Consider the following 243,793-nt stretch of genomic DNA (forward strand, 5'->3'; position numbering starts at 1 on the left):
AATTTGGGTTATGGGTAGTGGGGGGTACTGGTAACAATACTTGAAAATGTCAAGTTTCTAGGACTTACGGTTTATAGGAATATAGGTGATCTAGGAAAAAAGGCCTAAGTGGTCTAACTTTATTGGCCTATATCTCTGAAATGGAACAAAATATCAACATTCTGAGCGATAACTTTTGTGAGGCTTGGTCTAAACATTGTCTGTGAGAATTTTGGTGAAGATTCGATTATTTTTGAAGAGTGTGAAACTTTTTATAATGTTTGGCTTTTCCATGAAATTGTGGAAAAAGTAAACATTTGTAGACCATAAGACCAGGGCCAAAAAGATGCATCTGAGTTTAGAGATTAATATTCTGAAAGAATTTTGAGTCTAGGTGAATCTGGTAAGGAGAAATAAGCATAATTAACTTTTTTTTTCAATAGCGCCACCTTTGGGTGCAGTACCCCAAATTTTGGGTTATGGGTAGAGGGGGGTACTGGTAACCATACCTGAAAATTTCAAGAGTTTTGGAGTTACGGTTTAGGCTGCAGTATGACTTTTACAGAATTTTGGCCAAAAAATGAACGGTACAGAAACAATAGGGTTCCTGCAGCTACGCTGCTCGGACCCCTAATAAGAATACGTAGAATCACTATGGGTTGCCTCGCAGCTTCGCTGCTTGGCCCCCAATAAGAATACGTAGAATCACTATGGGTTGCCGCGCAGCTTCGCTGCTTGGCCCCCAATAATAAGAATACGTAGAATCACTATGGGTTGCCGCGCAGCTTCGCTGCTTGGCCCCCAAATATAGCTGCAAGCAGCAATGTGGGGGCCAAGCAGTTGAACAGGAGTTGTCATGGCAACCCAATGTTGCTACATTATACATACACCCAATTAACCACCCGTCCCACACACACACATATACACAGATAAACTTCCTCTCCCACACACCCCAATAACCCCCCATACATATGCACACCTCAAACATCACCAAATGTATTGTGCATAGTCAGGTTGTAGTCACGAGTCCATATACCAAGTTTGGTGTCGATACGAGAAAGTGTTGATAATTATAGCACCCCTAGTGGTCAAAAGTCACCAAATTTATTGTGCGTCCTCAGGTTGTAGTCACGAGTCCATATACCAAGTTTGGTGTTGATACGAGAAAGTGTTGCAAATTATAGCACCCCTAGTGGTCAAAGGTTGCTAAAATTATTGTCTGTCCTCAGGATGAGGTCCCAAGTCCATATACTAAGTTTGGTTTCAATATGTGAAAGCATTGCTGAAATATGAGCCCACTTCATGTGATTATAGCGCCACCTATAGGTCAAAAGTCATCAAATTTATTTAGCCTCCTCCTAATTGGGTACTGAGACCCTGTACTGAGTTTGGTGTTGATACGCGAAAGCCTTGCTGAGATTACTTCACTTCCTGTTTGGCGGCTTCGCCGCCAAACTTGATTGGTCACCACGGGCGACGGGTTTTGAATATGGCTCCAAAAAGCAATGCATTTATGAGTCATGGTCTGAAGATCATCTGCGTCAAGTTTCGTGAAAATCGGACAAACTTTGCGAACTTTGATGCCTTTTAGGTGTTTTTGATTAAATCCAATATGGCAGCCTGATCAATTACGTTTACCTCATAAATTCACATCTGCGTTGAGTTCGGTCTCATCCAAGGATTCCAAATATACCTTAATGTTCAAAATATGATTTACGGTAAATACATAGATGCAATTCAAAATTTGAAACATTGGTGGCGCTAGAGCACTCAAAGTGCAGACTTGAAACTTTGATAAATTAAAGATATGACTGAACCGAATCAATGTGCCAAATTTCTCAACTTTTTACTGTACGGTTTAATGGCAAATGAGTGTTTCGTTATAATAATAATAATAATAAATATAGCTGCAAGCAGCAATGTGGGGGCCAAGCAGTTGAGCAGGAGTTGTCATGGCAACCCAATATTGCTACATTATACACACACCCAATTAACCACCCGTCCCACACACACACATATACAAAGATAAACTTCCTCTCCCACACACCCCAATAACCCCCCATACATATGCATACCTCAAACATCACCAAATGTATTGTGCATAGTCAGGTTGTAGTCACAAGTCCACATACCAAGTTTGGTGTCGATACGAGAAAGTGTTGATAATTATAGCACCCCTAGTGGTCAAAAGTCACCACATTTATTGTGCGTCCTCAGGTTGTAGTCACGAGTCCATATACCAAGTTTGGTGTTGATACGAGAAAGTGTTGCAAATTATAGCACCCCTAGTGGTCAAAGGTCGTTAAAATTATTGTATGTCCTCAGGATGTGGTCCCGAGTCAATGAGCCAAGTTTGGTTTCGATACGTGAAAGCATTGCAGAAATATGAGCCCACTTCCTGTGATTATAGCGCCACATAGTGGTCAAAATTTACCACATTTCTTGAATGTCCTCCTGATTGAGTCCTGAACCTATATACCTAGTTTGGTTTTGATATGTGAAAGCATTGCTGAGATATCACTTCACTTCCTGTTTGGCGGCTTCGCCGCCAAACTTGATTGGTTGTCACGGGCAACAGGTTTTGAATATGGTTCCAGAAAGCAATGCATTTATGAGTCATGGTATGAAGATCATCTACGTCAAGTTTCGTGAAAATCAGACAAACTTTGTAACCTTTGATGCCTTTTAAGTGTTTTTGATGACGTCCAATATGGCGGTTGGATCATTTATGTTGACGTCACATGTTGGCATGTGGCGGCCTAAGGACCTCTCAAGGTATTAACAGATATCACTAATATGATTTAATTCCAAACACATGACCCGTTACAGGCTAAAATGTAATTTTGCTAATTATAGCGCCACCTATAGGTCAAAAGTCATCAAATTTATTGAGCCTCCTCCTAATTGGGTACTGAGACCCTGTACTGAGTTTGGTGTTGATACGCGAAAGCCTTGCTGAGATCACTTCACTTCCTGTTTGGCGGCTTCGCCGCCAAACTTGATTGGTCACGACGGGCGACGGGTTTTAAATATGGCTCCAAAAAGCAATGCATTTGTGAGTCATGGTCTGATGATCATCTGCGTCAAGTTTCGTGAAAATCGGACAAACTTTGCCAACTTTGATGCCTTTTAGGTGTTTTTGATTAAATCCAATATGGCAGCCTGATCAATTACGTTTACCCCATAAATTGACATCTGCGTTGAGTTCGGTCTCATCCAAGGATTCCAAATATACCTTAATGTTCAAAATGTGGTGTACCATTCAAACGTTATGTGCATAGATGTAATAAAAAATTTGAAATGTTGGTGGCGCTAGAGCACTCAAAGTGCAGACTTGAAACTTTGATAAATTAAAGATATGACTGAACCGAATCAATGTGCCGAATATCCCAACTTTTTACTGTATGGTTTAATGGCAAATTAGCGTTTCGTTATAATAATAATAATAATAAGAATACGTAGAATCACTATGGGTTGCCTCGCAGCTTCGCTGCTTGGCCCCCAATAATAATAAATATAGCTGCAAGCAGCAATGTGGGGGCCAAGCAGTTGAGCAGGAGTTGTCATGGCAACCCAATGTTGCTACATTATACACACACCCAATTAACCACCCGTCCCACACACACACATATACACAGATAAACTTCCTCTCCCACACACCCCAATAACCCCCCACACATATGCATACCTCAAACATCACTAAATGTATTGTGCATAGTCAGGTTGTAGTCACGAGTCCACATACCAAGTTTGGTGTCGATACGAGAAAGTGTTGATAATTATAGCACCCCTAGTGGTCAAAAGTCACCAAATTTATTGTGCGTCCTCAGGTTGTAGTCATGAGTCCATATACCAAGTTTGGTGTCGATACGAGAAAGTGTTGCAAATTATAGCACCCCTAGTGGTCAAAGGTTGCTAAAATTATTGTCTGTCCTCAGGATGAGGTCCCAAGTCCATATACTAAGTTTGGTTTTAATATGTGAAAGCATTGCTGAAATATGAGCCCACTTCATGTTATTATAGCGCCACCTATAGGTCAAAAGTCATCAAATGTATTGAGCCTCCTCCTAACTGGGTCCTGAGACCCTCTACTGAGTTTGGTGTTGATACGCAAAAGCCTTGCCGAGATCCCTTCACTTCCTGTTTGGCGGCTTCGCCCCCAAACTTGATTGGTCGTCACAGGCAACCGGTTTTGAATATGTCTCCAAAAAGCAATGCGTTTATGAGTCATGGTCTGACGATCATCTGCGTCAAGTTTCGTGAAAATCGGAGAAACTTTGTGACCTTTGATGCCTTTTAAGTGTTTTTGATGACATCCAATATGGCGGTCGAATCAATTATGTTGACGTCACATGTTGGCATGTGTCGGCCTAAGGACCTCTCAAGGTATTAACAGATATCACTAATATGCTTTAATTCCAAACACATGACCCGTTACAGGCTAAAACGTAATTTTGGTAATTATAGCGCCACCTGTAGGTCAAACGTCACCAAATTTATTGAGCCTCCTCCTAATTGGGTCCTGAGACCCTATACTGAGTTTGGTGTTGATACGCGAAAGCCTTGCCGAGATCACTTCACTTCCTGTTTGGCGGCTTCGCCGCCAAACTTGATTGGTCGTGACGGGCGACGGGTTTTGAATATGGCTCCTAAAAGCAATGCATTTATGAGTCATGTTCTGAAGATCATCTGCGTCAAGTTTCGTGAAAATCGGACAAACTTTGCCAACTTTGATGCCTTTTAGGTGTTTTTGAATAAATCCAATATGGCAGCCTGATCAATTACGTTTACCTCATAAATGTACATCTGCGTTGAGTTCGGTCTCATCCAAGGATTCCAAATATACCTTAATGTTCAAAATATGATTTACGGTAAATGCATAGATGCAATTCAAAATTTGAAACATTGGTGGCGCTAGAGCACTCAAAGTGCAGACTTGAAACTTTGATAAATTAAAGATATGACTGAACCGAATCAATGTGCCAAATTTCTCAACTTTTTACTGTACGGTTTAATGGCAAATGAGTGTTTCGTTATAATAATAATAATAATAATAATAAATATAGCTGCAAGCAGCAATGTGGGGGCCAAGCAGTTGAGCAGGAGTTGTCATGGCAACCCAATGTTGTTACATTATACACACACCCAATTAACCCCCCATCCCACACACACACATATACACAGATAAACCTCCTCTCCCACACACCCCAATAGCCCCCCAAACATACGCATGCCTCAAACATCACCAAATTTATTGTGCGTCCTCAGGTTGTAGTCACAAGTCCACATACCAAGTTTGGTGTCGAAACGAGAAAGTGTTGATAATTATAGTGCATCTAGTGGTCAAATGTCACTAAATAAATTGAGCATCTTCAGGATGTGGTCCCGAGTCCTTGTACCAAGTTTGGTGTCGATACGAGAAAGTGTCGCAAATTATAGCACCCCTAGTGGTCAAAGGTCGCAAAATTGATTGTGCATCCTCAGGATGTGGTCACAAGTCCACATACCAAGTTTGGCGTCGATACGAGAAAGTGTCACAAATTATAGCACCCCTAGTGGTCAAAGGTCGCAAAATTGATTGTGCATCCTCAGGATGTGGTCACAAGTCCACATACCAAGTTTGGTGTCTATACGAGAAAGTGTTGATATTTATAGCACCCCTAGTGGTCAAAAGTCACCAAATGTATTGTGCATCCTCAGGTTGTAGTCACGAGTCCACATACCAAGTTTGGTGTTGATACGAGAAAGTTTTGCAAATTATAGCACCCCTACTGGTCAAAGGTTGCTAAAATTAATGTCTGTCCTCAGGATGAGGTCCCAAGTCCATATACTAAGTTTGGTTTCAATATGTGAAAGCATTGCTGAAATATGAGCCCACTTCTTGTGATTATAGCGCCACCTATATGTCAAAAGTCATCAAATTTATTGAGCCTCCTCCTAATTGGGTCCTGAGACCCTGTACTGAGTTTGGTGTTGATACGCGAAAGCCTTGCTGAGATCACTTCACTTCCTGTTTGGCGGCTTCGCCGCCAAACGTGATTGGTCGTCACAGACAACCGGTTTTGAATATGTCTCTAAAAAGCAATGCGTTTATGAGTCATGGTCTGACGATCATCTGCGTCAAGTTTCGTGAAAATCGGAGAAACTTTGTGACCTTTGATGCCTTTTAAGTGTTTTTGATGACATCCAATATGGCGGTTGGATCATTTATGTTGACATCACATGTTGGCATATGGCGGCCTAAGGACCTCTCAAGGTATTAACAGATATCACTAATATGCTTTAATTCCAAACACATGACCCGTTACAGGCTAAAACGTAATTTTGGTAATTATAGCGCCACCTATAGGTCAAAAGTCACCAAATTTATTGAGCCTCCTCCTAATTGGGTCTTGATACCCTATACTGAGTTTGATTTTGATACGTGAAAGTATTGCTGAGATATTACTTCACTTCCTGTTTGGCGGCTTCGCCGCCAAACTTGATTGGTCGTCACAGGCAACAGGTTTTGAATATTGTTCCAAAAAGCAATGCATTTATGAGTCATGGTCTGTAGATCATCTGCGTCAAGTTTCGTGAAAATCGGACAAACTTTGCGAACTTTCATGACTTTTAAGTGTTTTTGATGAAATACAATATGGCGGAAGATCCAACATGGCGGAAATTGACGTCATTGGGTGCGTTGAGTTCAGCCTCATCCAAGGCTTCCAAATATGTTACGACATTCAAAATCGGGCATACGGTTCAAAAGTTAATTGCATGGATGCAATGTCAACTTTGACACATTGGTGGCGCTAGACTGTCTGTGGTTCAGGCATAAAACTAGCTCAAACTCATTTTTATACTGTCCCGAATCAATGTGCCAAATTTCACAACTTTTTACTGTACGGTTCTATGGGCTGCCATAGACTTCAATGGCAGCGGAAAGATGTGTAATAATAATAAGAAAAGGTAGAATCACTATGGGTTGCCGCGCAGCTTCGCTGCTTGGCCCCCAAATATAGCTGCAAGCAGCAATGTGGGGGCCAAGCAGTTGAGCAGGAGTTGTCATGGCAACCCAATGTTGCTACATTATACACACACCCAATTAACCACCCGTCCCACACACACACATATACAAAGATAAACTTCCTCTCCCACACACCCCAATAACCCCCCATACATATGCATACCTCAAACATCACCAAATGTATTGTGCATAGTCAGGTTGTAGTCACAAGTCCACATACCAAGTTTGGTGTCGATACGAGAAAGTGTTGATAATTATAGCACCCCTAGTGGTCAAAAGTCACCACATTTATTGTGCGTCCTCAGGTTGTAGTCACGAGTCCATATACCAAGTTTGGTGTTGATACGAGAAAGTGTTGCAAATTATAGCACCCCTAGTGGTCAAAGGTCGCTAAAATTATTGTATGTCCTCAGGATGTGGTCCCGAGTCAATGAGCCAAGTTTGGTTTCGATACGTGAAAGCATTGCAGAAATATGAGCCCACTTCCTGTGATTATAGCGCCACATAGTGGTCAAAATTTACCACATTTCTTGAGTGTCCTCCTGATTGAGTCCTGAACCTATATACCTAGTTTGGTTTTGATACGCAAAAGCCTTGCTGAGATCACTTCATTTCCTGTTTGGCGGCTTTGCCGCCAAACGTGATTGGTCGTCACAGGCAACCGGTTTGGAATATGTCTCCAAAAAGCAATGCGTTTATGAGTCATGGTCTGACGATCATCTGCGTCAAGTTTCGTGAAAATCAGACAAACTTTGTAACCTTTGATGCCTTTTAAGTGTTTTTGATGACGTCCAATATGGCGGTTGGATCATTTATGTTGACGTCACATGTTGGCATGTGGCGGCCTAAGGACCTCTCAAGGTATTAACAGATATCACTAATATGATTTAATTCCAAACACATGACCCGTTACAGGCTAAAATGTAATTTTGCTAATTATAGCGCCACCTATAGGTCAAAAGTCATCAAATTTATTGAGCCTCCTCCTAATTGGGTACTGAGACCCTGTACTGAGTTTGGTGTTGATACGCGAAAGCCTTGCTGAGATCACTTCACTTCCTGTTTGGCGGCTTCGCCGCCAAACTTGATTGGTCACGACGGGCGACGGGTTTTAAATATGGCTCCAAAAAGCAATGCATTTGTGAGTCATGGTCTGATGATCATCTGCGTCAAGTTTCGTGAAAATCGGACAAACTTTGCCAACTTTGATGCCTTTTAGGTGTTTTTGATTAAATCCAATATGGCAGCCTGATCAATTACGTTTACCCCATAAATTGACATCTGCGTTGAGTTCGGTCTCATCCAAGGATTCCAAATATACCTTAATGTTCAAAATGTGGTGTACCATTCAAACGTTATGTGCATAGATGTAATAAAAAATTTGAAATGTTGGTGGCGCTAGAGCACTCAAAGTGCAGACTTGAAACTTTGATAAATTAAAGATATGACTGAACCGAATCAATGTGCCGAATATCCCAACTTTTTACTGTATGGTTTAATGGCAAATTAGCGTTTCGTTATAATAATAATAATAATAAGAATACGTAGAATCACTATGGGTTGCCTCGCAGCTTCGCTGCTTGGCCCCCAATAATAATAAATATAGCTGCAAGCAGCAATGTGGGGGCCAAGCAGTTGAGCAGGAGTTGTCATGGCAACCCAATGTTGCTACATTATACACACACCCAATTAACCACCCGTCCCACACACACACATATACACAGATAAACTTCCTCTCCCACACACCCCAATAACCCCCCACACATATGCATACCTCAAACATCACTAAATGTATTGTGCATAGTCAGGTTGTAGTCACGAGTCCACATACCAAGTTTGGTGTCGATACGAGAAAGTGTTGATAATTATAGCACCCCTAGTGGTCAAAAGTCACCAAATTTATTGTGCGTCCTCAGGTTGTAGTCATGAGTCCATATACCAAGTTTGGTGTCGATACGAGAAAGTGTTGCAAATTATAGCACCCCTAGTGGTCAAAGGTTGCTAAAATTATTGTCTGTCCTCAGGATGAGGTCCCAAGTCCATATACTAAGTTTGGTTTTAATATGTGAAAGCATTGCTGAAATATGAGCCCACTTCATGTTATTATAGCGCCACCTATAGGTCAAAAGTCATCAAATGTATTGAGCCTCCTCCTAACTGGGTCCTGAGACCCTCTACTGAGTTTGGTGTTGATACGCAAAAGCCTTGCCGAGATCCCTTCACTTCCTGTTTGGCGGCTTCGCCCCCAAACTTGATTGGTCGTCACAGGCAACCGGTTTTGAATATGTCTCCAAAAAGCAATGCGTTTATGAGTCATGGTCTGACGATCATCTGCGTCAAGTTTCGTGAAAATCGGAGAAACTTTGTGACCTTTGATGCCTTTTAAGTGTTTTTGATGACATCCAATATGGCGGTCGAATCAATTATGTTGACGTCACATGTTGGCATGTGTCGGCCTAAGGACCTCTCAAGGTATTAACAGATATCACTAATATGCTTTAATTCCAAACACATGACCCGTTACAGGCTAAAACGTAATTTTGGTAATTATAGCGCCACCTGTAGGTCAAACGTCACCAAATTTATTGAGCCTCCTCCTAATTGGGTCCTGAGACCCTATACTGAGTTTGGTGTTGATACGCGAAAGCCTTGCCGAGATCACTTCACTTCCTGTTTGGCGGCTTCGCCGCCAAACTTGATTGGTCGTGACGGGCGACGGGTTTTGAATATGGCTCCTAAAAGCAATGCATTTATGAGTCATGTTCTGAAGATCATCTGCGTCAAGTTTCGTGAAAATCGGACAAACTTTGCCAACTTTGATGCCTTTTAGGTGTTTTTGAATAAATCCAATATGGCAGCCTGATCAATTACGTTTACCTCATAAATGTACATCTGCGTTGAGTTCGGTCTCATCCAAGGATTCCAAATATACCTTAATGTTCAAAATATGATTTACGGTAAATGCATAGATGCAATTCAAAATTTGAAACATTGGTGGCGCTAGAGCACTCAAAGTGCAGACTTGAAACTTTGATAAATTAAAGATATGACTGAACCGAATCAATGTGCCAAATTTCTCAACTTTTTACTGTACGGTTTAATGGCAAATGAGTGTTTCGTTATAATAATAATAATAATAATAATAAATATAGCTGCAAGCAGCAATGTGGGGGCCAAGCAGTTGAGCAGGAGTTGTCATGGCAACCCAATGTTGTTACATTATACACACACCCAATTAACCCCCCATCCCACACACACACATATACACAGATAAACCTCCTCTCCCACACACCCCAATAGCCCCCCAAACATACGCATGCCTCAAACATCACCAAATTTATTGTGCGTCCTCAGGTTGTAGTCACAAGTCCACATACCAAGTTTGGTGTCGAAACGAGAAAGTGTTGATAATTATAGTGCATCTAGTGGTCAAATGTCACTAAATAAATTGAGCATCTTCAGGATGTGGTCCCGAGTCCTTGTACCAAGTTTGGTGTCGATACGAGAAAGTGTCGCAAATTATAGCACCCCTAGTGGTCAAAGGTCGCAAAATTGATTGTGCATCCTCAGGATGTGGTCACAAGTCCACATACCAAGTTTGGCGTCGATACGAGAAAGTGTCACAAATTATAGCACCCCTAGTGGTCAAAGGTCGCAAAATTGATTGTGCATCCTCAGGATGTGGTCACAAGTCCACATACCAAGTTTGGTGTCTATACGAGAAAGTGTTGATATTTATAGCACCCCTAGTGGTCAAAAGTCACCAAATGTATTGTGCATCCTCAGGTTGTAGTCACGAGTCCACATACCAAGTTTGGTGTTGATACGAGAAAGTTTTGCAAATTATAGCACCCCTACTGGTCAAAGGTTGCTAAAATTAATGTCTGTCCTCAGGATGAGGTCCCAAGTCCATATACTAAGTTTGGTTTCAATATGTGAAAGCATTGCTGAAATATGAGCCCACTTCTTGTGATTATAGCGCCACCTATATGTCAAAAGTCATCAAATTTATTGAGCCTCCTCCTAATTGGGTCCTGAGACCCTGTACTGAGTTTGGTGTTGATACGCGAAAGCCTTGCTGAGATCACTTCACTTCCTGTTTGGCGGCTTCGCCGCCAAACGTGATTGGTCGTCACAGACAACCGGTTTTGAATATGTCTCTAAAAAGCAATGCGTTTATGAGTCATGGTCTGACGATCATCTGCGTCAAGTTTCGTGAAAATCGGAGAAACTTTGTGACCTTTGATGCCTTTTAAGTGTTTTTGATGACATCCAATATGGCGGTTGGATCATTTATGTTGACATCACATGTTGGCATATGGCGGCCTAAGGACCTCTCAAGGTATTAACAGATATCACTAATATGCTTTAATTCCAAACACATGACCCGTTACAGGCTAAAACGTAATTTTGGTAATTATAGCGCCACCTATAGGTCAAAAGTCACCAAATTTATTGAGCCTCCTCCTAATTGGGTCTTGATACCCTATACTGAGTTTGATTTTGATACGTGAAAGTATTGCTGAGATATTACTTCACTTCCTGTTTGGCGGCTTCGCCGCCAAACTTGATTGGTCGTCACAGGCAACGGGTTTTGAATATTGTTCCAAAAAGCAATGCATTTATGAGTCATGGTCTGTAGATCATCTGCGTCAAGTTTCGTGAAAATCGGACAAACTTTGCGAACTTTCATGACTTTTAAGTGTTTTTGATGAAATACAATATGGCGGAAGATCCAACATGGCGGAAATTGACGTCATTGGGTGCGTTGAGTTCAGCCTCATCCAAGGCTTCCAAATATGTTACGACATTCAAAATCGGGCATACGGTTCAAAAGTTAATTGCATGGATGCAATGTCAACTTTGACACATTGGTGGCGCTAGACTGTCTGTGGTTCAGGCATAAAACTAGCTCAAACTCATTTTTATACTGTCCCGAATCAATGTGCCAAATTTCACAACTTTTTACTGTACGGTTCTATGGGCTGCCATAGACTTCAATGGCAGCGGAAAGATGTGTAATAATAATAAGAAAAGGTAGAATCACTATGGGTTGCCGCGCAGCTTCGCTGCTTGGCCCCCAAATATAGCTGCAAGCAGCAATGTGGGGGCCAAGCAGTTGAGCAGGAGTTGTCATGGCAACCCAATGTTGCTACATTATACACACACCCAATTAACCACCCGTCCCACACACACACATATACAAAGATAAACTTCCTCTCCCACACACCCCAATAACCCCCCATACATATGCATACCTCAAACATCACCAAATGTATTGTGCATAGTCAGGTTGTAGTCACAAGTCCACATACCAAGTTTGGTGTCGATACGAGAAAGTGTTGATAATTATAGCACCCCTAGTGGTCAAAAGTCACCACATTTATTGTGCGTCCTCAGGTTGTAGTCACGAGTCCATATACCAAGTTTGGTGTTGATACGAGAAAGTGTTGCAAATTATAGCACCCCTAGTGGTCAAAGGTCGCTAAAATTATTGTATGTCCTCAGGATGTGGTCCCGAGTCAATGAGCCAAGTTTGGTTTCGATACGTGAAAGCATTGCAGAAATATGAGCCCACTTCCTGTGATTATAGCGCCACATAGTGGTCAAAATTTACCACATTTCTTGAGTGTCCTCCTGATTGAGTCCTGAACCTATATACCTAGTTTGGTTTTGATACGCAAAAGCCTTGCTGAGATCACTTCATTTCCTGTTTGGCGGCTTTGCCGCCAAACGTGATTGGTCGTCACAGGCAACCGGTTTGGAATATGTCTCCAAAAAGCAATGCGTTTATGAGTCATGGTCTGACGATCATCTGCGTCAAGTTTCGTGAAAATCGGACAAACTTTATGACCTTTGATGCCTTTTCAGTGTTTTTGATGAAATCAAATATGGCGGTCGAATCAATTATGTTGACGTCACATGTTGGCATGTGTCGGCCTAAGGACCTCTCAAGGTATTAACAGATATCACTAATATGCTTTAATTCCAAACACATGACCCGTTACAGGCTAAAACGTAATTTTGCTAATTATAGCGCCACCTATAGGTCAAAAGTCATCAAATTTATTTAGCCTCCTCCTAATTGGGTACTGAGACCCTGTACTGAGTTTGGTGTTGATACGCGAAAGCCTTGCTGAGATTACTTCACTTCCTGTTTGGCGGCTTCGCCGCCAAACTTGATTGGTCACCACGGGCGACGGGTTTTGAATATGGCTCCAAAAAGCAATGCATTTATGAGTCATGGTCTGAAGATCATCTGCGTCAAGTTTTGTGAAAATCGGACAAACTTTGCGAACTTTGATGCCTTTTAGGTGTTTTTGATTAAATCCAATATGGCAGCCTGATCAATTACGTTTACCTCATAAATTCACATCTGCGTTGAGTTCGGTCTCATCCAAGGATTCCAAATATACCTTAATGTTCAAAATGTGGTGTACCGTTCAAACTTTATGTGCATAGATGTAATAAAAAATTTGAAATGTTGGTGGCGCTAGAGCACTCAAAGTGCAGACTTGAAACTTTGATAAATTAAAGATATGACTGAACCGAATCAATGTGCCGAATTTCTCAACTTTTTACTGTACGGTTGAATGGCAAATGAGCGTTTCGTTATAATAATAATAATAATAATAATAAATATAGCTGCAAGCAGCAATGTGGGGGCCAAGCAGTTGAGCAGGAGTTGTCATGGCAACCCAATGTTGCTACATTATACACACACCCAATTAACCACCCGTCCCACACACACACATATACAAAGATAAACTTCCTCTCCCACACACCCCAATAACCCCCCATACATATGCATACCTCAAACATCACCAAATGTATTGTGCATAGTCAGGTTGTAGTCACAAGTCCACATACCAAGTTTGGTGTCGATACGAGAAAGTGTTGATAATTATAGCACCCCTAGTGGTCAAAAGTCACCACATTTATTGTGCGTCCTCAGGTTGTAGTCACGAGTCCATATACCAAGTTTGGTGTTGATACGAGAAAGTGTTGCAAATTATAGCACCCCTAGTGGTCAAAGGTCGCTAAAATTATTGTATGTCCTCAGGATGTGGTCCCGAGTCAATGAGCCAAGTTTGGTTTCGATACGTGAAAGCATTGCAGAAATATGAGCCCACTTCCTGTGATTATAGCGCCACATAGTGGTCAAAATTTACCACATTTCTTGAGTGTCCTCCTGATTGAGTCCTGAACCTATATACCTAGTTTGGTTTTGATATGTGAAAGCATTGCTGAGATATCACTTCACTTCCTGTTTGGCGGCTTCGCCGCCAAACTTGATTGGTTGTCACGGGCAACAGGTTTTGAATATGGTTCCAGAAAGCAATGCATTTATGAGACATGGTCTGACGATCATCTGCGTCAAGTTTCGTGAAAATCGGAGAAACTTTGTGACCTTTGATGCCTTTTAAGTGTTTTTGATGACATCCAATATGGCGGTTGGATCATTTATGTTGACGTCACATGTTGGCATGTGGCGGCCTAAGGACCTCTCAAGGTATTAACAGATATCACTAATATGCTTTAATTCCAAACACATGACCCGTTACAGGCTAAAACGTAATTTTGGTAATTATAGCGCCACCTATAGGTCAAAAGTCACCAAATTTATTGAGCCTCCTCCTAATTGGGTCCTGAGACCCTGTACTGAGTTTGGTGTTGATACGCGAAAGCCTTGCTGAGATCACTTCAATTCCTGTTTGGCGGCTTCGCCGCCAAACTTGATTGGTCACGACGGGCGATGGGTTTTGAATATGGCTCCGAAAAGCAATAACATTTGTGAGTCATAGTCTGAAGATCATCTGCGTCAAGTTTCGTGAAAATCGGACAAACTTTGCGAACTTTGATGCCTTTTAGGTGTTTTTGATTAAATCCAATATGGCAGCCTGATCAATTACGTTTACCCCATAAATTGACATCTGCGTTGAGTTCGGTCTCATCCAAGGATTCCAAATATACCTTAATGTTCAAAATGTGGTGTACCATTCAAACGTTATGTGCATAGATGTAATAAAAAATTTGAAATGTTGGTGGCGCTAGAGCACTCAAAGTGCAGACTTGAAACTTTGATAAATTAAAGATATGACTGAACCGAATCAATGTGCCGAATATCCCAACTTTTTACTGTATGGTTTAATGGCAAATTAGCGTTTCGTTATAATAATAATAATAATAAGAATACGTAGAATCACTATGGGTTGCCTCGCAGCTTCGCTGCTTGGCCCCCAAATATAGCTGCAAGCAGCAATGTGGGGGCCAAGCAGTTGAGCAGGAGTTGTCATGGCAACCCAATGTTGCTACATTATACACACACCCAATTAACCACCCGTCCCACACACACACATATACACAGATAAACTTCCTCTCCCACACACCCCAATAACCCCCCACACAAATGCATACCTTAAACATCACTAAATGTATTGTGCATAGTCAGGTTGTAGTCACGAGTCCACATACCAAGTTTGGTGTCGATACGAGAAAGTGTTGATAATTATAGCACCCCTAGTGGTCAAAAGTCACCAAATGTATTGTGCGTCCTCAGGTTGTAGTCACGAGTCCACATACCAAGTTTGGTGTTGATACGAGAAAGTGTTGCAAATTATAGCACCCCTAGTGGTCAAAGGTTGCTAAAATTATTGTCTGTCCTCAGGATGAGGTCCCAAGTCCATATACTAAGTTTGGTTTTAATATGTGAAAGCATTGCTGAAATATGAGCCCACTTCATGTTATTATAGCGCCACCTATAGGTCAAAAGTCATCAAATGTATTGAGCCTCCTCCTAACTGGGTCCTGAGACCCTCTACTGAGTTTGGTGTTGATACGCGAAAGCCTTGCCGAGATCCCTTCACTTCCTGTTTGGCGGCTTCGCCGCCAAACGTGATTGGTTGTCACGGGCAACCGGTTTTGAATATGTCTCCAAAAAGCAATGCGTTTATGAGTCATGGTCTGACGATCATCTGCGTCAAGTTTCATGAAAATCGGAGAAACTTTGTGACCTTTGATGCCTTTTAAATGTTTTTGGTGAAATCCAATATGGCGGTCGAATCAATTATGTTGACGTCACATGTTGGCATGTGTCGGCCTAAGGACCTCTCAAGGTATTAACAGATATCACTAATATGATTTAATTCCAAACACATGACCCGTTACAGGCTAAAATGTAATTTTGCTAATTATAGCGCCACCTATAGGTCAAAAGTCATCAAATTTATTGAGCCTCCTCCTTATTGGGTACTGAGACCCTGTACTGAGTTTGGTGTTGATACGCGAAAGCCTTGCTGAGATTACTTCACTTCCTGTTTGGCGGCTTCGCCGCCAAACTTGATTGGTCACCACGGGCGACGGGTTTTGAATATGGCTCCAAAAAGCAATGCATTTATGAGTCATGGTCTGAAGATCATCTTCGTCAAGTTTCGTGAAAATCGGACAAACTTTGCCAACTTTGATGCCTTTTAGGTGTTTTTGATTAAATCCAATATGGCAGCCTGATCAATTACGTTTACCCCATAAATTGACATCTGCGTTGAGTTCGGTCTCATCCAAGGATTCCAAATATACCTTAATGTTCAAAATGTGGTGTACCATTCAAACGTTATGTGCATAGATGTAATAAAAAATTTGAAATGTTGGTGGCGCTAGAGCACTCAAAGTGCAGACTTGAAACTTTGATAAATTAAAGATATGACTGAACCGAATCAATGTGCCGAATATCCCAACTTTTTACTGTATGGTTTAATGGCAAATTAGCGTTTCGTTATAATAATAATAATAATAAGAATACGTAGAATCACTAAGGGTTGCCGCGCAGCTTCGCTGCTTGGCCCCCAAATATAGCTGCAAGCAGCAATGTGGGGGCCAAGCAGTTGAGCAGGAGTTGTCATGGCAACCCAATGTTGTTACATTATACACACACCCAATTAACCCCCCATCCCACACACACACATACACAGATAAACCTCCTTTCCCACACACCCCAATAGCCCCCCACACAAACGCATGCCTCAAACATCACCAAATGTATTGTGCGTCCTCAGGTTGTAGTCACAAGTCCACATACCAAGTTTGGTGTCGATACGAGAAGGTGTTGATAATTATAGTGCCTCTAGTGGTCAAATGTCACTAAATATATTGAGCGTCTTCAGGATGTGGTCCCGAGTCCTTGTACCAAGATTGGTGTCGATACGAGAAAGTGTCGCAAATTATAGCACCCCTAGTGGTCAAAGGTCGCAAAATTGATTGTGCATCCTCAGGATGTTGTCACAAGTCCACATACCAAGTTTGGTGTCGATACGAGAAAGTGTTGATAATTATAGCACCCCTAGTGGTCAAAAGTCACCAAATTTATTGTGCGTCCTCAGGTTGTAGTCACAAGTCCACATATCAAGTTTGGTGTTGATACGAGAAAGTTTTGCAAATTATAGCACCCCTACTGGTCAAAGGTTGCTAAAATTATTGTCTGTCCTCAGGATGAGGTCCCAAGTCCATATACTAAGTTTGGTTTCAATATGTGAAAGCATTGCTGAAATATGAGCCCACTTCTTGTGATTATAGCGCCACCTATAGGTCAAAAGTCATCAAATGTATTGAGCCTCCTCCTAATTGGGTCCTGAGACCCTGTACTGAGTTTGGTGTTGATACGCGAAAGCCTTGCTGAGATCACTTCACTTCCTGTTTGGCGGCTTCGCCGCCAAACGTGATTGGTCGTCACAGGCAACCGGTTTTGAATATGTCTCCAAAAAGCAATGCGTTAATGAGTCATGGTCTGCCGATCATCTGCGTCAAGTTTCATGAAAATCAGAGAAACTTTGTGACCTTTGATGCCTTTTAAATGTTTTTGGTGAAATCCAATATGGCGGTCGAATCAATTATGTTGACGTCACATGTTGGCATGTGTCGGCCTAAGGACCTCTCAAGGTATTAACAGATATCACTAATATGCTTTAATTCCAAACACATGACCCGTTACAGGCCAAAACGTAATTTTGGTAATTATAGCGCCACCTATAGGTCAAAAGTCGTCAAATTTTTTGAGCCTCCTCCTAATTGGGTCTTGAGACTATGTACTGAGATTGGTGTTGATACGTGAAAGCCTTGCTGAGATATCACTTCACTTCCTGTTTGGCGGCTTCGCCGACAAACTTGATTGGTTGTGACGGGCGACGGGTTTTGAGTATGGCTCCTAAAAGCAATGCATTTATGAGTCATGGTCTGAAGATAATCTGCGTCAAGTTTCGTGAAAAACGGACACACTTTGCGAACTTTGATGCCTTTTAAGTGTTTTTGATGAAATACAATATGGCGGAAGATCCAACATGGCGGAAATTGACGTCATGGGGTGCGTTGAGTTTGGCCTCATCCAAGACTTCCAAAGATGTTACGATATTTAAAATCGGGCATACGGTTCAAAAGTTAATTGCATGGATGCAATGTCAACTTTGACCCATTGGTGGCGCTAGACTGTCTGTGGTTCAGGCATAAAACTTGCTCAAATTCATTTTTATACTGTCCTGAATCAATGTGCAAAATTTCACAACTTTTTACTGTACGGTTCTATGGGCTGCCATAGACTCCAATGACAGCGGAAAGAGTGTGTAATAATAATAAGAAAAGGTAGAATCACTAAGGGTTGCCTCGCAGCTTCGCTGCTTGGCCCCCAATAATAAGAATACGTAGAATCACTATGGGTTGCCGCGCAGCTTCGCTGCTTGGCCCCCAATACGAATACGTAGAATCACTATGGGTTGCCGCGCAGCTTCGCTGCTTGGCCCCCAAATATAGCTGCAAGCAGCAATGTGGGGGCCAAGCAAATAAGCAGAAGTTGGGATTGGACTGGACTAGACTAAGATGGACTGGACTGGACTGGACTGGGCTGGACTGGATAGGACTGGATTGGATTGGATTGGATTGGACTGGACTGGACTGGACAGGACTGTATTGGGATTGGGATTGCAGAGATATGAGCCTACTTCATGTGATTGTTGATTGGATTGGATTTAATTGGACTGGATTGGATTGGACTGGATTGGATTTGATTGGACTGGAATGGGATTGCTGAGATATGAGACTACTTCATGTGATTTTTGATTGGATTGGATTGAATTGGACTGGACTGGACTGGACTGGATTGGATTGGATTGTACTGGACTGGATTGGATTGGATTGGACTGGACTGGACTGGATTTGATTGGACTGGATTGGGATTGATGAGATATGAGCCTACTTTATGTGATTGTTGATTGGATTGGATTGAATTGGACTGGATTGGATTGGGATTGGACTGGACTGAATTGGACAGGACTGGATTGGATTGGAATGGACTGGACTGGATTTGGATTGCTGAGATATGAGCCTACTTCATGTGATTGTTGATTGGATTGGATTGAATTGGACTGGATTGGATTGGATTGGGATTGGACTGGACTGAATTGGACAGGATTGGATTGGAATGGACTCGATTGGATTAGATTTGGATTGCTGAGATATGAGTCTACTTCATGTGATTGTTGATTGGATTGGATTGAATTGGATTGGGATTGGGTCTTGAGTCCATGTACAAAGTCTGGTTTCAATCCATGAAAGCGTTAGTAAGATATGAGCCTAATTCATGTCATAGTTTTCCCTAGTGGTCAAAAGACACCAAATGTATTGTAGCTATTCAGGATGTCTTCATGAATCCACGTACCAAGTTTGGTGTTGATACGAGAAAGTCTTGATAATTATAGCACCCCTAGTGGTCAAAAGTCACCAAATTTATTGTGCGTCCTCAGGTTGTGACCACGAGCCCACATACCAAGTTTGAGGTTGATATGAGAAAGTATTGCTAATTATAGCGCCCCTAGTGGTCAAAGTACACCAAATGTATTGTGTGTCCTCAGGATGGGGTCCCAAGTCCATGTACCAAGTTTGGTGTTGGTACATGAAAGCGTTGCTGAGATAGGAGCTCACTTCCTGTAACTCTAGCGCCCCCCTAGTGGTCGAAGGTCACCAAATTGGTTGTGTGTCCTCAGGGAGGGGTTCCAAGTCCATGTACCAAGTTTAGTTTTGATATGTGAAAGTGTTGCGGAGATATGAGCCTACTTCCTGTGATTATAGCGCCCCCATAGTGGTCAAAAGTCGCCAAATTTATTGAGCCGTCTCCTAATTGGGTCCTGAGCCCATGTACCGAGTTTGGTTTTGATACGTGAAAGCTTGGCGGAGATAACATTTCACTTCCTGTTTGGAGGCTTGCCGGCAATTTCGATTGGTCGTCACGGCTGACCTGTTTTGAATAAAGGTCCAAAAAGCAATGCGTTTGTGAGGCTTGGTCTGAAGATCATCTGTGCCAAGTTTCGTGAAAAATGGATGAAATTTGTGACCTGTGAAAACTTTTAAAGGTTTTTGATGAAATCCAATATGGCGGTCAAATCAATTATGTTAATGTCAAAAGTTGATATGTGTCAGCCTAAGGCCCTCCCAAAGTATTAACAGAGATAACTAATATGTTTTAATTTCAAACACATCACCCCATAGAGGCCAAAACGTACTTTTGTTAATTATAGCGCCACCTGTAGGTCAAAAGTCATCAAATTTATTGAGCCTCCTCCTAATTGGGTCATGAGCCCATGTACTGAGTTTGGTTTTGATATGTGAAAGCCTTGCCGAGATCTGAGTTCACTTCCTGTTCGGCGGCTTCGCCGCCAATTTTGATTGGTCGTGACTGGCGACCAGTTTTGAGCATGGGTGTCAAAGGCAATGCAATTATGAGACATGGTCTAAAGATCATCTGTGTGAAGTTTCGTGAAAATTGGATGAAGTTTGTGACCTGTGAAAACTTTTAAGTGTTTTTGATGAAATCCAATATGGCGGTCCAATCAATTATGTTATTGTCAAAGTTGATATGTGACAGCCTAAGGAACTCCCAAAGTATGAATAGAGATAACTAATATGTTTTAATTTCAAACACATCACCCCATACAGGCCAAAACGTAGTTTTGTTAATTATAGCGCCACCTGTAGGTCAATAGTCATGAAATGTATTGAGCCTCCTCCTAATTGGGTCCTGAGCCCATGTAGTGAGTTTGGTTTTGATATATGAAAGCCTTGCTGAGATCTGAGTTCACTTCCTGTTTGGCGGCTTCGCCGCCAATTTTGATTGGTCGTGACTGGTGTCCAGTTGTGAATATGGGGGTCAAAAGCAAGGGAATTATGAGACATGGGCTGAAGATCATCTGTGCCAAGTTTCGTGAAAATTGGATGAAATTTGTGATCTGTGAAAACTTTTAAGTGTTTTTGATGAAATACAATATGGCGGAGGTCCAATATGGCGGAAAGTACCTTAATAGGAGTTATTGAACTCAGGTCCGTCTAGGGGTTCCAACTGTATATCGATGTTCAAAATTGGACATGCGGTTCAAAAGTTAAGTGCATGGATGCAACGCCAACTTTGACCCATTGGTGGCGCTAGACTGCTTGGGGTTCAGACTTGAAAATTTGTGAAATGGAATATGGGAATGTATGGAATGAATGTGCCAAATTTCACAACTTTTTACTGTACGGTTCTATGGGCTGCCATAGACTTCAATGGCAGCGGAAAGATGTGTAATAATAATAATAAGAAAAGGTAGAATCACTATGGGTTGCCGCGCAGCTTCGCTGCTTGGCCCCCAAATATAGCTGCAAGCAGCAATGTGGGGGCCAAGCAGTTTAAGCATGAGTTAGCATTAGACATTGTGATAGTTTCTATCCACAAGCCATCAGGATACTGAATTATGGCGTCCCTAGCCAGTGCTGGATTACCAGATCATAGACACCTGAGCACAAATGTCTGATGCGCCCCCCTATAGCCTATAGCTTGACTAAAACCTTAACATATTACAGGCTATTCACAGATGCCAGTCATTTACTTCTGTTTATGATAATAATAATTGTATAATCTATCCTCTCTCACATCATGCACCCACTTGTTGCTTTCTGTCCTGACTGGGAACATCCTCTGCTTTCCATTTCTCCAAACTCCAAGTTGTCATTGTATCTGTCCTCTGCTTTCCATTTCTCCAAACTCATTCTGTCATTGTATCTGTCCTCTGCTTTCCATTTCTCAAAACTCATTCTTTCATTGTATCTGTCCTCTGCTTTCAATTTTTCCAAACTTCAAGTTCTTTCATTGTATCTGTCCTCTGCTTTCCATTTCTCCAAACTTCTAGTTATTTCACTGTATCTGTCCTCTGCTTTCCATTTCTCAAAACTCATTCTTTCATTGTATCTGTCCTCTGCTTTCAATTTTTCCAAACTCCAAGTTCTTTCATTGTATCTGTCCTCTGCTTTCCATTTCTCCAAACTTCAAGTTCTTTCATTGTATCTGTCCTCTGCTTTCAAAATTCTTTCTTTGTATCTGTCCTCTGCTTTCCATTTCTGTAAACTCCAAGTTATTTTATCGTATCTGTCCTCTGCTTTCAAAGTTCTTTCATTGTATCTGTCCTCTGCTTTCCATTTCTCCAAACTTCAAGTTCTTTCATTGTATCTGTCCTCTGCTTTCAAAGTTCTTTCATTGTATCTGTCCTCTGCTTTCCATTGCTCCAAACTTCAAGTTCTTTCATTGTATTTGTCCTCTGCTTTCAAAGTTCTTTCATTGTATCTGTCCTCTGCTTTCCATTGCTCCAAACTTCAAGTTCTTTCATTGTATCTGTCTTCTGCTTTCAAAGTTTTCATTGTATCTGTCCTCTGCTTTCCATTTCTCCAAACTTCAAGTTCTTTCATTGTATCTGTCTTCTGCTTTCAAAGTTCTTTCATTGTATCTGTCTTCTGCTCTCCACTTCTCCAAACTTCAAGTTCTTTCATTGTATCTGTCCTCTGCTTTCAAAGTTCTGTCATTGTATATGTACTTTGCTTTCCATCTCTCTAAACTCCAAGTTCTTTCATTGTATCTGTCCTCTGCTTTCCATTTCTCCAAACTTCATTTGGTTTCTATACGTAAAAGTATTGCTGAAATATGACCCTACTTCCTGTGATTATAGTGCCACTAGTGGTCAAAGCACAACAAATTGATTGTGTGTCCTTGGGATGTGCTCTTAAGTCCACATACCAAGTTTGGTTTTGATAGGTGAAAGTGTTGTTAATTATAGCACCCCTAGTGTTCAAACGTGACCAAATTTATTGTAGGTCCTCAGGATGTGTTCATGAGTCCACGTACCAAGTTTGGTGTTCATACCAGAAAGTCTTGCTAATTATAGCACCCCTAGTGGTCAAAGTTCACCAAACGTATTGTGCATCCTCACAGTGGTGTCCCAAGTACATATACCAAGTTTGGTTTTGATACATGAAAGCGTTGCTGAGATATGAGCTTACTTCCTGTATCTCTAGCGCCCCCCTAGTGGTTGAAAGTCCCCAAATGTATCGTGTGTCCTCAGGATTGGTTCACAAGTCCATACACCAAGTTTGGTTTCTATATATGAAATTGTTGCTGAGATATGAGCCGACTTCCTGTGATTATAGCGCCCCCCTAGTGGTCAAAAGTCATCAAATTTATTGAGCCTCCTCCTAATTGGGTCCTAAGCCCATGTACTGAGTTTGGTTTTGATACTTAAAAGCCTTGCCGAGATCTGAGTTCACTTCCTGTTTTCGATTGGTTGTCACAGGTGACCTGTTTAGAATATGGGTCCAAAAAGCAATGCGTTTGTGTGTTATGGTCTGAAGATCGTCTGTGCCAAGTTTCGTGAAAATCGGATGAACTTTGTGACCTATGAAAACTTTTTAGTGTTTTTGATGAAATCCAATATGGCGGTAGAATTAATTATGCTGACGTCACAAATTGCCATCAGTCAGCTTAAGGACCTCCCAAAGTATTAATAGACATCACTAATATGTTTTAATTCCAAACACATCACCCATAACAGGCCAAAACGTAATTTTGCTTATTACAGCGCCACCTATTGGTCAAAAGTCATCTAACTTATTGTGCCTCCTCCTAATTGGGTCCTGAGCCCACGTACTGAGTTTGGTTTTGATACGTGAAAGCTTTGCCGAGATCTGAGTTCACTTCCTGTTTGGCGGCTTCGCCGCCAAATTCGATTGGTTGTCATGGGTGACCTGTTTAGAATATGGGTCCAAAAAGCAATGCGTTTGTGAGTTATGGTCTGAAGATCGTCTGTGCCAAGTTTCGTGAAATTCGGGTGAACTTTGTGATCTGTGAAAACATTTTACTGTTTTTGATGAAATCCAATATGGCGGTAGGATTAATTATGCTGACGTCACAAATTGCCATCAGTCAGCTTTAGGACCTCCCAAAGTATTAATAGACATCACTAATATGTTTTAATTCCAAACACATCACCCATAACAGACCAAAATGTAATTTTGCTCATTACAGCGCCACCTATTGGTCAAAAGTCATCTAACTTATTGTGCCTCCTCCTAATTGGGTCCTGAGCGCATGTACTGAGTTTGGTTTTGGCCTTGCCGAGATCTGAGTTCACTTCCTGTTTGGCGGCTTCGCCGCCAAATTCAATTGGTTGTGACAGGTGACCTGTTTTGCATATGGGTCCAAAAAGCAATGCGTTTGTGAGTTCTGGTCCGAAGAACATCTGAACCAAGTTTCGTGAAAATCGGATGAACTTTGTGACCTGTGAAAACTTTTAAGTGTTTTTGATGAAATCCAATATGGTGGTCCAATCAATTATGTTAATGTCAAAAGTTGATATGTGTCAGCCTAAGAACCTCCCAAAGTATGAACAGAGATCACTAATATGTTTTCATTTCAAACATGTCACCCCATAGAGGCCAAAACGTAGTTTTGTTAATTATAGCGCCACCTGTAGGTCAAAAGTCATCAAATTTATTGAGCCTCCTCTTAATTGGGTCGTGAGCCCATGTACTGAGTTTGGTTTTGATATGTGAAAGCCTTGCCGAGATCTGAGTTCACTTCCTGTTTGGCGGCTTCGCCGCCAATTTTGATTGGTCGTGACTGGCGACCAGGTTTGAGTATGGATGTCAAAGGCAATGCATTTATGAGACATGGTCTGAAGATCATCTGTGCCAAGTTTCGTGAAAATCGGATGAACTTTGTGACCTGTGAAAACTTTTAAGTGTTTTTGATGAAATCCAATATGGCGGAAGATCCAACATGGCGGAAATTGACGTAATTGGGTGCGTTGAGTTCAGCGTCATCCAAGGCTTTCAAATATATTGCGATATTCAAAATCGGGCATACGGTTCAAAAGTTAATTGCATGGATGCAATGTCAACTTTGACCCATTGGTGGCGCTAGGCTGTCTGTGGTTCAGGCATAAAACTTGGTCAAATTAATTATTATACTGTCCCGAATCCATGTGCCAAATTTTACAACTTTTTACTGTACGGTTCTATGGGCTGCCATATACTCTCATTGCGGAAGAAAGTTGCATAATAATAGGAATAGGTAGAATCACTAATGGTGCCTCGCAGCTTCGCTGCTTGGCCCCCAAATATAGCTGCAAGCAGCAATGTGGGGGCCAAGCAGTTGAACAGGAGTTGTCATGGCAACCCAATGTTGCTACATTATACACACACCCAATTAACCCCCCCCCCTGTCCCACACACACACATATACACAGATAAACTTCTTCCCCCACACACCCCAATAACCCCCCACACATATGCATACCTCAAACATCACCAAATTTATTGTGCGTAGTCAGGTTGTAGTCACAAGTCCACATACCAAGTTTGGTGTCGATACAAGAAAGTGTTGATAATTGTAGCACCCCTAGTGGTCAAAGCTCACTAAATATATTGTGCCTCTTCAGGATGTGTTCCCGAGTCCATGTACCAAGTTTGGTGTCGATACAATAAAGTTTTTCTAATTATAGCGCCCCTAGTGGTCAAAGGTCACTAAATGTATTGTCCTTATTCAGGATGTGGTCCCGAGTCCAGGTACCAAGTTTGGTGTCGATACGAGAAAGTGTTGCAAATTATAGCACCCCTAGTGGTCAAACGTTGCTAAAATTATTGTATGTCCTCAGGATGTGGTCCCGAGTCAATGAGCCAAGTTTGGTTTCAATACGTGAAAGCATTGCTGAAATATGAGCCCAATTCCTGTGATTATAGCGCCACATAGTGGTCAAAATTTACCACATTTCTTGAGTGTCCTCCTGATTGGGTCCTGAGCCCATATACCTAGTTTGGTTTTGATACGTGAAAGCATTGCTGAGATATCACTTCACTTCCTGTTTGGCGGCTTCGCCGCCAAACTTGATTGGTCGTCACAGGCAACCGGTTTGGAATATGTCTCCAAAAAGCAATGCGTTTATGAGTCATGGTCTGACGATCATCTGCGTCAAGTTTCGTGAAAATCGGACAAACTTTATGACCTTTGATGCCTTTTAAGTGTTTTTGATGAAATCCAATATGGCGGTCGGATCAATTAAGTTGACGTCAGATGTTGGCATGTGTCGGCCTAAGGACCTCTCAAGGTATTAACAGATATCACTAATATGCTTTAATTCCAAACACATGACCCGTTACAGGCTAAAACGTAATTTTGCTAATTATAGCGCCACCTATAGGTCAAAAGTCATAAAATTTATTGAGCCTCCTCCTAATTGGGTACTGAGACCCTGTACTGAGTTTGGTGTTGATACGCGAAAGCCTTGCTGAGATTACTTCACTTCCTGTTTGGCGGCTTCGCCGCCAAACTTGATTGGTCACCACGGGCGACGGGTTTTGAATATGTCTCCAAAAAGCAATGCATTTATGAGTCATGGTCTGAAGATCATCTGCGTCAAGTTTCGTGAAAATCGGACAAACTTTGCCAACTTTGATGCCTTTTAGGTGTTTTTGATTAAATCCAATATGGCAGCCTGATCAATTACGTTTACCCCATAAATTGACATCTGCGTTGAGTTCGGTCTCATCCAAGGATTCCAAATATACCTTAATGTTCAAAATGTGGTGTACCATTCAAACGTTATGTGCATAGATGTAATAAAAAATTTGAAATGTTGGTGGCGCTAGAGCACTCAAAGTGCAGACTTGAAACTTTGATAAATTAAAGATATGACTGAACCGAATCAATGTGCCGAATATCCCAACTTTTTACTGTATGGTTTAATGGCAAATTAGCGTTTCGTTATAATAATAATAATAAATATAGCTGCAAGCAGCAATGAGGGGGCCAAGCAGTTGAGCAGGAGTTGTCATGGCAACCCAATGTTGCTACATTATACACACACCCAATTAACCCCCCCTGTCCCACACACACACATATACACAGATAAACTTCTTCCCCCACACACCCCAATAACCCCCCACACATATGCATACCTCAAACATCACCAAATTTATTGTGCGTAGTCAGGTTGTAGTCACAAGTCCACATACCAAGTTTGGTGTCGATACAAGAAAGTGTTGATAATTGTAGCACCCCTAGTGGTCAAAGCTCACTAAATATATTGTGCGTCTTCAGGATGTGTTCCCGAGTCCATGTACCAAGTTTGGTGTCGATACGATAAAGTTTTTCTAATTATAGCGCCCCTAGTGGTCAAAGGTCACTAAATGCATTGTCCTTATTCAGGATGTGGTCCCGAGTCCAGGTACCAAGTTTGGTGTCGATACGAGAAAGTGTTGCAAATTATAGCACCCCTAGTGGTCAAACGTTGCTAAAATTATTGTCTGTCCTCAGGATGAGGTCCCAAGTCCATATACTAAGTTTGGTTTCAATATGTGAAAGCATTGCTGAAATATGAGCCCACTTCTTGTGATTATAGCGCCACCTATAGGTCAAAAGTCATCAAATTTATTGAGCCTCCTCCTAATTGGGTCCTGAGACCCTGTACTGAGTTTGGTGTTGATACGCAAAAGCCTTGCTGAGATCACTTCACTTCCTGTTTGGCGGCTTTGCCGCCAAACTTGATTGGTCAAGACGGGCGATGGGTTTTGAATATGGGTCCAAAAAGCAATGCGTTTGTGAGTCATGGTCTGAAGATCATCTGAACCAAGTTTCATGAAAATCGGATGAACTTTGTGACCTTTGATGCCTTTTAAGTGATTTTGATTAAATCCAATATGGCGGCCAGATCAATTATGTTGACATCACAAAATCACATCTGTCAGCCTTAGGACCTCCCAGAGACATCACTAGTATATTAACATTAACATTAACAGACACCAATAGTAAGTTTTAATTCCAAACACATCACCCGTTACAGGCCAAAATGTAATTTTGCTTATTATAGCGCCACCTATAGGTCAAAAGTCATCAAATTTATTGAGCCTTCTCCTTATTGGGTCCTGACCCCATGTACTGAGTTTGGTTTTGATACGTTAAAGCTTTACTGAGATATTACTTCGCTTCCTGTTTGGCGGCTTCGCCGCCAAACTTGATTGGTCGTCTCAGGCAACCGGTTTTGAATATGTCTCCAAAAAGCAATGCGTTTATGAGTCATGGTCTGACGATCATCTGCGTCAAGTTTCGTGAAAATCGGAGAAACTTTCTGACCTTTGATGCCTTTTAAGTGTTTTTGATGACATCCAATATGGCGGTCGAATAAATTATGTTGACGTCACATGTTGGCATGTGACCTGCCTAAGGACCTCTCAAGGTATTAACAGATATCACTAATATGCTTTAATTCTAAACACATGACCCGTTACAGGCTAAAACATAATTTTGCTAATTATAGCGCCACCTATAGGTCAAAAGTCATCAAATTTATTGAGCCTCCTCCTAATTGGGTACTGAGACCCTGTACTGAGTTTGGTGTTGATACGCGAAAGCCTTGCTGAGATATCACTTCACTTCCTGTTTGGCGGCTTCGCCGCCAAACTTGATTGGTCGTCACAGGCAACCGGTTTTGAATATGTCTCCAAAAAGCAATGCGTTTATGAGTCATGGTCTGACGATCATCTGCGTCAAGTTTCGTGAAAATCGGACAAACTTTGCGAACTTTGATGCCTTTTAAGTGTTTTTGATGAAATACAATATGGCGGAAGATCCAACATGGCGGAAATTGACGTCATGGGGTGCGTTGAGTTCGGCCTCATCCAAGACTTCCAAAGATATTGCGATATTCAAAATCGGGCATACGGTTCAAAAGTTAATTGCATGGATGCAATGTCAACTTTGACCCATTGGTGGCGCTAGACTCTCTGTGGTTCAGGCATAAAACTTGCTCAAATTAATTTTTATACTGTCCCGAATCAATGTGCCAAATTTCACAACTTTTTACTGTACGGTTCTATGGGCTGCCATAGACTTCAATGACAGCGGAAAGATGTGTAATAATAATAATAATAATAAGAAAAGGTAGAATCACTAAGGGTTGCCGCGCAGCTTCGCTGCTTGGCCCCCAATAAGAATACGTAGAATCACTATGGGTTGCCTCGCAGCTTCGCTGCTTGGCCCCCAAATATAGCTGCAAGCAGCAATGTGGGGGCCAAGCAGTTGAGCAGGAGTTGTCATGGCAACCCAATATTGCTACATTATACACACACCCAATTAACCACCCGTCCCACACACACATACACAGATAAACTTCCTCTCCCACACACCCCAATAACCCCCCACACATATGCATACCTCAAACATCACCAAATGTATTGTGCATAGTCAGGTTGTAGTCACGAGTCCACATACCAAGTTTGTTGTCGATACGAGAAAGTGTTGATAATTATAGCACCCCTAGTGGTCAAAAGTCACCAAATTTATTGTGCGTCCTCAGGTTGTAGTCACGAGTCCATATACCAAGTTTGGTGTTGATACGAGAAAGTGTTGCAAATTATAGCAACCCTAGTGGTCAAAGGTTGCTAAAATTATTGTCTGTCCTCAGGATGAGGTCCCAAGTCCATATACTAAGTTTGGTTTCAATATGTGAAAGCATTGCTGAAATATGAGCCCACTTCTTGTGATTATTGCGCCACCTATAGGTCAAAAGTCATCACATTTATTGAGCCTCCTCCTAATTGGGTCCTGAGACCCTGTACTGAGTCTGGTGTTGATATGCGAAAGCCTTGCTGAGATCACTTCACTTCCTGTTTGGCGGCTTCGCCGCCAAACGTGATTGGTTGTCACGGGCAACCGGTTTTGAATATGTCTCCAAAAAGCAATGCGTTTATGAGTCATGGTCTGACGATCATCTGCGTCAAGTTTCATGAAAATCGGAGAAACTTTGTGACCTTTGATGCCTTTTAAATGTTTTTGGTGAAATCCAATATGGCGGTCGAATCAATTATGTTGACGTCACATGTTGGCATGTGTCGGCCTAAGGACCTCTCAAGGTATTAACAGATATCATTAATATGCTTTAATTCCAAACACATGACCCGTTACAGGCTAAAACGTAATTTTGCTAATTATAGCGCCACCTATAGGTCAAAAGTCATGAAATGTATTGAGCCTTCTCCGAATTGGGTACTGAGACCCTGTACTGAGTTTGGTGTTGATACGCGAAAGCCTTGCTGAGATTACTTCACTTCCTGTTTGGCGGCTGATTGGTCACCACGGGCGACGGGTTTTGAATATGGCTCCAAAAAGCAATGCATTTATGAGTCATGGTCTGAAGATCATCTTCGTCAAGTTTCGTGAAAATCAGACAAACTTTGCCAACTTTGATGCCTTTTAGGTGTTTTTGATTAAATCCAATATGGCAGCCTGATCAATTACGTTTACCCCATAAATTGACATCTGCGTTGAGTTCGGTCTCATCCAAGGATTCCAAATATACCTTAATGTTCAAAATGTGGTGTACCATTCAAACGTTATGTGCATAGATGTAATAAAAAATTTGAAATGTTGGTGGCGCTAGAGCACTCAAAGTGCAGACTTGAAACTTTGATAAATTAAAGATATGACTGAACCGAATCAATGTGCCGAATATCCCAACTTTTTACTGTATGGTTTAATGGCAAATTAGCGTTTCGTTATAATAATAATAATAATAAATATAGCTGCAAGCAGCAATGTGGGGGCCAAGCAGTTGAGCAGGAGTTGTCATGGCAACCCAATGTTGCTACATTATACATACACCCAATTAACCACCCGTCCCACACACACACATATACACAGATAAACTTCTTCCCCCACACACCCCAATAACCCCCCACACATATGCATACCTCAAACATCACCAAATTTATTGTGCGTAGTCAGGTTGTAGTCACAAGTCCACATACCAAGTTTGGTGTCGATACAAGAAAGTGTTGATAATTGTAGCACCCCTAGTGGTCAAAGCTCACTAAATATATTGTGCGTCTTCAGGATGTGTTCCCGAGTCCATGTACCAAGTTTGGTGTCGATACGATAAAGTTTTTCTAATTATAGCGCCCCTAGTGGTCAAAGGTCACTAAATGTATTGTCCTTATTCAGGATGTGGTCCCGAGTCCAGGTACCAAGTTTGGTGTCGATACGAGAAAGTGTTGCAAATTATAGCACCCCTAGTGGTCAAACGTTGCTAAAATTATTGTCTGTCCTCAGGATGAGGTCCCAAGTCCATATACTAAGTTTGGTTTCAATATGTGAAAGCATTGCTGAAATATGAGCCCACTTCTTGTGATTATAGCGCCACCTATAGGTCAAAAATCATCAAATTTATTGAGCCTCCTCCTAATTGGGTCCTGAGACCCTGTACTGAGTTTGGTGTTGATACGCAAAAGCCTTGCTGAGATCACTTCACTTCCTGTTTGGCGGCTTCGCCGCCAAACTTGATTGGTCAAGACGGGCGATGGGTTTTGAATATGGGTCCAAAAAGCAATGCGTTTGTGAGTCATGGTCTGAAGATCATCTGAACCAAGTTTCATGAAAATCGGATGAACTTTGTGACCTTTGATGCCTTTTAAGTGATTTTGATTAAATCCAATATGGCGGCCAGATCAATTATGTTGACATCACAAAATCACATCTGTCAGCCTTAGGACCTCCCAGAGACATCACTAGTATATTAACATTAACATTAACAGACACCAATAGTAAGTTTTAATTCCAAACACATCACCCGTTACAGGCCAAAATGTAATTTTGCTTATTATAGCGCCACCTATAGGTCAAAAGTCATCAAATTTATTGAGCCTTCTCCTTATTGGGTCCTGACCCCATGTACTGAGTTTGGTTTTGATACGTTAAAGCTTTACTGAGATATTACTTCGCTTCCTGTTTGGCGGCTTCGCCGCCAAACTTGATTGGTCGTCTCAGGCAACCGGTTTTGAATATGTCTCCAAAAAGCAATGCGTTTATGAGTCATGGTCTGACGATCATCTGCGTCAAGTTTCGTGAAAATCGGAGAAACTTTCTGACCTTTGATGCCTTTTAAGTGTTTTTGATGACATCCAATATGGCGGTCGAATAAATTATGTTGACGTCACATGTTGGCATGTTTCGGCCTAAGGACCTCTCAAGGTATTAACAGATATCACTAATATGCTTTAATTCTAAACACATGACCTGTTACAGGCTAAAACATAATTTTGCTAATTATAGCGCCACCTATAGGTCAAAAGTCATCAAATTTATTGAGCCTCCTCCTAATTGGGTACTGAGACCCTGTACTGAGTTTGGTGTTGATACGCGAAAGCCTTGCTGAGATATCACTTCACTTCCTGTTTGGCGGCTTCGCCGCCAAACTTGATTGGTCGTCACAGGCAACCGGTTTTGAATATGTCTCCAAAAAGCAATGCGTTTATGAGTCATGGTCTGACGATCATCTGCGTCAAGTTTCGTGAAAATCGGACAAACTTTGCGAACTTTGATGCCTTTTAAGTGTTTTTGATGAAATACAATATGGCGGAAGATCCAACATGGCGGAAATTGACGTCATGGGGTGCGTTGAGTTCGGCCTCATCCAAGACTTCCAAAGATATTGCGATATTCAAAATCGGGCATACGGTTCAAAAGTTAATTGCATGGATGCAATGTCAACTTTGACCCATTGGTGGCGCTAGACTCTCTGTGGTTCAGGCATAAAACTTGCTCAAATTAATTTTTATACTGTCCCGAATCAATGTGCCAAATTTCACAACTTTTTACTGTACGGTTCTATGGGCTGCCATAGACTTCAATGACAGCGGAAAGATGTGTAATAATAATAATAAATATAGCTGCAAGCAGCAATGTGGGGGCCAAGCAGTTGAGCAGGAGTTCATGGCAACCCAATGTTGTTACATTATACACACACCCAATTAACCCCCCATCCCACACACAGAAATATACACAGATAAACCTCCTCTCGCACACACTCCAATAGTCCCACACACATACGCATGCCTCAAACATCACAAAATGTATTATGCTTCCTCAGGTTGTAGTCACAAGTCCACATACCAAGTTTGGTGTCAATACGAGAAAGTGTTGATAATTATAGTGACTAGTGGTCAAATGTCACTAAATATATTGAGCGTCTTCAGGATGTGTTCCCGAGTCCATGTACCAAGTTTGGTGTTGATACGAGAAAGTTTTGCTAATTATAGCGCCCCTAGTGGTCAAAGGTCATTAAATGTATTGTCCTTATTCAGGATGTGGTCCCGATTCCAGGTACCAAGTTTGGTGTCGAAACGAGAAAGTGTTGCAAATTATAGCACCCCTAGTGGTCAAAGGTCGCTAAAATTATTGTATGTCCTCAGGATGTGGTCCCGAGTCAATGAGCCAAGTTTGGTTTCGATACGTGAAAGCATTGCAGAAATATGAGCCCACTTCCTGTGATGATAGCGCCACATAGTGGTCAAAATTTACCACATTTCTTGAGTGTCCTCCTGATTGAGTCCTGAACCTATATACCTAGTTTGGTTTTGATATGTGAAAGCATTGCTGAGATATCACTTCACTTCCTGTTTGGCGGCTTCGCCGCCAAACTTGATTGGTTGTCACGGGCAACCGGTTTTGAATATGTCTCCAAAAAGCAATGCGTTTATGAGTCATGGTCTGACGATCATCTGCGTCAAGTTTCGTGAAAATCGGAGAAACTTTGTGACCTTTGATGCCTTTTAAGTGTTTTTGATGACATCCAATATGGCGGTTGGATCATTTATGTTGACGTCACATGTTGGCATGTGGCGGCCTAAGGACCTCTCAAGGTATTAACAGATATCACTAATATGCTTTAATTCCAAACACATGACCCGTTACAGGCTAAAACGTAATTTTGGTAATTATAGCGCCACCTATAGGTCAAAAGTCACCAAATTTATTGAGCCTCCTCCTAATTGAGACCCTATACTGAGTTTGGTGTTGATACGCGAAAGCCTTGCTGAGATCACTTCACTTCCTGTTTGGCGGCTTCGCCGCCAAACTTGATTGGTTGTGACGGGCGACGGGTTTTGAATATGGCTCCTAAAAGCAATGCATTTATGAGTCATGGTCTGAAGATCATCTGCGTCAAGTTTCGTGAAAATCGGACAAACTTTGCCAACTTTGATGCCTTTTAGGTGTTTTTGATTAAATCCAATATGGCAGCCTGATCAATTACGTTTACCCCATAAATTGACATCTGCGTTGAGTTCGGTCTCATCCAAGGATTCCAAATATACCTTAATGTTCAAAATGTGGTGTACCATTCAAACGTTATGTGCATAGATGTAATAAAAAATTTGAAATGTTGGTGGCGCTAGAGCACTCAAAGTGCAGACTTGAAACTTTGATAAATTAAAGATATGACTGAACCGAATCAATGTGCCGAATATCCCAACTTTTTACTGTATGGTTTAATGGCAAATTAGCGTTTCGTTATAATAATAATAATAATAAGAATACGTAGAATCACTATGGGTTGCCTCGCAGCTTCGCTGCTTGGCCCCCAATAATAAGAAAAGGTAGAATCACTAAGGGTTGCCGCGCAGCTTCGCTGCTTGGCCCCCAAATATAGCTGCAAGCAGCAATGTGGGGGCCAAGCAGTTGAGCAGGAGTTGTCATGGCAACCCAATGTTGCTACATTATACATACACCCAATTAACCACCCGTCCCACACACACACATATACACAGATAAACTTCCTCTCCCACACACCCCAATAACCCCCCATACATATGCACACCTCAAACATCACCAAATGTATTGTGCATAGTCAGGTTGTAGTCACGAGTCCATATACCAAGTTTGGTGTCGATACGAGAAAGTGTTGATAATTATAGCACCCCTAGTGGTCAAAAGTCACCAAATTTATTGTGCGTCCTCAGGTTGTAGTCACGAGTCCATATACCAAGTTTGGTGTTGATACGAGAAAGTGTTGCAAATTATAGCACCCCTAGTGGTCAAAGGTTGCTAAAATTATTGTCTGTCCTCAGGATGAGGTCCCAAGTCCATATACTAAGTTTGGTTTCAATATGTGAAAGCATTGCTGAAATATGAGCCCACTTCATGTGATTATAGCGCCACCTATAGGTCAAAAGTCATCAAATGTATTGAGCCCCCTCCTAATTGGGTCCTGAGGCCCTCTACTAAGTTTGGTGTTGATACGCAAAAGCCTTGCTGAGATCACTTCATTTCCTGTTTGGCGGCTTTGCCGCCAAACGTGATTGGTCGTCACAGGCAAGCGGTTTGGAATATGTCTCCAAAAAGCAATGCGTTTATGAATCATGGTCTGACGATCATCTGCGTCAAGTTTCGTGAAAATCGGACAAACTTTATGACCTTTGATGCCTTTTAAGTGTTTTTGATGAAATCAAATATGGCGGTCGAATCAATTATGTTGACGTCACATGTTGGCATGTGTCGGCCTAAGGACCTCTCAAGGTATTAACAGATATCACTAATATGCTTTAATTCCAAACACATGACCCGTTACAGGCTAAATCGTAATTTTGCTAATTATAGCGCCACCTATAGGTCAAAAGTCATCAAATTTATTTAGCCTCCTCCTAATTGGGTACTGAGACCCTGTACTGAGTTTGGTGTTGATACGCGAAAGCCTTGCTGAGATTACTTCACTTCCTGTTTGGCGGCTTCGCCGCCAAACTTGATTGGTCACCACGGGCGACGGGTTTTGAATATGGCTCCAAAAAGCAATGCATTTATGAGTCATGGTCTGAAGATCATCTGCGTCAAGTTTCGTGAAAATCGGACAAACTTTGCGAACTTTGATGCCTTTTAGGTGTTTTTGATTAAATCAAATATGGCAGCCTGATCAATTATTTTTACCTCATAAATTCACATCTGCGTTGAGTTCGGTCTCATCCAAGGATTCCAAATATACCTTAATGTTCAAAATGTGGTGTACCGTTCAAACGTTATGTGCATAGATGTAATAAAAAATTTGAAATGTTGGTGGCGCTAGAGCACTCAAAGTGCAGACTTGAAACTTTGATAAATTAAAGATATGACTGAACCGAATCAATGTGCCGAATATCCCAACTTTTTACTGTATGGTTTAATGGCAAATTAGCGTTTCGTTATAATAATAATAATAAGAATACGTAGAATCACTATGGGTTGCCGCGCAGCTTCGCTGCTTGGCCCCCAATAAGAATACGTAGAATCACTATGGGTTGCCTCGCAGCTTCGCTGCTTGGCCCCCAAATATAGCTGCAAGCAGCAATGAGGGGGCCAAGCAGAGGTTCAGCAGTCCAGAAGTCCAGATTTGCCATGCAACTCAATGCCGTGGCATCAGGCATATAGCATTAAGCAGACACAACAAGTTCCATGTCAAACAACCCAAGATTGGCTGAGTTACAAGGTCAAGTTTCACATCAAAACATAACTGATTTTGTGTGGCTGAACCAGGGCTGAGTGTCGCCGCCCCCTCACCCAGCCAACCCACCGCCGCAATCGCCCCTGCCCGTCCCACCCCGCCCCACCCTTGCACGCATGCATTAGAATTAACTGGATGGAACTCGCTGTCAACAGTTTCACATCAAAAATAAAAGATCGATTGAGATATGATCATGCTTGCTGTGATTTCAATGCCCCAATAGAGGTCAAAGGTCATCAAATTATTTGTGCATCATCAGGATGAACCAGACGGTTCTATGGGCTGCCATTGACCTCCATTGCAGAATAATGCAACAACTACAGGCCAAAATAAATTTTTGCCAATTACAGAGCCCCCTAAAGGTCAAAGGTCACCAAATTTCTTGAGCGTCCTCCTGGTTGGTCCTGAGGACCATGTACTAAGTTTGGTTTCGATACATGAAAGCGTTGCTGAGATATGAGCTCACTTCCTGTTTGGCGGCTTCGCCGCAAATTTCAATTGGCTGTTACAGGCGAACGCTTCTGTCAATTGTTCCAGAAAAAAATACACTGATAAGGCATGGTCTGAAGATGGTCTCTGCCAATTTTGGTGAGGATCAGCTGAAATTTGTGACATGCGAATACTTATTCATGTTTTTGATTAAATCCAATATGGCGGCCGAATCAATTATGATGACATCACAAGTTGGCTTGGGTCGGCCTAAGGACTTCCAACAGTATTACCAGACACCACTAGTGCGTTTTTATTCTAAGCACATCAACAGCTACAGGCCAAAATGCATTTTCACTAATTACAGCGCCCCCTAGAGGTCAAAGGTCACCAGATTTTTTGAGTGCCCTACTGAAGGGGTTATAAGTCCATGTACTAAGTTTGTTTATGACAGATGAAAGGGTTGCTGAGATATGAGCTCACTTCCTGTTTGGCGGCTTCTCCGCATATTTCGTTTGGCTGTTACGGGAAAACGGTTTTAGTTCCGAAGATGAAAATCGATAACTTTTGTGCGGCTTGGTCTGAAGATGTTATGTGCTAAGTTTCGTGAAAATCGGACAAACTATGTGAGGCGTGAAACTTTTTAAAGGTTTTTGACAAAATCCAAAATGGCGGAAAATTCATCATGGCGGAAATTGACGTCATAGAGTGCGTTGAACTCGGCTTGGTCCAAGGATTCCAACGATACCACATTTTTGACAATCGGGCAAACGGGTCAAAAGTTACGTGCCTGAACGCACGTCCAACTTTGGCCTGTTGGTGGCGCTAGAGTGCTAAAGGTGCTGACATGAAACTTGGTGAAATAAAATATTGGAGTGTCCCCAATCAGTGTGCCAAATTTCACAACTTTTTACCAGACGGTTCTATGGGCTGCCATAGACTCCCATGGCGGAAGAAAGATGTTGAATAATAATAAATATAGCTGCAAGCAGCAATGCGGGGGCCTAGCAGAGCGCTATAGAGCAGAGCGCAGAGCAAGCACTCAGCAGCAAGAGGACAAATTACACCAACGTCTTTGTGCGTTCTCACAATCAGCTACCATGTCCCTCTACCAAGTTTGGACTTCATACACCAAAGTGTTGCTGAGATGTGAGCTCACTTTCTTTATTACAGCCCCCCTAGAGGCCAAATAAGACCACTTTCCTTCATGTCCTCACAATCAGCTAATATGTCCCTGTACCAAATTTGGACTTCATACACCGAAGTGTTGCTGAGATACGAGCTCATTTCCTGTATTACAGCGCCCCCTATAGAGGCCAAATGATGCCAATTTCCTAGTGTGTCATCATAATCAGGTAACAGGTCCTTATACCAAGTTTGGACTTTGTACACCAAAGCGTTGCTGAGATACAAGCTCACTTCCTGTATTACAGCGCCCCCTACAGAGGGCACATGATGCCAATTTCCTAGTGCGTCCTCACTATCAGATACCAAGTCCCTGTACCAAGTTTGGACTTCATACATTAAAGCATAGCCGAGATGTTAGCCCACTTCCTGTTTGGTGGCTTCATCGCCATATTTGATTGGCTGTCACGGGCAAACAAAAATGAAATTAAAAAATCTGACAAGTATCGTTTGTGCGGCTCGGTCTGAAGATCATCTCTGACAAGTTCTGTGAAATTCGGATGAAATTTGTAACCGCTGAAACTTTTAATAGAGCTTGGACTAAATCCAATATGGCGGAGGTCCAATATGGCGGAAAGTGATAGGTTAGGGGTCGATGAACTCTGTATGGTCCAAGGATTCAGACACTACCTCAATTGTGAAAATCAGACAAAAGAGTCAAGGATCACGCGCATGAACGCATGTCCAGCATTGAACTGGTGGTGGCGCTAGTGTGTTCAATGTATATGCACGAAAATTGGTGTGAGTGATTGGGACAGTGTCCTGACTAATGGTCTCGAGTTTTGTTATATTAACTCAAAGCGTCACCTAGATGTTTGTCCACTTCCTGTTTGGCGGCTTCGTCACAATATTTGATTGGCTGTCACGGGCAAATAAAAATGAAATTGAAAAATCTGACCACTATCGTTTGTGCGGCCCGGGCAGAAGATCATCTCTAACAAGTTTCGTGAAAATCTGAGGAAATTTGTAACCGCTGAAACTTTTCGTAGAGTTTGGACTAAATCCAACATGGCGGAGGTCCAGTATGGCCAAAAGTGACGTAATAGGGGTCAATCAACTCAAGTCAGTCCAGGGATTCCAACGGTGCTTAATTTGTGAAAATCGAACACACCGTTCAATTGTTACATGCGTAAATGTGAGTCCAGATTCGACCTATTGGTGGCGCTAGAGTGTTCGGCATAGAGCTTTGTAAATTCGTGAGAGTGATCATGGGACGGTCCTGAATCAGGGCGCTAAATTTCATAATAATAATGACTTGCAAATACCTTTCAACCCAGCTTTTCAACTTTCAGCCAAACTTTGACCTGTTGGTGGCGCTAGACGGCTGGGTTTAGAGGTCCGTAAATGAGTGTGAGTGGTCAGTGGAGTGTCCCGAAACTTTCGACGAAAAAATCTGAACTTTTTAGCCAGGCGTTCTATGGGCTGCCATAGACTCCAATGGCAGAAGTGTAATAATAATAATAAATATAGCTGCAAGCAGCAATGCGGGGGCCTAGCAGAGCGCTATAGCAGAAATGGCGTTGCCACGGCATCAGCAAGCACTTACAGCAAGAGGCCAAATTACACCAATGTCTTTGTGCGGTCTCACAATCAGCTACCATGTCCCTCTACCAAGTTTGGACTTCATACACCAAAGTGTTGCTGAGATGTGAGCTCACTTTCATTATTACAGCACCCCTAGAGGCCAAATGAGAACACTTTCCTTCATGTCCTCACAATCAGCTAATATGTCCCTGTACCAAGTTTGGACTTCATACACCAAAGTGTTGCTGAGATACGAGCTCACTTCCTGTATTACAGCGCCCCCTATGGAGGCCAAATGATTCCAATTTCCTAGTGCATCATCATAATCAGGTAACAGGTCCTTATACTAAGTTTGGACTTTGTACACCAAAGCGTTGCTGAGATACAAGCTCACTTCCTGTATTACAGCGCCCCCTATAGAGGCCAAATGATGCCAATTTCTTACCGTGTCCTCACAATCAGATACAAAGTCCCTGTACCAAGTTTGGACTTCATACATTAAAGCATAGCCGAGATGTTAGCCCACTTCCTGTTTGGTGGCTTCATCGCCATATTTGATTGTCTGTCACGGGCAAACAAAAATGAAATAAAAAAATCTGACAAGTATCGTTTGTGCGGCTCGGTCTGAAGATCATCTCTGCCAAGTTCTGTGAAAATCAAATGAAATCTGGGACCGCTGAAACTTTTCGTAGAGTTTAGACCAATTCCAATATGGCGGAGGTCCAATATGGCGGAAAGTGATGGGATAGGAGTCGATGAACTCGGGATGGTCCAAGGATTCAGATGCTACCTCAATTGTGAAAATCAGACAAAAGAGTCAAGGATCACGCGCATGAACGCATGTGCAGCACTAAACTGGTGGTGGCGCTACTGTGTTCAATGTATATGCATGAAAATTGGTGTGAGTGATTGGGACAGTGTCCCGACTAATGGTCTCGAGTTTTGTTATGTTAACTCAAAGCATCACCTAGATGTTTGTCCACTTCCTGTTTGGCGTCCTCGTCACCATATTTGATTGGCTGTCACGGGCAAACAAAAATGAAATTGAAAAATCTGACCAGTATCGTTTGTGCGGCTCGGGCAGAAGATCATCTCCAACAAGTTTCGTGAAAATCTGAGGAAATTTGTAACCGCTGAAACTTTTCGTAGAGTTTGGACTAAATCCAATATGGCGGAGGTCCAGTATGGCCAAAAGTGACGTAATAGGGGTCAATCAACTCAAGTCAGTCCAGGGATTCCAACGGTGCTTAATTTGTGAAAATCGAACACACCGTTCAATTGTTACATGCGTAAATGTGAGTCCAGATTCGACCTATTGGTGGCGCTAGAGTGTTCGGCATAGAGCTTTGTAAATTCGTGAGAGTGATCATGGGACGGTCCTGAATCAGGGCGCTAAATTTCATAATAATAATGACTTGCAAATACCTTTCAACCCAGCTTTTCAACTTTCAGCCAAACTTTGACCTGTTGGTGGCGCTAGACGGCTGGGTTTAGAGGTCCGTAAATGAGTGTGAGTGGTCAGTGGAGTGTCCCGAAACTTTCGACGAAAAAATCTGAACTTTTTAGCCAGGCGTTCTATGGGCTGCCATAGACTCCAATGGCAGAAGTGTAATAATAATAATAATAATAATAGGAAAAACTACTAAAACAATGGGTGCCTTCGCAGCTTCGCTGCTAGGCCCCCAATAATAATAATAGGAAAAACTACTAAAACAATGGGTGCCTTCGCAGCTTCGCTGCTAGGCCCCCAATAAGAAATCATAGAATCACTAAGGGTTGCCCTGCAGCTTCGCTGCTTGGCCCCCAAATATAGCTGCAAGCAGCAATGTGGGGGCCAAGCAGTTGAGCAGGAGTTGTCATGGCAACCCAATGTTGTTACATTATACACACACCCAATTACACACACACATATACACAGATAAACCTCCTCTCCCACACACCCCAATAGCCCCCCACACATACGCATGCCTCAAACATCACCAAATGTATTGTGCGTCCTCAGGTTGTAGTCACAAGTCCACATACTAAGTTTGGTGTCGATACGAGAAAGTGTTGATAATTATAGTGCCTCTAGTGGTCAAATGTCACTAAATATATTGAGCGTCTTCAGGATGTGGTCCCGAGTCCTTGTACCAAGTTTGGTGTCGATACGAGAAAGTGTCGCAAATTATAGCACCTCTAGTGGTCAAAGGTCGCAAAATTGATTGTGCATCCTCAGGATGTTGTCACAAGTCCACATACCAAGTTTGGTGTCTATACGAGTAAGTGTTGATAATTATAGCACCCCTAGTGGTGAAAAGTCACCAAATTTATTGTGCATCCTCAGGTTGTAGTCACGAGTCCATATACCAAGTTTGGTGTTGATACGAGAAAGTTTTGCAAATTATAGCACCCCTACTGGTCAAAGGTTGCTAAAATTATTGTCTGTCCTCAGGATGAGGTCCCAAGTCCATATACTAAGTTTGGTTTCAATATGTGAAAGCATTGCTGAAATATGAGCCCACTTCTTGTGATTATAGCGCCACCTATAGGTCAAAAGTCATCAAATTTATTGAGCCTCCTCCTAATTGGGTCCTGAGACCCTGTACTGAGTTTGGTGTTGATACGCGAAAGCCTTGCTGAGATCACTTCACTTCCTGTTTGGCGGCTTCGCCGCCAAACGTGATTGGTCGTCACAGGCAATCGGTTTTGAATATGTCTCCAAAAAGCAATGCGTTTATGAGTCATGGTCTGACGATCATCTGCGTCAAGTTTCGTGAAAATCGGAGAAACTTTGTGACCTTTGATGCCTTTTAAGTGTTTTTGATGACATCCAATATGGCGGTCGAATGAATTATGTTGACGTCACATGTTGGCATGTATCGGCCTAAGGACCTCTCAAAGTATTAATAGACATCACTAATATGTTTTAATTCCAAACACATCACCCGTTACAGGCCAAAACGTAATTTTGGTAATTATAGCGCCACCTATAGGTCAAAAGTCATCAAATTTATTGAGCCTCCTCCTAATTGGGTCCTGAGACGCTGTACTGAGTTTGGTGTTGATACGCGAAAGCCTTGCTGAGATCACTTCACTTCCTGTTTGGCGGCTTCGCCTCCAAACTTGATTGGTCACGACGGGCGATGGGTTTTGAATATGGCTCCAAAAAGCAATGCATTTGTGAGTCATGGTCTGAAGATCATCTGCGTCAAGTTTCGTGAAAATCGGACACACTTTGTAACCTTTGATGACTTTTAAGTGTTTTTGATGAAATACAATATGGCGGAAAATCCAACTAAGCAGAAATTGACGTCATGGGGTGCGTCGAGTTCGGTCTCATCCAAGGATTCCAAATATACCTTAATGTTCAAAATGTGATGTACGGTAAATGTATAGATGCAATTCAAACTTTGAAACGTTGGTGGCGCAAGAGCACTCAAAGTGCAGACTTGAAACTTTGATACATTAAAGATATGACTGAACCGAATCAATGTGCCGAATATCCCAACTTTTTACTGTATGGTTCAATGGCAAATGAGCGTTTCGTTATAATAATAATAATAAATATAGCTGCAAGCAGCAATGAGGGGGCCAAGCAGTTGAGCAGGAGTTGTCATGGCAACCCAATGTTGCTACATTATACACACACCCAATTAACCCCCCCTGTCCCACACACACACATATACACAGATAAACTTCTTCCCCCACACACCCCAATAACCCCCCACACATATGCATACCTCAAACATCACCAAATTTATTGTGCGTAGTCAGGTTGTAGTCACAAGTCCACATACCAAGTTTGGTGTCGATACAAGAAAGTGTTGATAATTGTAGCACCCCTAGTGGTCAAAGCTCACTAAATATATTGTGCGTCTTCAGGATGTGTTCCCGAGTCCATGTACCAAGTTTGGTGTCGATACGATAAAGTTTTTCTAATTATAGCGCCCCTAGTGGTCAAAGGTCACTAAATGTATTGTCCTTATTCAGGATGTGGTCCCGAGTCCAGGTACCAAGTTTGGTGTCGATACGAGAAAGTGTTGCAAATTATAGCACCCCTAGTGGTCAAACGTTGCTAAAATTATTGTCTGTCCTCAGGATGAGGTCCCAAGTCCATATACTAAGTTTGGTTTCAATATGTGAAAGCATTGCTGAAATATGAGCCCACTTCTTGTGATTATAGCGCCACCTATAGGTCAAAAGTCATCAAATTTATTGAGCCTCCTCCTAATTGGGTCCTGAGACCCTGTACTGAGTTTGGTGTTGATACGCAAAAGCCTTGCTGAGATCACTTCACTTCCTGTTTGGCGGCTTTGCCGCCAAACTTGATTGGTCAAGACGGGCGATGGGTTTTGAATATGGGTCCAAAAAGCAATGCGTTTGTGAGTCATGGTCTGAAGATCATCTGAACCAAGTTTCATGAAAATCGGATGAACTTTGTGACCTTTGATGCCTTTTAAGTGATTTTGATTAAATCCAATATGGCGGCCAGATCAATTATGTTGACATCACAAAATCACATCTGTCAGCCTTAGGACCTCCCAGAGACATCACTAGTATATTAACATTAACATTAACAGACACCAATAGTAAGTTTTAATTCCAAACACATCACCCGTTACAGGCCAAAATGTAATTTTGCTTATTATAGCGCCACCTATAGGTCAAAAGTCATCAAATTTATTGAGCCTTCTCCTTATTGGGTCCTGACCCCATGTACTGAGTTTGGTTTTGATACGTTAAAGCTTTACTGAGATATTACTTCGCTTCCTGTTTGGCGGCTTCGCCGCCAAACTTGATTGGTCGTCTCAGGCAACCGGTTTTGAATATGTCTCCAAAAAGCAATGCGTTTATGAGTCATGGTCTGACGATCATCTGCGTCAAGTTTCGTGAAAATCGGAGAAACTTTCTGACCTTTGATGCCTTTTAAGTGTTTTTGATGACATCCAATATGGCGGTCGAATAAATTATGTTGACGTCACATGTTGGCATGTGACCTGCCTAAGGACCTCTCAAGGTATTAACAGATATCACTAATATGCTTTAATTCTAAACACATGACCCGTTACAGGCTAAAACATAATTTTGCTAATTATAGCGCCACCTATAGGTCAAAAGTCATCAAATTTATTGAGCCTCCTCCTAATTGGGTACTGAGACCCTGTACTGAGTTTGGTGTTGATACGCGAAAGCCTTGCTGAGATATCACTTCACTTCCTGTTTGGCGGCTTCGCCGCCAAACTTGATTGGTCGTCACAGGCAACCGGTTTTGAATATGTCTCCAAAAAGCAATGCGTTTATGAGTCATGGTCTGACGATCATCTGCGTCAAGTTTCGTGAAAATCGGACAAACTTTGCGAACTTTGATGCCTTTTAAGTGTTTTTGATGAAATACAATATGGCGGAAGATCCAACATGGCGGAAATTGACGTCATGGGGTGCGTTGAGTTCGGCCTCATCCAAGACTTCCAAAGATATTGCGATATTCAAAATCGGGCATACGGTTCAAAAGTTAATTGCATGGATGCAATGTCAACTTTGACCCATTGGTGGCGCTAGACTCTCTGTGGTTCAGGCATAAAACTTGCTCAAATTAATTTTTATACTGTCCCGAATCAATGTGCCAAATTTCACAACTTTTTACTGTACGGTTCTATGGGCTGCCATAGACTTCAATGACAGCGGAAAGATGTGTAATAATAATAATAATAATAAGAAAAGGTAGAATCACTAAGGGTTGCCGCGCAGCTTCGCTGCTTGGCCCCCAAATATAACCGCAAGCGGTGATTTACGGGGTCCGAGCAAAACAAACATGATAGCATAGCTTTTTAGTTTTACATATGCTTTGATTGTTTGGGCACAATTGTTCAAAAGAAACGTGATCGGATTTCGGTTATCGGATTTCAGTTACCGGATTTCAGCTATCGGATTGGATCAAGTCTTGAAAATGGGTTGTTCAAAGGGAAACAAGGATCCTGAAATTGGATTAGATCACATAATCTATTCTTGGTTTTGATCTGGATAAAACCTTCACTTTGTGTCGTTCAAAACTTTTGAGTTGGATTGGAATAAATTTGATGCATAAAATTAGGATTACCCTGTGCTGTAACATTATAGTGTGCTAACCTCCACAACCCAACAGTATTCTAACAATACTTGATTCTACAGGACTATTTATTTGTTGTGGATAAGATGAAGGGTTTGATAATGGAAGGCAGTGTTTCCCACAGAATTGAATTGTATTTGTGGTGGTGGGTTCTGTGTCGGAGTCAATAAGATAAACAGCGTATAATTATACAGTTGCCTTGCACTACAAGTCCATATTGACAAGTAGCTGTAATGCTGTAATGTTATAGTGTGCTAACCTCCACAACCCAACAGCATTCTATTATAGTATGCTAACCTCCACAACCCAACAGTATTTTAACACTAATGCTTCAGGTGGGATTTGAACTCTCAACATAAGGATGACCAGTACAAGGCATTATCCCACTAAGCCACTGTCAATCCTACATCTTTGCCAGCCACATTCACATGGTGAAAATGTGTATTGGTAAACACACAAGAAAAACTCCAAGTATACATTTGACAATAAAATGAAGGGCTTTCCTGAAAGAGAACACCTGAAAACGTTTGGAAATTCTGGGACAATTAGACATTTGTAGAGAAGAACAGTAATGGATGAAATATAAATATGATAGACTTAATGATGAAGGAAAAATAGTAAACAAAGAAGTTCCCCTATATGTCTTCGAGTGTGTCGGCATTCTGATTCTTGGCAACTAATGAGTGTGAATGTTGAATACCTGAATTCATTCAGGTGCTGTTCAATGGTGTGACTCTTCAATAACCAATAGCATGTGCATCTTGAGCCTAAAGCTCTAGCAGGATTCGAACTCTCAACCTAACAAACACCAGCACTAGGCATTATCCCTCTGAGCCACTAACAATCCGACATATTAGGCAGTCACATTCACATGGAGTTTTTCTTGTGTGTTTACCAACACACATTTTCACCAAGTATACATTTGACAATAAAATGAAGGGCTTTCCTGAAAGAGTACACCTGAAAACTTTTGGATATTCTGGGGCAATTAGACATTTATAGAGAAGAACAGTAATGGATGAAATATAAATATGATAGACTTAATGATGAAGGAAAAATAGTAAACAAAGAAGTTCCCCTATATGTCATAGAGTGTGTCGGCATTCTGATTCTTGGCAACTAATGAGTGTGAATGTTAATTGCCTGATGTCATTCAGGTGCTGTTCAATGGTGTCAATCTTCAATAACCAATAGCATGTGCATCTTGAGCTTCAAGCTCTAGCAGGATTCGAACTCTCAACCTAACAAACACCAGCAGTGTGTAATGAGTGTGAATGTTAATTGCCTGATGTCATTCAGGTGCTGTTCAATGGTGTGACTCAGAAGGCTCAATGGTATGGAGTGATGACACGGAGATGGCAGGTTTCGGTGCAACACAAGTTAACTTTATTTGAGTTTCAATTCATCTGTTCTTTTGTTCTTTACTTGTATGTATGCTGCATCAAAGAGGAAACAAACAGAAAATGGAGTAATCAGTGAAATGGGGTAAATCAGTACAGATCCCAACTCACAAACAAACCAATTGACATTTGAACAATAAACTGAAATCATATGGCTATATAAGGTACAACTAAACAATACTTGACATCCCAAGTCAACCAACATCACCTAATCATCTCTCACATGGGACTCCAACACACCAAACCAACAAACAAAGACCTTAACTTTACACATGATGGCAGAGCTACTCTACAAACTGATAAACATCACAAAAGTCATAGTGAGGGTGATTAAAGTGATGACTTACGTTAACTCAAAGACGCACACAGAGCAGGACACACTGGAGTGCTGGGTTGAGATGAACAAAAGAGCAAACTGAGGGCGAGCAAACAATTTATCCTGGTCTGAGCCCCTGCTCCGGAGCTACAGGGTTTCCCAGCGGGTAAACTTTGGAAAGATTTGCAAAGATTTGGAAAATATTTTTGAAAGACTACAGTCTCAGACCCTCTCACATCTAAAGACAAGTAGTAGAGTTTTAAGTCACAGACTATGATTTTGCAATGACTAGGGATCTTGCAGGGTCACTATTTACAAGACTGCAACATGATTCCTTTAAATTATTACCCATTGTGCAATAGATAAACAGGAACTGAAAATTATAGCCTACTAAACTCAAAGTCGTATTTTCGTGTTTCTGCAGCATTGTTTCATGCGTGACATCCTTAACCGATATAGAGTTGTTCTGTCAAGTGGAAGAGCCGACTAAATATGTATAAGAAATGACAAATATTATAAAAATAACAAATAATTATAGGCTACAGCTTATAATTATACAGTAATACTTGCCTTGCACTACAAGTCCATATTGACAAGTAGCTGTAATGTTATAGTGTGTTATAATAATAATAATAATAATAATAATAAGCTTTATTTGTATAGCACCTTTCATACACAGAATGCAGCTCAAAGTGCTTTACATTTGAAGCATGTAACAAAATAATAGTCAGTCAGTCAGTATCAATCACATTTCTTCATTGCTTTCTTCAATCCTCCACAACCCAACAGCATTCTATTGTAGTATGCTAACATCCACAACCCACTAATGCTTCAAGTGGGATTTGAACTCTCAACCTAAGGATCACCAGTACAAGGCATTATCCCACTGAGCCACTGTCAATCCTACATGTTGGCCAGTCACATTCACATGGTGAAAATGTGTATTGGTAAACACACAAGAAAAACTCCAAGCATGGAGGGGCGATTAGACATTTGTAGAGATGAACACTAATAGATTAAATATAAATATGATAGACTTAATGATGAAGGAAAAATAGTAAACAAAGAAGTTCCCCTGAATGTCATAGGGTGTCTCGGCATTCTGATTCTTGGCAACTGATGAGTGTGAATGTTGATTGCCTGATGTCATTCAGGTGCTGTTCAATGGTGTGAATCTTCAATAACCAATAGTATTCGAGCTAGAGCCTAAAGCACTACCGGGGATTCGAACCCTCAACCTAACAAACACCAGCACTAGGCATTATCCCACTGAGCCACTGACAATCCTACATATTGGGTAGTCACATTCACATGGTGAAAATGTGTGTTGGTAAACACACAAGAAAAACTCCAAGTATATATTTGACAATAAAATGAAGGGCTTTCCTGAAAAAATACACCTGAAAACTTTTGGATATTCTGGGGCAATTAGACATTTATAGAGAAGAACAGTAATGGATGAAATATAAATATGATAGACTTAATGATGAAGGAAAAATAGTAAACAAAGAAGTTCCCCTATATGTCATAGAGTGTGTCAGCATTCTGATTCTTGGCAACTAATGAGTGTGAATGTTAATTGTCTGATGTCATTCAGGTGCTGTTCAATAGTGTGAATCTTCAATAACCAATAGCATGTGCATCTTGAGCCTAAAGCTCTAGCAGGATTCGAACTCTCAACCTAACAAACTCCGGCACTAGGCATTATCCCACTCTGCCACTGACAATCATACACATTGAGCAGTCACATTCAAATAGTGAAAATGTGTGTTGGCAAACACACAACAAGAAAATTTCTAGCTTACATTTGACAATAGAATTAAGGGCTTTATAAAAAAGAGTACATATCTGAAAATGTGCACTGTTAATGGTATCCACCTAATGATGGTTGTATGGTTGTTATCCAAGAAAAAAAATTACTCATATAGGAATATAGGTGATATAGGAGAAATGGGCTGAGTGGTCGAACTTTATTAGCCTATATCTCTGAAATGGAACAACATATCCAAATTCTTTTGATAGCTTTTGTGAGGCTTTGTCTAAACATTGTCTGTGAGAATTTTGGTGAAGATTCGATTATTTTTGAAGAGTGTGAAACTTTTTATAATGTTTGGCTTTTCCATGAAATTGTGGAAAAAGTAAACATTTGTAGACCATAAGACCAGGGCCAAAAAGATGCATCTGAGTTTAGAGATTAATTTTCTGAAAGAATTTTGAGTCTAGGTGAATCTGGTAAGGAGAAATAAGCATAATTAACTTTTTTTTTCAATAGCGCCACCTTTGGGTGCAGTACCCCAAATTTTGGGTTATGGGTAGAGGGGGGTACTGGTAACCATACCTGAAAATTTCAAGAGTTTTGGAGTTACGGTTTAGGCTGCAGTATGACTTTTACAGAATTTTGGCCAAAAAATGAACGGTACAGAAACAATAGGGTTCCTGCAGCTACGCTGCTCGGACCCCTAAATATAGCTGCAAGCAGCAATGTGGGGGCCAAGCAGTTGAGCAGGAGTTGTCATGGCAACCCAATGTTGCTACATTATACACACACCCAATTAACCACCCGTCCCACACACACATACACAGATAAACTTCCTCTCCCACACACCCCAATAACCCCCCACACATATGCATACCTCAAACATCACCAAATGTATTGTGCATAGTCAGGTTGTAGTCACGAGTCCACATACCAAGTTTGTTGTCGATACGAGAAAGTGTTGATAATTATAGCACCCCTAGTGGTCAAAAGTCACCAAATTTATTGTGCGTCCTCAGGTTGTAGTCACGAGTCCATATACCAAGTTTGGTGTTGATACGAGAAAGTGTTGCAAATTATAGCAACCCTAGTGGTCAAAGGTTGCTAAAATTATTGTCTGTCCTCAGGATGAGGTCCCAAGTCCATATACTAAGTTTGGTTTCAATATGTGAAAGCATTGCTGAAATATGAGCCCACTTCTTGTGATTATTGCGCCACCTATAGGTCAAAAGTCATCACATTTATTGAGCCTCCTCCTAATTGGGTCCTGAGACCCTGTACTGAGTCTGGTGTTGATATGCGAAAGCCTTGCTGAGATCACTTCACTTCCTGTTTGGCGGCTTCGCCGCCAAACGTGATTGGTTGTCACGGGCAACCGGTTTTGAATATGTCTCCAAAAAGCAATGCGTTTATGAGTCATGGTCTGACGATCATCTGCGTCAAGTTTCATGAAAATCGGAGAAACTTTGTGACCTTTGATGCCTTTTAAATGTTTTTGGTGAAATCCAATATGGCGGTCGAATCAATTATGTTGACGTCACATGTTGGCATGTGTCGGCCTAAGGACCTCTCAAGGTATTAACAGATATCATTAATATGCTTTAATTCCAAACACATGACCCGTTACAGGCTAAAACGTAATTTTGCTAATTATAGCGCCACCTATAGGTCAAAAGTCATGAAATGTATTGAGCCTTCTCCGAATTGGGTACTGAGACCCTGTACTGAGTTTGGTGTTGATACGCGAAAGCCTTGCTGAGATTACTTCACTTCCTGTTTGGCGGCTGATTGGTCACCACGGGCGACGGGTTTTGAATATGGCTCCAAAAAGCAATGCATTTATGAGTCATGGTCTGAAGATCATCTTCGTCAAGTTTCGTGAAAATCAGACAAACTTTGCCAACTTTGATGCCTTTTAGGTGTTTTTGATTAAATCCAATATGGCAGCCTGATCAATTACGTTTACCCCATAAATTGACATCTGCGTTGAGTTCGGTCTCATCCAAGGATTCCAAATATACCTTAATGTTCAAAATGTGGTGTACCATTCAAACGTTATGTGCATAGATGTAATAAAAAATTTGAAATGTTGGTGGCGCTAGAGCACTCAAAGTGCAGACTTGAAACTTTGATAAATTAAAGATATGACTGAACCGAATCAATGTGCCGAATATCCCAACTTTTTACTGTATGGTTTAATGGCAAATTAGCGTTTCGTTATAATAATAATAATAATAAATATAGCTGCAAGCAGCAATGTGGGGGCCAAGCAGTTGAGCAGGAGTTGTCATGGCAACCCAATGTTGCTACATTATACATACACCCAATTAACCACCCGTCCCACACACACACATATACACAGATAAACTTCCTCTCCCACACACCCCAATAACCCCCCATACATATGCACACCTCAAACATCACCAAATGTATTGTGCATAGTCAGGTTGTAGTCACGAGTCCATATACCAAGTTTGGTGTCGATACGAGAAAGTGTTGATAATTATAGCACCCCTAGTGGTCAAAAGTCACCAAATTTATTGTGCGTCCTCAGGTTGTAGTCACGAGTCCATATACCAAGTTTGGTGTTGATACGAGAAAGTGTTGCAAATTATAGCACCCCTAGTGGTCAAAGGTTGCTAAAATTATTGTCTGTCCTCAGGATGAGGTCCCAAGTCCATATACTAAGTTTGGTTTCAATATGTGAAAGCATTGCTGAAATATGAGCCCACTTCATGTGATTATAGCGCCACCTATAGGTCAAAAGTCATCAAATGTATTGAGCCCCCTCCTAATTGGGTCCTGAGGCCCTCTACTGAGTTTGGTGTTGATACGCAAAAGCCTTGCTGAGATCACTTCATTTCCTGTTTGGCGGCTTTGCCGCCAAACGTGATTGGTCGTCACAGGCAAGCGGTTTGGAATATGTCTCCAAAAAGCAATGCGTTTATGAATCATGGTCTGACGATCATCTGCGTCAAGTTTCGTGAAAATCGGACAAACTTTATGACCTTTGATGCCTTTTAAGTGTTTTTGATGAAATCAAATATGGCGGTCGAATCAATTATGTTGACGTCACATGTTGGCATGTGTCGGCCTAAGGACCTCTCAAGGTATTAACAGATATCACTAATATGCTTTAATTCCAAACACATGACCCGTTACAGGCTAAATCGTAATTTTGCTAATTATAGCGCCACCTATAGGTCAAAAGTCATCAAATTTATTTAGCCTCCTCCTAATTGGGTACTGAGACCCTGTACTGAGTTTGGTGTTGATACGCGAAAGCCTTGCTGAGATTACTTCACTTCCTGTTTGGCGGCTTCGCCGCCAAACTTGATTGGTCACCACGGGCGACGGGTTTTGAATATGGCTCCAAAAAGCAATGCATTTATGAGTCATGGTCTGAAGATCATCTGCGTCAAGTTTCGTGAAAATCGGACAAACTTTGCGAACTTTGATGCCTTTTAGGTGTTTTTGATTAAATCAAATATGGCAGCCTGATCAATTATTTTTACCTCATAAATTCACATCTGCGTTGAGTTCGGTCTCATCCAAGGATTCCAAATATACCTTAATGTTCAAAATGTGGTGTACCGTTCAAACGTTATGTGCATAGATGTAATAAAAAATTTGAAATGTTGGTGGCGCTAGAGCACTCAAAGTGCAGACTTGAAACTTTGATAAATTAAAGATATGACTGAACCGAATCAATGTGCCGAATATCCCAACTTTTTACTGTATGGTTTAATGGCAAATTAGCGTTTCGTTATAATAATAATAATAAGAATACGTAGAATCACTATGGGTTGCCGCGCAGCTTCGCTGCTTGGCCCCCAATAAGAATACGTAGAATCACTATGGGTTGCCTCGCAGCTTCGCTGCTTGGCCCCCAAATATAGCTGCAAGCAGCAATGAGGGGGCCAAGCAGAGGTTCAGCAGTCCAGAAGTCCAGATTTGCCATGCAACTCAATGCCGTGGCATCAGGCATATAGCATTAAGCAGACACAACAAGTTCCATGTCAAACAACCCAAGATTGGCTGAGTTACAAGGTCAAGTTTCACATCAAAACATAACTGATTTTGTGTGGCTGAACCAGGGCTGAGTGTCGCCGCCCCCTCACCCAGCCAACCCACCGCCGCAATCGCCCCTGCCCGTCCCACCCCGCCCCACCCTTGCACGCATGCATTAGAATTAACTGGATGGAACTCGCTGTCAACAGTTTCACATCAAAAATAAAAGATCGATCATGCTTGCTGTGATTTCAATGCCCCAATAGAGGTCAAAGGTCATCAAATTATTTGTGCATCATCAGGATGAACCAGACGGTTCTATGGGCTGCCATTGACCTCCATTGCAGAATAATGCAACAACTACAGGCCAAAATAAATTTTTGCCAGTTACAGAGCCCCCTAAAGGTCAAAGGTCACCAAATTTCTTGAGCGTCCTCCTGGTTGGTCCTGAGGACCATGTACTAAGTTTGGTTTCGATACATGAAAGCGTTGCTGAGATATGAGCTCACTTCCTGTTTGGCGGCTTCGCCGCAAATTTCAATTGGCTGTTACAGGCGAACGCTTCTGTCAATTGTTCCAGAAAAAAATACACTGATAAGGCATGGTCTGAAGATGGTCTCTGCCAATTTTGGTGAGGATCAGCTGAAATTTGTGACATGCGAATACTTATTCATGTTTTTGATTAAATCCAATATGGCGGCCGAATCAATTATGATGACATCACAAGTTGGCTTGGGTCGGCCTAAGGACTTCCAACAGTATTACCAGACACCACTAGTGCGTTTTTATTCTAAGCACATCAACAGCTACAGGCCAAAATGCATTTTCACTAATTACAGCGCCCCCTAGAGGTCAAAGGTCACCAGATTTTTTGAGTGCCCTACTGAAGGGGTTATAAGTCCATGTACTAAGTTTGTTTATGACAGATGAAAGGGTTGCTGAGATATGAGCTCACTTCCTGTTTGGCGGCTTCTCCGCATATTTCGTTTGGCTGTTACGGGAAAACGGTTTTAGTTCCGAAGATGAAAATCGATAACTTTTGTGCGGCTTGGTCTGAAGATGTTATGTGCTAAGTTTCGTGAAAATCGGACAAACTATGTGAGGCGTGAAACTTTTTAAAGGTTTTTGACAAAATCCAAAATGGCGGAAAATTCATCATGGCGGAAATTGACGTCATAGAGTGCGTTGAACTCGGCTTGGTCCAAGGATTCCAACGATACCACATTTTTGACAATCGGGCAAACGGGTCAAAAGTTACGTGCCTGAACGCACGTCCAACTTTGGCCTGTTGGTGGCGCTAGAGTGCTAAAGGTGCTGACATGAAACTTGGTGAAATAAAATATTGGAGTGTCCCCAATCAGTGTGCCAAATTTCACAACTTTTTACCAGACGGTTCTATGGGCTGCCATAGACTCCCATGGCGGAAGAAAGATGTTGAATAATAATAATAAGAAATCATAGAATCACTAAGGGTTGCCCTGCAGCTTCGCTGCTTGGCCCCCAAATATAGCTGCAAGCAGCAATGTGGGGGCCAAGCAGTTGAGCAGGAGTTGTCATGGCAACCCAATGTTGTTACATTATACACACACCCAATTACACACACACATATACACAGATAAACCTCCTCTCCCACACACCCCAATAGCCCCCCACACATACGCATGCCTCAAACATCACCAAATGTATTGTGCGTCCTCAGGTTGTAGTCACAAGTCCACATACTAAGTTTGGTGTCGATACGAGAAAGTGTTGATAATTATAGTGCCTCTAGTGGTCAAATGTCACTAAATATATTGAGCGTCTTCAGGATGTGGTCCCGAGTCCTTGTACCAAGTTTGGTGTCGATACGAGAAAGTGTCGCAAATTATAGCACCTCTAGTGGTCAAAGGTCGCAAAATTGATTGTGCATCCTCAGGATGTTGTCACAAGTCCACATACCAAGTTTGGTGTCTATACGAGTAAGTGTTGATAATTATAGCACCCCTAGTGGTGAAAAGTCACCAAATTTATTGTGCATCCTCAGGTTGTAGTCACGAGTCCATATACCAAGTTTGGTGTTGATACGAGAAAGTTTTGCAAATTATAGCACCCCTACTGGTCAAAGGTTGCTAAAATTATTGTCTGTCCTCAGGATGAGGTCCCAAGTCCATATACTAAGTTTGGTTTCAATATGTGAAAGCATTGCTGAAATATGAGCCCACTTCTTGTGATTATAGCGCCACCTATAGGTCAAAAGTCATCAAATTTATTGAGCCTCCTCCTAATTGGGTCCTGAGACCCTGTACTGAGTTTGGTGTTGATACGCGAAAGCCTTGCTGAGATCACTTCACTTCCTGTTTGGCGGCTTCGCCGCCAAACGTGATTGGTCGTCACAGGCAATCGGTTTTGAATATGTCTCCAAAAAGCAATGCGTTTATGAGTCATGGTCTGACGATCATCTGCGTCAAGTTTCGTGAAAATCGGAGAAACTTTGTGACCTTTGATGCCTTTTAAGTGTTTTTGATGACATCCAATATGGCGGTCGAATGAATTATGTTGACGTCACATGTTGGCATGTATCGGCCTAAGGACCTCTCAAAGTATTAATAGACATCACTAATATGTTTTAATTCCAAACACATCACCCGTTACAGGCCAAAACGTAATTTTGGTAATTATAGCGCCACCTATAGGTCAAAAGTCATCAAATTTATTGAGCCTCCTCCTAATTGGGTCCTGAGACGCTGTACTGAGTTTGGTGTTGATACGCGAAAGCCTTGCTGAGATCACTTCACTTCCTGTTTGGCGGCTTCGCCTCCAAACTTGATTGGTCACGACGGGCGATGGGTTTTGAATATGGCTCCAAAAAGCAATGCATTTGTGAGTCATGGTCTGAAGATCATCTGCGTCAAGTTTCGTGAAAATCGGACACACTTTGTAACCTTTGATGACTTTTAAGTGTTTTTGATGAAATACAATATGGCGGAAAATCCAACTAAGCAGAAATTGACGTCATGGGGTGCGTCGAGTTCGGTCTCATCCAAGGATTCCAAATATACCTTAATGTTCAAAATGTGATGTACGGTAAATGTATAGATGCAATTCAAACTTTGAAACGTTGGTGGCGCAAGAGCACTCAAAGTGCAGACTTGAAACTTTGATACATTAAAGATATGACTGAACCGAATCAATGTGCCGAATATCCCAACTTTTTACTGTATGGTTCAATGGCAAATGAGCGTTTCGTTATAATAATAATAATAAATATAACCGCAAGCGGTGATTTACGGGGTCCGAGCAAAACGAACATGATAGCATAGCTTTTTAGTTTTACATATGCTTTGATTGTTTGGGCACAATTGTTCAAAAGAAACGTGATCGGATTTCGGTTATCGGATTTCAGTTACCGGATTTCAGCTATCGGATTGGATCAAGTCTTGAAAATGGGTTGTTCAAAGGGAAACAAGGATCCTGAAATTGGATTAGATCACATAATCTATTCTTGGTTTTGATCTGGATAAAACCTTCACTTTGTGTCGTTCAAAACTTTTGAGTTGGATTGGAATAAATTTGATGCATAAAATTAGGATTACCCTGTGCTGTAACATTATAGTGTGCTAACCTCCACAACCCAACAGTATTCTAACAATACTTGATTCTACAGGACTATTTATTTGTTGTGGATAAGATGAAGGGTTTGATAATGGAAGGCAGTGTTTCCCACAGAATTGAATTGTATTTGTGGTGGTGGGTTCTGTGTCGGAGTCAATAAGATAAACAGCGTATAATTATACAGTTGCCTTGCACTACAAGTCCATATTGACAAGTAGCTGTAATGCTGTAATGTTATAGTGTGCTAACCTCCACAACCCAACAGCATTCTATTATAGTATGCTAACCTCCACAACCCAACAGTATTTTAACACTAATGCTTCAGGTGGGATTTGAACTCTCAACATAAGGATGACCAGTACAAGGCATTATCCCACTAAGCCACTGTCAATCCTACATCTTTGCCAGCCACATTCACATGGTGAAAATGTGTATTGGTAAACACACAAGAAAAACTCCAAGTATACATTTGACAATAAAATGAAGGGCTTTCCTGAAAGAGAACACCTGAAAACGTTTGGAAATTCTGGGACAATTAGACATTTGTAGAGAAGAACAGTAATGGATGAAATATAAATATGATAGACTTAATGATGAAGGAAAAATAGTAAACAAAGAAGTTCCCCTATATGTCTTCGAGTGTGTCGGCATTCTGATTCTTGGCAACTAATGAGTGTGAATGTTGAATACCTGAATTCATTCAGGTGCTGTTCAATGGTGTGACTCTTCAATAACCAATAGCATGTGCATCTTGAGCCTAAAGCTCTAGCAGGATTCGAACTCTCAACCTAACAAACACCAGCACTAGGCATTATCCCTCTGAGCCACTAACAATCCGACATATTAGGCAGTCACATTCACATGGAGTTTTTCTTGTGTGTTTACCAACACACATTTTCACCAAGTATACATTTGACAATAAAATGAAGGGCTTTCCTGAAAGAGTACACCTGAAAACTTTTGGATATTCTGGGGCAATTAGACATTTATAGAGAAGAACAGTAATGGATGAAATATAAATATGATAGACTTAATGATGAAGGAAAAATAGTAAACAAAGAAGTTCCCCTATATGTCATAGAGTGTGTCGGCATTCTGATTCTTGGCAACTAATGAGTGTGAATGTTAATTGCCTGATGTCATTCAGGTGCTGTTCAATGGTGTCAATCTTCAATAACCAATAGCATGTGCATCTTGAGCTTCAAGCTCTAGCAGGATTCGAACTCTCAACCTAACAAACACCAGCAGTGTGTAATGAGTGTGAATGTTAATTGCCTGATGTCATTCAGGTGCTGTTCAATGGTGTGACTCAGAAGGCTCAATGGTATGGAGTGATGACACGGAGATGGCAGGTTTCGGTGCAACACAAGTTAACTTTATTTGAGTTTCAATTCATCTGTTCTTTTGTTCTTTACTTGTATGTATGCTGCATCAAAGAGGAAACAAACAGAAAATGGAGTAATCAGTGAAATGGGGTAAATCAGTACAGATCCCAACTCACAAACAAACCAATTGACATTTGAACAATAAACTGAAATCATATGGCTATATAAGGTACAACTAAACAATACTTGACATCCCAAGTCAACCAACATCACCTAATCATCTCTCACATGGGACTCCAACACACCAAACCAACAAACAAAGACCTTAACTTTACACATGATGGCAGAGCTACTCTACAAACTGATAAACATCACAAAAGTCATAGTGAGGGTGATTAAAGTGATGACTTACGTTAACTCAAAGACGCACACAGAGCAGGACACACTGGAGTGCTGGGTTGAGATGAACAAAAGAGCAAACTGAGGGCGAGCAAACAATTTATCCTGGTCTGAGCCCCTGCTCCGGAGCTACAGGGTTTCCCAGCGGGTAAACTTTGGAAAGATTTGCAAAGATTTGGAAAATATTTTTGAAAGACTACAGTCTCAGACCCTCTCACATCTAAAGACAAGTAGTAGAGTTTTAAGTCACAGACTATGATTTTGCAATGACTAGGGATCTTGCAGGGTCACTATTTACAAGACTGCAACATGATTCCTTTAAATTATTACCCATTGTGCAATAGATAAACAGGAACTGAAAATTATAGCCTACTAAACTCAAAGTCGTATTTTCGTGTTTCTGCAGCATTGTTTCATGCGTGACATCCTTAACCGATATAGAGTTGTTCTGTCAAGTGGAAGAGCCGACTAAATATGTATAAGAAATGACAAATATTATAAAAATAACAAATAATTATAGGCTACAGCTTATAATTATACAGTAATACTTGCCTTGCACTACAAGTCCATATTGACAAGTAGCTGTAATGTTATAGTGTGTTATAATAATAATAATAATAATAATAATAAGCTTTATTTGTATAGCACCTTTCATACACAGAATGCAGCTCAAAGTGCTTTACATTTGAAGCATGTAACAAAATAATAGTCAGTCAGTCAGTTTCAATCACATTTCTTCATTGCTTTCTTCAATCCTCCACAACCCAACAGCATTCTATTGTAGTATGCTAACATCCACAACCCACTAATGCTTCAAGTGGGATTTGAACTCTCAACCTAAGGATCACCAGTACAAGGCATTATCCCACTGAGCCACTGTCAATCCTACATGTTGGCCAGTCACATTCACATGGTGAAAATGTGTATTGGTAAACACACAAGAAAAACTCCAAGCATGGAGGGGCGATTAGACATTTGTAGAGATGAACACTAATAGATTAAATATAAATATGATAGACTTAATGATGAAGGAAAAATAGTAAACAAAGAAGTTCCCCTGAATGTCATAGGGTGTCTCGGCATTCTGATTCTTGGCAACTGATGAGTGTGAATGTTGATTGCCTGATGTCATTCAGGTGCTGTTCAATGGTGTGAATCTTCAATAACCAATAGTATTCGAGCTAGAGCCTAAAGCACTACCGGGGATTCGAACCCTCAACCTAACAAACACCAGCACTAGGCATTATCCCACTGAGCCACTGACAATCCTACATATTGGGTAGTCACATTCACATGGTGAAAATGTGTGTTGGTAAACACACAAGAAAAACTCCAAGTATATATTTGACAATAAAATGAAGGGCTTTCCTGAAAAAATACACCTGAAAACTTTTGGATATTCTGGGGCAATTAGACATTTATAGAGAAGAACAGTAATGGATGAAATATAAATATGATAGACTTAATGATGAAGGAAAAATAGTAAACAAAGAAGTTCCCCTATATGTCATAGAGTGTGTCAGCATTCTGATTCTTGGCAACTAATGAGTGTGAATGTTAATTGTCTGATGTCATTCAGGTGCTGTTCAATAGTGTGAATCTTCAATAACCAATAGCATGTGCATCTTGAGCCTAAAGCTCTAGCAGGATTCGAACTCTCAACCTAACAAACTCCGGCACTAGGCATTATCCCACTCTGCCACTGACAATCATACACATTGAGCAGTCACATTCAAATAGTGAAAATGTGTGTTGGCAAACACACAACATCAAGAAAATTCCTAGCTTACATTTGACAATAGAATTAAGGGCTTTATAAAAAAGAGTACATATCTGAAAATGTGCACTGTTAATGGTATCCACCTAATGATGGTTGTATGGTTGTTATCCAAGAAAAAAAATTACTCATATAGGAATATAGGTGATATAGGAGAAATGGGCTGAGTGGTCGAACTTTATTAGCCTATATCTCTGAAATGGAACAACATATCCAAATTCTTTTGATAGCTTTTGTGAGGCTTTGTCTAAACATTGTCTGTGAGAATTTTGGTGAAGATTCGATTATTTTTGAAGAGTGTGAAACTTTTTATAATGTTTGGCTTTTCCATGAAATTGTGGAAAAAGTAAACATTTGTAGACCATAAGACCAGGGCCAAAAAGATGCATCTGAGTTTAGAGATTAATATTCTGAAAGAATTTTGAGTCTAGGTGAATCTGGTAAGGAGAAATAAGCATAATTAACTTTTTTTTTCAATAGCGCCACCTTTGGGTGCAGTACCCCAAATTTTGGGTTATGGGTAGAGGGGGGTACTGGTAACCATACCTGAAAATTTCAAGAGTTTTGGAGTTACGGTTTAGGCTGCAGTATGACTTTTACAGAATTTTGGCCAAAAAATGAACGGTACAGAAACAATAGGGTTCCTGCAGCTACGCTGCTCGGACCCCTAAATATAGCTGCAAGCAGCAATGTGGGGGCCAAGCAGTTGAGCAGGAGTTGTCATGGCAACCCAATGTTGCTACATTATACACACACCCAATTAACCACCCGTCCCACACACACATACACAGATAAACTTCCTCTCCCACACACCCCAATAACCCCCCACACATATGCATACCTCAAACATCACCAAATGTATTGTGCATAGTCAGGTTGTAGTCACGAGTCCACATACCAAGTTTGTTGTCGATACGAGAAAGTGTTGATAATTATAGCACCCCTAGTGGTCAAAAGTCACCAAATTTATTGTGCGTCCTCAGGTTGTAGTCACGAGTCCATATACCAAGTTTGGTGTTGATACGAGAAAGTGTTGCAAATTATAGCAACCCTAGTGGTCAAAGGTTGCTAAAATTATTGTCTGTCCTCAGGATGAGGTCCCAAGTCCATATACTAAGTTTGGTTTCAATATGTGAAAGCATTGCTGAAATATGAGCCCACTTCTTGTGATTATTGCGCCACCTATAGGTCAAAAGTCATCACATTTATTGAGCCTCCTCCTAATTGGGTCCTGAGACCCTGTACTGAGTCTGGTGTTGATATGCGAAAGCCTTGCTGAGATCACTTCACTTCCTGTTTGGCGGCTTCGCCGCCAAACGTGATTGGTTGTCACGGGCAACCGGTTTTGAATATGTCTCCAAAAAGCAATGCGTTTATGAGTCATGGTCTGACGATCATCTGCGTCAAGTTTCATGAAAATCGGAGAAACTTTGTGACCTTTGATGCCTTTTAAATGTTTTTGGTGAAATCCAATATGGCGGTCGAATCAATTATGTTGACGTCACATGTTGGCATGTGTCGGCCTAAGGACCTCTCAAGGTATTAACAGATATCACTAATATGCTTTAATTCCAAACACATGACCCGTTACAGGCTAAAACGTAATTTTGCTAATTATAGCGCCACCTATAGGTCAAAAGTCATCAAATTTATTGAGCCTCCTCCTAATTGGGTACTGAGACCCTGTACTGAGTTTGGTGTTGATACGCGAAAGCCTTGCTGAGATTACTTCACTTCCTATTTGGCGGCTTCGCCGCCAAACTTGATTGGTCACCACGGGCGACGGGTTTTGAATATGGCTCCAAAAAGCAATGCATTTATGAGTCATGGTCTGAAGATCATCTTCGTCAAGTTTCGTGAAAATCGGACAAACTTTGCCAACTTTGATGCCTTTTAGGTGTTTTTGATTAAATCCAATATGGCAGCCTGATCAATTACGTTTACCCCATAAATTGACATCTGCGTTGAGTTTGGTCTCATCCAAGGATTCCAAATATACCTTAATGTTCAAAATGTGGTGTACCATTCAAACGTTATGTGCATAGATGTAATAAAAAATTTGAAATGTTGGTGGCGCTAGAGCACTCAAAGTGCAGACTTGAAACTTTGATAAATTAAAGATATGACTGAACCGAATCAATGTGCCGAATATCCCAACTTTTTACTGTATGGTTTAATGGCAAATTAGCGTTTCGTTATAATAATAATAATAAATATAACCGCAAGCGGTGATTTACGGGGTCCGAGCAAAACGAACATGATAGCATAGCTTTTTAGTTTTACATATGCTTTGATCAAAGGGAAACAAGGATCCTGAAATTGGATTAGATCACATAATCTATTCTTGGTTTTGATCTGGATAAAACCTTCACTTTGTGTCGTTCAAAACTTTTGAGTTGGATTGGAATAAATTTGATGCATAAAATTAGGATTACCCTGTGCTGTAACATTATAGTGTGCTAACCTCCACAACCCAACAGTATTCTAACAATACTTGATTCTACAGGACTATTTATTTGTTGTGGATAAGATGAAGGGTTTGATAATGGAAGGCAGTGTTTCCCACAGAATTGAATTGTATTTGTGGTGGTGGGTTCTGTGTCGGAGTCAATAAGATAAACAGCGTATAATTATACAGTTATACTTGCCTTGCACTACAAGTCCATATTGACAAGTAGCTGTAATGCTGTAATGTTATAGTGTGCTAACCTCCACAACCCAACAGTATTTTAACACTAATGCTTCAGGTGGGATTTGAACTCTCAACATAAGGATGACCAGTACAAGGCATTATCCCACTAAGCCACTGTCAATCCTACATCTTTGCCAGTCACATTCACATGGTGAAAATGTGTATTGGTAAACACACAAGAAAAACTCCAAGTATACATTTGACAATAAAATGAAGGGCTTTCCTGAAAGAGAACACCTGAAAACGTTTGGAAATTCTGGGACAATTAGACATTTGTAGAGAAGAACAGTAATGGATGAAATATAAATATGATAGACTTAATGATGAAGGAAAAATAGTAAAAAAGAAGTTCCCCTATATGTCTTCGAGTGTGTCGGCATTCTGATTCTTGGCAACTAATGAGTGTGAATGTTGATTGCCTGATGTCATTCAGGTGCTGTACAATGGTGTGACTCTTCAATAACCAATAGCATGTGCATCTTGAGCCTAAAGCTCTAGCAGGATTCGAACTCTCAACCTAACAAACACCAGCACTAGGCATTATCCCTCTGAGCCACTAACAATCCGACATAATAGGCAGTCACATTCACATGGTGAAAATGTGTGTTGGTAAACACACAAGAAAAACTCCAAGTATACATTTGACAATAAAATGAAGGGCTTTGCTGAAAGAGTACACCTGAAAACTTTTGGATATTCTGGGGCAATTAGACATTTATAGAAAAGAACAGTAATGGATGAAATATAAATATGATAGACTTAATGATGAAGGAAAAATAGTAAACAAAGAAGTTCCCCTATATGTCATAGAGTGTGTCGGCATTCTGATTCTTGGCAACTAATGAGTGTGAATGTTAATTGCCTGATGTCATTCAGGTGCTGTTCAATGGTGTCAATCTTCAATAACCAATAGCATGTGCATCTTGAGCTTCAAGCTCTAGCAGGATTCGAACTCTCAACCTAACAAACACCAGCAGTGTGTAATGAGTGTGAATGTTAATTGCCTGATGTCATTCAGGTGCTGTTCAATGGTGTGACTCAGAAGGCTCAATGGTATGGAGTGATGACACGGAGATGGCAGGTTTCGGTGCAACACAAGTTAACTTTATTTGAGTTTCAATTCATCTGTTCTTTTGTTCTTTACTTGTATGTGTGCTGCATCAAAGAGGAAACAAACAGAAAATGGAGTAATCAGTGAAATGGGGTAAATCAGTACAGATCCCAACTCACAAACACACCAATTGACATTTGAACAATAAACTGAAATCATATGGCTATATAAGGTACAACTAAACAATACTTGACATCCCAAGTCAACCAACATCACCTAATCATCTCTCACATGGGACTCCAACACACCAAACCAACAAACAAAGACCTTAACTTTACACATGATGGCAGAGCTACTCTACAAACTGATAAACATCACAAAAGTCATAGTGAGGGTGATTAAAGTGATGACTTACGTTAACTCAAAGACGCACACAGAGCAGGACACACTGGAGTGCTGGGTTGAGATGAACAAAAGAGCGAACTGAGGGCGAGCAAACAATTTATCCTGGTCTGAGCCCCTGCTCCGGAGCTACAGGGTTTCCCAGCAGGTAAACTTTGGAAAGATTTGCAAAGATTTGGAAAAGATTTTTGAAAGACTACAGTCTCAGACCCTCTCACATCTAAAGACAAGTAGTAGAGTTTTAAGTCACAGACTATGATTTTGCAATGACTAGGGATCTTGCAGGGTCACTATTTACAAGACTGCAACACGATTCCTTTAAATTATTACCCATTGTGCAATAGATAAACAGGAACTGAAAATTATAGCCTACTAAACTCAAAGTCGTATTTTCGTGTTTCTGCAGCATTGTTTCATGCGTGACATCCTTAACCGATATAGAGTTGTTCTGTCAAGTGGAAGAGCCGACTAAATATGTATAAGAAATGACAAATATTATAAGAATAACAAATAATTATAGGCTACAGCTTATAATTATACAGTAATACTTGCCTTGCACTACAAGTCCATATTGACAAGTAGCTGTAATGTTATAGTGTGTTAACCTCCACAACCCAACAGCATTCTATTGTAGTATGCTAACATCCACAACCCACTAATGCTTCAAGTGGGATTTGAACTCTCAACCTAAAGATCACCAGTACAAGGCATTATCCCACTGAGCCACTGTCAATCCTCATGTTGGCCAGTCACATTCACATGGTGAAAATGTGTATTGGTAAACACACAAGAAAAACTCCAAGCATGGAGGGGCGATTAGACATTTGTAGAGATGAACACTAATAGATTAAATATAAATATGATAGACTTAATGATGAAGGAAAAATAGTAAACAAAGAAGTTCCCCTGAATGTCATAGAGTGTCTCGGCATTCTGATTCTTGGCAACTGATGAGTGTGAATGTTGATTGCCTGATGTCATTCAGGTGCTGTTCAATGGTGTGAATCTTCAATAACCAATAGTATTCGAGCTAGAGCCTAAAGCACTACGGGGGATTCAAACCCTCAACCTAACAAACACCAGCACTAGGCATTATCCCACTGAGCCACTGTCAATCCTACATATTGGGTAGTCACATTCACATGGTGAAAATGTGTGTTGGTAAACACACAAGAAAAACTCCAAGTATACATTTGACAATAAAATGAAGGGCTTTCCTGAAAGAGAACACCTGAAAACGTTTGGAAATTCTGGGACAATTAGACATTTGTAGAGAAGAACAGTAATGGATGAAATATAAATATGATAGACTTAATGATGAAGGAAAAATAGTAAAAAAGAAGTTCCCCTATATGTCTTCGAGTGTGTCGGCATTCTGATTCTTGGCAACTAATGAGTGTGAATGTTGATTGCCTGATGTCATTCAGGTGCTGTACAATGGTGTGACTCTTCAATAACCAATAGCATGTGCATCTTGAGCCTAAAGCTCTAGCAGGATTCGAACTCTCAACCTAACAAACACCAGCACTAGGCATTATCCCTCTGAGCCACTAACAATCCGACATAATAGGCAGTCACATTCACATGGTGAAAATGTGTGTTGGTAAACACACAAGAAAAACTCCAAGTATACATTTGACAATAAAATGAAGGGCTTTGCTGAAAGAGTACACCTGAAAACTTTTGGATATTCTGGGGCAATTAGACATTTATAGAAAAGAACAGTAATGGATGAAATATAAATATGATAGACTTAATGATGAAGGAAAAATAGTAAACAAAGAAGTTCCCCTATATGTCATAGAGTGTGTCGGCATTCTGATTCTTGGCAACTAATGAGTGTGAATGTTAATTGCCTGATGTCATTCAGGTGCTGTTCAATGGTGTCAATCTTCAATAACCAATAGCATGTGCATCTTGAGCTTCAAGCTCTAGCAGGATTCGAACTCTCAACCTAACAAACACCAGCAGTGTGTAATGAGTGTGAATGTTAATTGCCTGATGTCATTCAGGTGCTGTTCAATGGTGTGACTCAGAAGGCTCAATGGTATGGAGTGATGACACGGAGATGGCAGGTTTCGGTGCAACACAAGTTAACTTTATTTGAGTTTCAATTCATCTGTTCTTTTGTTCTTTACTTGTATGTGTGCTGCATCAAAGAGGAAACAAACAGAAAATGGAGTAATCAGTGAAATGGGGTAAATCAGTACAGATCCCAACTCACAAACACACCAATTGACATTTGAACAATAAACTGAAATCATATGGCTATATAAGGTACAACTAAACAATACTTGACATCCCAAGTCAACCAACATCACCTAATCATCTCTCACATGGGACTCCAACACACCAAACCAACAAACAAAGACCTTAACTTTACACATGATGGCAGAGCTACTCTACAAACTGATAAACATCACAAAAGTCATAGTGAGGGTGATTAAAGTGATGACTTACGTTAACTCAAAGACGCACACAGAGCAGGACACACTGGAGTGCTGGGTTGAGATGAACAAAAGAGCGAACTGAGGGCGAGCAAACAATTTATCCTGGTCTGAGCCCCTGCTCCGGAGCTACAGGGTTTCCCAGCAGGTAAACTTTGGAAAGATTTGCAAAGATTTGGAAAAGATTTTTGAAAGACTACAGTCTCAGACCCTCTCACATCTAAAGACAAGTAGTAGAGTTTTAAGTCACAGACTATGATTTTGCAATGACTAGGGATCTTGCAGGGTCACTATTTACAAGACTGCAACACGATTCCTTTAAATTATTACCCATTGTGCAATAGATAAACAGGAACTGAAAATTATAGCCTACTAAACTCAAAGTCGTATTTTCGTGTTTCTGCAGCATTGTTTCATGCGTGACATCGTTAACCGATATAGAGTTGTTCTGTCAAGTGGAAGAGCCGACTAAATATGTATAAGAAATGACAAATATTATAAGAATAACAAATAATTATAGGCTACAGCTTATAATTATACAGTAATACTTGCCTTGCACTACAAGTCCATATTGACAAGTAGCTGTAATGTTATAGTGTGTTAACCTCCACAACCCAACAGCATTCTATTGTAGTATGCTAACATCCACAACCCACTAATGCTTCAAGTGGGATTTGAACTCTCAACCTAAAGATCACCAGTACAAGGCATTATCCCACTGAGCCACTGTCAATCCTCATGTTGGCCAGTCACATTCACATGGTGAAAATGTGTATTGGTAAACACACAAGAAAAACTCCAAGCATGGAGGGGCGATTAGACATTTGTAGAGATGAACACTAATAGATTAAATATAAATATGATAGACTTAATGATGAAGGAAAAATAGTAAACAAAGAAGTTCCCCTGAATGTCATAGAGTGTCTCGGCATTCTGATTCTTGGCAACTGATGAGTGTGAATGTTGATTGCCTGATGTCATTCAGGTGCTGTTCAATGGTGTGAATCTTCAATAACCAATAGTATTCGAGCTAGAGCCTAAAGCACTACGGGGGATTCAAACCCTCAACCTAACAAACACCAGCACTAGGCATTATCCCACTGAGCCACTGTCAATCCTACATATTGGGTAGTCACATTCACATGGTGAAAATGTGTGTTGGTAAACACACAAGAAAAACTCCAAGTATACATTTGACAATAAAATGAAGGGCTTTCCTGAAAGAGAACACCTGAAAACGTTTGGAAATTCTGGGACAATTAGACATTTGTAGAGAAGAACAGTAATGGATGAAATATAAATATGATAGACTTAATGATGAAGGAAAAATAGTAAAAAAGAAGTTCCCCTATATGTCTTCGAGTGTGTCGGCATTCTGATTCTTGGCAACTAATGAGTGTGAATGTTGATTGCCTGATGTCATTCAGGTGCTGTACAATGGTGTGACTCTTCAATAACCAATAGCATGTGCATCTTGAGCCTAAAGCTCTAGCAGGATTCGAACTCTCAACCTAACAAACACCAGCACTAGGCATTATCCCTCTGAGCCACTAACAATCCGACATAATAGGCAGTCACATTCACATGGTGAAAATGTGTGTTGGTAAACACACAAGAAAAACTCCAAGTATACATTTGACAATAAAATGAAGGGCTTTGCTGAAAGAGTACACCTGAAAACTTTTGGATATTCTGGGGCAATTAGACATTTATAGAAAAGAACAGTAATGGATGAAATATAAATATGATAGACTTAATGATGAAGGAAAAATAGTAAACAAAGAAGTTCCCCTATATGTCATAGAGTGTGTCGGCATTCTGATTCTTGGCAACTAATGAGTGTGAATGTTAATTGTCTGATGTCATTCAGGTGCTGTTCAATAGTGTGAATCTTCAATAACCAATAGCATGTGTATCTTGAGCCTAAAGCTCTAGCAGGATTCGAACTCTCAACCTAACAAACACCAGCACTAGGCATTATCCCACTCTGCCACTGACAATCATACACATTCAGCAGTCACATTCAAATGGTGAAAATGTGTGTTGGTAAACACACAAGAAAAACTCCAAGTATACATTTGACAATAAAATGAAGGGCTTTCCTGAAAGAGTACACCTGAAAACTTTTGGATATTCTGGGGCAATTAGACATTTATAGAGAAGAACAGTAATGGATGAAATATAAATATGATAGACTTAATGATGAAGGAAAAATAGTAAACAAAGAAGTTCCCCTATATGTCATAGAGTGTGTCGGCATTCTGATTCTTGGCAACTAATGAGTGTGAATGTTAATTGTCTGATGTCATTCAGGTGCTGTTCAATAGTGTGAATCTTCAATAACCAATAGCATGTGCATCTTGAGTCTAAAGCTCTAGCAGGATTCGAACTCTCAACCTAACAAACACCAGCACTAGGCATTATCCCACTCAGCCACTGACAATCATACACATTGAGCAGTCACATTCAAATGGTGAAAATGTGTGTTGGCAAACACACAACATCAAGAAAATTCCTAGCATACATTTGACAATAGATTATTAATGGTAATGTTAATGGTATCCACCTAATGATGGTTGTATGGTTGTTATCCAAGAAAAAAAAAATACTCATATAGGAATATAGGTGATATAGGAGAAATGGGCTGAGTGGTCGAACTTTATTGGCCTATATCTCTGAAATGGAACAACGTATCCAAATTCTTTTGATAACTTTTGTGAGGCTTTGTCTAAACATTGTCTGTGAGAATTTTGGTGAAGATTTGATAATTTTTGAAGCCTGTGAAACTTTTTATGATGTTTGGCTTTTCTCTGAAATTGTGGCAAAAGTAAACATTTTTAGAGCATAAGACCAGGGTGAAAAAGATGCATCTGAATGTAGAGATTAATATGATGAAAGAATTTTGAGTCTAGGTGAATCTGGTAAGGAGAAATAAGCGTTTTTGACAAGAGCGCCACCTTTGGGTGCAGTACCCCAAATTTGGGTTATGGGTAGTGGGGGGTACTGGTAACAATACTTGAAAATGTCAAGTTTCTAGGACTTACGGTTTATAGGAATATAGGTGATCTAGGAAAAAAGGCCTAAGTGGTCTAACTTTATTGGCCTATATCTCTGAAATGGAACAAAATATCAAAATTCTGAGCGATAACTTTTGTGAGGCTTGGTCTAAACATTGTCTGTGAGAATTTTGGTGAAGATTCGATTATTTTTGAAGAGTGTGAAACTTTTTATAATGTTTGGCTTTTCCATGAAATTGTGGAAAAAGTAAACATTTGTAGACCATAAGACCAGGGCCAAAAAGATGCATCTGAGTTTAGAGATTAATATTCTGAAAGAATTTTGAGTCTAGGTGAATCTGGTAAGGAGAAATAAGCATAATTAACTTTTTTTTTCAATAGCGCCACCTTTGGGTGCAGTACCCCAAATTTTGGGTTATGGGTAGAGGGGGGTACTGGTAACCATACCTGAAAATTTCAAGAGTTTTGGAGTTACGGTTTAGGCTGCAGTATGACTTTTACAGAATTTTGGCCAAAAAATGAACGGTACAGAAACAATAGGGTTCCTGCAGCTACGCTGCTCGGACCCCTAATAATAAGAATACGTAGAATCACTATGGGTTGCCGCGCAGCTTCGCTGCTTGGCCCCCAATAAGAATACGTAGAATCACTATGGGTTGCCTCGCAGCTTTGCTGCTTGGCCCCCAATAATAAGAATACGTAGAATCACTATGGGTTGCCGCGCAGCTTCGCTGCTTGGCCCCCAATAATAAGAATACGTAGAATCACTATGGGTTGCCGCGCAGCTTCGCTGCTTGGCCCCCAATAATAAGAAAAGGTAGAATCACTAAGGGTTGCCGCGCAGCTTCGCTGCTTGGCCCCCAAATATAGCTGCAAGCATCAATGTGGGGGCCAAGCAGTTGAGCAGGAGTTGCATTGGCAACCCAATGTTGCTACATTATACACACACCCAATTAACCCCCCCCTGTCCCACACACACCCATATACACAGATAAACTTCTTCCCCCACACACCCCAATAACCCCCCACACATATGCATACCTCAAACATCACCAAATTTATTGTGCGTAGTCAGGTTGTAGTCACAAGTCCACATACCAAGTTTGGTGTCGATACAAGAAAGTGTTGATAATTGTAGCACCCCTAGTGGTCAAAGCTCACTAAATATATTGTGTGTCTTCAGGATGTGTTCCCGAGTCCATGTACCAAGTTTGGTGTCGATACGATAAAGTTTTTCTAATTATAGCGCCCCTAGTGGTCAAAGGTCACTAAATGTATTGTCCTTATTCAGGATGTGGTCCAGAGTCCAGGTACCAAGTTTGGTGTCGATACGAGAAAGTGTTGCAAATTATAGCACCCCTAGTGGTCAAACGTTGCTAAAATTATTGTATGTCCTCAGGATGTGGTCCCGAGTCAATGAGCCAAGTTTGGTTTCGATACGTGAAAGCATTGCTGAAATATGAGCCCAATTCCTGTGATTATAGCGCCACATAGTGGTCAAAATTTACCACATTTCTTGAGTGTCCTCCTGATTGGGTCCTGAGCCCATATACCTAGTTTGGTTTTGATACGTGAAAGCATTGGTGAGATATCACTTCACTTCACTTCCAAACTTGATTGGTCGTGACGGGCGACGGGCTTTGAATATGGTTCTAAAAAGCAATGCATTTGTGAGTCATGTTCTGAAGATAATCTGCGTCAAGTTTCGTGAAAATCGGACAAACTTTGCCAACTTTGATGCCTTTTAAGTGTTTTTGATGACATCCAATATGGCGGTTGGATCAATTACGTTGACGTCACATGTTGGCATGTGTCGGCCTAAGGACCTGTCAAGGTATTAATAGATATCACTAATATGTTTTAATTCCAAACACATGACCCGTTACAGGTTAAAACGTAATTTTGCTAATTATAGCGCCACCTATAGGTCAAAAGTCATCAAATATATTGAGCCTCCTCCTAATTGGGTCCTGAGACTATGTACTGAGATTGGTGTTGATACGCGAAAGCCTTGCTGAGATATCACTTCACTTCCTGTTTGGCGGCTTCGCAGCCAAACTTGATTGGTCGTGACGGGCGACGGGTTTTGAATATGGCTCCTAAAAGCAATGCATTTATGAGTCATAGTCTGAAGATCATCTGCGTCAAGTTTCGTGAAAATCTGACAAACTTTGTGATCGATCTTTGATGCCTTTTAAGTGTTTTTGATGAAATACAATATGGCGGAAGATCCAACATGGCGGAAATTGACGTCATGGGGTGCGTTGAGTTCGGCCTCATCCAAGACTTCCAAAGATGTTACGATATTCAAAATCGGGCATACGGTTCAAAAGTTAATTGCATGGATGCAATGTCAACTTTGACCCATTGGTGGCGCTAGACTGTCTGTGGTTCAGGCATAAAACTTGCTCAAATTCATTTTTATACTGTCCCGAATCAATGTGCCAAATTTCACAACTTTTTACTGTACGGTTCTATGGGCTGCCATAGACTCCAATGACAGCGGAAAGAGTGTGTAATAATAATAAGAAAAGGTAGAATCACTAAGGGTTGCCTCGCAGCTTCGCTGCTTGGCCCCCAAATATAGCTGCAAGCAGCAATGAGGGGGCCAAGCAGAATAGGCCGGAGAAATCACGGCGACAAGATAGAACTCAGCAGACACCCGTGATCAACACTTTCAACAAGTGTCAGATCAAAACATAGCTGATTTTGTAGGGCTGAAACAGGGCTGAGTATTGCAACACCTCCGCCAGCAAGCCCCCCACCTAATCACCCCAGCCCGTCCTGCCCCGTCCCGCCCTTGCAAACACGCACGCATTAGAATGAACTGGATGGAACATGTTGTCATCAGTTTCACATCAAAAAATAAAAGATCAATAAAACACATCAGCAACTACAGATCAAAATGCAATATTGCTAATTGCAGCACCCCCTACAGGTCAAAGGTCACCAAAGTTTTTGAGCGTCCTCCTAATGGGGTCATGAATCCATGTAGTAAGTTTGGTTATGATACATGGCAGGGTTGCTGAGATATGAACTCAGTTCCTGTTTGGCGGCTTCACCACCAATTTCGATTGGCTGTTACGGGCGAAAGCTTTTGTCAATTGTTTCAGAAAGCAATATATAGATAGGTTATGGTCTGAAGATGGTCTCTGCCCATTTTGGTGAGGATCCGCTGAAATTTGTGACCTGCGGAAACTTGTACGTGTTTTTGATTAAATCCAATATGGCGGCCGAATCAATTACGATGACATCACAAGTTGACTTGGGTCGGCCTAAGGAACTCCAACAGTATTACCAGACACCACTAGTACATTTTAATTCCAAACACAACAGCAGCTACAGGCCAAAAGGCATGTTTCTTAATTACAGCGCCCCCTAGAGGTCAAAGGTCACCAGATTTATTGAGTGTCCCCCTGATTGGGTCCTGAGTCCATGCACTTAGTTTGGCTTTGATACATGCAAGGGTTGCTGAGATATGAGCTCACTTCCTGTTTGGCGGCTTCGCCGCAAATTTCGATTGGCTGTTACAGCCGAATGCTTCTGTCAATTGTTCCAGAAAGCAATGCACTGATAAGGCATGGTCTGAAGATGCTCTCTGCCAATTTTGGTGAGGATCCGCTGAAATTTGTGACCTGCGAAAACTTGTACGTGTTTTTGATTAAATCCAATATGGCGGCCGAATCAATTACGATGACATCACAAGTTGGCTTGGGTCGGCCTAAGGACCTCCAACAGTATTACCAGACACCACTAGTGCGTTTTAATTCTAAACACAACAGCAGTTACAGGCCAAAAGGCATGTTTCTAAATTACAGCGCCCCCTAGAGGTCAAAGGTCACCAGATTTCTTGGGTGTCCCCCTGATTGGGTCCTGAGTCCATGTACAAAGTTTGGTTATGATAGATCAATGGGTTGCTGAGATATGAGCTCACTTCCTGTTTGGCGGCTTCGCCGCAAATTTTGATTGGCTGTTACGGGCGAACGGTTTAAGTTCCGAAGACAAACCACCACAACTTTTGTGAGGCTTGGTCTGAAGATCATGTGTGTCAAGTTTGGTGACGATCGGACAAAATTTGTGACCTGTGAAAAATTATTTTCACTTTCACTAAAATCCAAAATGGCGGAAAATCCATCATGGCGGGAAATGACGTCATAGGGTGCGTTGAACTCGGACTGGTCCAAGGATTCCAATGGTACCTCATTTTTCAAAATCAGGCCAACGGGTCAGAAGTTACGTGCATGAACGCATGTCCAACTTTGGCCTGTTGGTGGCGCTAGAGCGCTCGGGGTGCGGACTCGAAACTTGGTGAAATTAATCCTGGGACTCAGCCTAATTAGTGTGCCAAATTTCACAACTTTTTACCAGACGGTTCTATGGGCTGCCATAGACTTCAATGGCAGAGGAAAGATGTGTAATAAATATAGCTGCAAGCAGCAATGTGGGGGCCAAGCAGGCAGTTCAGCAGGCCAGATTTGCCATGTAAGTCAATGCCGTTGCATCAGACATATAGCCTTAAGCAGTCACAGCAAGTTCCATGCCATACAACCCAAGAATGGCTGAGTTACAAGGTCAATTTTCACATCAAAACATAACTGATTTTGTGGAGCTGAACCAGGGCTGAGTGTCGCCACCCCCTCCCCCAGCCAGCCCACCGCCGCAACCGCCCCTGCCCATCCCACCCCGCCCCACCCTTGCACGCACGCTTTAGAATGAACTGGATGGAACTTGCTGTCATCAGTTTCACATCAAAAATAAAAGATTGACTGAGATATGATCACACATGCTGTGATTTAAACAGAGAGGTCAAAAATTGACGTCATAGGGTGTGTTGAACTCGGCTTGGCCCAAGGATTCCAATGATACCTCATTTTGCCATTCGGGTCAACAGGTCAAAAGTCACGTCCGTGAACACAAATCCAACTTTGGCCTGTTGTTGGCGCTAGAGCGCTTGAGGTGCCGGCATGAAACTTGGTGAAATGAATTATTGGACTGTCCCCAATTAGTATGCAAAATTGTATAACTTTTTACCAGACGGTTCTATGGGCTGCCATTGACTTCCATTGCAAAATAATGCGCATCAGCAACTACTGGCCAAAATGCATTTTTGTCAATTACGGAGCCCCCTAGAGGTCAAATGTCACCAAATTTCTTGAGCGTCCTCCCGATGGGGTCGGAGGTACATGTACTAAGTTTGGTTTTGATACATGAAAGCGTTGCTGAGATATGAAATCACTTCCTGTTTGGCGGCTTCGCCGCAAATTTTGATTGGCTGGTACAGGCCAATGCTTCTTTCAATTGTTCCAGAAATCAATGCACTCATCAGGCATGCTCTGAAGATGGTCTCTGCCAATTTTGGTCAGGATCCGCTGAAATTTGTGACCTGCGAAAACTTGTACGTGTTTTTGATTAAATCCAATATGACGGCCGAATCAATTACGATGACATCACAAGTGTGCTTGGGTCGGCCTAAGGAACTCCAACAGTATTACCAGACATCACTAGTGTGTTTTAATTCTAAGCACAACAGCAGCTACAGGCTAAAAGGCATGTTCCTGAATTACAGCGCCCCCTAGAGGTCAAAGGTCACCAGATTTTTTTAATGTCCCCTTGATTGGGTCCTGAGTCTATGTACTTAGTTTGGTTATGATAGATGAATGGGTTGCTGAGATATGAGCTCACTTCCTGTTTGGCGGCTTCGCCGCAAATTTCGATTGGATATTACGGGTGAACGGTTATAGTTCCGAAGACAAAACACCACAACTTTTGTGAAGCTTGGTCTGAAGATCATGTGAGTCAAGTTTGGTGACGATCGGACAAAATTTGTGACCTGTGAAAACTTTTTAGTGTTTTTGATGAAATTCAAAATGGCGGAAAATCCATCATGGCGGAAAATGACATCACAGGGTGCGTTGAACTCGGCTTGGTCCAAGGATTCCAACGATACCTCATTTTTGACAATCGGCCATACGGGTCAAAAGTTACGTGCATGAACGCACATCCAACTTTGGCCTGTTGGTGGCGCTAGAGCGCTTAAGGTGCCGACATGAAACTTGGTGACATTAATCATGGGACTCAGCCTAATTAGTGTGCCAAATTTCACAACTTTTCACCAGACGGTTCTATGGGCTGCCATAGACTTCAATGGCAGAGGAGTAATAATAAATATAGCTGCAAGCAGCAATGTGGGGGCCAAGCAGACAGCTCAGCAGTCCAGATTTGCCATGCAACTCAATGCCGTGGCATCAGGCATATAGCATTAAGCAGTCACAGCAAGTTCCATGTCAAACAACCCAAGATTGGCTGAGTTACAAGGTCAAGTTTCACATCAAAACATAACTGATTTTGTGCGGCTGAACCAGGGCTGAGTGTCGCCGCCCCCTCAGCCAGGCAACCCACCGCCGCAATCGCCCGTGCCCGTCCCACCCTGCCCCAACCTTGCACGCACGCTTTAGAATTAACTGGATTGAACTCGCCGTCATCAGTTTCACATCAAAAATAAAAGATTGATTGAGATATGATCATGCTTGCTATGATTTCAATGCCCATAGAGGTCAAAGGTCACCAAATTATTTGTGCATCATCAGGATGAACCATACGGTTCTATGGGCTGCCATTGACCTCCATTGCAGAATAATGCAGCAACTACAGGCCAAAATACATTTTTGCCAATTTATTAGCCCCCTAGAGGTCAAAGGTCACCAAATTTCTTGAGCGTCCTCCTGGTGGGTCCTGAGGACCATGTACTAAGTTTGGTTTTGATACATGAAAGCGTTGCTGAGATATGAGCTCACTTCCTGTTTGGCGGCTTCGCCGCAAATTTCGATTGGCTGTTACAGGCGAACGCTTCTATCAATTGTTCCAGAAAAAAATACACTGATAAGGCATGGTCTGAAGATGGTCTCTGCCAATTTTGGTGAGGATCAGCTGAAATTTGTGACTTGCGAATACTTATTCGTGTTTTTGATTAAATCCAATATGGCGGCCAAATCAATTATGTTGATGTCACAAGTTGTCCTCTGTTGACCAAAGGACCTTCCACAGTATTGTCAGACACCACTAGTGCGTTTTAATTCTAAACACAACAGCAGCTACAGGCCAAAAGGCATATTTCTTAATTACAGCGCCCCCTAGAGGCCAAAGGTCACCAAAATGTTTGAGCGTCCTCCTGATGGGGTCAGTAGTCTATATACTACGTTTGGTTATGATACAAGAAAGGGTTGTTGAGATATGAGTTCACTTCCTGTTTGGCGGCTTCGCCACAAATTTTGATTGGCTGTTACGGGCGAACGGTTGGATTTCCGAAGACAAAAAGTAATTCCTGAAAGTAGCGTGTTCTGTAGATGATGTGTGTGAAGTTTGGTGTCGATTGGACAAAATTTGTGACCAGAGAAGACATTTTAGTGTTTTTGATAAAATCCAAAATGGCGGAAAATCCATCATGGCGGAAAATGACGTCATAGGGTGCGTTGAACTCGGCTTGGCCCAAGGATTCCAACGATACCACATTTTTGACAATCGGCCATACGGGTCAGAAGTTACGTGCGTGAACGCAAGTCCAACTTTGGCCTGTTGGTGGCGCTAGAGCGCTGGAGGTGCCGACATGAAACTTGATGAAATGAATCATTGGACTGTCTCCAATCAGTGTGCCAAATTTCAGAACTTTTTGCCAGACGGTTCTATAGGCTGCCATTGACTTCAATGGCGGAATAATAATAATAAATATAGCTGCAAGCAGCAATGTGGGGGCCAAGCAGGCAGTTCAGCAGGCCAGATTTGCCATGTAAGTCAATGCCGTTGCATCAGACATATAGCCTTAAGCAGTCACAGCAAGTTCCATGCCATACAACCCAAGATTGGCTGAGTTACAAGGTCAAGTTTCACATCAAAACATAACTGATTTTGTGGAGCTGAACCAGGGCTGAGTGTCGCCACCCCCTCCCCCAGCCAGCCCACCACCGCAACCGCCCCTGCCCATCCCACCCCGCCCCACCCTTGCACGCACGCTTTAGAATGAACTGGATGGAACTTGCCGTCATCAGTTTCACATCAAAAATAAAAGATTGACTGAGATATGATCACACTTGCTGTGATTTAAACAGAGAGGTCAAAAATTGACGTCATAGGGTGTGTTGAACTCGGCTTGGCCCAAGGATTCCAATGATACCTCATTTTGCCATTCGGGTCAACAGGTCAAAAGTTAGGTCCGTGAACACAAATCCAACTTTGGCCTGTCGGTGGCGCTAGAGCGCTTGAGGTGCCGGCATGAAACTTGGTGAAATGAATTATTGGACTGTCCCCAATTAGTGTGCAAAATTGTATAACTTTTTACCATACGGTTCTATGGGCTGCCATTGACTTCCATTGCAAAATAATGCACATCAGCAACTACTGGCCAAAATGCATTTTTGTCAATTACGGAGCCCCCTAGAGGTCAAATGTCACCAAATTTCTTGAGCGTCCTCCCGATGGGGTCGTAGGTACATGTACTAAGTTTGGTTTTGATACATGAAAGCGTTGCTGAGATATGAGCTCACTTCCTGTTTGGCGGCTTCGCCGCAAATTTCGATTGGCTGTTACAGCCGAATGCTTCTGTCAATTGTTCCAGAAAGCAACGCACTGATAAGGCATGGTCTGAAGATGGTCTCTGCCAATTTTGGTGAGGATCCGCTGAAATTTCTTACCTGCGAAAACTTTTTGATGTTTTTGATTAAATCCAATATGGCGGCCGAATAAAATACGATGACATCACAAGTTGGCTTGTGTCGGCCTAAGGACCTCCAACAGTATTATCAGACACCACTAGTGCGTTTTAATTCTAAGCACAACAGCAGCTACAGGCCAAAAGGCATGTTTCTTAATTACAGCTCCCCCTAGAGGTCAAAGGTCACCAAATTTCTTGAGCGTCCCCCTGATGGGGTCATGAGTCCATTTACTAAGTTTGGTTATGATAGATGAATGGGTTGCTGAGATATGAGCTCACTTCCTGTTTGGCGGCTTCGCCGCAAATTTCGATTGGATATTACGGGTGAACGGTTTAAGTTCCGAAGACAAAACACCACAACTTTTGTGAGGCTTGGTCTGAAGATCATGTGTGTCAAGTTTGGTGACGATCGGACAAAATTTGTGACCTGTGAAAAATGAGTTTCACTTTCACTAAAATCCAAAATGGCGGAAAATCCATCATGGCGGAAAATGACGTCATAGGGTGCGTTGAACTCGGCTTGGTCCAAGGATTCCAACGATACCTCATTTTTGACAATCGGCCATACGGGTCAAAAGTTACGTGCGTGAACGCACGTCCAACTTTGGCCTGTTGGTGGCGCTAGAGCGCTCGGGGTGCGGACTTGAAACTTGGTGAAATTAATCATGGGGCACTGCCTAACTAGTGTGCAAAATTTCACAACTTTTCACCAGACGGTTCTATGGGCTGCCATAGACTTCAATGGCAGAGGAAAGATGTGTAATAATAATAATAATAGGAAAAGATAGAAACACAATGGGTGCCTTCGCAGCTTCGCTGCTTGGCCCCCAAATATAGCTGCAAGCAGCAATGTGGGGGCCAAGCAGGCAGTTCAGCAGGCCAGATTTGCCATGTAAGTCAATGCCGTTGCATCAGACATATAGCCTTAAGCAGTCACAGCAAGTTCCATGCCATACAACCCAAGATTGGCTGAGTTACAAGGTCAAGTTTCACATCAAAACAAAACTGATTTTGTGGAGCTGAACCAGGGCTGAGTGTCGCCACCCCCTCCCCCAGCCAGCCCACCGCCGCAACCGCCCCTGCCCATCCCACCCCGCCCCACCCTTGCACGCACGCTTTAGAATGAACTGGATGGAACTTGCTGTCATCAGTTTCACATCAAAAATAAAAGATTGACTGAGATATGATCACACTTGCTGTGATTTAAACAGAGAGGTCAAAAATTGACGTCATAGGGTGTGTTGAACTCGGCTTGGCCCAAGGATTCCAATGATACCTCATTTTGCCATTCGGGTCAACAGGTCAAAAGTTACGTCCGTGAACACAAATCCAACTTTGGCCGGTTGGTGGCGCTAGAGCGCATAAGGTGCCGTCATGAAACTTGGTGAAATGAATTATTGGACTGTCCCCAATTAGTGTGCAAAATTGTATAACTTTTTACCAGACGGTTCTATGGGCTGCCATTGACTTCCATTGCAAAATAATGCGCATCAGCAACTACTGGCCAAAATGCATTTTTGTCAATTATGGAGCCCCCTAGAGATCAAATGTCACCAAATTTCTTGAGCGTCCTCCCGATGGGGTCCGAGGTACATGTACTAAGTTTGGTTTTGATACCTGAAAGCGTTGCTGAGATATGAAATCACATCCTGTTTGGCGGCTTCGCCGCAAATTTCTATTGGCTGGTACAGGCCAATACTTCTTTGAATTGTTCCAGAAATCAATGCACTCATCAGGCATGGTCTGAAGATGGTCTCTGCCAATTTTGGTCAGGATCCGCTGAAATTTGTGACCTGCGAAAAATTGTACGTGTTTTTGATTAAATCCAATATGGCGGCCGAATCAATTACGATGACATCACAAGTTGGCTTGGGTCGGCCTAAGGAACTCCAACAGTATTACCAGACATCACTAGTGCGTTTTAATTCTAAGTACAACAGCAGCTACAGGCTAAAAGGCATGTTCCTAAATTACAGCGCCCCCTAGAGGTCAAAGGTCACCAGATTTTTTGATTGTCCCCTTGATTGGGTCCTGAGTCTAAGTACTTAGTTTGGTTATGATAGATGAATGGGTTGCTGAGATATGAGCTCACTTCCTGTTTGGCGGCTTCGCCGCAAATTTCGATTGGATATTACGGGTGAACGGTTATAGTTCCGAAGACAAAACACCACAACTTTTGTGAGGCTTGGTCTGAAGATCATGTGAGTCAAGTTTGGTGACGATCGGACAAAATTTGTGACCTGTGAAGTTTTAGTTTCACTTTCACTAAAATCCAATATGGCGGAAAATCCATCATGGCGGAAAATGACGTCATAGGGTGCGTTGAACTCGGCTTGGTCCAAGGATTCCAACGATACCTCATTTGTGACAATCGGACATACGGGTCAAAAGTTACGTGCGTGAACGCACGTCCAACTTTGGCCTGTTGGTGGCGCTAGAGCGGTCAAGGTGCCAACATGAAACTTGGTGAAATTAATCATGGCACTGTCCCCAATCAGTGTGCCAAATTTCACAACTTTTTACCAGACGGTTCTATAGGCTGCCATAGACTCCAATGGCAGAGGAAAGATGTTAAATAATAATAATAAATATAGCTGCAAGCAGCAATGAGGGGGCCAAGCAGTCAATTCAGCAGGCCAGATTTGCCATGTAAGTCAATGCCGTTGCATCAGACATATGGCCTAAAGCAGTCACAGCAAGTTCCATGCCATACAATCCAAGATTGGCTGAGTTACAAGGTCAAGTTTCACATCAAAACATAACTGATTTTGTGTGGCTGAACCAGGGCTGAGTGTCGCCTCCCCCTCCCCCAGCCAGCCCACCGCCGCAACCGCCCCTGCCCATCCCACCCCGTCCCACCCTTGCACGCACGCATTAGAATGAACTGGATGTAACTTGCTGTCATCAGTTTCACATCAAAAATAAAAGATTGACTGAGATATGATCACACTTGCTGTGATTTAAACACAAAGGTCAAAAATTGACGTCATAGGGTGTGTTGAACTCGGCTTGGCCCAAGGATTCCAATGATACCTCATTTTGACATTTGGGTCAACGAGTCAAAAGTTACGTCTGTGAACACACGTCCAACTCTGGCCTGTTGGTGGCGCTAGAGCGTTTGAGGAGCCGGCATGAAACTTGGTGAAATTAATTATTGGGCTGTCCCCAATCAGTGTGCCAAATTGTAAAACTTTTTACCAGACGGTTCTATGGGCTGCCATTGACTTCCATTGCAGAATAATGCACATCAGCAACTACTGGCCAAAATGCATTTTTGTCAATTACAGAGCCCTCTAGAGGTCAAAGGTCACCAAATTTCTTGAGCGTCCTACCGATGGGCTCAGAGGTGCATGTACCAAGTTTGGTTTTGATACATTTAAGCGTTGCTGAGATATGAGCTCACTTCCTGTTTGGCGGCTTCACCGGAAAGTTCGAAAGGCTGTTACGGGCCAATGCTTCTGGCAATTGTTCCAGAAATCAAAGCAGTCATCAGGCATGGTCTGAAGATGGTCTCTGCCAATTTTGGCGAGGATCCGCTGAAATTTGTGACCTGCGAAAACTTTTTGATGTTTTTGATTGAATCCAATATGGCGGCCGAATCAATTACGATGACATCACAAATTGGCTTGGGTCGGCCTAAGGACCTCCAACAGTACTACCAGACACCACTAGAGTGTTTTAATTCTAAGCACAACTGCAGTTACAGGCCAAAAGGCATGTTTCTTAATTACAGCGCCCCCTAGAGGTCAAAGGTCACCAGATTTCTTGAGCGTCCCCGTGATTGGGTCCTGAGTCCATGGACTAAGTTTGGTTATGATAGATGAATGGGTTGCTGAGATATGAGCTCACTTCCTGTTTGGCGGCTTCGCCGCAAATTTCGATTGGATGTTACGCGCGAACGGTTTTAGTTCCGAAGACAAAACACCACAACTTTTGTGAGGCTTGGTCTGAAGATCAAGTATGTCAAGTTTGGTGACGATCGGACAAAATTTGTGACCTGTGAAAAATTAGTTTCACTTTCACTAAAATCCAATATGGCGGAAAATCCATCATGGCGGAAAATGACGTCATAGGGTGCGTTGAACTCGGCCTGGTCCAAGGATTCCAACGGTACCTCATTTTTCAAAATCGGGTCAACAGGTCAAAAGTTACGTGCGTGAACGCACGTCCAACTTTGGCCTGTTGGTGGCGCTAGAGTCCTGGAGGTGCCGACATGAAACTTGGTGAAATTAATCATGGGACTGTCCCTAATCGGTGTGCCAAATTTCACAACTTTTTACCAGACGGTTCTATGGGCTGCCATAGACTCCCATGGCGGAAGAAAGATGTTAAATAATAATAAGAAATCATAGAAACACAATGGGTGCCTTCGCAGCTTCGCTGCTTGGCCCCCAAATATAGCTGCAAGCAGCAATGTGGGGGCCAAGCAGGCAGTTCAGCAGGCCAGATCAGCCATGTAAGTCAATGCCGTTGCATCAGACATATAGCCTTAAGCAGTCACAGCAAGTTCCATGCCATACAACCCAAGATTGGCTGAGTTACAAGGTCAAGTTTCACATCAAAACAAAACTGATTTTGTGGAGCTGAACCAGGGCTGAGTGTCGCCACCCCCTCCCCCAGCCAGCCCACCGCCGCAACCGCCCCTGCCCATCCCACCCCGCCCCACCCTTGCACGCACGCTTTAGAATGAACTGGATGGAACTTGCTGTCATCAGTTTCACATCAAAAATAAAAGATTGACTGAGATATGATCACACTTGCTGTGATTTAAACAGAGAGGTCAAAAATTGACGTCATAGGGTGTGTTGAACTCGGCTTGGCCCAAGGATTCCAATGATACCTCATTTTGCCATTCGGGTCAACAGGTCAAAAGTTACGTCCGTGAACACAAATCCAACTTTGGCCGGTTGGTGGCGCTAGAGCGCATAAGGTGCCGTCATGAAACTTGGTGAAATGAATTATTGGACTGTCCCCAATTAGTGTGCAAAATTGTATAACTTTTTACCAGACGGTTCTATGGGCTGCCATTGACTTCCATTGCAAAATAATGCGCATCAGCAACTACTGGCCAAAATGCATTTTTGTCAATTATGGAGCCCCCTAGAGATCAAATGTCACCAAATTTCTTGAGCGTCCTCCCGATGGGGTCCGAGGTACATGTACTAAGTTTGGTTTTGATACCTGAAAGCGTTGCTGAGATATGAAATCACATCCTGTTTGGCGGCTTCGCCGCAAATTTCTATTGGCTGGTACAGGCCAATACTTCTTTGAATTGTTCCAGAAATCAATGCACTCATCAGGCATGGTCTGAAGATGGTCTCTGCCAATTTTGGTCAGGATCCGCTGAAATTTGTGACCTGCGAAAAATTGTACGTGTTTTTGATTAAATCCAATATGGCGGCCGAATCAATTACGATGACATCACAAGTTGGCTTGGGTCGGCCTAAGGAACTCCAACAGTATTACCAGACATCACTAGTGCGTTTTAATTCTAAGTACAACAGCAGCTACAGGCTAAAAGGCATGTTCCTAAATTACAGCGCCCCCTAGAGGTCAAAGGTCACCAGATTTTTTGATTGTCCCCTTGATTGGGTCCTGAGTCTAAGTACTTAGTTTGGTTATGATAGATGAATGGGTTGCTGAGATATGAGCTCACTTCCTGTTTGGCGGCTTCGCCGCAAATTTCGATTGGATATTACGGGTGAACGGTTATAGTTCCGAAGACAAAACACCACAACTTTTGTGAGGCTTGGTCTGAAGATCATGTGAGTCAAGTTTGGTGACGATCGGACAAAATTTGTGACCTGTGAAGTTTTAGTTTCACTTTCACTAAAATCCAATATGGCGGAAAATCCATCATGGCGGAAAATGACGTCATAGGGTGCGTTGAACTCGGCTTGGTCCAAGGATTCCAACGATACCTCATTTGTGACAATCGGACATACGGGTCAAAAGTTACGTGCGTGAACGCACGTCCAACTTTGGCCTGTTGGTGGCGCTAGAGCGGTCAAGGTGCCAACATGAAACTTGGTGAAATTAATCATGGCACTGTCCCCAATCAGTGTGCCAAATTTCACAACTTTTTACCAGACGGTTCTATAGGCTGCCATAGACTCCAATGGCAGAGGAAAGATGTTAAATAAATATAGCTGCAAGCAGCAATGTGGGGGCCAAGCAGGCAGTTCAGCAGGCCAGATTTGCCATGTAAGTCAATGCCGTTGCATCAGGCATATAGCCTTAAGCAGTCACAGCAAGTTCCATGCCATACAACCCAAGATTGGCTGAGTTACAAGGTCAAGTTTCACATCAAAACATAACTGATTTTGTGGAGCTGAACCAGGGCTGAGTGTCGCCACCCCCTCCCCCAGCCAGCCCACCGCCGCAACCGCCCCTGCCCGTCCCACCCTGCCCCACTCTTGCACGCACATTTTAGAATTAACTGGATGGAACTCGCTGTCATCAGTTTGACATCAAAAATAAAAGATTGATTGATTGCTGTGATTTCAATGCCCCCATAGAGGTCAAAGGTCACCAAATTATTTGTGCATCATCAGGATGAACCAGACGGTTCTATGGGCTACCATTGACCTCCATTGCAGAATAATGCAGCAACTACAGGCCAAAATACATTTTTGCAAATTCCAGAGCCCCCTAGAGGTCAAAGGTCACCAAATTTCTTGAGCGTACTCCTGGTGGGTCCTGGGGACCATGTACTAAGTTTGGTTTTGATACATGAAAGCATTGCTGAGATATGAGCTCACTTCCTGTTTGGCGGCTTCGCCGCAAAATTCGATTGGCTGTTACAGGCGAACGCTTCTGTCAATTGTTCCACAAAAAAATACAGTGATAAGGCATGGTCTGAAGATGGTCTCTGCCAATTTTTGTGAGGATCAGCTGAAATTTGTGACATGCGAATACTTATTCATGTTTGTGATTAAATCCGATATGGCGGCCGAATCAATTACGATGACATCACAAGTTGGCTTCAGTCGGCCTAAGGACTTCCAACAGTATTACCAGACACCACTAGTGTGTTTTAATTCTAAGCACAACAGCAGCTACAGGCCAAAAGGCATGTTTCTTAATTACAGCGCCCCCTACAGGTCAAAGGTCACCAGATTTCTTGAGCGTCCCTTTGATTGGGTCCTAAGTCCAGGTATTTAGTTTGGTTATGATAGATGAATGGGTTGCTGAGATATGAGCTCACTTCCTGTTTGGCGGCTTCGCCGCAAATTTCGATTGGATATTATGGATGAACGGTTTTAGTTCCGGAGACAAAACACCACAACTTTTGTGAGGCTTGGTCTGAAGATCATGTATGTCAAGTTTGGTGTCGATCAGACAAAATTTGTGACCTGTGAAGTTTTAGTTTCACTTTCACTAAAATCCAATATGGCGGAAAATCCATCATGGCGGAAAATGACGTCATAGGGTGCGTTGAACTCGGCTTGGTCCAAGGATTCCAACGATACCTCATTTTTGACAATTGGCCTTACGGGTCAAAAGTTACGTACGTGAATGCACGTCCAACTTTGGCCTGTTGGTGGCGCTAGAGTGCTCGAGGTGCCGGCATAAAACTTGGTGAAATTAATTTTTGGACTGTCCCCAATCGGTGTGCCAAATTTCACAACTTTTTACGAGACGGTTCTATGGGCTGCCATAGACTCCAATGGCGGAAGAAAGATGTTAAATAATAATAATAATAAGAAATCATAGAAACACAATGGGGCTTCGCAGCTTCGCTGCTTGGCCCCCAAATATAGCTGCAAGCAGCAATGAGGGGGCCAAGCAGAATAGGCCGGAGTAGCCACGGCGACAAGATAGAACTCAGCAGACACTCGCGATTAACACTTTCAACAAGTGTCACATCAAACATATCTGATTTTGTAGGGCTGAAACAAGGCTGAGTATTGCCACAGCCTCCACCAGCCAGCCCCCCCACCTAATCACAACTGCCCGTCCCACCCCGCCCTTCCACGCACGCATTAGAATGAACTGGATGGAACATGTTGTCATCAGTTTCACATCCAAAAATAAAAGATTGATAAAAACACATCAGCAACTACAGATCAAAATGCAATATTGCTAATTGCAGCACCCCCTACAGGTCAAAGGTCAACAAATTTTTTAAGCATCCTCCTAATGGGGTCATGAATCTATGTAGTAAGTTTGGTTATGATACATGGCAGGGTTGCTGAGATAGGAGTTCACTTCCTGTTTGGCGGCTTCGCCGCAAATTTCGATTGGCTGTTTCAGCCAAATGCTTCTGTCAATTGTTCCAGGAAGCAATGCACTGATAAGGCTTGGTCTGAAGATGGTTTCTGCCAATTTTGGCGAGGATCCGCTGAAATTTGTGCCCTGCGATAACTTGTACGTATTTTTGATTAATCCAATATGGCGGCCGAATCAATTAAGATGACATCACAAGTTGGCTTGGGTTGGCCTAAGGACCTCAAACAGTATTACCAGACACCACTAGTGCGTTTTAATTCTAAGCACAACAGCAGCTACAGGCCAAAAAGCATGTTTCTTTATTACAGCGCCCCCTAGAGGTCAAAGGTCACCAGATTTCTTGAGCGTCCCCCTGATTGGGTCCCGAGTCCATGCACCAAGTTTGGCTTTGATACATGCAAGGGTTGCTGAGATATGAGCTCACTTCCTGTTTGGCGGCTTCGCCGCAAGTTTCGATTGGCTGTTACAGCCGAATGCTACTGTCAATTGTTCCAAAAAGCAAAGCACTGATAAGGCATGGTCTGAAGATGGTCTCTGCCTATTTTGGTGAGGATCCGCTGAAATTTGTGACCTGCGAAAATTTGTACGTGTTTTTGATGAAATCCAATATGGCGGCCGAATCAATTATGACATCACAAGTTGACTTGGGTCGGCCTAAGGACCTCCAACAGTATTACCAGACACCACTAGTGCGTTTTAATTCTAAGCACAACAGCAGCTACAGGCCAAAAGGCATGTTTCTTAATTACAGCGCCCCCTAGAGGTCAAAGGTCACCAGATTTTTTTAATGTCCCCTTTATTGGGTCCTGAGTCTATGTGCTTAGTTTGGTTATGATAGATGAATGGGTTGCTGAGATATGAGCTCACTTCCTGTTTGGCGGCTTCGCCGCAAATTTCGATTGGATATTACGGGTGAACGGTTATAGTTCCGAAGACAAAACACCACAACTTTTGTGAGGCTTGGTCTGAAGATCATGTGAGTCAAGTTTGGTGACGATCGGACAAAATTTGTGACCTGTGAAGTTTTAGTTTCACTTTCACTAAAATCCAATATGGCGGAAAATCCATCATGGCGGAAAATGACGTCATAGGGTGCGTTGAACTCGGCTTGGTCCAAGGATTCCAACGATACCTCATTTTTGAGAATCGGACATACGGGTCAAAAGTTACGTGCGTGAACGCACGTCCAACTTTGGCCTGTTGGTGGCGCTAGAGCGGTCAAGGTGCCAACATGAAACTTGGTGAAATTAATCATGGCACTGTCCCCAATCAGTGTGCCAAATTTCACAACTTTTTACCAGACGGTTCTATAGGCTGCCATAGACTCCAATGGCAGAGGAAAGATGTTAAATAATAATAATAATAAGAAATCATAGAAACACAATGGGGCTTCGCAGCTTCGCTGCTTGGCCCCCAATAATAATAATAAGAAATCATAGAAACACAATGGGGCTTCGCAGCTTCGCTGCTTGGCCCCCAATAAGAAATCATAGAAACACAATGGGGCTTCGCAGCTTCGCTGCTTGGCCCCCAATAATAAGAAAACTAACAAACACAATGGGTGCCTTCGCAGCTTCGCTGCTTGGCCCCCAATAATAATAGGAAAAGCTAGAAACACAATGGGTGCCTTCGCAGCTTCGCTGCTTGGCCCCCAATAATAAGAAAAGGTACAAACACTATGGGTTGCCGCGCAGCTTCGCTGCTTGGCCCCCAATAATAGGGAAGAAAACGTAGAAACACAATGGGTGCCTTCGCAGCTTCGCTGCTTGGCCCCCAACTAGATCACCTGTAAGAATGTTTCAATCATTCTATCGTAGGTCTTGGTGTTTTTAGATATTATGAAATAAGTAAGCTATACGTTTTTTCACTTTCTTAAGTGGGCTATAGTTCTCATTAGCAGTTTTATGGCAAACCATGAAACATTAAGCTACGTCCAAAAACGTCTTTAAAAATCTTCTGATATTGATCATGCATATGGCAAAGAAAGACATGAGATCGTTGGTCTTGGAATTTTGAAAATGCATCGCACTTAGACCTCAGATTACTTGCAGTACCCCGGCATTACCACAAGGAAATGGTCGTACGTCAAGTATGAACCTGACGTGGAGAGAAGCACTTTTCCACGTCAAAGACGGTTTTTATAAATCTGAGCGTTGGCATGGATTTGAGCGTACGCACGGTCTAAGATCAAATCTGTGCGTAAGAACGCTTTATAAATGAGGCCCCTGGACTTTTGGACCCACAATGGCTGCCTTGCACTACTCCACTTGCACACTTTGCAACTTGTTTTTGTTGTCCTGTTGTCCTGAAAACACTTCTGAACACACTTCTGCTGCTCTTACATAACTTGCACCACTATGCCACTTGCATACTTAGGTCAAACAGAACTACCTCAGCCATTTATTGGCCTGACTTTTGCACTATTATATTGACTGTCTACTGTATGCACAATTGCACAATTTCAACCCAAATATTGCTGCTCTTATTTCTTCATTGTATGTGCCTTCTTATTTACTTTTTATATTGTTTACTTGAATGCTATGTTTGTCTGTGGACCTAATTGGTAAAATATGTCTTGTCTCCACCGTGGGATAGTGGGAAACGTAATTTCGATCTCTTTGTATGTCTTGACATGTGAAGAAATTGACAATAAAGCAGACTTTGACTTTTGACTTTGATATCCAAATAGCCTGGTAGCGTTTTCTATGCTAATCGTTGTCGGTTATCTATTTAGCATGGTAGCATGCTAACGTTATTTGCATATGCATTTCATGAGATGTAGAGGCTTGTTAAAATAAGAAAGGACACATTTTAATGTACATTTTCTTTTGTATTTATTTGCAGTTTTACAAAATTGAATTTCATTGAATTGAAGAATGAAGTAAAAGCCATATATCTACTTCTGCCTCGGACATTCTTTGAATAATGTTAGCTGTCTGTCTAGTTGGGCAAACGGACGCGCAATAAGGACAGAACAGCTGTTCTGTTTTTAAATGATGTGTGTCAAATCTACAATAGAAGTTGTTTAACTCAGGGGGCTGTAGGGAGACATCCCTGCCGTTGCTCCACCACCACGAGATGTTCCGGGATTAAGGGAGCGAAACATCAATGAAGGGTGGTTCCCGGCTGACCCTGCAGCTACCCGAATGGCACCGTCGGAGGTGCGACAAGCAGTGATGCTTGGCAGGTATTCCCTTACATGTGCTTCCATCTATCCATGTCAAGCTCATTATCCACTGCCTGATGATTCTGATAGCCTGCTTGTACCCCTTGCCATGCTCTTCTAGGATTACTTTTGAAAAAAAAGAATTGTATGTATCCTGCAATAGTGAACATTGCGTCATTGACGTTATCAATCCCATCGGTTAGGCTACTACATCCCAGTCTGTGCGAGCAAGGCAATCCTGAAGTGCATCAGTCGCAGTAGAAGTCCAGCATTTCACCTCCAGCTTTTTAACTTTCTCGCGCCTAAGCCGGAGCACATAGGCAGGAGTTAATTTAATCATACAGTTTTATGGTCCGAGTTTCCCAAACCGGGCAATGCTTTAGTAAAAGGGAAACTTTGCCGTAGTAAGTCCTGTATGTTACCATAGCAGTGGTCAAGACGGGCTTTATCGCGAGTGAGAGAGGTGATGTATTGCTGATACGTGGGTAGATGTTCCTTTAGGCTGCAAAGGTTGAAGTCTCAACATTATAAAATTAGCTGCATCGGGAGCCTCTGCCTCTGCCTGCAACACTAGTTCATGAAGCAAAGCGGCGGCCTGTGTGTTGGCTGAGGGCGCATAATATAAACAACAAAAAGTCTAATTTGGTGTATTTCCCTAGGCAGATAATAAGGCCTTAGGCAGAGCGAGAGTAATTCAATGTCCTTTGTACAAACCAGGGGTCCGTTGCACAAAAGCAGAATTAAGACATCCGGGATAAGTTACTGAGCTGCGCTCAATGAATCCAAAACAAGAGCGTACAGGCTTAATTGGTTGCACAAAGACCAAGCCAGGATGAGCAGACACGGATTCATCAAGCCAGGTGAAACCTATCCTGGATAGGTGCGCGCTCACGGCTCCCTCAAATAGACCCCGCCACCGATCACAGATTAACTGATTCACCATGGCAACTAGCGGCTTCATTGCTTCTTCTACGGTGTGAAGTAGGTAGCGATACCCTTTTCACAACAGCAACAAACAGCAACACCTCTGTTTAGGAGAATATTGCAACTAGTTCCGCGACCACCACGTGCGAAATGGTTAGGCACTCCCGTGACATCCACAAATACCAACAAATTCTTCAGTTAATCATCTTTCTTGCTGTGGCCATTTATGATCCCATAAGCAACTATACAACAAACAAAACACCAACCCTTAAGGAGGGCACCAAGAAGTACCACCAAAGTCTTTGGTTATTCCTCTTCTTTGCTCCCACAGTTTCTGATCCGATCAGCAACATAACCAGACCAACAGTAAGCCCTTGATGTGGGCACCCACAAATACCTACACATTCTTCAGTCAATCCTCTTCATTGCTGTGGCGGTTTATTATCTGTAACATTATCATTAACATACCCATTTAAACCGCAAGCATTTGATGCAGACACCAACAAATATTTAGATACCAACTACCACCCAATGTCACAAATTCTTCAGTCATTCCTCTTTGTTGCTATGGCCATTTATGATCCAATCAGCAACATACCAGCATACCAAGCAATATCATAAATTCTCCAGTCATTCCTCTTCATTACTGTGGACATTTATGATCTGATCAACAACATACACAGCCGACACGCAAGCCCTTGATGTAGGCACCAACAACTACCACTCCAGAAACACAGCAGCAGCATCCTAGAGTCAATTCAGGTTACAACATGACCCCAAATAGCATGTGAGCACCTGGCTTGCCTTTTCAGCAGCCTCCGATAACTGTTACAGCTAATTTCAGTGACCGTCCTCAAAAAAAGTCTAACAGAAGTTTTGTGGCTGATTATATTTGGGTGGTGAAAGATCAATATTACTGTGACCTCACAAAAAAACAAACATATTTTTACAGCTTGAACATGATATCCTGGAAATTCAGAGTACTGTTATTATTGTTATTATCACGTGATACTAACATTGTTATTTTTCATGTGATAAATGGTTTTAACATGGGAAAATGTTAATCTAGCTTGGCATTGCTCCATTAGCACTGTTCCATTAGCCCAGTGGTTCCCAAACTTTTAACAGGCATGTACCCCCTGAGACATTATGATCTTCCGGAGTACCCCCAACACCACCAATTGTTAACAAGTTTTTTTTAAATTGTTTTATTAATATTTATTTGTATCAATTTTGTTGAGAATAGTGGTCATAAACATATGATAGAAATCTCATCAATAGTCAACATATGATAGGCCTACAAATGTGAAAACTCATTGAGCTTTCCAAATATATCGCTAAGATAGGCCAGCTTCGTCAAAAAAATGTTCATTAGTGAACATGCTTGCAGATCACTCCCCGATGCCTCAAGAGTGCTGCTGGCATGCGAGCCAGTAGCCTGGGCTATTGGCTCAATTGTTAGCGTGCTCGCCTTCCGATCCGAGGTGCTGCTGTTCGCGGGTTCGAGTCCGGGCGTGTGCAGGGCTGAATCGCGCAGGTTCAACACAACGCAGGTTACAGGAGCTCAAACACGCGACAGCACTTTACCTCGGGAAAGCCACCTTGCCTCGCTGTGAAACAGTAAAGCCTTTTGGTCAGCTCCCATCTCCTCTCAAAGTGCGAAGAATAGACACGCTTTTAAGGCCCGGGTCTTGATGAAATTCACCACTCTCACAACCTCGTTCAAAAGCTCATTCCGGTCGGGACTAACTAAGCTGCCTTGATACGAGCGCTTCCCTATGAATAACACAGTGCGTCCATTGCGCATCGGGTGCTACCTGGGCCTATGCTACAGATAAAAAATAAATAAATAAATAAATAAAAATCCTGTTTTTCACGTCAGTTCGCGCCCCACCTGGCATGTCTCCGCGACCCACAGTTTGAGAAACGCTGTTTTACCCTCTCTGTCTCCACTCTCGAATATTTTGTTAATGCGGAGAAAATAAGTTTTTAATGTGCAGTGCAAATGCGGAAGTTAAGTTACCAACGTGGGATAGAGAAAACATTTGAAAAGGCATATGACTTAGATCTTTTTTCGCGTACACCCTGAAATCAGTCCAGGTACCCCTGGGGGTACGCGTACCCCAGTTTGACAACCGTGGCATTAGCCCAACACAGGAGACAGATATGGCATGCAATGGAAACAGATTCACAAGTAATATTCATAATCATATTTTCAATGTTTCAGACACGTTTCCTTGTGGGACCCTAACATGAAGCTAGGTGGTTATACCATATCAGAGTCTCTGCTTTAAAACAACTTGTACTAATAAGCAGGGTCTACAGACATGTTTTGTTTTTACGATGGACAGACATCGAGGTACAGTAGGCTACAAAACAAGAAAAGCCCAGGAGAGTACTGACTGACTTGCTATATATACAAACACTCAATACCCAAAGTAACCATCATGTCCTTGTTTGTAAAAATCTCCGTTTTGGATGTCCACACAGATAATAATCATAATAATAATAATAATAATAATAATACATTTTACATAACGCCTTTCAAAGCACCCAAGGTCGCTTAACAGAGTAAACACAGTAAAAAAATAAAAATAATCAGCACACACTACTAGACATTTACACATTAGACAAAAAATGCTGGACGGAACGGCGTAGTCGCCAGCGTTCCCGTGACACCAAGTAGACACCAGATCCAAGTAAACCAGCATTCTCTTTAGAAGGTTTTTAAAAAATATTTGTGTGGGCTAAAACACTGTTTACGTGTGGAAGAAAGACCCAAACACAAAATATCTGGGTATGTGTGTACAGGGCCTAAGTTGTGCTAAATTTGAAATAACTCCCTCAAGGTGTTTCCAGGATATTGTGTTCAAGGTGTAAAATTACAGTAGGCCCATGTTGGGTTTTTTGAGAGGTCACAGTAACATTGACCTTTGACCACTCAAATCTAATCAGTTCATCTTTGAGTGCAAGGGACTGTATGTGCCGAATTTGAAAGGAAAAAAACTTTCAGGCATTCCTCACAAGAATGTGAGGTCACAATGACCTTGACCTATGACCTTTGACCATCAAATTAATTTGTCATCTGTGAGTGAAAGGCCCTTTCCAAAACTAGCTACACTCTCTCCCTAGCCACTTGCACTCCTAACCAAGTGTTAAAGATAAAATTATCTTACTCGCTGTCTCTGCCAGAGTTAGAGAAGATGATACATACCCTTCTCGTCTCGGTGCGTGCAGTACCTCAGTCTGAAGCACCCACTGTTAGCATAGCTTAGCATAGTTCGTTGAGGTGAGCAGTTTCAACTAGCCTATAGCACCCAAAAGTGATAAAAGAACTCCAACATTTTCTCATTTACATGGGGAACTCGATTTAGCTGTAAGGGTGATTCCCACCTGAGTGTACACCATAACAGAGGGGAGTGGGTAGGGATTGGTTTCAGAAAGGGCCAGTGTGAATGTTTGTATCACATTTGAAATCATGTCAGGGATATTTAGAGGTTTATTCACCACAATGGGATGTACATAACAGGCATGCAAACTGGTCAGGGGTGAAAAAGGTGAGAAGGGCACACGAAGTGACAATAGTGCATAGCTTCCACGGAGTATGAAATGGCCCAAAACCAGAGATTTACAAAGAAAACAAACTATTAAATCACTAAAAAATGTGTTGTGGCCAAAAATATCATATGTATGATAAAAATAAGTGAATATAAAAAAGTGTCTTCTCCTATTTCTGTGTGAGGGGCCCGTTGCACTGTTTGGCAGCATGCTTCAGCATGGCCCTCCTCTCCTCCTAAGCAATCTACATGAGTTTTCTTTCTTTCTTTTTTCTCTGTGCATGAAGTTCAGACATTTCTGAAGATTTCAGGCCTATTGGACATGAAGACATAGTAGGCGTAGTATTAGAATAAAGATGATAAGTTCGAATATTTGTTGAACCAAACCAGGTGTAACTTGCTTGAGACACACACTATTTCAGACTAACATTATATAAAATAGGGTAGACTAGACTAATTTGTAAAATCGTTTTTTGAAATGTTTTAACTTCCTATGGAATGGGCATTTTTGTGTCTAGACCAGGTCTTGTGAAGCCGTGTGCAAAAGTAGATCAAAATAAAATGAAAAATGAGTCATTTAGACCATTATTTGCTAGGTATGCTCATGCGTTTTGTAAAATGCCCAATGGAAACTCCCCATAGGACTTTTGGTTACCCAAAATGCATACTGACAATAAAAGCCTTACTGTGTGATTTCTGGACTATTTGGATTGTTTGTCAGAGGTTCTGATGGAATGACTACACTATGGAATAATTACAGAAATGTCTTTGCATTTTCTTTGTTGGTTCAATGGCTGTCGAATAAGATGGATTATACATCTGCACAACAAATATTGGATAAAACAATGGATACAAATATGGATTCCTGTGACTATTTCAATACCCAATTTGCTGAATCTATCTTATTGATAAGGATACACACTGCAGCTAGAAGGTAGGGAAGCACCGGAGGGGGAGGAGGGCAATTTGATACAATTGAATTGAGACATAGTAAGATTAATCTGATAATGTAAAGCACTATACAGATTGTACATGAAAAAGGTTGTCATATATGGATTCCCAAGTGTCCAAGCTTTCAAATGGTGTATCACATTACTATGCTACATATCAATATGGTGCAATTGATTTATAATGTTGGGGGAGAGGGGGTGGGTGTGTTGTGGAGGGCACACTGTTTCATAACAAGTGTTATCCTGCAGCCTAGGTTACTTACAGATTGTGGAATTGTGCTAGTTAGTTTGTTTAACCAACCAATAAAGTTGTGTTGTGTGAATAGTGTTCACACTACATGTTAAACTGTAGCCTACCCTATAGGCACAGGCTACTTCAGATCAGGTCACTGAATGTTTCTTAAAGACATGTCAATCAACACTGATTTTGTCTCTAAGCAAGATCGGTATAGCAAAGATCAGTATAGCAAAGGCTAATGTGAATAATTAAAGAGTTAAATGTGAATAATTAAAGAGTTAAACGTTTTGCACAGCCCAGTTTAGGAGACATTTAACTCTTTAGGTTATTCACATTAGCCTTTGCTATACTGATAAGGTCTGTGTATTTGCTTCACCTTTTGCCGATCTAGACCAAGTACAGCACGTAACCTATTCATCAAATTAACTCGTTGTGTCTAAATTTCTGTCTCATATCGCTAACTTTAATGATGTTTTCTAAACAAAGGGATGATTGACAGCAATTAACTCACCTGTCATCCGCCGCCAGGGTATTTAAGCCGGCCTCCTTATCCATACGTCACACGCCGCGGCACTCGCAAAATTATCCCTCCTCCTCCCCTTACTCCTCCATTTCACTGATAGCCCAGTTACGCATCCTCCTTACACTGGGGGGTGCAAGCGGCCATCGCTCTATCGCGATCTCCGCTTCAGGCATCCATGACCACGGCCAGCTACCATGCCAAACACGCGCTTAGCTTATTCACTCAGTATAGCAATCATGCCGACGGGCGAACTAGTGAAACAACATTAAAACAAAACCGCCAATGCTACGTTGCTACACTAATCTCAACGTCTTTTGCTAACAGAAGTTGAAAGTTTCAACTAGCCCACCTGTGACATCTCTAGGCACCTCTCCTCGCCGTGCTCACATTCCAGCTGACATTTCAGACGCATCTAGGCCTATCTGCGAGAGTCCAAGTGACTGTTTCTAGCCCTGAGATATGTTGGAGATATCACATTTGCAAAAATTAGACCAACGGGTATACTGCTGTATGTCACCCGATGATGTCATTTTGAGCTACCTTAAGGAATATATTACACTCAGGACATTAAATCTAGCTTGGATTTGATCAGTAGTCATGATTGATGATATATCTCCATTTGTCCACCATAAATGTCCTAAGCATTATATATTATATTATAAGCATTATATATTCAACCAATCATTGAAGTAGATATATTTGAAATCACTGGCTGGATCACACTATTTAGGCGGTTACCACGAAAAAAATAATAAAAAGGCTGAGCATTTTTCTTTTGATTTATAAAGTCCACAGATGGCCTTTTCATGTGCAGAAAGAATTTTGAAAAAAGGAGGTTGCTCATCGGAGATATTCAGGTCTGAATATTGCTATTTTTGGGGTATTCACCAAAAAGCATGTGACATAGTGGACACGTGCAGTCCTGTCACTTTGCTGTGTTTAAATCTGACAGCAGGAAGGATGTCAACATTTCATGCAATTTTGGGTTCAGGTTTTTTGGCCTAAAACAAGGACGGGGTCCTAACTCCCCCTGGGTTGTTTCAAATTTTGTACTATTTTGGCTTTTTAGGTGGACCCTTCAAACTGGCCAAGTTTAATCAAAATCGGTGGCGTAGCATTATCACCCCTGCCTGGTCCTCTCATAGACACACTCTTAAGTCCCTGCACTGGCTTCACAGAAATTACTTTAAAGCACTACTGCTTGTTTATAAACCACTAAATGGCATGGAACCTAATTATCTATCAGACATGCTTCAGCAGTACACCTTCCAGACCTCTCAGGTCTCAGAAGGAAAACTTGTTACTAAAACCCACTGTTAGAACTAAACATGGTGAAGCAGCGTTTAGCTGATATGTAGTTCAGCTCTGGAACCAACTTTTGGATGACATCAAAAAGGCCCCAACTTAAATCTAGACTTTTAAGACCAAACTGTTATCGGATGCTTTCTGCTAACTGATGAAATGTACATTTCCAAATTATTATTATTATTTTAAATTGTATTCTTGGGTTATATATAAATAAAAGCATAAAGGGCAATAATTGAAAAGTAAAGTATGTGCTTTACATACACTGTTTTACATACACTGTCACAGACACGACGAACCAAAGTAACTTTTATGCATGCGCAAACCTATATTGCCTATACATACCGATAGATATGCCTGTGTAGCCTGTGTACCATAACATTTATGCCTGCAGGCGCCTGCTCACTAGCCTAGAAATCTAGCTAGATGGACCCTAGCGGCAGCAATATGGCTCTGACTCGTCAAGCTACCTGCGCACGGCTGTAGGCTAAAAGTTTAACATGGGCAGGTGGCAAAGTATCAGCATTATTTTACTGAGCGACTTGTCAATAGGTCTTGTACCTAGTCTAAAAAAGCTGTTCCAGGTCAGTATATAAAGCTATCTATTGCTTGCATGAGGTCTGGGAATTGCACTTACTCGGTTTGGCTGGGGTCTTAAGGGCCCGTCACATTACACGCGGCATGTACTATAAAATGCATTAAAGTCAATGGCTTGCGCCGCAAGAACTGCTCTGCCGCTGCACTGAGCGAAGCGCAACGCAAGCGGCATTTTGCCCCTTTGCCGCTCTTGCGCGTGCCGTGGTCAAAGTTCAATCAGGTTGAACTTTGACCGCGGCGCGCTGTGAGTCATTGGTATTTTGCGCTGAGCACAGAGGCAAGCACAACAAATATCTTTGGGACGTTACCTCAACCAAGAGCAACCTAGCGGCGAGCGCAGCGCATACCGTGTACAATGTGATAGCCCCTTTAGTCTACCAGTGCCGCATTTGTGACGAGTTACTGTATGTTGGTCGTGCCTGTTTTGTGGCCGTCATACTTTTAAATGGCTTCGCAATAAGTACATAGAACATATGTAACACTTGTTTTCATTAAATGTGCAACTGGTTGTCACACAATAGACTAACTTCAAATCTGGGCCATCAGAAGATCTAAGGTATTTTTCAGGAGGGAGTAAAACACAAGCACACACGGTTAAAGCAAGTTTAGAATTTTAGTTAAATGAAAACATAGGTACAAAAGCTCAGAAGATAATCATTCAATCAAAAACCTTTCTGTTTCAGTTAAATTTTCAATCAGTAGCATAAGTTCACTTTAACACTGTTTAATTCCTATTTATTTCCTATTTGTTTCTAGTTTCATTCCTATTTAAAGAAAACTATTTGTCTTTTAATTTCCTATTTTGTAGAAAAACTAATTTAATCTTTTACTGTAAGCTGAATTCTCTATTAAGTTTTAAATTCAAGTTATTGGAATGATTTGAACCTCAAATTTAAGTTCAATACCTCAAATCAAAGTTCACGTTCAAACCCACATAGAACATGTGGAGCAATTCGAAACATCAGTAACTTAACAGAAATACAAGCAAGTTCACATTTACAAAGCAATCTTTTTTCAAGTAGCAGTCAATTCTCAGTTCGTTAGGTTCGATTTTCTATCACAGTCTTTTTCTGTCTTATCCAAGGAAACTGAAAAGTATTACTTATTGTAGAAATGGAGAAACTGGAAAAAAGAGAAAGTTAGTTAACGTTACGCTTCCAGTCGAGCTAATCCTCTGTGTGTAGTAGAATCCATCTTGTCTCGTTAGGTAGGCTCGCCATCTTGTCGTTGTCGTTACATGTGTTGTCCATGTCCGACGAAGCATTCAGTTCAAAGCAATAAAAGTTCATGTCGTTCAATCAAACTGAGAAAGGCAAATCTTCATTAAAGTCTTTTCTGAAAACTGACGTTGTAATAACTGATGAAATTCAAAAGAAAAATCTCAAAACTACGGAGTGGGCAATATTTTTAGACCGCACTTTTTGCGTTCCCACGCAATAGTTTTTGCGTTCCCTCGCAATAGTTTTTGCGTTCCCTCGCAATAGTTTTGGTGTTAAGAAAACCTTTTTCTTCCTCTGGTATGTTGGGGGCTCTGTACGCAGATCCCATTCACGTAAGAGGCGCGCTGTCATAGGCTTGGCTAGGCTACTGGTCCAGGCTGGCCCCGGATAAAGCGCACGGCATCTTCTAGGCTATTTGAGTTTCTTAAAGCTGAGCTGTGCTACATTTAAATTGTTCAATACATGATTTCATAGCAGGCCAAATATAAAATACATTTTATATATAGCCTAGATATCTGTTTTTATTAGATGATCAGATGATTTACAGTTATTTGTAATATGTCATGTTTCATGTTTTTGTAATGTTTCATACAGTGATGCAGGTCTACTGCAGTGAATAGGCTAAATACAACATTTTTATAGCCTACTACTGTATAGTTAACTTTGGCCTTGGTGCCCTGACATGTGGCCTTTGTGCCCCCCACCAAATATGCCCAACTGAAGGCCAAGTGGCCTTGCCCCCAGAATGGTGAAATTCCAAGCCTGTGAGGCATATAGCCCTAGGCTTCACGTGGATTGGGAGACAGACTGCCCAAAGCCACAGTGCGTGGTCTGCAGTGAGATGCTATCTAACCATTCTAATGTGGTTCTCCACACTGTTTTTTTTTTAGCGTGAGAGCTCATAGACCAGTTGCACATTTTGATTTTGTTATCATGTAGGGCGGCTGATTAAACACGATGCCTGGAATGCGTCAATAGAATGTGTTACTTTTTTATGTGTTGGATGGTGGGGGTACGCGAGCCGAGTCAGGATGTAGAAGGTGGTCCACGGGGAAAAAAGTTTGGGAACCGCTGTTCTAGTGCATCATATCTCTGCCGAAACAGACCGTTTTTCTTTAAAATACGCTTCAGAGTCTTCAAGCAGATAACCACATTGTGTCTCACCGCCAAAGCCTCCAGCATATTTTTGTATGTGAGCCCCATGTTAAAGTAAAACTTAATCAAGTTGAGGTTATCCATGATGTGCGAACCAACGGACCTGTGAGACTGGGAATACAGAGCCCTGCAATAGCCCACTCCAAACTATTGCGAGGGAACGCAAAAACTATTGTGAGGGAACGCAAAAACTATTGTGAGGGAACGCAAAAGTATTGCGAGGGAACGCAAAAACTATTGTGAGGGAACGCAAAAGTATTGCGAGGGAACGCAAAAAGTATTGCGTGGGAACGCAAAAGTGCGGTCTAAAAATATTGCCCACCCTGTCCCCAGGGGGGCTCCGTACAAAACAGATATGCTGCTAGTCAATAACAATGCAGGCTATACTCTGGAGCTAGCACTCAAATAAACAAAAAAACATAAAAGGCTGTAGCTTTAAACAGCACATTTCGTATCACACAAACGGTACCTGAAAGTATAATACTTCAAATCTTGACCTAAACTGACTTTAACCAAGTCGTTTAGTCGCAATTTATTTATTTTAATGTTCTCACTCTCTATCGTTTTCTCAGCTTTTCTTTTTCCCTCCGTCTTCGTTCTCTTTCTTTTCTGGACTGACGAATTCTTAGTTAAGTTTCGATTCCCTGTTTTCTCTCACTACATCCTGTAGAGGGAGCTCTAACATTTTCCTACTCATTAAAGCTATACTATTTTAAAGCTATAGAGTTCATTTTTATTCACTTCACTTCAAATATCTGCAATGCATATTTTCTGTTGTCATTTCTCTATTTTCTGTTGTCATTTCTTTCATTTCTTTCAATAAAATATAAATCGATAAACTAAACACTGTTTTGATGTTTATTATTATTTATCTTATTTTGGGTTCTTATAGGTTAGTTTGTAAACCTGGGTTACACATAACTTGCACTACTGTCATCTTCTTTAAGAACCTTTCCAAATATTTCCCATATATCGCTTTTCCTGGAGGGGTGTCTTTATTATTTTAACTTCTCGCATCTTCAGCTTCTTTACCGTCTCCATCTTTACCTCTCCACCTATGTGGCAAGTAGGTCTACTGTAGCCTATGCTTCAACCAATGATATCTTTGAAAAGCAATTATGAGTTAAATATTAATGCTAGCCTTCTCGTGATACTTTAAGTATTTTTAAAAATATATATATTGAATTAATTTTAACTGACCCGAATATCATTAAAATATTTTTTATATAACTCATAACCGCTTACGCTTAATTTCGGGCAGACCGTGCAACACTGGTTCACATGCCTTTCTTAGCCAGTATGGACATTTAATCTGGAGTTAACTAAGTTATTCAACTACCACATAGAAGTCCCGGTTTTGAGTTGCATGTCCCGAGTCCCAACAAAAGTCTGTCGGGACGCTAAAATGTCCCGGTTTACACCAACCACTGTTAAAGTTTGGTCTTATTATAGCCCGATCAAACCCATGTATGATGACTATAGCCTTAAGCATCCGGCATATCATTTCGATAATGTGTGCGTGCATGGCAGTCAATCATAACAGTCTGCATAATCTTTGCAGCCCACCTTATTCAACTACCACACAGAAGACGTCCCGGTTTTAAGTTGCGTGTCTCGAGTCCCAACAAAAGCCTGTCGGGAGGCTAAAATGTTCCGGTTTACACCAACCACTGTTAAAGTTTGGTCTTATTAGCCCACCTTATTCAACTACCACATAGAAGACGTCCCGGTTTTGAGTTGCGTGTCCCGAGTCCCAACAAAAGCCTGTCGGGACGCTAAAATGTCCCGGTTTACACCAACCACTGTTAAAGTTTGGTCTTATTATAGCCCGATCAAACCCATGTATGATGACTATAGCCTAAAGCGTCCGACATATAATTTCGATAATGCGTGCGTGCATGTCAGTCAATCGTAACAGTCTGCATAATCTTTGCAGCCCACCTTACAGTGTATCTCTGTAAACATTATTGCAATGCCTCCTCATATATGCCTCATTTTAACGGTTAGGACAATGCAGAAGAGAAAGTCATCATTCTCAAAATAACTTATGGCTGTGAGTTTTGTTTTCAAATGTTTTAATGCATGTCTGGATAACGGGTGAGGAATGTTTAGGAGACAGACTATCGTAAAATCCTCAAATTATGGCTGGGGTCTTTTATTTATGCTGCGCAAACATTGGTAGTTCGCTCCATCGTTCTTGGATTTGGTGTTTCAAGAAAAGGAAGTTCGAACTCTCAATCGCAAACAATGACGCAAAGTTTGGTCGTTTGAACTACTGCCCCTGGGCAGTCGCACTTGTGTCATTCCTTGGTAGTTCCAGTTGGTGTCTGGAGCGCCTAACCAAAAATCACAACCGCCTAACTAAAAATTACGAAGTGGATATAGGCCTACTCTTACTCAGAGGTGAAAAGAAGAAATAGGATGCGAACTCCGACTGAGCGTGCAGTGCACCGACGCGCTGCCGTTAAGCCACGAAACAGTTGATAAAGAATGCGATACCCAGGAATTCGTCCAGGCTATGTATTTTTTCCAACATAGATATTTAACACAAATAATGACTGTATTATGCTAATAATGATATTGGTCGGCTTAAGTTAACTGCTTTACTGTATATGCTTGCAATAGGTTTAGGTTTTGGCTGATGGCAATGACAATGCCAGCATTAATCATTCGGTTTAGATTAGAAAAATGTCGACATAGGCCGTAACAGAAAATTTCTAGGGGGTGGGGTATTACACGTTGCCACTATTTCCACCAATGATATGTATCACTGCATCATCAACAACGTTGTTGGAACTACGGTGTTCGAACGTCGGTGGTAGCGAATTGCGACACAGGTATGATGCTTTCTGGAAACAGGTGTAACAATGTCGTTGTTTGGACGCAAGTTGCGTCGTACCATGGTGGTTGAGCAATGTCGTTGCTAGAAACGACCCCCTGGGCTGGAATACCTGTTCACAGGTTCCAGTAGTTGGTCGACTCCATGCGACACAGATATGAAGCAATTCTCAGAAATAATGGTAATGCAACTAGATATTAGTGTAGTGATTCAAAGACACATTTTTCAGTTTATACAGTAAATGTTTGAGTTTGTAAAGGAAAATGCAAACACTGCTATTTTTTTGAACAGCCTAACATTCCTTTTTTCACTTTCTGTAAAGGTATAACACAAACTTGATCAATTTTGGTCATGTTTTGATTTGAAATTGAATGTGCAGTGTTCTAAATGCAATGATATTATGGAATTAACAGCTATTCTAAGAATTTTGAGCTTTATTCAATTTTTTAAAACACACTGCTATTATTCTGCACATAACTGTAAGTCTATACTATAAGTCGCAGGACCAGCCAAACTATGAAAAAAAGTGTGACTTATAGTCTGGAAAAATAAGGTAAGTGCTCACATAAAAAGATAAGGATGACAGTCTGTAACGACTTTTTTGTGTTTTATCGAGCTGAATGATGAGGCAGAGAGACCAGTTTTTCAGAAGATTTTTAAAGAGCTTAGATGATCAGTTTGCTGCTTGGTCACACTTGACATGTAAACATGGTCACAATGACTGTGTTTATATTGACCTGAGTATCCCAGTAATTAGGCTTATGCTGGTTTTGATCATATTCAGGATATGGTATTTACATGGACATTGGTTATTATTATCCCTGTGTACATGATAAATACTAGCATCCAGGTGACTGGTTACTGATTACTGCGTTCTCATCAAAGATTCTAGAGCATTTTGCTCTATTATCTTTGGTTATAATATCTATCTACCTATCTTGCATATAGCACCCTAGAATCTTTGTCAGCAACTGAAACCGGAATATATCTGTCTAGTCACAGCCAACCATTGGAGGAGAAATCCACATGGAGTTGTTGCAACTCTGTTTGCGAGAGTGGTTGCAAAGGTGAACGGGTTGCACCACCATGGAAACCAAACCATTCCATTGCTTGCTTAAGGGCTGCCACTCCATACTTTCTGGTCACCTTAACAGAGAGACAGAAAGAGATATCATTATTTATAACTAAAAAAAAAAACAGACCCTATTTCCAGAAAAATGCAAAAAAAAATAAATAATAATCTATAATGTCGTCCTTTTAGAATTATAAGGTTCTATCTGACATTTTTGTCAAAATTGAGTTATTGACATATCATTATTCTGTAACAACTTCATAAGGTGAGGTGTTTCTGGAAGTTGCATGTATTTTTGGACATTATATCTAAAGAGGCTTGTTCCACTTATCAATAGAAGAGGAAGAGGCAGCTGACTGTAGATGAGCTTGTGCTCACAATTTTATTGGTCCTAATACCCTCCTGAATCATATACTAAAAGCCTTCCGCCGTAGATGGAGTGGAACATATTTTTTTTCAAGATTAAAGGCTAAAGTTGTGCCCAACACTCTAAGTCAATTGAGGAGAATAGGGGAACATTTTCAATTAATAGCTATCACTATGAAACTTCTCCAGTTGATTAGTGACACCATACCAAAGAAAAATGCATTACAAGTTTTTGAGATTTTATGTTTATATATGCAAATTAGGCATTTATTCATAAAATGTACCGTAATTTGCATATATTACAAAACACACAATCTGAAATTTGGATGCAGCCAGATTAAAAATGTATTGTTTCATTTTTGACACATTAGCAAAAAGACAAAATTAAAGGGACTGTGGCTATGTTTCTCTATCATTCCATATAAAATACTATCACCATCAGTTTCCAGCAAATTCCTTGGTTAATCCTCTTCGTTGCTGTGGTCGTTTATGATCCGATCAGCAACATAACTCTACAAACCACGAAAACCGGAAAAGAACACAATTTTTTGATTAACGTGACCAAAAGCAGGAACAAAACCAATTTCACTTGTTCCGGAGTGAAAGCGCTATTTTCAATTTTAGATAACCGGTTAATAACGGTATTAATCATTCTGGTTACCTTTGTTTGAATATTATTCAAAAGTCCATAGGCCTGGTCACCTGACTGACAGGTGGAAACCACTGAGGGGCACACTGCCCTACAAAGGCAAAGTGCAGTAACTACGCCAACACTTAAACTGAGAAAAATGGCTTCAAAGTTTTCTTTCTGGCCAGGCAACTGTGTTGTAGGTACAGTAGTAGTGATGCTTCCATGTAATACCTTTTTTGAATGGAAATTTATAGAAAAGAAAAAACACCATTGATATGACCTTTGACCCCAAAAATGTAGATACTGCACTCTGCCTTTGTATTACTGTGAGCAACTAAAACACTAATACAAAGGCAAAGTGCGGTAACTACAATTTCAATATGTGCATCCAGCTTTGGTTTTGTATTTATTTTACACTTTTATTGTTTTAATTGTTTTTTTCTTCTGTTTTTGGATGTTCATAGTTGATAGTGCTGGAATAATCCAAGTTGGCTTTTGTTGCAAACTCCCTTTCATAGTGGACATGTAGTCAGTTGTTAATGTAGGTATGTACCTACAAGATTCACAAAAATCACTGTGGCATAATATTTATATTTTATTAGCAAAAAAAAATCACGTTTGAAGTAAAACTTTAATGCTTGCATGAGAGAAGCTATGTGGGAAGCATGTGAGGGACTGCATGATTGCGTTTGTCAGGACTCATTGTCCCGCCTTCTCTGTCCCGACAAAACTGACCATCTGAAAAGCACTGTTGTCTTCATAAAGCTAATTAAAATGAATATAGTAGCACAGCATTTATTTGTTGAAGAAAGTGACCCTCAAGATAAAACATTTGGGGGAATTTTAGCCTAACTTCTCTGTCCAAAATCACGTAGCACTAGACTGTCATGTCATATGACCGAGATATGAATAAAGTCACCTGACTTTGACGTCAAAAAAGGCCAATATTGATGGTTGATTTGCATACGTTGAAGTTAATTGGCTATCAATATTGACCAACACAATATTTTACTTAAAACCACATGATCTCTCAGAATGATTTGACACATCTCAATTTCACTTGATGCGGCTACCATCAGGCTATGTAGGCCTAGTTTAGTTCGCCTGAGAAGCAGTGTTGTGTGTAACTCGTTAAGTAACGCGTTACAATAACGTCACTATTTTTTGGGGTTAAAAGTAGTGTAACGCGCTACTAATGAAAATTTGTAGTAACGTAGTTCCTTTTTCAATTCGGTGCAACGTTACTTTTCCCAGGAACAGATTTGACAGCGACACTGCTTTCTCAGCTGCGCACTTGCGCAATAGTCACAAGCTCCACGCGGTACGTGACAGAGGCTGGTAGCATGAAGAGCAATCATGGCCAGAAGCCAATGTTAACTTTTGAGGGATGGAAGTATTCCCATTGAACTCGTTGAAACTAAGGGGAGAAATGCGAGTGTAAGGTGTAGCCCTACACTGTGCCCTGGTGAGAAACTTTTGTCCACTTCCGTTAACTAACCTGCTTTGCACCAATTTCGGGGGAGCCTGTTTATTGAAAGAGTATAAGGATATAAAACAGTGGTCCTCAATTTGGTTGGCCCCCAAAACCTGTCTGTGGTATATAGCATCTGGCCCGCACAGGAGTATGACACCGTCAAACTATAACCTCCTTAATTGTAAACAGTACACATCTAACACTTTTCTTGTTCATTGGTGGTTGTTTTGGCGCTGTTTCGAGTTTGCCATTGAAAACAGAATGAAATGTAGGCCTACCTGCAAACAATGCAAGATAGGCCTATGCTGCATCAGTGCTCAAAGTATTCTCAAACTTTATCAATTAATTGTTAATAGTCTTAACTTCTATTCAAGTCATATTTCTGGGACTTTCTGGGATAATTATTTCTATTTTTTATTCACTCGTTCAAATGTATAGCAGAGTTCACACAGTTCTCACCAGGTGAGTGAAAGTTAGAATGGTGGTCATTTCAGGTGCTTTTCCAGCACTTAAAGGAGAATTCCGGTGTGATATTAACCTAAAGTGTATTGAAACATGATACCGAGTGTGAACGTATGTCTCATAGCCCATCTCTGTCAGGATCTGGCCCTGTCTGCTGAGTTTGTGCCACCCTGGTGGTCATTTTGTGTAGTGTCCTGTGTTTTGGTCTTGCCTGTTCCCCATGTGCTTTGTGTTTACCTGCCTGTCACCTGTCTTTGTCTCCGCCCCATCTCCTTATTTGGTCATGCTTCCTGTCTCGTTTGTTTTCCCCTTCAGTTCTGCCTCCTCACCTGTTCCTTGTTATTGTCTCGTTGGTTTTGTCCAGTCCTCTGTCTTTCTGTTAATTGGTGTGTATTAATGTGTATTTCTACCCTCCTGTTTCTCTGTTCCCTGTCGGCTCGTCTCTCTGTTTGTCTTGTCAAAGCCCGTTTGTAAGTAAGTAAGAAAGTTTAAATGTGAAGTTAGTGTGAAGAATAAATTCTGTTTTGTCCGTAACTCTGCCTGGTGGAGTCTTGCATTTGGGTCCTCCTGCACAACCCTGACAGTACGAGCCGACCAAGAATGGACCCAGCAGACTCTGATTTCCCGATGGAGGAGCTGAGTGAAGTGGATTACGCTCTCGGCAGGCTCAATTCTGAGCTTGTGAAGTCCACTGACTTGGAGCGCCGGCATGCTATCGTCACCTTAATGGAGAGGACTATTTCCTCAAGGCCTTGGCTACAGAAGGTTCCAGGAATGGCTACTCTGGCCGACCAGCTCTCAGGTCTGAGTAAGAGCCTTCAGTCCCTCCTTGTTCCCTCCAGTAACCCAGTTTTGGAGGCTGCTAGTCTCCCGCCTGACCCTGCCCCTCCAGCTCATTGCCAGGGGCTTAGGGTGGGCGTGCTGCGCCTGCAGCCGGTCACTTCAGGTCCAGAACCCCAGCCTGAGGAGTTCCAGTTCCCCCCTGAACTCATCCAGGTCCCTCAGGCTCCCTCCAGGAGGAGACGTACTAAGCGTCGGCCAACCTGGTCATCCAACACCATGCCTTCTGCGCCCAGCCCAGAGACGCCCGCTCCTGCGCCCAGCCCAGAGACGCCCGCTCCTGCGCCCGCAGCCGAGTCCGCTCCTGCGCCCGCAGCCGAGTCCGCTCCTGCGCCCGCAGCCGAGTCCGCTCCTGCGCCCGCAGCCGAGTCCGCTCCTGCGCCCGACGCCACGCCTGCAGCCGCGTCTCCCGACGCCACGCCTGCAGCCCAGTCGCCCGATGCCACGCCTGCAGCCACGCCTGCAGCCCAGTCGCCCGACGCCACGCCTGCAGCCGCGTCTCACGACGCCACGCCGGCAACCCAGCCTCTGCCTGTCTGTCCAGCCCCGCTTCTGCCCGAGCCGGACCCGCCTCCCTCTGACTTTCCAGCCCCGCTTCTGCCCGAGCCGGACCCGCCTCCCTCTGACTTTCCGGCCCTGCCTCTGCCAGAGCCGGTTCCGCCTCCCTCTGACTCTCCGGCCCCACCTCTGCCCGAGCCGGCCCCGCCTCTTCCCGAGCCCTTCTCTGCTCCTGTCTCTCCTGAGTGGTCTGTCCCTGTCCCCATCGCTGTGCCTGTCTTATGCCCGTCACCGTGCCCGTCACCGTGCCCGTCACCGTTCCAGTCTCTGTTCCCGTCACCGTGCCCGTCTCTGTCTGTGTCTCTGTCCCAGTCACCATCCTAGTCACCATTCCAGTCACCGTCCCTGTTACTGTCCCAGTCACTGTCCCAGTCACTGTTCCTGTCCCTTCTCCTGCCCCTGAGTCTGTCCTGCCTGTGTCTGTCCTGCCTGAGTCTGAGTCTGTCCTGCCAGAGTCTGTCCCGTCTGCTTGTTCCCCTGCCCAAGCCCTCCGAGTCTGTGTCTGTCCTGCGTGAGTCTGAGTCTGTGTTTGTCCTGCCTGAGTCTGTGTCTGTCCTGCCTGAGTCTGAGTCTGTCCTGCCTGAGTCTGTCCCGTCTGCTTGTTCCCTGCCCAAGCCCTCCGAGTCTGCCCCGTCCGAGTCTGCCCCGTGTTTACGGTCTGTCGGACCAGTCCCTCCGTCCAGGCCCCCTCCGCCCACCCTGGTTGGACTTTTCTGGGGACGCCAGGAGGCGTCCGTTGAGGGGGGGGGTACTGTCAGGATCTGGCCCTGTCTGCTGAGTTTGTGCCACCCTGGTGGTCATTTTGTGTAGTGTCCTGTGTTTTGGTCTTGCCTGTTCCCCATGTGCTTTGTGTTTACCTGCCTGTCACCTGTCTTTGTCTCCGCCCCATCTCCTTATTTGGTCATGCTTCCTGTCTGTCACCTGTCTTTGTCTCCGCCCCATCTCCTTATTTGGTCATGCTTCCTGTCTCCAGTTCTGCCTCCTCACCTGTTCCTTGTTATTGTCTCGTTGGTTTTGTCCAGTCCTCTGTCTTTCTGTTAATTGGTATGTGTATTTCTACCCTCCTGTTTCTCTGTTCTCTGTCGGCTCGTCTCTCTGTTTGTCTTGTCAAAGCCCGTTTGTAAGTAAGTAAGAAAGTTTAAATGTGAAGTTAGTGTGAAGAATAAATTCTGTTTTGTCCGTAACTCTGCCTGGTGGAGTCTTGCATTTGGGTCCTCCTGCACAACCCTGACAATCTCGGCTTGTCCCCTGCACTCCAAAATCTGGTGCTAGTTAGCCGATGCTACCAACAGCTTTTTCAATTGTGGTGATTCGGCATCGGGCTAGCTATGCAAATAAATCACTGTTTTACACCATTTACGAGGCTCAATGTATCACCACACTTCATTGGTAGACTTCCGAGGGCCCTGACATTTAAAACGAGACATTGAGAACTTTGAAAAAGCACTGGTAGTTTACTTACAAGACGATTTATACAGACAGTATCTTCACGAAGTTTAGCGTTTGCAGCCATCTTGAATTTAATCACGATAAGTCGAGCGACGAGTAAGAATGAACAGGTATGATAAGGGATCAGATTCCAAAAATATTTCAGTGGAAGAAACTGGAATCCATGCATTTCCACTGAATTATTTTGGAATCTGATTCAAGATGGCTGCAAACGCTAAACTTCGTGAAGATACTGTCTGTATAAATCGTCTTGTAAGTAAACTACCAGTGCTTTTTCAAAGTTCTCAGTCTCATTTTAAATGTCAGGGCCCTCAGAAGTCTACCAATGAAGTGTGGTGATACATTGAGCCTCGTAAATGGTGTAAAACAGTGATTCATTTGCATGGCTAGCCCGATGCCGAAGCACCACAATTGAAAAAGCTGTTGGTAGCATCGGCTAACTAGCGCCAGATTTTGGAGTGCAGGGGACAAGCCGAGATGGGCTATGAGACATCCGTTCACACTCGGTATCATGTTTCAATATACTTTAGGTCAATATCACACCGGAATTCTCCTTTAAACTCTCATAAAGTTTGGCTTTGGCTTTAAGTCAATAATCTTAAGTGGTCTCGACCATAGTTTACACACACAGTAGAAAAAGGGAAGACTCCCACAGTTGTAAACAACTAGGGACGTCAGGTAAGAGATCACTCCCTCCAGAATTTTGTGGGTCTTTTCCGAGTGTTACTGATTTGACAATTCCAATGGAAGTTGCTGTGTTTTTAGGCATTTGTTGTAATGAAATTGTGGGAGCAAGTGAAAATTGAAAAACTAGTTTGTGACTTTTTTTTTTGTATTGAATTTGGAAAGGAACTTGGAACTAAGGACAGAGATATTGAATTTGGAACTAAGGACAGAGATACCAAAATCATACTGATCTGGGTAAAAAAGCGAAAAATCTACTGCTTTACTAATAAATTAAGAAATGGTTTAGCTGGTGGTAATTCACAGAAGACTGTTAAGAACACTTACCAACTGTCCCCCTACCAGCTCCTCCAACCCAGTATCACAAGGATTCGTTGTATTGTCACGTTTGGTTAATCTATTATTCGTGCTGGGATTGGAGGACCTGGTAGGGGGACAGTTGGTAAGTGTTCTTAACAGTCTTCTGCAATAAACTCTGGGTTCGCTAACTAGGTTGTTGGTGCTTCGTTTTATGTGTAGGGACCCTGAGCAAGCTACTGACGAGGTTTGGTATGCTATTTGTTATTTAGGAAGCGTTTTGCTCATGGCCTTTAGCTAATCCACAGTTTGCGATTTGGGGCTATAGTGTATACGGAGCAAGCTCTGTTGTAGTTGATCAATGAAAAATACGGACTCCACGGCTTATTTCATGTGTTTTCATGCAGAAAAACACCCTGGGGTAAATTTTCGCTGGAGTAACACTTTAATGGTCTTACATTCTTAACACCTTTTATTTGTTGACATTAAACCTGGAGATGAATGAATAGGTTTATCCAACTGCTATTCCCACAGTTCACTCTCATTGTGTTTTTTTCTCTCTTCTCATTTCCTGAAGGATAGTTTGATCTGAAGCAAGGCGGAGGCGAAGGGCCTTAATTAATTTTGCGGGGCCCTGCAAGTGTATTATGAGCGTAGAGTCAGTCAGGCTCTGGTGTCTGCAGAAGTGAATGTGGTAACACCTGGCTCAACATTTTGCACAAGGGACTGTTGTGTTAGAAGACATTTACGGGAAACTATGATGATTGGTGAAATTTGCAGAAAAGTTGCAGTGTTTGGACAAAATGGCAAGGTTGCCCAGAATTCACAGGATTGGTTGAATTTGCGTTAATTGTTGCGATCTCATCATCGCAAAATCCTGGAGGGACTGAGAGGTATAGTGAGTTAGGATGTGGGACATAGCATCAAATTACACACTATTAAAGTACCATTTGGACAAAGACAAATTGCCCCCACTCTACAAAAAATGGGAAATGTGTGTTTTAGATGCTTACTGCTGTGTTTGGCTCTATGAGGCGGTGCTGCAGCTCCCTGGCCTTCTCCCAATCGCCCAGCATACAGAGTCTCTCCAGTTCACACACCTCCTCTCCCAATACATTGGCTAAGGCACACACACCCCCAACTGCCCCTGCAACACATACCACAAGGTGTGATTAAAAGTGGCAACTTCAATATAATAACTTTTATACAATCAAATAAAGAATAGCTGAAATGTTTTAACCTTCTTCACGCTTGTGAGGGAGATATAGATGTACATGCATTAGGGCTGCTTGATTATTGTATTGTCAATTGTGAGATTATGATTGAATAAAAGAAAAGGAAAATCATTACAGAATGATTTTGGAAACACCATCCATTTTCTAAATGTGCTTTTTACCAGAGGACCTATTTCTGGTTTACAGTGGGCAGTGCTTCGACTTGGCCAGCTTCCCTCGCGGTCCGCGCGGCATCACGCGACTTTAATTTGTATTTTTCCAGTGACGCTGCAACGACGCTGCAACAACCGGCAGAGGTCTCAAGTGAGCAGGGTGTCTCGTAAAAAGAAATGGAGCTGGAAAACCCTACACAGACTTCACTACAGACTTTAGCAGACTGGTTTAGAAATAATTTAATAGCCAGAAATATTCCTGCCCTGCCCTAATAAAGAAATATTTGGTTAACAGCGAGTGAATCCCGTTTGCAGCCGTAGAAGAAACGCAGGACAAATTAAACATTCTGGTTTTCTCCGAGTGCAACGATGATAGACAGACATCATTTGGACAAAATATAGAGCATATTAACCTCCGTTGCTCAGCCAAATGCCTTCCTGTTATCACGGAGTTACAGGCGATAAACGATTTTTGATTTTACTTCATTAGCGTTTATATTTTTGATTATTAAAGAGTGTTTTTCATTTAAAGGCTTGACTTCGTGCTTATTCAGAAGAGCTTTTAGTGCTCTCCCCAATCCCAGACGTTCACATTGCATGTTTGTTTGTAATGGATGCAACCGCGAGATACGCTTGTCATAGGCGCCGATACCGTGGGTGCTCAGTCTCTCGGGCACTCACTGAAAACATCGAGCACCCACGTGTGCCAGCTTACAGTCCCAGCTAAATTTACATTAATTTAAAATCAAACATCACAGTTTATGTTAAATTCAGCTCTCATAATGTGATTGGATATGTTGCTGTCAATTCCCTACTCCATATGCTAACCACCAATGAGAGCGTCTCTCGTATGAAAATTCCTGACACTTCCCACCTGAAGAATTAACGCAAGGCTTTGTCGGGTCTTCAGCCCCGAATGTTTAAAATGTATATAGCCCTGAATATCATTTTAAAAGTAGTCTGACAAAGCTTATCGTTTTGTGACACAGCTAAACACTGCTACCTCATAGAACGTCTATAACATAGCCTAGGTGGTCGCAACTCACAAAAGTAAAGCAGATAGAAAGAACTCACGCAAATCTAGCCTACAACACGCAGACAGCTTCATGCGCAGGGGAGAGAGCGCGCGCACGCACAGGTGCTTTATGGTTGTTGGCTTCTGATGGTATCTTGCTAATTCACTGAACTACATTAGGTGACACAAATGGTATTGCCTTTATCTTATAACTCCTTGTCTGAGCGACTACCAGGCCTATGGTTTTTAAAAGTCAGATGTTCCCTGACAAAGACATTCGAAAATTAAGAATGTTTATTGACTTGAAAAAGACACAAATTTTTGCAAACTCCCTTCATTCAACACTTGAAGACATCGCGGTCTGGTGCGCTATGTAGATCGTTTCTCGTACCATTTAATTTCTCAGAATTTAGGTCTACTAGGCCTACAATAACGTCATCACCAAATACATCTTTTATTTTTAGTTGATCAATCACAAAGAGTAGCATAGGCCTACTGTGCACAGTGCACTGACAACTGTAGCTGCCCAAGGTAACCAGTTGTTGTAGATGAGAGGCAACCCCTTGGTTCAGATAGCCTGGACAACATGTTACCTGGGTGTTGCCTACGTTATTAATTAATGGTAGCCTACAATATTTAATTGATTCGCGTAACATATTAGTTGGCTCAAAGAGTAGGGAATCAGGATGGAGAGAGTCACGCATGAGTTGCTTTTGCGGGATTTAATCCAGTTTAATGCTAGTTTTCAAAACATATATTTTTTTACATGTCTTTTGTCCGAGTGGCTGTAATGTAGCCGAGCGCTCATGGCGTATGAAAAGCGACTTCAAATCGCCTAAAATAACTTGTTTGTGAATGTCTGACAACTGCTGCAGCGCATGCACGCGCAAGGAAACCAGTAGGTGGAGAAACAAGAAGGCACACAACACCGGAACGATTTTAAGGCTATTTCGCATAGGCTACTCAATGGTGCTATTTCACATGCATTATAGCGACCCCCACTCACCGGGGTTAGGTGGAAGGTGTTAGTAGACGATTGGCGTAGCCTACAGTGGACTAGGGCTGTCAAAATTGCTCAAAAATGACGTTCGAATATCCCCTCTAAAATAAACACATGTATTCGAATATATTGGAATATCTAGGCTATATTATTTGCGCATTATGAAAGTGACGCGCATCATGTCATCTGTTTTTGTATGGTTATTTCTTGACAGGGAGGATCCCAAGCAGCTTTCATCCATAAGGCATTTCCTAATTCACCCGACACTGATATCCTGCGCTAACAGTAATCCTCCTACCCCCCGCTACCACAGCTGTGGATAGTGTGGCATGCTCACGCTTTATGTCTCCTTCTTGCAAACTAGGCCTATAGCCCAACCATTTACGTCTTCAAAAAATAACAACTTGCTAGATATGCCTGCATATCTTTGGGCTTCATTCAGCATTTTGTTCTTCCACTGGAAATGACTCTTCTACATTTGCTGCCTGCTGCATCCTTTCTGTTTGTATTGTTTAAAAAATGTTTGACGTCTTGAGTTAATGCATTAAACATTGTTTGCTGGTAACCAGCCACAAATAGCCTACAGATTCTTGCGTGCGTACATTCTGTATTCTCTACAAAATGTGCCCGTTCTATAGGCTGGCCAAGTGCGTAATTCTGCGGCATAAAGCAGATGTATTTGTTTATTGTACAGAAAAATAAAAATAACCTGTCAAGCAGTCAATTGACTACATTGCAGTCAATAAGTAGGGCAAATTACGAAACCAAAACGTGGGTCATAGTTGTCTAAGCCTCTGCTGTGAGGCCAAACCCATGAACAAAGACGCATTGATATCTGCAATAGAGTTGTTTTTTTGGCGAAACAAGCTCACAGCCGAACGAGTCATAGCACTGATGGGAGAGGCAACTGGCATGTGATCTCCCCATGGGCCAATGGATGTACAAGTTTTCTTCTGTGCCTACGATATTTAATCCAGTGTTTTGTCAAATTGCAAAATGCTATTCGTTGGAATGAATTTTTATGATAGTACCCTATACAAAAAGTACTTCATACTATCTTAATTGCTTTATACTCAATACTTGACCAATGGCCATTGCATCTGTTTATTGAAAGTGAAAATGTGGCATGTGATCTACTGTGTAGGCTTCATAAAATAAAATAAACAGATTGCTAATAGCCTACAAGCTGATCTGGGGTGCGTTTCCCGTACAACTACGGAGGTTAGCTTTTTACTAACAGGATGCATCGTTCAACTAACCAACATGTAAGTTACGACTGTTTCCCAAAACTGTCGTACTTACATAGTACTGTAAGTTTGGACCATGATAGTTTCCAAACTTCAGTAGTCTGGACTAAGGTAGTTAATGACGTGTAGTAGCATGTGAACGGGCACCTGCACATACTTCTGTGGCGCATTGCGTTGAGGCCGGCAGATCACAGCCGCCGTTGCACAGCAGTTACCCGTCCCCTGTCCAAGAGTTCGAATCTGGGTTAAGATTTTGACAACAATATTGACATCGTTGTTTACCTAAGTTTATCTTTTGTGCTGATCATATCACAATCAGAATCAGACTTCTTGGCTTGGTTTGCGTAAACTAACAAGGACCCCCCTCCCCTCCATGAAAATCAAAGGCTACATATTCTCAGCTGACTCATCAAAAAGTGCGCACCACCTTATTATTATCTGCAGGTGTGTGACTTTTACTTACGTGCACATGGCTGCAAATTGACTTTTAATTTATGTATTTTCTGCCTTGAGCATTTTAAAATATGGATGTATGGTGGTTAGAAGTGTAAATATCAATTAGAAACCTAAATATATTTATAATTATTAATTTGTAAACAAATAACTGGCGTCAGTGACGTCTTTGACATGAAGATCCCTGGAACTATGCTTCTAATAGCATTCTACCACAGGTCGAGAGGTGTAGTTGTAACTACACAACTTTATGATAGTGGTTGCGAACGTTCGTTGCTACTATGGTTTTGGGAAACACTAACGTAGTGTAATTGTAAGTTCCAAATATGAATGTAATTCTGCGGCATAAAGCAGATGTATTTGTTGTACAGAAAAAAAAAAATTACATGTCAAACAGTCAATTGACTACATTGCAGTCAAGAAGTAGGGCAAATTAATTTACGAAACCAAAACATGGGTCATACTGTAGTTGTCTAAGCCTCTATAGCGTAGCCTGTTAAAAACGTCGCAGAAGCCTACCCAAGGCTACAGAGTAATTCTGAACAGTTATTTCTCTACTGGCTCAATTATCACACCACTGTTTTGATTTGCATAGTTGCGTTACCCCAACACTGACTATAATGTAGACAGCAAATTTTGATTTCGATTTTCGTTACCACCGTGTAGTCAAGCCTTAAGCCATACCCAAGTAGCCTAAATCGAGGTAAATCGAGCTTTTTCAGAAGGGGCGGCAGGCAGAGCGATGTACAGTGGCAGAGTGACGCACAGTGGCTGAAAGTGGTACTAAAGCTTCACGCAGCTTCACGCCTCGTAATGCGTGACTTAAGTGGCCATTTGAAAGCGATGCCCACTGTAGATAGGCAGTCCAGCTGATGTTTCAGAATATCAAGTCAGAACAGCCTATTATTGTTGTGTGACAATGGCTGGAGCCCAATTTTACAAATGATTGTTATTATCATTTGAGGTGGTTCCCATGGGCAAAAGCTCACGGAAATTGGCACAGACATTGGTTGTCAAAGTCGCTACTCAGGGACAGAAGCTTAGACCCAGTTGTGGCCCAAGGACTCAATAGCTTCCCCTTATGTCATTGGTCAGGCATATAGTTTCACCCACACAGCAAAGTTGATAGACACATTGATCTCCCCAAGACAAACAACCGTTGTAGTACACTACATTAGCCACTGCCAACAGGAAGTGAGTAATTTCAGATTTTGTATTGTATTTTCACATGGAACAAACAACAATTACATTAATACACAGGGTTAGATGTTAAAATCCCTTGTGCCAAAATCCAAGGTAAAAACACATTCAGAAGCCCCTGCTCAAGTTTAACTTTAAAAAGCACACTACCCACAAATCCGCCAACAAATGGTCACAAGCACAATACAAATGGCCTATCCAACAGCAGTAGCCTATATAGTATGCGGCATGTCATTGGGGTTATCAAGTGGGCACCCTCATTCACCGATGTTTCGTTAAGTTAGGCCCACGACACCTCATGAAGGCTTAACAGTGAAACCAGCGTCCTGGAGACACTCCCCTCCATGCTGACACCATATCACCACATTGAAATATCCAATACCCAAAATACTCTTAACCAGCCCAGGCATGGTCAAGGTTGGCTAGGTTGGTCCGTCCCGTTGATGTGGACTGAACCATAACCATAAAAACCTTGGCCAACCAACCATCACCCTAGGCACAGCCCATCACAAACACAAAACAAATTAGCCAGTTAGCTTAGCCCGTTAGCTTAGGCCCCATCCCAAACACAAAACAAATTAGCCAGCAGTTAGCAGTTAGCTTATGCCCCATGCTGCCCCATATTACCACAACAAGCATCCAAATACCCTTAACCAACCTAGGCATGGTCTAAGTTGGCTAGGTCGGGCCGTCCCGTTGATGCGGACTGAACCATAAACCATAAAGAACCTTAGCCAAGTATCATCAACCTAGGCACAGTCCATCACAAACACAAAACAAATGAGCCAGTTAGCTTACCTTAGCTTGCGCCCCAGGAAGGGTAACTTCTCCTTACCCACAACCAAAACAAATGAGCCAGTTAGCTTACCTTAGCTTGCGCCCCAGGAAGGGTAACTTCTCCTTACCCACGACCAAAACAAATGAGCCAGTTAGCTTACCTTAGCTTGCGCCCCAGGAAGGGTAACTTCTCCTTACCCACAACCATTCGCTTGCCCGTTCTGCTGCTAAAGACATGTTACTAACCACCTGCCTTAGACTTCGACCACAAATGCCCAATTCAGACAGCAAGCCAATAGCAGATCTGGCCACAAACCCATGTGCACCGATTTCAATAGGCCTTAATCGTGCACTCCAACCTCGCTTAGCTGCCTCCTCTGCTATTTCAGTATATTTAGCTCTCTTCAGCTCATTGGCCACTTCCACTCTGTCTTCCCAAGGAACAGTGAGTTCAATGAAGTAAACTATCTTCTCTGAATCCGACCATAGAATTACGTCGGGACTTCTTATTATTATTCTTCTGTCAGGTTTTATGGCAGTTTACAGGCAAAGTGTATTACCGCCATCTACTGGACTGAGATGCAATCAATTGGATGTTATTTCAAGGAAAATCATAAAAAAATAAAATAAAAATAAATAATAAATAAAAAAACAAAACAAACAAAACAAACAAAAAAACAAAAACAAAAAAAAAAACAAAAAAAAACACAAAACAACCAACTAAATCCTATTTGCTAATTGTGTTTCTTTGATAAATGTGATGACAGCACTAGTGATGTTTCCTGATCTAGGCTCACCTAATAAGGTGTCTAAAGAGAAGGCTTTCTTGGCTGCGTTCACTTTCCTCTTTAGCTTTTCTCTTTGTCTGGAGAATCTTAAGCATTTTAAAAGAACATGATCTACATCCTCTCTCATTCCACAAAACTCACATTTTCCAGTTGGATGTTTATTTACAACATGTAAGCTATTATTCAAACCAGTATGGCCTATTCTCATCCTTGTAAACCAAACCTCCTCTTGTCTGTTTGGGTACATAGGTTTGTTATTTAGGATATTCTTTTGTATATTATATAAATGTCTACCTTTCTTCTCCTTATCCCATTCAGCTTGCCATATTAAGTTAACTTTGTGTTTGATGATTACCTTAACTTCTGATCTGCTGAGTGGAATGTTTAACTGAACTTCCTCTTCCTTAGTTGCCTCTTTTGCCAGCTTGTCTGCTTCCTCATTACCACCAACTCCTTTATGAGCAGGTACCCATACAAACTGGATTGATATTCCCTGTTGACTGATTGCAAATATGATATTATTAATTTCATTCAATAAATCCTGTCGGCATGATGACTCTCCATTTTGTATAGATGTGAGAGATGACATTGAATCAGAACAAATAACTGCTTTAGGGGGCCTAGCTTCTTCTATCCACTGTAATGCAATAATATAGCTGTCATTTCAGCTGCAAATATGGACAGATGGTCTGATGTTCTCTTTTTAATAGAGATTTTGTGATCAGGGATATATGCTGCAATACCTGTTTTACCCTCTGAATCTTTAGATGCATCTGTATAGACCTGTGTTGTATCATAATACATACTTTCTAGATATTGCTCTACGTTCTGATACACTCCTCCAGATTTAGCTATCTCTTTGGTTTCCATAATCACCATAGGAGAACAAAACAACCAAGGTGGAGTTCCTACCAGGGGCACAGTCTTACTACAATTGATACCATCTATTTCCAATTGGTTTGCTATTTTATTACCATCCCAACCAAAGCTACAAATCTGGGATCTACCATATTCCCAACACTCGTTAAGAACTTTCTTAGTGGGGTGTGATACATCATGTTCCTTTAAATTAATCCAGTAAGCCATACTCAACTTAATACGTCTAAGGCTTAAGGGCATTTCTCCTGTTTCTATTTGTAATGCTGGTATTGAAGATGTTTTAAATGCACCACAACATATCCTCAGACTTTTAGCCTGCATTCTATTGATTTCACCAATCAATGTCTTAGATGCTGAACGATACACAATACATCCATAGTCTAACACTGATCTTATCAGTGCAATATAAATTATTTTAAGGGACATCCCTGACGCTCCCCAGTTGTACCCTGACAAACATTTCAAAACATTAATGCCCTTTTTGCACCTCTCAATTATTTTCTGTATGTGTTCCTTAAATGTTAACTTGACATCAAACCACACTCCCAGGTACCTAATAACGTTAACTTGTTTTAATGATTGATTATATAACTTAAGTTCTAGTGTGGGATTTACTCTTTTCTTTGAAAAACAAATAAATTGAGTCTTCTCTATAGACAAATGAAAACCCCACTCACATGCCCATTTTTCTACCTTGTTAATAGCCAGTTGCATTTTGGTTGTAATATTATCAATATTGCGTCCTTTTACCCACAAAGCTCCGTCATCCGCATATAATGCTCTATTGATTCTAATGTCGTCTATTGTATTGAAAACATCATTAATCATGATGTTGAACAGCACTGGACTGCATACACTACCCTGAGGTGTTCCGTTTTTTATTGAATAGATGTTAGAAAAATTAACCCCAACTCTCACTTCTATTGTTCTATCCTTTAAAAAGTCTCTAATCCAGTTAAACATCTTACCACTAATACCCATTCTATTCAGCTTAATTAACAGTCCCTCCTTCCATAGCATATCATACGCTTTCTCTATATCAAAGAATGTTGCTAAGACTGATTCTTTATTGACTTGCGCTTTCCTTACTTCATTTTCTAGACATACAACAGGGTCCATCGTAGTACGTCCATTACGGAACCCACTCTGGTGTGGGGAGACAAGACCTCTTTTTTCAATTTCATACATTAGTCTTCTAGTGATCATTTTCTCCATAAGCTTACATAAGTTAGATGTTAATGCTATTGGCCTGTAACTTTTAACTTCAGTCTTATATTTTCCCAATAGGAACCACTACAGAATGTTTCCAGCCCAAAGGCAATCTTCCTTGCTCCCAAACCTTATTGTAAAGACTTAAAATTATCATTTTAGCCATATCATCGACTTCATTAATCATTTTATAACATACACCATCCTTCCCCGGTGAAGTATTCCTAACCCCATTTAACGCTCTCCTAAGTTCAAATAACGTAAATTCCTTATCTAGTACACTCTCGTTTATTACCTGTTTCCCCAGTAGCCCTTTACTCTCATCCATAACTTTAACTCTCCAAGACAATTCCTCATCAGTTAGGTTTTTTGAACTATGAACAAAACTTTTTGCAAGCATCTCTGCTTTCTCTTGATTAGTTACTGCCTCTTTATCATTATTTTTAATTACAGGTAGAGAAAATTCCCTTCTAATGCCTCCCATCTTTTTAATCATGCTCCAAACATCACCCACTTTGACTTCTGCTCCTATTTTACCACAAAAGTCACGCCAATATGTCCTTTTAGCTTCTTTTATGACTCTTTTAACCCTTGAGTGTAATTTTTTATATTCCATTAAGTTGGTATAGGAATGATTTGATTTAACAATTTTGAAAGCTTTATTTCTGGCTTTAATTGCTTCCTTACAATCATCTGACCACCAAGGTACCATTCTTCTTTTCCTCATCCCAGAAGATTTTCCAAGAACCTCCTCCGCTGACTCACATAAAATATTTGTAATTGTTGAATTTAACTCATCAACATCATTACTCATTTCTGACATTATTCCCATTAGCCTGCCACTTGCCTTCATGCTATATAACCCCCAGTTTGCTTCTCTCATTCTCCATCTTGGAAACCAATTCTCTTCAAGGCACACATTTTGATTTCTAATACCTAACCAAATAATATAGTCATCACTGCCAAGAGAATTTTCACTAACCTCCCATTCACTTACCCCTGCTATCTGATCAGATACTAATGTAAGATCTATTGCTGATCCTGTTCCATGAGACGCATCATACCTAGTATTCCTTCCGTCATTTAAATAAACCAACTTATAATCATCCATAAACTCCTCAATAGTGCTCCCATTTTCATCCACCTTAGTACCTCCCCACAGAGTGTTATGTTCATTAAAATCTCCACATAATACTAGCCTTCCATTTCCCTCCTCACACATATTGTCTAGCATTTCTCTCAGGATTCTTTTACAAGGGTTATAAAAGTTGACGATTTTAATCTTAGTTTTACCTACCCAGATCTCAACCAGGACTGTTTCAACCTCTTTATCTGCATTTAAAGCTCTGTAATTAATCCCCTGCTGAATAAATGTGGCCACTCCACCTCCTGCAGTATCCCTGTCTTTACGTACTGCTGTATATCCATATATTATGAAATCAAGTGATGATTTTAACCAGGTTTCCTGTATACAGATAATGTTGGGTTTAATATCTAATTCCTCAATAAAGTTTTTAAGTTCCTGACCATTAGCAATTAAACTTCTGGCGTTCCACTGTAAAATTGATAGACTCATTACGAACTGCCACCTGGTACCTGGCTATCAGAAATTCCTAATACCATGTTATGAATAGAGTCAACTGACAAATCATGAATCTCTAGATACTTTTCTGCTGCTCTTTTAATTATTTTAATTCTATCACTTCTACTTGCCACTTGGGCTGAACAGTTAACCACTTCCACCATAAAAGCAATGAAACTTTTCTTATCCACAATTAAAGTATCTTCAGTTACCTTACAACATTTCTGGGTCGTTTGAGCTTGACTAGGGGTTAAATCTAAAGGGGCCATACCTACTTTAACCCTTGATTTTGCTTGGTTTTCTTTGTCAACCTTTTTAATGGCTTCAGCATAAGTAATGGTCTCTTTTACCTTAACATTTTGCACTTGAACTGCTCTTTTATGCATTTCGCACCCTTTGTAGGCCGCACTATGTTCACCTCCGCAATTACAGCACTTGATTTTCGTTCCTTCCGCACATTTACCATATTCATGTTCGCCTCCACATTTAGCACATCTGGGTTTTGATTTGCACGCAGAAGAAATATGTCCATATCGCTGACATTTAAAGCATCTAGTTGGTGGGGGGATGTAAGTCCTCGTCATATAACTTACATACCCAATCATGATTCGTTCAGGCATCTTAACCTCATCCAACACTAACAAGACAGACAAACTTGGTCCTTTACTTCCATTCCTAAGTACTTGCAAACGCTTGACTTTGCTGACTCGAACTCGTTTAACATTGCTTTTAATGTCTTCTTCTGACAAGTCTGTCGATACTCCAGATATCACCGCCATTATTTTACCCCTTTCTTCCCAGTCTTGGGCTTTAACACTTTTCCCCAGTAACGTTTTAAGTTTCATCAATCCCATTCTCTGATCTCTGTCTTGACAAACCACTAACAGGTTACCATCTCTTAGCGTTCTGACGGAGCGAACTTCTCCTATTTGCTTATAAATTGCTTCACTGACTTTTAATGGGTTTAATACACAGGGGGTTTGAAATCGAATCACTACTTTAACCTCAGTCCTAACTCTTTTCGTTTCATCTAGTTTAGTATTTCCTTTTCTTTTCTTCGATGCTCTTTGAATTAAATTCCATTCACCTTCGTCACCTTCGCTTATAGTACTCTCACTATCATGCTCCCCTGACAACTCCTCCAAATCATTAGATCTAGTTTCAAACTTATCCATGCTTAACAATCCATGATCACATCCCAGTCCACCAAACGCCATTTCCAATGGGTCTGGCGGCTCTTTCGCATTCCCGGAAGCACTCATCGCTTCCCCAACTCCTCGCCTAGTGTCCGCGTGTTTGACTCGCTTGTGCAGCTATCTCCTCCACCAGCCTCAGCCCCACTTCCGACTCTCTTCCCTAGGACCCATTCCAAGAGTGTACCTTACGTCGGGATGTAGCTTAGTACTCACTATATGTGGAGGTACCGCCATCTGCTGGCCAAGATCAACCTTCATTTCCCAGCCCGCCCCATTTTTCAACTGGCCGGTTTTACACCTGGCCTTCGCAGAACAAGGTTTATCCCCCTGACGTACAAACATAACAACCCACATCCCACCACTGTTAGAAAAAAAAACAAAATGAAATGTACCTCAAAATTCACACCATGTAAATTTACACATTATAGATAAGTTAAGTAGAATTGCATCTCTGAGGAACTGCAAGAGGGGCCTTGATCAGGTGCAGTTCACCAAAAGCATTACAACAGTACAACAGTTACAATATTATGTGCATCCTTGCAATGGAGCCACGTGTCCACGAAACAAGTTTAATTTAGATACATGAAAGTGTTGCTGAGATATGACCTCACTTCTTGTTTGATGGCTTTGCAGCTATTTTCTGACTGTACTCCTGTTTTTCTGTCTTTCAGTCACACATACATTTGTGTGGCATCACACAATCATACACACACATATACACTTGTGCACACACCTTCACACAGACAAACACACACACACACACGTACATACACACATATGCATACACACACACATGCGCACACACACACACACACTCACAAACACACATGCAAAATGTACATGTACATACACACACAAACACATACTCAAATGCACGCACGCATACACACACACAAATACATCTGCATACAGTGGGTACTACATTCAATTGTCCGGCTTCACGCATGATTCTCGCGTGACTCACGCGTCTTTTATTTATATTTCCCCAGTGAAGCGGCAATGACCCAAACAATGCACCAGGTGGCAATTGTGAGCAGGGTTAGGAACGTCGGCTTTTGCCGCTTTCAGTCTATACGCGCCAGTATGCTACAGTATGGACTATAAATTTAGCCTACCCAATGTTTCTTTCCACAAAATTACCCCCTGATGAACTTTCATTTTTCGATGGCTGATAGGCCTACACTAAGTCTCCTGCGACAGTCCCAACAGTTAGCACTATAATCAAACAATCCAAAAGTGAATTACCCGAAGCAAACGGAAAATCTTCTGTTAATATAAGCTAGCCTACCGATAGTCTCACGATAGAACTTGTTATTGTTTTTGAAGGCGTCTTTGTTATTTTATGAAGTTGCTGTTTTGTTTATGTTTGTTTTACTTTCATTAATGGTTAACCTCATGGAAATTAAATTTTGACTGCTAAAAACACCATTTTAACGCAGGTTTCGGAGGGACAGAAATACCAACAGAAAAAGCAGTGCCCGTCTTCTGTCTGAACATTGCCTACCTGCAATAAGTATAAGTATATACTCTTTTGATCCCATGAGGGAAATTTGGTCTCTGCATTTATCCCAATCCGTGAATTAGTGAAACACACAGTGAGGTGAAGCACACACTAATCCCGGCGCAGTGAGCTGCCTGCAACAATAGCGGCACTCAGGGAGCAGTGAGGGGTTAGGTGCCTTGCTCAAGGGCACTTCAGCTGTGCCTACTGGTCAGGGTTCGAACTGGCAACCCTCCGGTTACAAGTCGAAGCGCTAACCAGTAGGCCACGGCTGCCCCCGTGGCTATCACTTCACTGCTCGACACTACCCCACATTCACATGGAGAAATGTTGCACGTTAACAATGGAGAGAACCTTTCAGAAATTATTTATTGTGCGAATGGGTTAGCAAAACCATAGCTTTTGGTGAACGGAGATGCAGATCATCCCCCTAATTAATTTGTTTGTGCAACAGCCTGTTCTCCAGTGAGAGTGAAATAAATGTTTTAAAAGCTGTCATCACCAGGCTATTTGCTACGATATTTGCTACTATAGGCTTACTACAGTCTAATTTTGCGTGCCAATTCAAAGACCTGCTCATTTTTTGATTAGACTAGACGAGACTCTATGCTGTTTTCATGGACAGCAAGGATCCGCTTTGTTCGTTTTTTTGAATAACGTTGTTTGTTGCTTCTACACATGTCATCTCCAGGTTCAGTTTTGCGCAGACGCACACATATATTGAATGAGCGCTGACACCACTACTCCCTAATTGCATGTCTCTTTATTTGATAATGCTAAATTAAGAAATATTTTCTAATCAGGAAAATGTTTTGTTTCTTTTTCTTTCGGTCCACGATTCCATAATAGGCTACCATTCAATTGTGCCGCAAATTATTCACGGGCAATCTTCTCGTCGAGGAGGCCCTAAGCCTGTAGATCAGAGAAAGCATGCTCTGGGAACATAACACAGTTGCCCGGCTAGTGTACTCATGGGTCTGTCTATAAGGAAAATGACAAGTGTCTTAGTGCACTTTGTGGGTCTAACGTCAGTGGGTCATGAGGCCAGTGGCTACCCCACTTTTCAGGAAAAAATAAAAAATAAAATGTCTCATTTCCCGATGCACCACAAAACATCTTGCCTATTCGTCTGGGGCTTTCTATAGTTTCAGTAGGCTACGGGCTGTATCATGAGACAACCAGCAAGAACAGAATGGGTTGATGTATTTCACTTAACCTGCTGTCCAAACCCCCTGTGCGCGGATACCCAGATAGCAAAATTAGATTGGCAGATAGTGGACCGTTGGTGGTATGCCGCTGGTGGCGTGCCACTTGTGGTCCGCCGTTGGACCACCATCTCTTTAAATGTAACTTTTCATTAATATTAATAAAAGTTAATAAAATGATATACAGTTAAGAAAAAAATATTCATACCCCTGGCAAATATTGATATAATGTTGATTTTCTCTTGACCAATATGTTTGTTCTGACTGAAAATGACACTGCCACAAAAGGTTGTAAGATAATGTTGTAGAAACATGGAATCAAGAAAATAATCATTTTTATATTTTTTTAATTTTTATGAAAAATGGTTTATCCAAAATTATTCATACCCTTTTTAAATAATCAATGGAAACATCTTTATTTGCCATCAAAGCTCTCGAAATGGTTCTTATGATACCTACCAAACCTCTCCATGTCTCCACAATGATTGTAGACTGCACCTTTTTAGCAGCAATCTGGGTTTTGAGGCAGGAACGATTATTTGCCATCACTTTGGCCTTGTGCTAACTTTTTTGACTGATTGAGGTCTGGACTCTGGCTGGGCCACTCTAAAATGTTGACATTGTTCTCTGTTAACCATTTCTTGCCTTGTTTGGCTGTATGTTTTGGATCATTGTATGGTTTAATGATCCAATGATGCCTATTGGGGCAGGTCTCTTGACACACTGCCTGATCTTTTCCTCCAGAATCTCAGTGTAGCCTCTTGCTTTAATGTTACCGTTTACTTTGAGAAGGTCACCAGAGGGGTATTTCACAAAACCTAGATAAGGGATTAAGCTGGGATTTTTTGGTTATCCTGGATGAATTTAGCCTAGACTTGGTTTCACAAAAGAGATGGCACATAAGTTACCATGGGGATTTATTCTCTGCACCTAGCCTGGTCCCGACCAGGCTAACAGCCAAGCTAAGTTAATTCTAATGGTAATTATGTGGTCTTATTGGTTCAGCTAGCTCTCATTCACATCAGACCTCCGTGCTCATTTTTAAAGAGCTTTATTCCATTTATACACTATTTGCTAAATGTATTTGCTCGCAAAACAAAAAGGATTGTCTGCCTACTACCATATGGTTATTATTTTAATTGTGATAGCCTTATAATTATTAACATAGGACTAGGTACTCATTGTTTGCTTATTTTATTAGCCGTTTGATGAATAGCCTACTGTAGTTGATTGGAAGTGGAGGGGCAAGTTTTCGAAGGTGTTTTCAACTATAATATAAAGGTATATCATACTATGTGCATCTTTGTAATGGAAAGCGCTTTTTTTAATGACGTTGGGTGTCGAGACAAGGAAGCATTCACACGTGGGTGCATACGTAAATTTGCATTCAGTTGGTCTACCACGCCTACTCCTGCTGTTGTACAGAAATAGCCATGATTCCCCATTCCAAAAAGGACAACTTTACTTCATTGTTAGTCTATATCAAAAGCGGCTGTTCACTTTGTGAGAATGACGCTATTTTCCGCGTCTTTTTTTATTCCAACCGTGAGTTCTTTGGGGCAGAAACGAGAACGTGCACACATCCTGAATTACTTACACCTGGCTTGACATAGTCGCTCCTACTGATCCTGGATTGGCGTTAGTGAAATGAGTTGAGCTAGGATGACCAGACAACGCTATGTCAAACCTCGCTTTATCACTTATCTTGGATGTCTTAATTCTGCCTTTGTGAAATACCCCTCTGATCCCGCTGGTTGAAAAACATTCCTCTGATTAACAAGAAAACTGCATGTGTCTTTCTTTCCTCCAATTGGAATTAATAAAGTGGAAAGGGAAAAGGGAAGTGGAAAGGGGAAAAAAGTGTGAGATTTCGCCAAATTTGGTTTTATTCATTTTGAGTAGCCTAGGCCTAAACTGTTCAGCAAAGGCCATCATCTCTGGCCCCAGCTTGATAAAAAAGTAGGCTCTGATTTAGCCTAGTCTACTGTATGACTTCAACGAGGTGATCTTTAGTATCGTTCTGTAGCTTACCATATCAATCACACTGCGGCTTGCAACGCCTTTGCATGCAGTCCGCTGCCCTGTTTACCGGCAATGCTACAGCGGACTTAAACTGCCACCTCGTGGCGATAAGTTGTAATACATTTCACGCAGCTGCGTGAATCACGGAAAGCGCGAATGAAGTGGCCACTTGAAAATAGGACCCACTGTACACAAACACACTCACAAACACACACCCACATGCACAAATGTACATGTACATACACACAGACACACACACACACACACACACACAATCAAACGCACGCACGCACACATACCCACACACACTCAAATGCACGCGCACATACCCACACATACACACACAAACAGACACACACTCAAATTAGGGCTGGGATAAACGGTTATTTTTTAAACGATTAATCTAGCGATTATTTTTTCGATGCATCGATTAATCTAACGATTCATTTTTTCAGTCCGATTCGATTCGATTATCGATTATCTCCCCATTAATTGACTAATAGCAATTTATACATTGTTGATTTACATATCTGAATGAAAAAACATGAATTCCTTAAAGGAGAATTCCGGTGCGATATTGACCTAAAGTGTGTTGAAACATGATACCGAGTGTTAACGTATGTCTCATAGCCCATCTCGGCTTGTCCCCTGCACTCCAAAATCTGGCACTAGGGGGGTGCCTCGGCATTGGCCTAGCCATGCAAATAAATCACTGTTTTACACCATTTACAAGGCTCAACGTATCTCCACACTTCATTGGTAGACTTCCGAGGGCCCTGACATTTAAAACGAGACATTGAGAACTTTGAAAAAGCACTGGTAGTTTACTTACAAGACGATTTATACAGACAGTATCTTCACGAAGTTTAGCGTTTGCAGCCATCTTGAATTTAGTTACGATAAGTCGAGCGAGGAGTAAGAATGAACAGGTATGATAAGGGATCAGATTCCAAAAGTAATTCTGTGGAAATACATGGATTCCAGTTTCTTTCAGTAGCAGCAACTGGAATCCATGCATTTCCACAGAATTATTTTTCTGGCGCTAGCATATGCTAACCATATGTCTGTACAGAAATACATTTATTATTTTCTACATAAAAAATATATAGGCTATATGGCCTGATGAAAGTGGACAGCTAAGAAAATGACCAGGCTACCGAAGTTGCGTGGAAGATCTGCTCCAAGAAAATCGGATAGACAATCAATCTGAACACTTGCATGTGCACCAACCAGCAGAATATTCCATATCGCCAGCCTTCACTGGGCCTAGCAAAAAAGTTACTTCAGGTTACTATCGCAGTCACTCATCTCATTTAGCTAGTACGCTACGCATCCCACGTTATTAGGCTACCGGCCATGCCGACTATGAGGGCGGCGGAAAGTGAAAGTGGAAAGGGGCTGTGATCGCACATTAATAATTCATTAGGACTATTTTTCTGCTGAAACATTAGGCTACATATTTTACGTTCAATGTAGGCTATAGGCCTACTGCGAGATATGTACAAAAAGACATTTACACATTCACGTCACAATCAGGAATTATTTGAATAAGACGGTAGACTAATAAGTCTTTTATTTTACAAGACGGTAGACTAATAAGTGATAACTGTTTGGCTGACAGCCTTTAAAGTAGGCTCAATTTAATTTCCAGGGAAAGGTTTTGTATGTTTTAGCCTATGTTACAGCAGGAATTAGTGCCTGGCGTGGCATCACGATGGTTGCTTCCCATCACAATGTCTGTCAACCATCACGATGGGCGATGATATCGTCCATCGGCACAACCCTAGCATCATCAAAGACTTTTCTCACCCCAACCACAGACTGTTCACCCGACTCCCCTCCGGGAGGCGTTACAGATCTCTCCACACCCCGAACCAGCAGGTTCAGAGGAAGCTTCTTTCCTGCGGCTGTCACCCTACTGGACTCTAGCTCTGCACCCCGGTGACAACCAACCAAGCCCCCCACCGCCCGATGCCTCCTTGCCTGTGCCTGTTGAGGTGTCCACGATTTGGCAACCTTGACAGGGACAACAAGTAGGTGGACAGCACCCCCCCCCACCCCCGGACACTTGCACTACCCTATCCCATTCATAGTGTTCTATCTATTTATTTACAAATGTACATACTGTAATTACACTTAGACCCCGTTTACACGAAGGGAAAACGCAGATATTCCCCTGCGGTTTGGCCTCTCGTTTACACTCCGGCCAAAGTGGAGATTTCTGATAACGCCGGTTATGTGCTGCCGTGTCAACAGGGATAAACGGCGTTTTAGCTTCTTAAGCGCCAGAAAATCCTTAACGTCATGTGAGCGCCTGATGTTTACAGTTTCTTTGGCTACTGATGAGGATTATCATGGATGCTGTTAAGGTGCTACTAATTTTTACTTTTGTGCAAACGCTTCTGGCCTGTTTGCATTTGCAACAACTGCTCTACATGGAGGAGCAGAGGCGAAGGATCGCACCAGAGCCCGTCTTATTAGACATTCTCTGATCGCACGGAGGTCAGCATTTTTACTGCTCGTGTTAGTCGTTGGTGTCGATTCTGAGGATTTTGATTGGCCAGCATGGCTTTATTCCTTTCCCTACACTGCCACCCATAGGTTTGGCATAGTTATTATGGCGCTCGACAGCGTATTTATGCGGGTTGATGTAAATGACAAGTTTTTTGAAAAAAATGTTGTGTGCACGATGTTATTATTGAAAACGGAGGGGGGGAAATATTCGTTTCTCTAAATACCCGGCTATGTGTAAATGTGGCCTTACATAGCCATTTTCTACTGCTCTTCATACTATTCATCCTGCACATACACTTATTCTTACTACCGTATTTTCCGGACTATAAATCGCTTTGGAGTATAAGTCGCATCAGTCAAAAAATGTGTCATTAACAGGAAGAAACCAGCCAAACTATGAAAAAAGTGACTTATAGTCCAGATAGTCCTCTTATAATGTTACTCATATAATGTTACTGTTTCTGCACTACAATGATACTGTTACCACACTGCATAGCTGTACATTCTGTACATATCTGCATATCTATGTTTATTTTTCATACTGAATATCCACATTTATTCACATTAATACACGTTACTACTGTCTAACACTCCACTATATTTATTGTCCTGTCTATGCACCACCTGCGTATACTTCGTATATCACATTGCACTTTTCTGCTTTTTTTTGCACTTCTGGTTAGACACAAACTGCATTTCGTTGTCTTTGTACTTGTACTCTGCACAATGACAATAAAGTTGAATCTAATCTAATCTAAAGAGAGGTCCTCAGAGATGTGGACACCCAGGAACTTGAAGCTAGTGACACGCTCCACCTCAGTCCCGTTGATGAGAATGGGGGTGTATGTGCCAGCTTTAGACTTCCTCAACAGATTTTATGCCGTAGGTCTCGTAAAAATATGCTCATAAAATCATCCATAAAAACCTTTCTACATGTCAGCAATATTGTGTGTACATTTAGTAACAAATTTAACCTCAGCTGCTCTTTAAGTTCAATCATAAAAACTCGCACATGGAATGTGTTATCCCAAAGTGTTGATGTCTTGCATCATCACTCAGAGAACTAAGGTTACGTTGAGTAACCGTGATGTTTTTGGTACATATATACTATCAGTGTGTAGTTGGTGTTTTGTGTTTTGATTTACATGATGGCTGTGTGAGCTGTTCTGATACAGAAATGCCATGGGATTGAAGAATTTTACAATAATTTTGTTGTTTTGCAAGAAAGAATAATCATTCAATCAAATCTGGTTTGACCATCTTACCAACAGCGTATGCAGCCATTAAGAATCCTGCAGACCCTGCCAAAACCTGGAAGTCCTCCAATCTGGTTTTGTGAATGATGAGACCAATTCTTGTGATCTATAATAAATGAAAACAGACACAAAAGAGCTTATACCTTATGAGTAATATATGTTAAATGTTAAATAGTACATAGTTTTTTTTGCACTTTGATAGGCAATACCCAAAATGTTTGTCAGAGAAAGTCACCATACTATAGTAATAGTCACACGTTTGCAAATACCTACTCATTTATGGGTTCCCTTTTAGTTAGACTATTCTTACAGTGTAGAAAGTAAAAAATGTAAAAAAGCAAAATGTTTTATATTTTGGGCTCATGAAAGCAGTCTACTTTTGCTGTATGACAGCTTTTGTATGACCAACTTAAAGGAGAAATCTTAAGGTTACTATCGTAACCCCGGTTCTTTGAGAATATGAGTGAGGTATCTCACATATGGGAATGCGCTCCGCGCGTGCCCAATCACAGAAACTCCAATGACACCACGTTTGCCTATGTCAGACTAATGGCGTGCGCCGTGCTGGGGCTCCACCCATCTCTCTTCTCGTGCGCAGCAAGGCGGGCTGCCTGGTGAGATACCTCACTCATATTCTCAAAGAACCGGGGTTACAATAGTAACCTTAAGTTCTTTTTCAAATATTCGCTCGGTATCTCACATATGGGAGATATAGACAACTCCCACCTTGCAGACGCTCACCGAAGCAGCTCTGCCACAGACAGATCACAAGATCACCCAGATCCAACACTGTGTGTCTGTCTTTTTTTTTCTCCCGGGCTAATTAGACCCTAGGACTGGATTCACTGTTAAAACAGACTGTGCGAGGTCGGACGGCCTAGTCACATCCAGTCTGTAAAATCTCACAAAGGTGTCTGGCGAAGCCCAAGAGGCAGCTGCCATAATCTCCCAAGATGTAGCCATGCCACTGGTAGAGTGCATACGAGCCACCACCGGGGACCACAAGCCACTCCTTTCATAAGCCAATCCTATAGCGTCCACAATCCAATGTGAAAGGCGCTGAGTAGATATAGGTAAAGTGGGCAGTGCTTCGACTTGGCCAGCTTCCCTCGCGGTCCGTGCGCGGGATCACACGGCATCACGCGACTTTAATTTGTATTTTTCCAGTGACGCTGCAACGACGCTGCAACAACCGGCAGAGGTCTCAAGTGAGCAGGGTGTCTCATAAAAAGAAATGGAGCTGGAAAACCCTACACAGACTTCACTCACTACAGACTTTAGCAGACTGGTTTAGAAATAATTTAATAGCCAGAAATATGCCTGCCCTGCCCTAATAAAGAAATATTTGGTTAACGGCGAGTGAATCCCGTTTGCAGCCGTAGAAGAAACGCAGGACAAATTAAACATTCTGGTTTTCTCCGAGTGCCAAATGCCTTCCTGTTACGTCCTGTTATCACGGAGTTACAGGCGATAAACGATTTTTGATGGTCACAAGTTTACTTCATTTACTTCATTAGTCATCATCATTAGTAATCATTGATTATTAAAGAGTGTTTTTCATTTAAAGGCTTCGTGCTAAAGACTTCGACTTCGTGCTTATTCAGAAGAGCATTTAGTGCTCTCCCCAATCCCAGACGTTCACATTGCATGTTTGTTTGTAATGGATGCAACCGCGAGATTCGCTTGTCATAGGCGCCGATACCATGGGTGCTCCGTCTCTCGGGCACCCACTGAAAACATCGAGCACCCACGTGTGCCAACTTACAGTCCCGGCTAAATTTACATTAATTTAAAATCAAATATCACAGTTTATGTTAAATTCAGCATCTCTCATAATGTGATTGGATATGTTGCTGTCAATTCCCTACTCCATATACTAACCACCAATGAGAGCGTCTCTCGTATGAAAATTCCCACCTGAAGAATTAACGCAAGGCTTTGTCGGGTCTTCAGCCCCAAATGTTTAAAATAGATATAGCCCTGAATATCATTTTAAAAGTAGTCTGACAAAGCTTATTGTTTTGTGACACAGCTAAACACTGCTACCTCATAGAACGTCTATAACATAGCCTATGTGGTCGCAACTCACAAAAGTAAAGCAGATAGAAAAAAACTCACGCAAATCTAGCCTACAACACGCAGACAGCTTCATGCGCAGGGGAGAGAGCGCGCGCACAGGTGCTTTATGATTGTTGGCTTCTAAAGGTATCTTGCTAATTCACTGAACTGCATTAGGTGACACAAATGGTATTGCCTTTATCTTATAACTCCTTGTCTGAGCGACTACCAGGCCTATGGTTTTTAAAAGTCAGATGTTCTCTGACAAAGACATTCGAAAATTAAGAATGTTTATTGACTTCAAAAATACACACATTTTTGCAAACTCCCTTCATTCAACCCTTGACAACATCGCGGTCTGGTGCGCTATGTAGATTGTTTCTCGTACCATTTAATTTCTCAGAATTTAGGTCTACTAGGCCTACAATAACATCATCACCAAATACATCTTTTATTTTTAGTTGAGCAACCACAAAGAGTAGCATAGGCCTACTGTGCACAGTGCACTGACGACTGTAGCAGCCCAAGGTAACCAGTGTGTTGTAGATGAGAGGCAACCCCTTGGTTCAGATAGCCTGGACAACATGTTACCTGGGTGTTGCCTACGTTATTAATTAATGGTAGCCTACAATATTTAATTGATTCGCGTAACATATTAGTTGGCTCAAAGAGTAGGGAATCAGGATGGAGAGAGTCACGCGTGAATTGCTTTTGCGGGATTGAATCCAGTTTAATGCTAGTTTTCAAAACATATATTTTTTTACATGTCTTTTGTCCGAGTGGCTGTAATGTAGCCGAGCGCTCATGGCGTATGAAAAGCGACTTCAAACCGCCTAAAATAACTTGTTTGTGAATGTCTGACAACTGCTGCAGCGCATGCACGCGCAAGGAAACCAGTAGGTGGAGAAACAAGAAGGCACACAACACCGGAACGATTTTAAGGCTATTTCGCATAGGCTACTCAATGGTGCTATTTCACACGCATTATAGCGACCCCCACTCACCGGGGTTAGGTGGAAGGTGTTAATAGACGATTGGCGTAGCCTACAGTGGACTAGGGCTGTCACAATTGCTCAAAAATGACGTTCGAATATCCCCTCTAAAATAAACACATGTATTCGAATATATTGGAATATCTAGGCTATATTATCTGTTTTTGTATGGTTATTTCTTGACAGGGGGGGATCCCAAGCAGCTTTCATCCATAAGGCATTTCCTAATTCACCCGACACTGATATCCTGTGCTAACAGTAATTCTCCTACCCCCCGCTACCACAGCTGTGGATAGTGTGGCATGCTCACGCTTTATGTCTCCTTCTTGCAAAATAGGCCTATAGCCCAACCATTTACGTCTTCAAAAAATAACAACTTGCTAGATATGCCTGCATATCTTTGGGCTTCATTCAGCATTTTGTTCTTCCACTGGAAATGACTCTTCTACATTTGCTGCCTGCTGCATCCTTTCTGTTTGTATTGTTTAGAAAATGTTTGACGTCTTGAGTTAATGCATTAAACATTGTTTGCTGGTAACCAGCCACAAATAGCCTACAGATTCTTGCGTGCATACATTCTTTATTCTCTCCAAAATGTGCCCGTTCTATAGGCTGGCCAAGTGCGTAATTCTGCGGCATAAAGCAGATGTACTTGTTTATTGTACAGAAAAATAAAAATAACCTGTCAAGCAGTCAATTGACTACATTGCAGTCAATAAGTAGGGAAAATTACGAAACCAAAACGTGGGTCATAGTTGTCTAAGCCTCTGCTGTGAGGCCAAACCCATGAACAAAGACGCATTGATATATGCAATAGAGATTGTTTTGGCGAAACAAGCTCACAGCCGAACGAGTCATAGCACTGAATGGAGAGGCAACTGGCATGTGATCTCCCCACGGGCCAGTGGATGTACAAGTTTTCTCCTGTGCCTACGATATGTGGAAGAATTTTTTAGACTAAAGATGTATAAATAATGAGAGTCTGAAATAAGGTTTGTCTTTCTTGTTAGTAGTTTATTAATCTCTGCGCAGAGAGGTCTCATAAGCATCAGGCTATCAGGATACAGAGACAAAGTCTGTGCACCCAAGAGACAATCAGTTGTTTTCTCACACACACATTTATACCTCGCACAGTATCATAATCTCATTGTATCATTACACCTGCACATACACATGACTTGGTCAAAACAATGGGTTATTTAAGAATCAAGGACATTAAGAACATTTCTAACGTCATACAACACATGATTTGCCATCGGACCATTAGTTATTGAAACAGAAGTATCAAATAATAAGAACTAATAAGAACTTTAAGAACTAGATTAGTGTCAAACAGAAAGAGTGAATTCACACTGCATTAGAAGTATCAATTATAAGGAACATCACAAGCTAGGGTAAACACAGGAGAGTCCATTCAAAAGTGTGAAATCATACAAAGTATCAATTCAAAGGTTAAGGTCCCTCTTTGTCATTTTCCCCTCACAGATATTTAATCCAGTGTTTTGTCAAGTTGCAAAATGCTATTCGTTTTAAGGAATTTTTATGATAGTATCCTATACAAAAAGTACTTCATACTATCTTAATTGCTTTATACTCAATACTTGACCAATGGCTATTGCATCTGTCTATTGAAACTGAGAATGTGGCATGTGATCTACTGTGTAGGATTCATAAAATAAAATTAACAGATTGCTAATGGGTGCGTTTCCCGTACAACTACGGAGGTTAGCTTTTTACTAACAGGATGCATCGTTCAACTAACCAACATGTAAGTCACGACTGTTTCCCAAAACTGTCGTACTTACATACAGTGGGTCCCAGTTAAGTTTGGACGGGTTCCTTCATGAATCACGCACCCCATTTTCTCAGCAGAAATGGCACAAACTGCAGTTGACACAAACAACCACAAGGTGTCACTTGGGAGTTCTGCCACTACTATTTTTGATGCGACTTGACTTAACTGCTTCCATGACGCAGTGAGCCATATATAATAATACAATAGCGTGAGTTTATATGATGGTCAAAAGTGTTGGCACCCATGCTAAAGTTGACTGAAAAGAGGAATATAAAATCATCTTTTGGAAATTTATCTTAATGCCTTAAGTGAAAAATGAGAAAATATCTAACCTTTAAGGACACCAATTTTCTTAGTGAATGAATAATGTATCATAAATAAATAAATGTTCTTCCTTAAAATACAGGGGTCATAAGTATTGCCACCCCTATGTTAAATTCCCATAGAGACAGGCAGATTTTTATTTTTAAAGGCCAGTTATTTCATGGATCCAGAATACTGTGCATCCTGATAAAGTTACCTTGGCCTTTGGAATTAAAATAGCCCCACATCATCACATACCCTTCACCATACCTAGAGATTGGCTTGGTGTTATTGCAGTTAGCCTATTAGGTGGTTTGATGCTCATTGAGCTCAATGCAAATCAAACCAGCTAATAGGCTAACTGAAATAACTGTAGTACTGTAAGTTTGGACCATGATAGTTTCCAAACTTCAGTAGTCTGGACTAAGGTGGTTAATGACGTTTAGTAGCACGTGAACGGGCACCTGCACATATTTCTGTGGCGCATTGCGTTAAGGCCGGCAGATGACAGCCGTTACCAGTCCCCTGTCCAAGAGTTCGAATCTGGGTTAAGATTTTGACAACAATATTGACATCGTTGTTTACCTAAGTTTATCTTTTGTGCAGATCATATTATCAAAATCAGAATCAGCCTTCTTGGCTTGGTTTGTGTAAACTAACAAGCCCCCCCCTCCATGAAAATCAAAGGCTACATATTCTCAGCTGACTCATCAAAAAGTGCGCACCACCTTATTATTATCTGCAGGTGTGTGACTTTTACTTACGTGCACATGGCTGCAAATTGACTTTTAATTTATGTATTTTCTGCCTTGGGCATTTTAAAATATGGATGTATGGTGGTTAGAAGTGTAAATATCAATTAGAAACCTAAATATATTTATAATTATTAATTTGCAAACAAATAACTGGCATCAGTGACGTCTTTGACATGAAGATCCCTGGAACTATGCTTCTACTAGCATTCTACCAGAGGTCGAGAGGTGTAGTTGTAACTACACAACTTTACGATAGTGGTTGCGAACATTCGTTGCTACTATGGTTTTGGGAAACACTAACGTAGTGTAACGATGCATTGGACTATGTAAGTTCCAAATATGAATGTAATTCTGCGGCATAAAGCAGATGTATTTGTTAATTGTACAGAAAAAGAAAAATGACATGTCAAGCAGTCAATTGACTACATTGCAGTCAAGAAGTAGGGCAAATTAATTTATGAAACCAAAACGTGGGTCATAGTTGCTAAGCCTCTATAGCGTAGCCTGTTAAAAACGTCGCAGAAGCCTACCCAAGGCTACAGATGAATTCTTAACAGTTATTTCTCTACTAGCTCAATTATTACACCACTGTTTTGATTTGCGTAGTTGCGTTACCCCAACACTGACAATAATGTAGACAGCAAATTTCGATTTCGATTTTCGTTACCACCGTGTAGTCAAGCCTTAAGCCATACCCTAGTAGCCTAAATCGAGGTAAATCGAGCTTTTTCAGAAGGGGCGGCAGGCAGAGCGATGTACAGTGGCAGAGCGACGCACAGTGGCTGAAAGTGGTACTAAAGCTTCACGCAGCTTCACGCCTCGTAATGCGGGACTGAAGTGGCCATTTGAAAGCGATGCCCACTGTAACCCTCTATGTGATGATGCCCATGACACAAAGAGCTGGTCAGCCTTATGCCACCCGGAGTACCCGCACCGGACACAGTGCTCGCAACCTTCTATCCTCAGCTGAGCTTAATGCTGCAAACTCTAAAGTCTTACAATTCACCTCACACTTTGCCATAAATGCTGGGTTCGGCCGCAAAAACACCTTATCGCCACCCGGCGAAAACTGCATACAGGCTGTGTTTACCGACAGTGCATGCAGATCACTTACCCGCTTAGCGGACGGCAGCGTCAACAACAGTGCTGTCTTTAAGGACAAAATTCTCATGTCCACAGACTCAATCGGTTCAAACAGGCTCTGCGATAGAGCCTCCAGCACCACACCTAGGTCCCAGGACGGCACCAGCATCCTCGCAACCGGTCATAGCCGACGGGCTCCTTTCAAAAAACGACATGCCAACATGACATGCTGCTATCGCAGCCACATACACTTTAATAGTAGAGAAGGCCCTGCCGGCATCCAACAAATCCTGAAGGAAACATAACACCGGTCCTACGGGGAATTGAAAAGACACCTGATGCTGCTCCTTGCACCATTTCTCAAACACCCGCCATTTCCTATCATATAATGACCTCGTGTAATAGGCTCTGGCACTTTGTATTGTAGCTACTACCCTTGGAGGGAGCCCTGCAGTGCCCAGGTTTAACCTCTCACGGGCCAAGCCCAAAGCGCCACCCTCTCGGGGTGTGGGTAATAAATTTCTCTATTCGCCAGAGTAATGGTAATGGTGGGTTCAATTGCAAATTGCCTATTCAACACTAAAACGCTCTCATTCTGAGTAGCCCCAGTGGCAATACGTGTATAGCCGATGCCATCAGACCTTGAAGGCGTAAACACTGTCTGAACTACACCCATGCCCCCAACGTGAAATGTGTTAGACATTGCTGGAAGGAGGCAATCCGGTCTGTTGACAGCATTGCAGTCATTGTCACCGAATTCAGCCGGAGACCCAGGAAGGTTGTTTGACGTGAAGGAATTAGGTTGCTTTTCGCTTGGCGTATGGTGAAACCTAACGTGGTTATGTGCTGTCGTCGTGTCTCGCACAGCTTTTGAATGAGAGTGACTTATTATCAGCCAATCGTCTATATAAGTCAATATTCTTATAACTTTTAATCTGAGTGGATCTAACGCCGCTTCCACACATAAGCAGAATGTTCTCAGACTGAGAGCTAACACAAAGGGTAGTACCTGATACTCGTAACACATGTTCTGAAAAGCAAATCTGAGAAATGTCCTGTGTGGTGGATAAATACTCAGATGCCAGTAAGCCAGAGCCAATCCTTCTTCCGTGTTGAATGTGACCGAACGTTGCGTGTTAACATTTTGAATTTGTATTTTCTGAGATAGCTGTTTAAGCCCCTTAAATCCAAAATAGGCCGTAGCTGGCTGCCTTTATTGGGAATCAAAAAGCCCTGAGCACTTTGGTGGAGTGGAACGACTCTTACCACTCTCTTGCGTAACAGTGATGCAATTTCTTGCTCTAAAATGTGTTCCGTGGGAGGTGGTTTCCGAGTAAACTGGAGTCTGTATCCCCTGGCGACGGTTTGCAAGACCCAAGGGTTTACTGCGCATGTGCGCCAGGCCTCCACCAACGGAGCTAACTTTCCTGCAAGGGAGCTTGCGTGTGGGGAACACGCACCAAACATTCACAAACATTATTGAGTGGTCTTCCCTCCCTCGTTTGAGGGGAAGAGGTGAACAGCCCTCCTCCTCCTCCGAAGCCTAAGAGGCGTCAGGGCTGCCGTTTGCGTTTCCTTTCGGCGGCTGGGGGCTAGGGCTTCTTCACTGTAGCAGCCGCCGCTGCTGCGAAGGACTGCTTGCCCCACGGCTTTGCTCCTGCATGGGCTGTGATTTTGGTTTCAATGACCCCTATTACGCCACTTTCCGCCATATCGGACCTCAGCCATATTGGATTTAGTCCAAACTCTACGAAAAGTTTCAGCGGTCACAAATTTCATCCGATTTTTTCACGGAACTTGGCAGAGATGATCTTCAGACCGAGCCACACGATACTTGCCAGATTTTTCATTTCAGGTTTGTTTGCCCGAGACAGCCAATCAAATAGGGCGACGAAGCCGCCAAACAGGAAGTGGACTAACATCTTGGTGACGCTTTGAGTTAACAACAACAAAATTCGATACCATTAGTCAGGACACTGTCCCAATCACTCTACGTTACTTGCCAGATTTTTCAATTTCAAGTTTGTTTGCCCGTAACAGCCAATCAAATAGGGCAATGAAGCCGCCAAACAGGAAGTGCAGCTGCTCGCACACTCACTAGAACTAAAAAATATGAACATATTTCCCCTATCCTGGCATCCCTACACTGGCTGCCTGTTAAAAGTCGCATTGACTTCAAAATATTACTTCTAACATACAAAGCCATTAATGGCCAGGCACCAGAATATATTAAAGATCTCCTAGTCCCATATAACCCACCCAGACCATTACGATCACAGAATACTGGCCTTCTTGTAATTACACGAATTTAAAAAACTACAGTAGGAGGCAGAGCTTTCAGCTATCGCGCACCCCTCCTCTGGAATAATCTCCCTTCCTCAATTCGACTAGCAGACACCATCCCTATTTTTAAGTCTAGACTTAAAACATACCTCTTTACTGCCTCCCATAGTTAGGTATGGTGAGGTGTGGAACTTCACCCACCTCAGGGATTTATGGAATGGACCACCCTGCTGAGTCCTCATGTGACTGGCACCCCAGTCACGCGCGTGATGGTGGTCACTGATCCATACCTGCGCTGGTGTCGACTACCCCTCACCATGCCTTAGTTATGCTGCTATAGCATAGTGCTGTCATGGACTTTTCATGTGCCACGCCATACAACCCCCCCCCCCTCCCCTTCTCTCTCTCTCTTTCCTATTCTCACTATGGTATACTGTAACATAGTGCCACTGATTACTTATTGACATTAACCATTTTGATTTTCAGTAATACTAACCCACTCTACATCTCTCTTTCTTCCCCCTTACCTCACTTGTGAGGTATATCATCACCAGTCATCAGCCATCCGTGTGCTTGGCCCTCCTCTCACCCATCTCACCTGAAGTCCCATCTTTTTGACTGCCCTATTAATGTCCCCCTTTGGGGGGGATATTAATAGGGCATGGATTCCTGGCCCGTACTGCCGACCCACCACATGCCCCTTGACAACTCCTTTTCCCCTGGACAATTCCAATGCTGGACTATTTGAACACTAAATTAGGATTAATGCATTATCATACCAGATATGTAATCATCCAACCTCTTGTAACTTTCACCTCAGGTGGCTTTAAACACCATGTCCTATTCTCTACACCTGACTATCATATGCATTTGTCATGTATACAGACCTTACTGTCCTGTATTTGACCCTAGTCTTCCTATATGTATCTCCAATTCTAGGGAGTTTTTCCTTGCCCCTGTTGCCCTTGGGCCTTCTTTTCTTTTCTTTTCTTCCTTTCTTTTCTTTTTTTCTCTGATTGTCTACACTCTGTAATGCGCCATGATACATGTGTAATGTTTTGGCACTCTATAGGCACAATAAATTGAAATTGAAATTGAAGTGAGCTCTTATCTCAGCAAGGCTTTGATGTATGAAGTCCAAACTTGGTAAGGGGTCTTGTTCACTGATTGTGATGCACTAGGAAATTGGTATCATTTGGCATGTATAGACCGCTTTCAGGTCCGTAACAACCGTCGTTAGGGACGAACTCGGAGAACAAGCAAACCCAGAGCCATATAGCAAGACATTGAAAGAAAGACACAAGGTGCTTGAAAATTGTTAACTTTTGGCAGAGAAAAGCAGACTGAATTTCCCCTGTGTGGTACAGGAGACATCTTATGTTTTTGTGATGTGTCCGTTCAAAGCTAAAAATGTTTAAAACGCCAATAAACTAGGCAGGCCTAGGTGCCAGACATTTGGATACGAAGCATGCATTATGAAGCTACGAAGTTATGCCACAAATGTTATCTTCATGCTCAAGAGGAAAAACTGAAATCATGTAGGCTAACATAGGGTAGTGACGTTGACAAAGTGTTTTATCATATTCATATTCAGCATATCATTTTAATCAGAGACTTATCGATATGATCCATGAGAACGGAGGCTATAGCCTACATTTCACGCAAATGACAAGATGCAGTTAGCCTAAAGTTAAAGTTGACCCTCCATTTGAGTTGTTTGTTTTAATAAAGTAGACATGGGCTTGCAAGTGATGTTATTGCATAGGCCTACTAAAAGGTATATAGCCTAGTTTAGCTATGTCATGTATAGGCTACTTTCCTGTCATTTTGTGCATTGTATTTCAGTCAATCGTTCTATGTGTGTCCAGTGGCATAGGCTACTTTATCAAAGTAATTATCCTCTGACCTCAGGGGGAAATGATTGCCCACCCCTATCATATAGCCTTTGAGTAGGTAGTTCTCACTTTAATCTAAATCTAAACTAATTGTTTGTGCAATCGAAGCCCTACCGTTAACATTAACCCAGTGGTTCTCAAACTTTTTCTTTCATTCCCCACTTTGATCAAGGGGGCATTCTCGAGCCCCACCTGTCCCTCATCGCTCTAAGACCCCGCTTACACGAGCATGTGTATTTTTATAAACGAAGACATTTCCCTACGTTTCAGCCTTTCATTTAGACGCAAACGGAAAATTTGCCACGTAAAACGGTTATCCAAAAAAACTCCGGCCAAAGTGATTTTTTTGGAAAACTTTGTTTATGCGTTTGGTTGTAAACTGTGGTAAACGGAGTTTTGGGGCTGAGGTGATCATGGATGCGCTCAGAATAGCCATCGCGTTTATGTTGGTGCAGACCCTTTTTGTCTGTTTGCATTTGCAAATTCAGCTCCTCCTGCTTTACCGCTGCTATCCGAAGAAGAGAGTACACTTATGTTTCCGGTGGCTCGGGCAACTTTTCAGGATTCTGATTGGTTAATGTGAGCTTGAGCTTATCGTTAGACTGCCACTGTGGTTTGGCATGTATGTACACGGGTTCGTGTAAACACATTTAAAAAAAGAAAACGGTCTCGTGTAAATGCAGTTTTATTTGCAAACGTAGATGGCCAGATATTCGTTTAGGAAAATACCCTGCTTCGTGTAAACGTAGTCTAAGAAAGTGGTAGGTCAAGCTTAAAATTGTCAAACAAGTTCTAAATATATCCTCTTCAACAGAGTTAAAATCAGCTGGTGTTGCAGATATAATAATAAATAAATACATAACACACATATTTCTGTTTTCCAGCAACATATTAGGAAGCATATGCCATTTTACAGCATTGTACAATATATTCAATGAAATACCAACATGCTGCATTAAATGGATCCATAATCCAGTCATACCGAGCACTGCTGCTCAGTTGGGAAATATTTTTAAAATAAACTTTGCAGGAATGTGATGTAGGCCTAATGTTTAATACATGGGATCACAAGAGTGCCTCCCAATCAGACGTTTCAGCGATTTCGCTCAGAAATCTCAAAGGCATAATACTGTGGCGATCGAGGCGCCTGTCCCATGCAGTAATCTTATTTGCTAGGTGAGGTAGGTGCTTGTCTTTGCCTTGTAACTGGACATTTAACTCAAATGTATCGCTAAGATATATCAAATATATCGCTAAGATAGGCCAGCTTTGTCAAGAAATGTTCATTAGTGAACGTGCTTGCAGATTCAAACATGCGCTCTTCCTTCAAGAAGAGGCGACTCGGAGCTCAAACACACGCGACAGCACTTTACCTCGGGAAAGCCACCTTGCCTCGCTGTAAAACAGTACAGCCTTTTGGTCAGCTACCATTTCTTCGCAAAGTGCGGAGAATAGACACGCTTTTAAGGGCAGGGTTTTGATGAAATTCACCACTCTCACAACAACGTTCAAAATCTCATGTAGGTCGGGACTAACTAAGCTGCCTTGACACGAGCGCTTCCCTCTGAATAACACAGTGCGTCCATTGCGCATCGGGTGCTACTTGGGCCCAGGCTACAGATAAAAAAATAAATTAAAAAAACTCCTGGTTTTTTACGTCAGTTCACGCCCCACCTGGCATGTCTCCGCGACCCAGTAGTGGGTCGCGACCCACAGTTTGAGAAACGCAGCATTAACCTAAGCCTAAGCTAACTTTACAGTGACCGGCCAAATGTTTAGCCTACCTTCCGTAAAATCCGTTGCTTTTTCATAGGTAAATCCGCTACACCTCTAGATGAAAACAACCCAGACTCAGCTACACCGAAATATCCTCAGAGTTCGTCCTCCGAGTTCGTTCTTAACTACGGTTGTTAGGGACCTGAAACCGGTCTATAGGGGGCGCTGCAATACAGGAAGTGAGCTTGTATCTCAGCAACGCTTTGATTTACAAAGTCCAAACTTGGTACAGGGACTTGATACCTGATTGTAATGACGCTCTAAGAAATTTGGCCTCTAAAGGGGGCGCTGCAATACAGGAAGTGAGCTTGTATCTCAGCAACGGTTTGATGTACAAAGTCCAAACTTGGTACAGGGACTTGGTACCTGATTGTGATGACGCACTAGGAAATTGGCATTGCTTGGCCTCTATAGGGGTTGCGGCAAAACAGGAAGTTAGCTCATATCTCAGCAACGCTTTGATGTACTAAAGCCAAACTTGGTACAGGGACTCGGTACTTGATTGTGAGAATATGCATGGAAATTGCTGTATTTGGCCTCTAGGGGCACTGTAATAAAATAAATGAACTTATATCTCATCCATTCTTTATCTAATTGCCATCAGAGTTGTTGTGAGTGCTTGCTCATGCCATGGGTGGGTGACAAAGTGGGTAGTAGGCTTAGTTTAACAAAGCTTAGTTGTATAGCTTAGTTGAACAAAGTTTGTAACTATTGTAAACATTTGTGTACTGTATTTTAATTGTGGTTTTTACCTGGTTTGTTTGGCAGGAGCTGTGGAGTGCCTTGCTCGCTCCGTGTCTGATTTGCATTTATTGTATTTTCCATGCATCAGGTATGCCATGGTTATGGTTTAATTATGTACAGTGTATGTTTCTTTCTTGTCGCTCTTTTGCGACTGTCATGAGGCAGAGGAGCTGTGACGCGGCTTGCTCGCTCCATGTCTGATTTGCATTTATTGTATTTTCCATGCATCAGAGAGCAATTAAGTGAAATTCCATTCAGTTGTGGCGTCCATCCTTTCATACACAACGCAGAGTGATTGAGGGAGGGGAGAGACGACCTCTGTTACATTAGCATGGGGTTGGGGCATTTTTCGGTTTCTGGTTGCCTGTGGTTTCCTAGGGCGATTTCCAGGGGCTTGGCGCTATCGCTTATTATAGTCCACTATCTTGAAATCTCTTGGCTTCTTCTTCTTATTATTATAACCTTTTCTTTTTACCTTTTCAAGAATGAATGCGACTCTAACCGCTTAACGTACAGACATGTTGAAATAACCGTTGTGTAGGTCTGGAGTGGGGCAAGAGAGTTATTATTTCAGACTTTTTAAAAAGTTTATACTTTTTGAGAAATAGGGGATTGAAAATGTTAAAAAGCTAATTTCCCCCCCATAGACTTGAATGGCTTTCATGTCATAATGGCCTAAAGCCAGCTGCGCTCGTTAAGCTCCCAGAGTAATTCCCGGGCTAATCAGAACACTGGCACAGGTGTCACCTGTGAATCCAACTGTCTCAGCTTCTAATGCATACAATCTGGTGCTCCCTAAAACTACACATCCCGTAATTAACTTGTGCGCATGCGCAGTAGCGTTCTCCTTGCGATTCTGGCACTGCTGTCAAGCATCCTCTTGAAGAAAGTTTATATTCTTGTTGTCTGGTTCGTCCAACAAACGTCGACGAAACGGATGTTTTCCTACCACACCCAATGTAAGTTACAATTAATTTGTGTTTTTTATTCGAATGGAGTGTGTGAAGTCTGTTTAAAACGACTCGGCTAATCAAGTAAGCAAGCAAGCTGGCGTTAGCTTCAAACTTGTAGCTTAGCAACATGCTACTCGTAGATGCTACATCAAGACAGGACGTTAAGTTTAACTCTAGCTAGTTTGATAATATTGGTATTACGCCGAATAAGTTCATAACTTGATTAAGCGATAACCGAGGATTCAGTAGGTAAGTTATATTACGTTAGCTAGACCTCGGGAATGTTTCTAGGTTCGCGGTTGTGTGCAGTGGAGGCGGTAACTAAGCATTTCACACTCAAATTGCCAGCTAGCCGCCTTTAATAGCGATAGCTGGCCTGACGAGGGAAATGGCAAACAATCACTGGCTGAAACTTAGCCTTTGTTTTGAACTACGTTTGTATGAGTGGTAGATTGTGGCGTAAAATGACTTGATTGTAGGCTTAGCTGTTAGTTTGTTGTTCAGTTGAACATATTTATCTAACAGCTGCCCCCCCCCCTTCTATTTCTGTTAGGTGCCCCTTCACTCTGCTACAGGAGGATCAGGCTGACTGCAACTGCTATGGATGCTATGGATGGCAGGAAAACACAGTACAAGTGAATTTCTAGATGAAGAGTGAATAAATGCACTTGCTTAACTGATAACAAGTTGTCAATGGTTATTTATGCAAGCGTGTGTAGCCTAAACAAGATATACCTAGGCCTAGCCAAATTTATCCTGGCTGTAGATAAAGCAGGATATGAATTTCCCAATATTTTGCCAGATTAGGCTAATAGTGGTTTACTGAGGTTTAATATCAATTGAAATACCATTGAAATCACGTTGATCTTTAGTTTGGTTGTAATTTCAACATTATTTTTAATATTCATTTTAGTGGAAATACCATTGAAATCCCGTTGATCTGTAGTTAGAATTTCAATGTTGCTTCAATATTAATGAAGGGTGCAAAAGTGATCTAGAATAAATGTTGCAGTGCGACGTTGATTCAATGATTTTAACGTCATTGAACGTCAATGATTTTAACGTCAATGATTTTAACGATTTTAACATATTACAAAGTAATGTTGATTTTAACATAGATTCAATGACTAATTGTTAGATGGGTGCAGAATGAGCAGTCATCAACACCAACTGAAAGCCCCATTTTGCAGGTAGTCTTGCATTGCATATAATTAGGCTTTCTCTGAACTACATTTTCCAAAGGCCAGCTTTCGTGCTTGTGTCACAACTTTAGAACGGCTTGACGCACATGCTTCAAATTTGGTGTGAACATTTGTATGGACTTAATGATGAAGTCAAATGTCAAGGTCAAACCCACCTTTGAGTGTGATATCTCAAGAATGCCTGACAAGGTTTTTTGGTACGAGGGTTTGTATGAACTCAAAGATTAAGTGATTCAATGTTTTTTTTTCTTCAGGAATCTCCCCACCAACATTAACCCAGCAGATTTCCATCCACTATTGTAATTCCTCTGGCATTACATTTCTAGTTGGTTTTTGAAATACTCAAATATCGAAATCGGTATCAGCCTTCAAAATCCTATATCGGTCGGGGTCTATTACAGACTACACGAAGAGTGTAGATTTTTTAGTTTACTGTAAAAAGGTAAGACATGTGAAAGATAGGCATGTGTTTGTGTGTGCATGCACGCCTGTGTGTGTGTGAGAGAGAGAGGCCGATGTTTAACACATATTTTGTCGGGTCGGGTGGGTGTGGGACATTAAAAACCCTGACCCGCACATCACTAGTGTCAGGTTTATTTATATATATTGTCATGTGACAATGTAATATTTATATATTGTCATATGACATGTCACTAGGAGGAAATGTTAATATGTCAATGTGAGAAAGGAATAAAAAACATACAGTTCACTTACATCTCCACCACTGTCTTTAAGTCCCACAATGTTTGGATGCTGAGAAAGGCAAACGATTGCATCCACAGGCAGCTCTAACCCTGTATTGGCTGGAACACTGTACAGAACCACTGGAACGGGACTTGCATCTGCCACCTGCTGGAGACAACATGCCTTCATATTTCTATTTTTAATGTTATCTTTCATGATTTAGACATGCACAGAGGTAATTTAATGTGAAGTAAGAGAAGCAAGTCACAAAACTACTATCAATTTAAATAACCAACAAATACGTAATACTGTCATTTAAAGGTTCTCTAAGCACGGTTGGGTGATGTCACTTCTGTTTACCTTTCAAACAAAACAGAGAGCTAGCTTGCCCCTCCCTCCCGTGCAACTGAAACTGTCATGAACACACATCTCATCAGAGATTGGCTGGAAGAGTTTGTTATTCATTTCAAAACATGGCTTAAAAATGTTTTGTTGGCCAATCAATATCAATAATATACAAATATCCCATACTAGCTTTCATCATATTGTCTGTCAGGCCGGCAACCATTATGCGATTGGTTCCGAGGTGGTCACAAGGTTCGTGGACGCCATGTTGGCTACCAACATTCATCACATCCCTATTGACATGTGCATGGAATAATGGTAAACATATAATAAATGATTTAAAAAATAACGTGAGACTTCCGGTGACGTCATGATCAAGGCAACAGCCTGATTTCAGAGCTCCTGAGGAGAGTCTTTTAAAAAACTAGCCAAGGCGTACTTTTATTTTTATTTTAAACTTAAAACAACCATACCAAGAAATCATAATGGCGAACCTTCGAAAAGAATCAGAAAAGAGGCCCAACAAGCAATCTAAGACGTCTAAAGACCAACCTGATTCTGAGCTAAGTGAGGAAAGCATGGCGGCAGTGCTAACCGAACTGCGTACGTTGAGGAAGGAACATGCTGAAGCTTCAAAGGATACCAAAGAATCCTTAACGAGGGTAGAAACTGCTCTTAGTGAAGTGGCAGACAGGACGACACAACTCGAACAACGAATGACAGAGTATGAAGAGAGACTGGTTGACTCGGAGGAAAAAACTCAACGAAATGAAAGAGCCCTCCGCTATCTACTTCATCGAGAGGCTAATATGGCTGCCAAATGTGAGGATCTGGAATCGAGAGCGAGAAGGAACAACCTACGCATCTATGGAGTGAAAGAGGATGAAGAAAATAACAGCAACATGTTGGAGTTCATGAGCGACCTTATCCGAACATCACTGGCGTTGCCGGGGAGCCAGGACTTAAACATAGTGAGAGCACATCGCTCTCTAACCATGAAGCCGAAAGACCCGAAGAATCCACCCCGGTCCATTATCGTCCGATTTCTGGACTACAGGGTTAAGGAGATGGTAATTCAAGAAGCGTGGAAACGTCGTGGAGGAGTGACATATAACGACCAGAAAATTTTCTTCGACCAAGATTACACTGCTGACATTCAGAAGAAACGCAAACAAGTTAGGGACATAATAAAGCAATTGAAAGAGAAGAGCATTAAAGCGCAATCACCATTCCCAGCAAAGCTAAAGATCCATCTAGATTCCGGCGTGAAGACCTTCGCAACCCTCGGAGACGCAGCTGAAACTCTCAAGGACCTGGGTATCCACGTTGAACGTGATGAACGGGAAACTCTTTTCACCGAACTTTTACAGAACAACTGGATGGATAGAGCATACAGGCATAACATGATGACCAACGCAGATCTCAAAAGCCTACTTCACAAAGACTAACGCCTGCTGTAAACATATCCAGTGTAGTAAGTAGGTCTTGGTTAAGTTATGTAAGATGGATACGTTTTGGCTAGTGTATTCATAGAAAGCTACGGTAAAATATGTAAATATAGACTCTCCTCACCGGAGGAGCTTTTGAGTTTTTTTGTTCTGTTTTATCTGGCCTGCAACCTACAGGCCATAGCAAAGGCGATTGATCTGCGTAGTCTATAGCCTTTCGCACATAGTGCACACCCCCGGAGAGACCGGTCACAACTCTCCGTCCTCGTTGAGACTGATGCTTTTTAAATCAGTCGGGCTTTTGGAAGTCAGTTCTTTCTTCCTGTTGATTGTGTGTTCTTGTTTCTTGCATTGTTTGATTTTACATGTAAACGGTATACCTGTGCAGTCATATATAGGTGCATTTTATATTGAAGAAAGGATGTTTATTTTAAAAGGTATGAAGGGGTACAGTTGTCTATGAATAATTTAAATATAGTCAGTTATAATGTCCATGGTTTAAATCACCCTATAAAACGGAAAAAAATATTCAATCAGTTGAAAAAAACACATTGCTCAATTGCTCTGCTACAAGAGACTCATTTAAGTGAAAATGAACATATGAAACTAAGAAGAGAATGGGTTAGTCTAGTATATAGTGCTTCACATGGAAAGAAAAGAGGGGTGGCCATCTTAATAAACAGAGCTTTGGCTTTCAGTACTGAAAAGGTGGTACAGGACAAATTAGGAAGATTTGTAATGGTGGTGGGAAGTGTGGGAGAACTTGAATTTTCAATTCTAAATGTATATGCTCCAAATGAGCATGACCCAAATTTTTTCAAAGAGCTGGCAAATATCATAACAGATAATTCCAGAGGAATGTTGATAGTAGGAGGAGACTTTAATGCAGTACAAGATGGAAAGATGGATAGGACGCCAATGGAAAAGGGGCCTCCAAGTCCTAAAACACATATGTTAAATAATTTCATGTCTGAATTGGGCCTTGTAGACCCATGGAGAGTTAAAAACCCCAAGGGGAAAGACTTCAGTTTTTTCTCCAATGTGCATAACAGTTATTCTAGAATTGACTTTTTCTATATTCCCCCACAATATATGTATAAGGTAATTGACTGTCATATTGAGCCTATAACCATAAGTGACCATGCTCCAGTCATGTTGAAACTACACTTAGGAACGCACTCTTTCTTCAAGTACTGGAGAATGAATGTATCAATACTGAATAACACTGAAATTGTTGAGGAGTTGAGGCAACATTTAAAAGAATATCTTGAGACAAATGATAATGGGGAAGTCAACCCTACAATACTATGGGAGGGAGCAAAAGTAGTTATGAGAGGGAAGATTATACAGGTTTCATCCAAACTGAAGAGAATGCGAGTGGAACAACAGCTGGAGCTAGAAAATAAAATAAAGGTGTTAGAGAGGCAACACAAGGGGGCAGGTTCAAGCAACGTTATTACTGAACTTACAGAAGCAAGAAAAGCCTTAGATAAACTGTTATCACTGAAGGCAGAAGGAGTTCTAAGATTTACTAAACAGAGGTACTATGAGAATGGAAACAGAGCTAGCCGTCTTTTAGCTTTTCAACTTCGCAAAGCCCAGGCTAACCGAACTGTTGCCAAAGTAGTTCATCCAACAAATGGTAAAACAGTTTCACACCCCAAAGAAGTGGTAGAGGCATTTGCAACTTTCTATCATAATTTATATATGGAACCTAAGTCACAAACGACAACTGATAACACCAACATCTTCCTTAAAAATCTAGAGCTCCCCACATTATCAGAGGATGCGTCATTACAAATGATATCACCCATAACAGATGAAGAAATAAGAAATGCAATAAAGAGATTAAAAAATAATAAATCCCCAGGAGTTGACGGTCTCCCTGGAGAATTTTATAAGTACTTTATTAATGACCTGACACCAGTGTTAACTGAGGTGTTTAGATATGCTCTCTCCGAGGGTAATCCTCCTGAGACCTGGTCACAGGCCATCATATCTGTGATACACAAGGAAGGAAAAGATCCAACGCTATGTGAAGGATATAGACCTATTAGCCTTTTATGTAATGATCAGAAATTGTTGACAAGCATCTTAGCGCAAAGAGTTCAAAGACATATTGGATCACTTATTAAGTCAGACCAAACAGGGTTTATTCCATGCAGACAGGGTGCTAATAACATAAGAAGAACTTTAAACATAATTACCTGTGCAAAGAAAAATAAACAGACGTCGATGCTTATAAGCTTTGATGCACAGAAGGCATTCGATACTGTGAATTGGGAGTTTTTGTTTAAGACATTGTCTGGGATGGGCTTTCATTCAAAATTTATAAGATGGGTAACAACTGTTTATAAACAGCCAAAAGCAAGAGTCAGAGTGAATGGATGCTGCTCGGAGTTCTTTGGCCTGCAGCGAGGAGTGAGACAGGGAGATTGTCTTAGCCCCCTGCTTTTTGCCATAAACATTGAGCCCTTGGCGGCATCTATTAGACAGAATGAAAAAATAAAGGGGATAATGGATATGGGAAATACAGAACATAAAATATCACTATATGCTGACGACATTTTAACTTATACGAGTGATCCTATTGTTTCTGTACCTGCTCTAATGAACACTCTTAAAGAGTATGGTGAACTCTCTGGATATCAGATTAACGAATCCAAGTCAGAAGCTATGATGTTAAAGGGGCAGTGGCCTACACAATTAACAGGAAGTCTTCATTTTCGCTGGTCACAAAGATTCAGATACTTGGGAATAATTCTAACTACAGATCTATCAAAACTGTTCACAGCCAATTATGGGAAGTTGATGAACTGTATTAAAGCAGATCTTATAAGATGGGAACTATTGCCACTCTCTTTGATGGGAAGAGTGGAGACTATTCGAATAAACATCCTCCCCAGAATGCTTTTTCTTTTCCAATCTTTGCCTGTTCCTGTCCCCTCAGCTACTTTCACCACTATAGGAAAATGGTTTTCTAAATTCATATGGCAAAGCAAACCCCCTAGACTTAAACTCAGAAGATTACTATGTACAAAGATCAATGGAGGCCTGAATTTACCTAATTTGAAACAATATTACTGGGCAGCCCAATTACGATCCATGGTTTCCTGGTTAACTCAAGACAAAGATACTGTTTGGGTAGGGATGGAACAGTCTGAATGTCTAGATGTTCCATTGAACTCTCTCCCATTCCTCAACTTAGATACGGCTAGGATGAAAAAGCTTACAAACATATGGGTTAAAAATACTTTGAAAGTGTGGTCTACTGTAAGAAAAAAAATACAATCACCTACGACCATATCCAGAGCCATAAGCATAGCTAAAAATATAGAGTTCATTCCAGCAAGACTAGATAAGGGTTTTGAAAGATGGAAAGACAAGGGTTTAGAAGTCTTGGACCAGTTATTTGAGGGAACGGTGTTAAAATCATTTGAACAAATTAAAGAAAAGTACGATTTGGCAAACAAAGATTTTTTCAGGTTCTTACAGATAAGAGACTATTTAAAGAAACATAAAGAATGGGAAAAGATTTGTTCCCTACCATCTAAAATAGAGCATCTTTTCATTTCAATTATACAGGGAACAGTGACAAAAAAATGTATATCATATTTATATAAGGCACTACAAGAAGACCTTGGAGAGAACAATTTGGATATTAAAGAAAAATGGGAATTGGAGATGAATACAGTAATATCTGACAAACAGTGGGAAACTTCATTTGAACAAGGGCATAAGGTAACAAATAGCCTCAGTTGGAGGGAATATGGTTGGAAGCTAAGAATGAGATATTTTAGAACACCACTTGTTTCTTCAAAGTGGAGTAATGTTTCACCTGTGTGTTGGAGGGGCTGTGGCTCACTGGGGGACCATACACATATATTTTGGGATTGTCCAAAAGTATTAGAATACTGGAAAAATATTCAAAGAGAAATAAAGCAGTGCTTATTTATAGACCTGCCGATGGAACCAATACATTTTTTATTGGGCATAGTACCTGAGGACTTCCTGGAGGATAGCCATACAAAATTGTTAAGGACACTTCTGCTAATTGCAAACAAAGTCATAACGGCCTCCTGGTTGAAGCCACAGCCCCCCACAATAGTCCAATGGAGGGATAGAGTCCAAGAGGTGTATCACATGGAACATATCACTGCAGTTTTACAGCTAAAGTCAGAAGCATTCCTCAATAACTGGACCTCTATTGTTTTGCATCTCCACTTAATGTGACTTTTTTTTTTTTTTTTTTTCCTCTCTTTACTGTGTTTGTTTTAGTCTTTGTTTTTGTGTCTTCTCTGTTGGAGCCTGAAGGCAGATCTAGGAATAGCAATGTATTAACTTGAATGATGTCAATCAGTCTTTAAGTATTTGATCCTTGAGGGCTATGCCCTTAAACCATGGACTTACCTATCTGAACCCGCTAAAACTGACATGTGTTATTCAACTTTGTCATATAAGAATTTGTTTTGATGCACTGTATGACTGATATGAAAACAAAATAAAAAGAAGTTCAAAAAAAATAAAAAAAATAACGTGAATTACTTAAAAACTGCCCTACTGTTGCGTGTTTGGCTACAGTGAAAGACTGGGAAGCGGCAAAATATTCCATAAGTTCCCCTGTGACTGAAAAAAGGCGAAAAACTGTGTGAGCAGACAGTGAAAAGAGCAAACTGGAGGGCAATTAACTACTCAATAATGTGCGAGATGTAAATGTCAATTTCTCTCTTTGACTTATGATTTAATCCAAAATTGACCAAATTACATAGGAAAAATATAGGAATACCATTGTTAATGTGTACCACGCTGTCAGTTCTAAGTAACATGCTTCTATACCAATTTGAACGATTCTCTTGAAATATGCCATCAATCTGCTGCACTACGAGTCAGGACCTCTATTTAACATTCATGCAAAGGAAAACATCTCCTGCAGTACAGTGTCCCTGTCACTGCAATAGGGCATTGGGATTGATATTTGTTTCCAACACCACTTCCAGCAGGAACCTACTCTTCCAAGGAGGTCTCTCATCCAAGTACTAACTAAGCCTACTTAGCTTCAGTAATTCAGCAAAGTCAGGGTATCTGCTGGTCTGGCTGCTGGCTAAAAACAAAAGGTGAAAGGCATATATGATTCTAACTGTCTCACTGAATTGCATTATGCACACATAATTAGTGGGTTTGATCCAGCAAGCTGTGGGCAAGCCCACTATTGTTCTTCTTAAGTTTTCTTATATATTATTCCTGTTCACCCACTTTTTAGTGGGTTTGATCCAGCAAGCCCACTATTGCTCTTCTTAAGTTTTCTTATTATTAGTGGGTTTGATCCAGCAAGACCACAGCGGGCTTGCGGAGCAAGCCCACTATTGTTCTTCTTAAGTTTTCTTATTAGTGGGTTTGATCCAGAAAGACCACTATTGTTCTTCTTAAGTTTACTTATTATTAGTGGGTTTGATCCAGCAAGCCCACTATTGTTCTTCTTAAGTTTTCTTATTAGTGGGTTTGATCCAGCAAGACCACTATTGTTCTTCTTAAGTTTACTTATTATTAGTGGGTTTGATCCAGCAAGCCCACTATTGTTCTTCTTAAGTTTTCTTATTAGTGGGTTTGATCCAGCAAGACCACAGCATGGCTGAAAGCTTACTTTCTTAGCTTACTTAACTTAAAGACCCATTTATTTTCTTTGGCCTATAATGTCCATTAATTTCTCCCCTTGTTTGGTTGTTTATTCCTATTTTATTTCTATTTCTTTTCTGCATTATATTAACTGGCATCTACCTTTACTGTACATCTTTCTCTAGGCCTATAGTAGTAGTAGTTTCAGTAACCATATGTTTATTTTTATCTACAATCATAACCTGTTTATTATTATTAGTGGGTTTGATCCAGCAAGCCCACTATTGTTCTTCTTAAGTTTACTTATTATTAGTGGGTTTGATCCAGCAAGACCACTATTGTTCTTCTTAAGTTTTCTTATTATTATTAGTGGGTTTGATCCAGCAAGCCCACTATTGTTCTTCTTAAGTTTTCTTATTAGTGGGTTTGATCCAGCAAGCCCACTATTGTTCTTCTTAAGTTTTCTTATTATTATTATTATATCTTCCTATAAGCCCACTTTTTGGCCGAACTACTGCTCCTAGACCGTTTGAGCTATCGACGCGGTTCGAACTCCAAAAATTCAGGCCCGAACCGGTGTAACTTGCTTGTTGCTTTCGTGTCGCTGGCCCTTGTCGTTTTCGCGGTATTCCCGTTTTTCGGCGTTTTTGGGCCCCATTGAAATCAATGGCGGAATGCTGGGGCTTTATGACATCACAGCACCTCATTACTTGCACCTGGTAGAGCTCTGCTGCTAGAGTTGATTACTTGCACCTGGCAGAGTTCTAAGCCATCTGGCAATGTCTAATGGGCTGGGCTGGGCTGTCTGTGTATATGAAGGTGTGTGCATGTAACTTTTGACCCGTATGTCCGATTTTCATGAATGAGGTACCGTTGGAATCCTTGAATGAAGCCCAGTTCAATGCCTTGCCAGCACTAAGTGTAAAGGTAATGTAAAAAAAGAGGAGACAGCGCGAAGCGCTGTCTCCTCTTTTTTTTAAAGCCAAACCATGTTCATATAGGTCAGTAAAAAAATAAATAAATAAAGTATTTCACCAATCCATTCAGCCCAGTCCTATACCCAGCTAGCTACATTTGAACTTAGTCATGTGTACAGTTGTATAGATTATTACATTGAGAAACATACTTTCATACAGATATCATGCATATCCACGCAGCATTACTAATCAAGTTACTCATCGTTGCCCAGCAAGAAGTCCACAATCAATTCAATTGTCTTGCCACGATCTGTGGAGCTTACAGACAACGTTATATTACTATAGGTTCTGTATGCTATTTAAAGCCGACCTAACGCCGAGTCCCTTCTAGACGGTGTGTTGCAATGCATTCTGGGTGCTGTGCTGTGATTCGACGGCTCGTCACCTGACCCACCAAACAACAACTCTCTGGGATGTGGCAAATATCGCGTAAAAACCTTGTTGCCGGAACAACAGGGAAAAGGCAACAGGATAGCAGCACGAAAGATACACAGGATACACACGGAATTTTGATGGACGTCCTTATCAGTCTATGGTCTAACTTATAAACGTGTCGGGTCAACGTCAACGATAAGTAAGTTAGGCTAACGTAAACGTTAGCTATTTGCTGTTGTCATATGCTAGTGCTATATGCTTTAGGCTACGTGATGGCCATTTATCACACTAATTTTAGGTACTACTTTTACGAGGTCTGTAGTTCCGTCAAAATGTATCATATCGTTGAACAGACTACAAGGTTATCTTCCTTAGACTTCGTAGATGTAGTTACTACAATTTGGAAGCGAATTTCGAAGTGTAAATATGGTTTTAGTGTGTAAACAGACCAACCGCGATTTTGCAATGAAGTTAATGGAACCTTTTATGTAGGGCTTCTAGGCTACTTTCACGAAGTCTGTAGTTCTGTGAAAATGTATCTTATCTATGAACAGACTACATGATTATCTTCCTTAGACTTCGTAGATGTAGTTACTACAATTTGGAAGCGAATTTCGAAGTGTAAATATGGTTTTAGTGTGTAAACAGACCAACCGCGATTTTGCAATGAAGTGAATATGGAGCCTTTTATGTAGGACTAACGTTACTAGGCTACTTTCACGAAGTCTGTAGTTCTGTCAAAATTGATCTTATCTATGAACAGACTACATGGTTATCTTCTTTAGACTTTGTAGATGTAGTTATTACAGTTTGGAAGCGAAATTCGAAGTGCAAATATGGTTTAAATGTGTAAACAAGACGCCTGATGTTTAATATATGTTAATGAATGGGCACAGTATTATTGTGTACAGTAATGGGCTATCAGTAGTATGTAAACAGTTCATGTGTTATGTGATTTACATAAACTAACAACAGAAATGTTAAAAGCTGGTATTGTGTTTCCTGAATTCTTACATTCAGGCATTCAAATGAAATGTAATTAAATAGCATATCAATCATGCAACAATGCAAAAACAATGAAACTAGTGTAGGCCTAATTATATTTTACATTAGTAAAGCAGTACTCTGATGTGCATGCTTTCACAAACTTTTGTAAACAATCTTAGCACTTTAAACATTGACTGTTTTGAAGTGCATGTAGGCAATATAGTATAAAAATAATAATTGTGATATCATTACAATTTGATAGGGGTTGGGAGGAGGGGGTGGGTTCATGTAGGTGGGCCCTATGACCCCAAAGTATGCCTTGACTGGGCCTCAGGTCAAAGAAGTTTGAGAAATGCTGATGTAGACAACAAAGCAGCAAGGAGGCGTCGTGTGATCATTTAAACAAGTTTTATGACGAGGTCGATGAGGGTGGGAAAAATCGTACATTTCTGTGCAAACTTTGCCCGCACTTCAGTCACATTGTCTTTTAAGAAAATGCAGTCCTTTTTTCGGTTCCAGCAGCCAACAACCTCAGAACTGACCCTTCAGGCCTCTCAGGAGGCGCTGGCCTTTAACCGCAGCCAGAAGAGAGTCAGCAGAAATTTGATTGCCTTTAAAAAATCTGACTTCTTAAAAAATCTTAAACTGGCTGCATTACGTGATTATTTCTGAGATTCTGATACGTTTTTAACCATGACCTATACACAGTTCTGGTTTGAAAATGTATCTCTTAAAATAATCACTTTATGCAGTCAGCTTAAGATGGCTTACTAGCAACTAACTAATTACCCTAGCAACAACCTAGAAACCACCCCTGTAATGTCAACCTAGCGACCACCATAGCAACCAGCATAGCAACCATGTTATTTATGCGTTTTAGCTTATTGGATGTTGCGTTAATGCAGACAACTTTTGATCCGTGTGCCCGATTTTCATAAATGAGGTACCGTTGGAATCCTTGGATGAGGCCGAGTTCCGTGCCACTGATCAAACCCACTCTTGCAGTTCCTCGGAACCGCAATTCTAGTTATTTATTATTCCTGTTCACCCACTTTTTGGCCGAACTACTGCTCCTAGACCGTTTGAGCTATCGACGCGGTTCGAACTCCAAAAATTCAGGCCCGAACCGGTGTAACTTGCTTGTTGATTTCGTGTCGCTGGCCCTTGTCGTTTTCGCGGTATTCCCGTTTTTCTGCGTTTTTTGGGCCCATTGAAATGAATGGCGGAATGTTCAGAATTCAAATTTCGATTGTGACATCACAGCTCTAATTGCTTAAGCTTGCACCTGGAAGAGTTCTAAGCCACCTGGCAGAGCTATAATGGGCTGGGCTGGGCTGTCTGTGTATATGAAGGTGTGTGCATGTAACTTTTGACCCGTATGTCCGATTTTCATAAATGAGGTACCGTTGGAATCCTTGGATGAGGCCGAGTTCCATGCCCCTGATCAAACCCACTCTTGCAGTTCCTCGGAACCGCAATTCTAGTTATTAGTGGGTTTGATCCAGCAAGACCACAGCATGGCTGAAAGCCATGCTGTGGGCTTGCGGAGCAAGCCCACTATTGTTCTTCTTAAGTTTTCTTATTAGTGGGTTTGATCCAGCAAGACCACAGCATGGCAAAGCCATGCTGTGGGCTTGCGGAGCAAGCCCACTATTGTTCTTCTTAAGTTTACTTTATTTATTTATTATTCCTGTTCACCCACTTTTTGGCCGAACTACTGCTCCTAGACCGTTTGAGCTATCGACGCAGTTCGAACTCCAAAAATTCAGGCCCGAACCGGTGTAACTTGCTTGTTAATTTCGTGTCGCTGGCCCTTGTCGTTTTCGCGGTATTCCCGTTTTTCTGCGTTTTTTGGACCCATTGAAATGAATGGCGGAATGTTCAGAATTCAAATTTCGATTGTGACATCACAGCTCTAATTGCTTAAGCTTGCACCTGGAAGAGTTCTAAGCCACCTGGCAGAGCTCTAATGGGCTGGGCTGGGCTGTCTGTGTATATGAAGGTGTGTGCATGTAACTTTTGACCAGTATGTCCGATTTTCATGAATGAGGTACCGTTGGAATCCTCGAATGAAGCCCAGTTCAATGCCTTGCCAGCACTAAGTGTACACTAAGTGTTTTTAAAGCCAAACCATGTTGATACAGGTCATTAAAAAAAATATATATATATTTTCCAAATCCATTCAGCCCAGTTCAAGGTCATGTAAAAAAAGAGGAGACAGCGCGAAGCGCTGTCTCCTCTTTTTTTTAAAGCCAAACCATGTTCATATAGGTCATTAAAAAAATAAATAAATAAAGTATTTCCCCAATCCATTCAGCCCAGTTCTATGCCCAGCTAGCTCCATTCAAACACAGTCATGTGTACAGTTGTTTAGATTATTACATTGAGAAACACGCATTCATACAGACACTATGCACATCCACGCATCACTATTCAAGTTAAGTTACTCATTATTGCCCGGCAAGAAGTCCACACTCAATTCAATTGTCCTGCCACGATCTGTGGAGCTTACAGACAACGTTATATTACTATAGGTTCTGTATGCTATTTAAAGCCGACCTAACGATGAGTCCCTTTAAGACGGTGTGTTGCAATGCATTCTGGGTGCTGTGCTGTGATTCGACGGCTCGTCACCTGACCCACCAAACAACAACTCTCTGGGATGTGGCAAATATCGCGTAAAAACCTTGTTGCCGGAACAACAGGGAAAAGGCAACAGGATAGCAGCACGAAAGATACACAGGATACACACGGAATTTTGATGGACGTCCTTATCAGTCTATGGTCTAACTTATAAACGTGTCGGGTCAACGTCAACGATAAGTAAGTTAGGCTAACGTAAACGTTAGCTATTTGCTGTTGTCATATGCTAGTGCTATATGCTTTAGGCTACGTGATGGCCATTTATCACACTAATTTTAGGTACTACTTTTACGAGGTCTGTAGTTCTGTCAAAATGTATCTTATCTGTGAACATACTACATGATTATCTTCCTTAGACTTCGTAGATGTAGTTACTACAATTTGGAAGCGAATTTCGAAGTGTAAATATGGTTTTAGTGTGTAAACAGACCAACCGCGATTTTGCAATGAAGTTAATGGAGCCTTTTATGTAGGGCTTCCAGGCTACTTTCACGAAGTCTGTAGTTCTGTCAAAATGTATCTTATCTATGAACAGACTACATGATTATCTTCCTTAGACTTCGTAGATGTAGTTACTACAATTTGGAAGCGAATTTCGAAGTGTAAATATGGTTTTAGTGTGTAAACAGACCAACCGCGATTTTGCAATGAAGTGAATATGGAGCCTTTTATGTAGGACTACTAGGCTACTTTCACGAAGTCTGTAGTTCTGTCAAAATTGATCTTATCTATGAACAGACTACATGGTTATCTTCTTTAGACTTTGTAGATGTAGTTATTACAGTTTGGAAGCGAAATTCGAAGTGCAAATATGGTTTAAATGTGTAAACAAGACGCCTGATGTTTAATATATGTTAATGAATGGGCACAGTATTATTGTGTACAGTAATGGGCTATCAGTAGTATGTAAACAGTTCATGTGTTATGTGATTTACATAAACTAACAACAGAAATGTTAAAAGCTGGTATTGTGTTTCCTGAATTCTTACATTCAGGCATTCAAATGAAATGTAATTAAATAGCATATCAATCATGCAACAATGCAAAAACAATGAAACTAGTGTAGGCCTAATTATATTTTACATTAGTAAAGCAGTACTCTGATGTGCATGCTTTCACAAACTTTTGTAAACAATCTTAGCACTTTAAACATTGACTGTTTTGAAGTGCATGTAGGCAATATAGTATAAAAATAATAATTGTGATATCATTACAATTTGATAGGGGTTGGGAGGAGGGGGTGGGTTCATGTAGGTGGGCCCTATGACCCCAAAGTATGCCTTGACTGGGCCTCAGGTCAAAGAAGTTTGAGAAATGCTGATGTAGACAACAAAGCAGCAAGGAGGCGTCGTGTGATCATTTAAACAAGTTTTATGACGAGGTCGATGAGGGTGGGAAAAATCGTACATTTCTGTGCAAACTTTGCCCGCACTTTCAGTCACATTGTCTTTTAAGAAAATGCAGTCCTTTTTTCGGTTCCAGCAGCCAACAACCTCAGAACTGACCCTTCAGGCCTCTCAGGAGGCGCTGGCCTTTAACCGCAGCCAGAAGAGAGTCAGCAGAAATTTGATTGCCTTTAAAAAATCTGACTTCTTAAAAAATCTTAAACTGGCTGCATTACGTGATTATTTCTGAGATTCTGATACGTTTTTAACCATGACCTATACACAGTTCTGGTTTGAAAATGTATCTCTTAAAATAATCACTTTATGCAGTCAGCTTAAGATGGCTTACTAGCAACTAACTAATTACCCTAGCAACAACCTAGAAACCACCCCTGTAATGTCAACCTAGCGACCACCATAGCAACCAGCATAGCAACCATGTTATTTATGAGTTTTAGCTTATTGGATGTTGCGTTAATGCAGACAACTTTTGATCCGTGTGCCCGATTTTCATAAATGAGGTACCGTTGGAATCCTTGGATGAGGCCGAGTTCCGTGCCACTGATCAAACCCACTCTTGCAGTTCCTCGGAACCGCAATTCTAGTTATTATATCTTCCTATTCACCCACTTTTTGGCCGAACTACTGCTCCTAGACCGTTTGAGCTATCGACGCGGTTCGAACTCCAAAAATTCAGGCCCGAACCGGTGTAACTTGCTTGTTGATTTCGTGTCGCTGGCCCTTGTCGTTTTCGCGGTATTCCCGTTTTTCTGCGTTTTTTGGGCCCATTGAAATGAATGGCGGAATGTTCAGAATTCAAATTTCGATTGTGACATCACAGCTCTAATTGCTTAAGCTTGCACCTGGAAGAGTTCTAAGCCACCTGGCAGAGCTATAATGGGCTGGGCTGGGCTGTCTGTGTATATGAAGGTGTGTGCATGTAACTTTTGACCCGTATGTCCGATTTTCATAAATGAGGTACCGTTGGAATCCTTGGATGAGGCCGAGTTCCATGCCCCTGATCAAACCCACTCTTGCAGTTCCTCGGAACCGCAATTCTAGTTATTAGTGGGTTTGATCCAGCAAGACCACAGCATGGCTGAAAGCCATGCTGTGGGCTTGCGGAGCAAGCCCACTATTGTTCTTCTTAAGTTTTCTTATTATTATATCTTCCTATTCACCCACTTTTTGGCCGAACTACTGCTCCTAGACCGTTTGAGCTATCGACGCGGTTCGAACTCCAAAAATTCAGGCCCGAACCGGTGTAACTTGCTTGTTGATTTCGTGTCGCTGGCCCTTGTCGTTTTCGCGGTATTCCCGTTTTTCGGTGTTTTTGGGCCCCATTGAAATGAATGGCGGAATGCTGGGGCATTATGACATCACAGCACCTCATTACTTGCACCTGGTAGAGCTCTGCTGCTAGAGTTGATTACTTGCACCTGGCAGAGTTCTAAGCCGTCTAATGGGCTGGGCTGGGCTGGGCTGTCTGTGTATATGAAGGTGTGTGCATGTAACTTTTGACCAGTATGTCCGATTTTCATGAATGAGGTACCGTTGGAATCCTCGAATGAAGCCCAGTTCAATGCCTTGCCAGCACTAAGTGTAAAGGTAATGTTTCGCGCTGTCTCATCTTTTTTTTAAAGCCAAACCATGTTCATATAGGTCATTAAAAAAAAAAAAAAAATAAAGTATTTTCCCAATCTGAGTCCTATGCCCAGCTAGCTCCATTTGAACTTAGTTATGTGTACAGTTGTATAGATTATTACATTGAGAAACACACTTTCATACAGGTATTATGGACATCCACACATCATTATTATTCATGTTAAGTTACTCATCATTGCCCGGCAAGAAGTCCACAATCAATTCAATTGTCTTGCCACGATCTGTGGAGCTTACAGACAACGTTAAATTGCTATAGGTTCTGTATGCTATTTAAAGCCGACCTAACGATGAGTCCCTTTAAGACGGTGTGTTGCAATGCATTCTGGGTGCTGTGCTGTGATCCGACGGCTCGTCACCTGACCCACCAAACACAACGATGCTTGAACCAGAGCACTTAAACTAAACGTAGTAAAAATAAATAGCTACCAAGGCTCCAAATAGCAACACACTTACACCGTAGCATAATGAGGGTATCTACATGTAAACCGAAGCATTCAGAACTGTGTAAGTCTACAGGCAGTTTATTAAAAAGAACGTCAACGGGTCAACGTCAACGATAAGTAAGTTAGGCTAACGTAAACGTTAGCTATTTGCTGTTGTCATATGCTAGTGCTATATGCTTTAGGCTACGTGATGGCCATTTATCACACTCATTTTAGGTACTACTTTTACGAGGTCTGTAGTTCTGTCAAAATGTATGTTATCGTTGAACAGACTACATGCTTATCTTCCTTAGACTTCGTAGATGTAGTTACTACAATTTGGAAGCGAATTTCAAAGTGTAAATATGGTTTTAATGTGTAAACAGACCAACCGCGATTTTGCAATTAAGTGAATGGAGCCTTTTATGTAGGGCTACTAGGCTACTTTCACGAAGTCTGTAGTTCTGTCAAAATGTATCTTATCTATGAACAGACTACATGATTATCTTCCTTAGACTTCGTAGATGTAGTTACTACAATTTGGAAGCGAATTTCGAAGTGTAAATATGGTTTTAATGTGTAAATAGACCAACCACGATTTTGCAATGAATTGAATGGAGCCTTTTATGTAGGGCTACTAGGCTACTTTCACGAAGTCTGTAGTTCTGTCAAAATTTATCTTATCTATGAACAGACTACATGGTTATCTTCTTTAGACTTCGTAGATGTAGTTATTACAGTTTGGAAGCGAAATTCGAAGTGCAAATATAGTTTAAATGTGTAAACAAGACGCCTGATGTTTAATATATGTTAATGAATGGGCACAGTATTATTGTGTACAGTAATGGGCTATCAGTAGTATGTAAACAGTTCATGTGTTATGTGATTTACATAAACTAGTAAACAACAGAAATGTTAAAAGCTGGTATTGTGTTTCCTGAATTCTTACATTCAGGCATTCAAATGAAATGTAATTAAATAGCATATCAATCATGCAACAATGCAAAAACAATGAAACTAGTGTAGGCCTAATTATATTTTACATTAGTAAAGCAGTACTATGATGTGCATGCTTTCACAAACTTTTGTGAACAATCTTAGCACTTTAAACATTGACTGTTTTGAAGTGCATGTAGGCAATAGTATAAAAATAATAATAATAATTGTGATATCGTTACAATTTGATGGGGGGGTGGGAGGAGGGGTGGGTTCATGTAGGTGGGCCCTATGACCCCAAAGTATGCCTTGACTGGGCCTCAGGTCAAAGAAGTTTGAGAAAGGCTGATGTAGACGACAAAGCAGCAAGGAGGCGTCGTGTGATCATTTAAACAAGTTTTATGACAAGGTCGATGAGGGTGGGAAAAATCGTACATTTCTGTGCAAACTTTGCCCGCACTTCAGTCACATTAAGAAAATGCAGTCCATTTTTCGGTTTCAGCAGTCAACAAACTCAGAACTGACCCTTCAGGCCTCTCAGGAGGCACTGGCCTTCTAACCTAGCGACCACCTGAGCAACCAGCATGATTGCCCTAGCAACCAGCATAGCAACCACGTTATTTATGCGTTTTAGCTTATTGGATGTTGCGTTAATGCAGATAACTTTTGATCCGTGTGCCCGATTTTCATAAATGAGGTACCGTCGGAATCCTTGGATGAGGCCGAGTTCCATGCCACTGATCAAACCCACTCTTGCAGTTCCTCGGAACCGCAATTCTAGTTATTATATCTTCCTATAAGCCCACTTTTTGGCCGAACTACTGCTCCTAGACCGTTTGAGCTATCGACGCGGTTCAAACTCCAAAAATTCAGGCCCGAACCGGTGTAACTTGCTTGTTACTTTCGTGTTGTCGTTTTCGCGGTATTTCCGTTTTTCTGCGTTTTTTAGCCCCATTGAAATGAATGGCGGAATGTTCAGAATTCAAATTTCGATTGTGACATCACAGCTCTAATTGCTTAAGCTTGCACCTGGCAGAGTTCTAAGCCATCTGGCAGAGCTCTAATGAGCTGAGCTGGGCTGGGCTGTCTGTGTATAGTCAAGTCAAGTCAAGTCAGATTTATTTGTATAGCGCATTTAACATGCACAGAGTGCAACCCAAAGCGCTCCACATATAAGACATTGTCATTGACACAGACTAACAAAGACAATAGATGCCGGACGGAGCGGCGTAGTCGCCAGCGTACCCGTGACACCAAGACATACATTTAAGAAATAACAAACACAAAAGATGCCGGACGGAGCGGCGTAGTCGCCAGCGTACCCGTGACACCAAGACATACAAGACATACAACAAACAAATTAATAAATAAAATAAATAAAAATTAAAAATAAAATTAGTCCAATTTCCAACCGGCTGAAAATGTCCAAGGGCAAAGATGACCCGCGTGAAAACTGCGCACAGCTGTGTCTTCACGATGCAACACCAACAAAGTTCTTTATAACTGACCAACCCGGAGAATTCACTGGCAGTCTGGAGAGCACTGGGAGGACAAGACAGTCCGAATTTGTGATGGGCGACCCTGCTGATTGTCAGCTCGGTGGTCCTAGACAGTGACCATTTGTTGTTTCATGGTTGACGCTGTCATCAGAGTTTCTTAGCACTCAATCCAGACTCCAGGCACCGGTAGATGCTAGCATGGCAGCTCGGTGGTCGTGGCAGCTGCAGATCTCTTGCAGATTGACGTTAGGCCCCCTTGCTGAGCAATCCCTCCGTCCAGACATTGGATGTGCATCGTCACGGATGGATGAGGGACTTCAGAGACATAAGGCAGGCTAGCCAAGGCGCTCATCAGCCCAATGGAAGCTGGTTAACGTTAACGTTAACTTGACGTTGATGGTGTCAGCCGAGTTTGTTAAACAGAAAAAAGGACTAAGAATAACACAAAAACGATCGAAAATAACATGAATAAAGAGTGATTACATTTAACTAGAAAAATAAATACAAAAAATTAACAGAACATTACATAAAATTAAGAACATTACATAAATACAAACAAAAACATGATGCCAGACGGAGCGGCGTGTCTCGCCAGCGTCCCCGTAACCTAGCAACCCGTATATGAAGGTGTGTGCATGTAACTTTTGACCTGTATGTCCGATTTTCATAAATGAGGTACCGTTGGAATCCTTGTATGAGGCCGAGTTCCATGCCCCTGATCAAACCCACTCTTGCAGTTCCTCGGAACCGCAATTCTAGTTGTACTAACTACTGCTCCTAGACCGTTTGAACTATCGACGCGGTTCGAACTCCAAAAATTCAGGCCCGAACCGGTGTAGGGAGCTTGTTACTTTCGTGTCGCTGGCCCTTGTCGTTTTCGCGTTATTCCTATTTTTCTATGTACTGTATGTCCGATTTTCATAAATGAGGTACCGTTGGAATCCTTGAATGAAGCCCAGTTCAATGCCTTGCCAGCACCAAGTGTAAAGGTCATGTAAAAAAGATTTTTGAAGGTGAATCCATGTTCATACAGGTCATTTATACAGTTGTATAGATTATAACATTGAGAAACACACATTCATACAGATATTATGCACATCCACGCAACACTACTATTCAAGTTAAGTTACTCATCATTGCCCGGCAAGAAGTCCACAATCAATTCAATTGTCTTGCCACGATCTGTGGCTTCTATATCAGACAACGTTAAATTACTATAGGTTCTGTATGCTATTTAAAGCCGACCTAACGATGAGTCCCTTCATGACGGTGTGTTGCAATGCATTCTGGGTGCTGTGCTGTGATTCGACGGCTCGTCACCTGACCCACCAAACAACGATGCTTGAACTAAACGTAGAGTAAAAATAAATTGCTACCAAGGCTCCAAATAGCAAAACACTTACACCGTAGCATAATGAGGGTATCTACATGTTGTAGCGTGACTATACAAATGTGAAGATATGATAATAGTTTAACTTATTATTAAAAGATTTTTAGTCATATAACTGCTTAAATCCAGCTTGCTCTAAAACAAATACGAATATGCAAATGCTGCAAGATAATGATAGACAACCAGTGTGACACAAGTTAGACTTAGAATGTTTAAAAACTTAGAAACTTAGAATTGAAGTGTGTTTTCTTAATTAAAAGCATAAATTGTTTTTTGCTAGAATAATCTGTTATGATTTTGCTTAAACTTAAAGAGTGTTTTTCTTAAATATATATAAGAAAGTTTGCTTATAAAACTTAAAATGTTTTGCTACATAAAATGTGTTTGCTTAGATATGAAAAGGTTGTGTTAGAATTAAAGTGTGTTACTGTATGCTAAATGACATGTGCTTTGAACAAAATGTAAAGACAGAATGTAAGAACATAATGTACCAGCTGTAAGAAACTGTTTGTCAGCAAAACAAAAAGCTGACTGGCAACTAAGCAAAAACAAAAAAGCAGAACCAATATTTCATGGCAAGACACAATACCAAATGTGGACATGTTCTGTCTGACCGAGAGGGGTATAAAAAGAGAACGGCCCCTTGTTCAGGGCTTTTTGATCTTCTTTTTTCTTTGGACCGAGCATTTAGCCTTTAGACTTAGACAAGTTTTTATTCCTTGTATTTTTTGTTTGTATTTAATAAAAGTCAAAATCCTAACCTTTGATTAGGAGTTTGTAAAAAGACCGTCTAGCGTTTTTTTTTTCGTATTTTTCTGCCTCTCCTGTGTTGCTGAGAACCCCAGATGCCTTGCAATAGGGCCTTCTGCTCCAAAGATTTGACATCGCTCCGGGTAAGTAAGGCGTCCGTTTGAGGGCTACTTTCTAAGACACTGTATATGGGCAAAAAACACACTGCACTGACATACACAGGAGTAGCGAACTCAGCCAGGCATTTGGGAAGGAAAGTCCTATGCTCCAGGGCAGACAAAAAACCAAAAAGGCTTTGTTAGCAAATTTATTTGGCGCGTCAAATTGTTTGTGAAGCTAAAGTCTAGGATCCGTTGTGGTCTAAATGCACATCACACACCCAAGCGAGGATACGGAAATCTGTCGGATAAATGCAAGTGTATTTATAGATAGAATCTAAATTGTTATAGATCCGTTGTGGTCAATTGAAGTTCTTATATATATTACAAGAACTGTCATTTAAAAGAGTCTTAATTTCAATTTGACAAAGCTCTCAAAAGAATAGGGTAGTTGATCTTCCCTCCGATCTAGACAGACAGACGAATGTCTGTAGTGAGTTTTTACCCTCTCTCAGATTTTGATGACAAATAACAATGGCAAATAAAGCTCTGAATTTCTTCCTCTTTTAGTGAGGTTAACCACATTTTGAAGTACAAGTCGAAGGGAACAGGGAATAGCGACTAAGAGATAGAGAGAGACTCTGAAGTGGTCCATTTTCCTTAGCCCCTAAACCCCAAATTAGGGATTTTGATTCAGATAGGGAGAGCCTCTCCATCAAGTCAATCCTCTTGTACAGCCTAAACCCGTCGAAAAGGGGCCCTCGCACCAGACACACACACTTCCTCTTTTACCCTGTGATATTATCACAGTCCGAAGACGGACACCAACAGGAGTAGCGATCTCAACCGTGTCAAAGGGAGCCCCTTTGGACACCAGAGTAGTCACAAAACCCACACCTCCTCTTTTACCCTGTGAAATCCTCACAGTCCGAAGACGAGTGCACCCACACCTACAGGAGTAGCGATCTCTACTGTGTTACGGGAGCCCCGTAGACACCAGAGTGGACACAAAACGCAACAATGTAAATCGAAGCATTGAGAACTGTGTAAGTCTACAGGCAGTTTATTAAAAAGAAAAACAGTAAATCTCGCACAGGGAATTCGAATGAATTTGAAGACATCGAAGAACGAACCCCTTTAGTTTGATGGACGTCCTTATCAGTCTATGGTCTAACTTATGAACGTGTCGGGTCAACGTCAACGATAAGTAAGTTAGGCTAACGTAAACGTTAGCTATTTGCTGTTGTGGGGTAGAATCTAACTTGTTGACACGTTTAACATTACTGTTGTTTACTACTTTATGTAAATCACATGACTAATAAACTGTAACTTACTGAGAGCTAAGGTAATTCTGATTCAGACTGCCAAGTAAGTAACATCCAAACAGTGTGATGAATGGCCATCACGTAAAGCATATGACAACAGCAAATAGCTAACATTAATAATATGCATTATATCTGTATGAATATATGCATAATATCTGTATGAATGTGTGTTTCTCAATGTTATAATCTATACAACTGTATACATGACTAAGTTTGAATTGAGCTAGCTGGGCATTGAACTGGGCTGAATGGACTGGGAAAAAGGTTTTTTTATTTTTTAAATGACCTGTATGAACATGGATTCACTTTAAAAAAAATTTACATGACCTTTACACTTGGTGCTGGCAAGGCATTGCACTGGGCTTCGTTCAAGGATTCCAACGGTACCTCATTTATGAAAATCGGACATACGGGTCAAAAGTTACATGCACACACCTTCATAGCCCAGCCCAGCCCATTAGACAGTGCCAGATGGCTTAGAACTCTGCCAGGTGCAAGCTTAACCCTTTCGTGCCCGTGCCGAACATTCCATTTTTGGTGCTGGATGACCCCCTCACACAAAAAACCTTATTTCTTGAGTATAATACATACCATCAATGGGATATACATACCATTGTAATCAGAAGGATCAGTTCTATGAAATGATGTAAAATACATATGGTAATGTTGATATAGTAATGAACAGTATTTGAAAATCCTCTCCAAATGTATATCTGGAATTTGTCAAAATTTAATTTCATTCACATACAAATGAATTTTCATCATATTTCTCTACAAGACAGAGAAACATAGAGTGTATGAAATGTTCAGCAAGTTGTGGGCTATTTAACAAAAAATTGGAATATCATTAACCTTTCAAAAGTTATGATACTTTTAGTGACCAGTGTAAAAAAATGCAGGAAACGGGATTTAGAATGTTGACCGAATTCACATTCACTTTCTCACCAACAACATAAAAGTATGCATAAAAACTAACAATCAAGTCAGAAAAATGGTTTAGATGTATTTGGTCTATAAGAATAAACCATTTATTTGTATATAAGCAAATGCTACAGTCAATAAGAATGACATTAAAAAAAAACCATACTGTACCTTACCAGTAATACAGGAAGTAAGTATACTGTATTCATTGAAGACCATTTCGGAAAAGAGACATAAAATACATTTGATTCAACAAATACAACTTCCTTATATAAATCAGTATAATATGAAAATTATATACATATATAAAATTGGATTATATACTTAGAACAAGCCTGTGGAGAATAAACACATACACACATATACACACAAACTCATACCCACACACACACACACTTACAGAGGAGGATAGGGAAAGGCACTAAACACATCCCCTTTTGCAGAATGCCAAATCTGACAGCAATTTGTTTATCAATAAAACAAATTCGCCTACCGTTACACTCCAGGGCCATACAACCTACTTTAGTTTTATTATGTACGTTTTTTATAACAAGCTCCTGCTGTACAGGAATATGTACTTGATGGAAAGACGACCGAGTAGTAGTTGGAGCAGCTGAAGGTGAGGCTGAAATTTCAACGGAAATGCCTACCAACTGTTGTGATAGATTTCCTCCAAATTCTTTCTGGTTGTAGCTACCAAACCTAGGTTCAACACCAGATTCTGCATTGCATTGTCAAACTTGAAATAACAAGAAGCTACTGACAACGGCAATGTCAATGGAGAAAAAGTGCTTTCTGGTATTCTGCGTTTTTTGGAGTACACAATATGATCCCTGCCAAGACTTGGTTCCCCAGTAGCAATGGATATTAGGGAGGGAAGTGAACCCCCATGTAAATGATCAATCCCAGAAACCTGTGAAACTCTTCTGGGGTCTTTGTCCCATGCCCCTGCACTGTTTGCATACGATGGCCTACTAAGCACAAGCTCCCATTCCTTCCGGTTGGTAAAACCACATATGCCTGGGACAACAATGTGAGTAAAAAAGAACATAACAAGTCTATTTCACACAGTTTTTTAGTCCGCACCATCCTACGCACGGCACATAAATCTATACCTTCTTCCTCCATCCCCTCATGGTCTTCAGCATTGTGAGCGCAAGCTCATGAGCAGTCAGCTACCTCTTCAGGCTTGCGAGAAGGTCTGTGTAGGTCTTGTCATCCTCCATCTGAAACAAGAGCGAAATCATACAAATACCTTTATTAATGTAAAAAATAAAATCACAAAACTACAGATTTGTGCATGTATGCACACAAAAGAAGAGGTAGCCTAAACTATTGAAGCATCCTCAGAATATACTCGAAATATTTCTAAGTAGGCCTATGAAAAGTCATTGTATTACACATGGGTTTAGCTACCCTAAATCTGATTGCCTGGCTGGCATCAAGATAAAGACAGATTACATTTCACCTAGTAACAAACTGCTGAAATGCAATAATGACATTTCTGACAGAATATGTGATTTCACATCATGTTTTCTATAACTAAATATTGAGGAGTTGTGCTTCATCTATTTCAAGTCATGCCATCTTAGAAAATGTTGAGACAAGCACGTCTGATGTTTGTCATTTAGAAGTTAGCAAGCTAAAATAGTTCACTACAGACTGCACTACAGATAACAACCGGAGGAAAGGCAATAAGTTAATTACATTTCTGACAGAATATGTGATTTCACATCTTATTTTCTACAACTAACGTTACATATTGAGAGGAGTAAAAATATCGCTCAACTTATTTCATGTAAGAGAACGCAACTTAGAAACACAGCGCCCATTGATTTATTCAGCTTTGGTTTGCTATACTGTCTTGCCAATATAATGCTTACCTAACAAGCAAATTGGTACTAGAAAACAAACTTACCTACAGGTTATAAACTAACAGGTTTTTAAATGAAACTGTCAAATGAAAACAACTGACATCAAAAGCAAACGATAATATTGCAAGCAGTTCAGAATTATACAGTTAGCTAAAGTTACGTGACGATGCACTAGCGCCCCGCTAAGCCATAATGTTGATGCTGATGAGAAAGCATATTACTGTCAAATAACATGATTTAAGGACTTCAAATTAAGATAAACCATAACTAGAACTGATGTAAAAACAATATTACCTCAGTTTATCCAGCTGTGTGGTTTCCAGTCGAGGTAAACTCCAACTTAAGTGCAGGTGGCATATTTTTTCAAGACTCATCTTCAAGTATCCAAAACATTTCGCGCCATAAACCCCTTAACCAATCATATCAAATTGAAGCTTATGTTATCAGCATTACGGGGAAGATTTCAGAAATAAAATCAGTCATTGGACAGCTGAGATATTAGACGATTGGCCATCGTTACTTTTGTAACGAAATTAGAACGGTCGGGCACGTAAGGGTTAAACAATTAGAGCTGTGATGTCACAATCAGAATTAGAATCCTGAACATTCCGCCATTTATTTCAATGGGGCCGAAAAAAACGCAGAAAAACGGGAATAACGCGAAAACGACAAGGGCCAGCGACACGAAAGTAACAAGCTCCCTACACCGGTTCGGGCCTGCATTTTTGGAGTTCGAACTGCGTTGATAGCTCAAACGGTCTAGGAGCAGTAGTTGGTACAAAAAGTGGATGAACAGGAATAATATATAAGAAAACTTAAGAAGAACAATAGCCCTGTGGGCTTGCTGGATCAAACCCACTAATAAATAAAGTAAACTTAACCCTTAAGAACGTACCGTCACACTGGTGTGACGGCCGTTAACTATCTGTAAAAGCGTACCGTCACACTTTTGTGTTTGGAATGTTGCTACATAAGTATTCTAATTGCTGCTTAACAATGGGCTACCACTTGTTGGCTAACATGGGCTGACATTGTACATTCTCAAAGTCAAAGATGGTCTCTCGCAAATCACTTTGCCACTACCATTTTGTTATGTCCACATTTTGCAGATCTAGTTTATATTATGATTGTGTGGTCGGGCTATACATGACAAAATCCACGGAAGTGGCAAGTATTGGGAAGACGTTTACTTACAGGAGGCTACAAATGTTGCTAGCTTCACTGCCATTTATTGCCATATTTCTGAATGTCAGTCATTACACCAAGCACAGTAAAACACGCAAAATTTGTGTTTTTTTTAAATTAAATGATGTTATTCAGTGTTTAGTCAAATCTCATGGCCACTGAAAAGATGAAAATCAAAATGACCGCGAAATGTACGGAATGCTGGAAACAAACATCGTTCATTCACGAGCTATGTAGCTTTGAGTAACGCACGGCTCAGGAAAAATAGTTTGCTACATTCATGACATTAAAACTCGCACAAGAAATGCGCATACATCTTTATCTTGTCCCATTATAATCACAGCTTTATTTGCGCAATAGCAGTGCATCCATCAAGTCCGTCAATGCAAAACATTACAGCGACCGGCATCTCGAAGTATATTCATTCACAAAACAATCGTAGTATATTTACAGACGCTATAATATCATAGGTAATATTAGATTAGGTATGGCACATTTGAAAAGGCGTCAGCTTACTGATGAAGAGATCAGGGTGATTTTTACATCTAATGATGACTCTGACATTGAACCTGAACCTGAACCTGCACCTGTGGAAAGTGACTCCTCTGACGAGGAGTTGCCGGACAATTTGGCAGCTCTGGAGGAAGAGGCGCCGGAGGACACCGGGGATGTCAACTGGAGGGAAGGAAACTTTCGTCCGAAAAGTGTCAACTTTGCCAGGTCTTTATCAGGGGTTAGGAAGCAACCTGACAATCCGACGGAGGTGGAGTGTTTTAAAATGTTTATCTCTCCCTCCACTGTGGCTACTATTGTGGCAGAGACCAACAGCTATGCCCAGACACTGAGGGAGAAGTTAAACTGTGTTGGAAAGCTGGCAAGGTGGGTGGACACCACAATAGCTGAATTGTATCTCTAGTTAAAAAGAACAACATCAGAGATTACTGGACCACAAATCCCCTGCTATCCACACCATTCTTTGCCACTGTGTTCTCTCAGGACCGCTACCTCTTGCTACTTAGAGCTCTTCATTTCACCGGCATGACCTCAACTGACCCCCTCCAAAATATTCGATCTGTTTTGACCCCAATTATCACATCTTTCAGCCAGATTTTTTATCCCCACCAAGACCTATGTATTGACGAGTCGATGATGAAGTGGAAAGGGCGACTATCCTTCAAACAGTACATTCCATCAAAACGACATCGATTTGGCATCAAACTGTTTGTGTTGTGTGACGTAAAGACAGGATATGTTCAGAACATGATAATTTACACAGGGAAATCGACAGATATTACCATGTCTGAGGGTGTAGGGATTTCTGGGTCAGTTGTTCTCACATTGCTGGAGCCTTTTCTGGATAAAGGTCACATTCTATACGTGGATAATTGGTACACCAGCCCTGCCCTTTTTAATCATCTTTTGCAGCATATAACTGGTGCCTGTGGTACTGTTAGAGCCAACAGGAAAGGCATGCCACATTTCCCTAAAAAAATGTCTAAAGGTGATGCTGCATTTTTCAATAATGGACAAATGCTGGCTGTGAAATGGCATGATAGGCGTGATGTGCATGTTTTGTCCACTGTGCACTCCGGAGACATGGTACCAACGGGCAAAGTGGACTATGCCACAGGTCAAGGAGTGGTGAAGCCAGTCTGTGTGGTGGAATATAACAAGAAAATGGGATCTGTGGATAATTTAGATAAACGAAACACCTTTGTTGACTGTGCTCAAAAGCTTGACAACCCAGTCCGTCTCACTGCTCGCCACTTCCCATCACTGGTGACACAGACATCTCAGCAGGGTATTCGCACAAGGAGGCGGTGCAGGGTCTGCCAGACAACAACCAGGCGTCAACAGCTGCGGAAGGCCACCAAGCACATGTGTGTCCCCTGTGATGTACCACTGTGTGTGACTCCCTGCTTTGAGGAATACCACACCCTCAAGCATTTCTGAGTGTCCAGTCATGTCAGGAAAAGACAAAAAACATACAAACAGTAGTTAATATTTCAATAATCTATAGTTCTAAACAGACAAATGACAACTTTTTGTTCCTGTTCCTGTGTGTGTGTCTGTCTGTGAGTGTGTGTGTGTGTCTGTGTGTTCATGCCTACATGAGGCACACGTGTTTGCCTCATGGGCCTTCCAATAAATGGCTTCAAAGTTCTTGAATTAATCTGACCGTTTTAGACATTCATTTTTGTCATTTACCTTGTTTCCAAAATTTTAAACTGAAAGATCCTTTATCAGATATTGAAACCCCTAGGTTCAGAAAGTAAAATTATCATATTGTGGGCATTGTGTTCATTCAAAACAGCTAATTTCCTTTCATGCCTCGTCTGCCTGGTTTAAGTTTTGTGCTAACAGAATTAGGTTTATTGAATGGATGGAATATGATAGCCGTTCACGTTCACTTTCTTTAGTCTTCCACTTCTAAAAGTATATATCCTGACTGGCTACTCACAGAGTTCACTACCATCGACCAACTATCTTGCCCTCTTCCCCTCAAACACAACAAAGACCAGTATGCTAACATTATATGATAATGACATCTGTAGGCTACAACATCGATTGCTGTAAATGATAACGCTATAACTTATGAACTGATTTCTAGATTTGATACATAAATTATAAGGGCACTTACGTAAAATCCATGTGAAGGAAGGAAACGGACGACAACAAAAACTTCCTTGGAGTTAAACATCCGTCTGAGGTAAGAGCAGAGATATTCGCGTGTCCTGTTATCCTCGTGACAATTGTAGCACGTTGTCAGCGCGACTTCATTTGCGTAATCAGGTGCATGCATGCAACACGTGATCACATGATGAAAGCATGTGTGTGTGTGTGGTACTTTGCAATGTTCACGTGAAATAAAACAGATCAGGCCATGCTAACACTGCATAGATTGTAGGCCACCTAATAATGACTATAGAATGTCAGTGTAGAACGCTAGTGACGCAGCCCAAAAAACTCACCCAGTGGAGTACGTTGGTTTAAATAAAACCTACGTTCTTAAGGGTTAAGAAGAACAATAGTGGGCTTGCTCCATCAAACCCACTAATGACTGGTTATGGGATGGGTTGACATGGTCCCACACCAACATTCAAAAAAAGGTGGTCCTCCTAGGCCCTACAATTCTCGAGATATTCACAGAAAACTGTGTCGGCCCTACCCTCCTTTCTGGGGGTCCAGTACGGCAGGTGGGGGGCGACGGATCAAAATGAAAAACAATGGTTCTATGCTATCCTTGTGGGGCTATATGCCCACCAAACTTCGCTGCGCGGTGGTTATAATAAGTTTAAAAATTAGATAGGAAAATGCTTCTGTTAGGTCTTTTTCAGGGGTGCCAATAATTGTGAGCAACATTTTTCGTTAAAAATATTTATTTCTTTATTAGATTTTCCTTTTTCTCAGAATAAATGTGCTTCCCTTCAAGGGTGGATTTTTCCTCATTGTTTTCATTGTGGGAGTACAATAAATCACCAAAAGATTATTATTTTTATTTGTTTTAGTCAACTTTATCAAAGGTGCCAATAATTCTGGAGGGTACTGTACATGCATGTTTATGGTGAAAATAAGCAATTTATTTAAAGCAATGGTTCAGAGTGAATTTCACCCTAGGGTCATTTGCACGATGACCGCGAGCCAAACACACCCCCTGAAGCTTTTTTCCTTTGGTCGAACATTGGTCGCGTTCGCGCTATTAGTCTATGTATCAGCACAATGGCTTAGCGTTACCAAAAGTATATTTTCGTAAATTATCCCACTAATACTGTTCGGAATGTTACCAAACTTTTACAGTTGTACAAACAGGGTCTGTACTCATAAAACGAGGCATTGGAAAGTTTGTAAGTAGCCTACACCAGGAGTTTATTTAAATAACACTTGCCTGATGACTTCTACTCTCTGCTGCTACCATCTCTGTCGACTTCACTTCTGTGATTTGGGAAAAGCCCGTAAAAGTCCTTTGCAAAACTCACAAGTGTAAGGGAAAAGCTAGCGAATTCAGCACTCCATAGACATATTGATAACTGGATGATATTTGAAGTACTTTTTAAATGTTGACCTGAAAATGCAAGCATTTATAAAACGTATGCATCACTTTCTGACAGGACTTTTACGGGCTTTTTATTAGCCATATATTCTGCTCTTAAGGTAACTGCTAATACACTGCACATATTTATATTGAATTTATACTACTCTAAACCACCTTATGTAAATCAACCGTATACTGTCTACACTTTGTACTTGTACTCTGTACAATGACAATAAAGAATCTAATCTAAGTTATTTTGTTGCTCTGATTGGTTAGGTCTATCCAATTGAGTGCAGAGGCATTCCCTCCCTGTATCGGTTGAAACACACCCCATAATTATGTCCCAATGGAGCAGTATCAGACTCATATTCTGACTAGAATTCAGTATGGCTACGTCAGGCTACACTATGATATTAGCTTGGTAAATTTACAGTATGTAAACAAATGAGTTTCCATGGCTAGGAGCTTGTAAACGATTAAATGCTTGTTCCATATAAACGCATATTAAACGCCATTTGTTTTTTTATTGTTATTTTTGCGTTCTTGTAAAGAGTTTGGTTGAAATCTTTAATCAGATTCATTACAATCATTCATTACAAATGTTTTCTATGTAAACACGGCTACTGTCACCTATCGAAAACCAAACTTGGCACATAGACCCGGGACCACATCCCGAGGACGCTCAATACATTCAGCGTCCTTTGACCACTAGGGACACTATATTTAGCAACAGTTTCCCGTATTAAAACCAAACTTGGTACGTTGAGTCGGGACCCCATCTTGAGGCTGCACAATAAATTTGGTGACCATTGACCACTAGGGGCACTTTAATTAGCAACACTTCCGCATATCAAAACCAAACTTGGTACATGAACTCATGACCCCATCTTGAGGACACAGAATAAATTTGCCGTCAAGGCCAATCGAAATCGTCTGCGAAGCCGCCATACAGGAAGTGTGTATCTCAGCCAACCTTTGGTTGATAGACATGAAACTTTCTGTGACTGTGTACAGACACGTGTCAGTTGTTGCCATGACAACTCCCACCTGCTAGGCTCCCTCATTTCTGCCTGCAGCTATATTTTCCTTTAGTTATGTGTCATGTGTGCATATGTGGGATTACATTAAACCTTATTGCATTGTTTGTCCTCATTGGCATTTAAATATTACCTCTGTCTATGGGCTTTGTCTTGACTGGGCATTAATGCTAATGTAGCTTTGTGGCCGCGGCCCGGTAGACATTCCTAACCGGGCCGTAGCCTACGACATGAGTTAAAAAAAAATGCATGCAAACTAAATTAAATTTAATTTGCAATAATGTCACGTTTTACATGACATAGGCCTATATGCAGTTGTTTGATTGCACGCATGTTTGCATTTTGCAAGGTCTATTTTCTTACGTCTGTCTGTCCCGCCTTCAACACTTTTACATATTGCCTTACAGCCTACACGCTGCACAGCCTCAGGTCAGCTCACTTCACCTTCTTAGCGAACGGTAGTGTCACACGAAGTTAGCTAAACTGCTAGAATGAGCAACATGTTTAAGAGATCGTTACCTTCACTGTTCATACATAACTGGAGCTAGTTCTTTTCAAGTAATGCGCATGCACAACACATATGGAACATGGAACACCCCCCCCCCCCCGCCGGTCCGTGAAAAAAAAATAGGAAACAAACCGGTCCATGGTACATAAAAGGTTGGGGACCTAGATGAGCACTATGCTTACTGCACTTACAGGTAAAGCTATTTAATGGTGTTTTGTGGGATACAGTGGCATACAGCATTTACAAACAGTGTTCAACCTACAATTCAGTCAATGTAATTTAATGTTTTCCATTCACTATTTAGAATAAATTCTTCGAGGTGTGACTCAAAGTGGGGGCTCATACTGTTAATATTGTTCAAGATCAATGGAGGTTTAATTATAAAGCATTTTATAGTAGCCATTTCCATAGCCTATCCCAGGCCTATTTGTCATCCTATGTGAGAAACTAACTGTAGAAATGTTCCTGCCTGATGCATCACATGTAAGCTCCTCCCTGTGTGTATTGCTTAGGTCTGATAGTGGGCTACAATACGTAAGGGATAATGGATGACACGGCATTCGGTTCACAGAAAGTAATGCACACAGTCAAGGTTTCAAATTTAATTTCAAATTTGCTAACAGGTTCGTTAAACTCCTATGAAGGAGTTTACTTACAAGACGATTTATACAGACAGGTCCTTCACGAAGTATAGCGTTTGCAGACATCTTGAATTTAGTCACGATAAGTCGAGCGACGAGTAAGAATGAACAGGTATGATAAGGGATCAGATTCCAAAAATAATTCTGTGGAAATGCATGGATTCCAGTTTCTTCCAGTAGCAGCAACTGGAATCCATGCATTTCCACGGAATTATTTTTGGAATCTGATCCCTTATCATACCTGTTCATTCTTACTCGTCGCTCGACTTATCGTGACTAAATTCAAGATGTCTGCAAACGCTATACTTCGTCTGTATAAATCGTCTTGTAAGTAAACTACCAGTGCTTTTTCAAAGTTGTCAATGTCTCGTTTTAAATGTCAGGGCCCTCGGAAGTCTACCAATGAAGTGTGGAGATACATTGAGCCTCGTAATGGTGTAAAACAGTGATTTATTTGCATGGCTAGGCCGATGCCGGAGCACCACCATTGTTAGCATCGGCTAACTAGCGCCAGATTTTGGAGTGCAGGGGACAAGCCGAGATGGGCTATGAGACATACGTTCACACTCGGTATCATGTTTCAACACACTTTAGGTCAATATCACACCGGAATTCTCCTTTAACAAGTTAGCAATGAAAATTAACATCCTGCTGGTCTATAACCATTGTAGAGAAATGAAATAAAAATAAATGATTCAGCATAAAACCCTGATACCATGTAATTCTCATAAGAGCAATTAGTAATTACCAGAAAAAAAATACTGTAACACTGAATAAAATAGGTCTTACACCTCTTTCCAGGACTAACGATACACACTGCTTCCAGCAGCAAGGGTTTCATTTACAGGTAATGTGCTCTGACCTTAGTATAATGGTGAATAAGTGCTTTGCTGTTCATCCTTCCACGATAGAAACAGGGTGTCACTACCAGCACTGCATCAGCTCCAGCATGGGCCATCCCTTCTGTCATTTGCACTGTGGCTTTTGTGGCTGGGAAGTAGTTGATGAAAAAGAAAGAGAATATGAGTTTGTAGGGAGAAACAGAAGTGTCTGTTGATCTACAGCTAACGTTGCCTACGTTGCCACTTGAGAAGTTGAACTTTTATGAACTTTCTGCAGTAAGTAATGCAAAGTATTAGCCATAATTCAGATTGTCAGTGCATGTGTGAGTGAAAACAGTCACTATGAATCAGGGGTGAAAGGAGTTTTAAATTATCGCCAGTAAGCTACTACTAACACAACCTTCATCACTTCATATTGTTCATGTCTCTGCAAATCAGCAGAGCTGCCAACATTTTTTTCAGCTTGGAGTGAGATTTGTGAAAGCAAGACACACCTATTATTTACATTAATTTATTTAGTATTAAATGTAGAGCATTCATCAGAACGTTATCTGGCTCACTCTTTCACTCCCCCCCCCCTCTTTGCCCCTCTACCTTTCCTCTCCCAACTCAGGACGTGTTCTCATGTCTTCCTTGACATTTTTTTAATAACACTCTAAATAACAAGTCCATGGGCCCTAATTTAGCAATCTGAAACGCCTGGTCAGAGATGCAAAGTTTACATTAGATTTAACTTTATTGTCATTGTGCAGAGTACAAGTACAAAGACAACGAAATGCAGTTAAAGGCATTTAAAGCGTGTCCAGTCCACATTCACTAATTTAATGGTGTGATTTTGTGATCAGACACCCGGGCGCATTGTTCAAAAGGATTGTTCTTATGTTTCTTAATCAGTCATGAGTGTGTGTTGCAAGGCATAGAAAGTCCTCACTTTAGATAAGCTCACAAAATATCACTATAATATAACTAAACACTTGTAACTCCTGAGTTAATCATGAATTATAGCATTAGGAAGTAGCTTATAAAATATGTATCCTCACCCTAACTAATCATTAGTGCATGTGTATGTAACAACTGTTAAATAATGGAAATATTACTTCATCAACAAAATAATATTGCATCATTTATTAAGTATTAACAATAATTTATAAACATATTTTAGATATAGGCTTATTTACTATGAACAAACAATGTATAACTGTGTACAAATACTTTATTTATGAGAATTAGTATAGGAGCAATGCTTTACAAGTGATGAACAAAGTATTTTGTAATGGTTTGCAACTGGTTTATAATGGGAAAATGATTTCATTTATAAGTGGTTGTTTCATTATTTATTACAGTAAGTATAAATCATGTACTTACAAACATATTTTTTGGATAGGCTGATTTACTATGAACAAACCATTTATAACTGTGTAAACACATGCTTTACGGATGATAAATCATGTATGAACAAGAAATTACCAATGATGAATAGGCCATTAACTAATAAGTAACAAAGGTGTCAGGATCCTGCCTGGATGGAGTGACTTTGTGCCACCCTGGTGGCCACTTTGTGTAGTGTCCTGTGTGTGCTGTGTTTGCCTGGTTCCCCATGTGCTTTGTGTTTACCTGCCTGTCACCTGTCTTGTCTCTGCCCCATCTCCTTATTTGGTCTGTGCTTCCTGTCTTGTTTTCCCTCCGTTTCTGCTTCCACACCTGTTCCCCGTTATTGTCTCGTTGGTCTCGTCCAGTCCTCTGTGTTTCTGTTAATTGGTCTGTGTATTTCTACCCTCCTGTTTCTCTGTTACTTGTCGGATTGCCTCTCTGTTCACCCTGGTGTAGTCCTGTCTGTTGGTGAGTTTTGTCAATAAAGTGTGGTTTTCGAAATTCTGCGCTTGGGTCCTATCCACCTTCCCTGACAAAAGGCTTCATAAATGATGAATTGTGTGTAGTTATTATAAAGTGTTACCGAGTTGTTTAATGATATCACCACCTATAGGTGGTGTAGAGATTGTTTCTATGCCCCAGAATTTAAGTGATTCTGGGGATCCGTGGTTTGTCTGTATGTAGAGCCTTTTGGAATCCTTACAGACTGAAGAATCAGAAAATCGTTGGTTGACAATTTTCAGAAGTCATTACTGCAGTCATTTTGGGACCTGAAAACGGTGTACTATATTACACTAAAAACGCCATAGGCTAATTTCCTGATATCTTGCCGAGTTGAAATTAAAGTAAATCTGAGGTAAAAGAAAATTGAGGAAAAGTTGTTATACAGCATTTTTAGATAGTTCAAATATAAATCCACCATATAACATTTAAATCAGGTCCCCGATTTCTCGGAATTCTTGTTCAAAAATGGATGCCTTGCTCTCAGGTAGGAAAATACTGGTAGATGGGGTAAAAATGTAAACTTATGTATCACCACAAAAGTTTTCTGAAATGTAATGTTTAAATATACAAATGAGGCTTAATCTACTGAAATATATGTGCACAAATTTCCAAACTTGACGCGTACATATTGGATGAAGCCACCTTAAAAATGAGCATTGCTGTTTAATGATATAATAGTAGCCAGCAAGTAAAGAAGGTCTCCATGGAGCTGAACATCATGGAGGTGTTAGCCAGCATGTTGAAATGTAGCTTCGGGAATCCTGGATATTTTGTTTTATCGTCTAATGGCCTCCTTACACCAAACAACTTTGACAAGATTTGGGAAAGATTCTTGAAAGATTGTAGTCTTTTGAGTAAAGCTTGAATGGGGGGGCATTAGTTAAAACACTACAATCTTTCAAGAATCTTTCCCAAATCTTGTCAAAGTTGTTTGGTGTAAGGAGGCCATTAGTAGAGCTGCTTAGCTGAAAAATTGTATACTTCAAAAATATGATATTGAACCATTGTGAATTTTCAACATGGTGGCCGTGGCAGCCATTTTTTAAAGTGGCTGTTTTCAGCAAGGCAGTGGGCGAATATCCGGAAGTGGAGTCTTTGGTGCAGCAACAACGAGGCAAATCCTCAAGTGTATACACTACAAGTATTTTTTGCATGCCCATCTACTCATATGTGGCTCTGTACAAATTGGTTCTGGAGGAATTCTTCATGGAGAACTCACAGCTGAGAGATGTTTGCTGGCAGGCAAAAAGATAGCCACCATATTGACCGTGGAAAATTGTTAACCAAAGATTTTCTGCTTCATACTCTAAGGCTTCCAAAAATATATATTTTTCATAATCCCCCCCAAACTTGAACGAAATTACACAAGGAAACTGACTAGTTTAGCTATTCTTAGTTTTAGTTGCAGTTTCGTTTGGCCTATGTATACCAGCCCATACGGACACTTACACAATAGGTATATGACATGAGTGCTACTGCAATTGATAAATGACGAGAGAGAATATTTCTTCCCGGTGCAGGGTTCCGAAAAATGCTTTTTATTGGTGGAGTTTGAGCACTGTGAGCAGTTGCCACATTTGAAGAAGCCTTGAGATTGATTGGCCAGGTTGTGTGCCAGGTTGTGTGAATTTTAATGTCTGGACAAAGTGGTCTCGAATATTTCAAGCGTGTCTGAAGGTGAATAGTGGGTGAATAGTAAAAAACTCTAAGGGCCGGGTCGCATTGGAGAATGTGCCAATGTTTGCGGATTATATTATATAATATATATAAGCAGTATATTATAAGCAGACACGAGACGATGTTTCTTTGTTTTTTGTTAAAACTAAAGAAATGTCTGTTTTTAGTGCCCTTTCCCAAGCTTGACTGATGTCTGACTTTGCGTAGCCTCTTTGCTCAAATTGGTTTGATAACTGGGCAGCCTTGAATGTAAAGTCTGAGGTGGAGCTGCAGTTTCTTCTTACTCGTAGGAATTGGCCAATTGGAATGTTCTGAATGGTTTGCGGTAGATGGTAGTTTGTAATGTGTCGTTCCCATTCCTATAGATAGTGAGATTCAGGAAACTGAGTGAGTGTCAAATTCCATAGTGAACAAGAGGTAGTCAGTTGTGGAGTTGGCATAGGAATGCATTTAGCTCATCAATTGTGACTTTCCAAATCAGCAGGACATCATCAATGTACCTATGCTACAATGCAATTTTCAAGTGGAAGGGGTTGTGGTTGGAGTTCTCTACATACATCTACTCCCACAAGCTCATGACTAAACAAGCATAAGAGGGTGCAAAGGCGCTTCCGATTGCGCTACCTTGTGACTAGATAGAAGTTACCTGAGTATTTAAAGAAATGTTTAGATAGTATGATCTCCACTAAATCAACTAGGAAATTTGAGGGAGCCAAGATATCCTCCGGACATATAGCAAGGTGTCTATGCAAACCCTATATTTCATTAAGAATGGTGCAATGGCAACATATCAACCATTGAAACAGAGAAGTTCTATTGTTTTTTGGGAAATATACGTTCATTTTGATGCCAGCAACATGTTTCAAAAAAGTTGGGACAGGTGATAAATCACTGCTGAATATTTTAATGATATCATGTACTATACATGAAGTTCCCAAATTCTTACAATTTCATATTGAGGAGCATTTTCCTTATAGTACTGCATCATTTTCCCACACAGTGTTTCACAGAGAGATGACTACCTTTAAGGAAAGATACCCCCAGGGATGTCTGAAAGGAGGGATGGAGAGAATCCCAACTGGATGGACTGAAGGACAGACACATGGCAATGGAAACACAATAACGGGTACAGAATGCACCTGTAGCAGGGTGTGTAATAACCCACATGGCCTGTAAATCCACCAGGCCAAGACTAAATGTGTGCAGATGGTGCAGGTGTCACATAGTGATGGGTAAATGAAGCCTTGAGCGCTACTCGGCACATTTCCCTAATGTGCCGAGTAATATGCCGAAGCTTCGAAACATGGAAGACAAGGAAAACACAGCGACATCTGGTGGTTTGCATAAATTATAGCAGCCACGGACTAGTGAAAAGAATGCCTACAACGTTCAACACAATGCCAAAGCTTCGAAATGTTCTTATTCATTACATTAAAAGTGTTGCAAGAAATAAGCATTTCTGTTTGTCTCAATTCAATACAATAAAATACGATTAGGCAACATAATCCCGTCCCTGAAAAATAAGTCCTGCGCAGACCTCTACCGAGGCCTCATTTGTCATCAGTCACATGATTTTTATGGAAACGACACAAGCCTCGAACCGGGGCTTCATCTGGCACGGCCCTTTCTGCTTGAAACAAGCTCCGAAGCCTCGCTTCATTGGGCACATCACTAGTGTCACAGTACACTGGGAGTACCTCTGATGAGACCCCAAGCTTGGAGAAAGGGTAGCTCCAGTTGATGAAGAGACTGACACCATCTTTGAAGGGACAGCTAAGGCAGAAGCTGATTGATGCCTCCAGAATATGACATTGTCAGCCTAGCAGCTGAAAGGTATTCTTCAGGATTGTGGCAAGGCCACATTTTACCTTCTAAAGAACTCCTATATCGGTACTTCAGTCCAGAAAGGAGGAATCCCAGAGGAGTCAGGGTGCTTTGAACACACAGGTGTGGTCACACAGCTTATCAGAGCCAGGGAAAATAAGAGAGGCCGGGTGGTGCTGTGGTTAGACCTTGAAAACACGTATGGAGCCATACCCCACAAGCTGGTCAAAGAGGCACTGAACTGGCATCATATCCCGAGCGGCTTCAGAGAGCTCATCATGTACTACTACAACAACTTCAGTCTGAGAGACAGACATGGAGCTAATCTCTGATGCCTTGAAGCAAAAACTCACTGTTCCTTGGGAAGACTGAATGTGTGGCCAATGGTGTTTGATTGTTGAAAGACCCGAAACACCCGATGACCCGGGAGACATCGCTCATGATTAGGGTTGGGTATCTTTTGGGTTTTATCTGATACCGGTGCTGAATCAATACTTTTAAAACGGTACTTGTTTTTAAAACAAAATGTCCAAACCATGAGTTTTATATACTCTATATATATATACTCTTTTGATCCCGTGAGGGAAATTTGGTCTCTGCATTTATCCCAATCCGTGAATTAGTGAAACACACTCAGCACACAGTGAACACACAGTGAGGTGAAGCAGACACTTGTGAGAAGATTGCGCCCCTCCCTCAATCAACAGAGTGCAGAAGTACTTGTAAACGCCTATGTTACATCCCGCATTGATTACTGCAATTCCATCTTCTCTGGCATTCCACAGAAATCACTCCACCGCCTCCAAATAATCCAGAACTCTGCAGCCAGGATAGTAACAGGCACAAAGTTCACAAGCCACATAACACCTGTACTGCTGCTGGTTACCAGTTACCTAGAGAGTCCAGTTTAAGATCTTACTGTTGACATAACCTTGCCCTGCATAACCTTGCTCCCAATTATATCACCGACCTCTTGGAGAGCTACACCCCTTCCCGCTCGCTGCGATTCTCATCAGCTGGTCTGCTCAAGGTGCCCAAGATGAACCTCAGCACCATGGGAGAGAGAGCGTTCTCCCACACATCCCCAAAGCTATGGAACTCACTTCCAAACAACATCAGGCAGTGTGAATCCACTGCCCAGTTTAAAAAGGAACTAAAAATCTCTTTAGACTAGCCAATGGACTGTGATATGACTAAATTTTTCTCCTTTTTTTCCTTCTATTTGTTTTATCTGTGAAGCGACCTTGGGTGTCCTGAAAGGCGTTTTTTTTTTTTAAATAAAATGTATTATTATTATTATTATTATTATCAGCATGATTGCAGGCATCAGAATTCAAAATGAAAATATATATTTTTCATAAAATAGTACAATTTCAGTTTCAACATTTGATATGTTTGCAAAAGTGTCCCAACATTTTTGGAAATAGGGTTGTAGGAGAAGTAGTAGTGGTAGTAGTAGTAGTAATAGTAGAACTTCAGCAGGGACGTGCACAGGAATTTTGAGGGGCAGTTGCTCTGAAAGGGCCCCCCCCCCCAAATAAAAAATAAAAAAAACAACTCCCGGGCTATATGAAGGAGTGAGAATAACAGGGTCTTATTAAAATATATATACACTTCTATATCAGGGGTGTCCAAACTTTTTGACTCAAGGGCCACATTGGGTTTTGAAAATTGGCCGGCGGGCCACACAACAAAAAATAATGTGTGTATATATAACGTTTTATATATTTAACTCCCATGCGTTGAGTGCCAAAAACGTAATATTACGTTTTTAGCTTTTTTTTTTTAAATTACGAAACTAGACACTCTAATACACCTTATATGTGATTTTGGGAACTCTGTGATGAATTGAAATTAAATATATGACGATCGTGAAACTCATGAAAACGCACAATCTGGACATTTTATCTGGACATTTTATCATAACTCGGTTGCCGCTTTGGGTCGAATCAGTGACGCATGCACGTCAGCTCAAAACCAGGCCATTTTCGTGGGTCTATCACTAGGTGGCAGTCTCGCCAGGTCTCGCTGATCACTTCCCGGAATGTTTACAGAAGTAAGTAACAGGCAACACTTCATATTTCATGAAAGACGTTATATCTCCATTTCTAGAAAAAAAACAGCTATTTTGATGAAAACTAGCCACTGTTTAGCTTGGGATTTCTCAGGAACAGAGGCATGTAGAAATACACGGTTTGCACCCACCGAGAGCTTAAAGTCTCACCTTTTAATCATCTATTCTACGTGTTCATAGCTATAACACAGAATATGCTGTGGCTGTACAAAAATCATCAACAATGGTCTAGATTGCTGGCACTCTAGGACAAAGCTCCCGAAAACAGCTTGGCACTCAATGAGTTAAATGACAACGTAATTTTGTTGTAGAAAATTAATTTCTAAAGAAATAATGTTAATTTGATGTTGTTTAATTCATTTATAAATGGTGCACTGTCACTTTAAGAGTCTTTTTACAGCTCCACCCAAATATAGCCTGGTGCTGTGCCTATGGTTGTGCCCTCTCACAGTTTATAAGTGGTCAGTAGTGGGAACGTTTCCTTTTAAGGTAGATATCAATGACAAGCCAGCTGGAACCTGCCGCGCTCTCTCCCTCTCGTGCATGCACGCTCAAATGCGTTCCCAATTTAATGGAGTAGCATAACGTAGTTAGATCTGCTGCAAAGGAGATACTATGTATCTCAATGTAACAAGCTGTTTTGACATTGACATTGTAATCGCTCTCTAAGAAGAGTGTAGAGCAGTTTGCAGTAGCCTAAAGTTACTCACAACGTTGTCTATCGCTGGAAAAAAATAGCGAGCGGATTAAAGTGCGTGGCGGGCCAGATCTATGATAAACTAATAAATGCTCGGCGGGCCAGACTAAAGTGCGTGGCGGGCCGCAGTTTAGACACCCCTGATATATATAGAAGTAAAACACTGAAATACAGCACTCAATAACCTTAACTAACAACACAGAAAAACATGCCTTGAGTCATGAAAATCCCTACATCAATATCCCTATCAAGTCACTGATCCGGTAGGTTTCTCCAAATTTGGGCTCATCATCTGTCCAATTACATATTTTTGTTATTGCCATTATCATTATTATTTTAATGCCCACTAGTGGTATTTATGTTCTGCTCAGGCAAGACCTTTGAAATGATAGTCTATGTTTTTTCAGATTACAATTATTTAGCATGCAGCTCTTTAACCCTGTACTTTCTATCATGGTCCTCTCATCTCATATTTGGTGATCATCATCACTTAGGCCTACCTGCCCTAATGAAACATTGCCATTAGTAGGCTACAATATGAGTCTGATTAATTAATCAATTCACTTACACAGTGTCATGTCATCTTTATCACAGAAAGTCTCTGTCTCACCTGCTGGTTGGCTTTTTCACAGCCAACCCTGCAGTGATGTGCTACCCTTTGCTGCCTCCCTGAATTGTCTCTCCCTCTCCTGAATCCGCCTCATACCCAAAATAGTGATAGGATTTAGGCATTTAACCATTTTGAATAAAATAATTAATGTAATGCATTACTTCCATCATTCATCCTACTTGCTAAAACAAAATGTGAGAAACTAACTATCAGCATACATGTAGCTAGTTTGCCTAATGCCTACCAAAACGGGCTGCTTGTCTGCGAGCTATCTGTCTGATTATTTAGGCTAACTCAGCCTGGATTGATAAAGATTTTAATTCATTTTATAAAACTTGATGATGATGATCGTTCGTTTGTTATACATCACAAACTCACTTTTTCCGACAACATGGTTTCGCGGCAATCTCCTTCTCCCTTTAAGGCCGCTCATGCAGGCTCAGCTCAGGTGCTGGTCGCATGCAGCGCTGCAGCCACGTAAACAGTTTCCCCTACTGACTTTCACTTTCGGTGCCCGAATGGAAGTGAATCAGGCTTTGCGATTCTTTTTATCTAGGCCTACGTGAAATTCTGCATCCATTGTACGATTTAGGCCTGTTTTTTTTTTTTTTTTCCCTCGGCAGGGCAACGTGAGTCGAGAAGGGCATATGGGCAGTTCCCCGAGCAACCCCCCTGTGCATGTCCCTGAACTTCAGATTCAGAGAGAACAGAGAGTAGGGAGAGCAAGATATAGAGCAGTCTTACACTCGCAGCCAGATCCAGCTATTAGCAGCTTGCTATTGGGAAGAATGTCTCTGACCCTCTTGACCACTTCCAGACGTTCGTTGACTGTCAGGTATTGGTATTCTCCATTAGAACCTTGTACCACCAAGCCTAAAGAGGAACAACAGTGGATGCAGTACATTTTATTCAATTCAATAGTGGCATAATTATGTAAATCAGGGTTCCATTTAAAATATATATCTTATCTTTTTTTAATTTAATTTATTTTTGGATTGACAGACAACATAATTCAAAAGATAAGATGTTATTTCCAACATGGTCATTGGTGTTAAGACATTTCACAAGACAAAAATATTTAACAAGCCCATCTGAGATTTGAAATTTTGATGGAAAGTGTCAAACTGATATATACATTTCTGGCTGGATTATTGACTGAGCTTTTACTGCTTCACTCGGAGATGAGCAGCAGTCCTACCCTCCTTTTTTTGCATCACTTGCAGTTTGTTTTTAAGTTTATCTGATAATCCACAGGCTAAACATGTCAACAAGACAATGGGCCCTATCATGACAGTCTAAAGCACATCGTCACTCGTCAAAAGCAAATTTAGTAGGATGTCCAGTCCACATTGGGAGTGTTTTCGTTATCAAACGTCGACCGCATGGCGCAACATCCTGTTCCTAGGTTTCTGAATCAGTCATGGGTGTGTTTGGGGCGTAACGTCATTTAAACCAATGAGAATGACATCTGCCATTCCCTTTAACGGCGCAAAGCGCAATGTCAAAGAATGCATCAGTATTTTGACAGTCAACGGCGCATTTGAAGGAGGCTGCATGCGAGACCGTATGGAATAGTCATTCCACTAAACCATGCTTTACTAAAACCTAGCCTTCACGCATTTGCACTCGTATATTATAATTTGAACTCATTGGCAAAGTGAAACTAACTTCACCATGGTGTCAGTCAACGACAAGACAGTTATACGCAGTAAGTTACTTTCACTATTGACACTATTGAAAACATAGGCTGGAAAAAGCAACACTTAACCTAATATTTTTCGAATGACTGAATAAAACAACGTTTATCCTGCAGAGGAGTTGCTTATATCTTGTGATAGTGCGTCTTCAGCTGTGCTCTCGCCTAATCACTTTTAACCGTCATTACCAATTTGCAAATGCATTGTGAGATGTATTTTGTAATATCTTTATTCTAATTATGTTTCCCATTGTAGTCTAATCGTGTAATTTCTAATGTTTTGCATGAATCTGCGCTGGTTTTTAGACAATGCACCAGGTCACTCCCTAGGTTGTAAATTGCCACACCCCTGGGCGCATTGTTTAAAAAATAAACGTGCAAAATAAGAAAATAAACTTTGCGCCGGGTGGAAAACAAGTTTTTAGCCGTGCGCCAGGGTGCAAGATAGGGCCCATTGAATCAGTGATAACACCAGTAGTTGCCAAATGCCTTGTCCTACGAAACAAAAGTTTCAGTTTACTGTATGAGTTTGTATGTGTGTGTGAAAAATGGGCCTTGCAGCCCACGTCCACACAGGATGATGGCGACAAGGATACACTGAGGTTGGGTGGTGATGGGGTGAAGACACAGCAAACGTGGATTGTGGTGAAAAGTGCAAAAACAAAAATGAACCCCCAGGTTTCTCAATTTCAAATGGCACGAGCACAATTGACCTGTCGCTTAGCGCCACCCTTAGAACGCTGATGAGCCAATGACAGTCCAGCCTCAAGGGGACTCGGACATCAGCTCGGACAACTCCATAGGAAACAACAGGGAGGATAGCCTGGTTAGCGCCACCACTTCTCAATGAGACGTGGTCTGGGAACCAAACGTTAATTTTCTCGTATTTGAAAAAAATGCCCAGATCCGTTTATTGGGTGCCACGTGTCTATCAAATGCGTCTGTGCATAGCTCATCATCGTCTTGCTTTCCCCCTTGTTCTGAGATTGGTCGCCTATCTCAGGCGAAAATTTGCTCCATGGTCTCCAGGCTGCCTTAACAGCGTGAATCAAATCGCGCGCAAGGCAGCATGGGAACACCCAGGCTACAGGGAGGAGGCATAAAATGACAAATTAATGGATATTTATGGAGTTTATTAACTCAAAAAACCCTGACGGATATCCATGGTCAAACTTTTGCATAGGGGACGTGTAATACTGATAGCCGGTACCCCGAGAGGCTAGAAAACGGGGTATATTTTCATCAACAGTAGCCTACAGGACGTCTCTCGCGTTTGCAACAGCTCGACGTAATGTAGGCAACAACGTAGGCACAGGTTCCCTGTTAAATCCCAAGATGAAAATGCTCATTAACCAACTATTATATTCTTACTACATCAAATATTAATGTAACCTAACATATCTTAGTATCAATCTTCCACTAGCTAGCTAGCTAGCATTAACGTCAGTGGTTTTTGCACGGTGATTTGCATGGCTACGCAAGCCCCATTTACCTAAGTTTATCTTTTGTGCAGATCATATTATCAAAATCAGAATCAGCCTTCTTGGCTTGGTTTGCGTAAACTAACAAGCCCCACCCCCTCCATGAAAATCAAAGGCTACATATTCTCAGCTGACTCGTCAAAAAGTGCGCACCACCTTATTATTATCTGCAGGTGTGTGACTTTTACTTACGTGCACATGGCTGCAAATTGACTTTTAATTTATGTATTTTCGGCCTTGGGCATTTTAAAATATGGATGTATGGTGGTTAGAAGTGTAAATATCAATTAGAAACCTAAATATATTTATAATTATTAATTTAACATTGAACGCAGATGCGCCAATCACAGCGCATCGAAACGCAACCTCCGACTGAGGTCCGACACTTTGCTCACAGAGCCCCATTGACTGCAATAAGGCCTACCGATTTTTTCCTGTTTCGAGATTATTTTGTGGACAATGGTTAAACGTTGTGCCTGGGGCACCTGCAACAGTGACACTTGTTACACATATTGATGTCAATGGTGCATTTTGCCCATGTTCGGGGTGGAAAGTGAAAAAGAAAGATTTGCATAAGACAAGTCAAATTGATGTTTTTAAAAAGAAAAGATCATGGAGAATAAAGAAAAAAATATTAAAAAAATCTTTGTATATTCCCACAAGGTGTTTGGGTGCTCTGAAAATGAGAACCAAAATTATTTTTTAGACTTGTAAGGTCTGCTGTTCAGACCCTGAAGGAATTTATTTTCTGTTCATTGTTTTTTGTGAGAGTGTTAAGAGTGATAAGTCTACTTATCTCAGTAAGGAAAATAAATCAAGAGCCTATGTTGAGTACAAATATGTCTTCTGAAGGCTTAAACAGAGCCCAGCCAAAAACTTCAATAAAATGTATATCAACTTTGAGGGACAGCTATGACCATGCAGGATTATTCAGACCAAATGTGACGATTTTGCTACATACTATTCCTATTTATGTACCAGCATGCAAAATTTGAGCCTCCTACATGGTTTAGTTCTTGCGCTGTGGGCTTGTGAACTTTGACAAACTAGATGTACCGCAGAGCGGTACAAAATATGACCGCCGCCCAGTCCAGCACATTTTTTCCACAAAAAGAAATCGCGCTGAAAGGCCTATATGATTCTAACTGTCTCACTAAATGAGATGCATTATCCACACTCAATTCTCACTGGTATCTGCTGTACCAAAACATGATTAGTTCATAGATTTCACATGTAAAATTCATTTTATACAATCCCACCTCCATCTTGCCTGTTCATAATTCTGAGAAATTCTTGATTGTTTGTGTTATGTTTATGTTTATGTTATGTGTGTGGGTGTGTGTGTGTGTGTGTGTGTGTGTGTGTGTGCTTGTGTGTGTGCCTGCGTATGTGCCTGTGCATGCAAGCGTACATATGTCTACTGTGTGAGTATGTGTCATACGTATGATTACTGTGAATGTATTGTGTGTGTGTGTGTATCTGTTTGTGCACATGTGTGCACATGAAATGGGTTAACATGACCCCTGGAGGCAAACATACGGAAAAAAATGGTCATCCTAGGCCCTACAGTTCTCAAGATATTCACAGAGAACTGTGTCTGCCCTACCCTCCTTTCGGGGGGTCCAGTCCAGCGGGGGGGCTACAGATCAAAACGAAAAATGACGGTTCCATGCTATCCATGTGGGGGTACATGCCCACCAAGTTTTGTGTACCCCGGTCTTTCAGTGTCCCGGGAATCCTTGTTGGTGTACGTCACTAAATGTACACATAAATTATTTTATTGTAAGGCCCCCCATGAACGAAAGTACACAAAACTTGGCATGCATTCGGAGGGTGTCATAATGATCCTACACTTTTAATTTCGTGCAGTTTTGACCTTGTCACCCAGAGATATTGTGATGAAAACACCTAATTTTTTGCTTATTAATTTTTAACTAGGTGGCACTATACATGAAATAAGTGGTAATGGGATGGGTTGACATGCCCCCTTAAGACCAACATACATAAAAAAGGTGGACCTCCTAGGCCCTACGGTTCTCAAGATATTCACAGAAAACTGTCTCCGGCCACCTACAGGCCAGTTGGTGTATAGTAACATAAATTAATTTATTGTGTGGCCCCCCATGAACGGAATTCCACGAAACTTGGCGTGCATACAGAGGGTGTCATAGTGATCCTACACTTCCAATTTCGTGCAGTTTTGACTATGTTAGGTCACAGATACCTTCGATTACAACACCTCATTTTTACTTTTTTGTGTTTAACTAGGTGGCGCTATGCATGAAATTAGTGTTTATGGAATGGGTTGACATGGCCCCTTGAGATCAACATACAAAAAAAAAATGGTCCTCCTAAACCCTACGGTTTTCGAGATATTCACAGAAAACTGTGTCTGCCCTACCCTCCTTTCGGGGGGTCCAGTCCAACGGGGGGGCTACAGATCAAAACGAAAAACGATGGTTCCATGCTATCCATGTGGGGTTACATGCCCACCAAGTTTCGTGTGCCCCGGTCTTTCAGTGTCCTGGGAATCATTGACAGAAATTTGGGCATGCGAAAAAGAAAAAAAAGAAAAAAAAAAATCTGACTAAACCTATATGACCGCTTCGCTGCGCGGCGGTCATAAAAAAAGAGGCCGAACAAAATCGACACCCCCCTCCCCCTGTGAAACTGGCTGTATCTTGGAAAGTATTGATCTTACATAAGAGTAATTTTACAGTGTGTCTCCTGGGTAACATAGGTACACCTGGTAATTTTTTGAGACCTAAGTGCGTGGGCCCTGGTTATATTTGACGTGGAATGACCCTACGTGGACGTCCTCATGAACAGCTGAACCCTTCAAAGATTGACAGGCACGTCTTATATAGCAAGCTTATAGCTAAGATGACAGCTCCGGCTTTCATCTTTGGTAGCCTAAACTCCTCTGACTAAACATGTTAAGTTAACGTTAGCTTTGTTCGTGATCCAGCCAACTTGCTAACGTTAACATGTTGGTTATATTACAGTCAACCTTTTGAAGGTAGTTGTCTGAGGGGGTAACATTAACGTTACCTCGAAGGCAACGTGTGATACTATTTTTATTATTACTATTTTAGCACTTTGTCAATGGGAAGCCCAGTCCCCAGTACCCAAATCCTGTGTCAGCTGCTCCTTATGGTAGAGGAAGTGCAGTCAAATGTCGACCACCTCCAACTGAGAGGCGAGTCCCATAAGCAAATGTAATGTTATAGAAAGACACAATAACACAACATAAACATAACCGTCTATATTTTCTGCTTAAATATAAGATGGCATGGACAAGGGACATGCAATTGTATGTGATGAGTTGAGGATTCTGTTAAAAGTTCAAGCTGTAATGGTTAATAACAAAACAATAAATAACAATAAAAACATTTATTATGATAATCCACAAAACTCATTTTGATGTGATACATCAACAATTTGCATTGATAAAACACCACATATGGTATTTGCAGAGTCAGTTGAGATCTACAAGGCAGTTCCACAGACATCACAGAAGAGACAGCAACAGATCATCATTGGTGGATGATAACACTAAACAGGGGAGCACCACGGTCTTTGAAATGGGTATGTGTGTTGGTGTTTTTGACAGTGTTGGTGTTTTCTAACTGCACAGGGCTGGTAGGGAATACTCAAAAAAGAACCAGTCTAGTTTTGACATTTTTCCCACATTTCTGCATCAAAATGAAAGCGCTCCATGCTCCAGTCACTGTCACACTTCACAAAAAAGTCACACCATGGCTTCCCAGTTATCCCCATCTGTCGAATAATTTGTTAGTAGTACTCATGATTATGTTTGAGGCTGTAGGTATCACCACTGTGTAGCTGTTTTGTACTGGGCACTTTATTTTCAGAAGTCCATAGCTTTTGTCATTGCCGCTCTGAAGGACTTTCCTGTCAGGAGATGTACCTAAATGGGGGGCGTTGGGATTGATGACAAAGCCACACATTTGGTCTTGGTTTCCTGTGACTTTAGTGTATTGGGATGCAGCAACTGGCTCAAGCTCCAGGCCTCTCTTCATGGCTTTGATTAGCACTGTCTTCTTCTTCTTCTTCTGCATGTTGGTGGCAAGCTGCTCAAAGTCTGCTTTCCTGGAGTACACTCTCTTGAAAGAGGATGAAGTAAGATGAGGAGAGCGGACACGATGCCAGACGTTGTTGCTGCTCTGCAGTCTGGTTTCTTTCTCCAGTGCTTCTGCTTCAGACTTTGAGACTCTCATCTCATTTTATCATTCCATATGGTCTTTTGTTCGGACTGTACAGAAACTGCTTGGCTGCGGTGGCAAAGGGAATACTGGGAAATCATCAGTAGGGTTTGATAAGGAGGATATTGGCCAAGTGTCCAATAGTAGGAGCTACACGCAAAAAAAGATAAAAACATTGTTGCTGTATGTCTGTAAATCATTTACATTGTTTTTCTATCCTTTGTGTATAAAACACTCATTTTAATATTTAAATTCTTATATTTCCAGAGTCCAGAGGACCAACCCCAGATGACAGAAACACAGGAGGAAATACAGTAGAAAGATTGAAAATTCAACTTGCTCAAAAAGAAAAAGAAAACAACTTGCTCAGGGATAAGCATCCAGGCTCTGTACCCATTAACACCAGAGACTGTGAATACAAGCAGTGTCTCAAACTACTTCACATACTGCACTGGGTTGTCCTTTTTAATACACTGTGCTCATTGCTCATTGCCTTTTCATCAACAGACTCTTCTTGTACTCATGGAATAAAGACAAAACTTAGTTTTCAAATTCCAAATTGATGTGCAAGTCTTAGCACTTTAGTTAACTCATGGATCAACTTCCTGTATGGCAGTAGTGTATCTATTTGGCCACACAGAGACAGCATCACAGAAAACATGTCAGACGTATTCAAATTACAAGTCTGTCAACACACTTAAGTGTCTAATAGCCTGTGATCCTTGTGGTTCTGTTATATTTGTATCATCACAGAATCAATTTCTGATTAGGAGATTTTCAGACGGTGTGGAATAAAAGATCTGCTGAAAGGTCTACTGCAGTGTGGATACCTGATGAGAGGTGATGGGCTAATGGTGGACAAGGGTTTTCTCATTGAAAAAGATGTGAAGGAGCTTAGCCTTAAACTGAACATTGAACAACAAGTCAAATGTTCAGATTCAGATGTTAAATTGACAAAAAAAAATAGCTAAAGATGTCCATGTGGAAAGAGCCATAGCAAAAATAAAGAAATTCAAGATAGTATCTGGCAGGATCCCAAATTCTAGATTAGGAAGCATAAATCAGATATGGTTTGTGGTGTGTATGCTATCAAATTTCCAACCACATATCATTAAGCCATAGGCGAACCATGTCTCTCTCTGTGTCTGCCCCTTTTTTTAACTGTGTATTTAGATTGTTTCAACTGTATACAAAATGTTTGCATGTCACACAATTGTTAAAAACCTTTCACTCAAATACCATGACCTAATGTGTAAGAACTTCTCCCATCTAGTGTTTAGGGATTATATTGCAACCTAATAGAACTACTGTAGCCGTCACACATCAAAAACACCCAATTCACACCAAAGATCCGCGTCGAAACGAAACCGTCGCAGAGGGAGAGTGGTGTGAATTAAATGGTGCACGTTGTTGCCAGCTGTTGCAAGCCGTCGCAAAGCATTTAACGTTACCATATCTAGTCACAGCTCATCACGTTGCGAATCTACCTAGATGATGGCCCTAGTTCCAGACTCCTAAATAGGTGTGTCAAAACATAAACTTTTCTCTTTTGTCATTGCTTGTGTGTGATGCCAATGAAACACACTTTCGGACATGGAATAAATCATTTAATTTTGCCTGTTAACCGAGCTAGTTAGCTAACGTTAGCACAGTAAACTGAAAGTGAATGGGAATGGCTAGTGATGTTCGCTAGCTAGGTAGCAGCTAAGGACTTTGGTTAAACTTGTACATTGTTGCAAACTAACCTGAAATAACATAAATTCAGCAACGTTGTGGTAGTCTGCTAGTTCTAGCAAAACTATGGTAGGTTAGTTTATCAATTCTCTCTGGGTTTAGAGCCTTTGAACAGGTGGTCAGAGCTTTGCTGAGACAGTGACAGATCACGAACAAAGTTATTTTTTCTCTTTATTTGTTTCATTGGAAAATACAATGCCAATGTCGGAATGTTAGGAAGACATGTAGCTTGTAGAAAATGGGTTCATAACTTACATCGCTGAATGTAGGGAAATTCAGCAGATGAATCCAAGAAAGTTTTTTCATTGCATGCCAAAGACGGCGCTGTATTTCACAAATGTCCCCCACTGCTCACCGTTATTTTAAAATGGCGCACGTAGATGGAGCGTTTATAAACGCTATGTATATGTAAATGCCAATTTCTAAGCCCATAGGTATGCTTCGAATTGGTGGTGGTTAGGCTTGGGTATCGAATATCGAGTATTGGTTGGAACCGGGACTATATTTGCGATTTTCCCGGAATCGTTCAAAAGTTTAAATTTCGATTCCTAGTTTCGATTCCCAGTCCGCCGACCGGAAGAAGAAACGGCTGAACACCAACGAAGATGTGCATAGTTCATAGAATTAAAATTCATGGAGAAGGTCAGATTATTTCATTCAGAAAGCAGGGTTCCCGCGGATCCTTAAATACAAAACCAAATATCTACAGCCAGCTTCAAAAGCAAGTAGCCCAGACCCTAAAATTGGCCATTTATAGCTTTGAAGGTAATTCACACACAATTATTTTTCTTTCGCCAAAATATATTTAGTAACTTCTGTAGACATCCAAAATGGGGTGGGGGTTAAAATTAGTAGGAAAAAAACTACTAGTATTTTTTTTATCTAATTTAGGCTATGTGGGAATCTGAAACAGCAACATCTGAATGTTATCAAACTCTCTCAGTACATTGAAGTTTTGTCATCAGTGTTGCAAACTATTTCAAATGTAAAGTAGCTAAAGCCGGGACTTCCGATTTGGCCATGCGGAGATAGGCTGCGTGTAGGCTGAGCCCAGCTTAACTTTTCATCTAAACCTTTAAAAACGCAATTTTCGGCATTTAGACTTATAAGTACAAGACTCGGGTTGAATATATCACTATTATCGAAAGGATACCGAAACTTCAACATGAGTAAGCCAAGGACTGCTTCTACAGCACATTCATCAACACGAACTAGCGTTGCTGGCAAGCTAGCTAATATGGTGAATGCAACTGCTGAAACGACTTCAACCTCAGACGGTGTATCCATGAGCCAGCTTGTGACCGAGCTGGATAAACAACGAGCTTCATTGAGGGAAGACATTTCTGCTTTAATCCAGGAATCTGTTGCCACACTATACAATCTTCTGTGAATGTACTCACAGAGACTGTCAATAGTTTTCAGGCACGATTGAACGCTACCGAAAGTCTGGCTGGAGATAATTTTGCTGTGCTGCACACAGCCGAAAAAAAGATAAAGCTGCTAGAGGAACATAATGAGATCCTGCTTAATAGGGTGGATGATCTGGAGAATCGCTCTCGAAGGGCTAACCTTATGATACTGAATGTTCCCGAGGATAGCGAGAAAGGTCAGTCCACTATACAGTTTGTTTCGGAGATGCTAATGGAAGTGATGGGCGAAAATGTTTTTGATAAGCCACCAGAACTTGAACGAGCACACCGCTCTCTCGGCCAAAAGCCTCAGGATGGTAAACCTCCACGTCCCTTCGTGGTGTGTTTTCACCGGTTCCAAGAGAAGGAGAAACTACTACGGTGGGCCCGGACGCATGAGGTAGAGTTTAATGGAACGAAACTTTGGATATACCCGGACATGTCGGCGACTCTGGCAAAGAAGCGTGCGTCATTCAAGGACGTTAAACAACTCCTCTATGAGAAGGGCATAATATTCCAACTGCTCTATCCTACACGGCTTCGGGTCCAGTTCGACAATCAGACATTCAACTTTTCTTCACCCGAAGAGGCTCAGAAGTTTTATGATCGCCAGATCGCCAAACGCGATTAGAATGGACTATGTAGATTGGTAGTGGCTTCGAGTGGACATTTTCTTCTCCTATAAAGCAGATGAAATTGTTAATGTTAGATCTGTTTTTGTCAATTTCAGTTTACTACACAGTGATGTTAGTTTCAGAATTGTGAACAAACATGGGCAGGGTGACTTTTTTCCGAGGGGTTACATGCCAGTTAGGCTAATATTGAGGTCCTCCCACTAATTAATAGTTTTTTTTTTTACCTAGCCTATATTTTATTTCTCTTGGACACAATGGCTGGCAACTAGAAACTGTTTTTCCCTGTTTCTTTCATTTGAGTTTATATCATCCAGGCAGCATGTTTAATTGTGGTTTTAGTTCATCAACATTATACAGCCTAGCCTATTCAGCCTGATTGTCATATTTTGTCTTTTTAATTTATTTAGCCTATTGAATTTTTGAGTGGATCATGTTGAATGCGTTTACTTGTTAAAGTAAAACAATGGGAGTAGGCCTAGTCTACTGTATGAGGATAACAACACAAAGAGTGGACTATTGGGAGTTCAACCATAATAGGGCTGCGGTTCGTCATTGTTCCGTTGATGAACCTAGTGTTTTTTTTTATTTCTAGGGGTTCTGAGGGTATGGGTTAGCCGAGATTGTTTTTTGGGGTTTTGTTTTGTTTTTTCCTCCCCCACCTCCCCCCTCTTGCTATGGCTCTGCAATATAGATACAAACTTTACTGTCACTTTATTATGACCAGTTTAAGATCATCATAGGAAGTACTAATATGTCTGGAGGGTCTGCGGTCCGGTTTATTAGTTGGAACGTCAGAGGAATGAATGGACCAGTGAAGAGGGCCCGTGTATTTTCATATTTGAAAAAATTGAAAACCGAAATTGCTTTTCTACAGGAAACACATTTGAGCGTCCAAGATCAAGTTTTGCTCCGGAAAAATTGGGTAGGGCAAGTGTTTCATTCCTCCTTTGGTAGTCGGGCTAGGGGTACAGCAATAATAGTTCATAAAAAGACACTATTCACAGCTTCTGAAATAATCTCAGATCCTCAAGGACGTTACACTGTGGTATCAGGCAGGCTTTTTCACACACCTGCGGTGTTAGTTTGTGTTTATGCTCCCAACTGGGACGATCCTGACTTTTTCAAGAGAATAATGTCCTTATTGCCAGATCTGAACAATCATCGCCTAATATTTGGTGGGGACAAGAACTGTGTGATGGATATGTCCTTAGACCGGTCAAACCCTAAGGTTATACCCACATCAAAGATGTCCAGGGCTCTCTCAAGTCTCATGACGCACGTTGGCTGTGTTGACCCATGGAGATTTTTTTCCCCAACAAAAAATAATTTTCGTGTTTCTCTCATGTACATCAGTCTTATTCGAGAATAGACTATTTTTTCATTGATAAGTCTCTCCTCTCTTCCATTAAATCTGTAGAATATTCAGCAATTGTAGAATCTGATCACGCACCTGTAATACTGGATATTAACTTCACACTGAATTACAGTATTCCTCAAGACCAGTCTGGAGGCTGAACACAGCCTTACTTTCAGATACAACATTTTGTCAGTTTATCTCCAAAGCAATAAATGATTTCCTTTTAACTAATCAGAATGACACCATATCACCATCAATATTATGGGAAACATTAAAAGTTGTTTTGAGAGGCCAAATAATATTGTTTGCAGCATCACGTAATAAAAACAGAAAGCAAGCACAGGAAAACCTAATCAATTTCAAAACTTGATAATCAGTATTCTAAGACCCCCACGGCAGAATTATATAAACAAAAACTAAATCTCAAAGGCCAGTATGATATATTGTCTACAGAAAAAACAGAATATAACCTGTTGCGGTCACGTGCATTTTTTTTACGAACATGGTGAAAAGGCAGGACGCCTTCTTGCTCACCAGCTGAGGGGCAAGTCTGCATCTCGTCTTATACCGAATATCAGGAAAAGAACTCAAGAGTTGACAGTAGACCCCCAGGAAATTAATAATACCTTTAAGGACTTCTATTCAGAATTATACACAACAGAATTCCCCACTGACACTTTGTACATGGAGGAATTTTTAGAAAACCTGAATATCCCAACAATTTCACAAGATCAATGCGAAAACCTAGAAAAACCTCTGGATGGGCAGGAAATTGAGAACTCAATCAGGGAAATGCAGAACGGAAAAACTCCTGGACCGGACGGTTTTCCAGTTGAGTTTTATAAAAAAAATTCCTCACAGTTAACACCTCTGCTTCTTAGCTTGTTCAACCATTCATTTGAAAAAACAGCCCTCCCGCAGAGCCTTACAGAGGCGCTTATAACAGTTCTGCTGAAGCCTTGTAAAGATGCAGCGGACTGTAGTTCTTATAGACCTATATCTTTGTTGAATGTGGATGTGAAGATACTCTCTAAAGTTTGGCTGCTAGAATAAATACAGTTATATCAGGTTTTGTTAGAGGGCGTCATTCGTTCGTTAACATCCGTAAGCTTTTAAATGTACTGCATTCTCCGGCGTCTGGGGATGCACCAGAGGTGGTTGTGTCCCTAGACGCGGAGAAGGCGTTTGATAGGGTCGAATGGGGCTACCTCTTTCATGTACTGACTAAATTTGGGTTTGGACCAAAGTTTGTGTCTTGGGTTCGACTGTTATATTCTTCTCCAAAGGCTGCAGTAGTCACTAACAAAGTACGTTCCCAGTTTTTCCCTTTATCCAGAGGAACCCGTCAGGGTTGCCCTCTCAGCCCATTGCTATTTGTTTTAACAATAGAACCTCTATCAATAAAGCTTAGAACCACACAGTCTATAAAGGGAATTAGAAGGATGGGTATAAGATTTCTTTATATGCAGATGATCTTTAATTTATTTAACAGATCCATTATCTTGTACACCAATGATCTTGAAGATTTTGGGGGACTTCAGTATATTTTCAGGATATAAAATTAATTATTCAAAAAGTGTGTGTTTTCCTATCAATGCTGGGGCTCACCAAATTCGGGATGCAGACTTGCCCTTTTGTATTTCTAAAACTGGGTTCAAATATTTGGGAATTCATGTCACAGCTACATTTTCTGGACTGTATGGGAGTAACTTTACTCCATTACTTGAGAAATTAAAATCTGATCTCCAGAGATGGAGTACTATTTATTTATCTTTGGCTGGGAAAATCAGCTGTATTAAGATGAACGTGCTGCCTAGATTTCTATACTTATTTCAAAGTCTTCCATATTTTCTTCCAAAGTCCTTTTTCCGCTCAATAGTTGAGTTTTGTGTGGGGAGGTAAAACTGTAAGACTTCGTAAAACATTCTTCGAAAGACCTAGGCAGAGAGGTGGGCTTGCTCTCCCAAATTTCATGTTTTATTATTGGGCAGCAAACAAAAGTTCTATTTTGGTTTCAAGCTCCTAATACGGACTGGTGCAGGGCAGAGGCCCGTTTTGCAAATTGTCATCTCTCACTGCATTGCTAACGTCAAAACTCCCTTTCACAAAACTCACGCTTTTCCTCTAGCCCAGTAGTAAGTTCAACATTGAGGATTTGGATGCAATTTAGACAAGCATTTCGTTTAACTGATCTTTCCATGCTTAACCCTGTCTGTAATAATCATCTTTTCCCAGCCTCCAGACTGGATGACACTTTTAAACAGTGGGAACTCATGGGCCTTACTACATGTCAAGACTTTTTCCATAGAGAAGGTTTCCCCAAGCTTCACTGAACTGGCAAACAAATTTCAAATTCCAAGATCTAGCTTTTTCAGGTATCTTCAGATTCGTCATTTCATTCAAACAAGCACCCCATCATTTCCTCAATTACCTAAACCTTCACATATGGAGGATATATTATTGATTCCTCTGACCTTGAGGGGTCAAATTTCTATCATTTACAATTTGATTATGTCATTTAATAATGTGTCCATGGAGGGAATTAGAACAAAATGGGAAGAGGAATTAGGGACAGGCATCTCCGATGCGGTGTGGGACAGAGCTTTGGGCTGGGTGAATGGAACCTCCTCTTGTGCGCGTTTAAATTTGATTCAGTTTAAAGTTCTACACCGCATGCACTATAGTAAGGCTAAACTAGCCAAAATATACCCAAATATAGATGACATATGTGATCGATGTGGACAGGACCAAGCGAACCTTCCTCATATGTTTTGGTCGTGTCCGAGGCTTGGGGAATTCTGGACATCAGTGTTATGAAGCCTTTGATTTAGATTTGCAACCTAGTCCCATAACAGCTATATTTGGGGTCCAGGGGAGTGGAGATTTTGTAATGCCTAATAGCAAAGAGAATTTGGTTGCTTTCGCAACTTTAATAGCAAGGAGAAGGATACTGATGGAATGGAAATCAGAAACACCGCCAAAGGCGTCAGTATGGCTATCTGACATGATGATGTTTATAAAAATTGAAAAGATTAAATTCTTCCTCAGAGGGTCGACTAAGAAGTTTTTCAAAACTTGGGACCCCTTACTGACTTATTTTGAAAACCTTACCGTAAAGTACAAATTTCACACTGACAGCTTTCATTTATAGAGCCTCCTTTCCCTTTTTATTTTTTTTGTTTGTTTTGTTGTTTTCTTTTCTTTCCCTTTTTCTCGGCAGTAGGGGTGAGGGGTGGGGGGGGGTAACAGTGTCTTTAAAAGAATTGTAATACTGCATTGTGATTTACACTGTACTTAAAACAATAAAAATACGATGTCAAAAAAAAGTAGCTAAAGCCAGCTCCAAAAGATGCTAAATGTCGCTAGATGACGTCACACGCTAATTTGCACATCAATGACGTCAGCAACCCCCCCCACCAAAAAAAATAAAATAAAATAAAACATGATGGGCCTTTGATTCCCTTTTACACCCGTTTAATAATAATAATAATAATAATAATAATAATAATAATAATAAATATAGCTGCAAGCAGCAATGTGGGGGCCAAGCAGTGCGCTATAGCAGGAATGACATTGCCATGCCATGAGCAAGCACTCACAGCAAGTGACAATTTAACCTTACGGCAATGGCTATATTTTGGATATATTTAGGCTACATACAGTAATTTAGGCTAAATGTCACTCGGACAGACCGACAGAATTCTTTTTCCCCCTCAACCGACAGTCTGTCCTGCATTGACAACATTGAGACTACAGAGCCTAAATGAATGCTATAGGTTTTTCTAACTTGTATGCTCGATTTAAAACTATCTGCTTTGCTTGCTTGTGAATAGGGTTGCCACATTTGATTTGAGAAAAACCAGGACAGGGGGTGGCGGGGGCCAGGAGGCGGGGCATAGGCTACCACTGGCATTAGTGTAATAATAAATACAATGCTATTATATTTTGTTTGTATCTTTCTTTGTTATATTTCTAAACACACATTAAAATTAAGTTAATAATTAAATATAATAAAATAAAAAATAAGGAAAAAATATACATTATAGCCTACATTTAGGCCTATACTGTAGGCCTAGGATAGCTTTTAATTTAGCAAAGAACGTTGCATGGAACAGATAGAGGATATGTAATTCAAATCTAAAAACTATTCCTATCTCTAAAAACCAGAATTGCAGCAAAGATTGGGCCTACTGGTTACAATAAGTGTAGGCCTATCTAGATAATAATTCTGTATGCCAGAAAAACAAGAATAAAATAAAATGTAGCATACAAGATATAGGCCCAGTATAGGCAAGAATAGATGCTAACAGAAATAAATTATCTTTTTTGGTTGTGTCAACAAACACACCAACAAGATTCTTCAGTCCTTTCCAGCCATTTAGGATCCATTCAGCAACAGCCAGACCTAGGCTACAGATTCAACAAATAATACTAGATCTGACTTAAACAGAAAGGTGAGCTACAAGATGAACCGATAAGTTATGTCTGTTGTTTTACCTATATTTGGGTATTTAGGTAAGTAGGCCTATGTCTTACCTATATTTGCCCGGGTGCACTCCTTGACGCGGATGCACTCGCTGCACACACTTGCTGACGCACACGCACTCACCCTGGACTCCATCTCCTTTGCCTACTGTAGTTCCTTTCTATACAGAATGTTTTTTTAAACAATTTTTTTTTTCAATTTATTTAGCCCATGTTATTATTATTATATCCATTTCGGCAACTGAACACCGACATCTCTCACCTCTTTCTCCATCTGTATTTCTCGTCCCTTTTAGCTGCTTCCAGAAGTCCCTGGTGTCCCTCGATGAAATGTTTAAACTCCATGCAGAATAATTTAAAGTTCAGTCTGACCTGGAGCTCAGCTTTTACTAAACCTACTGCCAACCTATTTCTTTTGTCTGACCATACATCTTCCATGTGGCTAAAGACCCGTTCAGCATGCGTTGCTGACAGGTATAGACGAAACGAAAGACACCACTTTAAGCAATTCTGTTGCTGTTCTCTCACTCTTGAAAAAGAATGCCCATTTTTTATCAGGGGCCAGCTCTTCTGGGATGCTTTCAAAAACATTGTTTCATACAGTGTAGTCTTGATAGAGCTTGTCAATATCAATGCCTCCTAGCGCCACTTTCTCAACTAATTTCTCCAGCGCATTCCATTTGATGGGAGCGCACAGTTTAAGAAAGCTGGAATAACATATTAATGGGTCATTCGGCCGCAAATCAAAGTTATCCTCTAGGTACATGATGCCCTTTTTAAAGAACCCGTCGGCCAATTGGACAAACTCTGTTTGCTATCTTGCGCTCAGTTGTCTGTACGCCTGTTTCGTCTTACTACAATAAAACCAGTCAGAGCGACGCAAGATTAATTGGCTGCGCCGTTGGTTCATCACTTCTGTAAGGCCCGTCTTTTGCCCAAACCTTATGCATTTCTAAAGAATGCCTTTTTGCATTCAATTTACATGTGTGTGGATACCTGTGTTTGATCTGTATTGTCTTAGCTGGCCATGGCCAAAGGAAATGCATAAAGTGACCATTTGCTCCTTGTTCTGGCCCCTCTACTGAGAGATAAGTCCTGGGCCTACTTGATGTCTTTTGGTGAGATAGGCCAACCTCATTATCATACAGTATTGTTCTGTAAATATGTGTTGTGAATAATACATTCATGTTTGGTCTTGAATTAATACTTGTAATGTGGGCAACAGTCTGATTATGGTTTTGGTACAATTGAATGTATCTGTGCATAGTTGTAGATTAAGAATTAAACTGTAGCATAAAGTTATGATATCCACCTGGGCCACACCCATCCACCTCAGACAACAAAGGCTCTGATGAGTCGGGGGTGTCTGGTCCTCCAGGTTTTCTTCTGTCTTCTTTCCCATCTTGGGGCTTCTTTTCCCATCTTCTCTTCTTTTCCACCTTGGACCTCTTCTCTGGGTCTCTCTCTTTTCCCCCTTTCTCTCTTCCTCTCTCTCTCTGTCTCCCTTTGTCTTTCTCTCTCTCTCTCTCTCTCTCTCTTTCTCTCTCCCCTTTTCTCTATCTCTGGGTTTGTATTGTTTTATCTGGTGTATCAGTTATCTCTAACTTGTCAAGTTTACCTCTGTGAATTGGTTAAGTTTCCTTTGTTACCATTTGCTACTTTGTTACAGTAGACTATGTGAGTTTACTTGTACATTCAACTAAAGTGATATGGGTTACATTTACCTTTAAGACTTAATGCCTATTAAATTGTTCATTTGCCTACCAATCGGATAACTTCAATTCTCGTAGTGTGCCATGCCATTCTCCTCCATAGCTGATAAACTAGTTACTTGGTAATTGATTGGTGATACAAATTATGAATCAAATGGAGTCAGATTAACGAGTATGTAATAACATCATACAGTATACACACAGCTACAGTATATATATATAGATAATTTATGAGGCTTCTTACAGTGGTGACCCCGATCCGTGATCGATTTAATGTGATGACCTAAAGTTCTGGATGCTTAATTTGGTGAGTAGATGATCCGATATTCTCAAAACCGTATAGCAACGTTGTTTTCCTGAGGTTATATTTCTAGTAAGGAATCTGCTTAATCAGATACCTAAGCAATTAAGGTGTGAATCCTAGTTAAACGGTAGCCTACATATATTGAGATGTAACCCGTCCCTGAACTAAGGAATATTGCTAAAAGGTGTTGGGGTTGGAGCCTAGGCCTATATGGCCTATGATTGAACAGTATTTCATAGAGAGATAATTCTTTGGAAACACGTTACAGATTGCTAATTGTTATTTCACAGCCAACACGTGGCTAGTCTTGCGTAAAATTTCATCAAAAACATCCATGACTTAGCTCTCTCCATTAAACGAAAAAATGAACATGGACAGTTATGGAGAGTTAGGTGAAATGGTTCTACTCCATGCATGGAAGAAAAGAGTAGATGGCACACTACAAAAATTACAAAGTAAAGGCATCTCAATTGACAATAGCGAAAATGAGATATATAAGTGGTGATTTTGCACTGAAGTGTATCAGCCAATACAAGAACGGTTTCAACTTATGGAAGGCATTATATATTTGCAGTTTACAAAGAAAATAGAGGAAATTGAAAGACTTCGTAGTTTAGTGAAAATGCCTGCGGATGTGAAAGATGTTGCTGTTAACACAGACAAAATTCCTAACACTGATTTTTCTGATATGAGAGACGATGATACTGCTGTTAACACAAATGAAGCCTCTGATAATTCTGATGTGTCAACATCTTTGCAAACTTTTTCTGATGTGAGAAATGCTACTGATGAGATTCCAGACCATGTTGTGCAAGACTTGTTCGCAGGCAACCAAAGCTGTGGGCCTACCTCTTCTGAAAGTGGCACTGCACCGAAGCCAACAGCTCAACCTGATGAATGCGCTGTGGCTACAATCCGACGCATGGACACAAGCGGCCAAAGCCCGATCAACAAGCGGAAAGGCCAGACGAGGAAAGCCAGCAGATTCTGCCATTCGTGCCACAAAGTGGGCCACGACGAGCGAAAATGTTGGACGTTTGGATTGGGGAAACCTCCGCCATATTTCCTGAGACGCCGCGAACGAACGAACGAGCCTCTTGACAAACAACAAAACGGTCTGAAAGATGAACCTTTAATCGTGATCAAAACAGCAGTTAAAAATGAAATATCACGCCTTACTCGCCTGTTTAGCCAATTCCTAACAAAGATCTAACATATGTGGTTCTCCTAGCATCTCCATACCTCCAGTCCAGACCATCCATTGTTCTAGGTATTAACGCTCCAATTGCTTTGTGTGTGCTATCACTGGGACAATGTAACAGATTTACTGATACTTCTCGCCACTCAAAAACATGGTAACACAGATATCTTCTTACTTCTGAATTGATAAGATTTAGAAAGACATTCGGAAACAGATATTTCCATGATTATACTAGCCTTCTATTTAAATGTTATGCCCAATAGTCTGCCAAGAGGGCGTCCACACATGGCTGACTGGGTGTGTGGCAGACACATAGTGCTAACATTTAAATGTCACTCAATTTTATGTAGGCCTACTAGGTTTGTTGTATGCTCCTGTATAGAGCAATAGACTCTGTTTTTTTTTTTTTTTTTCAAAGCACCTAGACTGTACAGATACCCTAAGGCAGACACATAGTGCTAACGTTGGTTTGTTGTATGCTCCTGTATAGAGCAATAGACTCTGTAGGTTTTTTGTGTTTTCAAAGCACCTAGACTGTACAGATAACCTAAGGCAGAGACATAGTGCTAACATTTAAAGGTTCACTCAATTTTATGTACTAGGTTTGTTGTATGCTCCTGTATAGAGCAATAGACTGTAGGTTTTTTGTGTTTTCAAAGCACCTAGACTGTACAGATAACCTAAGTAGTAAAATTATTCCTTACAACTGACAGGAGAAATTTTCATATATTCATTCTTAACAGTCCCGACAGGATTATGATTGTAATGTCCAGAAGTGATAAAGCACATATACATACACACATTCAAGTGAATTTTCTTAACATTAATGCCACAAATTGAGGAATTTGGATTGCTGGGAGTAAGATACATGAAAAAACAGACTCATTTGCCTTTCCTTTTGATTTATTTGACTTTCTTTTGGTTTTGAAGTTTAATGTTTTCATCAATAAGAATTGATTTATTTTATGTAACAACCTTTTCAAACTGAGATACACCAGAAACTTGTTTTATTTCTTTTATTCCAGAATTTGCATATTGTTTTTGCCTGTTCTACTCTTTCCCCTCTCTTTTCTCTTTCCTGTCTCTCTCTATCCCAACTCATAGAAACTAAGACTGTTGCTGTTCGCCCACAATGTAATGTGATGTTATGTCAAAGCTATGATATTACATGTCTGATTAAAAAATCCCAGTTATGGATTTGAGCCGTTGCCAGGGTCTGCTCAACTCCCCAGGTCACCTTTACACAGAAGACAAAGACATTCGCACCCAGAGGGTGTGACAGCTAAAGGACTCGTGACTGGAAACCTGGATAACTAATGCCAAACGCATGGCACTGATTTGAGAGTCTCCTTCGGACACTATGAACAACAATGAGAAGATGGACGACGGGTCTTGTTTTGACATCTGTGAATTTATGAGTGACTCACGCTGTCAACTGGGCGATCTGTAAGGCCCGTCTTTTGCCCAAACCTTATGCATTTCTAAAGAATGCCTTTTTGCATTCAATTTATATGTGTGGATACCTGTGTTTGATCTGTATTGTCTTAGCTGGCCATGGCCAAAGATCCCCAACACCCGCTCATGCATAAAGTGACCATTTGCTCCTTGTTCTGGCCCCTCTACTGAGAGATAAGTCCTGGGCCTACTTGATGTCTTTTGGTGAGATAGGCCAACCTCATTATCATACAGTATTGCTCTGTAAATATGTGTTGTGAATAATACATTCATGTTTGGTCTTGAATTAATACTTGTAATGTGGGCAACAGTCTGATTATGGTTTTGGTACAATTGAATGTATCTGTGCATAGTTGTAGATTAAGAATTAAACTGTAGCATAAAGTTATGATATCCACCTGGGCCACACCCATCCATCTCAGACAACAAAGGCTCTGATGAGTCGGGGGTGGCCCAAGTGAATGATAAAAGTGGAGGCTCTGGTCCTCCAGGTTTTCTTCTGTCTTCTTTCCCATCTTGGGGCTTCTTTTCCCATCTCTCTGTCTCCCTTTGTCTTTCTCTCTCTCTCTCTCTCTCTCTTTCTCTGTCCCCTTTTCTCTATCTCTGGGTTTGTATTGTTTTATCTGGTGTATCAGTTATCTCTAACTTGTCAAGTTTACCTCTGTGAATTGGTTAAGTTTCCTTTGTTACCATTTGCTACTTTGTTACAGTAGACTATGTGAGTTTACTTGTACATTCAACTGAAGTGATATGGGTTACATTTACCTTTAAGACTTAATGCCTATTAAATTGTTCATTTGCCTACCAATCGGATAACTTCAATTCTCGTAGTGTGCCATTCCATTGTCCTCCATAGCTGATAAACTAGTTACTTGGTAATTGATTGGTGATACAAATTATTAATCAAATGGAGTCAGATTAACGAGTATGTAATAACATCATTGCCATTTAACTCTTCACCCTATTTGTCCACACAAGCTCCTTCAAGTGAGGATATAGCTCGATGTCTCTATGTTTCCGAGGCTATATATATAGATCATTTATGAGGCTTCTTAAGTGCGCCACATACTCGACGCACCCGACCAGTAGCGCGACAATGTGACGTCACAGAAGCGCCGTAACCATTTATACTCGCGCGTGGAGGTCGCGACACTAGTTGCAATATTCTCCTGAACAGAGGTGTCGCTGTTGTGAAAGACTAACGTTAACTACGTTACACAGCAGAAGAAGCTGCAGTAAGAAACACTAGTAGCTAGCCTCTGGGATGGTACTTCATACTTTGGTTGCTACTATTCACAACTACCATCATCATTATCATCTAGTTTCCAAGATGTGTGCACAGGTAGATAGATAGATAGATAGATAGATAGATGGATATATAGATAGATACTTTAGTCATCCCGAGGGAAATGTTAATAATTTAAACAGTTTAGTTAGCTGGCTAGCTAGCTAGCAGCTGGCTGAGTTTGTGTAATTTCCTGAAGTGGAAAGAGATTTTGTTCAGGCCTTAATAGATATCCTTTGTTTGAAAATAAATAGTTTCTATTATTTCCTCTTAATTCCATGTGTTGCAACTCTCACTGGTAACTTGGTTAACTTATTCAGCAAACTATTAACAATTCACGACTGTAACAAAACACTGCAACTCTAGCTTGCCCTCGAACCAGTCCATCTTTCTGTTTCCGCCTTGTCGCACTCGTCTGAAAAAAAATTAGTGGTGCGCTACCGTGTGCTACACGGCCCAAACCCTGGCGCGCCAGAGAGATCTACATCATTTTGACGTCACATTGTCGCGCTACCGGTCGGGTGCGTCAGGTATGTAGAAGCCTTTACACTTCATTAACGTCCAGTAAACTAACACTCTCATTTTCAAACCTTCGAATTGCGCTGTCATATTCTTGCATGACATTGTGTATGAGCAACACAATCAGACACGTCATCACTGCTGTCTGCTGCATCAGCACCACCTGAGCACAAAGCCCTCCAGACAATGACAGGGTAATCTTTCGTTCCCAACATCAAAATAAATAGCATTTCAGGGCAGGCCAACATTCTAAGACTCGTTGGATTGCGGGCAATAAGGATAACCACCGAGTTGGTACATGCGTCAGAATCTCTTTGTATTGTACTGAAGTGAATTCACAAAATTCAGCAACTCTACCTTCTTGGCTGAGCAAGAGAACTCGCTGTAGATTTTTAGAATGATGCACTCCACATCATAGCCTTCCGTGCTTAGAATCCTGCTTGCATTTTTCAGGGTGTTGTGTATCAAGTGACATTTGCAGTTGGCTTTTATGCGGATTATCTTCTTTCAGTTTTTGAAAAACAGAATTATGCTTGCCATAATTGACAGAGGCATTGTTAGCACCATAGGCACTAATCTTTCTGACACTGAGGCCACTTGATTCTGTGATGTCAACTATTTGTTCGTAAATGGCTCTACTTGTTTCATGGGGGTCCTCATAAAATTCCAATTGCCCGTATTTAACATCCTCATCTTCATGAAAATATTGCACTGTGTAGGTGTACACTTTAACCTTGCCTGAATTTGACGTGTCTGAACAAACAGAAAAGTACGTGGTATTCCTCAGCTCTGTAACTAAACGCTCTTGACTGTAGAGGGCTAGAACTAAAGCCTCGCTTTTAGTGCACCCACATGCCACTTTTGGTGCCATACAGGAGTCATGAAAAGTTTGGTATTGAGCTTAATGCTGCAATCCCTATATAGGTAACTATGGCCATGAAGCACTCCATGATAAACACTACTGAGCTCTGCCACTGCTATCCTGTCTTCCTCTGGCTCAATTCTTTCTCTTGTAAGGACCAGCCTTTTGGCCAAACCTTTTGCATTTCTAAAGAATGCCTTTTGCAGTCAATTTGCACCTGTGTTCGATCTCTGTTGTCTTACCTGGCATGGTCAAGATTCCCAACACCCCGCTAATGTCTAATGGTATGATATCCACCTGGGCCACACCCATCCCTCTCAGATAACAGAGGCCATGAGTCGGGGGTGGCCCAAGCGATTGATAAAAGAGGAGAATATTCTCAGCTTGCTCTCTTCCTCTTCTCTTGGCTCTTGTGTCTTTGGCTCTGCTATTCTGCCTCTTTCAGAGAAGATAGGCTCTGCCTGGCCTGCTCCCTCACTTTCTCTCACTCTCTTTCTCCCTTTCTCCCTCTCTTTCATTCTATTATTATCTAGATAGTTTTCTCTGAGTGCAACGATGATAGACAGACATCATTTGGACAAAATATAGAGCATATTAACCTCCGTTGCTTAGCCAAATGCCTTCCTGTTACATCCTGTTATCACAGAGTTACAGGCGATAAACGATTTTTGATGGTCACAAGTTTACTTCATTAGCGGTTTATTTTTTTGATTATTAAAGAGTGTTTTTCATTTAAAGCAGTGCTCGAATTACGTTGGAGCCAGAGGGAGCCAAGCTCCCTTAGAGTGAGGACTGGCTCCCATAAAAACAACAAAGTCAAAAATCTGAGGGGGTCTCTTATATCTGAAGGTGTCTGGCATTGTAATTTAATCTTAAACAACGCTCATTATCCATCCCTGAACGATCTCTTACCAGTAGGCTAGGCTACGTTAAATTAAATAGGCTACTACTGGAGGTAGACCTACCCTACGCTCTTGAACGCAGCATGACTGCACTTCACCATCACACCACTATATGAGCAAACCGCATAGCCTAATATCGATTTGACAGCACTCGCAAGTCCGAAGAAGTCACCCTGCTTTAATGCGAGTGTTTTGTCTATTTACATAGGCGGTCATTGGGCTGAAAAAGTCCTGTTTGTTGTTGAACTTGCGCTTCGCCTCTTCTATGTTTATTGACAAAAATAAATTATGGCCCATAATACAGCCTACTTCAATGATTGAGTGAATTGATCTGCAACTATCCTCTGCCATTCAGAGTTTCGGAAAGTTCCCAGATATTTTGAAACACCTGTTAGCAATCTCTGATGGTGGAATATTCAATGGCTACCCGACAACATCTCATCACGCAGTGCAAATTCCAAAATTGTTCGTCTATTTATTTCCACGGTTCAACACACGAGACGACTGAACACCCCGGTGTTGATATCACTATGTGTACATTAGCATATAATACTAGAACATAGTTTGGGTGCAATGGCTTTATTAATCTCTGCCAGATAGTGCATTTTCCCTGTGTATAAGTTAAAGACTACATGCATCATTGTGTTTTAGCCTATCTGAGACGGTGGTATGGTTCAAATGAGTTACGTTGTTAAATTGAGAATGGCGCTCAGACTAAACTAAGTTTAGTCTATTTTTTTGTATTGTGAAATTGAAATGAAATATAGACTATTACAATCAATAATATGTTGAAATTAATTAAAAGGAATCAATTTCTATCAAATCTGTCAAGTTATAGCCAAGGCCTACCGTGTGCATACTGCCCAAAAACGCCACTCGCGCCTAGGCTATTTAATTGTATCGCCTTTAGGCTATGTACTGGATGTGCCAACTTTTTATGAGAGAGAGACCCCCTTAAAGACAAAAAGATAATTTGAGCCCTGATTTAAAGGTTTGACTTGGGTTTGACGTGCTTATTCAATAGAGCATTTAGTGCTCTTCCCAATCCCAGACGTTCACATTGCATGTTTGTTTGTAATGGATGCAACCGCGAGATAGGCTACGCGTTTGACGGCAATGAGTTGTTAACAGACATGAACCAAGACATATAGCCCAGCAGCAATCTAGGGACTGTTCGTTATTTATTGAAGGGGCCACCGGAGGAATTTTGAGTGCTTCAGTCAAAAGTTGCATGACCCTCCCTTGCCTGCTAGAAATTGTTCAATGACCCTCCGTCAGAATTGTTAAAAAAGACATGACCCTCCCCTGCCAATTGTAGCTGTCTTCCGCCCGCGCTGCTAGAGTGATGTTAACCTATTTAAGTTTAACGGCGTGATTGTCGTGAGAGCACGATTCATTGGCGCTTGCATGTTCGGCCTTATGTCTACGTGCGCACCTGAGGCTACCTAGCTACTAGAGAAAGAATTTCCCCTGTTTGTATGTTCACTCCAACAGGGTTCTCAAGTTTTGAGCTCAGCTTGGAGTGAGATTTTCTTTGGTGGGGGGCACTCACTCACTAAAATGTTTGGCTTGTGTGCTAAATTGTGTGCTCATTCAATTAGTGTAGAATTTAATAAAGTAAGTGCACTATTTACTAAGATGAGTGCACCATGTACTAAAATAAGTGTGTAAAACTTGCACATATAGCAAAAGGTGTGTACACATGTACGGATTATCAGCCAGTGGTCCCCTAGGCACAGATGTGAAAAGGACCCCCCTGGCCACTTCAAAAGGTTGGTAACTCCTGGTTGGTAAAGCTTAGTTAGGGTGGTCTGGGGGCATGCTCCCCCAGAAGACATTTTTAAAAAATAACCCCTTAAATATAGACTTCTGGTGAGTTTTTTTGAAAGAAGCATTAACCCTTTGAGACCTTTAATTTGTCATTGTATCTACAGTAGGCTATACATCCATCCATACATACATTTTTGTTTATTTTTCAGCACAGTCTGGGATTTGTACCCATCTTGCATGTCTGTTATGTCAGCCTTTATATCAAAAGAAAACCATTTGTGTTTTTATGTCACCAGGAAGCATGTCAGTAGAAATAACTTTTCATATTTAGGTGGGATAGATTGGAATTTTGAAATATAATAATCTTGATGGTGGGATATTATATGGCTCACCAATTTACGAGATATATGTACTGAGTGAGACAAATATTTTATTTATTAGGCTAATTGCTTTATTCACTTGAGTAGCTTATTGTCACTGAACCATTGGACCAAGAATGTGCATGCCAAGACCAACTTTTTATTTTCTTATTTTAACAGCAAGTTCATTATTTTGGGTTGCTATTACATTATGATGGTTGGCAGCTCATTGTCTGCAGCAGTCCTGTATCTTTAGAAAAAAATGTATGTGTAGCATACTCGCTCAAATTGATAACACTCATTGATAATAAGCTAATTTTCATTCATTGTTGACATGGTCCATGGAGGCTCAGACGGGTCTCGTGTCTGATTGAACATGCCGCTAAAAAGCACAAACGAGTGCGAAAGTTGCAGCCGTGACGACAGGGAAAGTACAGGCAGCCACGAGAGTGATTGGTCGTATAAAATGAACGTTGCTGATGTCTGGGTTACACAAATCTTAATTGTGTAACCCCATATAAGCGCACAAGCATAACGCGGTTGCAGGGAGGGGATGTCCTATTTTGGAATTTTACCCGGATACAACAAACACTATTTTTTGATTGGATGTCGGTGGCTATTTTTTTTTTTATTTGGCTGGTGAGTGGTGCGCTAGTTCTGAACCCTGTGAGAAATCCTCTGGTATCCTTGCGCCTCTAATCATTATGCAGATACCTTGACATTCCTAGTAATATTTTTTTCCCCATGCATTTATTCTAGGCTACTGTCAGTGACTGCCGTGAGAGAAGCGGGTTCTGTGTTTCGTTCATGTCAGTGACTGACGCGAGAGAAGCGGGGTCTGTGTTGTGTTGCGTTAATTTATTTTCAATTGGGCATGCCGTGCCGTGTCGTCCACAGCTCTTCAGTTCTGACAAAGCCGAAATTACTCCTTTTGAAACAATGAGTGTGCGCGTTTGTATGGTTATATTGCTTGACAGGGGGGGATCCCAAGCAGCTTTCAGCCATAAGGCTACTTTGAGAACATTTCCTAATTCACCGGACACTAATATTCAAAATGTTGAAAACTATTTCGGCATAGCCTATAAGCAGTTTAATTAAATGTAATGTTAGTTGTAAACAAATGGGATACTTGGTGAGGCTTGGCCTCACAGATGCGCTCGTGCCTTTGATGGCAAGAAAAATCTTCACGATATAGGCCTATTAACTGACCACCCGATTCACGTTGACTGGGGGGCAGGGAGGGCCATCAGACATTTGTGCCCAGTTAATCCGGCCCTGCCCCCAACAAATCACACCTTCCCACCAGCTGTGACAGCTCAAAAGAATTCGAGGACTCCTAACTCACAGACCTATTCACAAACCGGTTTTGTGGCATTTCGCCTGTTTTGAAATCCTATGCAGCTACAGGAGCTTCTAATCGTGAGGAAGCAATTTTGCATTGTAGGCATAACTAACATGCAATAACGCCACCCAGGCTTGGAATTTGACCATTCTGGGGGCAAGGCCACTTGGCCTTCAGTTGGGCATATTTGGTGGGGGGCACAAAGGCCACATGTCAGGGCACCAAGGCCAAAGTTAACTATACAGTAGTAGGCTATACAAATGATCAAAGTTGTATTTAGCCTATTCACTGCAGTATACTTGCATCATTGTATGAAACATTACAAAAACATGAAACATGACATATTACATATAACTGTAAATCATCTGATCATCTAATAAAAACAGATATCTAGGCTATATATAACATTTATTTTATATTTGGCCTGCTATGAAATCATGTATTGAACAATTTAAATTTAAGCACAGCTCATCTTTAAGAAACTCAAATAGCCTAGATGCATGCTTAGCATTTTGTGATCAGGCTACTTTCTCAAACTCTTAGTCAGCTGTCCTCTGATTTACCAATATCTAGGCGATATTTGTAACATTTATTTTGTATTTGGCCCGTTATGAAATCATGTGGAACAATTTAAACACATTGTAAAACTTAAAGCCCAAATTTGGAGACATCAATGCATTTCGAAATTTACTGCAAATTCAAAACTGGATTACTCTGGAACGGCTAACTGTACAGGGGACTGCTTTACACCTTTATGTTCGGTAAGGTCTGCTGTTTATTCTGATATGAGGTTTGTCATGTGTTAAAAGAAGGGTTCGTAAAGTATTCCACCGAGATGAATGGGTAGGGAGATCATGGACGCAAAACCTTCAGTAGAATGTATGATTAAATTGAATTATATTATTTACTTTTCTCGCGAACCGTTCAACAAAGCAATTATCGGCTAACATATTTTAAAAGCTGAGAAAAAGCTCTTTCATGTGACATCACTTGTGATGTCTGTGTGATGAATAGGCTACTTCGCGAGTAGTTCAACTGAGAAGAATGGGTGAATTTGGACGCACTTTCTTGCGATGTCACTTTCTCCACTGCGTAAAAGACTAAATTAATTTGCGCTGTGAATGCTAAGATTATTTTGACAGGCCACAGGCTAAATAAAAATCGCTATTAGTAGGACACAAAGCAGAATATTGAAAGAAGGGGGCACCAAGGCCACCGTGGCCTGTAAACCTATGATTTTCAAAGGGGCTTCACGGCCAACGCAAGGGGCTATGACGGCCATGGCCGTCGTGGCCGCCGTGAAATTCCTACCCTGACGCCACCAACAACAACCAAAACTAGGCTACTCATTGTCAACATGTAAATTAAATTGTGAATCAAATTAAAATGTTCTCTTTTGCAAACGTAGGCATAGGCATACAGTGGGTCCCAGTTAAAAATTGACACTTCATTCACGATCAAGGTGATTCACGCAGCTGGGTGAAATGTAAGTACAACTGCAGCCGCTTGGGGGCAGCATAGTCCGCTGTGGCGTTCCACGGTCGAACCAGGCGGCGCATTCGACAGCAAGGGCTGTGATTGGCCGAGTTTTCAGTGCGTTTCTCTGTGTTTTTAGCAGCCCCTGCAACATGCTAGTCCACTGTAGCCTAAGCTTTGTACATAATGTTAAACATAGTTTTGGATTCAGTGGCAAGATTTCTTGATTGTACAGTGCCTATCTCTCAGTAATGTTTTAAAATGAGAGCTTCGTCAGCTGGCAGTAGGCTACTTTGTCGGTAGTCATGAGAAGTTCGCTTGCTAACAGAACATAAATATGCTGCCCAGAAACCTTGTGAATAGTTCAGATTTTTTTTACTACACTAACGAGGTTGAAATATAGCCTTTGCCTACAGCATCTCCTTAACAGTAATGTTAACAAAATGACAGCATTCATATGACAAAGAAAAACGAATTCGGTCACTCAAGACCAGTGTAGGCTACAGTCCTACCCAATAGGCCTACTCGAAGCAGATAGCGTTGTCTGACGGTCGAGTGGGTTAGTGCCACTGATATAGATCAGTGGTTAATGCACGTATTTCCAGAACAGGTCTGCAACTTTCAGGCAGTTCTGAGTTCGAATCTAGGCAGGAGCAGAGCCATATAAAGGCCTATTGTTATAATTTTTTGCAAGGTGTTGCTCCTGGCAATACTTGTTTATAAGACGTTTGGTGATTAATTGATAGCTGTTTTTGGGACACGTTAAACGTTCTTTATAATGAGCGCATACGGGGAGTAAAACGACTGTTACGCGATGTTACAACTGTAGGCTACAATGATTGCAATACAAAAATATGCGCGTGTTAGTTTAGTTAGTTTTGTGATGTTTTGCACTTTTGCCTCATGTGTTTTCAGGTTTGAGGGCTTTTTTGGCAAGATTGACCTTGGTTAGACTCTGCATATGTTATTTCTCCGTATGGAAAATAAAGTCAATTTTTGACACACGTCTGTTATTAGTTCAATAACAAGTGTTGCTTGTTAAAACATGTGACTAGTGAAACTCAAATGATTTTAGAAATATTTAGCCAAAGCCAAAAAGTGTTAGAGAGAAGGAGAGACACCGGTGCAGCTCAGATGTCTTCTTAATTTTCTTTATTCTTTAGTAAAAGGTGCAGAACATTATTAAACTTTGACTAACGTTTTGATGTTCGTTAGTCAAAAACATCGACACATCGAAACGTTAGTCAAAGTTTAATAATGTTCTGCACCTTTTACTAAAGAATAAAGAAAATTAAGAAGACATCTGAGCTGCACCGGCGTCTCTCCTTCTCTCTAAAACAGGGGTGTCAAACATACGGCCCGCACGATGATTTTGAACGGCCCGCACGTCAGTCCCTCAACAACGAGAGAAAACTTCCCTTGTGTGTGTGTAATATGTATGTATATGTAATATGTATCACACCAAATTGGCTCACCATACCTTCCCAACTATGCACAGTATCCCATTAGCTGCATGCCATCAGGCTATTTACAATTTTATATCGCGTAAAGTTAGTGAACACGTTATCAAAATTACCGCGCACACATTTTGTTTGAGCAGGCACAAGGCTACTTGTTGTTCTCTTTTACTCGGCTATCTATATATGGTTATCAGCACACAATGTTGGGCTAATTCACTAGTTATGGATATCACAAGTTTAAACAACGAAAACAGAAAGGATGGAGGCAGCAAAGCTAGAGGAGTTATTCCAAATGGGCAAGAACAAGGTAGGCAATTGGTGTGCTTGTCAGAACGTTTACAGCTGTTTAACGCCAGACGTCACGGTACGCTAGAACAAAACTAAAGGTAACTTTAGCTATAGGGCTATATCAATTTATCGTAGACGCTGTTGTTGTATTATTGCATGTGGATATTGTTATGCTATGTATGCTACTTTTTTGCAATGCACGGACCTAAAACCGGGAAACGGACAAATACACGCGTGAATTTGTTTTTGTGGGGGTGGGGGTGGGTGTGTACGTACCATAGCTCTCTCTCTCTCACACACACTCACACACACACACTCACACACACACACACACACACACACACACACACACACACACACACAGTACCTTTCTTAGCCACAGTTAATTTTAGTGATATGTGTTATGGACATTGTTATGCACATTATTGACTGCAGTTTATTCTCATCAATGTCAGTCCATGAATGCATATTGATCAGTTGTTAACTAATACTGTAGGCCTAGAAGTTGCATTTGAAAATGTTACTGTTGTAGGCTGTTTGTTTTTTATTTCAGCCACACTGTTTTAAAGTGGTTGGGACCATTATTTCACAGCAATTTTGAATAAGCCATACTGCAATACCGATTTCATGGTTGCACCATGCACATGTTCGCCGATTATGTGGCCCTCGGTAACCTATAAATTCAATGATGTGGCCCTCTATGAAAATGAGTTTGACACCCCTGCTCTAAAATATCTGTCCTGGCCTGGTTGCAACGGATTGTGGCCAAACGACAGAAGCGCAGAGAACCCTCCTTTATACCAAAAAGTGTTACTTTGTGCCCCGCGCTCTCCCACTGCTTGTGAAAGAAGGGGGTGGGGGAGGGGGGCTTAATGTGAAAAAGCTTAATGTCCCAAAAAGGCAACAAGTCATAATGGTAGGCTACAGGAAGTGGGGGGAGGGTATGGGATGACCAGAGCCGTCTTCGCTGTGCTATTCACAAAGCATCCTCTATTGTCTTTCCAGGCGCACACAGCTTGTTATAGCCTATCGAGTGCTAGGCTCTGCTCTTGGGTTTGGCCCCACAGCGAACGCAACCCTCTTGTTGCTTGCAGTTTGTTCAATAAAGCGATGCAGATTACATTATTTATTTCTGATTAATTGCGTCTTTTGATGTCTTTTGCAACATCTGCTTGTTAGGCTGGGCTACTGTCCTGTACAGGTAAATATTCAACAATTGCTGGTGTAGGCCTACAGGCTATAATCAATTAGGGACTGTTCATTATTTATTTAAGGGGCTACCGGAGGAGTTTTGGGAGCGTGTCATTCAGACTCAACCCTCTTGTTGATATTTTTCGTTGTCGTTTAAACGTCGGCAAGCAGGCATGTTGCGGTTGCAATTTAAGTGAAATTTCTACAGTAGGCCTACAACATGCAACATGCTTGTTAGGCTGGGCTACTGTCAATGCACTTGTACAGGTAAATGTTCAACAATTGCTGGTGGACAGGCTATAATCAATTAGCTAAATCATTTGTCCAGCTGTTTGTGTTCGTGCTACATTCAAACGCAAAGGTGCTTTGATATCTTTTTCGTTTGAACGTCGGCAAGCAGGCATGCTGCGGTTGCAATGATTGAGGATAATTGGTTTTATCTGCGGATTTATTTTTTGCATTGTTTTGAATATGACTCGCTCCAGTCTCAACAGCATGTCTACTTTTTCCACACGCATCTAAGTTCTAACACACACATATCCCCTCTCGCTTTCTCTCTCTCCATCCCTGCGCACGGGGCTTTCTTAAAGGAGCTGCACCATTTTACAACAATTGCATCTACATTTTCATATTAGAATGTTTTGTCAAGTGTAAGCTTAAACTACCGTGATCAATTTAAGTTCCTGTGCCCCCGCTAAAAGTCTCATGCGCTTATCGTTACACTATCAAATCTATAAGTAACCGTGACAAATAGGGTATAAGATATATAAACTCACGCTATTGTATTATCATATATGTTTGGTAATGGCTCAGCTTTCTCTGATTGTTCTACTGACTTGGAAACATGGAAGCAGTAAGTCAAGTCGCATCAAAAATAGTAGTGGCAGAACTCCAAAGTGACACCTTGTGGTTGTTTGTGTCAACTGCAGTTTGTGCCATTTCTGCTGAGAAAATGGGGTGCGTGATTCCTGAAGGAACCCGTCCAAACTTAACTGGGACCCAGTTAAGTAACAGATTATATAATAATGTTACAAAGATACTACATCAATCCGTATGTTTCATTATAGGCTACTAGGCTATTTGTTTTGGCTTACTCTTGATTCATTTAGGCTAGGCCTTTTTATTCAGTTATTCATCATCTTCCGTCCTTGTGTAGCGCACGCATTCTCAGACCTGTCACCTGCCACTCATCGTAAGGGAGGTGTTTGGAATCATTCCAGATGTTACAATCATCAGCCAATCAAGGTGGTCACTTCAGTCAAGCTCGTGCATGAGTAATAACGTCATCCATAGCAACGAAGACTCACTCACTCTTAGTCAAAGATAGAGCGCTCAGCTCCAGAATCTGTTCGGGAGTTGTCATTTTCCCTTACTAAGAGTAGGTCTGAAAGGCTTTGTGAATAACTTAATAAGAGAAACTCCTAGCTAAAATCTTTTTTTTGCTATTTAGGAGTAGCCTACTCCTAAGTAAGATAAAAGGCTTTGTGAATATGGCCCCTGGTGTCTAACCCAATGCATAGCCCATTTACACAAAATAATGGTCGAATATTAGGCTACTGATGATCATTGTTATTTAAGAACATGCATGGCGTAGGGCACCAAAAACATCTTGGTCGTAAAAAAGCATCATACCGCACATTGTGGCGGGTCTGTTATTTAACCTACTTACTGTAGGCTGCGCAAACCACAGGCCTTTATTTTGGGCAAGCCTGCATTCGAGGCAGGCCTTCTGTTGAAGAATTTTATATAAAGCCTGCGCTAACAGTAATCCTCCTGCCCCCGATACCACAGCTGTGGATAGTGTGGAATGTTCAAGTAATAACACAATCCAATGGGTGTCTCAATTGTCCCCCGCTGACCACCTCACACATTTCTCTAGATTTTGCAACGACCTTACATGACACAATGCCATAAAATGCCAGTTTTTAGGACACAGAATAATGTTTGTAATGATACCAGTTAGGCCTACGTTAAACAGTAACATAAGTGTAATGAGTTATTCATTGTCGAAGGTGCATGGTGAAGTGAAATTCTTACTTTGGAAAACAAACATTTGCCGATATCATTGGATAGGGGATAGGCCTATTTGTTTATTTTTTACGTATAGCCTACAATGGCCAGTTCAGACAAAGCCGAAATTACTCATTTTGAAATATTTGTAGCGGTTATATTTCTTGACTTAAATCCCAGAGAGTAGGCTACCGCACCCCACAGTGATAGGCCTAGCGGTCTTATGCATTCAGTGTGAGGTATAAACAAGCTGAGAATTTAGCGGTGTCACGTCTGCCTGTCACAGATGTGGGGAGCTGAAGCTTGGGATACAGTTACTACAGTAACAGTATTTTATTTTACTTCTTATGGAATAATTTTTTTTCACTTTTATAAAAGCTTTGTTTGAATGATGTTGGAAGAAATAGTAGTTGATTATAAAGGCAACTTTCTGTTGCAATATTCTGTGTGTTCTGGACTGCAGGTAACTTGTTAAGCCAGTGGTTCTCAAACTTTTTCTTTCATTCCCCACTTTGATCAAGGGGGCATTGACTGATGATAGTGGAGATAACGTGTTATCCCGAGGCCTTTGCAAGTCAGCATCTCCGACGGTAGTCTACCCTATTAAAAATATAAGTTTTCGATGTCCCAAACGGAGAGCCATACTTTATTGTTTTAACGATCTCTATTACCAACATGTAGGCATGGGAACATGATGAAGTATCCAACTGTCGTGTGTTAAATTATTGTGATTACGAGCCAGGTTTTCAAACATTATGTGTGACTCGGACATCTAACGAAATGCAACAGACTCATATCGTCCTCGCATTCGCAAAATGAGGACATACAGACTGCTCAGATAACAGGTGTACCTCCAGTTATGCACGGTTTTAGTCAAGTCATTTAAATGTGCTATTTAAATGTGTTATTTATCCCTATTCACCCACACCGTCAATTCTGTGGCGCAGGGACTTCCGGTTATGGCGCACTGCTAGGCACACGTGTGGCAGAGAGCTCCCATATGGATTTAATGTAACAGCTATCAGTCAGCTTCTTTAAATTAAGCAACAGTTACTATTTGTCCCTTAAAGTACAGAAACTACTAATATGACGTCGAAACCAAAGGCCAAAGTTCCAAAAACCACTAAATCTACGGATACCTCCTTGCTGCTAGCAAAGTCAGATGACGATGCTGCTAGTTCTGATCAAATTCTTGATGCTATTCACTCAATGAAGGAGGATTTCACGTCAAGGTTTGATGGATTAATGAGCGCTATCCAGGGAGTGCAGGGTGAACTCAAGGCACTGACTGGCCGAATGACCGAAGCAGAAGATAGAATTGGCACCAATGAAGACGATTTAGCATCTCAGAAAATACAGACTGCTAGCATGAAAACGGCTATGGAGGAGCTAGTACTAAAGGTGGATGACTTAGAAATCCGTGCACGCCGCTCGAATCTTCGGCTGGTGGGTCTGCCTGAGTCAACAGAAGGAGGTGATATGTGTGCTTATTTGGAAAAATGGATTCCTGAAATGCTTGGTGAACAAAACTTTCCTGGGCCAGTGGTTATAGAAATGGCGCATAGGGTAGGCACAACAAACAACGAGGTGAACTCGCAAGCCACTGTGCGACCTAGAGTGGTGGTGATGAAGTTCCTGAATTACACAGACAAAGTCCGGGTTATGAAAGCTGCCAGGGCCAAGGGGAAAATACTGGTCGACGACAAGAAGGTTATGTTTTTTCCCGACGTTTCTGCTGACCTGCTTAAACGGAGAAAAGTCTTTGATACGGCGAAGAAAGAACTTTCCTCCCTCTCTGTGCGCAAATTGCGTTATGGAATAATCCATCCTGCTACTCTTCTGGTGACGGTCAAAGGAAGACGGCACACTTTCGACACAGCATTGGAAGCGGAATTGAAATCTGAAGCAAGTGGGACAACAGTGGACTCTGAATAGCGTGGTAAAGGCGGACGCAATACAGGTAATATTTATCTGGACTAATTAGAGAATGCGGACGCCTGTATGCTACAGTTAACCATTTGTGGACTGTTAAATGTTGTGTCAACTCTTTATGGCAAAGTAGCTGTCTGATTGCAGCATACTATTATGTTCAAGTTTAATATTCTGTGTGGGGCTTTGTCATGTTCGCTATGCATGCTGTTCCTCTTCATGTGGACATGGTGGACCAGCTTAGCTCCGTAGTCAGGCTCTGTTTAGTAGCCTATTGGAAGTGTGGATCAGGGGAGGGGTGTGTGTATTTCATTTGGGGAAATACACCTTGTTATGTTGATTTTTATGTTTTAAGGCACGTATTTGTTTATTTTTGCGCTTTATTAAGTTTTCTTTTTGTACAATACTCAATACTCAGCTCCAACACACATTTACATTATAGTATCATAGTATGTTATCTGAACTTCAGCTCACCTTTTGGAATGTCAGAGGTTTAAACAAACTTGTCAAGCTCAAGCAAGTAATGAGTAGGATTAAACAGTTGAAAGCTAAAATAGTCTTTCTGCAGGAGACGCATCTTACTACTGAAGATGTAGTGAAGGTGAGGAGGAGATGGCCTGGCCGGGTATTTTCAGCCTCTTTTAGTTCCCACGCACGTGGGGTGATTACTCTAATACATAACTCACTACCATTTCGTCTCATCAATGTTGAGGAAGATAGATTTGGGAGATACCTTGTTATCCAATGTGAAATTCTTTCAGTCAGGTTAAATCTTGTCAATTTATATGGACCCAATGACGACAACCCCTCATTTTTCAGAAATCTATTTCTGTCATTGGCTGATTTGCCTGGAAACTTCATCATAGGTGGAGATTTTAACTGCACCCTCCAGCCTGATATTGATAGATCTACAGGGATAGATGCCTCCCATTCTCAGTCAAGGAAGGAATTGTTGCAGTTTATTGGAGAGCTTAACTTAATTGATATATGGAGGAAAACTCACCCTAAGCAGTCAACCTTCTCATGTTATTCTGCCACCTGTCAGACATTCTCCAGAATTGACTACTTTTTGGTCTCTGCTTCTCTAACATCCATAATCCCCAGTAGCTGATATGATAGCATCATCATTTCAGACCATGCTTCAGTTTCATTTAGTTTGAACATCCCACAGCCTCTGAATAACCCCCAGGGTGGCGTCTTCAGTCATTCAAGGACCCAGAATTTATGAAGTTTGTTGGGGCACAAATTGATTTTTACTTTGAAATTAATACAACCCAAACTTCAGCTTCTATACGTGGGAAGCATTTAAAGCCTTCCTGAGAGGACAGATGATAAGTTACACAAGTTATCAGCACAGATCCTGGAGGTTGGAGATGGAGCAATTGGAAAAAAAGATAAAGAATATTGAAACAGACCATTTTAAAACTCCCTCTCAACAATCATTTAAGGAACTTAATGAACTCAGAGCTAAATATAATGTTCTGTCTGTGAATAAGGCAACTAAAAGCCTGCTGAAACTGAAACAGTCCTATTATGAACAAGGGGAAAAGGCTAGTAAGCTTCTAGCTTGGCGTATTAGACAATCTGAAACTGAAAGAACAATAAATACAATTCAGTTGGATGATGGTGTGGAGTCTAGTGACCCAAAGGAAATTAATAATGCCTTTTTAGGTTTTTACCAGAACTTATACAGCACAGATCATTCAAACTCAATTTTACAAAAACAAAAGGATTTTTTGGATATGTTAAACATTAATCCTCTTGAAGAGAATTTGTTGGCTGGCTTAGACCTGGACATAACCATTGAGGAGTTGTCTGCAGCCATTGGTACAATGAAAGGGGAAAAGTCACCAGTTTTATAAAACATTTCAGGATGCACTAATACCACCTTTACTTGAAATGTATGAAGAGTCTCTGGAGAGTGAGTCTCTACCCTCCTCTCTAAATATGGCAATAATTACACTGTTATTAAAGCCAGGGAAAGTATCTACCTTATGTGGATCATATAGACCAATCTCACTCCTCAATAACGATCTTAAAGTTTTGTGTAAGGTATTGGCTAGACGGTTAGATATACTTCTGCCACAAATGGTGAACCCTGACCAAAACGGCTTTGTGGTTGGGCGACAGGGCTTTCATAATATACGACGTGTTCTTAATATTGTTTTTGAGAAAAGTGGATGTATGGACACTGCTATTTTGTCATTGGATGCCAAGAAGGCTTTTGACAAGGTAGAGTGGCATTACCTGTTTGAGGTCCTTCAAAGATATGGTATAAAGGGGAAATTTCTTAACTGGATCAAGCTTCTGTATTCTAACCCTCAGGCAAAAGTTTTAACAAATGGTCTGTCTTCAGCTCCTTTCCAGTTGTATAGGGGCACAAGGCAGGGTTGCCCCCTGTCTCCATTGCTATTTACCTTGGCAATTGAGCCACTTGCCATGGCAATTAGGAAGAGTGTTAATTTCAAAGGCATAACTATAGGAGATCGTATAGCCTTGTATGCGGACGATGTAATTTTGTTTTGCTCCAATTTAAAACAGACTTTACCTTCTTTACTTGACTTAACAAATCACTTTGGTAGCTTTGCAGGTTACAAAAACAATTACTCCAAATCGGAAATAATGTTTTTGAATGAAAGGGACAGACTACACCCTCCAATCCACACTCCATTTACGATTTCCCTAAAAGGTTTCTCTTACCTAGGTGTGAAGATAGCCCCTATCATTGACAAAATTGTGCCTAATAACTACAACTCCTTAACAGATAAGGTTACTCACCTTATAAATAGATGGACAAATTTACCGATCTCTATGATTGGGCGAATAAATGTCTTGAAAATGTCTATCCTACCTAAATATTTGTACTTGTTTCAGTCTATTCCACTTGCTCCCCCTCCTTCACTCTTTAATTTAATTAAAAAACTCTTCTCAGACTTTATTTGGAATAACAAGCGCCCCAGGCTCAGACTTTCCCTATTATACTTACCATATGATAGAGGTGGTCTACAACTTCCTAATCTAGAATGGTATTACTGGGCAGCTCAAATTAGAGCAGCAATGTTTTATTTTGAGAGGAATCTTCCTCCTGCCTGGGTTTTAATAGAATCTCATTTAGTTAACAATCCCTTCAAACCTTTATATATACTCTGCAAACAAACAAAAACTAATTAAACATACTAATAACCCTTTTCTAAAAAATTCTCTAACGGTTTGGCACAACGCTCTTGCATATCTGGGAGAAACTAATAAACTATACCAATTATCTCCAATATTTGGTAGTGATGACTTCATACCTGGTAGAGCAGATTCAGGGTTCAAAATCTGGGCTTCTAAGGGTATAGCCAAAATAGCTGACCTCTACAATGATAACTTTGTTCTTATGTCATTTAAAGAGCTTAAGTCAAAATATGGGATTCCTGCGAAGCACTTTTTAAAATATTTACAACTGAGGAGCTTCATCCTCAACTGTCAAACTGAGCAATAGTATGAAACCTCCTCCCCTATCTTCCCTAGAAGACTACACTTTGGCTTTTTTACATGCCAGGGGCCAGATCTCATTATTGTATAAGCTGTTTGTTAGTAAGTCTAAAGAGTCATCTGAACGCTTACTACAAGCATGGAGAACGGACTTGGATTTAACAGAAGAGGATTTAACAGAGGAGGAATGGTCAGATGCATGTCTCAGAGCTCAGACCCAATCTATCAATACAAACTCAAAACTACTGCAGTATAAATGGCTAACTAGATTGTATATAACTCCAGCTAAATTACACTGCTTTAATCCCAATATACCTGACACTTGCCTCAAATGTAAAGACCAAAAAGGCACCTTATTTCATTGTATCTGGGAATGTCCACAGATACTATCATTTTGGAGGAGAGTGTTAGACCTGGCTAGCCAAATCATTGGTGAGGAAGTTCCTCTTGAACCTAAATTATGCATATTAAATATTTACCCAGAGGGCTTCATTACCACCCAAAGAGTAAAGTCTTTGCTGGATATTTGTTTCTTGGAAGCCAAAAGATGTATTGCTTGCTCTTGGAAATCAGACACACCTTGTACCACAGCACAATGGTTGAGGGGAATGACCTTTTATTTTGCTTTAGAGAAGATAAGCTACTCAACAGAGAACAAACTTGACAAGTTTTGGAAAATATGGAATATTTTCTATAAATTCCTTGAGAATAACAATATGGATGTAGATGGTTGGATGGATGACAAATAGGACTAAGTTGTTTATATTATAATATAATTATATATATATATTTTAGTTATTTATTTATTTTAGTTTTTATTTATGGTCTTTTTAGTTTTGTTTTTGTCTTGTCTTTATTTTGAAGTATATACAATGTAATCTTTACAATTGTAGTGTGGTATTTGTGTGAGTACAAACCATATGCTATATCTATGCTTTATATCCAGCATCTCTTCTGTTTCTGTTGCTTCTTTATAATGTGCCTTATTGTGTGCTATTGTGCCGTTTTGTATTGTTCTGTTTATTTGTAAAATGAACAAAATCCATAATAAATAAATGTTTAAAAAAAAAATTCTGTGGCGCAGTGCGTTAAGGCCGGCTGATGACAGCCGCCGTTACGCAGCAGTTATCAGTCCCCTGTCCAAGAGTTCGAATCTGGGTTAAGCCCATATTTTGAGAAATGCTGAATAGACCACAACCAATTTCAATTCTTCAACACGGTCACCGTTAGACTAGAGGGGAGAAAGAATGGGAAAAGATCTGGGCACAGTTCTTCCAGAGCTTCGTGGCAAGTAATTTTACGGCACAACCGGCAAGTCGGTCGGACTTAAAGGGAAAAAAAATAAATATTTGGGTCGGTTCTAAATTGACAGGGTCGGTCGGGTTACGGCAAACGAAAATATTTTTAAGGATGGCCTGGCAGTGTTTTTTTGCGCGTCTGCAGAAGTCAGACAAATATGAATGTAATTCTGCGGCATAAAGCAGTTGTATTTGTTTATTGTACAGAAAAATAAAAATGACATGTCAAGCAGTCAATTGACTACATTGCAGTCAAGAAGTAGGGCAAATTAATTTACGAAACCAAAATGTGGGTCCTAGTTATCTAAGCCTCTATTGCGTAGCCTGTTAAAAACGTCGCCAGATAGTATTAAATTGGCAACAACATTGTTTTCTGCAGAAGCCTACCCAAGGCTACAGATTAATTCTGAACAGTTATTTCTCTACTGGCTCAATTATCACACAAGACACTGTTTTGATTTGCGTAGTTGCGTTACCCCCAACACTGACAATAATGTAGACAGCAAATTTCGATTTCGATTTTCGTTACCACCATGTAGTCAAGCCTTAATAATAATAATAATAATAATAATAATAACTTGGACTTATATAGCGCCTTTCATGGTACCCAAAGTCGCTTTAAAAGGGGGGGGGGGGTTAGGGGTCAAAGGACTTGGTGAAAAGAAATGTTTTGAGGTGCTTTTTGAACATGGGCAGGGACGGGGCAGAGCGGACATGGAGTGGTAGACTGTTCCAGAGTGTGGGAGCGTTGGCAGAGAAAGCCCTGCCCCCAAAAGTCCGCAACCTGGTGCGGGGGGTGGCCAGCAGGTCCTTGTCAGAGGACCGCAGGGAGCGTGACTGAGTGTAGGGGTGGAGGAGGTCTGTGAGGTATTGTGGTGAGAGTCCATGGAGAGATTTGTAGGTGAGCAGGAGGATCTTGTAGGCGATGCGTGACTTAACTAGCAACCAGATGAAGGCGTGGATGAGTGTCTCAGTTACTGAAGGTGTGAGTGAAGGCCGGAGTCGTGAGATGTTTCTGAGGTGGTAGAAAGCAGACTTGGTGACATTGTTGATGATGTGAGACCGGAAGGAGAGAGTGGAGTCCAGAATAACACCCAGGTTGCGCACCTCAGTAGAAGGGGAAATGGAGCAGCCATCCACAACCAGGGCCAGGTCTCCAATTTTCCTGAGCAGTGGTGCAGGGGCCACCACCATGAGCTCTGTCTTATTACTGTTGAGTTTGAGTAGGTTTGTGGTCATCCATGATTTGAGTTCCTGCAGACAGTTGACAAGTTGTAAGGGTGGGAGATGGGAGGAGGGGTTTGTACTGATATAAAGCTGATGAGCTCGGAGAGGCGACAAAGGAGGATGGTGTGGGAAACTGAATCAAAAGCTGCAGAAAGGTCAAGGAGGATGAGGATGGTGATAAGGCCATTGTCAGCAGCAAGCAGGAGGTCATTGGTGATTTTAATGAGGGCGGTCTCAGTGCTACGGTGGGTTCTGAAACCAGATTGGAGAGGTTCATAGAGCTCATGGTGGGACATGTGATGTTGAAGCTGGGCAGCCACTGCTCTTTCCAGGATTTTGCTGATGAAGGGGAGGTCGGACGATAGATGTTAGGGTCGTCAGGGTCTGAGCCTGGCTTTTTGAGAGTGGGGATGACTGCTGCCATTTTGAAGCTCGATGGTACCACACCAGAGGCAAGAGATGCATTTATGATGTTCTCCACTGGATGACGGAGAATGGGAAGACAGGCCTTGACCAGGGTGGTGGGCATTGGGTCAAGACTGCTGGTTGATGTTTTAGCTGAGGTGACCAGTTTTTCTACTTGGTCGGCGTCTAGTGGAGAGAAGGCGGACAGGCAGCACCGAGGTGAGCAGGCAGCTGACTGGTGAGGGTCATGTTGAGACAGTGTGGGGCAGGGGGAGAGCCCAGGAGACTGGAGCTGCCGATGGATGGTGTCCACCTTCTGCTGGAAGAAATCCAGGAACCTGGAACAGAGGTCAGCTGCATCTGAGGGTTTAGCCGCATCAGGAGGGTGAAGAAGACGGTTGATGGTGGAGAATAGCAATTTGGGGTGTTTTTGCTGGTTACTGATTAGTGTGGAGTAATACCTTGTTTTTGCCTGAGAAAGGGCTTCTTTGTAGTTCGCGACATGCTCTTTAAATGCTTCACAATGGACAGTGAGGCCAGATCTTCTGTATCGTCTCTCGAGCCTATGACCTGACGAGTTCGTAGGCTGGGATTACTCTCGGCAACAATTATGTTTAATGGTAGCCTCCTTATTTTTCAGAATTTCCTCCTTCTACTCTTATTTTGTCGGGATTTATTTGTATTTTATTTTCATTATTATTTGTATTATCATTATTATTATTATCTGTTTTGTTTTTTGTGTGTGTATGTATGTATATAGGAGTATTGCTCTGTGTATACATACTAGTTCAGGGTATTGTTGTTGTTGTCAATGTTGTTGACAGAAAAAAGCAAAAAATATGGAGATTGTACCTTAATGCTTCCCACTGCACTCTGTATACCAACAATTTCCATCAATAAATAAATATATATATAAAAAAGTAGGTCATGTTAACCAACAACTGAGAAGGAGCTTTGATGGCAATTTAAAAACCATCGCGATGGCGAGCCCAGAAAGACCGTCTTAAAAATGCAAACAGTCGCTTCCAATAGATTGATAGGAGAGTGTTATGTGGCTGAAAAACTTAATGACGGAATGCTCATTAGCTGTCATACAGCTGAAGGCGAAAATCGCTAAAGCGCTAAACACACCGACTTCAAAGCCTTAATGATGCGGCGCAGTGGACTGTCATTGCGTCGGAGAAGTCATGCCCATCAGACTTCGAGGAGAAGCTAACTGTCTTTTCAGCGGTAAGCTATGCGATCAATTTAAGGAAAACTCATTCACACCCCCTGGATCTGATGGGCAATGCTAATCAAACGTCAGGGTTTTTTTACGTTGCAAACATCTGTCAGTGTTGTTGAAACTGCTTGTTTCAAGACGCTATTGTTGATGCAGTTATTGAAAGTTCTTGAGGCTATGCTTCTTTTCATTCATAAATACCACAGTCTATCTTTTTGGCTTTTTTTGGTATTTTTGCATTATTATTCTTATTATTATACACTTGCAAACTTGAGAAGAGTTAAGTTTAAATGGAAGTCTTAGTCACCTTTAAGCGTGGTGCTAGCAGGCCAAGATGCTAATGGTCTAATCCGATTCAGTGATCTATGCTAGGCTAGAGCTAAAAGTGGTATCGCCAGACTCAGAGAACTGCTGGATGAACTGGAGAAAAGTAAAAATCAATTGTTTAACTCAAGGGGAGGTGGAAAATGAGTGTAATTCCCCAAATGATGGAATATCCCTTTAAAACATCCAAAGGCAAAGGTAGTTTTGAACAGATTTCAATTAAAACTATTTATTATGGTATCCTCAAACATAAAAGTGTTATTTGGTATGTACGTCACCTTTGAATGGAAGTTTTGAATATTTCTGAAGGTTTTCATCCAGTTTCTGATAGTCCACTTCTTCTCTCTCTGTAAATGGGGTGGCTATTGGTGGATAGATGCCGCTTATATTGAGTTTCCTAGTCATGTTTTTAGCGTTTGTTCGCTTCCAGAGAAACGTGACATTTCTTCTATATTTCAAAGCTCTGACTGAGAACATTGCAGTATTCACACCTGCGGATTGCAAATAAAAAAACAATGAATTATTGTAGAAATGCAGAGAATGTTGACTACTGTACATTTATTTCCATTCCTAAATTTTAAAACATAACTTTTAAAAAATCACTCAAATAATGACTTTATAGAGGTCTCAGGAATGTGCAATACTGACTATCTTAAATCCTTTTTTTCAGCAAAACCTAATCAATATGACAATACTGTCATTTCATTTTAACCAACTATATACACAAACATGAGGGGAAAACAACTTCAAAATATGTATTTATTTCTTTATTTTTAAATAAATGAGGGCAAAAAACACAAGTACAGTGTCAAAATTATACTTGTTGGGCCCGTTTTGAATATTTACATATATTTCAAAATATATTGTGAAGATTATGTCACATCATTTTTGTTGTGTATGGGGAGCCTAGATGCTGCTCCTAAACTGATTCAATGCACAATTTACACAACCTGCCATAGAAATGTATCAGTTGCAGGCCACTTGGGGTGTATGCAAAGACATTGGCAGCGGTTCGGAGCATTGGGCTGCCCCGAAAGCCACTGTTTCGAACACTGGTTGAATGTAAATGTATCGATGTGTATTGTAACGTAATAATACATCTTTCTACCAAACTATCTGCAAACCTGAAATGGTGCTAGCATTTTGACCTAGCTATTTCTTGAACTTTGAAACTGCCTAACCTACGACGTCACTTGGCAAATAAGTTAGAATGCAGGCAGTGAACCTTCATGCAAACTGGTCGTTTTGGTTAACGTTACTACGAACTTTGATCGATAGGCTGCACAAATAAAGACACGATCTAACTGGCTTGGGCATAACATTGCAATATAGCCACTGAAAAGATAGGCTATAGCTAACTGAGCTGAAAAGCTCATAAGTTAGGCTACTGATATCTGGTTTTAGCATGATCGGTAAGTTACCATGAAAAAGTAAGATGGTCAAACTAGTCAACCTGGTAGCCAGGATGGTTTGCCGAGTTGAGTGCATAATGTGTCTGAAAAACACCACCCGACCTAATAGCTAATCCTTATTGTTTATCTTCATTGCTGCCAATAAAGCAGCGTAACCTACCAAGATCCGCTGTAGAGTCCACTTCACGAAAATCAAGCACAGTGGCAGCAAGTAGAGTAGCCTAGTTCAGTAGCCTATACTGCTTGACAGCTCAGCGACATGAAGACAGTGCTGGGGATGTTCAGCGTTACCCACTTGTCCCTAAGCTGTGGCGTTTACGTCACTATGGCAAGCCGTTTCAGCAATTACTCAGCGCCCTGAGTTGTCCTCTCATTTATTACACTGCATGAAAATGCACTGTTCTGTGTTCTGTTATCCGAAGTCTTCTTATTACAGTGCACTGTAATAAGAATAAGAAGCCTAGGAAGAACAGTACACTGTAATAAGAAGCCTAGGAAGAACAGTACAGTGCATTTTCATGAAAATGCACTGTACTGTTCTTCCAAAGTTTCTTATTATTACAGTGCATGAAAATGCACTGTACTGTTCTTCCTAGGCATTTTATTACAGTGCATGAAAATGCACTGTACTGTTCTTCCAAATCTTTTTATTATTATTATTCTTCTAACGCAGTTAATGCAGCTTCAACCATTTAACGTAGAAACTTAATTCAAACTATGTTACGTAGGTCTTACTTAGGACATCTAGATAGATAGATAGATAGATAGATACCCCAGATAGCATGGTGACATTGATATGATGTTGATTTTCCATCCAAATCATCATTTTGGTTGAGATTGAAATCTCAATGGTAAATAGACATTGAATCAGCATTACAATCCTGACAAAACTCCGACAGTGCATGAGCATTGGTTTATAGTTTATATTACCATAATCGATAGACCATCGATACATAGTTCACTAAAAGATATTGAAAAGTCATGGATGTATGGGTTACTGGGACATTTTGACGTGGTGATTGAAAAGTAGTGGATTTTTAGTTGACCGCGCGACGACGTTTGAACTGTCCAGCGGGAGATCATTTTGAACAACGGTTCAGTCAGACCAACAGTGTTCAGTTCTGTCAAGTTCGCCGCTCCACCTTAATGGTAAGCAAGCATTTATTTATCTAACGTTGTCTAATGTTTCAAAGTGAAATTGTACTACTAAATTCGGGCATGTTTACAGTCTATGTACATCGTAGCCTACTGTCTAACTTACAAACTTATTCATGCTTGAGTCAACTTAGGCTAGCTAAGTTATCTTTGCTGTGGTCAAATTAATGTTTTAGCTACGTTACTTTATGGCAGTTCATCATAATGTTATGTTAACGTTACTCAGTCTGATTTATAATTAGGCCTTCCTTAACGTTAGTTGTCAGTAAGTTATAGTTTATTATATTCATATGATTTACATAAAATGTCTGTTGAGTTTACTGTCAAAATGATGGCTGAAGATGATGTGCTGCTGGCTAACGCGAACGCTTACTGTTACCAGCTAGCCTAAGTTGACTCTAGCATGAATGAGTTTGTAAGTTAGACAGTAGGCTACGATGTACATAAACTGAATATGATTATTCTAAAGTTTCACTTGTAAGTAGCCTTCAGTTGAACATATTTATCTAACACTGTCTATCGTTCTTCTATTTATGTTAGGTGCCGCTTCACTCTACTGGATGGTGGAGGATCTGACTGCAACCGTATACGGAAATTCCAGTAGAAATCCAGTTGAAAATCCAGTTGAGATCCAGTAGGAATCCAGTTGAGAGCCAGTAGGAAACCAGTAGAAAATCAGTAGGAAACCAGTTGGAAACCATTTTGAAACCAGTAAAAAGTTCAACTGGTTTTATTGGTTTTTATATGGAAATTGGAACACTTCTACTGGTGGGTAACTGGTCTCTACTGGATTGTATTGGTAAGGTCCAGTTAAAGAAACCTACTGGTTGATGAACTGGTGTTAAATGGTATGAACTGGTTTAAGATTATATTATATTTTTTTACTGGTGGGTAACTGGTCTCTACTGGATTGTATTGGTAAGGTCCAGTTAAAGAAACCTACTGGTTGAATGAATTGGTGTTTAATGGTATGAACTGGTTTAAGATTATATTATATATTTTTACTGGTGGGTAACTGGTCTGTAATGGTTTTATCTGGTGACAACAGGTTTGTACTTTAGAAAAACTAAAATAGATATGACTCAGCTTAAAACTCTAGTTGTTTTACATAGGCCTACAAAAGTTTTCAATGATCAACTTCTCCTTTAAAATGTGCAATTCTATTTTCCTACTATTATACCTACTCCCAGAACAATTAACAAAGAACAACATATTTCAAAAGGTATGATTAAGGCGGTTTTTATTTTTTTCTGTTAAGATCTATGATTTTTTTCTGAAATGAATACTCCTATTTTCTTGTGGCGTACAGCCACCTCAGCTTCTCCTACGCCATTGTCCACAAGCCATCACTTGAATGTGTCTGAAAAACAAAAACAAAAACAACAAAAATATCAGAAACAATTCATGTTCATGTTTTTGTTTTGTTATATTTTTTAATAGAAATAGAATCGGTTCTCTGTTAAACGTGAATGAATTGAAACCCTTTACTGCCTGATATTTTTCAGGAGTGAGGGGAGGTTTTGCTGTAACTGTTTTGGTAAGCTATGGTTTGAATGTATCTTGCCATCTGAGCAGGGAGGCGATGGCAAGGTACATTCAAACCATAGCTTACCAAACCAAGCATAGCCTTGACATACAGTGATCTGCGACTCCGATTGGGCTGCACAGGATATTGACAAAACATATTGTTAATCAGTTTGATTCAATACACTTCTTTTAAAGAGATTGCATTTGAACTTGCATTTTTTTATTGCATTATTATTCACTCACCCATAGGCTGACCTCCCAACACTCGGGCAGTGTTTGTATGAATTGACTCTATGGTTGCCCGAAGACCATCCCTCTCTTTTTTTATTTTTGTGTTTCCAAATCTTTGTATCTGTCATTTAACACGTTTGAGAGAAAAACACAAAAAACAAAACAACTCAAATAGTTATCCTTTCTTACACAAGCTGAGCGTGTGCGTGTAAGATAAGATCCCGACAAACACGGGACGTCGCCCGGACCTCATGCCGACATTCACGACGTCCCCGATTGGTCCCGAACGTCATGTTCTCTAGCGGACGTTCCGGTGACCTTATTGACGTCCGGAGCAAGTTATCGTTTGGTTATTGCGTGACGTCCGGTGCAGGACTTTCTGGGGACGTCACCGTCAGGTCCCTCGGATGACATTTGCATTTGGTCATTTCAAATACCTCCTAAGGACCCGACAATAACGTTATACCGGGGACATGGGGGGGACGTTTGTTTATTCACACATGGCAGCGGAGTTAAGAGCGCTCTGGCTGCTGCAGGACGGAGACATCACATCCATGCACGACTTCACGTTACACCACGTCTGGGGATGACTAAAGTATCTAGTCTCTAGCAGTAGCTGCATTAGCCTACCATAGTCTAAGGCAACATATCATACAGTTTATGAAGTTGTGCGTCTATGAGCAAAGTTTGCTCATAGACGCACAACTTCATAAACTGGGAAAAGGGTTAACGTTAAACTCAAAATGTATGTGCTACATAATTCATGCAGACATGCTGAATTATGTAGCACATACATTTTGAGTTTAACGTTAATGTATAACGTTACAAACTAGGGAAGGGATTTTATCAAAATGTTAGCTGATGTGATGCTTGGTGTAACGTAAGCAAAGTCGCTGTTCTTATCTTCTAGCTTAGCCTACAATGCGCTTTTCTTCAGATAACTGACATTACGTGATGCATGTAACATGCTCTAAATAGGCAGTGGTTTATTTAACGTAGTCACGTACTTATTATCTGTTTTATTTTCAGAAACACACACACGGCCGAATTGGGACTGAACCGGCTTTTGGAGCTGAATAGCCTACGATGCAATAAAACTAGAAAAATGTTAAAAACAGACCAGCATTTGTTTAGGGTTGTCTAGCAACAGAAGTGACTACTTAATTTGTAAAGCAAAACGATCTAGCTCTACATTGCAGAAGAATTAAGGATACTGCTTCTTCATGACTTGTTTAAATGTCATTGTAATGACAATGTTACAGCAGCTCCTTGTGGAAACAGCAAAGAGTGCACATATCCGATGAGATTTCTAACGAGGAGCAGAAGCTCTCTGCCTCACCAGAGCCTTACTGTTTATTAATAAAACAATGATATAGAATAGAAACATCCGAATCTATTTATTTCATCTTAAAGTTGGCTAGAGCATGCATAGCCTAGAGAAAACGATACATTTTTCTTTATCTGCAATGTTCCAGGAAGAAAGGCTTACATTTGCTGTCCCTGTTTAATCACAGCAGGTCCAACAAAACGAGTGGATATAACGTAATGCATTCTAGTTATGTTTCATGTAGCCTACTATTTCATGTTGAGTTTTGCAGCATGCATTGCGATTCATTTAGTAGGCTATTTTTGGCTATTAATAGTTTTTAATATTTTGAAACAATATGGTTTGAACAATTTATCTTAGGCTAGCCTAGGCCTACTCTGATGATGTTTTGAACAATATGCTACAGGATAATATGCCCATTAAAACGTTGTAGTATTCGTTTATTAAGAAAATGACACCGTAGATGTGAAAGCAGCACATCCTAGCCCGGTATAAATGTCCATGTCTACTCATCATTAGTGCAAAGCATTCGGAGGACGTGATTTCATACATGCATGAAAATATAAGGTGAGTAAAGTTGATTGCCTAGTTGTAGAACAAGTCATCAATGCGTGTTCATGTTCCGTCTACCTCTCTCCTAGCAACGCTGAGATTTACAGGATGTAATACCGTACCAAATCGCGCTTCGTGTTTTTTTTTTTACCATCGCGGAAATATAAACGTCGCGCGCATAACGTCGCGGTGACCATTACAGGACGTCCTCTCAAAGTCTCGTGGACGTCTTTTAGACCTCCCGAACAGAGGTCCGCGGGACGTAAAGGGAACCCTACACAATGTCGAGGAGGTGACGTTCGCCAGGGGACCTTTAGGGGACGTCGCCAGGACTTTATTTTGTTTACTGGGATCTTGAATTTACCTTTGTTTGAGGTCTTCATTTTCGGAGGATATTTTTTTGTTTTTGGTCTTTAATTGCTGGTAAGCTTTTTTGATGTTTCCAAACATCCTTTGGGGAACAACACCATCATCTGATACATCAGAATCCTAAATGCGAAGTAAAAATAAAGTATGTAATTTATGTCAGCACAAAGGGTCATCAGAATCTGTTTTTCTGTAAAACCATACACATTTTCTTAAACACAAAAACCTTAGTATATTCAAATGCAGTTTATAATAGTTGGATCCATCTAAAGCAATAGTAAAGATGGGATATATCCCCACAATTGCAAATGGACATGATAAGCATTTCATTACCTCAGCATCAAAGAATGTGGGATTCCGACTGGATGGTCCGACTCCCTCCAAAGCATCCTAAAAACAACCAATAAGATTTTTTGCTGATTGCCTCTTTTCTGTTCTTATCGTTTACTTGTATGTCCAATTTCATTCATGTCAATAAGTGATGCTGTAACTGATGTTCCTTTAAATGACATGGGCCTTAAGTGCTGAGGTCTTACCTCAGGCTCTGAAAGGACAGTGTGTCTTTGTCTGGGCGATCCCGGCACAGCATTCTAAGATAAAACCAACGTACATTTAATGATATGTTGTTTCTGTAAAAAAATGTAAATGTAAATCAGGTTTATAGGCCAAGCATACTTGCATATACAAGGAATTTGGTCTCTGCATTTATCCCATCCGTGAATTAGGGAACACACAGAGCACACAGTGAACACACTCAGTGAGGTGAAGCACACTAAAGCACACACTAACCCGGAGCAGTGAGCTGCCTTGCTACAGTGGCGCTCGGGAGGCAGTGAGGTTAGGTGCCATATTCAAGGACACTTCAGCCGTGGATGTGGACATGGGAGAGCAGTGCTCAACCACTTCCCCTGCACACATTTTTCCTACTGGTTGGGGATCGAACTGGCAACCCTTTGGTTTCAAGCCCGAACCCCTAACCAGTAGGCCACAGCTGCCCCTGCCTGTGTTGTGTGTCATGAAGGTTTGAAGATATGGGCATTGTGTGAAGAAGTCTTACCTCAAACTCAGAGGGGACTAGAGCCACTTGGTTGGGAGATCCCTCCACACCATGCTATATGACAAAAACCTCAGTAAACTAATATGTATTCATCATCATTCATCAAATATATGGTCAATGACTGTAGAAGTCTTACCTGAAACTCTGAGGCCGTTTCATTTTTTTTGAGAATTTTCTTTTTTTGGGGGATGGGTGATCTCACAAAGGTTGCGTCCTGTAAATAAATACCTTTGTAAAGGGTTCGTTTTTCGTAAAGACTGCAGTTCTATTTGGTATGTTGTTATGTATCCCGTTTAATACTATTTATCTTAGCCTTGTTTAGCCTTAACTTTACATTAAAGAAAGCAAACTTACCAAATCTGACTTTTGACAAAGGGGTTTCCTTTTCTTGGCAGCTAATTTTTGTCCTATTATTTTCTGCATGAATTGTCTGTCCCC

The 243,793-nt window shown here is 41.1% G+C and overlaps 1 protein-coding gene and 2 long non-coding RNA genes across 5 annotated transcripts; 1 reads left to right on the forward strand and 2 right to left on the reverse strand.

The window, feature by feature from the left end:
- Positions 1–98,914: 98,914 nt before the first annotated feature.
- On the reverse strand, positions 98,915–237,420 carry hoga1 (4-hydroxy-2-oxoglutarate aldolase 1). Of its 2 annotated transcripts, XM_076277743.1 has the most exons (8): positions 237,301–237,420; positions 236,007–236,219; positions 191,432–191,560; positions 181,951–182,078; positions 149,062–149,196; positions 132,518–132,614; positions 112,291–112,424; positions 98,915–104,590 (listed from the first exon to the last, which is right to left on the reverse strand). In XM_076277743.1, exons 2-8 carry the CDS (start codon positions 236,203–236,205, stop codon positions 104,441–104,443), a joined length of 972 nt encoding a protein of 323 aa, XP_076133858.1. In that variant the 5' UTR covers positions 236,206–236,219; positions 237,301–237,420; the 3' UTR covers positions 98,915–104,440. The 2 variants fall into 2 exon arrangements, with proteins under 2 accessions (XP_076133858.1, XP_076133859.1); XM_076277744.1 differs by lacking the exon at positions 191,432–191,560.
- On the forward strand, positions 169,403–198,864 carry LOC143116570 (uncharacterized). Of its 2 annotated transcripts, XR_012985859.1 has the most exons (4): positions 169,403–169,609; positions 186,483–186,608; positions 197,341–197,452; positions 198,358–198,864. It is a non-coding gene; the product is annotated as an uncharacterized LOC143116570 (long non-coding RNA). The 2 variants fall into 2 exon arrangements; XR_012985860.1 differs by lacking the exon at positions 186,483–186,608.
- A 4,879-nt stretch (positions 237,421–242,299) lies between the features above and the next one.
- LOC143114215 (uncharacterized) lies at positions 242,300–243,373 on the reverse strand. The gene is made up of 3 exons (XR_012984868.1): positions 243,356–243,373; positions 242,632–242,688; positions 242,300–242,421 (listed from the first exon to the last, which is right to left on the reverse strand). It is a non-coding gene; the product is annotated as an uncharacterized LOC143114215 (long non-coding RNA).
- Positions 243,374–243,793: the final 420 nt, after the last annotated feature.

The sequence above is a fragment of the Alosa pseudoharengus genome, unplaced genomic scaffold (assembly GCF_046254945.1).
Source record: "Alosa pseudoharengus isolate Yale_2024_CS ecotype anadromous, Long Island Sound unplaced genomic scaffold, YU_APseudo_1.1 YU_APseudo_1.1_scf_11, whole genome shotgun sequence".
Lineage (NCBI taxonomy): Eukaryota > Metazoa > Chordata > Actinopteri > Clupeiformes > Clupeidae > Alosa > Alosa pseudoharengus.

Excerpts from the sequence above, each read along its gene's own strand:
- hoga1 (XM_076277743.1), bottom strand. The coding sequence starts at position 236,205 with ATGTTCTCAGTCAGAGCTTTGAAATATAGAAGAAATGTCACGTTTCTC. Across the intron at positions 191,561-236,006 it reads TTCAAAACTTCCATTCAAAG|GCTTGGTGGTACAAGGTTCT; the intron begins GTGACGTACATA and ends GTTCCTCTTTAG. Across the intron at positions 112,425-132,517 it reads AATGGCTGCATACGCTGTTG|GGGCAGTTGGGGGTGTGTGT; the intron begins GTAAGATGGTCA and ends TATGTGTTGCAG.